General features: G+C 41.1%; 2 protein-coding genes, 6 non-coding genes and 2 pseudogenes across 19 annotated transcripts in view; 6 read left to right on the forward strand and 4 right to left on the reverse strand.

Moving 5' to 3' along the window:
- Window positions 1-10855: 10855 nt before the first annotated feature.
- LOC126014780 (small nucleolar RNA SNORA51) lies at window positions 10856-10981 on the reverse strand. The gene has a single exon (XR_007497776.1). It is a non-coding gene; the product is annotated as a small nucleolar RNA SNORA51 (small nucleolar RNA).
- Window positions 10982-28345: 17364 nt separating this feature from the next.
- On the forward strand, window positions 28346-28454 carry LOC126014552 (U6 spliceosomal RNA). Its single transcript, XR_007497591.1, has one exon. It is a non-coding gene; the product is annotated as a U6 spliceosomal RNA (small nuclear RNA).
- A 25350-nt stretch (window positions 28455-53804) lies between these two features.
- On the forward strand, window positions 53805-55464 carry LOC126014232 (60S acidic ribosomal protein P1-like; annotated as a pseudogene).
- A 411-nt stretch (window positions 55465-55875) lies between these two features.
- CUL2 (cullin 2) lies at window positions 55876-157027 on the reverse strand. Of its 2 annotated transcripts, XM_049776454.1 has the most exons (22): window positions 156849-157027; window positions 118589-118729; window positions 109190-109292; window positions 105678-105772; window positions 98783-98888; window positions 92718-92800; window positions 87657-87734; window positions 86252-86348; window positions 86049-86159; window positions 81954-82116; window positions 75921-76045; window positions 72269-72376; window positions 71319-71378; window positions 70194-70322; window positions 70004-70090; window positions 68894-69046; window positions 68368-68445; window positions 65032-65098; window positions 62982-63184; window positions 60208-60309; window positions 57230-57346; window positions 55876-56448 (listed from the first exon to the last, which is right to left on the reverse strand). In XM_049776454.1, the coding sequence occupies exons 2-22, from the start codon at window positions 118705-118707 to the stop codon at window positions 56317-56319; spliced, it is 2316 nt and encodes a 771-aa protein (XP_049632411.1). In that variant the 5' UTR covers window positions 118708-118729; window positions 156849-157027; the 3' UTR covers window positions 55876-56316. The 2 variants fall into 2 exon arrangements, with proteins under 2 accessions (XP_049632411.1, XP_049632412.1); XM_049776455.1 differs by lacking the exon at window positions 87657-87734.
- On the forward strand, window positions 76894-76984 carry LOC126014563 (uncharacterized; annotated as a pseudogene).
- Window positions 157028-169401: 12374 nt separating the features above from the next.
- On the forward strand, window positions 169402-169534 carry LOC126014777 (small nucleolar RNA SNORA51). The gene has a single exon (XR_007497773.1). It is a non-coding gene; the product is annotated as a small nucleolar RNA SNORA51 (small nucleolar RNA).
- A 9581-nt stretch (window positions 169535-179115) lies between these two features.
- Window positions 179116-179222, forward strand: LOC126015257 (U6 spliceosomal RNA). Its single transcript, XR_007498142.1, has one exon. It is a non-coding gene; the product is annotated as a U6 spliceosomal RNA (small nuclear RNA).
- Window positions 179223-204257: 25035 nt separating this feature from the next.
- Window positions 204258-204364, reverse strand: LOC126015057 (U6 spliceosomal RNA). Its single transcript, XR_007497960.1, has one exon. It is a non-coding gene; the product is annotated as a U6 spliceosomal RNA (small nuclear RNA).
- A 5626-nt stretch (window positions 204365-209990) lies between these two features.
- CREM (cAMP responsive element modulator) overlaps window positions 209991-288358 on the forward strand; it is a 94905-nt gene continuing 16537 nt past the window's right edge. For 2 of the 11 annotated variants that reach the window (XM_049776561.1, XM_049776562.1), the window contains exons 1-5: window positions 209992-210023; window positions 239950-240073; window positions 258201-258347; window positions 261355-261452; window positions 261979-262121. In XM_049776561.1, coding sequence (XP_049632518.1) covers window positions 239954-240073; window positions 258201-258347; window positions 261355-261452; window positions 261979-262121 — 508 coding nt within the window. In that variant the 5' untranslated portion in view covers window positions 209992-210023; window positions 239950-239953. Of the gene's footprint in view, window positions 210024-239949; window positions 240074-251101; window positions 251180-258200; window positions 258348-261354; window positions 261453-261978; window positions 262122-273868; window positions 274058-283486; window positions 283568-284170; window positions 284640-288358 lie in introns of those variants that run through there. The other 9 variants (XM_049776563.1, XM_049776564.1, XM_049776568.1 and 6 more) reach the window with 7 other exon arrangements.
- LOC126015072 (U6 spliceosomal RNA) lies at window positions 217894-218000 on the reverse strand. Its single transcript, XR_007497973.1, has one exon. It is a non-coding gene; the product is annotated as a U6 spliceosomal RNA (small nuclear RNA).

Below are 288358 nucleotides of genomic sequence, written 5' to 3' on the forward strand. Positions count from 1 at the left end.
TGGAAATATGAATGGCAAGAATCATCATACACACTTCCAGAACATGTGAGGATTAGAGAAGTCTCCAGAGAGTGCTGGGCTTCAAACACTGCAGACCACATGGAATAAAACGCCACTATTTTGAAAAAACCCTTGGATCTTACAGTTGAGATGAGAGAATTCAAGTAAAAATGCAAAATGGCAGAGCTTCATTGCCACTTACAAGCTTATGAGCAATATTTAAATATGATATTGGGAGGTGTGGAAGAAACTGTGACACAAAGAAATGTATAAGAAATGGAGAGATAGGGGCCAGGCGGTGGCGCTGGAGGTAAGGTGCCTGCCTTGCCTACGCTAGCCTAGGACGGACCGCGGTTCGATCCCCCGGCGTCCCATATGGTCCCCCAAGAAGCCAGGAGCAACTTCTGAGCGCATAGTCAGGAGTAACCCCTGAGCATCACACGGTGTGGCCCAAAAACAAACAAACAAAAAAAAAAAAAAAAAACAAAAAAAAAAGAAATGGAGAGATAGTACAGAGGTAAGGTGGTTGGCTTGCATCCCACTAACCTAGGTTTAATCTGGGCACCACATATGGTCCCAGTATTCAATCAGGGTTCTTCCTATGCACAGAGCTAGGAATAGCCCCTGAGCACTGCCAAAAGTAGTTCAAAATCTTTCCTCCCACACCTCAAAAGAGAAATAAATGAATAACCTCCGATAAAATCTACAAATCAACAAAATAAAATATTCTAATGTTTCTTTTTTTGGGGGGGGGCGTCACACCTGGTGGTGCTCAGGAGTTACTCCTGGCTCTGCACTCAGAAGTCACTCCTGGCAGGCTTGGGGGACCATATGGGATGCCAGGATTTGAACTAGGGTCCATCCTGTGTTGACCACGTGCAAGCAAATGCTTTACCACTATACTATCTCTCTGGCTCCCCCCTTAATGTTTATTTTTGTTGCAAAGACAGTCTTTTGATAATTGCTCCTCCACTGGAAGTAGACAAACAACAACAACAAAAAGTCATCCTGTATGGAACATAGGAGGCTGTAAAATTGTCTTTTTAAATGTAGAATATTTTAATAGAGAAACCTGTGAAAGTTTCGATATTAAATAATCAAAGAGGGGCAAGAGAGAAAGTTCAGCTTTCTAGCATTGCACATGGACGACTAGGGTTCATTTCCCAGCACATGTAAATGAGAAAAGAAATGAACAAGGATTTTCTATTTCTGAAATGAATTTTCTGATGACTCAAAAATGCTTATGTTAAATGGCATTTTAACTTTTCTCCAGTCTTCAATAAATGTAATCTCTAAAATAAGGAACCTTGCTCTAGTCTTGATATACTTCCATTGCTTTTACTTTTTTTTTTTTTGCTTTTACATTTTATAATTTTATTTAACTACTTTACTTAAAGAAGATATTACATAAGTGCTCAGAATACATTTGTTCCAAGACCAATCCCACCACTATTGTAAAATTCCCTTCACCACTGTCCTCAGATTTTCCCCAATTCTTAAGCCTACTTCCTTGACTGGTTTATAGGTAAGTGTTAATTAAATTATTTTAAGTACAGCAATAAATAAATTTGTGAAAATTAATGTATCTCACAATGAGGTCATTAAGATATTGTCAGAAGGTTTCCTAAGTGATTTGTCGCTAGTTGATTTTCTGTTATTTGTTTTGTTTCTGAACATTAGGTGGCTTTGAATCCATGTTGACATCTAAATTGGTGTGTTCCTACTAGGATGACAGTATTAAAAAATATTTCCAGTTCTCTGGCTGATATTGCATCTTTTCAGTGCTTTGGTTGCCAGTACATCCAGAAGTATGAGAAAGTGCAAAAAGGGTGCCTGTACCCACTCTAAAAATGTCCTGTGATGACTCCAGGATCTTTAATACAGAAGTATGATACCGGGGCCGGGAGAGATAGCACAGTGGCGTTTGCCTTGCAAGCAGCCGATCAGGACCAAAGGTGGTTGGTTCGAATCCCGGTGTCCCATATGGTCCCCCGTGCCTGCCAGGAGCTATTTCTGAGCAGACAGCCAGGAGTAACCCTGAGCATCGCCGGGTGTGGCCCAAAAACAAAAACAAAAACAAAAACAAAAAAAAAAAAAGAAGTATGATACCAACAACAGAGACTATGTGAGGAATGGAGGTGTATTGCCACTACAGACGATGACTCGAATTGGACAAACTAATTCGCCTGGAGCCTAGAGTCAGTCCTGTGCCAGGAAACTTCAGGGTTAGGGTCTCCTTGTATTTAGACCATAATTTGTCTTTCCATGTCCCTTATGTTTTGATGGGCCTATGCAAACAAATGCCACTTTAATACCATTTTTTATTATGTTCCCTTGACTCTAATTCTTAAGAAAAACAAGCCACTAAAACTTTTGAGGTTAACTTAAACTAGTTTGTATGTACATGGAACTAGAGAAATGTACTTTGCCCTCAATGTGTAAGGAGCTACATAAGTATAATGTCTTTAGATTATATTGTGTGCTGCTAAGAAATAGTATGTACTACAACTGGGGATTTGAGGGACAAGGAATTGTATTTTACATGGGTTCAGTTTTGTTTTTATTAATGCTCTTTGGCTGAAAGTTCAAGGCTGGGATATCGATGGGACTACCGAGAATTCTGTTTATGGGTGATTGGGCTTTCACTGTAACTTTACCCTGTCCTCTTCTTTACATCTTTGTTGTCATAATTAAAATAAAAAAAGAAATTAAAAAAAAATGTCCTGTGATATCAAACCAAATACAGATAGACATACCTCGAATTTTGGTTAGTTTGCTGTCTCTGCAGGTATCAGTTGCTAAATGGTGAAACTAGGCCATTGGCAAAAAATGGTTGTGGTTGTTGGAGGCAGTGGGCATGACTTCATCAGGGCAGACACTCAGTTCACTTTTCCCCAAAATTGTCATTTTCAGCTGTGTACCCCATGTACCCATATATACAAATACATCTCTTTTGAGAATAGAGTGGGTCTATGGAGCTAGCCAAATGTAGATGTGGTAAGTGCATTTGAGGGATGTAGTTTTAGCTCATATTATTTTTTGGCTCATATTAAACATTTTTTAATTCATTCTTTTTTTTTTTTTCTTTTGAGTCATCAAAAGTATCTCTGGAAATCCTTTTCTACTAAGGTAAGTTGAAAGTCCAGATATGTTGAAAGCCCTGGAGAAGTTGGCCCAGTGGGTAAGTCAACACCCACTACCACTATGGTATAGTCTGGTGTTCAGTTCATGTTTGGACTGTGCTGCCTCTGACTGCCCAGGGACATACTATGCCTCCTGCATCGACTTATCCTCCACTTCCCTTTGCCCTGCCACTTCAGGTGATAGCTTTTCTCTAATCCTCTCTCTCTCTCTCTCTCTCTCTCTCTCTCTCTCTCTCTCTCTCTCAAGCCAAGAGCCTTTTTGTGCCATCCCTTTCGTATGCTTGTTCTTAGATACAATGGAGCAAATACATTGACATATGTACGTGTGAGAGACAGAAAAAGAGAGAAAGAAAGTCACCTTTGATCTCTAGCAAAGCTTACTCCATTCTCCAATTAACAAACAAACAAAAAAAAAAACTAACCCAAATCCAGATGCTCATGTAAACCTTTCTTACATGATCTTATTAGCAATTCATCAAATTTGTACCTGGAGCTGGAATGATAGTATAGTACATAGGTCATGTGCCTTGTATGCAGCCCATCTAGATTCAATACCTGGCACTTCATGTGGTTCCCCAGGTACTGCCAAGAAGGATCCCTGAGTAAGAATATAAAATAATCCCTGAGCATTGTCCAGTGTGGCTCCCAAACAAATAATAAAACGTGTCTGACTTGATCAACAGGACTAGAGATTTCTAAGTGGAGACAGAAGATCAGCCAAGGATTACCAAGAATGACAAGAAAATCACTAACACTGGGAGAGGCAACAAGGCTTCTTGCCAATAAGTGACCCCTGGACTCCTAGCCCCAGAAATGTGAGATTCTGGCATTTTATATTCTACAATATAAACAGACATGAAGCATGTTAGTCATCGATGTCATCAACAGCAGGTATCTCTGCATGCCATGTTAGTGGCCACCAGAAGGTGTCCTGTTCACTTCACACCTCATTGAAAGGACTTATGGGACTGTGCCACAAAACAGCAAGAGTCATTTAGATGCCTCTCTGGTTTAACACTCACATGTAGGGCACATGGTTCTCTGGCAAAAAGAAATGACTGAAATATTCATTTGAATTCGGCTATCTCAGATATGGTCTCCCCCCCCCCTCACACACACAGGCCCATATTTTATTGAGGATTCACCTTTGAAACCAGAATAAACTGTAGAAAGTTCCCTCTATTACTGTCTGCCCCAAATACTCAAGCCCATGCAAAGTAGTGCTTGCGGCAATTCAGCACAGTTGCTCTTTATCCTGCCTCCAGCATTTGCTTGTCTCCCTATAACAAAGACCAAATGAAAGCAACTGAATTCATGAAAATAGGGTCTCTAGGCTGTGTCCCCCAAACTCGTCTCAGAGCTGCCTCTTCACACCAAGGCCTAGAGGACAGATCAGATTTGTCAGAGCCAGGGTCAAGAGTCTAGAGTAAGCACAGACTGGGCTGCCCAGATCTGGTTGAATTATTATGTAGATAAAATGCATCAAGGAAAAGAGACATGGGGCTAATGTAGTAGAGAGGAAGACAACCCAGAGACAGCATATGGGGTTTAATCAGGTCCCCAGAGTGACAGCTATTAGACTAGATATAGCCAGGAGGCAAGAGACCAGAGACTGTCCTGAGGGAGCAGGAGAGCAGAGACTACTGAATGTGAGAGCCAGGGAAGGCAAGGATTGATCCAGGAGGGATGTTGACCAACAAGTTCACTGGAGCTTAACCCCCCTCCCTTTATATTTTGCTTTTGTGGCCAGGGGTGGAGAGTCTGACAGAAATAGGGTGAAGAGTGAGATAAAATTGTCTCTTGTCCCATATGCAGAGTGAACGAAGATCCTTTGTATCCTCCACAGGTAGTTACAGAGATAACTGCATCTTAGATCAAGGACAACACAATGGGCATCCTTAAGCTAAAAAAAAAATATATATATATATATATTTTTTTTGGGTCACACCTGGCAGTGCTCAGGGGTTATTCCTGGCTCCAGGCTCAGAAATTGCTCCTGGCAGGCACAGGGGACCATATGGGGCGCCGGGATTCGAACCGATGACCTCCTGCATGAAAGGCAAATGCCTTACCTCCATGCTATCTCTCCGGCCCCTAAAATATATTTTTAATATATTTTTATTTAAGTAACATGATCATAGTTGGGTTATAGTCATAACCAGAACACCCCCCTTCACCAGTGTAACATTACCCCCTCCCCCCTTCCCATCCCCTGCCTGTATTCGAGACAGGCATTCTACTACAGTTATTTGTTTTTAAGTTCAGTTAGTTGTATTTTTTTTCCTTAAAGGATAAGAGTACCCTCTTCTATGCTTTCCTTTCTCCTGGTCACTCCTCCTCAACCTTTTCCCAGAACTGGCCTTCCAAAGGACATCTCCAGCGATGCCTTCACTGCCTTGGACCCACTGGCAGACAAAGAAGTCAAAGTGAAAGAAATGTTTAAGGACTTCCTATTGCAGCAACCACCTGTGGTGCCTGCCAGGAAGGGAGAGCAGTCTTCCTCTGGGACCTCAAGTGCCTTCTCAAGCTGTTTTAACAGCAAAGTTGGCATTCTCCAGGAGAATGCAGACCATGATGACTTTGATGCTAACCAACTGTTGAAAAAGATCAATGAAACACCAAAGCCATCTACCAGACAAGGTGTGCCTTCAGTTACTAAATCTGCTGACAATGCATTTGAGAACCCTTTCACTAAAGATTCATTCAATTCATCACAAGCCTCTATGGCTTCTTCTCAAGTTGCTTCTCCTGGTGTCTATAGGGATCCTTTTGGAAATCCTTTTGCCTAATTTCTGCACCTGGCATGCTGAGTCTCCAGAGAACACAAAGGTTGCCCTTCATAATCAAGGACAAAGATAATAGCCAGACGATCACTGACCTCTGTCCTTGTTCCAGTTTGACATATTATCTGCTGCCTTATTATTATTGTTTTTTGTTTTGTTTTGATTTTTTTCAGCCTCTTCCACTTGTATGATATATTTCTCTACTTAGAATAAAGTCAAACTGAACGTATGGCTTTAAATAAATTGAGAACTTGACCTCTCTTACAAAAATGTAAAATCTAATACTTCCCTGTTAGAACCCTGCCTATCTATGTGTTCCTAGAATTTAATTGAGTCCTCTGACAAATTCCCTATTTTTGGAAATAGGGTACCACAGCAGCTCAGATCAGACTATTTTGAATAAATTTTAAAGTCTTTACTGTTTAAAGTTGTCTGTTTTAGAACATAAAACCTCAAGATTGCAGTCAAACAAGGAACCTTATTAAGTTTTACTTCAGATGATCACTTACACACAATTTTTAAAGTAAAATTGAAGCAAGTCCAACTTTTTAGGCACGTTGGAACTAAGCATACCGACGATGCTTTTTTAAAGATCATTTTTCTCTCAAAGGCAAGAATTTTCCAAATTCTTGCTAGCTATTCAAATAGGCAAAAGCACTATTTGTCTCTCCACTCCTTTACTCTCCAGTCTCTTTTCAGTCAGTTTTACTCCCGGCTTCATATAACATTACCTCTCTTACATAAGCAGCAGATTTCTATGGAACAAAAGGATATGGAAGACAAATATTTAATGATTTTCTGCCTTCTTGGTAATTGCTAACCCAAGTAACTAGAATTATAAATGGGCACAACAACCTTTCTATCTTCAATGGAATAGGAGGCCATCTTCTTGAGCTAAAGTTCTAGAACAGCAATGAATATAGAAGAAAAACTAGATTCAACTTAGCAGTAAAGACTGTAATCTAAAGAGCAACACATCACACAGGTAAAAGTGATTGTGCCAAACATACAACGTGCTTATTTGGGGTCATGCTAGACCTTTCTCAAGTAATGAGAAAACTTTCTGGAAGCCACAATCTCATAGTAGGAAAGTAAATGGGGAAAATGTAATAATAATAAAGCATCTGAAGAGCAAATATTTGATGTTATAGAACCCAATGTCAGCAATATTTTTCACCTCATAGCTTTGAAAACTTTGCCAATTCATTTTTAGTTCTATTGCGAACACAGTTATGATGGTTTTGTTCTTGCCAAAATGAGTTTTGTTCTGTATTGTTTATGTTGAGTATTTTGTCTCTTGACCCCTAATGCTCAGGTTCTTGTCGGTGTTGATCCACCGCATGACAGTGTCACCTTTGGGTGGAAGAAGAGGAGAACTGCTCAGGATCTAACCAAGATGGGGGTCTCTAGACCTCTTTGATTAACCCTGAGTAGTCCATGCTAAAGTCCTGTAGTTTGTGTATAATGGTAATAACTGACCATGGATAGCATAATTTTCCATCTGGCTTCCTACTCAGTCATTATAAAAACAGACTTGAAATAGTATTTTATATGTCCAAATCCTAAATGTGTTAAACTCGATGCAATTATTTCTAGCTTGTTGAATTTTTGAAAGTAGATATAATTGTGAAAACAATGATCAGCCACACAACTGTTTTGTACATATTTCTTTCCTTGTGCACTTTTCTGTATTCAAATAAAGCTATAAATCTACTCATTTCAATAAAAAAAGAAGGATAAGAGTAAAAAAAATATAGTAAAGGTGTGGTAGTGACGATTGCCGTTGTTTGCACAGGTCCAGAAAAATGGGAAAATGGAAAAAAATTCTTGACCTGATTACAAAAAGGCCTTACCCCAGAAGTTTATTGGCATAAGACCGACTCTGGGGGCCGGGCGGTGGCGCTAGAGGTAAGGTGCCTGCCTTGCCTGCGCTAGCCTTGGATGGACCGCGGTTCGATCCCCCGGCTTCCCATATGGTCCCCCAAGCCAGGAGCGACTTCTGAGTGCATAGCCAGGAGTAACCCCTGAGCGTCACAGGGTGTGGCCCAAAAATCAAAAAAAAAAAAAAAGACTGACTCTGGGTTTCAGGCATACCAATCCATCCAACTCGAGTCATTCTCAAGGTCCCGCTGAAACTTTTTCACACTTTAGCTATTGTTGGTATCAGATACTTATATTTAAAGACTCTGGATTCTGTGCATTTCTTTCATGGATGTCAGGCTGATGAGGAGCATCCTCTAGTTTCAGCATATCATTAAATGCAGAGAGATCTGCCCTGCATGCAGACTGTTGCTGAGTCGTCTGGGTGTTGGGAGTACTCTTTGGAGTAAGTCAATGCCAAAGCAGTGGTAGGTCTTCCCTGGTAGAGGCTTGGATCCTGGTAATATTATAGACAATTGTGGTTGTTTCCATAGATGGTATCCATTGTTCAGGTGTGTGTGGGCAATGCCCTTCTTCTGAGGCCTGAGCCAAATCATTATGCCAATGTTCAGGGTAAAAGGCCTAATTACATTACCAAATATGTGTTCCCATCTCTATTAGATAAGAACTTGTTTGCATATGTATTATTTTACCATTTTAAGGTGCCTATGCAAAAGAGGAGCAATGCCACAAGATATTGTTGGTGCATTTGGGGGCCGATAAATAAAGTCCAACATTCCCCTTAACTTGGTTCAAACATGAAATCTATACAGAGATACTCTTCTACCAGTATTGCTTATAAAACTGATCTCAAAGGGGGGAAATCAAACAATTGAATAACAAATCCAGTGGGCAAAATTGTCACTATATGAGGATGTTCGAAAAGAGTTATAGATGTTAAGGGAATACATCTGAGATAATCAAAGGAGATACACGTGTCCCTTTTGTGTTTTAGAAATAGTCAAGAGGGAGGGGGGTATTTCCGAGACACCACTTTGGTCTGTGATTTGGACAAGCGAAGAGCACATGGAGTCATGTCCTCCCCTTGTTGCCTGCTGAAGCTTCCGACTCCCCAAGAGGCGTTTGCTTCCTAATTGCTGTAAGTTGAAAGTTCACCAGTCCCCTCCCAGCCCCTTGCAGGAGCAAGGAAGCCTGGGGTCTCTTTTAAATTGCACCTCACCGGAACCCACTTGCTGGGACCCTGAGCAGGTGTCCAGAAATAACCCTGGGGACAGGGAGGAAGGAGAGAGAAAGCTATGAGGGGCAGCCAAGGCTGCATCTTCACCTTATCTTGGCCAAAAAGACTACAGCATGAAACCTTGCCGTGACCGTTGCCTGCTGAAGCTTCAGACTCCATCCAAAAAATTACTGTGAAAAATATGTTATCCACCTTGGCCAAAACAAAAATCATTAGTACAGAAAAATGGTTAAATGTGGGGTAACAAGAGATGGGAGTGAGGGAGTAAAGGAATAAAACGAGCTCCTGGACGGCGTTCAGATAATGACAAGCAATGAAACACAATGATATCCATATATCTGTCATAATGTTCCATGCGTGTCTCCCAAGTATCACGTGGGATTTTTTTTTAATGGAAAAAGTGTTCGTTGTTGGTATATTATGCAGCTATAAGATGAAATCATGCAGTTGGCTGCAAGCTGGATAGAACTGGAAAGGGACATGATCAGTGAGTGCGTCATAGAGAAGGACAAACACCAGATGATCTCAGTCGTCTGTGAAATACAGAGAGACAAAACAGTTTCTGGGAGACAAGAAAGGAAGTGGACAGTATAAAACGATGAGATATTCTTGACCTTGGATTGCAAAACCAAGATTACTAAGGTGGGAGCAGGGAGGGGGTTGCAGGACAAGAAGTGACATGGGGACAGAGTAATAGTATCATGGGTAAGGCACTTGCTTTGCTCACAGCAGATCTGAATTTGATCCCTTGTGCACTTCTAGATGTGCCTCCTTCCATAAAATGAAGTGACATAAGGACAGTGGTGGAGGGTCTTGGCTACTTTAGTGGTGGTAAAAAAGAAATAAATTTATGATCAAAACCATAATTTTAGCACTATTGAAACAATCTTTCCTAAACTATAATGAAAGAATTTTTTTAATGAAAGAATTTTTTAAAATGAGGGCACACCCAGTGATGTACAGGGGTTACTTCTGGCAATGACCAGAGACCATATAGAATGTCAGTGTGCTAGCGATAGAACCCAGGTTGGCTGCATGCAAAGCAACTGCCTTATCTGCTGTACTATCACTCCAGTCCCAAGAATTAAATAATAATACTCAAAAATTAAAAGTGCCCAGTGTCGGGACTGGAGCAATAATACAGCAGGTAAGGCATTTGACCCAGTTTTGACCCAGGTTGACAGAGATTTGATCCTTGGCATCCCATATGATCCCACAAATCTGCCAAGAGTGATCACTATGCACAGAACCAAAATAAGTCCTGAATATTACCAAGTATGGCCCAAAAACCTAAAAAAAAAATATTTGAAAAGTAAAAGAAAGAAAGAAGAAAGAGAAAGAAAGAAAGGAAGGAAGGAAGGAAGGAAGGAAGGAAGGAAGGAAGGAAGGAAGGAAGGAAGGAAGGAAGGAAGGAAGGAAGGAAGAAAGAAAGAAAGAAAGAAAGAAAGAAAGAAAGAAAGAAAGAAAGAAAGAAAGAAAGAGAGAGAGAGAGAGAGAGAGAAGAAAGAAAGAAAGAAAGAAAGAAAGAAAGAAAGAAAGAAAGAAAGAAAGAAAGAAAGAAAGAAAGAAAGAAAGAAAGAAAGAAAGAAAGAAAGAAAGAAAGAAAGAAAGAGAGAAGGAGAGAAGGAGGGAAGGAGGGAGGGAGGGAGAAAGGAAGGAGGAAGGAAGGAAGGAAGGAAGGAAGGAAGGAAGGAAGGAAGGAAGGAGGGAAGGAGGGAAGGAAGGAAGGAAGGAAGGAAGGAAGGAAGGAAGGAAGGAAGGAAGGAAGGAAGGAAGGAAGGAAGGAAGATCATTGTCAATCTGGGATATTTTTTTGGCCCCCAATTCACAATATAGACCAGGCCTGGGTTGAAGTGTATATGGGGTGCATTTACTGTACCTCCTCTTTCTATACAGTTAGTGTAAAGAACACAGCCTGTGGTAAGAATTGGGAGGCCTTATCTTTTCTTTTCTTTTTTGACTTTTTTAATATAATATAATATAATAAATATAATATAATATAATATATATATAAAATCCTGAAATTTTAAATACCCTGGTTCCCCAAAGTTTTGATTGCAAAGTCAAGACTTTGTCCTGCGCCTCAAAGAAAGGGGCTCCTTCAGCATCTTACTCATTCACACATAAGAAAATAGACTCCACAGGGCTGCAGAGAAAAATAGGGATGTCTGCACAGGCAGAAACATGGTACCTTAAGCTCCTCTTCTTGCCTCAAAGCACTTTCAGGTTCTAGTATTGACAGCCCTTTTGAAGAGCAACCCTAACTGGCCCTTTCTCCCAAGATAAGTTTCTAGTAAATTGAAGGAGATCTTCCCACCTCTGATGATAACCACCAGAAGACACCATCTTGAAAGTCATTGGCAATGCCAGGAATGCGGTTTGGGATGAGCCCCAAAGCAGCTGTTCCCAGAACTATTATAAGGAAGTCATCGGGAAACAAAATTAATCTGCTACGGTTGAAAACTTGAGTGCTGACCCCAAATATTTCTAATGTGTGGAACCTGCTGGCAAGCAGAGATCCTGAAAAAACAAAAAGAGCTATTTGGCTGCTTTGAAATACTCAGATCCTCAAAGTGTGGCTTTCCTTCATTCTGTTTGCTGTGTGCCAAAGGGTCCAGAGCCAAGTGAGGCGCTTCCAGTGGGAGAGAGGCTGTCGGAGCCTGGATAGCTTTATTTGAAGTACAAGAAGGGTTCCCTTCCACAAGAAGGTAACACTAGGGCACTGTAAAGCCTCACTCTTCCCTGGTTGGCTGCCTCAGTTTTACTGTCATCACTCTCCTTCAGCTGAGAGGTTGGGACTGTTTGATCCTTGTACAGATGGTAAAGGGGGTTCGGCATCTAGCTGAATTAGAATCCAGATTTCAGGGTTGGAGAGATGGCACAGCAGGGAAGATGCTTGCCTTGTATATGGCTGGTCCAGGTTCATTCCCAGGCACCACATATGATCCTTGAAGCCCTGTCAGGAGTAAATCTAGAGCTAAGAGCCAGGCGTGGCCCCAAACATTAAGTTGCACTTTATTTCTATTTCATGTTATTTATTAGGTAATGAATTCACATGGTTCAAAATCCAAAACATGCTATGGACATGGGGAAAAGTTTGCCTCCCCAGAACCACACCTTCTAGCTAACACCCCTCCCTAGGCATTGTCTATTTCTTATGTCCTGCCAGAGATTTATCCATAGGTGACTTCTTGCCTTTTAGTGTTGTCTTTGGTTCACACTTAACAGTACTCAGGGACTACTTTGGACTCTGTGTTCAAGGGGTTCTCTCCTGGCCATGCTCAAGGGTTATATGGGATCAAAAATGAGCCTACAAAATGTTCGCTCAGCCCTTTGAGCTCTCTTTGGCTCTTTTCTTCTTTTCTTCAGTCAATTGATGATCTACTTTCACACTATTCTGCTAGTGTATCTAAAACCAATCTCTTCTTTTTATTTTGGTTTTTCAGCCATACCCAGTGACACTCAGGGATTACTCCTGGATATGCGCTCAGAAATCGCTCCTGGCTTAGAGGACCATATGGGACGCTGGGGGATAGAATCGCAGTTCATCCTAGGCTAGCACAAGCAAGGCAGATGCCTTACGGCCTACGCCACCACTCCAGCCCCAAAAACCAATCTCTTCTTGGAGACAGTCATAGAGTTAGTTTCTCCACTACAAGTAGAGTTGATGGAGCAAATTAAAGAAAAATGAAGAATCATCTCTTATCACACTCTCCGACAGCCTCCATGTTAGCTGTTTGATGACATCAGTTCTTCACAGTGCAGCAGCTGGTAACCTACTGTGTTCTCTCCCTGTGTTCTGGACCTCTTTGGACAGAAAGATAGGAAGAAAAGCAGAGAGAAGCAAACAATTTGTCCTGAGGGTGTGGGGGCTGAGTAGACCATAAGTTGGTCAGTCAGGAAAGGCAGTAGGGTTTGGAGATAGCTCTGTGGGGTACCTAAAAGGCCAATTTGGCCCTCTTAGGTCAGTAATGACCTCTGTGCCTGAGTTTAGTGCCCACTCTGCTGTCTGGGATCTGTTTTTGAGAGTGTGTGTGTGTGTGTGTGTGTGAGAGAGAGAGAGAGAGAGAGAGAGAGAGAGAGAGAGAGATAGAGAGAGAGAGAGAGAGAGAGAGAGAGAGAGAGAGAGACCCCAGCTTAACTCTGAGAGGTCAATACTAGAACAGGAAGCCACAAGTGGGAAGACTGCAGGTCAGAGGCTGCAAGTGGCTTCTGGTTCACTGCAACCCACCCAAATGTGTGTGTGGGTGAGGTAAAGGGGAGCAGTCCCTTCCCCTGAGAATGGGATCACAGAATTGGAGGTGGCATGACTCCAAAATAGAAAGGAACAGGAAGGAGTGTCATATGAAAGGAATTTGGGCCATATCCCAAGGGTCACATGAAGTGCTCAAAAGTCTCCAAATGGGAAATGAACTAATTGGATTTGCATTTTGACAAGATTCAAGTCTGTCCCGTTGGAGCGTGTGTGTGTGTGTGTGTGTGTGTGTGTGTGTGTGTGTGTGTATGTGTGTGTGTGTGTGTGTGTGTGTGTGTGGTATGTTAGGGATGGGATTCTGAAGACTGGAAATCTAGGCAATAAAAGAGGCAGCAGGAATAAAGAATAAAGGCTGTGGGGGGTCTAGAAATGAAGAGAAAAAGATGGACTCTAAGGAGGTGACATTTCTATGTTTGTCCACTGGCCTGCTGGGTGCAGACTTTCCAGTTTAGAAGAAAGTGTAACCATTTCCTAGAGCAGCTGTTCCATGATTCCACATACAGTTTAAAATCTTCAGGGACTGGAGAGATAGCATGGAGGTAAGGTGTTTGCCTTTCATGCAGAAGGATGGTGGTTCAAATTCCGGCATCCCATATGGTCCCCCCTGCCTGCCAGGGGCGATTTCTGAGCATAAAGCCAGGAGTAACCCCTGAACACTGCCGGATGTGACCCAAAAACCAAAACAAAAAAAAAAAATGTTCAGTAACTTCACAGCCTGGACTAGTCAGGCTCTAAAATGTTAAACAGTTAAACGGTTAATGTTAAACCAGTGAGGGTGTAGATACTTCTGTCATTGTTCATTTTATCTTAATTTTTTTTTTTACATTTTTTGGGGCTATACCCGGCGGTGCTCAGGGGTTACTCCTGATTATCTGCTCAGAAATAGCTCCTGGCAGGCACGGGGGACCATATGGGACACTGGGATTCGAACCAACCACCTTAGGTCCTGGATCGGCTGCTTGCAAGGCAAGCACTGCTGTGCTATCTCTCTGGCCCCTTATCTTAAATTTTAAGGAACATTTTTTTGGTTTTTTAAATTTTTTATTATGATACCATGATTTACCACATTGTTCATAATACAGTCGTTTCAGATATTCAAACATCAATCACACCATCAGTGTGACCTTGCTTTCACCAGTGTCCCCAATCTCCCATCCATCACCATGGCCTACCTTCTTGAAGGCACAAACAAATATAACTCATATTGTTTATTGCAAAGCAAATGAATTTATCAAAACTCAAACCAACAGGCCCGGAGAGATAGCACAGCGGCATTTGCCTTGCAAGCAGTCAATCCAGGACCAAAGGTGGTTGGTTTGAATCCCGGTGTCCCATATGGTCCCCCGTGCCTGCCAGGAGCTATTTCTTTTTTTTTTTTTTTTGGTTTTTGGGCCACACCCTGTGATGCTCAGGGGTTACTCCTGGCTATGCGCTCAGAAGTTGCTCCTGGCTTCTTAGGGGACCATATGGGACGCCGTGAGATCGAACCGCGGTCCGTCCTAGGCTAGCGCAGGTAAGGCAGGCACCTTACCTCCAGCGCCACCGCCCGGCCCCCCAGGAGCTATTTCTGAGTAGACAGCCAGGAGTAACCCCTGAGCACCGCCGGGTGTGGCCCAAAATCCAAAAAAAAAAAAAAAAAAAAAAAACCTCAAACCAACAAAGGTCAATTGAAATGATTGTCCTCTCTCTTCATAGTATTACTAAAGTCAGTTTCCTACTGCGCTATGATTAGTGTTAGTTGAGTCTTCTGTGTTACTGTTTGGGATCACTGAGGTTGGCTGATTTCTATAGAATTTTCCCTTCAGATGTCCTGTGATCCTACTGACCTGAAAGTACTCTTAGATACAGAGGTGTTGTGTGGCTACACAGTTCAGAAATTATAGATCTGAAACAGATGTTGTGGCTTGGAATGTTTATAAGGTTAAGTTGCAGAGCTGGACTATTTCTGTTGACTGATGTAAGGGGTGGTATTCAGCTGCTGTAGTTCCTGCTGAAAGGGAACCCCCCACTCCCCCCCACCCCCACCCCGTCCCCACCAACACCCTATCCCTTTCTGAGATGGCCACAGATGTATCAGCCGAGATCAAACTGCCTGGAAGTATTGGTGGCCATTATTTTCTTTTAAAGTTTGTGGTAGGCCATTTTTCTGCCAGAAAGTAAGGTAGATCATTGTGATTTTGATTTGGATTTTTCTAATTACTAATGTGGTTGAATGTCATTTCATGTTTATTGGCCATCTGGATTTCAAATTCAAGCCACTTTTTTTTTTCTTTTGGGCTATCAAGTCTTTTTCTTCTTTTTTGCTTTGCAGCATTCATTCAATATTCTAGACTGTCATGAATCCTTCATAGTCCGTGTCTCTCTCCTTATATTGTTAGTTCATGAACAGAATTCTTCATTTTATTGTAAGCAACTATAATTTTTTAAAAATTATGTTCAGGGGCCAGAGAGATAGCACAGCAGTAGGACGGTTGTCTTGCATGTAGCCTATCCAGGATGAATGGTGGTTCAAATCCTAGCATCCCATATGGTCCCCTGTGTCTGCCAGGAGTGATTTTTGAGTGCAGAGACAGGAGTAACCTCTTAGCGCTGCCAGAGTGTGACCCAAAAACAAACAAACAAAAATTATGTTAGAGGTAGAGTTAGTTTAGGGATTAAGATACTTGCTTTGCATATTGATTTAACCAATTTTCACTCTATAAGAAGATGACTTCCTCTTTACATGTCAAAAGATCCACCCACCTAGGCAGGAAGAGTTTCTAGATAGGTCCTTTGCCTTCATTCCCACAGCCCATGGACTGGTCTTAATTTCCCAATAAATATTGCAGTCTCTGCTGACCTCTCCCTCTTGCTCCGTGAGATGGAAAGGTCCCTGAATACACGAGTTCCACCCTCATCAGCAGGGTTTGGATCATTTCCTGTGGTGACCCCTACTCCAGATCTGTTCTCTGCAGGGTAGCAGTATGACATGTGGCCAATTCTGGTTCAATCCCCAGTATATGTGGTCTCCCCAGGACTGCCAAGGGTGATTTCTCAGTGCAGAGCCAGCAGAAAGATCTGAACACAGCCAGTAGAGGCCCCAAACAAATAATGAAAGTGTTAATGAGAAAGATATTTCCAAATTTATTTGATCTACCAAATCCTTTTCAGAAAAGCTAAAAATTAAAACCTAAGCCTGAGAGATAGTATAGTGATTGTTGATTCATGGTATCACATATTGTCCCCACCAGGAAGATCTCTTCGTGCAGGGATAGGAGTATACCCCAAAAATAAAATAAGAAAATATTCAGTCTCTCCCTGGAAATCTACAGGTAAACAAAGAGAGGGGCCAGAGTGATAGGACGCTTGCCTTGAACTAACCCAGGTTAGATCCCTGGCATCCCCCATGGTCCTCTGAGCACCACCAGGAGTGATCCTTGAGTACAGTGCCAGGAGTAAGCTCAGAGCACTGCCAGATGTGGCCCTAAAAACAAAAACTGAAAACATCCTCACTCCCCAATCGCATCTAAGGTTACTAGTGTCCCTATTTTGTTCCAGCACTGACTGCAGTATCCCCAATCTGAGAAGAAATAATTACCTCTTCTGATAGTCTGATATTTTTCAGTGACTTCATTTTTCCTAAATCTTCTCTTATGAGTCACTATATGAAATGAGAATTTCATTTTCAATTATCTTTTTCTCCCATGAGACTGAACCTCTGTTTCATTGCTGTTTTTTATTTTATTTTATTCATTCGATATTTTTATTACTTTATTTTTTTGGTAATTAACTCCTTTTTCTCTGCTTTTACTTCTTTATTTAATGTTTCATTCTATGATAGCATGCTCTTGATACAGTTCATTTTTTTAGGGGCAGGAGGGGGATTTGGAGGAGAGATTTGGAAGGGAGATTGGGGGAGATTCAGCAAGGAAGGAGCAGGAGGAGGGGAGATGGTGTAGAGAAGTTAAGATCACAGTTCATTAATTTTCTGCATAAAATTTTTTCTTTTGGTTTTTCTTTAGGCACTTGATAACACTATTCATGATGGAGTTTCAGGCATAGAATATTTCAACATTATACCTACCACTAGAGTGCCAGTGTCCCTCCCCTAAATTAGTCCCTGGGTCAGCTCCTATCACACCTCACCATCAAACTAGTCCTGACTAGCAAACTAGGCTGATTCTTAGGGGCTGTTATCAATGGGTCATTGGTTAATCACTAACTCTATTTTTTTACATTCTACAATGTAGCACAATGAGCAATCATCGTGACTCCCTCAGTGAAGTTATGGAGCCAGACCCTTTAAATTCACCCACATAGCAGAGGACATGATTTAATCTTTTCCCAAGAATTAAGTAGTATTCTGCTATGCATACAGATCAATTTCTTCATCTACTCTTCTATTCTTGGGCACTGGGGCTGTCTCCAAAACTTGTGAAGAGTGCTGTAGTAAACAAAGGAGTACAAGTACCTTTCCAAAATATTATTTTGGAGTTCTTATATAGAAGCCAAGAAGTGGAATTGCTGGAAGAGCTGGACAGACCCTTCCTCAAAGACAGAAATAGGTATATGAAAAGATGATCATTACTTATCATCAGGGAAGGGGCTGGGAAGGTGGCGCTAGAGGTAAGGTGTCTGCCTTGCAAGCGCTAGCGTAGGACGGACCGCAGTTCGATCCCCCGGCGTCCCATATGGCCCCCCCAAGCCAGGAGCGACTTCTGAGCGCATAGCCAGGAGTAACCCCTGAGCATCAAACGAGTGTGGCCCAAAAACCAAAAAAAAAAAAAAAAAAAACTTATCATCAGGGAAATGCAAATCAAAATGAAATTGTAATTTCACACTAAGAGCTTGCCACACATTAAAAATAATATAAACCACTAATTCTTGTGAGGATGTAGGAAAGAACTTTTTTTCACTTCTGGAAGGACTGTTGCCTCGTTCAGTGATAAACAATATAATATAAAGAATCGAGCTTCTAAAATATTAAAAATCGAGCTTTTGGGGCCGGAGAGATAGCATGGAGGTAAGGCATTTGCATGCAGAAGGTTAGTGGTTCAAATCCCGGCATCCCATATGGTCCCCCGAGCCTGCCAGGAGCGATTTCTGAGCATAGAGCCAGGAGTAACCCCTGAGCGCTGCTGGGTGTAACCCAAAAAAAAAAAAAAAATCGAGCTTCTATATGACCTAGCTATTTCAACTCTTAGCATAGATTTTTTTTTTATTTGTTAGATGAATTCTCATGATATTCACAGTGATTTTTGAAGCACTTTTTTTCTTATGGAATTTGCTTTTTTTTCCTACAAGATTCTGTCATCCTTGGGTTGAACATCATTTTAATCTTCACAAGTTCAGGTGTGGGAAGAGGAAGAGGGGCCCATCTTTGGAACTACCCTGAGTCCCTAAGAAAACACAAGAGTATGAAATTCCTTGCTATTCCCTCAATGTTTCAAGCTGAGAAAAATCTGAGAAGTTCTTTCTGCAGGAACTGAGCTAGAGAGTGGTTGAAAAAACCATTAGTTTGGGAGGGGATACTAAGCAGTACTCAGGGGATCCTGGGCTCCTCCAGTGTTTCTCAGACAACTGGGCCAGTGGTTCAGCATGGAACCTGAAAATGTAGTGCCAGGGATTATCTAGTTCACCATAGAGATGTTAAAGTCCTTGAAGGCTACACCCAGTAATACTGAATGGGGATCACACTAGGGTCACATGCAAGGCACCATAATCCAGACAACCTCTCTAGTTTCCCAGCGTGGGTCTTTGTAGTCTAAAGCTCTAATAGCTGCAAGTGTATGATTGGAAAATGGGGAAAAAAAGTTTCTTGTTTACTGTATTTATTGTGATTACTGGGGCTTTGATCTAGTCTTAAAACTTCAGGAGTCAGTCTCTCCTCTCTGAAGCAATCTCCCAGCCCCAGAGACGTATGTGTCCAGTGTCCAGGTCCTTCCTGTGCCTGAGTCACAAAGCAACCATTACTGCAACTCCCTTCTGCTTAAAGGAGATACAGCCAAGACCAACTCAAAGCCTTCAACCTCCATGCAGGAGGTAGAAGTTCTGTCTACAGCTCAGCTATCAGGCTCAGAGAGCTGAGTGGGTCTTAGTCGACCTTCAAAAGATGCGTGGATTGTGCCAGGACATGGGTCAGTGGTAGCAGGCTTGCTTTGCACGCTTAAGGTTCTGGGTTTGATTCCTGGCACTGGGTGAGGGAGGCTTAGATTGGTCAGAAGTCCTCCATCAGAAAAAGCACGAACATTCCAGAGGTGATAAGAGAGATTAAACTCAGGGCCTCACACATGGAAAGCAGATGCTTGGATCTACCAAGCTGGAACCCTGGCTTGACCTGGGATTTTTTTTTTTTCTATAGATATCTATTTCTGCATGATGTAGATATGACCTAGAATTTTCTTTTATTATTTTTTAAGGTGACTTTGATTTTTAAACATGCCTATTTCCCCCCTATTTCAGCAAGAGGATTGGGTTATCAGGTGGTTCCACTGAAAGCAAGATGTAGAAATGAAATCAACTTTTATTCTTGGCTGAAAACAAGCCTTTCTTCACTGGACCATCTACAGTTGAGTTCAGACTCTCAAGCTGCATTTCCTATTGGAGGCTGCCTTCCACTTTCCACAAGAGCCTGTGCAGACTGAGTTATCTGTGTTCCTCTCCTGAGTGTGATTTACTAAGAACAAGCACCTTTTCATATCTGTTCCCCACCCTTGACATCTGTCATGGGGATCCAAACTCAGAAGATATTCACTGCTGCATGAAGGAAGGGATGATTAGTAAAGGCTTGACTGTGATTTCTTCAGTTTCTGACATTTCCTCCCCAAAGTTGATATTATCTTTAGGAGCAAGAGTTCATTCTCTTCTTTCAGGGCAGACTCTTAAAGAAGACTTAGACACTTGCTCAGGCTTGCTCTCGACTTCTTTCTTTCTCTTTCCCATAGAACTAATCTCTGCTTCACTGAGAGCTTTTCTTTCCAGGTATTCATGTTGCAGCATGTCAAAAAGCAAATGATTAGACAGTCACTTGGTGTCAGAAAAAAGTCAGCCTGGGATCTCAAAGTAGATTTTTTAAAAACCCAATAGAGAAAATCAATTTGCTTTGACATGCAGTAATTTTGTTGAAAGTATTTTGATAAGGACACTATAATGTGTATTCATGTGTAATATGAGAGAGGGAGGGAGAGTGTGTACAATGATTTAAATAGTCAGTTTTTTAAATCAGAAACTTGCTCTGTAAAAGTGGCCAGTTAACATTCAGTCTAGGAGACATAGAAGAGTCAGCTACTAAAAGGTTTCACTGTAAATATAGCTTGATTGATAGGAGGAGCTTTCTGATAGAAAAATGAATGCTATACATAGATTTTCCCTTATAAAACTGTGGCGTACTGAGTGACACAATGGAGGATAAAAGTTGGCTCTTCCCCCACCAGGAAAATATTACATCCTGGTTGTTATGGGCAACTCTACCTATTCGAGGAATATGCCATATTAATTTATAAAGTCGTCCCTAGAGAAAAAGGCAGATTATGCCTTCACTTAGTTCATGAGAAAAAAAATAACTTTGACTTATAGTCCCCTGAGCCTGCCAGGAGTGATTCCTGAATGCCAGGAAGTAACCCTTGAGCACAACCAGCTGTGCCCCCCCCCAAAAAAAAACAAATGAAAGAAGACAGAGGCTACATCACCCTATCCAATCAGTGTGCCCCAACCAGCATTGATGAGAAAAAAAATCAGGTCTAGGGACAGAAATGGGGGGAAATAAAATGATAATATTTATATGGTTTTATTCAAAGAGAACAACAGCATTAACAAGTTAGTGTATATATGGTTCATATGGAGGGAAAAGGGAATCAGTGAGAGCAAGTGATAGATGGAAAGATTTACTATTTGGTTAGTATTTCATTTTGTCTTGTTTTGGGGCCACTTGTGTCAGGGCTTACTCTTTGGTCAGGGATCGATCACTCCTGGCAGACTTTGGGGGTTATGTGTCACGGCAGGGAACAAACAAGGGTCAGTCGCATGCAAAACAAGCACCTTGACCTATGTGCTCTCTCTCTGGCCTCTAGCAGATCTTTCTTAGTGATGGGATGACTCTAGGTCTTTGATGATAGGTGTGAAGAATCCTACACACATATAGGGATGCTAAGCTATACCCTGACATTCAATAATGTAAGTTAATGAGAAATCAATAAATGGGGGGTAAATAATTTGGAAAGACACATATTAGAATGTGAATGACCATTGTAATCTATTCACCTGCAACAACCAATCAGAATTATTTCATTTCTAAAAAAAGACATCATTTTATAAATGGCAAAGCTTAACAGACCAAGAAAGACATCTAATCAAAGATGTGTAACCCAGTAAATTAAAAACTGTGTAACTTTATGGAATAGCATTAAAGATGACTTGAATAAAAGAAAAAGATGGTATATATAGAGACAGGAAGGCTTAACTTGAAATAGTCAATATGTCAATATTGATATAATGAGCTATCAATTTAATGCAATTTCTACAAAATTGAACTATTGGGCAGAGCTTCAGGGACTGCGTTATAGAGTCCTGATGGTTTGGTGCTCAGGTCTAATGATAGGGCTGCTTGGGCCCAGCAGTGCCAGGGACCACCATGGCTATATCTGCTAGTGCTGTGGGGAGGCAGATGGGAGATGGAGGAGAAAAATTATGAGATTTTAGGAGTCAAACTCAAGGCATAATATATGCTAGGCATGCACTTTAGTCCCAGGTGAAAAAATGCACCCAGTACATTTTTGCATACTTTATGATGGATAACAAATATCTAAAGAAGAACAAACAACAAAGCATGTATGAAAAGAAGATGAAGAGACGTAGAAATATATGATCATTTGCCAAATTACTTAGCTTTTCTCTCTTGAGTCCCCAAATTAGGTCCTCTACCATATTATGCAATTTTTCCTTTCACCTGGAGTAAATAAGATTTCATTCTTCCCTACCTAGAGATAGTTGAAAATGGAACAGTGGTAGAGGGATTGGGTTCTCTGATAGTGGTAGTGAGCTAGCCTTACCAAGTATAAAACAGTAATATGGGAACTTGTGAAGCACGCTATCTCAATAAAAGTGGAAAACGGTTTCTACTGCTAGAATTTTTTTCTAAGATTAAAAACATATTTACTTAGTATATACAGATCTATAATAAAAATACATGGAACTGATGTAATGTTGTAATGCAATGATATTTCAATAAAAAAATTTTAGGAAAAAAAAAGAGCTGGGGATGTGACTCAGTAGCAAAAAAACATGCCTAGTATACATAGATCTGGATTAAACCCCAGTACTGCAAAATGCAAAACAGAAATTGTCTGAGACTGGCAGAAAGTAGGAATATGTGAGAGCTAAATGAATGGTGTTTTCCAGGATGAGACAGATCCGAAACAGGAAAGAACTTTAGTGGGAAAATCCAAATAAAGCCTGGGACTTAGGTAACACTAATGTAGCAATGTTTTAGTTTAATAACGCATGTAGTCATGGAAAATGGTATCAGGATAAAAGGAGGCTGGAAAGGGGCATACAGGAACTCTGTTCTCACTATCTTTGCAACTCTTTTGTAAATCAAAAATTATTCAAAAAATAAAATATTTTAAAAATAAAGACCCAAGGGGCTCCAATGGGCACAGTGGGTAAATGCTTTGCACACAGTAGACCTGGATTCTGTCCCCAACAACACATATGCTCTCCTGATAACCAGAGATACCAGGAGAAAACTGTGAGAAATGCCAGGTATGGTTCAAACACCAATTTGATAGCAGTAAGACCCAATAACTTTTCATAGCAAGATAGGAGAATTGGTAATGAATCTGGCTACACTAAAATGACGTATGTTTAAAAATAAAAAATACCTAAATTCACTGATTATTAACCACTAGCATATCATTAAAAACTAGATATCTAGGACTTCATTACAGTTAACATTAAACTTTCATATGTTTGAAATTTTCTTTTTCTGGAGGGGTCACACCCAGCAGCACTCAGGAGTTAGAGTCCTAGCTCTATGCTCAGAAATTGCTCCTGGCAGGCTCGGGGGACCATTTGGGATACTGGGATTAGAACCACCATCCTTCTGCATGCAAGGCAAACATCTCACCTCCATGCTATCTCTCCGGCTCCATATGTTTGAAATTTTGAACAGTAAAATAATAAAACAATTTTTGAGGACCAAAGTCTGGACCAATCTACATTCTTACCTACATTTTTCCTACATTCATGCCAGCGCTGGTTGTTCTTTTTTTTTTGTGATGTATGCCAGTTTCTGTGATGTGAGATGGTATTTTATTGTTGTTTTAATTTGCATCTCCCTGATGATTAGTGATGGGAAGCATTCTTTCATGTGCCTTTTGACCATCTGCATTTCTTCTCTGAGGAAATGTCTATTCATCTCTTCTTCCTATTTTTGAATGGGGTTAGATGTTTTTTTTCTTGTGCCCAGCAATACACTTCTAGGAATATACCCTAGGAGCCCAAAACCATAATGTAGAAAAGGTAACTGCACTTTTTTTTTTCTTTTTTTTTTTTTTTTTTTTTTTTTTGTGGTTTTTTGGATCACACCCGGCAGTGCTTCACGCTCAGAAATTGCTCCTGGCAGGCACCGGGGACCACATGGGACGCCGGGATTCGAACCGATGACCTCCTGCATGAAAGGCAAACGCCTTACCTCCATGCTATCTCTCCGGCCCCCTGTAACTGCACTTTTATGTTCATTGCAGCAGTATACACAATAGCCAGAAACTGGACACACCCAAGTGTCCGAGAACAGATTAGTGGGTGAAGAAAAAAATGGTACATCTACACATCTACAATGGAATCTACATCTACAGCTGTTGGAAAAAATAAAGTCATGAAATTTGTTTATATATGAATGGATATAGAGTGTATTACGCTGAGTGAAATGAGTCAAAGGGAGAGGGATAGACATAGGATGAACACATTATTTTATGGGAGATAGAAGATAGATAGATAGATAGATAGATAGATAGATAGATAGATAGATAGAGAGAGAGAGAGAGAGAGAGAGAGAGATAGATAGATAGATAGATAGATAGATAGATAGATAGATAGATAGATAGATAGATAGATAGATAGATAGATAGATAGAATAGGGCCAAAACAATAGCACAGTGGGTAGGGTGTTTACTCGCACATGGCTGACCCAGGTTATATCCCAGCATTGCATACGGTCCTCCTAGCACCTCGAGAAATGACTCCTAAGTGCAGAACCAGGAGTAACCACTGAGCACTGCCGGATGTGGCCCAACCCCCCCAAAGTATGTTATTAATATCCAGTAACAATGGACACCATTGGCTAGGAGGACCAGTCCTTGATAGGAAGCTTGCCGCAAATTGTGGGGGAGTGAAGTGAGAGCAAAGAAGGAACCACTATGATAGTTGTAACCACAGTGATAGTTGTAAATAATCAGGACAAGAATTGGGTGCTGAAAGGAGATAAAGTGATATGCATGATTCTCCTTCAGTAACAATATTGCAAGCCATAGTTCCTAAAAATAAAACAAAGAAAGAGAGAGAGAGAGACAGAGAGACAGACAGACAGACAGACAGACAGACAGACAGAGAAAGAAAACTGCTGCAAAGGCAGGCAAAGGAGAGGGTAGGGAAAGGTGGGAAGAAAAATGTTGACATTGATTGTGGGAAATGTGCACTGGAGAAGAGATGGGTGTTGCACATTGCATGACTGAAACTCAGCCGTAAACAACTCTGTACTTATGTATCTCATGGTGATTCAATTAAAGAATTTATTAATTTTTAGTTATTTGGGGGGGTGGTTTTTGGGTCACACCCGGCAGTACTCAAGGGTTACTCCTGACTATACACTCAGAAATCATTCCTGGCAGGTTTGGGGGACCATATGGGAATTGAACCACTGTCCCTCTGGATGCAAGGCAAATGCCCTACCTCCATGCTATCTCTCTGGCCCCTATTTCAGTATTTTATTGAAACCATTGTGAGTTACAAGTCCTTCAGAGTTGAGTTTTAGAAATACCATGAATCAGGGCCAATCCCTCCTCAATGGCCACCTCCCTCCTCCACTAATGTTCTCCAAGTGCATCCCATACCACTCTCATATACCACCCCCACTCCCTGGCATGCCAGTATAACAGGACCATTTTAAGTTTGTTAAAGTTTGGGTCTCTTGATTCCATTGTTGTTGCCGTTGGCTTCGATATTTAGTTCTGTTCTTTTTTTAACACTACCAATGCACCTGAGACTGCTTAGCCCTTAGGCCCCATTCTTTCATATTTGTGTTTCTTCTCTTCCACTCTGTTTCTTTAATTATCCTCACTATATTCTGGGGCTACGGGTAAAGAATTTATTTTTTAAAAATATAAAAAATCAAAATGTAAAACTATAAGGATAAAGAAACTCTAAAAAAATTGAAGAGGCAAACTATGGGCTCAAAAAAGGCATTTGTTGCACATCACTGACAATAGGTTAAGGATATAGCTCAGCAATAAAGTATTGGACTTGCATCTGTAAGGGTCTAGGTTCAATGCTTAGCACCAAAAAAATCACCAGCACATACACATAAATATATCCTAAAACTCAGTCAGAAAACACAACTTAGGTCAGAGACAGTGCAGTGGTAAGGCACACAGTTGACATAAACACCACATATGACCACCTGAGCATGGACAGGAGTGGGCCCTGAGCAGAAGCATGGGTAAACCCTGAGCACAGTTGGGTATCAGAAGGAAGAGAGAGATCAGTAGAATCTGGGCAAAGGGTAAAAAGGCATTTCAGGAGCAAGAAAATACACACAAGACCATTTTGGCCCAAGAATGAACTTAGGAAAACATTCTGACATCTTGAAGGGGAAGAGTTTCCTTCATAGAATAAAATTGGTTCCTTATTGCCCTTTTCTAGAACAGACCACTGAGTTAAAGTACACTTCCCAGTCATCTGGAAACAAACCAGTATATTCAGGGAGACTGGCAAGTAAATGTGGAACTGGCCCTGCCAGCAGGGACTGTTCCCAGTGACACTGACCTGTTAGCCAGGAGATGGGAAAGCCTAATTTTGTGCAGCAGCCAAGATGCTGCAGCCTGCAGGCTCCCTGACATTGGTCCACAGCCAGCCTGGTCAGCCTGGTCTGCAGCCAGCCTCAGCTTATTTGGAGTTTGTCTTTGCAAATTCAGAGCAGGCAGATTTCTTAACAAGAGATGACTCCAAAGATGACCAAGCTTTTGGCTGGATCCCCTTAGTTCACAACTGGGGCTCATGAGATCTCTTGGAACACATTTAAGCGAGATAATAGTCAACTGCTTGTTGAAAAACTACTCCAAGCCAGATTAATGATTTAAAGTTAAAGTCATACACACCAGCCATCCTCCAAGCCTATAGCCCACTTACCAGGAAGGTACCTGGCTGGATGATTCAAGATCACGTTTGGAGATCAACACAACTATAACCTAACACACCTGTGTCTTGTAATAGCTCCACTACCTGGGCTTCACCCTTGACTTTCTCTTTGTTTTCAAAACATAAATGATAGATAGGGTAGATAGTGCAAGGGCTAAGGAGTTTGCCTTGCCCAAAGCCAACCACAGTTCATTCCAGCACTATATATATGTATTTATATATATATATATATATATATATATATATATATATATATATATATATATATATATATATATATATATATATATATGGATCCCCCAGATCCCACCAGGAGTTATTCCTGAGCAAAGCTAGGAAGGAGCAAGCCTTGATCACTGCCAGGTGTGGTCCCCAAACAAAGACAGAGGCCCAATATCATTAAGACCCACATAAGTAAAAAGAAAAAAAAAAAAAAAAGACCCACATAAGTGGGTAAGGCACTTCCCTGCTTTGCACGCAGCTCACCTGGGTCAATCTGCTGAGCACTGCCCTGAGCACAGTTGGGTATAACAAAATATAAGTAACATTGTCTACATGAAGACAATAATTTAATTACTAATGTATGGAGAGGAATAGAAGAGGAAAGGGCAGGTAACAGATCCTTGTATTCATGGTCAAGTCGAGGGCTGAAATTCAGTAAGCACAAAAGAACCTGGAATGTGTTATTATCTCAGAAAGTCAGGAAGTCCTTCTTCCCATATGATAGGGTCATGTCAAAACAAACCAAACAAAATCAAAACACAGCCAATTTGGAGCTATTTATGCAGGCTAAAGGCTGGCATGGCTTATTGGAAAGTACCAGACATTTGACAGCCGAGGCTTATGATCTGGGTGGGAGATTTCATCACCTTCAGGCCCAAGTCTGTAGCTCACAGCCCAACAAGTTAAAACTATTCCTTGAAACTTCAGCTCATCAGCCTCTCTAAGAGCTGTACACATGTGGGCAACTCATCTTGCTTTCTTCTCTACCTAAAGGGAAGAGGTAGGGGAGTTGTCTTGGGACTCTTGGAGTCCTGAAAATTCAGATCATATTAAACATTCGTTTAAAGCAGTTTTACTCTTATTCAAAATAGACTGTATAAACTAGTCTCATATTACTGAATTTAGGACAACAGTCATAGAAATCAGGAAGATGCTTTTACTTAAATTCCAACATCTAATGGATCATAAGGCATTGGTGAAAAAAATTCTGGAGCAGATCAACACAGCAGAGATGTTACACATTAGGACAGAATCTTCTTTTTTGGGGAGGGGTCACACCCAGCAGCGCTCAGGGGTTACTCCTGGCTCTATGCTCAGAAATGGCTCCTGGCAGGCTCAGGGGACCATATGGGATGCCAGGATTCAAACCACCAACCTTCTGCATGTAAGGTAAATGTCTTACCTCCATGCTATCTCTCCAGCCCCAGGACAGAATCTTAAACTGCTATCTTATTTAGACTCTTTGGAGAAATGTCAGTTCAGTTATATTCTCTCTTTAGGACCATACCCTACACAAATTTTTGGCTCTGTGCTCAGAGATCACTTCTGGAGGTGATCAGGGATCAAACAGGGGTAAGCCATGTGCAAGGCAAGTGTCTTAACTTCTATACTATTTCTCTGACCCATCAACTCTTCTCATTTAAGAAAAATAATGGTGCTCACTTCGGCAGCACATTGACTAAAATTGGAATGATACAGAGATTAACATGGCCCCTGCTCAAGGACAACAAGGGTCACAAATTTGTGAAGCGTTCCATATTTAAAAAGAAAAAAGGGTGGGCCCGGAGAGATAGCACAGCGGCGTTTGCCTTGCAAGCAGCTGATCCAGGACCAAAGGTGGTTGGTTCAAATCCCGGTGTCCCATATGGTCCCCCGTGCCTGCCAGGAGCTATTTCTGAGCAGACAGCCAGGAGTAACCCCTGAGCACCGCCAGGTGTGGCCCAAAAACCAAAAAAAAAAGAAAGAAAAAGAAAAAGAAAAAGGGGCAGGAGCAGTGGCGCAGCGGTAGGGCGTTTGCCTTGCATGTGGCTGACCTAGGACAGACTGTGGTTTGATCCCCTGGTGTCCTATATGGTCCCCCAAGCCAGGAGCATTTCTGAGCACAGAGCCAGGAGTAACCCCTGATTGTCACTGGGTGTGCCCCCCCAAAAAAACAAAAAGAAAAAAGAAAAATATGTATGTTATTGAGTTATATGAGTAATTTATATGTCTTGAATATATAAATATATACCCTTTGTCAGATGTATGTTATGCTGAATATTTTCTCCCCTCCACAAAGGTGTTCTTTTAATTTAAGGCTTTTTTTGTTTTGTTTTGTTTTTGCAGTGCACAAATTTTAGTCTGATGTGGTCCTATTTGTTTATTTGCTGTTGTTTTCTTTTTCATTGGTATTAAGAAAGACACTTCTATAATAAATATCATGAAGTAGTTTATCTGTGTTTCCTTTTGTATATTTTACAGATTCTTGCCTAAGATTTTTAATCTATACTAACATCCAATTCATTGAGTTTTTATATTTTCTTGTGTTTTTTTCTAATTATTTTAAATACATTTCTAGCTCTTTTCATTATGACTCATAGTTTTCTGATATCTGGTTCTGATTTTGTTGTTTTGGCCACAGTACATAGGCATAACTTTTTTAGTATGAAGGCTGATCGGAGGTCACTCCCAGCAGTGCTCAGGGCACCATGCAGTGTCAAATACAAAGAATGCATGCACTCTAGCCCTTTGAACTGTCTCTGTCCTCTTACAGGTTTTGTTGTTGTTATTTGTTGATTGGTTTTGATTTTACGGCAACATGCCACAGTTCTTGGGGATTACGCCTTACTCTGTGATCAGAAATTACTCTTGATAAGCTAGGAGCACCATGTGAGATGCCAGGAATCGAACCTAGGTCAGCTGCATGCAAGGCAAATGCCCTCCCTGCTGTGCAATCGCTCTGACCCATGTCCGCTTAGTTTTTTGTTTTTTTTTTTTTTAATTTTTTTAATTTTTGGGTCACCGGTGATGCTCAGGGGTTGCTCCTGACTGTGCACTCAGAAATTGCTCCTGGCTTGGGGGACCATATGGGACGCTGGAGGATCAAACCACAGTCCATCCTAGGTTAGTGCCTGCAAGGCAGATGCCCTACAGCTTGCACCACTGCTCCAATCCAAGCATTTTGATACCTTACTTCAGCTGGTTCCCAGAAATTTGGATTTTCAGGCACAATTATAAATGGAATTTTTTTTACCTTCTCTCCTACACTATTATTTACAATTTCTTATTTTGCAAAAATACAATAGGTTTTTGTGTACTTATTTTTGTAGCCTTTCATTTAATGCTATTTATTATTTCTAAAGGTTTTTGGTCAAGTTTTTATGAATTTTTATATATAAAGTCAGATTATTTACAAATAACACACTTTATTTAATATTATAGTTCATGAATTTCAAAATTACTATATTTGTCAGAAATTGAGCTGAACTTTACACAAATGTAAAGAAACCATTTTCTATAGTTTTTTTAGAAACTTGTAGAATCTTGAATATGCATTTTATTTCTTAGTAGCCAATAAAAAGACATTGGTTTTAATAATATTTTTGGATCTGCATGCAAGGCAAACACCCTACTGTTGTACCACAGCTCCAGCCCGTTGTTATGACTTTTATTATAGTCACATAAGCTTCTTCTACCTCATTTTGTTAAGGTCTCTCAGCTCCCCTTTTCCTTTTACCATAAGTAGGTATTAAGTCATACAAAAATTTTTATCTTCAGCAATTTATATGATAATGATTCTTTTGGGATGGAGGGGTCACACCTGGCAGCCCTCAGGGGTTTTTCCTGGCTCCAGGCTCAGAAATCGCTCCTGGCAGGCTCGGGGAACCATATGGGATGCTGGGATTTGAACCACCATCTGTCCTGGGTGGGCTGCATGCAAGGCAAATGCCCTACTGCTGTGCTATCTCTCCAGCCCCAAGATTTTTTAATTGATTATGCAAATCAGAAAGAGAAAGACAAGGGGCCTGAAAATATAGCAGGTAAGGAACTTGCCTTGTATACTGCTGATCCAGGTTCAATCCCTGGTATCCCATATGGTCCCCTGAGCTCTACCAGTAGTGATTCCTGAGTGCAGAGCAAGAAATAACTCCTGGACATTTCCAGAGACAAAGGAGAGATATTAGAGATAATTTCTTTTTTTTTAAGAGATAATTTCACTTATGTGAGCAATATAAAGAAAATGAGCAAGTACATGAGACAAAAATTAAACTAGTGGATAAATACCACAAAATTGAGGCTATCAGTTAAGAAAATGGTAGAAGGATAGAAACAAAGTTTATATATATATATGTATATGTATATATATATGTATATGTATATGTATATTTGGTTTTTGAGTCACACCCAGCAGCACTCAGGGGTTAATCCTGGCTCTATGTTCAGAAATTGCTCCTGGCAGGCTCTGGGGACCATATGGGATACCTGGATTCGAACCACCATCCTTCTGTATGCAAGGCAAATGCCCTACCTCCATGCTAGCTCTCTGGCCCTGGACAGTTATATATATATATATATATATATATATATAATGTCAAAATTCTTTTAGGAAATAATTTAGGACTCCCAAACATGTCTTACATCCACAACCCCCACAGTAGACCTCTCCTGTAGTTGAACAAGCTACAGTTTTCAACAGGTAGGGGAAAATGCAGACCTGAACATATGAGCTTCTCAGTCAGAGAATGGACTTGCAGGCTTTGATGGGAAGGGTTTGGAGAAGGGTTTAAGGAGGCAGGACTTTCTTCTCCACTGGATACTGCCAAACAGCAAGGGAAAGTTATAATTAGGCATATTATTACATCTTATCTGTGGAGAGAAGCCTAAAAACATAATTGGCAAGAGAGCAACACTCCTATTAGCCAGAGAGGGTGGTGTCTGTTGTTGTGGCCTCAGCAATGGCTTAGGTTTAATCAGAGTTCAGAAATCCTTACAGATCAGTTGATCCTGCTTTAGCTATGATCTGGTACAGTCAGAGTTGCCTTGTATCCAGTTGGTGTTCTGTGAAATTATTAGAGTTCAACAAGAAAATGAGAGTGGGAGACCCCTGAGAGCCACAATGGTCATGGAGTCATAACTGCCTGTAAATCCCCTAGAGACATTCTCCTAAACTGGCATCTCTTCGTTAACAGAAATCTGGAAATACTGAGAAATGTTTCAGAATGAAATAGACCAAAGAGATATATTGTTGCATATATGGAATTTAACTCAGATAAGAAAAATATGAGGGCCCGGAGAGATAGCACAGTGGCGTTTGCCTTGCAAGCAGCCGATCCAGGACCAAAGGTGATTGGTTCGAATCCCGGTGTCCCACATGGTCCCCCGTGCCTGCCAGGAGCTATTTCTGAGCAGACAGCCAGGAGTAACCCCTGAGCACCGCCGGGTGTGACCCCAAAAAAAACAAAAAAAAAAAACAAAAAAAAACAAGAAAAATATGAAATTTAAATAGACTGTGTGTAGTTGAAGAAATGGTAGCATGGTAGCAGGGGTCCTCAAACTTTTTAAACAGGGGGTCAGTTCACTGTCCCTCAGACCATTGGAGGGTCTGACTATAGTAAAAGCAAAACTTATGAACGAATTCTTATGCACACTGCATATATCTTATTTTACAATGAAGAAACAAAACAGATACAAATACAATATGTGGCCCACGGGCCATAGTTTGAGGACCACTGGAAGCATGAAATCCCTCACTTCTAATTCCTGTTATAAATGAGGATATGCAGAATTTCAGGGCAAAAGGGCATAATGAGAATAAATGGATATGACTTGAGTAGGGTTTTACCTTAATCCCTGGCATCACTTTCTAAGACTGCAGCTACCCAATGGCAGTCTAAAAATATCACATGCAATAAGGCATTCTGAGACAAGTCATGTAATTTAATATATAATTAAATATTAGTATAGTGTTATAATTATTTTATAATTATTCGTTGGAATTACTACACCTAATTTAAACTTATATAATTAAATGTAATCTATATTAATATGAGGTAATTAAAAATGTGTTGGTGGGGCAAAAAGACAGTATAGCAGGGAGGGCATTTGCCTTGCACGTGACCAATGTAGGTGATACCCAGCATCTCAAATGGTACTTCAAGGTCCACCAAGTCTGAACTCTGACCATCCGTGAATATGGCTCAAAATCCAAAGAACAAAACTATAATCCACATGTGAGTGAAATAATCTAATATTGCCTTTCACTTTTTCCCACTCATTTTGTGCAGCACAAGCACAAATTCTATTTTGTCTGACTCTGATGAGGGTAAGTTCTTTATAAAACTTGCATACCTAGTGAGTTATATTCATTGGTTGTCTTTTTGAATTTGATTTTATATTTTTTAAATCAATAGACTGGCTATTTTAATATATATTAAAATATCTTATCACAGTTGGCTGATGATTTTTGAAGTTGATGACCTTTGGGGGTTTGATGATCTTTGAAGTTTTATGATGAAAATGTGAGTCCTTATATGATTCGTTACTTTTATGTTTGTCAGAAATTTCCACTAAAGGTTAATTAAGCCTATGTATAGTGGCTGAAGTAATAGTACAGCAGGTGGAATGCTTACTTGCCTTGCCAATAAGTCCTGAGCACCAAAAAACTGACTTGTCAGGGCCGGAGCGATAGTGCATCGGTAGGGTGTTTGCCTTGCATGCAGATGACCAGGACAAACCTTGGTTCGATCCTCATCGTCCCATATGGTCCCCCAAGCCAGATTTCTGAGCACATAGCCAGGTAATAAGTAATAAGTCCTGAGCGTCATCGGGTGTGCCCCACCCACCAAAAAAAACTAGGTTGTCTACATACAAGGACAAACTTGTATATAAACTTCTTTGTGCTATCTCTCCATCTCAATAATTCAACTTTATTGTTGTTATTGTTGTTTGGGCCACAACCTGGCTGTACTCAATGGTTATTCGTGGCTCTGCACTCAGGAATCTTATTTCTGGTGGGCTTGGGTGACCATATGAGAAGCTGGAGATAGAACTTGAATTGGCCACATGCAAAGCAAGCATCTTACCTGCTGTATTATTACTCCAGTCCAGATTTCAAATTTTTTTGTTTTGTTTTGGAGTTTTTTGTTTTGGGCCATGCTCAGTGGCATTCAGGGGTTACTCAAAGCTCTGCACTTAGAATTACTCCTGGTAGGCTAGGGGGACTATATGGAATTCTGGGGATCAAACTCAGGACAACTGTGTGCAAGGCAAATGCCTCATCAATTGTGCTATCGCTCTGGCTCAAGATTTCAACTTTTAAATGAGTGAATGTATTGTCTTGGTGGAAGAAAATAGTTCATTCTGTTTCCTTTCTGGTTTTTTTGTTTGTTTGTTTGTTTTTAGGCCATACACTGTGACACTCAGGGGTTACTCCTGGCTATGTGCTCAAAAATCACTCCTGGCTTGGGGAACCATATGGAACACTGGGGATAGAACCCAGGTCCATCCTGGGCAGCTGCATGCAAGGCAAACACCCTACCGCTGTGTTATCACTCTGGCCCCCTCCTTTCTGTTTTGCCAGGAATGATTCCTGAGCGCAGAGCCAGTAATAAGTCCTGAGCACTGCTCAGTAAATGAACTTTTAAGAACACTACCCTTTACCCTTCTAGTTCTCAGCCTGTAGGACAATTTTATTTCATTTCACTCATACCAGAATTATTTAATTAGATATCCTGAAAATTTTACTATTCATATATGAGGTTCTAACTTTCAGGCACCTTAACAACGTTGTCGATATTTCTATTTATCTGCAATTTTCTTTTCTTTTTTTTTTTTAACTGGGCACTGCTGCTTTATTATTTCTAAAATAAAAATTAAATGTAATAGGGGCCAGAGAGATAGCATGGAGGTAAGGCGTTTGCTTTTCATGCAGAAGGATGGTGGTTCGAATCCCGGCATCTCATATGGTCCCCCGTGCCTGCCAGGGGCGATTTCTGAGCATAGAGCCAAGAATAAACCCTGAGCGCTGTCGGGTGAGACCCAAAAACAAAACAAAACAAAAAAACAAAAATTAAATGTAATAATTGTTCTTTTCCTTTAGTCCTTTCCTTCCTACTCTCATAGAAATATTTTATTTACACATTTGACTGTAAACTGATAAATACAAAAATAACAAATTTTAATCATTGGGTGAATTTTCTTCTTTATAACTATGTAAAATTATAAAATAGAATAAAATTAAAGCAATTATCCAAACAATCAATGTCTCAAGTCTTGTTATCACTTTGTTGAGGGGAGAGCTTCTGGATGCAAATTGTCACTCAAAATATGTAGGTCTTTTTTGTTCTTTTTTTTTTTTAGTGTAAAAAAAATCTTTTTTTAATTAATATCTTTATTTAAACACATGATTGTTTAAAAACATGATTGTGGTTGGATTTTAAACATTTTCAACATTCTGCTTTTTTTTTTCTTTTGCTCTTCTGTTCTCTCTGACCTTAACCTTCTTCTGCTTCAGTTCACTTATTGAGACTTTATATGTACATGTCATGTTTTTGCAATGACTAGCACCTTTGTGCTATAATTATCTATTTTATTATTCATTATGCTTTGTTTGAGCAGTTAGTTAGGACAAGATCTAGTGAGAAGTGACCAGGAGAAACTATGATAAAATCCTGCAGAAACAATGAAGGTCCAGCAAGGGAATTCTAGGAATCCAGAGATAGAGACGGGAGTCCACACAGCACATTCTAACTTTCATTGGAAAGGGAGCTCCAGTCCAGTTAATACAACAGTGGAGAGACCAAGCTACAGCCTTCCTGATGGGGGGGGGTCAGATAGTTACTTACAAAGTATGGGTAAAGGACACGACAGCATAAAGCTGAGGTGTGACTATAACCTTACCACATCTGCTCACATGGGGAAGCAAGGTGACTTTACAAAATAAAGAGTTGCATGTTATAGCTCAGTCCAATGGACCTGGCCAGCAGAATTGGCCAGGTGGGTAGGAAGGACCAGAAGAGTAGGCTCCCACTATGAGTCCCAAGATAGACCAGAATCATGGAGTGACAGATGCAGAAGCATCAAGAAATGCCAAGTGGACCTAGGTAATGGAAGCAGAAAACAGAGCTGAGAATAAAGTCAGGAGTGCAGTCAACAAAACAAGGCCTTACTGCAGAGGCCATTCAACAAGATGGTGATGACTTAAATATCAAGAAACTCCATGCAGAAGCTAGCCTGTCAGCCTGATGGGCATGTGAGGGATAAAGCTTTCAATGTGAGAGAAAGGAGTTACTTCAGCTTTAAGGCTCAGACAGATGCCAGAGCATGAATCCAATGGGGGCTTGGAAGACCTAAGACCCAGAACTGGCCTCTCCAGATCTCAAGTTTTCCTTTTTCTTTAAAACAGTGTTTCAGAACATGGTCTCTTGTTATATCATACCCAGTGATGCTCTTCTGGCTCTGTGCTCAGGAATCACTCCTGATGGGCTCAATGGATCATCTGGGCTGCCAAGCATCAAACTCAGGTTGGCTGTGAACAAGGCAAGAGCCCTACATGCTATTATATCACTCTGGCCTCCAAAGATGCGTTTTTTTTTTTTTGTTTGTTTGTTTGTTTTTTGGATGTTGCTGGCATGTGCGCAAGCACACACACAAACACAAAACCTTTAAGCCAACATATCACTGGGTGATATTCATTTCTGACAGGTGACTTCCTCCTGTTGCTGTACCTCCAAGGATACACTGGGCTGAAGAAGCATCTACCTGCTTCTTAGGGTTCTGTTAAGGAAACTCTGGGTCTTCACTGTACAGTCCAGGTTTGGGAGCTGGACCCTGGTGTCTGGACCCTGGTGTCCTGGTGACAGCAACTGTTTATCCACACTAGTAGTGTTATCACTCTGTCTTGCTTCCTGAAGCTCTCCTGTTCCTCTATACATACAGGCATTTTACTAGAATATGATCATTGTTTCTGGAGAAAGATATGAGTGAAGAAAAACTCCTAGGTTTAAGGCCGGAGCAATAGTATAACGGGTACGGTGTTTGCCTTGCATGTGGCCAACCCAGATTCTATATCCAGCAACTCTTATAGTACCTCAAGCCTGCCAGGATTAATTCCTGAGTGCAGAGCGAGGAGTAACCTTTAAGCACTGTCATGTATTGTACAAAAACAAAATAAACAAAAGTTCCAATGCTTTTATCAAAGAAATCTGAAAGGAGGAGTTCCAATCAACAGAGATAGCAGGTTATAAGGAAAACATATCTAGGGGTGCTGAGGGAGGATTTTGGGTCTGTTTTGAAGGTATTAAGTTAGACGCCTCCATTAAACGCATGTAGAAAGACTGAACTAGTCATGAAATATATATCACTGAAATATGAAGAAAGGCCTGGATTGGATGCATTTCTTTGAATGTTGCTGGCATATGTGTGAGCACATACATGCAGACGCACACACATATACACACACAAGACCTTTAAGCCATTGCACTGGGTAATTACACATACACACATATAACCAAAGAACTGCTGTATATAAAAAAAATGTTAAAGTCTGAGGACTGAACTAAAAGACACATTGATATTAGAAGACTAGAAGAAAGAGAAAGCCCAGCAAAGAGTGAGCTTCCTTATTCCAGCAAACAGTTGACAAACATACCCAGAACCCACCATCAGCTCCACCAAGCATTTCACTCTGTGAGTTTCAGTGGAGTATGTGCTGCACTTTACATGCAGGCAGGAGGCTCCATGATTGTTATTGGCAGAGTTCTTCTGAGTAGCTTTTGCTGCAGACTTGATTTTGCTCCAAGTTTTCCTCATTTTGTCCTGGCTTTAGTGGGATTGGTGGTGCACATGGGCTGTGAGCTGTAGCAAAGGCTGAAGTAAAGACTGACCAGGGAGCAATGATGTTCTTATGCACACTGGATTGAATACAACATTAAAAAAAAAAAAAAAAAAAAGGCTTTTCCAAACAGGCTAACCTGCAGCTAGCAACTAGACTATATGTTCATGGATGCATTCATCATCTGGTAAATGGTAATTCCTTTGAAACCATTTCCTCTGTCTTTCTTCCGGGAAAGTCAGAAAAATCTTTAATCTTTACTTTTTTATTTTTTTTTTTTGGGGCCACACCCGACGGTACTCAGGGGTTACTCCTGGCTGTCTGCTCAGAAATAGCTCCTGGCAGGCACGGGGGACCATATGGGACACCGGGATTCGAACCAACCACCTTTGGTCCTGAATCGGCTGCTTACAAGGCAAATGCCGCTGTGCTATCTCTCGGGGCCCAAATCTTTACTTTTTTATAGTCAAGCACAAACTACTAATAAAATATTTTTCTTTATACACTTATGATTTTGAGCCAGGGAGTTAGGGCACTACCTTGCACACAACTGACCTGAGTTCAATCCCCATCCCATGTGATTCCCAAGCACTGCCAGGCATAATTCCTGCGTGCAGGACTAGAAGTAACCCCTAAGTATTGCTGGGTGTGGCCCCACAACAAAAACAAACAGAAAAAAGTTCTCCAAAGTTTTTTAAGTACACCGCTTTTAAAAACATCTACTGTGAACTGTATTCACTTTCTTGGACATCACAACCAAGTTTCATAAATTTAGTGGCTTAAAACCACAAAATCTTAGAGCACGATACAGTCAGGATGACTAAATACAGGAGAAATTATGCTCACTCTTGCCACAGACAAAACAAATCTACAACCAAATATTCATTGAAAACATAGAAGTCGGGGCCGGCGCAGTGGCACTAGAGGTAAGGTGTCTCGCTAGCCTAGGACGGACCGCGGTTTAATCCCCCAGCATCCCATATGGTCCCCCAAGCCAGGAGTGACTACTGAGTGCATAGCCAGGAGTAACCCCTAAGCGTCACTTGGTGTGGCCCAAAAACCAAAAAAGAAAACATAGAAGTAAACTGGGACAAAGAGAAACTCTATGATAAAAGATAAGGAGACATAGACGTGATCTTGTCAGGAAGCTACTACAACTGCAGAGCAGGAGGCTTAGGGGAAGAGGCCTTGAAGGTACAGAACTTTTCCCTGGGAAGCAAAAGGTGGGTGTGCTGGAAAACAGAAACCTTGAGGCCAAGAGGAAAATAAGCAGAGAAGAGCAAAGGCAAGAGTAGAAACTAAAAATCGGTGTAGCATATTGTGGGATTCAATACAACAGCGCCAGACCATAGTGATACCAGCCTGGCAGCACTGGTGTAAGCAAGACACTTCAGGGGTTACCTCTGGGGTGAAGTCACTGGCTCTGGCAACTGTGCTAATAATACCCTGATGGGATCCACTTTGGAACGCAACCTCTGTATTACTAGATGCTAAAGGCAAATCCCTGATAACTATTCCACCATCATGTGGGAAGTAGCAAGGTAAGAGTTTATTAATCAAAGTCTGTCTATCCCTAAGGAACAGGCAAGCCTGGCCTCTGCAAGCCTCCTCCTGCTTGCTAGCATGAATATCACACTCTATATTCAATAAACACCGCAACCCCTCCATACCCCAGAGCTCTCACAGCTAGTGTCTTAATAGTCACCTTCCAAACCCACCTACCCAACTTCCTGCCAGCTCCATGTGTACCATCACTGCCAGCACCAGCAGCCCAGTTGCCTTGGTGCACCTGCTCCATCCTATCTAGCTGAAGATTATACCTTCATTAATCCCATAGCCTATGTATGATGGTTCCACAAGCAACAATCCTCAGACAGCCTAACCATCCCAGCACACAGCCTGCAACATTCATGGCAGCCACATGCCAAAGCTGGGCCCATAGTACCACTAGCTGAGAACATGGTAGGTAGAGCAGGGCCAGTAGCACAGGCTTTGGGCCCTACCTGCAATGCGGCACTGACAAAGGTGGAGCCTGCAAAGGGAAAAATACCTTGAAAAACTAACTTGGGAGTCAGGCCAATTGGTGTTCCCAGACTCTAGGTGTTACTGCCTACATAACCTTAGTCATAGAATAGGTAGGAGAATTTCCTAAAATATAGAAACAGAGAATAAGGCAAATGGGGAAATAGAAGACTATGCTGCCCATATAATAGCAAGACAAAAAGATTAGGAATTGCTAACTGATTGGGAACCTGCCTGGCAGAGATGAGACAAAGAATTGCATCTCCAGGGGCTGGAGCCATAGCACAGCAGGTAGGGCATTTGCCTTGCACATGGCCAACCCAGGTTCAATCCCCAGTGTTCCTATATGGCCCCCTAGTCTGCCAGGAGCGATTTCTGAGTACAGACCCAAGAGTAACTCCTAAATGTTTCTGGGTATAGCCCCACCACACCATAACAAAACAAATAAACAAAAAGAATTCCATTCCCAGTAACACTTCACATTCCAACAATGAGTGCAGTGGCAATGAGGTTTGGAATCTCTGCAACAGCACAAAATGTGATTCGTAGGACACAGCAAGTGCATGTGAGCACCATGATGATAGCATTTGGCTGACAGGCAGCACCATGACCAAGGCCTCCTCCCCAAATTACTAAGACAGATGAACATAAAAATACTACATACCAGAATCTTTGGACTGAGACAAAAGCAATACCAAAAGGAAGCTTATACATACTTGTTACTTTTAGACCTGGACCAGGCAGGAGAGGTGGCAAAAGGCAGCAGGAGATGGGAGTTCGAGTTAAACAGTTTCTCCAGCAATCAGGCAGCAACCATTCAGCAGGAGGGCAGAGCCTCCTCCCTTTTCTCCCAGCACTTTAGCATAGGACTTTATATACCCCTAGGCCAAATGTTATCCAGTTGCAGTGACATCTTCACCCTTAAAGTAACAGTGCCCTCTTATGGCTGACCAGGGCATATATGAGTCTCTGTTTCCTTATAAATACTGATCTTAACCAAGAAAAGAGAGCAGTGGGCAAATTTTGGGCTCAAAAGTGCCACTTTGAACTGAGTTGAGTGTCCAGACAAGAGCATGGCTGCACATTTCTTCTAATCAAGAATCCCCACCACAACACATAAAAAACACCACCACACAACAAAGGTCACAATGGGAAAGCAATGTAGAACCCCACCACACTTAATAAATGAACATGGTATCCGCCTCCTATAGTCTCTCCTATAGTCTCTCTGATGAGGACTTTAGAGAGGAAATGTTGAGGATGTTCAAAGAACTCAAAGAAACCATGAAATAACTAATAAGACTCAAGAGATATGAGAGTACTAATTAAAAAACTTTAAATAGCAATAACAGAACTAAAAAACTTGGAAGGCATAATGAAAAACTCACTGGAAGGCCTCACCAGCAGAGTAACAGCCATACAAGGCATAATCAGTGAGATGGAAGATGAGCTGCATAACACCCCCATACAACAAAAGATGTTGGAAAAGAGCCTTAAAATAAATGAACAGAAGATGGGAAAAGATCCTCAAAATAAGTGAACAGATAACAAAAGACATTTGGGATAAATTAAACAGGAACAAAATAAAAATTACTGGGATCCAAGAGACCCAGGAAGAAAACACCTATGAAGAAATAGTCAAAGACATCTTGACGAGAAGTTTTCACAGTTGAAGAGTGTTTGCACCCATATTCTGGATGCCCAAAAAGGACCACCTTAAAGGACCCAAATAAAAGCACTCCCAAGGAACATGCTATTCACAATGATAAAAGCCAAAGAGATAGAATGCTGAAAGCATCATGATCAAAAAGGGGAATTTGATACAAAGAAGCCTCCTTAAGATTTACAACAGATTTATTACAAGCAACCCTTCAGACCCAAAGGTAGTGGTGAGATATAGTGAAAAAACTCATAAAAATGAACACTTCACCAAAAATATTTCACTGAGCTGACTTTCATTCAGAATTGAAGGATAAAAAAGCTTCACGGATAAACAGCAGTTCAGAAACTTTACAGACTCAAAACCAACCTTAAAAGAAGTATTGAAGGATCTACTTTAAAGCAAGACCAACCCTACAAATACACCCAACTTCTATAAAGAGATGGCACATAATACCATGACACTCATCTCTCTCAAAGTCAATAGATTAAATGAGCCAGTTAAGAGACACAGAGTGGCAAAATGAATCAGAAAATTGTGTTCAATTTTTTGCTGCCTACAAGAAACAGTTTTAAATAGAGTAAACATAGACACAAAGTCAAAGGTTGGAAGATAATCCTCCAAGCAAACAACTTCCTTAAAAAGGTGTGGGTGGCCATACAAATATCATCCAACAGAGACATCAGGATTTAAAAGGTTATGTGACAGAGGGTCATTTCTTAATAATCTAGAGATATGTACATCAGAAAGAAATTACTCTCCAAAACATATATGCACCCAATGAAGGGCCAGAAAAATACTTAAAACAACTGATAATAGACTTGAAGAAATACATCAATTGCAACTCAATAGTAGTGGGAGACTTCGATACCACTCTTCCACTTCTTGACAGATCAAGCAGGCTAAAACAAGGCTCAATAAGGATATACCGCTTTGAAGGAAGAAATAGAAAAGAGAGGCTTAATAGATACATATATAGGGCATTTCACCCCCCAAAAGTACACAATCTTCTCCAATGCACATGGGACATTCTCCAAAATGAACTACATGCTGGACTATAAAACATATTTCCATAAAATTAATATGATAGAAATTATATCTACTATCTTCTCATTTTATGATGCACTGAAAGCAGTAGTGAATTACAAACAGGATCAGAGAAATAACTTTAATGCATAGAAATTAAAAAACTCGCTCTGGAACATTCAGTGGATCAGAGAGGAAATCAAAGAGAAAATCAAAATATTCTAGAAATAAATGAAAATGAAGACATAAATTTTCAGAATTTCTGGGACACAGCAAAAGTGATACTAAGAGGAAAATTTATGGCATTACAAGCATTCATCAGGAAGGAAGAAAGAGCCTATATAGATACTTTAATGCAAAGCTTAAGAAATTGGAAAATGACCAATAAAATGAACAGAAAGCAAGTGGGAAGAAGAAAATAATAAAACTTAGAGCAGAAATTAATAAACTGAACACTCAAAGAACAATCCAAAAGATCAATGATAGCAAGAATTGGTTCTTTGAGGAAAAACAAAAAACAAAAAACTAGATTGATAAACCATTAGAAAGACACTCAAAGAAGCATAGAAACTTAAGAAACTAAATTAGAAATAAAAGGGGGATATTATAACAGATACCAGAGAAATTTAAAAAGTAATCAGAGATTATTTTGAGAATCTTTATACCACAAAACAAGTGAACTGAAAGACATAGGTAAATTCTTGAATTTCTTTTTTGTTTTTGTTTTTGTTTTTGGGCCACACCTGGCGGTGCTCAGGGGTTCCTCCTGGCTGTCTGCTCAGAAATAGCTCCTGGCAAGCACGGGGGACCATATGGGACACCGGGATTTGAACCAACCACCTTTGGTCCTGGATTGTCTGCTTGCAAGGCAAACACCGCTGTGCTATCTCTCCGGGCCCTTGAATTTCTATAATCTCCCAAGGTTGAGTTAATATGATCTGGGATACTTGGACAGACCTATTACTACTGAGGAAATTGAAATGGTCATCAAAATGCTTCCCCAAAACAAAAGCCCAGGCCTACATGCTTTCACTAGTGAATTCTTTCAAACCTTTTAAGAGGATCAACTACCAATCTTCCATTTCCTAGAAGAAACAAAATACTACCACTGTTTCTAGTTTCTATGAAGCTATCATCCCCCCCAATAGCAAAAACAGATACCACAAAGAGAGAGAGAAAGAGAGAGTGAGAGAGAAAGAGAGAGAGGGGGCCGGAGAGATAGCATAGAGGTAAGTCATTTGCCTTGCCATTTGGAAGGTCAGTGGTTCAAATCCTGGCATCCCATATAGTCCCCTGAGCCTGCCAGGAGCGATTTCTGAGCATAGAGCCAGGAGTAACCCCTGAGCACTGCCGGGTGTGACCCAAAAACCAAAAACCAAAAAAAGAAAAAAAAGAGAGAGAGAAAGAGAGGGAGAGTGAGAGGGATGGAAGAAAAGAGAGAGAGGGAGGGAGGAAGAGAGAGAACTTCAGGCCAATATCTTTGACGACACAGATGCAAAGATCCTTAACAAAATACCAGCAAATAAAATCCAAAAGCTCATCAAGAAGGCCACACACCATGACCAAGTAGGATTCATTCCAGAGATACATGGGATAGTTCCATAGATGCAAGTCAATCAATATAATATACCATATTCACAAAAGAAAATATAAAAGTCATATGATTAGAGCAATAGATGCAGATAAAACATTTGAGAAGATCCAGTACCCCTCATAATAAAAACTCTCAACAAGATGGGAATGGAAGGAACTTTCCTCAATATAGTCAAAGCCATTCACCACAAGTCCATGGCAAGCATTTTACTCAATGGGGAACAACTAAAAGCCTTTCCTCTAAGAGCTGGTATAAAACAAGAATGCTGTTTGTAATCACGGTATTTAAATAAAGATAAAAAAAATAAATAAAAATAAAAATAATTTGCCAATCAAAAAAAAAAAAAAACAAGAATGCCCACCTCTCACCATGTTTATTCAATCTAGTACTGGAAATACTTGCCATTGCAATTAGCTAAGAAAAAGGTATCAAGTATATCCAGATAGGAAAGGAAGAAGTCAAGCTCCCACAATTAACTAAAAGCCTTTCCTCTAAAATCTTGCATAAACAAGATTCGCCCCACCACCACCACATCTATTCAATCTTGTACTGAAAATACTTGCTATGATTAGCTAAGAAATCAAGAAATCCCAACGTTTGCAAATGATATGATACTATAGTTAGAGAATCCTAAAAATGCTACAAAAATTGCTACTATATTGTAAAGTGATAGGCTACAAAATTAATATGCAAAAGTCCATGGATTTTTAATATACACATAATGAAAGATAAGAGATTATCAGGGAATGCAAATCAAAACAACTATGAGGTACCATCTCATGCCACAGAGATTGGCACACATCATAATAAGAACAAGCAGTACTAGTAGGGATGTGGAGAGAAAGGAACTCTTATCCACTGATGGTGGAATGCCGTCTGGTCCAACCTTTATGGAAAGCGATATGGAGATTCCTCCCAAAAACTGGAAATTGAGCTCCCATATGACCCAGCTATACCACTCCTAGAGATATACCTTAGGAACACAAAAATACCAATAGTCAGACTCTAGAAACAACCAAAATGCCCTTCAACAGATGAATGGCTAAAGAAACTGTGGTATATATACACAATGGAATATTATGCAGCCATCAGGAGAGATGAAGTCATGAAATTTTCCTATATATGGATGGACATGAAATCTATTATGATGAGTAAAATAAGTCAGAGGGAGAGAGACAGACACAGAATAGTCTCACTCATCTATGGGTTTTAAGAAAAATAAGACATTTTTGCAATAATTCTCAGAGACAAAAAAAGATGAGGGCTGGAAGGTCCAGCTCACCACAAAGAATGGTGAGTACAGTTAGAGAAATAACTACATTGAGAACTATCATAACAATGTGAATGAAGGAAGGAAGTAGAAAGACTGTCTCAAATACAGGCGGGGATGGGGAGGAGGGAGATTTGGGACACTGGTGATGGGAAGGCTGCACTGGTGAAGGCAGGTGTTCTTTATTTGACTAAAACCCAACTACAATCATATTTGTAATCAATGTGTTTAAATAAAAGTATTTTTAAAAAAGGATATCCATGACATTTTTCAAAAAAAATAGATCAAACAATCTTGAAATTCATGTGAAATAATAAACATCAATGAGTAGCTTAAAACAATCCTAGGAAAAAGAAGATGGGAGGCATAAGTTTCTCAACTTCAAATTGTACTATAAAGCAGTAAGAGATCACCATGACAATGATAGTTGGAAATTTTCACTCTGGACAAGAATTGGGTGCTGAAAGGAGATAAATTGATTGGAATGATATCCCTCAGTAAGAATACTGCAAACCACAGTATCTAAAAAAAGGAAGAGAGAGAGAGAGAGAGAGAGAGAGAGAGAGAGAGAGAGAGAGAGAGAGAGAGAGAGAGAGAGAGAGAGAGAGAGGTCTGTTCCTTAAGCAGGTGGAAAACTGGGGACATTGGTGGCAGGAAATGTGTACTGGTAAAGGGATTTGTATATAGTTTGACTGAAATTCAACCATGAATAACTTTGTATCTCTGAAAAAAAAAACCAACTGTATTATGAACAAGTTTGTATCCATGTTGTTTAAATAAAATAATTTTAAAAGAAACAAGAAAAAAATCAAATAGATAAAAGAAATGTATTATCCTGAAATATATGAAAGATATATATGAAACATATAGAAGATAAATTTCTTGACACTAACCTTATTAGTCTTTGCAGACTAGTTTCCAACAGTAAGAACAAATACATATAAGCAAATAGCACACTACATAAACCTAAAAGTATTTCTTCATATTGAACACAAGCATTATAAACCACTAAATGAAAGAGACATTTAGGTCACCTATTAAACAATTAATTTGGATTAATATCCAAAATATTAAACACATACCACAACTAAAAAAATATCACACGGGCCCGAAGAGATAGCACAGCGGTGTTTGCCTTGCAAGCAGCCGATCCAGGACCAAAGGTAGTTGGTTCGAATCCCGGTGTCCCATATGGTCCCCCGTGCCTGCCAGGAGCTATTTCTGAGCAGACAGCCAGGAGTAACCCCTGAGCACTGCCGGGTGTGGCCCAAAAACAAACAAACAAACAAATATATATATATATATATATATATATATATATATATCATACAACACATTTTAAAAAATCAAGCATTTCACCAAAGACATACAAATAGTTAATGAACACATGAAACACTGTTCTATATGACTTGTCATTAGGGAACTAGAAATCCAAACCATAGAGGCTGGTGAGGTGGCGCCAGAGGAAAGGTGTCTGCCTTGCGAGTGCTGCCAAGGAAGGACCGCTGTTCGATCCCCTGGCGTCCCATATGGTCCCCCAAGCCAGGGGCAATTTCTGAGTGCTTAGCCAGGAGTAACCCCTGAGCATCAAACGGGTGTGGCCCCCCACCAAAAAAAAAAAAGTTAAAAAAAAAATCCAAACCACAGTGAAGTTATCTCCTAACGTTGTTTGGAATGGGGCCGGAGAGATAGAGCACAGTGGTAAGGCATTTGCCTTGCATGCGGACAACCCAGGACTGACCTGGATTCGATTCCTGGCAACCTATATGGTCCCCCGAGCCTGCCAGGAATGATTTCTGAATGCAGAGTCAGGAGCGGCTCCTGAGCACCACCAGGTGTGGCCCAAAAACCAAAAAAAACAAAAACAAAACAAACAAAAAAAAACATTGGTTAGAATAATCACTTTCTTTTCTTTCTTTTTTTTTTTTTTTGTTTGTTTTTTTGGGGGTTACACCTGGCAGTGCTCAGAGGTTACTCCTGGCTCTATGCTCAGAAATCACTCCTGGTAGGTTCGGGGGACCATATGGGATGCTGGGATTCGAACCATCGTCTTTCTGCATACAAAGCAAACACCCTACCTCCATGCTATCTCTCTGGTCCCTTGAATGATCATTTTGAAAAAGCTATACAGTGGGTGTAAAAGTAAAAAAAAAAAAAAAAATCAAAATTAAAGGCTATATAACAAATGTTGATGAGAATGTGAAGAAAAATAAGCCATGAGTGGGAAAGCAAACTAGTGTGGTCAATATAGAAGACTATGGGGGTGGGGGGGACAGGAGTCCTCAGGGGGAAAAAAAAACCTACAATCTGACTCAGTAATTCCTTCTCTGTGTAGCTAAAAAAAAAGAATACAGAAAACAAAGTCAAAGTTATCTTCAGCAGTTATTCACAATAGCCAAGAAAAGGAAACATATTAAGTGCCCAATAACAGATGATTAAAGATGTGGTGTTGTTTTCAAAATGGATTAAAACTTAGCCATAAATGAATTGCCTGTTTTGAATATAGATGATATCTGATTATACTATATAAGGAAAGCCCGATGGAGAAAGTTAAATACTCAAATGATTTCATTCACTGTGGTAAATAAACAAAAGAACAAACAAAAACTAATCTTTAGACATATGGTGTTACCAAAAAATAAGAAGAGTGTAAAAATAGAAGATGTGAATAATGGTTAGACAGACATCTGTTGGTGGGCATGATGTGATTTACAAAGCTATCAGTGAAAATAAGGCCGTAGAGATAGCATGGAGGTAAGGTTTGCCTTTCATGCAGGTCATTGGTTCGAATCCCGGCATTCCATATAGTCCCCCGAGCCTGCCAGGAGTGATTTCTGAGCATAGAGCCATGAGTAACCCCTGAGCGCTGCCAGGTGTGACCCAAAAACCAAAAAAAGAAAAGAAAAATACAGCTAACACTGTATATCTGAAACTTATATAAATAAACCAGTATTGGGGTTAGAGTGAAAGTTTAGTAAGTGGCTAAGGAGCTTGCTTGCCTTGTATGTGGCTAACCCAGGCCCAATACCTGTTCTTCCATGATTCTCTGAGCCTGCCAGGGGTAATCCGAGTGCAGAACCAGGAGTAATCCCTGAGCCTCCCCAGGTATGGCCCACCCCAAAAAAGACAGTATTACCTAAAAACTCGATGATAGAAAGCCAATATTACCTCATTTAAAATAAATAAGCATATTTTCTTGCAGTCCAAAACCAGCGACAATGCTCTTGAAAGGTTCTAGAAGATTCTTCCTTGTCTCTTTGCAGTTTCATGGCTCCTGGAGACTGTTCCTTATTTTGTTGCTGCTTCATTCCAAAACTCATCTGCAATCACATTCCAAGCTCTTTCTCCTCTCCTATACTTCACTTTTCTCATGAGACCATCAGCCATTTATTAAAGGCCCACCTTAATTTAATAGGTCCCAATACTACAATTTAACAATGCCTGCAAATAACTGTAGTATTAATTAAGTAATTTTTATTAATTAATTAAATTAATAAAATTAATAAAAGTTCTAGATTGCCACTACCCTGAACCCGCAGACCTGCTGGCTGGAAAATGATCCACAAGTAGTCAGTAGAAGTCAGGAGATATGAAATACCCCAGCCACCATGTGCATATCTTACATGGCTTCTAAATTAACCTTTTAAGCCCTGCATCTGATCCTGTCCCTGATCTCTCTCTCTGTGTTCCTTCCAGCTGAGGCTTCTCCTGCTGAATCGCTCCCTGAATCCCTTTACGCCCCTGAACCAACCCCTTTGTTACCTTCCATAGACCTCTCCCAGATGTGGGCTGGTCTGATCATCAGGTAAGATTAGCATTTAGCCTTGGAGTAGGGTAACAATGACATATTTCCAAATAAATTCATATTCATAGGTTCTGGATATATATATATATATATATATATATATATATATATGAGTTCTGAGGGGATGCTATTTAATTTAATGTACACAAAAGGAGAAAAATTAGCAATTAACAAGGAGAAAAATTACCAATAGGGTAACTGAATAAGGTTTTAGATCCGTCTCATGAAATAAACAACAGACACACTACAAAACAAATTTTAAAAAGTTAACAGTTGGAGCCCAGAATGATAATACAGTGGACATGGTGCTTGTCTTGTGTGTGACTATGGTTATCCCCCCACCCCAAATTAATTTTTTTTAAAGAGCAAATACTCCAGAGACCCAGAGAAATAGTACAAGGGTAAAGGCACTTGCCTTGCATGTACCTAACACCAGTTTGGTTTCTAGGCACCATGAGGCATGATTGCTAGGTACAGAATCAGGAGAAGCCCCTGAGCACTGCAGTATGTGTCCTGAAATGTGAAATCCTTTTCTCTACAAAAGCCAACACTTCAGGCAGATAAGAGCTAACCTTAGTCCATTTACCTATTCCCAAGTTCATATCACATTTTATTATCTTTGAGAAACCAGGACTCCAATACTGTGTTCCACTGCCACAAATGATTCATCACTTGCACCCATACTTGGCTTCGATGGATTAGGTGTTGCACTGGATGACCTAGCAAGGGGAAAAAAAATAGGTACCCATCGGCTTCTTCTTTTCTTTATTTCTGCATCCCAGAGAATTCTGGCTTGATAGCTCCTTCAGCTTGGTACTTTTCTTTGTGATTTATGGGCCAGTGAAGATGAAGGCCTTAGCCAGGATCAGGCAGAGGTCTTATTTCTAATATACCAAATGGCTGTAGGTCCATGTCTCTCATAAGAATCAACATTTTAAAATAATTTGGGGGTTTTATTTTTTTGTTTATGGGCCATACCCTTTCTTATTCAAACAGGTTGGTTTCCAAAATATTCCTCCCTTTGCTGTGAAAATGATATTACTAGTCTTGTGGGGGAAATGATGTATCACTGCTACAGTTCTTCCTCCAGGGCCATGCTGAACAAACAGTTGGCAAACACTTGAACATGCCAAATCACATGGCAGATTTACTTTTATCTTATTACCTTATTCTATAAATGTATCCTTAGTTCAAAGTAGGAGAGACTGAGAACACCCAAGTTCAGGAAGCATATCTTAAAATGTGTAAAAATGACAAAATGCGCTCATCTTTCCATTCTTGATTTTGATCTAAAATAGACATACTCATGTGACCAAACATTTGCTCTCCTTTCTTTAGGCACAATTCCCCTGAACATTGCTAATTCAAGGGCTAGAGCAAAATAAGTCTGCATAAATTTGAAGAAGTTTACAAACTTATTCAGCTCACTGCCCCCCTTTCAGAATTACTTAGCACCTAAAATTCTAGATTTAAGCAAATTAAGTCCCTAAATGTAACTAAGGCTACTTTATCCCCACCATTTTAGTGTCCCCAAGTGTATCGCCCTTTTGGGAAACACTAGATGACAGAAAAATGAGAAAGAAGCAAAAAAACCTCTACACTTTTTTTTTTTTTTTTTTTTTGTTTTTGGGTCACACCCGGCAGTGCTCAGGGGTTACTCCTGGCTGTCTGCTCAGAAATAGCTCCTGGCAGGCACGGGGGACCATATGGGACACCGGGATTCGAACCAACCACCTTTGGTCCTGGATTGCCTGCTTGCAAGGCAAACGCCTCTGTGCTATCTCTCCGGGCCCTCTAAACTGTTTCTAAGCTCAGCACTGAAGCAACTGTTTCAGACATGTATAAACCAATGACTGCTCCATTAGATTATTTCAAAAGCATATCAAATGCAGAGTCTAAAAAACCAAGCTCATGATTCCTTCTCCAATCTAATCCCTCTTCTGGGATTTCCCTAACAAATTGTGAACATCAAAACATTTAGGTGTCATCTCTACCTTAACCCTTTGCTCACCTACACAGTTCCAAGCCATTAAGTCATTTCTCATTACCTACTCCTCTGGAGACTGCTCTTCTACCCCATTGTATTTGCTCACCCTGTGCTGGCTTCTTTAGCCAATCTTAGTGGCTATCATCCGTTCTTCTAGAAACCAAAAAACCATTCTTCATACAAATGCAGGTTGCCCATTTTACACCAATTTGCAAAATATTATGAAATCATTTATAAACATGAAAACACAAATATATACATACAGCATGTAAAAATAAATAGCTATGTACTATTACTCAGTTAAAATTACCATCATCTTTTTTTCTTGCTTTTCATGAAAATGTGAACTCCCACTTTCAGGCCTTCCTGTTTTTAGGATTAAGCTGCTGCTTCTTGCCTCAAGATCTTTTTTGCTATTCCTGCTTAGAATATGCTTTCCCACCTTCATTTTCTGCCCTTCTAACTTCTTATATAACCCTCCTCAGTATAGTTCAAATGCACTTAGCACATTTGGAATGACATATTTAGGAAGAAATGTTACATGTCTAAAAGCTCCAGTTGAGTAGATCACATCCTTTATGCTTATCACTTCAGCAACTGGGCCCTGACACCAGTAAATGTCAGATGATAAAAAGAAAGGGGAATTGTCTGAGCTATAGAAGGACAGTTGAAGGAAAATAACCTCAACCTTCTACAGTATAGTCACTGCATATGAGATCATGTCTCCCTGAGACTCCTAACTTAAATGTCTAGAGCATGGGGTCTAGATAATTGCCTTAGATTTAAATATGACTCACATGCCAGTGTCTTTCCATATTAATTTCCACTTGTTACAGTGCCAAGAACTAGTAGATTAAAGGTTCACATCTTTACTCTTACTTTATATATGTCCTAAGAACCAAAATTTAATAGCTCAATAAATTACATACTTATTTCTCTATTGCTCTGAAACTTTTACCAGAAAACAGGCTGGAGGCTAACCTCAAACTTGCTTATTGTTAGCTGAAAACTCACGTTTACAGAGAGACTGTATCTAGGTCTACAGCTTTGGTGGGATTTAGATTCGGGTTCTGCAGGTTCAGGCAATGAATGACTCCTGGAAAACTTAATCTATGAAAGAAAGGAACATACTTAGTTAACAGGATTATTTGTAGAGTTGGCACAGTAAGTAGAAGCACCTTTCAGTCCACACTCAAAAGTTACAAATATTAACCAATTTTACTACACTGTAGTTAAGAAAGCCTATATGTTAAGTTATAAAGTAGGACAAAACTACATGTATCTATTCTTCTATCAAACATTTCTCTTATAAAATACTGAGAGGGAAACAACATAAAATTGTACCTATAACAGCCACTAATATGCATGGCTGCAAAGGGAAGCAACAGAGAGCTGACAACAGTTCATGCCTTCTCTGAGTGTTTTTCACATCACGGATTCCCTAAGATAAACCCCGGAAGACTCTGCTTTCTCTCCCATTTTTTTAAACTTTAGAGGATTCTCCAAATCTTGGTGTCTTCTGCATGCAAACCATGCACTTAGCCTGTTGAGCTATTGTCCCAGGCCCCTCTTCCAGCTCTATAAAATGCTAATTCTATCTGTCAGCATTAGACAGAATAGAAAACAGGACAGTCTAGTATAACAAACAGAAGAGCACAACAATACAATTGACTGGAATAATACATCAGGGCCTCAGTTTAGTAATATACTCTGATGTCATAAGGTTTTTCTGTCATAGTGATTTCAATTATCTGATTTAATATGATAAGGCTCCAACTTTCCCCATTTATTCTCTTCATAAGGTGAAGTAAAACTTATTCTAAACTTTGATTCTTCCTAGGATGACATGGTTGAATATTTCTGACCTCTTGTCCTCAACCTAAAGCATATTTTCTTCCAGGTATAATGGGAAAACGATGCAAAGAAAACTCACCAGTCACTTCATAGACCTTAGCACAAATATTTTGTCCATTTTTTTCCCCAATGTATTCTGACAATTAGATATCAGGATAAAACTTAATTTTAGTCATAAATATTTAAAAAATTAATAATTTGGAGAACTTGATCAAATTGTCAAAATAAACAGTGAATGTATAATGTTAGCTTACCAGTACTTACTCTCTAGGAAGAAAAATAAGAACATTATATAAGTCATAAGTTTGATAAAATTTCTTAAACACTCAAGCAACATAGGGTGAAAAAGTGTAACTGGGGCCAGAGAGATAGCATGGAGGTAGTGCATTTACCTTGTATAGAGAAGGAAGGAAGGTGGTTGGAATCCCGGCTTCCCATATGGTCCCCCGAGCCTGCCAGGAGCTATTTCTGAGCATAGAGCCAGGAGTAACCCCTGAGCACTGCAGGCTGTGACCCAAAAACCAAAAAAAAAAAGTGTAAGCCAATTTTGCTTGTACCTCAGTCTCATAATAGATAGATTTGGGAGTGGAGCGGTGGCACAGCGGTAGGGCATTTGCCTTCCACACAGCTGACCTAGGACTGACCACAGTTCGATACCCCAGCATCCCATATGGTCCCCAGAGCAAAGAGCGATTTCTGAGCTAATAGCCAGGAGTAACCCCTGAGCGTCACAAAGTGTGGCCCAAAAACTAAAAATCAAAAACCAAAAAAAAAAAAAAAGAAAAAGATAGTTTTACAATGACAAAAGAAATTTGAATATGGATTATATTTAGATTGTTTTTTAGTGAGTACAAGACTATGTGGTCGTGTTTTTGTTTTTTTCTAAAAGGGTCTGTCAAGAGATAACAAATTGAGTTTAAGTGAAATGTTTTGTATAGTACATGGTTAATCCATGTACTTGTGGGCCAGAGAGATCAAAAGGAAGTAAGGCTTTGCCTTGCTTACAGTTGACAAATCCCCAGCACCAAATATGGGCCCTTGAATACAGCCAAGAGTAACCCCTGAGTACCAAGCCAGGACTGCCCATGAACATTGCTGGGTATGTCCAAAATCCACTTACCACCCACACATTTGTGTTATGTGCATGCTATACATGTATAACAATAACATTATAAATATATTTATACTACTACTGTTAAACGACATAATAAGCAAAAAAAAGGAATTTCATGTTTCAGATGAGCGGCATCTGGTACAATGCACTACTCCGCGTTTTTTTTGTTTTGTTTTGTTTTGTTTTGTTTTGTTTTGTTGTTTTTGTTGTTTTTGGGCCACACCCGGCGGTGCTCAGGGGTTACTCCTGGCTGTCTGCTCAGAAATAGCTCCTGGCAGGCACGGGGGACCATATGGGACACCGGGATTCGAACCAACCACCTTTGGTCCTGGATCAGCTGCTTGCAAGGCAAACGCCACTGTGCTATCTCTCCGGGCCCACTACTCCGGTTTTTTAAAGAGGCTAAATGTAACTAAGCACATCTGCTACTTCTGAGTGAATCTTTGTTGGAATGTGAAAGGGGTATAAGGAAAGGAGAGTAATAGTATCATAAGATTTTCTACAATTCAAAGAAAAATAGAAGAGGCAATAACCCTGAGATACTATATTCTATTGGAATTATGTACTAAAGGCTAAGGATATGGCTCAACAGTAATATGTATGCTTTGTGGAGGAGATGTGGAACAAATACTGGGAAAAGGGGTGGAAGGAGGACAACCCTGGTGGTGGGAATGGCTCTGATTCATTGTCATTATGTACCTTAAAAATTACTGTGAAAGATTTGTCATTCACTTTGGTCACAATAAAAATTATTAAAGATAAAAAATATGTATGCTTTGCTTGCACAAATAAAACTGGGTTCAATTCCTACACTGAAAAAAAATGTGCAATGAAAACAGAAAACTACCTTTGAATGAAAGCTTTTCCTATTCCAGAAATGAAGGTATATTCTCATTCATTCTGTAGGGCAGCACATGGCCAAAATTGGATAGAATTTTTATATCCAATACACTCATATTAGTAGTGCTAATCCATAAAAATTCTTTATACTGGGGCCGGAGAGATAGCATAGTGGTGTTTGCCTTGCAAGCAGTCGACCCAGAACCTAAGGTGGTTGGTTCAAATCCCAGCGTCCCATATGGTCCCCCGTGCCTGCCAGGAGCTATTTCTGAGCAGATAGCCAGGAGTAGTCCCTGAGCAATGCTGGGTGTGACCCCCCCCAAAAATTCTTTATACTGCCCCTTTTCCACATCTGCTGCTAAGATGCTCGGTCCTTCCAAGGGAGCTAAGGCCATGTTGGGGTGAAGCTCACAGTTCATCCGGCGACTAGCACTGTGCCTGGCAGCGTCCTTTCAGCCCTCTCCCATGTCAGGGCCTCTGTCTCAGCGCTCATCCTGCACAACAATGAAGTGACCATCACGGAGGACAAAATCAATGCCCTGATCAAAGCAGCCAGTGTCAGCGTGGAGCCTTTCTGGCCCGGCTTGTTTGCCAAGGCCCTGGCCAATGTCAACATTGGGAGTCTGATCTGCAATGTGGGGGCTGGTGGACTGCCCCAGCAGCAGGTGCTGCCTCTGCAGGTGGCCCCAGACCTTCCACTGTAGCTGCACCAGCTGAGGAGAAGAAAGTGGAAGCAAAGAAGGAAGAATCTGAGGAATGATGATGATATGGGTTTTGGTCTTTTTGACTAAATTCAGTAAAAAGCTGAACTCTTAAAAAAATTCTATTTATACTAAATGTATTTTATGCATTCAATAGACTTTTTTCCATATTGAATTTAAATAGGAGTACAAGTGAATTAAACCATTCACAGAAAAATGCAGCCGTTGGGGCTGGAGCTGTGGCACAAGCTGTATGGCGTCTGCCTTATGCGCACTAGTCTAGATGGACCACAGTTCGATCCCCAGTGTCCTATATGGTCCCCAAGTCAGGAGAATTTCTGAGCGCATAGCCAGGAGTAACCCCTGAGCGTCACCGGGTGTGGCCCAAAAATCAAAAAAAAAAGAAGAAGAAAAGAAAAATGCAGCTGCAACAGCATTAACTGCTTTGACGACTTAAGAACGTTTATATATATTATTCTGTGTGATCATCCACATAAAAACGGCATTCTATATCTTTATTTTTTTATTTGACAAGCAGCAATATCATGTTTGTCATTTTAATGTAGATACAATTATTAGGTTATCTGTCATATTACAATATTTAAGATTTTTATGTCCTTTAAGATACATTAAAAAAAAAACACACATCAACTGCAAACGTGAGGGGGAGAAAAAGCATGGTACCCAACCAAATTTCCACATTTCAGCAATACTTCACTCATTCTTTTAATAAAGTTTTGAGAAATGTCATAATGACATGAGCTTGAAATATCTCTAGGCATTTTCTCTGACGCTCATGACGTGGCACTGGTGATGTTGTAAACAGCAGAAAAACAGGGACTGCAAAATGACCAAATTATGGAGGCGCAGGCCTGCTTTTCCCCACAGGAACACACCAAATGGCGATGGCAATGATCTTCTCGTACCAGACCGGAGGAGACATCATGCTACGTAACTGTATTCATCTGCTGACGCCTGGCTGCGTTCAATGTACTGTTTGTCTATCAGAACTTCAATACACTTCTTAATCATGCTGATACTAGGGTTGAACCGAGCTCTGGACTGGCTGATCACCTGTAAAGAGACACGTGGATGTCAGACCATGGCTAATTATTCAGCCATAAATTAATACCTCCAACCATTTGGCTCAGCAATAAAGAGACTCAAATGTATTGCAGTTTCTTAAAATAGACCACATTCACGTAGGAAAAAGTACTAAAATATAAAATTACATTGAATTGAATGAAACCATAGGGCAAAAATATATTAGGTCACTGTCTTGAAAAATATGAATATATTGGGGGGAGGGCACACTCAGCAGTGCTCAGGGGATACCCCTGGCTCTGAGCTCAGGGATCACTCCTGGGGGACCATATGGGATGCTGAGCTTGACTCCAGGTCAGCCTAACTAAGTGAATGCCCTTCTACCACCCTAGTTCCTGAAATTTTTACTAACTCAAGGGCTCACAGGGTAGAGGGAGCAACTTTATTATTGGCAAAACCAACAATAATTGTTTTGTTTTGTTTTGGGGCCACACCAATAAATGCTCAGGGGTTATTCCTAGCTACATGCCCAGAAATTGCTCCTGGCTTGGAGGACCATATGGGATACCGGGGGGTCGAACCAAGGTACATCCTAGGTAAGGCAAATGCCCTTCCACTGCACCACCATTCCGGCCCCAAATAATTAATTTTTATATAAAACAAGAAGCCTATTGATTTTATTATAAAATATTAGGGTGGATACAACAAAATTTAGTATTAACTGATAACAAAAGACATCAACATATTTTATATAAATTCCATACAAATTCTAGTTAACAGCCCCTACAAAAAAAGTTTTTGCTCACTTTACCTCTTGAATAAGGGCATTATGCCGAAGTACTTTTCGTGCTTTCATGATACGAACTATAGCAGCCTGGAGATACATTTTACGGTCCTCATCTACAGCACTTCTAGTTTGTTCCATTTCCTTTTTTTTTTTTAACCAAGGGTGAGGCAGAAACAGGAAAAAAGCAGTATTAAGCCATTAATCATACTCTGAATTGATTTTATCAACAGTTAAATAATTTATGATGAACAATGAACATTAAACTATGCAGTAATTATGTAGATCAAAGTTTTAAAAATTGTTTTCTTAATATTGGTGGTGGGAATGCCCCTGATTCAATGTCACTCCGTACCTAAAAAATTACTGTGAAAGACTTGTAATCTACTTTGGTCAAAATAAAAATTAAAAAGAAATAATAAAACTTTGTACTTCATGAAAGATCTTGAAACTCTATTACTAATGATAATGTACATACAATCATGTTTGTAATCACAGTGTTTAAATAAAGATATTATATTAAAAAATGATAATGTAAATCATAAAGTAAATCATCAAATAAAAATTGGAAACAAAGAGGAGACCTGTACATTAATACACTAAATTGTACTCAATTTACAAACAGGCAATACAACAGAATTTATATAGTTCTTTATAATTTCAAGAAAATACCTAATTTTATTCCTAATGAATAGAGGCGTATACCGTGATACTTTTAGATGCTTTAGCAATTGGCTTCAAAGGCAAACGTTGTAAAGGGTTCTATTTTGCTCAAGCAGAAAATCACGAAGGATGATTCAGAAAGGGTTTATTTCCAGGGAGCTTAAGGATGTAACAGTTGAAGCAAGGTAAAGAAGTCAACATACTTGTTAACTAGGTTATAAGGTAATTTGTTGTTCATCAATATCTATTAGATAATGCATATGGGTTTCACTTATATTTGAGTACAAAAATTATTTATGTCTGCTTTGCACGTAAGCATGAAAAATCATTAAAGCTTTTAGATACATTAAAAAATGTCAATGCTACATCAACAAGTATCTTTTATTAGCTTTCAGAGGGGAGGCAATCAAGATGTGATAAGAGGTTCCCTAGGAACAAAATAAGTCACCTTCTGAGTTAGTTCAAAGACTCAATAGCAGATGTTTACCACACAAATCTACCAAATTACAAATTGAGTTATCTCTCTTTTATTTTTGTGCATAACCAGTGTTGCTCACATGCTACATTCCGAGATCTTGCTCAGAGGTCACTTCTGGCAGAATTCAGGGAAGTCATAGATTAAACCCGGGGCCCTTGAATGCAGTGCACACTCTAGTTCTTTGAGCTATCTCTCTAGCCAGAATCAAGTGTTTTTTTCTTATTTGTTGTTTTTTTTTTTTTTTTTTTTGAGCCACTCCTGGCAAAACTCAGGGTCTACTCCCAGCTCCATGCTCCAGGGTTGATTGTTGGTGCTCAGGGGAATAGTCAATGCCAGGAATCAAGCCTGCGCCTTGGACATGCTACTGAGTTCTATCTCCAGTCCCCAACTCTTATGTAATGAAATCTTAGTAAGATGCCCAAGTGGTTTGTTTACCCATTAAAGTTTGAAAGGTGTTTTCAACCATTCTTTTATTTGGGGGGGCGGTATAGGGGGGGTCACACCCGGCAGCACTCAGGGGTTACTCCTGGCATGGGGCCAGAGAGATAGCATGGTTGCCTTGCATGTAGAAGGATGGTGGTTCAAATCCCGGCATCCCATATGGGTGGGCCAGGAGTAACCCCTGAGCACTGCTACGTGTGACCAAAAAAAAAAAAAAAAGATAAAGAAAAAATAAAGAAAGAGTTCCTGGCAAGCTCCGGGGACCATATGGGATGCCAGGATTCAAACCTTCTGCATGCAAGGAAAACGTCTTACCTCCATGCTATCTCTTCGGCCCATTCAACCATTCTTTAAAAAAAAAAATGTGGTAACACTTTTCCTTATCAGGAGCTGGAGCAACAGTACAATGGGTAGGGCATTTGCCTTGCACACAACAATCTGGGTTCCATCCCAAGCATCCCATATGATCCCCTAAGCACTCGAGTGATTCCTGGGTGCAGAATCAGGAGTAACCCCTAAATACCAATAGCTGTGGCCCAAAATTAAAAAAAGAAAAAAAAACATAAAGCAAGCAAAGATTTAAATATGGATAAACCACAACAGTGTTCCTTTAGATAATCTTTATACTATTTTTTAAAAGGCACTGTCAGAGGTGCCAGAGTACTACAAGAAAGTTGCATCCTGCAACCCTGGTTGGAATCTTTAGCACTATATATAAGCACTGCCACGGGTCACTGCGGAACACAGAAACAGGAACAGCTCTGAGCACTGCTGGGTTTGGCCTCAAAACCTAAATACATAAAAATAAATACTGTCAGAGGTCCTACGGTTAGTGAATACAAATAAAACTAGAAATAAAAAACAATTTTTAAAATTTTGTTTTGGTTTTTTTTAGGGGCCATACCCAGCTGTGCTCAGGGGTTACTCCTGGCTTTGTACTCAGAAATGGCTCCTGACTTGGGGGACCATATGGAATGCCAGAATTCGAACCCAGGTCCATCCTGGATTGGTGCATGCAAGGCAAATACCCTACAGCTGTGCTATCTCTCCATCCCTCAACTTATTAATTTTAAAAATCAGTGCACTTGCCTTGCACAGGAGCGACTTAAATTCAATCCCAGGTACCATATATAGTCCTCTGAGCCTGCCAGGAGTGATTCCTGAGAGCAGAAAAGTCAGGAGTAAATCCTGAGCACCATAGGGTATGGTCCAAAAACCAAGATAGAAAAATAATTACAAGATAGAAAATAATTACATTTTAAAAAATAATAAAAAGCACTTCCTGGGCCTGGAGCTCTGTAGCAAAGTATCTGAAGCTGCAAGTTCAATTCCTGGCTCCACAACAAAGGGGGCCTCTCCAGCAAAGGGTGAGATGCCCGGGTCATCTCAAAGGAAAAGAGAAAAATAAATAAAAGGTACTTACCTGTGGTGTGTCTTTTTGCATTGATGTAGTAATTTTGAATTTTGTTCTTTTACTGCTGAAGTTCATATTTAATGAAAATGATGATTCTGCATCGATGTCTTCCTATGAGAAGATAATCATTTGAATTCAGAAAGAATAAAACAGTAAATAAAATCTCCCACAATAACCATAAACTAAATGACCAAGCACATGATTAAACTCTCAAAAATCTTGAAACCATAAAAAAAATTTAACACAGTGGATAGGGGGTTTGCCTTGTATGCGCTGACCCAGGTTCGATCCCCAGAATCCCATATGGCCCACTGATCCTGCATGAGTATTTCTGAGTAAGGAGCGAGAAGCAACCCCGGAGGGCTGCCAGGTGTGACTTAAGGGGGAAAATACCCCGCCTTCTGTAAAGGAAGCAGAACAATAGTTCCCTGGGACTGAAGCAATTGCTAGCACAGCAGGTAGGGCGTTTGTCTTGCACACAGCCGACCTGACCTGCAGCCAACTGACTTGGGTTTGGGACCAACCTGGGTTCAATGCCCAGCATCCCATATGGTCCTGTGAACTTGCCAGCAGCAATTTCTGAGCACAGAGGCAAGAGTAACCTGAGAGCCACCGGGTGTGGCCCTAAACACCCCAAAAAGGAAATAAATAGTTTCTAATTTTATGATAGAATTTAATTAAGTGTCCCTTTAGAATAATTAAATACTATATACATTTTGTCCAATTTTAGAATCATCAAATATGTATTTTGAACTAGAGCACAAAACAAAGAAGTCTCTAGCCTATTGGCTTCAAAGAGAAATTTTACATGTTGATTTGGCGCAGAACAAAACCCCAAAATTTTCCATTCCATTTTGAAATTTTCAATACCAAGTTGTTTTTTATAATGCTGCAATAACCAAGCCCTAGTACTAGATAGCCTAAGGGGACTGGAACAATAGCATAGCTAGTATGGCATTTGCCTTGCACATGGCCAACCAGGGTTCAATATCCCCAGCATCCTAAATGGTCCCCCGAGCCTTCCAGAAATAATTTCTGAACGCAGTCAGGAGTAGCCCCTCAGCATGGCAGGGCCTAGCCCAAAAACCAGGGTAGGGAGGTGGGGGGGAGGGAATAGCCCATATGCCAGACATATAGTACTGTGATGAGGACACTTGCTTGCATGTAGCTGACCTGGATTCAATCCCCAGTACCTCCCTCATATGGTTCCCTCAGCATGCCAGGAGTGATCCCTAAAATCAGAGTCAGGAGAAAGCCCTGAACACTACCAGATGTGACAATAAATAAATAAATAAATAAATAAATAAATAAATAAATAAATAAATAAATAAATAAATAAATAGGAAAGGATGAAAGAGGAGGGAAAGAAGGGGAGAAGGGAAAAAAGAAAAAAGAAAAAGACAAAAAGAAAAGAAATAGTCTAACAAGCAAGCCAGAAGTCACTTCCAGTGGCACCAAGTATCCCTCCTCCTTAATGCTGGTATAATTCTTTTTTTTTTCTTTCTTTTTTGGTTTTTTGGGCCTCACCCTGTGCCACTCAGGGGTTACTCCTGGCTATGCGCTCAGAAGTTGCTCCTGGCTTCTTGGGGGACCATATGGGACACCGGGGGATCGAACCGTGGTCCGTACTAGGCTAGCGCAGGCAAGGCAGGCACCTTACCTCCAGCGCCACCGCCCGGCCCAATGCTGGTATAATTCTTACCAGAACCCCTGAATTCATGTTTTATTCACTCTGCCAGAAGTGGCCTTTTGTAAGTAAAATCTAATAAGCCAATTTTTAGAGTAATGGTTTTTATATTGGGTTACTCATATAATGGGATTTCTCCATTAGCATGATTCAAAAGTACATGGCTAAAAGATTCCTTCTTAATAATAATCTAAGAAATCCTGCAAAGGAATTTTAGGACTCATGAGTAAACTAAAATGTGCAAATAAACAGTCCAATTTTAAAAATACCTCTGGGCAGAAAAAAAATAAAATGCTTTAAAATATATAGTGTTTAAAGCATTTATTCAGGTTTATAACGAACGTCATCACTTAAAATTTAGTGTTTTCTTAAAATCCAAAAATAAAAAGACTAGTACTTTCTCATTTCTTATAATTATTCAATACTAAATTATAAAATTTTAGAAGTTTCAGCAAAATTAAATGATCAGAGAAATAAGTTATAAACTTTTAATCTAAATAAAGCATCATGGGCTAGAGCAAGAGTACAGAAGATAAGGTGTTTGCCTTACATGCAGCCAATCTCTCGCATCCATAAGCCCACCAGAAATGATCCCTGAGCATCGCCAAGAGAGGCCCCAAAACAACAACAAAAATGCAACATTAATCAGGTTTCTTGCTTATAAGCATAAGTTTTGACAGGCTTGCCCACATATGCTACGTATTTCTTTTTTCATATAGAATATATCGAAACTACAAAGTTGGTATAAGACTTTGAATAAAATAAGTATACATTTGGTTTGCACTTCTCATTCAAGACAATAATATATAGCATTCTTTAAGAGTCAAACTCACAGACACACTAAGTATGCAGTAATGTAATTGATTCAAGGGCTTTTCAATAAACAAAGAGCCTGGAACAATCATAGTCTAACTTTTTTAAAACTGCAAAAATCTTGTGAAAGGTTTTTGGGGAAAAAAAATTTGTTTTCGATGTGCTAGGGATTTGAGTTCAGAGCTTTACTCATGCAAGGCAAGTGCCCTACCACTGGACTAATTAAATGTCCCTGGTCCAATGATTTTAACTTTTATACTTACATTTCTTGAAATAACCATACCTTTTCTGAATCGTGGTTAATCATTTTCACATCAAGTAATGATTTGATCGTTTTTGTCAGTTCCTTTTCATTCATCTGAGTGCTGTCTTGAAGCTCTTTATAACTGACAGTTTCACTGTTGTTAAAGGCAAGGAGAACTGCCATTTGGTATGTTGTAACCATGGCTACATAAGGTTTGCCCAAATAATTCATTTTAACTTCACCTGCAATAAAAACAAAATTGTGACTTTGAAAGAACCATGTAAAGAAATATATTAAAAGCTTAAGAAATAATTGATTCAAAAAAAAAAAAGGAAAGACGTTTCAGATCTTTTACTCCTAAAACAATAAACCAAAAGAAGTAAGAAATATGAAGTGAAAGCCATTCTTGTTACAAATGTTATTGTTTTGTTTGAAGCTTGAGGAAAAATTTTAGTTGAGTATATAACATAAAAATCACAGTTGAGCTACCCTGACTTTACCAGCAGGTTCAAACAATGTCTTTAAATATTAATATGAAGGCTACAAGTTAAGCAGAGGAAAAAAACAATGGAAGGATTAGGAAGACAGAGAAAGACAGAGAATACCTGTTTGCTAATAGGCATCCCTCACACAATAGTATATCTACTGGCATCTCGTCTATCCTATAAAAGTTCGAGTCAAGTATACACAAAATGATTCTCTGCCCAGTATCTGGGGTCACAAATGGATTAAAAAAGGAACACTCTCAGACCTTTTCTCAGTCTAGCTAATAGAAAAAGAGAAAAATGCTCCAGACAAAACCATCCTGAGAGCTATTAAGATACAGTCCACAGGGGCCGGTGAGGTGGCACTAGAGGTAAGGTGTCTGTCTTGCAAGCACGAGCCAAAGAAGGACCGCAGTTCTATCCCCCGGTGTCCCATATGGTCCCCCCAAGCCAGGGGCAATTTCTGAGCGCTTAGCCAGGAGTAACCCCTGAGCATCAAATGGGTGTGGCCCAAAAAAACAAAAACAAAAAAAAAAAAGAAAAAAAAAAGATACAGCCCATATATACAGTTCTAAAGCATCTCTGGGAGAGAGGCCAGGGAAAATGTGCAACAAAGCATTACAAGGTGCCCTCTTAAGCCCGTGTTCTCCCTTCAACATGGATCTCGCTTGCTTATCTGTTTCTTTGCTTGCTTCAAGCTTGTATTCTCTCGGTTTTTTTTTTTTTTTTGGTTTTTGGGTCACACCTGGCAGTGCTCAGGGGTTATTCCTGGCTCCAGGCTCAGAAATTGCTCCTGGCAGGCACAGGGGACCATATGGGGCGCCGGGATTCGAACCGATGACCTCCTGCATGAAAGGCAAACGCCTTACCTCCATGCTATCTCTCCGGCCCTCTCTCGGTTTTTTAATGTTTTTATTTTACAACCTACAACTTAATCTAAGGGAAGGTTGACCTATCACATCACCGAACCGTAAGTTGAAATCAGAAGACAATACACCCTGAGATCTGTACAAAAACCAGGAGCGCTAACTACAGAAGACTGACTTTGACAACCATGACTGGGCAGAACTTATACTGGGACCAATAAGTAAAACCCTATCCTAGGCTTTATTTAGCCTAGGACTTGTACAAAAATCAAGTTCTCTAATTACAGAGGTCTGACTTTGACAATGGAGACTGAGCAGAACTTCCCTATTTGTTTTTGTTTTGGAGCTACAACCCAGCAGCGCTCAGGAGTTACTCCGGTTCTACACTTGAGGAAACCATATGGGATACTGAGGATCAAAGCCAGGTCAGTTGCGTGCATTATAAAATTCAGAAATTTTCTTAATAAGCATCAATAATATAAACAGCATAATTAGAAAACACTGCTAAAGATTGCTCCATTTGAATCTCATTGCTTTTAAAGTAACCAAAAAGGTAGAAAAAGATGAAAAATATTTTTAATAAATTATTTAAGCACCATTGTTACAAAATTGTTCATACTTGAGTTTCAGTCATAAAATATACACCACCCTTCTGAAAAATGTTAATATACAAGTCTCCTAAATTAATATGACCATTAGTAAATTTCATTAGACTAGATATAATGAAATGCACTTTACCTGTACAAAGATAATGTAACCAAGTAAGTTTCCTTCCACTAAAATGTTGACTGTAAAATAATTCAAACTGAAAATAAAGAAAAAAATTTAATTATTTTTAGCTACTGCCACACAATTTACTTGTTTTATTACACTAAAAAGAAAAGTAAATAAAAATTCCGAGGCCAAAGCAATAGTGAGTAGGGCACGAGACCAGCCCAGGTTCTATTCCCAGCACCATACAGTTCCCCAAGCCTACCGGGAGTGATCCCTGAGTACAGAGGCAGGCATAAACCCTGAGCACAGCCTGGTGTGACTCAAAATCAAAAATTAAAAAATCACCTAAATCCGGGCCCGGAGAGATAGCACAGCGGTGTTTGCTTTGCAAGCAGCTGATCCAGGACCAAAGGTGGTTGGTTCGAATCCCGGTGTCCCATATGGTCCCCCGTGCCTGCCAGGAGCTATTTCTGAGCAGACAGCCAGGAGTAACCCCTGAGCACCGCCAGGTGTGGCCCAAAAACCAAAAAAAAAAAAAAAAAAAAAAAAAAAAAATCACCTAAATCCAACAATAAAACAAAGCTTTAGATTTATTTTTGTGTCTTTATATTATGATGAAAAATTAAATAACATTAATATAATCTTGGAATAGTAAAATTTCCTTCCTTACCTTTATACTTTCAATATTTTTCCTTTTTTTTGTGAAGCAATATAGTTGTATTAAAAAATTTTTATTTAGATAAGTGTGAAGGAAGAGGCTTCTCCAGAGGGGAAAAATGCCAAAAGAAATGTAAATAAAAGCCATCAGCAGGCTTTTAAAACATTTGATCTTTAAGCCAACTGTGCCACTCCTTAAAACAAAAGTTTGCAGTTGCCAGCCAAGAGAATCAGTAAATTCTCTCTGAACTTTGCCTATCCTGGAGACTGAAATTTGAGCATTGTTTTCTCTCCAGAGATTCAGCTTTCTTCTCACTGACCAAACCCTCCATATGGCTGGCATCTAGAAAACTTAAGATTTTCTGCCTAGTTCTAATGAACACAAAGAAAAAGTCAAAATACACCATAAAAAGATCTCAGTATACCTTCAAAAAGATTAGATTATAGAATCTATAAATCGCATTAATAAAATAGGTCATCAAGAAAAAGAATCTGGCCAGAGTAATAGCACAGCGGTAGGGTGTATGCCTTGCACGCAGCAGACCTGGGACAAATTAGGGTTCGAGCCACAGCATCCCATATGGTCCCCCAAACTTGTCACCAATGATTTCTGAGCGCAAAGCCAGGAATAACCCCAGACCACTGTGGGGTGTGGCCCAAACAGAGAGGGGGGGGGGAAATCAGCTGCAAATCAAAATACTATCAATTCGGCCAATCTTAAAAGACAAGTTATAAAAAGGGGAGGGGCAGAGCGCTAGCACAGCAGTAAGGCATTTGCCTTGCATGCAGCCAACACAGGATGGATTCTGGTTCGAATCCCGGCATCCCATATGGTCCCCAGAGCCTGCCAGGAATGACTTCTGACTGCAGAGCCAGGAGTAGTAACTCCTGAGCACTACCAGGTGTGACCCAAAAACCAAAAACCAAAAAAAAGAGTTATAAAACCTTAATTGTAATTAAAGATATTTGCTATCAAAGTTCACTAGTAAGAAGTATATCTAGTTAAGCTAGATATACTAGATATATAGGCTCAAGGATTACACCTTCCAAACCATTTGAAATAGAATGAAGTAGAATTCAAAATGTCCTAAAGATTAAAATTTTGTTTTAATATTCAATGAGTTTATCTACTTAACAGTCAGCTATACTGGTGTACTTCAACAGATCTCACACATCTCATGATCAAGAGACTGCACCCCCAGTGCTTATAGTCCCTAAGTATTGATTGCCAAGGTATAGCCCAATACCAAAAACAAACAAAGCATATGTACTTATTCATGGGCCAGAGAAAGAGCTCAGTGACACCTCAGGGTGTCACTGATGGGAGGCCCAGGTTTGCTCCCTGGCACTTATTCTTTCTCCAAGCACCACCAAAAGTAATTCCCCCAGCACAGCTAGAAGAGGCCTATAAATACTGCTGAGTATGGTCCAAAAGCCAAAATAAAAACAACATACATACAAAACTTTATATTTCTTTAAAAAAAAAAAAACACCAAAACTATAGTTTAAACATAAGCTGTTCGTTGTTTGGGAAGGGGGTGGGGCTTGAGCACACCCACACCTAGTAGTGCTCAGGCTTAGTCCTTGTAAGCTCAGGGATCACTTCTGGTGGGGTTCAGGGACCAAGTGGGGTGACAAGTATCGAACCAAGTCAGATATGTGCAAAGCTCTCTGGCCTCTTGTATGTTTAAGGTAAAATTTTCATAGCATTAAAATACATATGTGTAAGATGTGTAAATTTTTTTTTTTATTTTTAGGCCACATCCGGCCATTCTCAGGGGTTATTCTTGGCTCTGAGCTCAGAAATCACCCATTGTGGGCTTGAGGACCAGATGGGATGCTGGAGAGCAAACCCAGGTCATCTCAGGTCAGCCAAGTGCAAAGCAAAAATGCCCTACCACTATACTATAGCTAAGGCTTCAAAATGTAAGTAATTTTTGATGAACAGCCACGTTTATGATTAAAACTAAAATAATCACTAAGGCAAGATAAATTAATTTACATAAAACTTATATACTATTAAGGAACAGATGAACATTCATTCCCATAAAATTGAAACCTGGGTAACAAGGGGGAAAAAAAGACAATGTCAAACTCCCTCTACTGGTAACTACTGAAAACCCAAATGGAGAGAGCAATATACTTGGAATCCTAATTCTATAGTCAGAAACCTGATTATTTGCAAATGACAAGTGCAACTAATGGCACCAAAACAAATGTGACCATTCCCCTCCACTCTGCAGCACAGCAGCGCAATAATAATAGTAAGAATGAATACTTACTAAAAATAAAATGCTTAATAAAAATGTAAATATTTTGGCTTGGTTTGGTTTGGGGGCCACATCTGGCAGTGTTCAGGGTTTACATCTGCCTCTATGCTAAGGGATCACTCCTGGTGGGCTTGAGGAATTATATGTGGTACCAGAAATCAAACCTGGGCCAGTCAATACAAGTCAGTGCCCTACCCATTGTACTATTTTTTCCAACCCCTCAGAACACATCTTTGACAAAGATCTATTTGACACCCTGACAGCAACTGTTTATCGTTGTCTTCAACAAGGCAAACTAACAACAATTTGTGAATTTTTTTTATATCTCACCAGCCTTTAAAATGTTGGAAAGACATTTAAAAAGATGTGATTATTTTAAATATCTTAATAATTAGGCAACTAATAACTAGATCTATATTTTCTACAAACATACCATCTGTACACTTTTTTCCAATTCCTGGGGAATTGCAAATGTTGATGAAGGTGCTTGGGTAAGAGGCCATGCACCAGCCTAAAAGGGAAAAAGAAAATGAAAAAGTTAAGAAAATGTCTAACTTGAAGATAGGGGTTGTGTGTGTGTGTGTGTTATATGGTGTGTGTGTGTATATACACAATAATTTAAGCAACTAAAACACTTGTTTTTGTGTGTTCAACTTTTTTTAAAAATCCATCATGGTTTATTTCATTCAAAACCCAAATAACACTTAACTTTAGAAGTTATCCTCATTTACTAATTGAAAGAAATTTAAGTAGGTATCAAATTGGGGTTGGGGGAGTTTGGGTCACACCTGGTGATGTACAGGGGTCACTTTTGGCTCAGTGCTCAGAAAAAGCTCTTGGCAGGTTCTGGGAACCATATGGGTCCATCCATCCGCATGCAAGTAGGTATCATTTTATAAAATTATTTCAGAGTATGTGAAAGGAGTAGTGATTGCCCATAAGAAAAGTACTTCTCATACCTGTAAAACATATATCTGAAAACTAATTCCCAAATCTATTACTGTGTCTTGATTTTTGATAAAATTGTTGAACTTATTGTTGAGATCAGCACTGACACTCATATCTGTATACATTCGATGTAACTTGCTGGTAAATTCATAACCACAGGCTTGCTGTAAAGAGTTTAATATAAAACAATTTAAAAAGAAAAACAATAAATTATCAATTAATAAGAACATGTTGCCACTAACTTTATAGGAAAAACTCATGCTTATAAATTGTATACTTACACCTAAGCTCTGACTTATTCATAAACCAAAGTAGCTAAACTTTTCAAATACTTTGTTTCAAATTTAGATGACTTATTAAAATTTTATTAATTAAGACCAATTTTCCTTTAGCGCAAAAGCCTTTCAATAAGTTACATTACTGAAAACTTTATTATCTTTATCTGGTAAGATTTACAAAATAAATCTTGAAATAAAACTGGAAATATCTGACCCAAGAGAATTTTAAAAGAAGGTGGAAAGGCATATTTCTTAATTTTGTCTACAGTAAATAGATTTACTATGAAATTACTCAAAACCCTATCGTTCTCAAGTTAGAAATGTGGGTCTCTAATTTGGGTATGTACAAATAGATCAACAACACTTCTAAAAGATAAGAGATTTTCTTTTGGTATTTTAAAAAGAAACCAAACACTATAACTAGCTCTATAAAAAAAAAAAAAAGACCAGATATTGAATGAATTAGGCTAATATTATATCAGCCACAACTTATCTCATAAGTATGTAAGGAAAAATGATGTAACATGAATGAATCATATACTCTATACTAAAAATGCACATAAAGAATATCAAAGAATATTCTTTTATGAGTTATGGAATTTTTTGCAAAGTTAATATTGCTTATCTTGTGGGTGATTCTATTTCAATTTTATCACTCTAATACTATATAATGTATATATATTTTCATACTGTATATAATACACTATGAAAATACTATTAAACTTTTAACCAATACTTTATCTAAGAATTATTTCCAACTACTTCATATAATACGGCAATCAACAGTTTTATTTGCTAACAGAATGATTTCTAGGACATTATGAGATTAAAGACTTAAATTACCTTTAATTTATTGATCATTGCTTCTTCAGAATCCATAGACATAGATAACCCATGAATTAAGCGTTTTGCCAACATTCTTGCGTAGAACTGTATTAAAAATATTTTTAAAGTTTACTCCCTTTCCAATGATTTTAAGGGAAAAAAATTACAAAGTGAGTACAACACAATTTTTTTTTCCTTCATGACTCACCTTCTGAAAAACATCCTTATCGTCGATATATTTAAACACAGTAATGAAGCTCGTGAGTTTATCTTCGACTTCATTCTCCGTCATACCTTTTGCTGATTTCTTTAGTAAGTTGTCACAGTATTTAGCAAGCTCAAATAGAAACCAATAGTAAATCTTATGAAAAAGGTCATTCTGTATATATCCATGCCTCAGAGAGGCAAAGTGATGACAATACAAAGTTAGATCATCCTGAAGTATGTATGTTTGGGACTTTTGCCTTTTTTTTTTTCTTCAGAGCTGGGGATCAAAATGAGGATTTTATACAGGCAAGACAAGTATGATGTGCCACTTAGACCTGTGGCTCATAAAGATTCAGTTTTAAAATTATAATCACTCACAAAATAACTTAAAATACAAGTTATGGAGCCAGACAGGTCATTTGAAGGCTGGAGCATATGCATTGCAGAGGCCCAAAACTGATTCCAACACAAAAGGTTTCCCAAACAACACCAGTAGGGACCCAGGAACATCAGCCAGGAGTCGTTCCTGAGCCCACTGGGTGAAGACCTAAATATTTATCTAATTTATATCAAATGGTAACTTCAATTCTTTGTTTTTAAAATTAAACAAGTACTTTAAAATTTTTTACAGCCCGAAAGAAAAATTTTGTTAAAAGATTAACACAAATTTCTCATCACTTTTCCAATGAAATGACATCAGTAGGAAAAGTAATGTAAATCATTTCAATGAGAAAATACTTGAAACCCAAAAGTTTGTGAAACATAATTTTCTCCTTTGGTTATTTCCTTTTTATCTAAGTTTTGTTTCTCTTTAGGGACTATTATCAGTGGTGCTTGGGGGCAACTCTGGGTTCTGTGTTTGATGGGGGGATAAGAAAGAGAAGTGTTGCTGGGGCTGGAATCTGGGCATCTGCAATGCAAACCATGTGCACAGCAGGCTGAGAATCTTTCCAGGCTAGTGTTGCTTACTTCTCAAGAAACTTAAAGAGCACACAGTTAGTGCGTTCCTTAAATGACAACATATGAAAGTCATTTTTGAAGCTGAATAATTTAATCAATTTTTCTGGAAAAAGCTACACAAAAGGAAATGAAATAATGTTTTCATAAAATTAAACATATAACTTACCAATTCAGGTGCTTTGCAAATAGACTTGGGTTCTCTGTAATTTACAACTGATGTAAGAGCCTAAAGACAAAACAGGCCAGTAATCAGCCACCAGTAACAGGGTAAAAATACAGCAAGCTCAATATACAATATAATCTGCAGGTCAAAATATGCTACCTACAGACAATGCATGGCACTGTACTTTGTTAATGTAGTAAATGCCCCCAATTTCCACTGAAAGAAAATCCAAATAATGATAAAATAAGACTATATTTCCTTAATCTTAGGACAGCAATGAAAGCAAATTTCTTTTAGAATCTTTTTTTTTTTTTTTTAACAAACTAAAAGGAATAAGGGGGAAAAATAAATGAATAAGGGAACCTGGAACATCTGCAGGAGAAGGTTGTGCAGCAGTAGTACAGCAGTAGTAGCACCCTAGTAGCAGCCGAAGGTACAACTGTGGGAGGGGGGGTTGTTTGCTTGAAGAAGGTAGATTTCTACCAAGATGCTGAGATGGGGAGGGGAGTGGATGGGCTCGGAGTAGCCATGTGGAATACTGGGGATCAAAGCTGGATCCGCTACATACAAGGCAAGCACTCTACCTGCTGAACTACAGCACTGACTATATTCCCCCTGAAAAGTGGGCAGAGACCAAATAAAACCAGGACCTTTGCTTTACAATATGTCAACATTCCAGTTTGTAAGGTATATTTATTCTTCTTTCGTGGACAATAGTTTTGTCCAAGAAGTAATAGTACTCTCGAATATCACTATCATTCATGAATTTTTCAGAAAATATTAATTTATTAACTAGTCTAACAATTTCCTTTACATAGCATGTTTATGGGGAATTCAACACCCATAGAACTCAAACATTCAATTTAACTCTTTGGTTAATCATATTGAGTCTTAATTCCCGAAAATGACTAAAGAATGATTACTAAATATATTAGACATGCATTAAAAGTTACCTTATCTAACGCACTCATAAAATGCTGATCACCGTTCAAAACAGTGTTGATAAGTTGAACAAATTTACCATGGACTTCCAAAACTGATTCCACAAATAGTGTTGGCATCTATGAATACAAATACAAAGTATAAAACTATATTTTAAGAAGTTCAAAGGTAAAATTAGGCATACTAATAATTTTTAAATTAAAAGTAAATAATTGAAATTCAAAGTAATTTCCTCCACAAGCTAATTCAACCTGTGCATTCATGCGCGCGTGCACGCACACACACACACACACACCCCACTACACTCTTAACAATCCAAAATTTTGCTTTTGAAATTATTAACACCAAGAACACTGGATACACTGCTGGCATACATGTGGGGGAGAAAGAAAAATCTCACTACTGGTGGGAATGCCATCTAGTCCAGCCTTTCTGGAAAACAATATGGTTATTCCTTAAAAAACTGGAAATTGGGGCCGGAGAGATAGCCTGGAGAAAAGGCATTTGCCTTTCATGCAGAAGGACGGTGGTTCGAATCCCAGCATCCCATATGGTCCCCTGTGCCTGCCAGGGGCAATTTCTGAGCGTGGCGCCAAGAGTAACCCCTAAGCGCTATAGGTGTGACCCCCCAAAAAAAAACCAAAAAACTGGAAATTGAGCACCCATAATATCCAGCAGTACTAGTAGGGATATATCCTAGGAACACAAAAACATAATACAATAATGCCATCTGCACTCCTATTTCATAGCAGTGCTATTTATAATAGCCAAGATCTGGAAACAAATTAGGTACCTGACAACAAATGAGTGGCTAAAGAAATTGTGGTACATCTACAAAATGGAATATTACATAGCTGTTAGAAAAAAAAAATGAAGTCACGAGAGGCTGGAGAGATAGCATGGAGATAAGGCATTTGCCTTGCATGCAGAAGGACAGTGGTTCAAATCCTGGCATCCCATATGGTCCCCTGGACCTGCCAGGATCGATTTCTGAGCATAGAGCCAGAAGTAACCCCTGAGCACTGCTGGCGTGACCCAAAAACAAAAATAAATAAATAAATAAATGAAAATAAAAACCAATCTATGGGGCCCTAGAGATACCATGGAGGTAGGGCAGGGGTCTCAAACTTGTGGCCCGCGGCCATTTGTGGCCCTCCATACAACATTTTGTGGCCCGCAGCCAGCCTTCAAATATCGCAGTATTCGTGATTATTCGCTTACCAAATAATCACAATAAAAATCGCATTAGTAAGAAAAAAATCTCATTAAACATTCGCACACCCCGAGCAGTTCCGTTCAGGGTATGCAAATGTTTAATGCGATTTTTTTTCTTACTAATGTGATTTTTATTGCGAATATTCAGTAAGCGAAATCCCTTATGCAGCCCTGCCTCACCCCAACTTTGCCTCCTGTGGCCCCCAGGTAAATTGAGTTTGAGACCCCTGAGGTAGGGAATTTGCCTTGCATGCAGAAGGAAGGTGGTTTGAATCCCAGCATCCTATATGGTCCCCCATGCCTCCAGGGGCAATTTCTGAGCATAGAGCCAGGAGTAACCCCTGAGCTCTGCTGGGTGTGACCCAAAAACCCAAAAACAAAAACAAAACAAAAAAAAAACCCAATCTATGGGGCCTGAAAGATAGCACAGTGGTAGGGCGTTTGCCTTGCACGCAGGCTGACCAGGATGGAAGATGGTTTGAATCCCAGAATCTCATAAGGTCCCTGAGCCTGCCAGGAACTAGGAGTAACCCCTGAGCACCACCTGGTATGACCCAAAAACAAAAACAAAATTTTTAAATAAAAATAAAAACCAATCTATGAACATAGGAGCTAGGCACTACAACTCCCCACATTTCAAAGGGAAAAAAAAATACCTAATACAGCAAATTGAATTTTCACTCATAAAAAAGATGATGGATACATCTTAGTTTCTACAACTAAGTCAATTAAAATTATTTATGTCTACTACAAATGCACTCTTGTATTTCCATCTACCTATGCCTTAATAATATCTCTGTCCGATGCTACTCAAAATCCTGAATTAAATTAATAATAATAATACTGACCATAATCCTAAGTAATAAATTCTCCAAAATTGAAAAGTTTATAAACAATTGTAGCATAACATAAAATCTAAGGCCTCACTGTCTCACAAGCCTACAGTTAAGTGTTCAGCATCTGTTCTGGGCAAGAACAGATATACAGAGAGTGTTGCATTATAAATGAGGAGCAAAATATCTCAGCTTTGAACAGTGATCTTACTTATGGCCTTAAGTATTATTAATAAGGAAAATGATTCAATGAAGTGTGATGACAGAAATATACTTTGGGGGCCAGAGAGAGCAGCTGTAGGGCATTTGCCTTGAACGAGGCAGACCCAAGACAGACCTGGGTTTGATTCCCAGCATCCCATAAGGTCTCCTGCGCCAGAAGCAATTTCTGAGCGCAGAGCTGGGAGTAATCCCTGAGTGTCGCAGGGTGTGGTCCAAAAACAAACAAACAAAAATACTTTGGATAGGAAAACACTTTATAGCAAGTAGTCATTTGATTGGCAGGAAAAATGGGTATTACAGAAATGGGACCACTACTCCTTGCTTCTGAATAAAAGGCAGATCTGAGAAAGCTTGTTTCAATCCATATTTGCTTTCTGGTAAGCTGTAGAGATTGCTTAACAGGCTAAAACACATTTTTCACATGTAGGAGGCCCAGATTCAATCACTGGCACTACCACATCATTTGAGCATCTCCAGAAGACCTCTGAGCATTACAGAATATTGCACTTGTTTATTTTTCTAATTAAAAAAATAATTTGGGGCTAGAGTGAGCAACAGATAAAGTGTTTATTTTCAGGTGGCTAGCCTGGGTTCAACCCCTGGCATCACATATGGTTCCCTGCATACTGCCAGAGGTAATACCTGAGCATTGAGCTGGGAAAAACCTGAGCACCTGTAAGCATACCCGACCCCAACCCAATTTTTATTTGCTTCCTTTTTTTTTTTGTGAGATGATTAGCAATTGCTAATTGTGAACACATCAGTGTGGTTAAGAACCCACAGGTCAGGAGAGTTCAGGGTTTAAGGCACATGTCTTGCATGCAGCCAACACTGTGTTCGATCCCTAGAACCACAAGATCCCAAGCATCACTAAGGGTGGCCGAGGCAATCTTTGAACCCTCCTGGCTGGCCAAGAATCATCAGGTAGTGTCAAAAGTCTCCTGAGCACAGCTCAGGAAAAACAGATTAAATTAAAAAATAAAGTCAAGGGCCAGAGCAACAGCATAGCGGTAGGGTGTTTGCCTTGCACATGATCAACCCAGGGTGGGCCCGGGTTTAATTCTTGGCATCCCATATGGTCCCCCGAGCCTGCCAGGAGCGATTTCTGAGCGCAGAGCTAGGAATAAGTCCTGAACACTGCCAAGTGTGACTCAAAATAATAATAAATTAAAAAAAATAAAAGTCCAAGAAGCCAGTCTTTAATTCTTTGATTTTTGTAGTAAGTTGTGATTCCAAAATGAGCTGAACAAACTCCAGGTTTGAAATACTGTAATAAAGATGTTTCATTTGTTGGCACCATAAAATTTTTCTCTCATCTCTTAATGCAGTGAAGTCAAAATTCAAAGATTATTATATTCAGAAGAAAAAATTTTCAGTTCCTTATCCAACTTACATTTTCCTGAGTAAGATTACTGGTTGCTCTAAGGCCCTCATCATGGATATGATTTTGCAACTCCTGAATCATATGAGGTAAACCAGTGGACACAGCACGAAGTAAGACATACATATTTGCCATGTCTGAGAAAAAAAATAGAAATTTGGTTATTAAATTTCCAAACAGCTTTAAAATATTTTAATACATCATGTTTAAAATGCAGCATTATATGAATATACAGAGAAAAATCATCCACTCCTCTCCCATAACCACCTACTCCTCACTTCTACCTGGAAACCATTAGTTGCTTATTATCTTTTCAAAGATGTTTCATGCACGTTTAAACAATCCAAATATTCTTCCTACTGTCCGTTTCATACAAAATATACTACATTTTATATAGCATATGCAACTAAACAGATTTTAACTTAAAGATCTTGATATCAATATAGTCTACTCATTTTACAGCTACATGATTCTCTATTACTGACTCTACTATGTACAATAACTTAACACATAAAAATCTGCCTGTCTGGGACCAGTGAGGTAGTGCTAGAGGTAAGGTGTCTGTCTGCCTTGCAAGCGCTAGCCAAGGAAGGACCGCGGTTCAATCCCCAGGCGTCCCATATGCCCCCCCCCCCAAGCCAGGGGCGATTTCTGAGTGCTTAGCCAGGAGTAACCCCTGAGCATCAAATGGGTGTGGCCCCCCAAAAAAAAACTATTTCTAAGTCTGATACTAGTTTTATAATTAGTAATCATATAAGCAAGACTACCTGTAATGTAAAAATGGGATTACTATGTCAAAGCTTAATTTTGCAAAGTCCCTCTTGAATAGCAGGGAACTCACTTGTCAATTATAGCAATAATTTGATCTTTGTCACACAGGAGTGAAAAGGATGTTTCAGTGTATTATTTTATTTTAAAACTTTCATACTAACGCATAATATATATATAAAAGAATATATATATAAAAGAATATATATATATAAAAGCAGCACATATAATAAAATTAGAACTATATAGAAAAGATAAGCATGGCCACTGTGTAAGGATGACAAATTCATGAACTTCCATATTTTTATGTTCTGCTATCCCCGCATGCCTCACTGTGTGCAAGATCTGTAGTAGGGGGTTGTCCTTCCCTTATTTTCCATGAGTGTTGAATTTGAAAGACTTTGTGAGACTCCTGAGTCTTTGCAGCAGATTATTACAGAATTAGGTCACTTTTTTCCCCAGTAAAATAAATGGTTTTTCAACTTAAAAAAAAAAAAAAAAAAGTACCCAAACCAAAAGTGCAGATCTCAATGAATATCTCAGTAAGAACACTGAAGACATACACACAGCCATGTAAACACCACCTGAGTGAGAAACAGATATTACCTACACACAGAAGAGTCCTTCACACTTCTTCTAAAACTTCTCGTTCTAAACCAGAGATCTTCAACCTTTTATATCTGGGAACCAGCACCTGTCCTGCATATCAGTCCATAGACCAGCAGTTGTAACCAAGGCAAGTAAACCAGTTGTTTTCAACCTTTTTACACCTGTAGGCCCATCACTGGATTGTGGATCAATATATTAGGTTTGAAATTCGTTTTTCTGTCCTTTTTTTTTTTTTTTTTAAACCTTTGGAACCACATCAGTCAGTGCTCAGTATCTACTTCAGGCTGTGCTTGGGGACTGGTCCCAGTAAGGCTAAGGATCAAATCCTAGACTCCCAGATGCAGAATATGCACTGAGTCTGTTGATCTAGCTTTCAACCCATGTTTAAATTTTTGTTTTTGTTGTTGCTGTTACTGTTGTTATTCAACCTATAGTTGATCTATATTGTTGTATGTAACTTTAAAAAAAAACAAACTAAGATTTCGCTGATGAATCAACTTTATAATCTACTAACTGGATGTTCGCTTTGTGCTCAGTTTGGGGTTATTACAATGATACTAGAACACTTCTGTACATGTGTCTCTCTATATAAGCACTCATTTGAAGCATGTGTTACATATCTGGGAGAGGAATGGTCAGACCGTAAGACCTGCATGAATTTGGCTTTAGCCAAATATAGTTTTCCAAATGGCCATCTCAATTTAGCATCAGCTACCAGTTACCACTACTTCACAGGCTTCCTACCACTGATAGCTTTAAGTCTTTTAATTTAATACAAAACAAACACAAAATATAAATCAATATAACAACACAACAAAATTGTTGTTGTTACAGTACTGAGAGGCAGAAGTAAGAGGCATGGAATACTTCTGATTGAACTCGGGGCTTCATACATGCAAGCAATGTGCTCTACTGCTTATACCAGGTCCCTCATTACCAAGATTCATTTCTTAAGTTATAGATTTATGTTTTATGGTGTTGAAGGCATGCAACATCTAAGCCTTTGATGTATGGTTTTTATTTGCATCACCCTATTTTCATGAAACCAAGAGTCTTTTTTGTATACTGGTTATTTGTATATCCTCTATTTTGTAATAGAGGATGTTCACATTTTTTTGAAACAATTTATAAACTTTTGTAGTCATTATAAACATCTTTTGATATGCATTTGACAATCCAATAGTCATAGAAGTCACTGAATCATCCAAAGTTTAAAATTCTGTCTACTTAATCTTTCCTTTGTAGATAGTGCTTTGTCTTAAATATCTTCTCAATTTAAAGTTCTAAAATTATCCTTCTATATTATCTTCTTGAAGTGTTCAAGCTTTAAATGTAGATCAAAAGTCAAAACTGAACTATTGCCTTTGATATAGGAGATAAAGACTAAATTTCATTCTTTTCCTAACAGCTATCCAACACAGCTATTCAATAACAACACAATATATTTTAAGACCATTTTACTCACTACTCTTCAATGCTACCTTGATCTTAATTCAATTATCAACATATGCTTGAGTTATTTCTCAGCTCCCCACCATTGGTCTACCTGTCTATTCCCAGATTTTGCCTGTTGTCTTCCTTACCAGGGTTTGATGCTATATTATACCTGCCAAAGTCTTTCTTCTCTTACTGTTCACTACTGTGCTAGTGTTTTTAATCTAAATTTATAGAATTTCAAAACTATCAAGCATTTTGCAAAAGGGGGGAGAAGGGTGTCAAAATAAATCTAATCACTCTTGACTATAAACCAATATGACTTTCAAAAACAATTTGTTTCTCATACATATTATTCTCTACTACTTTTAAACTTTTAAAACTATTTCTTTTTTTTTTTTTTTTTTCATTTTTGATGTTCAAACTGGGTCAGCTCTATAGACTCACTCGAATGAGATATAAACCAAGCCATAAAAAAAATCATGGGTACAAAAACCAAAAAAAAAAAATAAAAATAAAAAAAAAATAAAAACGGGGCCTGGAAGGTGGCGCTAGAGGTAAGGTGTCTGCCTTGAAAGTGCTAGCGTAGGACGGACCACGGTGTCCCATATGGTTCCCCCAAGCCAGGGCAATTTCTGAGCACATAGCCAGGAGTAACCCCTGAGCATCAAACGGGTGTGGCCCAAAAACCAAAATAAATAAATAAATAAATAAATAAATAAATAAATAAATAAATAAATAAATCATGGGTACACCAGCCCACATAGCAGAAAGATAGCCATCTGGGGGAAGAGAGAATGACCAAGCCCCTAGCCTGCTGAAGCCAAGCAGCTGCACCCATCACCCACAATCACCATTTTCTCAATGGCTCTGCCTCATCACCCACTATGATTCCCTTTGGGGACAGTGATCAGACCAAGCTTCAGGTACACAAGTATTTGGGCTATTATCACCATGGCTTTTAGAAGACAGTGCAGGCACCTATATTCATTGTAGCACTATTTACAATAGCCAGACTCTGGAAACAACGAAGATGTCCTTCAACAGATGAATGGCTAAAGAAACTGTGGTACATATCCACAATGGAATATTATGCAGCCGTGAGGAGAGATGAAGTCATGAAAATTTTTATATGTGGATACACATGGAATTCATTATGCTGAGTTATATATATAAGTCAGAGGGAAAGAGATAGACACAGAATAGTTTGACTCATCTATGGGTTTTAAGAAAAAATAAAGACATTATTGTAATAATGCCCAGAGACAATAGAGATGAGGGCTGGAAGGACCAACTCACTATATGAAGCTCACAAAAAAAAAAAAGAGTGCTGAGTGCAGTTAGGGAAATAATTACACTAACAACTAGCATGACAATCTTAATGAGTGAAAGAAGTAGAATGACAGACTCAAATATGGGCAGGGGGCGGAGGAGGAGGTAGAGTGGGGGCATTAATGGTGGACTGTTGCACTGGTGAAGGGGGTATTCTATTTATGACTGAAACCCATCTACAATCTGCTTGTAACCATGGTACTTAAATAAAGATTTTGTGTGTGTGTGTGTGTGTGTGTGTGTGTGTGTGTGTGTGTGTGTGTGTGTGTGTGTGTGTGTGTGTGTGTGTGTGTGTGGTTTTTGGGTCCACCCGGCAGTGCTCAGGGGTTTTTCCTGGCTCAGAAATTGCTCCTGGCAGGCACGGGGGACCATATGGGACACCGGGATTCGAACTGATGACCTTCTGCATGAAAGGTAAACGCCTTACCTCCATGCTATCTCTCCAGCCCCCCCCCCATTTTTTTGTGAAAGATTTTATATTTAAAAAAAAAAAGAAGACAGTGCAGGCACCTTCCACCCCCAAACCCACCCCATCTTCCTTCATCCAGGAAGCCTGGAAGCTGAGAACATGCCCATGAAAGCCACAGTATCAGTAACAATGTTTTGAATTTCTGAAAATTTTCATTTGTTTGATGCTGTCATCCCTACAGGAAAACACCAATTTAACAGAATGGAAAATTAACCAGAAGAGCTTACTAAACCTTCTGTTTTTCTATTAATGACTTCATAGGAGATAAAATGTTGTATAAATGTGCTTGATACATTTTTCTTTTTCCTTTACTTTTTTTCCTTTATTTTTTTCTTTCTTTTATTAAAACTTTCTTTTCTTTTTTCTTTTTATTCTCTTTTTAAATAACTTTGCTCTTACTTCTATGGAAACAAATGTATGATGGCCAACGATATGATACATTTTCTTTTTTGTTTGTTTTTGTTTTTGTTTTTGTGTCACACAGGCAGTGCTCAGGGGTTACTCCTGGCTCTATGCTCAGAAATCACTCCTGGCAGACTCGGGGAACCATATAGGATGCCGGGATTCGAACCACCGACCTTCTGCACGCAAGGCAAATGCCTTACCTCCATGCTATCTCTCCAGCCCCATGATACATTTTCTTTAAATAAAATTTTAAAATTCATTTTCACTGCTTGAGCATTTATATAATTTTGTTTTGTTTTATTTTGGTTTGGTTTGGTTTGGTTTGGTTTTCGGGCCACACCCGGCGGTGCTCAGGGGTTACTCCTGGTTATCTGCTCAGAAATAGCTCCTGGCAGGCATGGGGGACCATATGGGACACCGGGATTCGAACCAACCACTTTGATCCTGGATCAGCTGCTTGCAAGGCAAATGCCGCTGTGCTAGCTCTCCGGGCCCCACACTTATATAATTTTAAAGTTGAGTTAGATTTAAGTATCTTCATCTATTTATATTCCTTTTTCATGTTTTGTTTTTCTTTTTTAGAAACTACTTGTTGCACTGGTGATGGGTGGTGTTCTTTACATGACTGAAACCCAAACACAATTATGTATGTAATCAAGGTGTTTAAATAAAATATATATATAAAAAAAAAGAAATTTAGGATTTATGGGGCCGGCACAGTGGCGCTAGAGGTAGGGTGTCTGCCTTGGGAAAAAAAAAAAAGAAACTACTTAGATATTAAAGAAATTAGCCACTATGACATACAAAAATGTGAACACATTTCACCAGTTTTTCTTTCAACTGCAGAATATATTTGGAAAATATATTTAACCAATACAGTCTAAAAATATATTATCAATCATTTAAAAATATACTGAATATTTTTAGAATCTATTACTAAATATACTTGTAATCTGAAGAAGCTGAAAGATAATGTCAAAAGCTGATTTATATCATTTCTACTCACGTTTATGTTTAGAATGACTTACCATTTTTTTTCTCTTGTCGAATGATATTGTGACATTCTGCATGTAAGAACTGTAAGTGATCTGCTACCATTCGTTGTTGACATTCATGACTAACTTTAGTATATGAACTGGGATTTAAATATTTTCGACATCGAATATCTTCATCTTTTATTCTACCTAGAACCTTTGGAAATATATTATTACAGTCAAAAACTAATATGTGGAAAATACTATAATATCAGTTAGCAATTCAGACTAATTTTAATGTATTAACCATGACCAGACAGTGACCAGAAAGCAAATATTTAATAAATAATCATTTTAACCCACCTTCCATAATTCATGTTAATTTTTTTGGTGGGGGGGGGGGGCACACCTGGCAGTGCTCAAGGGTTACTCCTGGCTATCTGCTCAGAAATCGCTCCTGGCAAGCACGAGGGACCATATGAGATGCCGGGATTTGAACCACCTTTGGTCCTGGCAAACGCCCTACCGCTGTGCATTCTCTCTGGTCCCTCATGTTATTTGAGCTAAATTCAAGACCTTTCGGAAGGGCCAGAGCAATAGTACAGTGCGTAAGGCACTTGCCATGCATGTGGCCTACCTGAATTCAATCTCCTGCACTCTATATGGTCCCCCACCTAGGATCCACTAGACTGTACAGAACCAAGAGTAAGCCCTTAGCATGTTGAGTGTGGCCCAAAACCAAAAACAAGAGCACTAGGTAAACTTATCCTACAAAAATGCACTGAGCTAAAATTCCCTTATTAACAGTAATATAAACCAGCTACCAGAGAAATTGGTTAGTTTCTACCTCAAATAAAACAGCTAACCATGGCATATAAATGTTCACATCTGGGAAAAACTCTGTAATATGCTTCTAAGGTTTGCTAATCTCAAAGAATTACATAAAGCTACCCTACACCCCTTTTATAGAGGAATCATCCCACTAATGCTCACTTGGGCAACATTGTGTTCAGACTCACTCCAGTTATCAAAGATTCATTCTGCCCACCTGACTATTCCTAGTCCAGGGAACTATGCACCTTCAAGTCTTTGAGGAGTGCTAACAGTAGGCCATAAATGTCTACATTAAATTAAGTGTTCACTCTTTTTTTTTTTTTTCAGGCCACACTCGTTTGATGCTCAGGGGTTACTCCTGGCTAAGGGCTCAGAAATTGTCCCTGGCTTGGGGGAACCATATGGGATGCCAGGGGATTGAACCGTGGTGCTTCCTTGCCTAGCGCGCTTGCAAGGCAGACACCTTACCTCTAGAGCCACCTCACCGGCCCCTGAGTGTTCACTCTTATTCTTTCATAAAACATGATTTTGTTGTTTTAAAAAAATACTAAACAGGTGCTATCATTTAATTTAATTACAATTATTTTGGCAAACATGTTTTTCTACTAATACAAAATAGTTCTTTTTTTTTTTTTTTTTTTTTTTTTTGGTTTTTGGGCCACACTCGTCAGTGCTCAGGGGTTACTCCTGGCTGTTTGCTCAAAAATAGCTCCTGGCAGGCACGGGGGACCATATGGGATATCGGGATTAGAACCAACCACCTTAGGTCCTGGATCGGCTGCTTGCAAGGCAAATGCCACTGTACTACCTCTCTGGGCCCCCAAAATAGTTCTTAAAGGAATTATGCCTGTTAATAATTTCTAGCACAATATTTAAGTGGTTTTAATGTGCTTATGGATTAACTCAAAGAAACAGAAATTAAGAGTGATGGTCCAGGGGCTGGAGAGACAGCACAGCAGTAGGGCGTTTTCCTTGCATGTGGCTGACCCCGGAGGGACCCAGTTCAATTCCTGGCATCCCATATATGCTCCAACCCTGCTAGGAGTTAATTCTGAGTTCAGCTCCAGGAGTAACCCTTGAGCACCATCCAGTGTGGCCCAAAAACCAATCAATCAATCAATAAAGTTTAAAAAAAAAAGTGATGGTCTGGGGTAGTAGGAAGAACAGAGGAAAATTACAATAATGAAAGAAGACTAAGGACAGAAGTAGATAAGGGTGGAGTGCCTCTGCCAGGCTTCAAACAATTGTGAAAACTACTTGCAGCTGGACCAAAACTAGAGAGAAACTACAGAGAGGAAAGTAAGAAAGCTACATTCACCAGCTTGAGTAAATTACCTACTCTTATAAACATGACTTTCTAATGGCCATCTGTCTAATAGCATGAAATATAATTTACCTTATACAATTCAGCCACATGAGAGTCCTATTTCTTAAATGGCAACAAAATATAAATTATATAAAATTTGCCATTTCAGCTCTTTAAAAGTTTAATGTGGTGACATTAATTATAGTCACAATGTTGTGCAAGTATCCATTTGCAAGACATTTTCTTCAAACTATACAGATTTCTGTGGACATTAATTACTAACTCCACTTTCCCTCTAAATAATATTCTAATCTTTGAATGACTTTGATAATACTCATTCTAGGAATTTCATAACTGAAACTATACAGTACTTGTCTTTTTTTTTAGTACTTATCTTTTGAAATTTGGTCCAAATTTTAACTTTTCAAGGTTCATGTATGCTATAAAAAGTATCAGAATTATTTTTCCTTTAAAAAAAAAGCTGAGTATTATTCCACTGGATGTTCTGCTTATTCAACTACTGACAGATGCTTGGCTCTCATTTTTGTTTTGTTTCTGATTTTTGGGCCACACTTACCAGTGCTGAGAGTTTACTCCTGGCTCTGTACTCAGAGAAAACTCCTGCTGAGATTCTATGAACCATATGCAGTAGAGGAGATAAAACCTAAATGTACTATCACTCCGGCCTCACTGATTTTTTACTTAAGAGACAGATATAAAGACTGTGTAACAGATACCTTGTGCACTTTTCAGAACTGAATTTAGAACTTTAAGAGTCGCATGCAAAACTACAGAAAACCACATGAGAACTACAGATTTAGCTTAACCTTTATTTACCAAATGCAGGAGAAAGGACTTGAAGACTCAAGATCTCAAAGTTAGTGACAAGAAGGAAATGAAGCAAGCCAGTCTTCAATACATGACTTCATGGAAAATAAGATTTTATTTTATGTATGGAAGCCTTATTACAGTTATTCCACTTAGAATAATCTCCCTTAGCTAAACAAGGTTCTTGAAGTACAACTATGCCAATGAATAATTCTGGTTAAAACTTCTAATATCGGAGCGGGAGAGATAGCATGGAGGTAAGGCATTTGCCTTGCATGCAGAAGGAGAGTAGTTCGAATCCCAGCATCCCATATGGTCCCCTGAGCCTGCCAGGGGCGATTTCTGAGCACAGAGCCAAGAGTAACCCCTGAGCACAGCTGGGTGTGACCCATAAACCAAAACAAAAAAAACAAAAAACAAAAACAAAATAAACCTTCTAAATCTTGTATGATGACAAATTTACAATGACATCTTATTGGGAAAATATATACTAAATTTCAAACATGACAATTACTACATACTCTTTTAATAATTAAATACATTATGGATCTTTTATTCAGTCTTCCAAAATTTCAATAGACCAAGAGTGACCAATCCAAGTTCTAGACTAGAAGTATAATATTTGTGCTTTTTCCTTTGATATAAAAGGAAGTATAAAAATAAATAAATTAAAGTCCTAGCTTCTGCATTTATCCTATTCTTCAAACAAACCTACCAAGCACAAAATACTTTATTACTTTCGTTTGTTTGTTTTGTTTTGGGGTCACACCCAGCGGCACTCAGGGTTACTCCTGGCTCTGCACTCAGAAATCGCACCTGGCAGGCACGAGGGACAATATGGGATACCAGTATTCGAATCACATCTGTCTTGGATCGGCTGCTTGCAAGGCAAAAGCCCTACCGCTGTGCTATCTCTCCAGCCCCAATACTTTATTACTTTTGAGGTATGTGAATATAAGTTAATTTTAAAGACAATCAACTCAAGCTCGGCTAAGTGTGGCCACACCTCCAAACCAAAATGGTGTTTAGCAAAAACATGATTCATCAAACAGTGTACAATTACAGTACTCAAAGTAAAGAACAAAGAACTTTTTCCAGTAAAATATAGTAACTAAGAAAATTAAATATTAAAAAGCATGTCTGATATGTAAAGTACACATTTAACATATTTCCTTTCTTACCTTTTCCATATACTGTGAGCAGTTTGATTCTTGTAATAAATTTGAAGCTTCTTGTTTGTAATACTCTCCTGTTTCAATCAGAAAGGGAGACTCGAAGATTTCTTGATAAAACTAAATTGATGAAAGTCACAGTTTTAAAAACTAGAACAAGTAAGTGAAGAACTTAAAAAATATAATTACATTTTCAAAAGAGAGTTTCTTACCTTTAAGGGAAATTTTTTCTTATACTGTTCAACATGAACAAAGGAGTTAATAACCCCGTGGATTACTTTCTGGTTTGGGTCTTCACCACCACGATCACTAAAACAAGGCATAATCACAAAATATTTTTGAGGATACAGAGTTCTAAGGAATTTGTCAAGTAAGGTAAAATACAACTAATTATTCTAGTATACTTGTATTTAGATTGAATTAGAGCTTCTTTTCCTTTTCTTTTCTTTTCCTTTTATTTTGCTTTTTGGGTCACATCTGGTGACAATGATACTCAGGGGTTACTCCTGGCTATGTGCTCAGAAATTGCTCCTGGCTTGGGGGACCATATAGGATGCTGGGGACTGAACTGTGGTCCGTCCTAGGTTAGCTGCGTGCAAAGCAAACACCCTACCTACTGTGTCACTGCTCCAGCCCCATGAATTAGAGCATTTATTTTATCTTATGTTAGGCCTCCCAAGTAGTGCTCAGTTGATCCACTCCCAGCAATGCTTAGCTGACCACAGACCTGTGATTCAACATATGATATGATGCTCCTCTAGTTCTGTGGAGTCAAGAATTACCCATGCCAATCTAGTGGTGCTTATGGGACCTTCACAGATGAAGCTGAGGGCACTCAGGGCACCATGTCATGTGGCAGACCAAAACAAGGTCACTGCATGCAACACATGGACCTTAGCCCCTGAACAGCTTCTCCAGCTCCATGAGAACATTTCAATGAAGATGTAAACATGATTCTTCTTAAAAACATTTCTTTATAACAGATCTAAAGTATTTTGTTTGTTTGGGAGCATACCCAGCAGTGCTCAGGGCTTACTCCTGGCTCTGTGCTCAGGGGGCCATGTTGCATGGAGAATCAAACCCGGGTCAGCAGTGTAAGGAAAGCACCCATCAGCCCCTTGAAGAAATATTTGATAGTTATTAAACACACTAAGTGCTCTTTCAATACATAAAAGCTTTTGATTATAAAACTGAAGATACTATGGTGATATTATGATATGTTTTTAGCATTCTATAAAATCCTATGAATTCAAAACTCATGGTTAATAATATTTAATACTGGGGCCGGAGCAGTGGCACAGCTGTAGAACGTTTGTCTTGCGCGAGCTGACCTAGGACGGAATGAGGTTCAATCATCCAGCGTCCCATATGGTTCCCCCAAGCCAGGAGTGATTTCTGAGCTCATAGCCAGGAATAACCCCTGAACGTGTGTGGCCCCCCCCCAAAAAATAATAATATTTAATACTCAACCATGAATAATCTTGTAACCATGGTGCTTAAAGAAATCATAAATAATAATATTTAATAAAGCCAATTAATGTAGATTAAGAATATTTAAATTTCACTGCCCATAACTATTAGAAACCATGGTCAGAGAATTATGGTCTGTAGCCATACCTGGAGTCACCAGAGTTTAATGATTCCATGTTCTCTGTAATTTGATGGTCTACATTTCTCATCGGTACACGTTCTAGCCTAGAATGTATTATTCAAGGAAATTACTAATGACTGCTGTTCTCTAAGAAATGCTCTAGCAGTGCTTTCATTTTAAGCAAAAATTTAGTATTTCTTGGTAGAAATTGTTACATGTTTCAGCATTTCAACATTTATATGACTCTAAGTGTATTTTTTCATACAAATTTTAGCAATGTATCTTCTTATTTAAAACACGACCTTTATGGATATTCCTCAAAAAACTAGAAATTGAGCTTCCATATTATCCAGCAATGCCACTCCTAGGAATATACCAAGGACCCAAAAAAAAACACCTGACAGAAAAGCCCTCTACAAATATTCCTATGTTTATAGCAAGGCTATTAACAATAGCCAGAATCTGGAAACAACCCAAGTGCCCAAGAACAAATAAATGACTAAAGAAATTGTGGTACATCTACATAATACTACACAGCTATTAGGAAAAATTAAATCATGAAACTTGATTACATATGATGAATATGTACAGTATTATGCTGAGTGAAATGAGCCAGAAGGAAAGGAATAAACATAGAATGATCTCACACAAAAATAGGATAGTAAGATAATATATCCAGAGACAATACAGATGAGGACCAGGAGGACCAGTCCATAGTAGGAAGTTTGCCACAAACAGCGATGAGTGCAGTTAGGGCAGAGAAGGGTCCACTGTGACAATGATAGTTGGAACTGATAACTCTGGACAAGAACTGGGTGCTAGAAGGGGATAAAGAGGCATGCGTGGTTACCCCTTCATTAAAAATAGAGCAAATCAGTGTCAAAAAGGGAGAGAGGAGAGAGAGAGAGAGAGAGAGAGAGAGAGAGAGAGAGAGAGAGAGAGAGAGAGAAAGAGAGAAGTAAAATACCTGCTCCAGGGACAGGTGGGGTGAGGAAGAAGGAGAGGAAAACTGGGGACTTGGGTGGCTGGAAATGTACACTGATGAAGGATGTTGTACATTGCATGACTGAAATTCAGTCATGTACAACTTTGCAACCATGGTGCTTAAATAAAGTAACTATATTTAGAAACTATACAACACAGCCTTTTCTTTGCTGCTTTGGAGTCATACTTGTCAACGCTCAGGTGCAAATTCCAAGTCTGTGCATGGAGAACTACACAATAACAGGGATCACGCCCTGGCCTCATACATGCAAAGCCCATGCCCAGCCCCCCTGAACTAGCTTTCTATATAATTCAAAGAAATCTAAGTTCACCTTTTTTTAAGTGAAGCAAGATACTTCTTATTGACTGAAACTTGCTTAGAAAGATATGAGAGATGGGAAAGAGGGGAAGCATGTTTCAGAGACAACACAGGCTCTGCCAGAGCAGAGATAAGTAAGCAAAGAAATAGAGACAAACAACTGAGATACATGTTCAAGGGAGAACACAGGCTTGAAGAGCACATCCCTAAACACATCAAGGCCAGAGAAACAGCACAGGATGTTAGGTGCTTGTCATAAATGCAGCCACTGCCTATCCTTTCAAAACACAACACTATATATAGTCCCCTGAGAATCTCCAGGGGTCACTCTTGGGCAGAGAACCAGGAGCAATCACTGAGCACCACCAAGTGTGGCACACCAAACAAAAATACATAATAAATAAGTAGAACCAATCCAAGTCCATAGGTGACACTTGGCAAATTCGTATAGTGTCAAATCCACTACTGTCAAAGCAAATCTTAATCTCGATAAGAAATGTGGGTAGCTACAGGCATTTATTACTGTATCGTATTTCTTTTTTAAAACGTTGGTTATTTTTTATTTTGGGTCACAACTGGTAATGCTCAGGGGTTACTCGAAACCAAGGTCCGCAGGGGGTTGGCAGAACGCAAGGCAAATACCCTACCGCTGGGCTATCGCTTGGGCCCATATATTATTTTTAAATATAGGGAGATGACTAGAAAAGTTTGAAACAAAACACAATTTGGCCCTAAACTGGAAGCTTGTCGCTCCAATAACGGTGTTTAGCAAAACCAAACATTAGGCAAAGGTTTGCTCTTTTGGGGGGTTTGGGCTCTGCTCTCAGAAATCACTCCCAACAGGCTCAGGGGATCATATGGGATGCCAGGGATCTACCGGGTCGACCTCATGCAAGGCAAATGCCTCAACCTGCTGTGCGATTGCTCTGGCTCAAGTTGCTTTTCTAATGAAAATATTTCACTTTATTTTAAAACAATTATTTTTTTTATAAAAAGTTAAAAAAATACACCACCATTATTCCCCAATAAGTTTATTATTACTTAATCTGGGATAAAGATTTTCTAATATTTAAGAAAAGCAGGGCTGGGCCCAGAGAGGGAGGTCGACACTGGTGGTGGGATTGGCCCTGATACATTGTTTGTCTGACACCCAACTATGAAGGACTTTGTAAATCACAATGGTTTCAATAAAATAAAATTAAGTTAGATATGGGCCCGGAGAGATAGCACAGTGGTGTTTGCCTTGCAAGCAGCCGATCCAGGACCTAAGGTGGTTGGTTCGAATCCTGGTGTCCCATATGGTCCCCCGTGCCTGCCAGGAGCTATTTCTGAGCAGACAGCCAGGAGTAACCCCTGACCCCCGCTGGGTGTGGCCCAAAAACAAAAAACAAAAAAAAAAAAGAAAAGAAAAGAAAAGCAGGGGCCAGAGAGATAGCACAGCAGTAGGGAGTTTGCCTTGCAAGTGACTGACCCAGGACCAAGGGTGGTTCAAATCCTAGCAACCCAAAAGTCCCCCACGCCCCCATGCCTGCCAGGAGCAATTTCTGAGATAAGAGCCAGGAGTAATCCCTGAGCGCTGCAGGGTGTGGCCCAAAAACCTAAAAAAAAAAAAAAAAAAAAAAAAAGAAGAAGAAAGAACAAGCACTTGCAGCAATTACCTTCAAAATTTAGCCTGCCTCTCAACACTCCTCTAATCATCTTTCATTCTCCTTCTAGTCATGTGGATATTCTGTGACAATTTTTAAATACAGAAATTAATACAACTGTAGTAACTGCCAGTCATGTAGACTTTGAACACAAAGTCTACAAAACTAATAAGATCAGTGAGTTCATGTAAGATTCTACATGAGGAAAGTATTTCTCCCTCAGCAACTTTCCTTCTTAGCTCAAACTAAATCTGGTTAAATCATGATCTAAATCCCTCATTTTTTTTAAACTTAAACTTAAAGTTTTTTTAAACTTAATGTCACATAATTGAATGGGGAGGGAAATAACAAATAAAATCTTATAGGGCCCAGGTGGACCAGTCCATGGCAGGGAAACTTGCAATGAAGAGTTTTGGATTATAGCTAGGGTAGAGATGGGTCCACTAATAAACAATGATAATTGAAAATGATCACTCTGGACAAATAAAGGGTGCTGAATGGGGATAAAATAATATACATGGTACCCTTTCAGTAACAATAGTGCAACCACAGTGTCAAAAAAAGGAAAAAAAGGAAAGACAGAGATAGAGAGAAGGAAAATGTCTGTCCATAGGGAAAACATGCACTGGTGAAGGGAGGTGTTCATTGTTTGACTGAAACTCAACCATGAACAATTTTGTAACCATGGTGCTTAAATAAATTTCAAAAATACAAAAATTTAGGGGGGTTTTGAGGGACTTTATTAGAGGTATATCCAGCAATGATCAGGGATTATTCCTGTTTCTGAACTTGGAGACTGTTTGCTGGTGATGCTTGAAAGACCATGAGGTATTGAGGAAGAAACCTGAGCTTCCTACAAGCAAAGCATATGCAGCCCTTTTCCTTAAAAAGTTTAAAATAAAGTGTAAAATAATGTACTAAAAGTAAATATTTTATTATTTGCACACCTATTTTATACATCTGTATAACTGGGGCTACAAAATTTTCTTGAGTAAAAATAGAGCAAGTTACCCTTAGGTACCCCCATTTCATCTACTTGGAACACAGTGATAGTGTTTCTTTTTTTTTTTTCTTTTTTTTTTTTTTTTGGTTTTTGGGCCACACCCAGCGGTGCTCAGGGGTTACTCCTGGTGTCTGCTCAGAAATAGCTCCTGGCAGGCACGGGGGACCATATGGGACACCGGGATTTGAACCAACCACCTTTGGTCCTGGATCGGCTGCTTGCAGGGCAAATGCTGCTGTGCTATCTCTCCGGACCCAGTGATAGTGTTTCAAACAAAATTAAAATTAATCAAGAATGACAAATATCTAAGTACTTAGAACATCCATTCTCATGACCAATCCTACCGTCCTTGCGCAGTGTTGGGAATATGTCTACTTCCGCTAGTCTCAGCACTGTTGCCAATGGCTTCTGATCACATAGCCTGGAAGTGGTAAGGTACTGGCAAGAAAATACAGTGATTTTTCTAGTGCCTAATAACTAAGCTGTTCTCCCTACCAGAATACTAGAAACTCACATTCTTGTATTGAGTTTCTACATTATCACATTATCTTATATATACAATCAATATAAGTATAATGACTTTCTTCTATTTTACTGTGTGAATTGATGCTGTTAATAATACAGACTAAATTTGATAATCCACTTATTAAATCACAAAATTTAATAATACACTTGACTAAAATTTGGTCAAGTGAACAAATGCCCATTTAAGAACAATGGCGCTATGAGCTAAATCTTGAGAAAGCACTGTGAATAATTTTCATTTGTGGTTCTGTTTTTTTGCCTCAGGATTTACTCCTCACTCTGTACTCAGGGATTCCTCCTGGTGGAGTTTCAGGGACCATATGGGGTATCAGGGAGTGAACCCAATAGCGTCAGAGCACTGCCAGGTATAATCCCTGACAGCCTCCATCACCATAACCACTGAGGAAGTACAAACTAATGAAAAGAAATAAGCAGTCTGCTGGAATAAAATGAGGCCTAGGTTCAGTTAACAATCATGAAACTGGAAATCTATGTTAAGCCATCTCAAACAGAATTGAAAGAAAGAGCCAGAATTCCAGCGGCGCAATTGGTTAGTGAGGAATACTTAGATAGCAGTGCAGGCAGAATTGAGAGAACGGTCAGTACTTACTTCTTTATTTCTCGGAGCAGCATTCGAATAAGAATATTCTGAAGTGGCTCAACCATCAATTTCCTCCACATATCCAATGCTAGCTGCCAGGGAAAAAAATAATCATCAAGATTGAATTAAGGGGCTGGAGAGAAGGCATGGAGGTAGGGCATTTGCCGTGTAATGCAAAAGAATGGTGGTTCGAATTCCGGCATCCCATACAGTCTCCTGAGCCTGCCAGGATTTCTGAGCGTAGATCCAGGAGTAACTCCTGAGTGCTGCCGGATGTGACCCAAAAACCAAAAACCAAAAAAAAAAAAAAAAAAAAAAAAAAAAAAATTTGAAGGCACATATGGAATATAAATTTCCCTTTTTTTTTTTTTTTTTTTTTTTTGGTTTTTGGTTTTTGGGCCACACCCGGTGGTGCTCAGGGGTTACTTCTGACTGTCTGTTCAGAAATAGCTCCTGGCAGGCACGGGGAACCATATGGGACACTGGGATTCGAACCAACCACCTTTGGTCCTGGATCGGCTGCTTGCAAGGCAAACGCAACTGTGCTATCTCTCCAGGCCCAAATTTCCCTTTTGAAATGATAAAGACTGTTATTTTAGACTTTTACAAACCAAAGAACTAATGTTTTGGGGGGTTTGGGGGGCGCCACACCCGGCATTGCTCAGGGGTTAATCCTGGCTGTCTGCTCAGAAATAGCTCCTGGCAGGCACGGGGGACCATATGGGACACTGGGATTCGAACCAACCACCTTTGGTCCTGGATCGGCTGCTTGCAAGGCAAACACCGCTGTGCTATCTCTCCGGGTCCAAGAACTAATGTTTTACCCTAAATTAAAAACCTTAGATATGAACCGGAGAAATAGCATAGCAGTAGGGCATTTGCCTTGCAACTTGGCCAACCCATGACAGGCCTGGGTTCAATCCTTGGCATCCCAAATGATCCCCTGAGCCTGCCAGGAGTGATTTCTCAGCACAAAGCCAGGAGTAACCCCTGAGCACCACCAGGTGTAGCCCTGCCCCAGTTTTTTTTATTTTATATTTACATTTTGATGAAAATTACATAAAAATTTTTATGAAAAAAATTTTATGATAAATTACATTTTTATGAAACCTTACTTTATTGTTAAATATCCTATATTAGGAAAGGGCAATAGTCACCCAAAAGTATTAATACATATTAGTAATTTGACTACTGGCTACTTTCTTGAGTTAGAACCCTTCATCCTATCAATATAAAAGCTAGATAACTTAAAAGAGTAATAAAACAACTCTACATTCACCACAGCCCAAGAAATAATTTTACCATCACCAGTGTCCCAGATGACCAGTTCAATCCCCTTTGAATTATTGCTCTGCTTAATTTTATGTCAAATCACTCCCTGTATTGGGGCTGAAGTAATGATAGTTCAGCAGGTAGTGTTTGCCATGCACGTGACTGATGTGGATTTGATCCCTGTCATCCCATGTGGTCCCCACAGCACCATCCAGAGTGATGCATGAGTGCAAAGCCAGAAGTAACCCCTGAGCATCTTTTATGTATCTTTATGTAACTTCCCATTCCCCTCCCCCCAAAAGAATACCCAACCATTCCCTGGCTTATTACTCTACCAACTAAGTATCCCCAGGGAGTGATTTACTAAATAAAGTCAAGGAGTTTTCAGATTTATGCTGACACAGCAATCATTAATCATTAATCATTGGATGAGTTATTACTAGCAACATCTTAGAAAGCAACTGACCTTCCCAGACTCTGCTCATATTTTGTTCATTTATTGAATGCAAAACGGGATCTCCTAACAGTTTTAACTGGCATTTTCATAAAACCATGATGAGGTTATGCAGCCTTTTTCATATTTGTTTTGTATCCCGTTTCATACTCTCAGTAATGTCCATTTGTCTTGTTCATATTGTAAGCTGTATATATAGTTCTATATATAAAACTGGTGATCATAGATGCTATAGTTAGTCGTCCTTTACAACTTGGTAAGTTTCTCTGGTGTTTCTATAAAAACCAGATTTTGTACTCAAATTTACCAATCTTTTGTCTTTTTTGTTTTGTCCTTATTTGGGGGGGTGGGGGTGACAAACTCAGAAGTGCTCTGGGGCCCATGCAAGGGCAGGGTTTGTCTACTGCTCTTTCTCCAGCCCCTGACCTTTAAGCTTCTAAAAGCTTACCAATTTGAGGTATGTATTTTTATGCCTTCCAAAATTTTCAATGTTCTGTCTTTCACATTAGCTTTAAATTCTAATACATTTTTCCTACAGAGTAAAGATTATTTTAATCGCAAAATTGATTGCTCCTGTTTCCAAAGTACCACAGTTATACAGGTATAAATCTCTATAAATGAAAAGGCTTTACTCTGCTGTTTCCCTGGAACAACTTATTTATGTATCGGTAATTCCACTTCACCTTTTTTTTTTCTTTTTGGGTTTTTGGGCTACAACCTGTGGCACTCAGGAGTTACTTCCGGCTCTGTACTCAGAAATCACTGCTGGAAGTCTCAAGGGACTATGGAATGCCAGGAATCGAACCCGGATCAGTCCCAGGTCAGCCGTGTGTAAGGCAAACGTCCTACCACTATGCTGTCACTCTGGCCAGTAATTCCTTTTCACACAGATAAAAGAATCTATCCCACCACAAGGAACATCCTTAAGTTTTACCCTTTTTTCTTTCTCTTTTTAAAGAGCACTGATGGGGATCTGGGGAGTGGGTAATGAGTAAGAAAACAAGATCTTAATAGCTACCTCTGAGAGCAAACTGAGAGTCTTCTAAAAGGAAAAATGTGTGGTTATCAAAATTCAGAATGTACTAAGACCCAGAAATCCACTTCCTTCTATCCATGTCTGAAATTTTCTGTTGAAGTACAAATATAAACACACAAAAATAACTCCATGAATACAAGACTTTTGTCTACTTTGTTTACAACTGTATCCCAGAATAGCAGAATAGTGTCTAGAAAATTAAAGACACACAACACTCACTCACTCTTCATTGCAGTGTGTCTGTAGCACAAAAACTGAAAACTAAGAAAAAAAATTTTATATGAAATTTTAAAAATCCTTAGTATGCAATTTTATGTGCTTGCAAAAAAAAGATAAATAAAAAGTTTCTACACAACCATTTCTATTATATGTATATATCCATGGAGTTTCATAATAGGTGCCTGTTTTGCAAACTGGAGACATGCAGTTGGTTTCCAGCCCCTCTGGGACATAAGTGGGAAAAAACAACATGAAAAAGAATCCTATTAAACACACACACACACACACACACACACACACACACACACACACACACACACACCACACAAAGTAATTTTACATACCACTGTCACCTTCATAACATTTTTGAAGGTGTGTGTGTGGCTGGGCAGGGGATGGTTTTGAGTAACATCCAGTGATGCTCAGGGCTTACTACTGGCACTGTATTGAGGGATCACACCTCATAGTGTTCAAGGGACCATCTGGGATGCCATGGGGATCAAACCTAGGTGGAATGCAAGAAAACCAAGTCCGCTACCCATTGTACTTTTGCTCAAGCCACTTGTTAGAGTTTGTTTTTGTTTTTTGGGGTTTTTTTTGGTTTTTGGGCCACACCCGGCGGTGCTCAGGGGTTACTCCTGGCTGTCTGCTCAGAAATAGCTCCTGGCAGGCAAGGGGACCATATGGGACACCGAGATTCGAACCAACCACCTTTGGTCCTGGATCGGCTGCTTGCAAGGCAAATGCCGCTGTGCTATCTCTTCGGGCCCACTTGTTAGAGTTTTTATGCACTGATTTCTACTGTTTACCTTTATTTTAAAAAACTATTCTACGGGGCCGGCGAGGTGGCACTAGAGGAAAGGTGTCTGCCTTGCAAACGCTAGCCAAGGAAGGACCACGGTTCGATCCCCTGGCGTCCCATATGGTCCCCGCAAGCCAGAGGCAATTTCTGAGCCCTTAGCCAGGAGTAACCCCTGAGCATCAAACGGATGTGGCCCGAAAAACCAAAAAAAAAAAAAAACTATTCTTCTATGCTTGTTAAATTTTAATTAACTTCCCCTAGTCACCCTTATTTCAAGGTCAAGAAAGTTTTTAGGGGCCAGAGAGATAGCATGGAGGTAAGGCATTTGCCTTGCATATAAAAGGATGGGGTTCGAATCCCAGCATCCCATATGGTCCCCGGAGCCTGCCAGGAGCAATTTCTGCACATAGAGCGAGGAGTAGCCCTTGAGCACTGCCCTGTGTGAGCCAAAAACCAAAAAAAAAAAAAAAAAAAAAAAAGAAAGAAAGAAAGAAAGAAAAGAAAAAGAAAGCTTTTAAACATTTAAACCTTTTGTTGCCATGTTTATTATTAATTTACTTATCTATTTTATTACTAACATTAGTCATTTATTAATATTTAACTCATGTTACTTGTTGATTTTATATTATTTTCACAGTAAACTGAACAACATACTTTTAAAACTTTTTTAGGTCTACTGGAAGTGTCTTTTCTAAAAGGACTTTTCAATTACATTTCTACTAATGTTTAACTTTAATGTTTAAAAGCTATTAATCTTAGCAGTTTATTTCTTTTCTTTTTTTTTTTTTTTTAGTTTTTGGGTCATACCCAGCGGTGCTCAGGGGTTACTCCTGACTGTCTGCTCAGAAATAGCTCCTGGCAGGCACGGGGGACCATATGGGACACCGGGATTCGAACCAACCACCTTTGGTCCTGGATCGGCTGCTTGCAAGGCAAACGCTGCTGTGCCATCTCTCCGGGCCCTTATTTCTTTCTTTAACACCATTTAGAATTTAACATTTTTCCCTTTCAGCATTTTTGTTTTGTTTTTGTTTTTTTTTTGTTTTGCTTTGTTTTTTGGCCAAACCCGACGTTGCTCAGGCTAGCTCGGCTGCTAGCAAGGCAAACACCACTGTGCTATCTCTCCGGCCCCATCCTTTCAGCATTTTTAACCCTATGAGCACAGGGTGCTTCTGCCAGTTCGCCACTGTACCCTAACGTCTCACTTCTCAAACTATGGGCTGCAACTTCTGTGTAGCTGAATGAGGAGATCTGGGAACATTTATTACTTATTTCAGTAAATATTTTATTTCTTTTTTGTTTCTCCTGGAGATGAGGGGGAGTTTACACCCAACAATACTCAGGGGCTCTGAGCTCTGTGGCTGAAAGGATCGTACCGGGTACTGGGAATTGAGGCTGAATTGGACACATGCAAGACAAATATACATTACCAGCTCTACTATCGCTCCAGTCCCTAAATGTCTGATTTTTACACCTATTTTATATATGCAAAACTACACAGGTACTGTGGCACTGGAAAGTACCAACGAAGCTCAAATAGTGCTCAGGAGCTACAAAGCTCACACCCAGTGATGCTCAGAAAGCTGAGAGGAGCCAGGATGCTGGGGCTGTCTGTACCCTACTTCCCTGTACAATTTTCTATACTCACACATCGACCCCTTTTGTACTGTTTCACTACATGAAACATCACCAGTGAGCTTTATCACAGGGCAGTTATTATCATTCTTCTATCATAACTTATTAAAATGAAACTCATCACATCTTTTCAGTTCTCATCGAGTCTTGAGAATCATTATAGCATTTTTTTTTACTTTTTTTGTGATGTGTTTGTTTGTTTGGGGGTTACCCGAACCAAAGTTCCAGGCTTACTCCTAATTCTGCATGCAGGGATAACTCCTGGCTCAAGGGACCATAGGAGATGTCAGAGATGGCAACAAGGTTGGTAGTGTACAAAGAAAGTGTCTTTCCTGGTGTGCTAATGTTCCAGATCCATATTTGGGGTGTTCTAATGCTTAACAATTTTTTTTTTTTTTTTTTGGTTTTTGGGCCACACCCGGCGATGCTCAGGAGTTACTCCTGGCGGTCTGCTCAGAAATAGCTCCTGGCAGGCACGGGGGACCATATGGGACACCGGGATTCGAACCAACCACCTTTGGTCCTGGATGAGCTGCTTGCAAGGCAAACGCCGCTGTGCTATCTCTCCAGGCCCTGCTTAACAATTTTTTAAAAGTGAATCAAATAATCTCAATGTACAGTCTTACGCCCATCAGTTGTTTTTAAAGCATTCCTACCTCTCCTATTTCCATGAGTGGTTCATTCATATCTACACCACCATAGCCATATTGAAGGTCAGCTTCTGTCAATTTATTCTTCTTAATAAACTGGGTATTGAGGTACCTGAAAAACAAATGCATTGTTGAACAATATATCAAAATAAAATTTAAAAATTATGTAGAAATTAGACATATGATTTTTTTAAGAGTTAATTACCAGCTCAACTCTCTCTTCAAGGCTACTTGAAACAAAAAACAAGACCTCTAGAGTACCACAAGACACCCCAAGTCTCAAGCTGGGGCCAGAGCAAGAGCATAGCAGGTAAGGCATTTGTCTTGCATGCATGGTCAACTCGGCATTCCATATGGTCCCCTGATCCTGCCTGGAGGGATTTCTGAGTGTAGAGTCAGGAATAACCTGAGAGCTGATAGGTATGGCCCAAAAAACAATAGAGACAAAACAAACAAAAAAGACACTCAAGTTTGGGCCAGAGAGACAGTGTGGTAGATAAATAGTTTGCCTTGCATGTAGTGGGCCTCAATTCAATCCCTAGCCTTTCAGAGTGCCCTAAACACAAATCCAGTAGTGATCTCTGAATATAGTCAGGTGTATCTCAAAAACAACAACAATAACAACCACAAAAAAAAAAAAAAAAAAAACCTCAAGCTTAATGTAGGAGAGTCATTATACCAGATAAGGTACCTGTTGTCCACATGCAGCCTACATTCAATCCCAGCAGCACATATAATCCCCTGAGCACTGCCAGGCAGGAGCCTTGAGCTCAGCCAAGAGTGTGCCCTGCACAAAAGCCAGCAGTGTCTCTACCCCACAAACCAAATAAAAATATCTTAAGCCCACGAACCAAAATGCTGAACTGAGAATAAGTTTACTTTGTAAAGAATTACACAAAAAATGATGAAAGCATTCGTTAAAATCTTCCAATTACATGTTATCAGGAAAATAAGTAACTATTTTAAACACAGATAAGATCACAACTCTGGAAAAAAAAACAAGAGTAGTTTATAAAGACAAAAAAAGGTGTGTGTGCTATGTATGCCAAAGAAAACTACTTTATTAAAAAAAATTAGGGTTAGAAGAGATAGCTCAGGGGCCGGGCGGTGGCGCTAAAGGTAAGGTGCCTGCCTTGCCTGCGCTAGCCTTGGACGGACTTCGGTTCGATCCCCCGGTGTCCCATATGGTCCCCCAAGCCAGGAGCAACTTCTGAGCACATAGCCAGGAGTAACCCCTGAGCATTACCGGGTGTGGCCCAAAAACCAAAAAAAAAAAAAAAAAAAAGAAGAAGAGATAGCTCAAAGGGCTGGAGTGCATGTTTAAGATATATAAGGTCAAGAGTTCTGGGGCCGGCGAGGTGGCGCTAGAGGTAAGGTGTCTGCCTTGCAAGCGCTAGCCAAGGATCAGGACCGTGGTTCGATCCCCCGGCGTCCCATATGGTCCCTCCAAGCCAGGGGCAATTTCTGAGCCTTAGCCAGGAGTAACCCCTGAGCATTAAATGTGTGCGGCCCGAAAAACCAAAAAAAAAAAAAAAAAAAAAAGGTCAAGAGTTCTATATCCAATAGAGCACTGTCCCATTGACACCACAAGGAAGGTAACCCCTCCAAAATAAATAAGAAAAGTGTTTCAACATAACCTGTCACAAGTGCTTTTTTGTGTGTAACAAGAATAGTTAAAATACAGTATAAAATTTTTATAAACATAGGGGTATCTCTAATGTTCAAATATCTATTTTTCACCATTCCAGATTTTACTACAATGAATTAATATTCACCAAATAAAGCTAGCTGAAAGTTTCTAACAATTGTACATAGCTATTGATAATTCAAGTGTTTAGGTAACATCCACAAATATCTATGTTAAAGTACATGGCTTCAAAATGCTTTTCACTGCATCATCAAAATCGAAAGCAAAGTCAATAAAAATTAAACTACAATCACAGGAAACAATGAAAAATGCCATTTCTAGAACTAACTCAAGATGGCAGTATATCCATAAATATTTACTAACAAATTCTACTTGCCCTTTCACTAACTTCAAGTCTCTAGACTCCAAGGTTTACAAACTTGGTGCTCCATCAGACATTTTTAATCTACTCTGTCATTCATTACAAAGTTCCTATTAAAAAGTCTTTAATCTTACCTTCCATGATCAGTCTAACCCTCGTTAGTTCATACTGAGTTTCCAAACATGACATCCAGCTAAGGTAAAAGAAACACAATCTATCTGTGATTTTTCTAATACTTTCTATTAAGTGAAACATTCCTTTATTTGCTTCTCTTATATATCTCTTGAATATAAGGCCTACTGAAAAAGTAAAGACCTTTGGGGCCAGAGAGACAGTACAGTAGGTAGGGTGTCTGCCTTGAATATAGCTGAGCCAAGTTCAAAGCCAGCTTCCCATATGGACCCCCACACATTGCCAGAAGTAATTATTGAGTGCAGAGCCAGGAGCAACTCCTGAGCACCACCAGGTGTGGGGCCCTCTCCCCCAAAAAAATAAGGAACATTTTTTTAGTAGATGGTATTTAAAAACAATAGCAGGCTAACAAAAAAAATCTTCGAAAATATGTCTTCTGTGAATTGTTAACCCTTACGTAATTTATATCTGACAGAACGGGTCACTATTCTGTTTCTCTAAAATTTAAACTTATTAGCTGCATTCAATTTTAGATTTCTATGCCCAGTATACACTTATTTTTAACTTAAAATGTAAAATTTTAAGGATACCTTTCTTAATTTCTAAGTCACTGAAATACTTTGCAATCAACGTGGCAACTATACATTGGTTTTTAAATAAGAAGTAGTTTGCTCACTGGGTCACTCTGGTTGTACTCATTTAACCATATACAGTGCTGGGATCAAACCAAGGTCAGCTGCATGTGAGTAAGCACCTTAACACATGGACTATCTCTCCATCCACCCCAAATAATTTGTTAAAAATACTTTATACTATTGGACCAGAGTGATCATATAAGAGGAACCTGGTCCATTTAATTCCTGAGCATTGCAATCCCTGAGTCACTCTTGGGCATAGAGTCAGGAATAGTGCTTAGGGCTCTAAGCACTGGCTAGTGCTGGCCCAAAACCCCTCCCAAAATAAACAAATAATAAATAAAACTTTATACTCTACCACACAGACAATACTTGATTGTTCTGCTCAAATATAATGCAGTAGTGCCTCTTCTTATCATTCTTTCTGTTTAAAAAGCAGTTAATAAGTATCCTCTTCTTTTCTGGAATTTCTATACATAACAGTATAGAAGAGTGTACAAGAAATAGCTTGAGTTAACTTTGAGCTGCTGAAGAAATCAGACATTGCACTCTTACAAAAATTCCATTAAAAGAATTGTTTTGTTAACTGTAGTGCATTTCAAGAGATGTTTGCTCATGAACTAAAACTTTAATTAATTCATTTCATGAACAAATAAGAGCACTGAGAAGGTGAAACAAGGGTGATATTACTTTACTTTAAAATCAGAAGCCCAGAGCACATGTGGTGAGTGGGTCCATGGTGCCACACCACATGTGGCAGCATCTCCCCTCTGGAGATGTGCAACTCCCTACGTTCATACTGGGTTGTGTACCAGGGCTCTCTCTGCCTTTAGAGAAACCTGCACTCTCTCTTGGGCATGTTATTCACACTCTCTTTCTTATCCTCTCTGTTCCCTTCCTCAATACCTCCAAATAAAGTCTGAATCCCAAAGCCAATGACAGTAGAGCAGGTAGTGCCTTGCACTCAGCTAACCACAAAACCCAAGCATGCCAGGTGTGATCACTAAGTACAGGATCAGGAGTAATCCCGGAGCAATGCTATTGTGTAGCCCCCACCCCACATCAAATAAAAAATAAAACAAAAATCCCTAAGTCGTCTATGCCAATGCAAAATCAACCATCTTATAAATTAGAGTATTTAATTTCCCAAGGGTGATATTTTAAAATAACATTGAAGTGGTGAGGGACATGACCTCACCCTCTATTAGGGCTCTAAGCACTGGTTAATGTGTTAATGTGTGAACCCTAAAAACACTGTGCCAGAAATAGCCCTGAGTATCATCAGACATGGCCTAAATCAATCAATCAATATACATCTTTACATTTCATGACACCAACTTCATTATAGGCTCTCACTTAAAATGAGAACTAGCATTCTGATTATCCTAATTATAAGGCAATAATGGCTAATCCAACAGATTTCTTTTAAATTACCATCAACTATATCCTCTATGAAAAGGATCAACCTCCTATTCTTCCAAATGATTAAATAATAATCAGCTGAGACAACAATAGGAGAGTAGTAGAGCATCAGCCTTGCAATAGCAACTGGAGTTCAATGCCTGGCATCCCAAAAGGTCCCCCAAGTACCATCAAGAGTGATCCCTGGGCCCGGAGAGATAGCACAGCGGCGTTTGCCTTGCAAGCAGCCGATCCAGGACCAAAGGTGGTTGGTTCGAACCCCGGTGTCCCATATGGTCCCCATGCCTGTCAGGAGCTATTTCTGAGCAGAGAGCCAGGAATAACCCCTGAGCACCACCGGGTGTGGCCCAAAAACCAAAAAAAAAAGTGATCCCTGAGCAGAGAGACAGAAGTAAGCCCTAAGCACTGCTGAGTATGGCCCCAAAATAAAGCAAACAAATAAATGAATAATGGCCAACAACATGAAGTCAAAGAAAATCCTCATTTTAGAGAATCCCATGAGCCATTAGTTCTAAGTCTGATAGCAATAGTGGAAAGTTACTGAAGGAGGTTGGATAGTGACCAAATTTGCTTTTTATACAATCTAAGTACTTTACTACATAAAAAATGAAAAGATTACAAATTGAAAGTTAGCAGGGATTTTATCATTATCAGTTCAGGAGAGAAACAATAAGACTCAACTATAATAGTGCAAAGATGAATAATTTAGAGGAATTTGAACAAAGGCCAGATAGAGATGAGAACCTTAGAAGAATAATTGAAACAGCTATAAATCTGGGTGTGTAGCACTACATCACTAAAATATTGAGGACAATGTAAAAAATAAATTCAGTTCTGACCATCTACAGTAGTGAAATGGATTCATAGAACATCCTGAAGATACCGATAGGTATGTAAAAATAATTTAAATCTCAGAATCTGAGTGATAGTACAGCGGTGGGGTGTTTGCCTTGCATGTGTTGGCCACATGGGTTCAACTTCAGGCATCCCATGTGGTCCCCCAAGCCTGCCAGGAGCAAATTCAGAGCAAAGAGATAGGAGTGACCCCTGAACGCCTCTGGGTGTGGCCCCAGAACCTGAAATAAATAGGAAAAAATATACTCTCAAATCTAAAGCCACATTACTTTGACAGCTAGAACTAAGATGACCCAGAAAGAATATATAATATTAAAAAAAGGGGGATAGGAATACAGTCCATCAAGTGATGAAGTTAAATAGGCTTATTGAGATTGATCTGGGTTTAAATTCTGCCCTTTGAATTGCTTAGCTGAGCACTCTGGAACAATGTCCTTTAACCTCTCTGAGCAGTAGTTCCAAAACTACACATGTCAGCACAATTGTTAATCTATGAGAGTGATTTCAACCTTGTGCTTACCAATAAATGTAATTTTCCTGATTTTAATATAAGTGTATTCTTCTGAAAAGCAGTATGATACTAACCATTTAGAAGTAAACTGTAGTTTCTTTTCTTTTTAAATTTTTGGACAATAACCTGTGATCTGAGGGGTTACTCCTGGCTTTGGTCTCAAGAATCACTCCTAGCAGTGCTCAGGGGACCATATGGGATGCTAAGGATATAACCGAGTCACCTGCAGCTAAGGCAAGTGCCTTACCTGCTAGACTATTTCTCTGACCCCATGCTCTAGTTTCTTTTTTTTTTTTTTTTTTTTGGTTTTTGGGCCACACCTGGCGGTGCTCAGGGGTTATTCCTGGCTGTCTGCTCAGAAATAGCTCCTGGCAGGCACGGGGACCATATGGGACACCGGGATTCGAACCAACCACCTTTGGTCCTGGATCGGCTACTTGCAAGGTAAACGCCGCTGTGCTATCTCTCCGGGCCCCCATGCTCCAGTTTCTAATGTAGGCAACTTATAGCTAATAATCCCTAGGATTGTTATAAAACCATTAAGTGAACCAGAAGCAGGATAACAAAAGAGAACAAACATGGCAAGAAAAAGAATCAAAGGCCTGGTTCCAATGTGGTCCTCTGACGATGCTCAATGTAACCTAGATCCACTTCTTAGTGTCTGCCCAAGGAGGACATAAGCTGGGTCATCACATGGTCCAACTCACAACAAACTCAACAAAATTATCATTTTTAGTCCTTCACAAGTCCCTCAAAAAAAGACATACCTCAAGGATGAAAGGCCAAGAATTAAGAGACCTAAGAAAGAGCTTGATAAATGGGGGTGGAGGAGGGAGGGGAATGTGGAAGACTGATGAGAGAGAGTGATGTGGAAGTGGGAAATATATCACAGTCATTCAGAGAAAGAAATAAGAGCAATTCAGAGAAAATAGCAGTAAGACATGAGAGGCCACGAGGCTAATGACAGGGGAGGAGAACTTCAAGAGGAAAGCTGTCAAGTGCTTTCATAAAACATAAAATAAGAAACCCAAGACTCACTCCATAAGAGTCACTTACAGAGGGACATGGACTTACTCTGCTAAAACTTCATCCAAACTGAAAGTTCATGTTGGATCTCTGCAGAATTATTGCATGTCATATACTCCCAGACAATCTAAACAATTTTCCACACACCATCTGGCTGACAAGTTCCCACTATGCCTAGAGAAAGAGCCATCTAGCTAGAAATTCTTTAGTTCTGTGCATTTAAATGGGTAAGAGATAATTTTAGGGGGCAATGTCAGTAACACACACAGGCAATACTGTTTACATTTTCAAGAGTTTGAAACCATGCTTACCTATACAAGCAGTCCATGTAGTCTGCACCCTTGCTATATTCTTCCCAATACCTATGATACAGAACAAGTACTTGCTCTTCAGACTCCAGAACTCTCTACACAAAAAAGAAAAATAATTTTACTTAAGTAGCTCTAATCATTTTCCACTGTAAGCCATACAATCTATATCATAATGTCATACTCTAAAATAGTTAATGTAACTTCTAAATCATATTCTAACTAGTTTAAGAATAATGAAAATGTGCTGGGAATTTAGTTTCAAATAAGAAAGTGAAGTATCTGTACTAGCCAGTACAACTAGAATGAAGAAATAGAATGAGATGGTTTGATATTACCTCTTACATAAGAATATTAGAATCAGTTAAAAGAAAATAAATCTATTGCTGTAGGTCCATGTTTCTTTACATCACTGGCAAACAAATTAAAAATACCAGTTGTCACTATTAATAACAGGCAAAGCAAGACACCCTGAAAAAATGCTAGTTAAACCCAACTGTTGGTTGCATAGTATATCCATGTAGAGAGCAATTAACTGTGCCAAAATCAGTAAAATACATACCTGGGCATAGGCCCATGCCTAGGAAATCTACGCTATTAAAAAAAATGATAACTTAAAATAATTTAGCTACAAGGATGTTCAGAGTTGTATTTATGGAAACATCAGAATTTAAAATAGTAAATGCCAGACAGTAAGAATATTTAAACACATTACTGTATTTGCCTAATAAAAATTTTACAATCATTGCCAAAATCACAAATCTACCCAGTGACTGACATTTTAAAAACAAAATCCAGATTACTAAGTATATAAATTTCATAAACACTTCCAATTCTAATAAAAATTAAGTCTCAAAAATATGTGAAGACATATATCAAATTACATTTATATAAACCAAAGCTGATATTAAGGAAAAGATATATTAAAATATTATGTCATTAACTCCAGAATTATTTTATAGCTGATAACTTATGTTTATCTTATGTTTATCTTATGTTCTAATTTATTTAATGGTGATATAACACTTTAGTAGTTTACAAAAATTCCTCCCACAATCAGGTTTTTTGTTTTTGCTTTTTTTTTTTACAAATCACCCCTGGCAGGCTCAGGGGACCATATGAGATACCAGGATTCGAACCAATGTCCATCCTCTGTTGACCGCATGAAAGGCAAATGCCCTGCCACTGTGGCCCCAATTGTAACAATTTTTTTTCTACACATTAGTCAACTTATATTTTTTAACTGTAATTAAAGAACATAGAATATGCTCATGTAAATATTCAAAGTTTCATAAAAGAACTTCACAATTTCTGTATGTTTATTGTTACTGTTCTTGTTGTTTTGTTTTGGCGCCACTCCCAGCTGTGCCCAGGGCTTACTTCCTGGCTTGGATCTCATGCATATCTCCTGGTGTTTAGAGATGGACCATATAGGAGGCTTAGAATTTAGCCTGGGTTAGTTGCAGTGCAAGATAAGAGCCCTAATCGCTGTACTATTATCATTCCAAACCCAAGAATATCATTTCTAAATCATATAATTATACCAATGTTAATTTCATAGTCTTAATTATTGTATTACCAATATACACGAAGTTAACATTAAGAAGCAGAGTAAAATGCTCAATAACAGATTCGATATAGAAATTGTGGTATGTATACACAATGAAATACTACTCAGCTAAGGGCCCGGAGAGATAGCATGGAGGCAGGGTGTTTGCCTTGCATGCAGAAGGACAGTGGATCGATTCCCAGCATCCCAGATGGTCCCCCGAGCCTGCCAGGAGCGATTTCTGAGCATAGAGCCAAGCGTAACCCCTGTCAGGTGTGACCCAAAAACCAAAAAAAAAAAAAAAAAAATCAAGAAAATACTGCTCAGCTATAAGAAAAGAGATGATCATTCAGCTTGCCACTATGTAGATAGAATCTAAAGGGTATCAGGCTGAGTGAAATTAGTCAGAGAGGGGCAAATACAGAATAAACATCTCTGGTTCTGATGTGGCTATCCTATAAATGGCATAATAGGAGCTAGAGCAATTGTACAGTGGATAAGACGCTTGCCTTGTTAGCATCCAACCCAGATTAGATCCCCCAGAACTCTATATGGTACCCTGAGACCATCTGGTGTGAATCCTGAGTGCAGAGCCAGGAGTAAGTCCTAAGCACCACAGGCTTGACTCAAAAATCAAAAACAAACAAAAAAATATCAAAATCAAAAAAATTGGGGCCAGAGAGATAACATGCAGGTAAGGCATTTGCTTTTCATGCAGAAGGTCATCGGTTCAAATCCCGGCATCCCATATGGTCCTCCGTGCCTGCCAGGAGCAATTTCTGAGCATGGAGCCAGAAGTAAACCCTGAGTACTGCCGGGTGTGACCCCCCCCAAAAAAAATAAAAAATAACTGACCAGAGTTTCTATCAGGTTTTATAATTTATCATTTTCCTTGTTAGGTATGATTTAAAAATTATATCCCCTGGGCCCGGAGAGATAGCAGAGCAGCGTTTGCCTTGCAAGCAGCCGATCCAGGACCGAAGGTGGTTGGTTCGAATCCCGGTGTCCCATATGGTCCCCCCGTGCCTGCCAGGAGCTATTTCTGAGCAGACAGCCAGGAGTAACTCCTGAGCAATGCCAGGTGTGGCTCAAAAACAAACAAAAAAAAATTATATCCCACCCACATGTCATAAAGATTTAATACATTTTCTTAAAAGTATTATTTGGAGGCAAGAGAGAACAGTCCTGCAGATAGGGCATTTGCCTTGTATTTGGCCAACCCAGGTTTCAGTCCCAGCATCCCATATGGTCCCATAAGCCAGCCAGGAGTAATTCCCAAATATAGTCAGGAGTGACACTTGAGCAAACTGGGTGTAGCCCAAAAACAAACAAACAAAAATGTATCTAGTATATAATCCTAATGATTTAACTTATTTCCATAATTTTAAGTCCTTATATAGCATATGAAGAAGCTAAAAGTAGAAAAACAATAGATATTTGCAAAAATGTGAGGGCAGGGCCGGGAAGGTGGCGCTAGAGATAAGGTGTCTGCCTTGTAAGCGCTACCAAGGAACGGACCGCGGTTCGATTCCCCGGCGTCCCATATGGTCCCCCCAAGCCAGGGGCGATTTCTGAGCACATAGCCAGGAGTAACCCCTGAGCGTCAAACGGGTGTGGCCCAAAAACCAAAAAAAAAAAAAAAAAAAAAAAAAATGTGAGGGCAACAGTGAAAGAAAATTTATTTCTATAAACACCACCAGATGACATAGCATTCATTATTTTAAGGTAAAAAAATCTGATTAAAATCTGGCTCTTTCACCTACTTATATACAATATCTTGAGCAATCTAAATTGACTTTCATTGGAGAACCTAAAAACATAGCACTTGACTTACAGATCTTAAATAAATATTATTTTAAAGTATTATTTAGGAAAGAAAATAACCTTAAACTGTCCAGTTCTAAATTGAAAAAGTGAACTAGTCAAATAATTACGCAGTTTTATGCATACCTATATCAATCCTTACCTTATGCAAATGCCGTACGTGATTTTCCAAAAAAATCTTCGTTTCTGTATAAAGTCTTTCTCCCAGGGGTTCAGGGTAGGCCACACATAAAGCATAGATATCTCTAGTTAAATTGTTAAGGTTTTCATAGTCACTGGAAAGATCACTCTAAAAATATCAGATTTAACTTGACTAACATATAAAAATTGAATTCTCAGGATTTAGGTTTACGTTTAGAGAATAAAATGTAAAGAATATAGACATTATTCCTATATAGAAAGTGCTATATGAGAACTACTTGGTAATTATGAGATAACTATAAGAATTGTTAAATAGTACTATAAGGAAAATAGTTTGTCCTCTCAAGTTAAAATTCAGAGAAGTTTTGAAAATCCAAGCTCCAGAAGACTACAAACTATAATTTATGACAGAATGGACATAAACATCTTATTAACAACGGGATAGGGGCTACAGTGATAGTACAGCAGGCAGGGCATTTGCCTTGCATGAGACCAACCCAAGTTGGCCAATCCTCCCCAGCAGGAGGGATTACTGAGTACCATCAGATGTGTTAAGAAACAAAAGCAACAAAAAAATTACCAACTAATTCCTCACAGTATTTCTTCGCTCAGGGGTTCCTCCTGGCTCTACACTCAGAAATCGCTCCTGGCAGGCTCAGGAATCCATATGGGATGCCGGGATTCGAACCACTGTCCTTCTGCATGTGAGGCAAACGCCTTACCTCCATGCTGTCTCTCCGGCCCCTTCCTCACAGTATTTCTCGGACTATTCTACAACCTATAACTTTCAGACTCACTTTATTTGGTAAAGTATATTCTCTTCAGAAATTCAATTATATACCTAAACACCTGAATACTTTGCTAATTATCACAGGTGCTAAGTACGTATGTGCATGCAAACAAAACAAGCTAGAAGAATTCCCACCACAGGGCTCCAACTTCTTTTCTGTATGGGAGAAAGACTCATGCAAAGGTACACATAGGCGTTGCCGTCGAGTTCCATGCACAGGACTGGGGCACTGATTTAACTCTTCCTCTGTGAGATCATTTTAACTAAACAACCATGGTTTGATGTCTCAGTTAAGCCCTCTATAATTTAACCCAACTGTTTGATAAATATTACATAATGTTACTTTTCTGTTAAGAACAAATTTCATCAGAATTGTCCTTTTAGGCTACTCATGAAACATGGAAAATTAAATGGCTAAGGGACTGACACAAAATGAAAGAATTGTCTAGCCAAAGAGGTGTGAAAATTAGCAGAGGTGACTTCAAGTCAAATCACCAACAAAAAGAGGAGGAGGTCAGTTTTGATCATGCAGATTTGGTCACTAGATCAGGAAACCACAGATTAATTCTTCAAGTTTACACTTTTAGCAGAGTTTGAAAGTCCAATTAAGTAGGGCCGAAGAGATAGCATGGAGGTAAAGTGTTTGCCTTACATGCAGAAGGACAGTGGTTCGAATCCCAGCATTCCATATGGTTCCCTTAGCCTGCCAGGAGTGATTTCTGAGTGAAGAGCCAGGAGGAACCCCTGAGCGCTGCCCGGTGTAACCCAAACTCCCCCCCCACCCAAAAAAAAAAGAATTAAAAAATGGTTGATTTGGGGCTGAAGAGGTGGCGCTAGAGGTAAGGTGTCTGCCTTGGGGGCCAGGAAGATGGCGCTAGAGGTAAGGTGTCTGCCTTGCAAGCGCTAGACGGACTGGTTCAATCCCCCGGCATCCCATATGGTACCTCCAAGCCAGGGGCGATTTCTGAGCGCATAGCCAGGAGTAACCCCTGAGCGTAAATGGGTGTGGCCCAAAAACAAACAAACAAAAAAAAGGTGTCTGCCTTGCAAGCGAAGGTGTAGGACAGATCCCCCATGTCCCATATGGTCCCCTCAAGCCAGGAGCGATTTCTGAGCATCAAACAAGTGTGCCCCCCCAAAAAATGCTGATTCAACAGAAACTTGAATAAATCTTTTAAGGATATAGCTAAAAAATTAGCACCAACATCTATTGCTCTGATTAAATTGAAATAAAGAAAAACTTTGCTGATGATCAATTAAGAAATGACTATAGAAATGGTGGCAGGAAAGTTGTACTGGTGAAGGGGTGTGTGCTGAACCCCAATTATGAAAATGTTTGTAACCTTGGTGCTTATATAAAGCAAGTATTATGAAAAATATCTATATATTTCCACCCTGCACAATCTAGAATACTTGACAGGTTCTAACACTAGTAAAGATTGTCAAGAGTAGAAATTACCTATGTTAATATCCTTCAATATATTGGAAACTGGTTGTTTCAAAGATGCTTGACACAATATACTAGAAATGTAGACAGCAGTAAGAATGGTTTGAATATTCGCCCTATCTAAGTAAATAGATTCAAGGACAGCAATCTTCAATCTTTCATCCCTAAATCCTTTAGTTTTATAAAAGCCTTTTACAATCTAAATAGTCCTAAAGTAAGAGACTTTCTATGTTGTACTGCTGAGATTTGGGAATTGTTCTAACAGCTACTAAAAGGCATAATAGCTATCAACAAAGAGTAAATTAAAGCAACAAAAAAAAAACAACAAAAAAAATTCAGCCCAAAGAAAAAGTAAATGCATACCTATCTAAACTCTTACATCTCATCATAGAAAAATCTTTATGAAACATGATTAAGATGGGGCTGGAGAGAAAGCATAGAGGTAAGGCATTTGCCTTGCACACAGAAGGACGGTGGTTCGAATCCCATATGGTCCCCTGAGCCTGCCAGGAGCAATTTCTGAGCGTAACCCCTGAGCGCTGCTGGGTGTGAACAAAAAAAAAAAAAAAAAAAAAAAAGAAAAAGAAAAGAAAAGATATGCTGTCAGTAAAATTAAGATTACTAATAAAAAAATTATTATTAATCAGTTGACTCTGAAGTACAGATGTCTTGCTCCATGAATCGCCTGAGCATTACCTAAGTGATTAAGCTCTCCCAAACACATCTCAACACTGCCCCCTCCCACCCCTGCCTGCCCCAGCTGCCTACAAAAGGAAAATAAGAGTCAAAACAAAGCAATATTTGACATGTCTTTACTAGCTTTCAAGGTAAACCAAGTCAGGGTAGAAGAAATAGTGCAGCAGTTAGGGCATTTGCCTGGCACACTGCTAACTCTGATTTGATACCAGGCATTAGGTTCCCCATGCCCCACTAGGAGTGATCCCTGAGCACAGAGGCCCGAAAGATAAACAGATACAGCGAATCACACATAAACTGGAGTAACTTCTAGCAAACTCAACAGGGAAACAGAACTTAGAACTGAGCCGAATTCTGCCATTTAAAGAATAAGCTTGGAAGGAGATCTGAGATGAGATTTTGACCAGTTTAACTCCTTGATCTCACCCTGATGAGAGGGGGAGCAGAGAATCCAGTCATACCATGCATAGCAGAATCATCAGAATTCCAAGATAATAAAGGTAATCTGATATGAAACAGAAGAAAACATCAGTGCCAGAAGAGATAATACAAACTTTAAGGTGCTTGTCTAGCATGTAGCTATGGCCTGATTCAAATCCTAGCACTGCCGGGTTTGACCCTGAGCACAGAGTCAGACACAGCTCCAACAGCAAGAAACAGGGCTAAAGAGTTTGCTCAATGAACAAGAGAACCTGCTTTGCATGCAGCAAGTTCTGGTTCAATCACTAGCAGCGCTAAAAGAGCACTGCAAGGCACAATCTGCCCCCTGAGCACTGGGTTGGGTGTGGTTCCTGAGCACTGTGTGTACAGCCAATTACCAAATAAAAGGCAAAATGAAAACCAAACAAAGCGAAAAGATCACAGCATCACATTTTTAGGCAGCGATTATGACTCAGTGGTAGGAGTACCTGCCTTGCATAAATGAGGCCTCGAGTTCCAATTTCCTAGCATCTCCAAAAAAAAAAAAAGAAATATGAACTATGACCCTGTTTAGAAGTGGAGAGACAGCTCCAAGGGCTGAACACCAAGGTTTTTTATTCCACTATTCTACCCTACAATAACAGCCTTAAATTTAACCTTCTTGGGTCTCACTTGTAAAATGGGACTACTTATAAAATTATAAGGTCGTTTGGAAAACTTAACTTTGCATAGTATCTGTAAAAAGAAAAAAAAATACTGACAAAGAAACACATTGTATGTTTCTGTTTATAGAGAGTTCAAAGCACATAAGCAAACTTACAGGTGGTGCATATAATTACACTACTGGATTGTTTACATTGTTTTACAAGGAAAAAAACCGTAAGACAAATAATAGCAGAAAAATTGCAGATAATCCCTCTAAGGAAAGGAGCAAGGAACAAGTTTGTGAATTGTGAACAGATGGGGAGGGTAGGAGAAATGCACTTATGGTAGTTTTTATGCTTAACTTTTGGGGTCACACCTGGCTGTGTTCAAGGAATCGGGTAAGTGGCTTGAGGACTAAACCTAGGTCTCCTGCATGAAAAGCATGTGCTCAGCCAGATAAGCAATCATTTTGGCCCAGGGTTCTATTTCTTAACTTGAGTGGTAATTTATGTTTATTTTAGAATTGTTTGTTCTCTGCCAGAGTAAAGCAACTGTGTACAGTGGTTTGCCCTGCACACTGTCAACCCAGGTTAAATTCCCCATACCACATATGGGCCTCCAAGCCCAGTCAAGAAGGATCCCAGAACACTGCCAAGAATAATTCAGAAACCACAGATGAGTTCCATTAATTATTTGTTAAACTTTTTTTTTTTTTGGATTTTTGGGGTCACACCCAGCAGCGCTCAGAGGTTACTCCTGGCTCTGCACTCGGAAGTCACTCCTGGCAGGCTTGGGGAACCATATGGGATGCTGGGATTTGAACCAGGCTCCATCCAGTATTGGCCGCGTGCAAAGCAAATGCCTTACCACTGTGCTATTGCTCCAGGCCCCTATTGGTTCAACATTTTGTGTATAAATGCACACACATGCAAAATTACAAGCTTTTCCAGATATGTGTTCTATTTTACAAATAGCATAAATTTTAAAAATAAAATGTTTGGGACCAAAGATGCAGTTCAGTGAGACCACATGTATCAAATGTCTGAGGTTGTGTTTGACCCATAGTACCTAAAAATATAGAATATTAAAAATAATGTACTTGAGGGCCCGGAGAGATAGCTCAGCGGCGTTTGCCTTGCAAGCAGCTGATCCAGGACCTAAGGTGGTTGGTTCGAATCCTGGTGTCCCATATGGTCCCCCATGCCTGCCAGGAGCTATTTCTGAGCAGACAGCCAGGAGTAACCCCTGAGCATCGCTGGGTGTGGCCCAAAAACCAAAAAAAAAAAATAAATTAAATAAAAAAATAATGTACTTGAGCAATAGGACACCAGGTGAGAACTTGCCTTGCCTTGAACACAGCATAATCTAGGTTTGACCCTTGGAACAGCATAAATTACCCAAGCCTGGCCAGAAGTGACCTCTGAATGTAGAGCCAGAAATAAACCCTAAGGGCTTCCAGACATAGCCCCATAATCACAAACAAATAAAACTGTTTGTTCAACATTTTGTGTATACTGTATAAACACACACATACATAATTATAAACTTTTCCAGATATGTATTATTTTTCATAAACAGAATAAATTTGGTTAAAAATAAAGTGTTCAGAGGTGGAACAGTGACGCAAGTGGTAGTGCATTTGTTTGCCTTGTCTGTGCTAACCTAGGACAAACCACAGTGTGATCCCCTGGCATCCCATATGGTCCCCTCCAAGCCAGGAGTAATTTTGCTGAGCATCACTGGATGTGCCCCCCTGCCAAAAAAAAGTGTTCAAGGCAGCAGAGTGATAGTATAGTGGGTAGGGTGTTTGCTTTGCAAGTAATTTCTGAGTGCAGAGCCTGGAGTGACCCCTAAGTACCACCAGGAGTGGCCTCAAAACCAAAAAACTTAAAAAAATAAAAATAAATGCAGCAAGGGCCAAAGAGACAGCACAGCAGTAGGACTTTTTGCCTTGCATGCAGCTGAGCTAGGAGAGTTCCAGTTTGATTCCTGATATCTTATATGGTCTCCCAGCCTGCCAGGGGTAATTTCTGAGTGCTGAGCCAGGAGTAACCCCTGAGCATCACCGGGTGTGGCCCAGAAACCAATCAATTAATTAATCAATAAATAAAATAAAGTTTAAGAAAAAATAAAAGAAGCACAATTGGAAGTGGCCCCAAACCAAAAACACAAACAAACAAAAAGAATAAGCTTTTTCAATGTCAGAACAACCTACCTAAAATGTAAAATAAATTAAGAGGTTACAAACACTAAATTCAAGTCTCTGTTCCAGGGGCCAGAGCAAATGCACAGCAGGTAGGATGCTGGCCCTACAAGCAGTTGACCTAGGTTCAATACCCAGAACCATATATAGTCCCCAGAGCCCTTGAAGTGATCCCTGAGTTCGGAGATAGAGTAAGAGCACTGCCAGGTGTAGCCCCCAAAACCAAACAAACAAAACAACAAAACCAAGTCTATTCCATATTCTGCATATGATACTGGGCAAATTCCTGTATTGCAATTTGTCTCTTCCAAAGGCTGAATTTTCCAACCAATCAATCTGGACCTTCCTAAAGAGATTATCTACAGAAAATGCTGTTGTTCCCTAAGAGAGGTGGTTAGCATGAAACTATCTTTTCTTTTGCTAGCTCTCTGTTCCAACCACTCTTTGAGGGTAGAAACTTGCATTCCTACAACCGAGAGCTCCTTGCTACTGGACAAGTGAGATCATCAACAGTTTGACAAAATTCATCAGATATCTTTAAATTTATTGATACTATCTTTGAATGTTACAAAGTCTTCCCAAAATATCATTTTATGTATCCTTAGTGAAAATGTTGAAAACCGGGGCCGGGCGGTGGCGCTCGAGGTAAGGTGCCTGCCTTACCTGCGCTAGCCTAGGAGACGGACCGCGGTTCGATCCCCCGGCGTCCCATATGGTCCCCCAAGCCAGGAGCGACTTCTGAGCGCATAGCCAGGAGTAACCCCTGAGCGTCACCGGGTGTGGCCCAAAAAAACCAAAAAAAAAAAAAAAAAAAAGAAAATGTTGAAAACCTACTACTGTTTGTTTAGTTTGGGCCACAACCAGCAGCGCTCAGAAATAATTCCTGGCAGGCTCTGGGGAGCATATGGGATGCTGACGATTGAGCCCAGGTAGGCCAACGTGCAAGGCAAATGCCCTACCCGCTGTGCTATCACTCCGGCCCCACCTACTACCTTTTCATACCTTGAGACCAGTAGCTGAAAATCACACACGCCCCCCCCCCCCAGGAGAGAAGCTACAAGAAGACTCTGAAGGTCATCAAGATGAAAGGCTTGGGGCTCAGCCATAGTACAATAAGGTTAGGTGCTTGTCTTGTGCCCAGTGGACCCGGGCTCTATCCCTGGCATCCTATATAGTCCCTGGAGCCTCTCCAGGAGTAATTCCTCAGAACAGAGACACGTGTAACCTCTGAGTAATGCTGTGTGTGACCCAAAAACAGAAAAAGTATTTTAATTTTAAAAATTAAAATATAATAATATGAAAGGGCTATCAAGAATGCACAAGGCCCTGACTAATTCATATGTGCAAAGAACTCCATGTCAACAAAATTTGAAAAATTGTCTATAACCTTCCCCTAAATGCCATCTGAGGCATTTTCCCCTCTGAAGAAGCCCAGGTTCTCTCTTAAACATGTATCCCTGGGGCCCGGAGAGATAGCACAGCAGCGTTTGCCTTGCAAGCAGCCTATCTAGGACCAACGGTGGTTGCTTCGAATCCCGGTGTCCCATATGGTTCCCCCATGCCTGCCAGGAGCTATTTCTGAGCAGACAGCCAGGAGTAACCCCTGAGCACCGCCGGGTGTGGCCCAAAAACCAAAAAGAAAAAAAAAAAAAAAAAAAAAACCATGTATCCCTACCTTTCTTGTCTCTTACATTTCTAGATTTCTTTCTTTTTTTTTTTTTTTGGTTTTTGGGCCACACCCTGTGACGCTCAGGGGTTACTCCTGGCTATGCGCTCAGAAGTTGCTCCTGGCTTGGGGGACCATATGGGACGCCGGGGGATCGAACTGTGGTCCATCCAAGGCTAGCGCAGGCAAGGCAGGCACCTTACCTCTAGCGCCACCGCCCGGCCCCTCATTTCTAGATTTCTTTCAATAAATTTATTTTCCTTCATAAGAAACAAAGCAAAAAATCCACTTATCAAATAATCTAAAGCAGGAAATTTCAGTGGACTGGCTATGAACTGGTAGTTGGAACTCACTGGCCTAGAACACATGTTCTAGTATCCCCCCAAGGGGCACTGGATGATCCAGGGAGTGTAATAACCTCAGGTACAATTGTGGGTGCTTTCTGTTTTTAGATAAAGTAGATTTCTGGGGACACTGTTGAGTAGCTTGTTGTTATTGCTGGTGAGTTATATTTTCCTCAAATACAAGTATTTTCAAATATCTTAAATAAATAAGTTATTTGAAACTTATGTTTGAAAACTTATGGTCTGAAAGTTACTGGTTTTTTAATTTTTATTTAAACACCATGACTACAAAGTTGTTCATAATACAGTTATTTTTTTCCCAAAGATAAAGTTGTTCGTGATTGAGTTTCAGTCATACAACATACAACCTTCACCAGTTTGCATTTCCCACCACCAAGTTATTGGGGTATTTTTGTTTGTTTTTGTTTTAAGACCATACCTGGCAAGAGATTACTCCTGGCTTTGCACTCAAGGATCAATCCTGGTAGTGCTCAAAAAGATGCCACAGGAGATGCCAAAGATGGAACCCAGGTCAGATGCATGCAAGGCAAGCAACTTACCCACTATACTTTCTCTTCAGTCCCTGAAACTCAGTTTCAGTAGCAACATTTAGCTTAATAATAACAATTTGAACAAACAATACCTTAGAAAATCCAAGCTTTCCTAAAGAATATAAGTGCCACATAATGATGGCAGGCAGGCAAACTCTAGCTCACTCCATCCAACTGATATTTGGCACTGGTGAGCAAACTGCTGGTGACATAAAAAATGCAAGACACTATCTACCCCTAGTATCCCATATGATCCCCTAGTGATTCCTCAGTGCAGAGCCTGGAGTTAGCCCTGAGCACTGCCAGCTGTGGCCAAAAACAAAAATAAGCAAACAAAATGGAAGCCACCATGAAGCCAGAAAAATACTAGTAGGTAGTATAAGACAAGTTTCTACCTATATACTCTTATACTCTGACCAAGATATGGTCCACATTTGGTCCCACGGGCTTTCTAGGAATGAGTCCTAAGCACAGAGCCAAGAGTAAAGTCCTGAGCACTACAGGTTGTGCTCCAGATAGAAAACACAAAAGGCTCCCATATTTTGCAAGACTTGCCTCCTCTCTTTGATTTCAATGTTCATTAATACATCCATCCGTACCAATACAAGAATACTTATCAGTGACACTAAAAAGGATACGAGAAGCGATCATTCCATGTTGCTCTTTCGACGTATTCCAACATGACAACAGCTTTGATTGTCGTTAAAAGTTTGTTCCATGTTTCATCAAAATCTACAACTCTTGGTTTCAAAGACATTGTGCAAGTTTAGTGTTGAAATCTGTTAATGAAAAACAATAACAATGTTAACCCAAATTCTACAAGATAGGTTCTTTCAAAGTACTTCAAAATTAAACAGCATTGACAGGAAAAAAGGATCAAAGCGGGACCGGTGAGGTGGCGCTAGCGGTAAGGTCTGCCTTGCAAGCACTAGCCAAGAAACAGACCTCGGTTCGATCCCCCGGCATCCCATATGGTCCCCCCAAGCCAGGGGCGATTTCTTTTTTTTTTTTTTTTTTTTTCAGGGGCGATTTCTAACTGCATAGCCAGGAGTAGCCCCTGAGCATCAAACGGGTGTGGCCCAAAAAAAACAAAAACAAAGAAAAAAAGGGTCAAAGCCTAGTATATAGTAAAAACACAATAAACACTTGCTACTATCTTTTCATGACTACGAAGACAAAAAATTTCGTTAAGTATTCACATTCATTAGGGCCGGGCGGTGGCGCTGGAGGTAAGGTGCCTGCCTTGCCTGCGCTAGCCTAGGACGGACCGTGGTTCGATCCCCCGGCGTCCCATATGGTCCCCCAAGAAGCCAGGAGCAACTTCTGAGCGCATAGCCAGGAGTAACCCCTAAGCGTCACAGGGTGTGGCCCAAAAACCAAAAAAAAAAAAAAAAAAAAGTATTCACATTCATTACAAATTCTAGGACATGGAAAGTTGAATTGCGAATTAATTATAATCAAGGCCATTGTCCCAAAGATCTCATTTAACATACTGAGTGAAAGAAGCTGGAATTGAACTGGTCTAAGTGTTAGAGAAAGATGCACAAAAACAAGCAATTAAAATCATTGGCCCCAACACCTAACGGTGAGATGAAACCAGAAGACACTCCATGACACCCTGACTTCGACATAGGATCTGTGCAAAATCCAGGATCTCTAATTACAGAAACCTGACTGCAACAACTGTGATTGAGAAGAACTTTTACTAGGACCACAAAGAAAGACTGGGGTTAGACAATTTAGTATGCCGGGAGCTTGTAGTTGGTCTTATGGCAGGATGCATCATGGGTAAGGTCTCCCTGTGTTTAGGCCAAAGGTTTTTCCTTTCTATTTTCCCCAACTTTTGCTGTGCCTATGCAAAAACAAACAAACAAACAAAAAACCTGACACACATGCCCCTTTATTTTATTTTATTTTCTCTTTTTGTTGTTCTTTTTTTAATCTTTCAAATGGGGACTTCCACCTTTTTCACAGAACCTTGGGACAGGGATTACTTTGTTTTACCACATATTTCTGCGTTTTTCTATAAAACTAATTAGAAAGAAAAAAAAAAAAAAGGCTGAAGGCCAGGGGTCAAGTGGTCTCCAATGCATTGGTGGAGAAAAAATAAAGACAGAACCAAATACCCAAGCCAAAGTCAACGACAATAGAATTAAAAAAAAAAAAAAAACACTAAACTTTAACAATCTACACTGAAATAGGCCTGTTAAACTGGCAGGCCAGGGACAAAGGGTGGTGGTATAGGATACACTCTGGGACCACTGGTAGAAAGAGGTCAACACTCAGGGTGGGAATGGCCTTGATTCACTGTATATCTGAAATTCAACTATGAAGGACTTTGTAGATCACAGTGGTTTCAAAATAGGAGAGACAGTGCAGGAGACAAGGCACTTGCTTCGAATGGCTAGTGATTGCATCACTGGTTTGCATCCCAATTACCACAAATGATGTCCTTAAGTGACAACCACACTGAGGGTCAACTCAGTGGTGACCTCACCTCAGAGCACAGAGCCAAGACTATCTCCAGAGTAAGAATATTACCCCAAAACTCAAAAAGAAAAAAAAAAGTTAGTCTGGTGGCCTGGGACTTGGTTCATTCAGAGATGGAACATAAGATTTGCATGACAGCACACAGGTTTGGTCGCTGGCACCACATCACTCCCCAAGCATTACACCTCCCCTACTGACACTGAGTAGGCCGAAACCCACCACTTAAGACCAAAAAAAAAAAAAAAGAAGGCTTTAACCACAACCTTATGATTTTGTACTCCCTCAATGAAGAAATGAGACAGCATGTAGAGAAATGAGAAGGCATAAGACCATGAAAAGGTTTATCATTCTAGATACATCAATTTAAGTAACAGTTTAGAAAGAAGATTTACATTTATAACTAAAACAGATGAACTATACACTAGAATGTAAAACTCATGAAAACTTATATTAAATATATCAAAGACTTCAATAAATGTCAGAGATGCAGCCACGCTTAGAGGTCTTAGATTTCCAAAGAGCCCTTCTTGCTCCTCCACTGAAAAGCATGAAGCTAGCCTGGACACCCAGCTCACTGAGCACTGAATCAAGATTCCTTCCTCCCAGCAAACCCAGCTATGTTCTATATGTTAGCTGCTTTCCCAGACAAGAATCTCAATATTACAGAAAAGTGATTCAAACTAGATTCCAGACTTCCCAACACCATTTAAGACAGAATGAAAAGAATAGAGTGATGGGGCTGGAGAGATAGCACAGCAGTAGGGTGTTTGCCTTGCAAGCAGCCAATCCAGAACCTAAGGTGGTTGGTTCGAATCCCGGTGTCCCATATGGTCCCCTGTGCCTGCCAGGAGCAATTTCTTTTTTTTTTTTTTTTTTTTTTTTTTTTTTGGTTTTTGGTTTTTGGGCCACACCCTGTGACGCTCAGGGGTTACTCCTGGCTATGCGCTCAGAAGTTGCTCCTGGCTTCTTGGGGGACCATATGGGACGCCGGGGGATCGAACCGTGGTCTGTCCTAGGCTAGCGCAGGCAAGGCAGGCACCTTACCTCCAGCGCCACCGCCCGGCCCTCCAGGAGCAATTTCTGAGCAGATAACCAGGAGTAACCCCTGAGCGCCGCCGGGTTTGACCCCAAAAACCAAAAAAAAAAAAAAAAAAAAGAATAGAGTGATAATATAGCAGATAGGGCATTTGCCCTGCATGTGGCTGACCCGTGTTCGACCCTACCACCCCATTATGGTCCTGAGCCTGCCAAGAGTGACTCCTGAGTGTAGAGCTAGGAGCAAGCCCTAAGCAGCCCCATATGTGGCAGCCCAAAACAAAAAGAAATTAAAAAGAACAGAATGAAGAGAATGCATTTACAGTTCAATTAAAGTTAACAGGAGAGTCCAAGGGAATGCTCTAGCATGTTGTAGTAATCAACCTCATGTCTTCCCTTATTCCTGGGTGAGTGAAGTAACAATCAACTGTGTAACCCAGGAGGAAACATCCTTTCTCTGGTCTCCCTGATGCCCCCATTCCCATGGGCAGTGGGAAAGAGAAGGTGGTAGGGATACACTGGGGAGAAAGGTGAGATGCCAACAGAAGCAAACAGGAAATCTGGGAGAAGAGCAGCTCATACTCCCAGTCCACAACTCCCAGCCCACAAAGCAGCCAAAACCATCCTTACCTTTCAGCCCAGCAAAGAAAGAACTCAAGAAGCATCCCAGAACAGACTTCAATGGAGACAAAGGAAAGAAAAGGAATCAGAAAAGCCCAACAGAAATCCACTGAGTGCAAAGTGTACTGGAAGCGTCACATCCCAGGACTTACATTCCTGTACAAACTAGAAATAAATAGCAGTGATTTCACTTCTGAATAAGTACCAGAGGAGGAGGAGAAGTAACTAGCTAAAAAACTCAAGCCAAAGTATTTTGGTTTTTTGGGGGGGATTCATCTGGTTTTGTTGAGGGTTTACTCTTGGTGAAATCAGGGATCATTCCTGACAGGTTCAGGGAACCATATGGAGAGCCAGGGATCAAACCTGGACTCAAGTGCCCTACCCACTCTGTTATCTCTCTGGCCCTACGTTCAAGCTTTTAAATCAGGTAATTTGGTTCCACCCTTATTCACTAAATCACCCTTTCCTATGCAAACACTACAAATAACTTGGTTCCACCCTTATTCACTAAATCACCCTTTTCTATGCAAACACTACAAATATTCTAGAGGTCCTTAGCAACTCTGGTTTATAAGTTTTCTTTTTTGTTTGTTTTGTTTTGTTTTTGTTTTTTGGGCCACACCCGGTGACGCTCAGTGGTTACACCTGGCTGTGTGCTCAGAAATCACTCCTGGCTTGGGAGACCATATGGGACACCAGGAATCGAACCGATGTCCTTCCTGGGCAGCCACATGCAAGGCCCTACCACTGAGCTATTGCTCCGGCCCCAAGGTTTATAAGTTTCACTCTGGTAATGATATATCTTGCTTATTGTGAGTCAAGTACTATTCCAAGTGTTGGACATTAACTGATTAATCCGCTCAATAATCCAATTACCGAGGTCCCACTATTCTCAGTTTAGATCAGGGAGCAATAACATTAAAAGAAGGTCATCTCGGAAAATTCATATCCAGAAAACAACTGTGTAAAACTTCAGAAAGTGAAGAGTAACAACACTCATGTTAAATAAAAATAAAATGGAATTGACAATTAAAAAAAAAAAAGATCAGGGAGCCATTCAGGGAGGTTTCAGTCAGAATGAAATCTGTGCTGTGGGTCCCTGTATTTGCAATTCCACTGCCCTAACTATGGTAACATTTTTAGAAAACACACGTAATGAACACCAAACACCTCTATAAATTCAGAGGATGCACTTGTCAAAAACAAAATTCATGACCTTTAAGACTGAACTCTTAGATCTGACACCTAAAAAAACAGACGTCGGGGCTGGAGAGATAGCATGGAGGTAAGGCGTTTGCCTTTCATGCAGAAGGTCAGTGGTTCGAATCCCGGTATCCTATATGGTCCCCCGAACCTGCCAGGAGCGATTTCTGAGCATAGAGTCAGGAGTAACCCCTGAGCACTGCTGGATGTGACCCCAAAAAAAAAAAAAAAAAAAAAAAAAAACAGACATCCCATGATGAGCAACTCTCTCTACCTCTCTAGCTCTCGGACTCATTAAAAGACGAATGAGGGACCAGAGCGATAGCTCAGCAGTGGGGCATTTGCCTTGCACATGGCCTACCCAGGTCATACCCAGGTATCCCATATGGTCTTCTGAATCTGCCAGGAGTGACTTTTGAGTGACCACTCAGCACCACTGGGGGTGGCCCAAATACAAAACAAAACAAACAAAGACATGAGATGTAGCCTTCATTTCAGTGCCTTCTTAGGGCCATACCGTGGTCCTAATACCAGGGCATCTTCTACCACCATTGAGTGTCCGCAAAGTTCAACTCAATTTCCACAATCTCTCTTCTGAATTCCACCACAATTTTAGGGTACATAGAATAACAGCCAAGGTCAAAGGTGCTAAGGCCCTAAAACCAAATCATACCCAAACCTAAATACTAAAAAAACTTGAGAAATAAATTTTAAAGTCAACATATATAATGACAATACTGTTAACATATAAACCATGTTTCATCATTCTACATACCATGACTAAAACAATTAAATTATAAAAGTTAAATTATATAGTTACCCTGTGACCCAGTAACTTCAAACCTAAGCATACATCCAGGGGAAAAAATACCCATAGAAATGCTTGTTCAGGGCCCGGAGAGATAGCACAGCGGTGTTTGATTTGCAAGCAGCCGATCCAGGACCAAAGGTGTTTGGTTCAAATCCCGGTGTCCCATATGGTCCCCCGTGCCTGCCAGGAGCTATTTCTGAGCAGATAGCCAGGAGTAACCCCTGAGCATCGCCGGGTGTGGCCCAAAAACCAAAAAAAAAAAAAAAAAAAAAAAAAAGAAATGCTTGTTCAGATGAAGTTGGAGCAATAATTTAGGGGCAAGTCATTTACCTTGCATGCAGCTGACCTGACTTGGATATCTCCAGCACCATATATATTCCCCTGAATCCCACCAGGAGTTATTTCTTTTTTTTTTTTTTTTTTTTTTTTTTGGTTTTTGGGCCACACCCTGTGACGCTCAGGGGTTACTCCTGGCTTTTGCGCTCAGAAGTTGCTCCTGGCTTCTTGGGGGACCATATGGGACGCCGGGGGATCGAACCGCGGTCCGTCCTAGGCTAGCGCAGGCAAGGCAGGCACCTTACCTCCAGCGCCACCGCCCGGCCCCACCAGGAGTTATTTCTATTTTTTTTTTAAATTTTTTTTTATCTTTATTTAAACACCGTGATTACAAACATTCTATTTTTTTTTGTTTTTTTTTTGGGGGGGTCACACCGGCAACGCTCAGGGGTTACTTCTGGCTCTATGCTCAGAAATCGCCCCTGGCAGGCACGGGGGACCATATGGGATGCCGGGATTCGAACCACTGACCTTCTGCATGCAAGGCAAACGCCTTACCGCTGTGCTATCTCTCTGGCCCCAGGAGTGATTTCTTAAGCTCTGTCAGGTGTGCCCCCACCCAAAAAAAAGAAATATCCAAATACAAATGGTTACAAAAGTGCTCATCACTCATAAAATCCACAATGTGTAGTTAACTCAAATGTTTATCAAGGAGTAAACAGATTTTAAAATGGTAGTGCAGTGAATTATCATTCTGTAAGTGAATAGATTACTGATGGATGCTACAGTCTGTTTCCATTTCGCTCTAACACTATTTTGCCAAGTGACACAGATGACTTCTGAAAAATGAGGAGCTAGAAAGAAGGTAGCCTGGAGAGAAGAGAGCTAGCACTTTCCTGTTTGACCCACTTAGTCTCTGAAGAAATGCCTAGAAGGGCGAAGACTGGTCAGGTATGCCTCAAGCACCTATATGGCTGGACTCTAGCATTGCACCAGTTTAATTGGACAGCTGATAGGATGCAGTTGAAGTCCACCTGAGCTACCTAGCATTCATATTCACGTGAAATCAGTACAATCCTGTAACTATTCTAAAATTCACTAAACTATATAAATCAGATGGGCACACATAATGAATGGCAAGGGAAATACATCAAATAAAACATATGGGCTGGGCCGGAGAGATAGCATGGAGGTAGTCATCAGTTCGAATCCCGGCGTCCCATATGGTCCCCTGTGCCTGCCAGGAGCAATTTCTGAGCGTGAAGCCAGGAATAACCCCTGAGCACTGCCGGGTGTGACCCAAAAACCAAAAAAAAAAAAAAAAAACATATGGGCTGAAGTGATAGTATGGCACAATAGTCCTCAAACTTTTTAAACAGCGGCCTTTTGGCCTGGCCTAGGGTGGGGGGCCCGGACCTGGGTCACCCGAACCCCCTCTTCCCCTTTCCTCCGGATCTCCAGGTGGGTTTCTGGGAGGAGCTCATGGGGCACCCTGGGTTTTCCCCACCCCCAGGCCGGGTCTGGGGACCGGCCTAGGTTGGGCTTAAATCCCTGTCCTTCGGGCTTGGGAGGGTCTCTCTCCCTTCCTGGAGCTGGATTTTTAGCAGCACGGGCGGGCAGCTGGCAGACCTCCGTATGTGCCAGCGGCCTTTTGGCCTGGCCTAGGGTGGGGGGCCCGGACCTGGGTCACCCGAACCCCCTCTCCCCCTTTCCTCCGGATCTCCAGGTGGGTTTCTGGGAGGAGCTCATGGGGCACCCTGGGTTTTCCCCACTCCCAGGCGGGCTCTAGAGGGTGGATCAGGGGGTGTAGTTTGATCTGGGGGGAGGCAAATAATTTCTCAGCTATACTCAGGCTGTCACTGGCAATTTCATACCAGTCTACATTTTGAAACCGCGCGGGGCTAGCGCCCCCGCGCGAACATATGCTCCTCCCAACCATCAGTACCCCAGATTTACCCTTCTTAACTTCAGTAACACACAGCTTCAATCTCTGACCAAAGACATACAGTAGATCTTACAAATCCCAGAACTATTTAGAAAGACACAAATCGAACACATATTGAACACATATATTTTTTGAATATTTTATGGTTATTTTCTTTAACTGCTGTAACTCTCTATATATTCTTCTACCATGATGTTTCTATCCACTTTTCATCTTGTCTTTTCTTTGTAAGCTGTTCAGTAAGGATTGTGGTGGAACTATCCCTCAGTTTGATGCCTATGATTGAACTATGTCATGGAAATTGCTGGTCTTGTTCCTATTGCCTCCAGATGCACCAATAACGCTTCGTGGCATTGATCCTTGTTTGCATAGACACATTAAAATGGGAAAACACTATACATACAGATTAGTTATTATCTAATAAATCTCATTACAATGTACCTTACACCCTGAATATTGATATAATGACCTGGCATAGGCCTCAGTTGAATGGGCATTCTCCATTCACGCTGGAACCAGGCAAGCTATCTACGAAACATCCAAGGTCTTTTATAGCAACAGTTGGAAGCAGTCCTCTACCAGGAAAGACACTACCAAGGGTGTGACATCGACCTCCTAATAAGACACTTCCGTTTACACTGAGAAGACGTGACAACAACAATGACCTGCGAGAAGACATGACAACAACGATGACCTGCTCTACAGGACATGGTTCTCTCTATTGCCCCTTAAGTGTGAGGTGAAACGAGAGGATGCTCTGCACCATCCTGACTGCAATATGGGATATGCAGACTCCAGGATCTTTAATACAGAAGAATGATACCAACAACAGAGACTATGTGAGGAATGGAGGTGTATTGCCACTACAGACTATGACTTGAATTGGACAAACTAGTTTGCCTGGAGCCTAGAGTCAGTCCTGTGCCAGGAAACTTCAGGGGTAGGGTCTCCATGTATTTAGACCATAATTTGTCTTTCCATGTCCCTTATGTTTTGGTGGGCCTATGCAAACAAATGCCACTTTAATATCGTTTTTTACTATGTTCTCTTGACTCCAATCCTTAAGAAAAACAACCCATTAAAACTTTTGAGGTTAACTTAAACTAGTAAGCATGTGCATGGAACTAGATAAATGTACTTTGCCCTCAATGTTTAAAGAGTTACATAAGTCTAATATCTTTAGATTATATGGTGTGCTGCTAAGAAACAATATGTACTACAACTGGAGATTTGAGGGACAAAGTAATTGTATTGTACATGGGTTCAGTTTTGTTTTTCTTAATGTTCTTTGGCTGAAAGTTCAAGGCTGGGATATCATCGATGGAACTACTGAGAATCCTGTTTATGGGTGATTGGGCTTCCACTGTAACTTTACCCTGTCCTCTTTCTTTGCATCTTTGTTGTCATAATTAAAATAATAAAAAAAATAAAAAAAAAATAAAAAAAAAACTTTTTAAACAGAGGCCAGTTCACTGTCCCTCAGATCGTTGGAAGGCCAGACTATAGTAAAAACAAAACCTATGAACAAATTCCTATGCACACTGCATTTTTGTTTTGTTTTGTTTTGTTTGGGGGTCACACCCAGCAATGCTCAGGAGTTACTCATGGCTCAGCACTCAGAAATCACTCCTGGCAGGCTCAGGAGACCATATGGGATGCCGGCATTCAAACCACCTTCCGTCCTGTATTGGCTGCATGCAAGGCAAATGGCCTACCACTGTGCTATCTCTCCAGGCCCCTAAAAGTTTTCTTCTAAAGGTTTAAATAATATACATGAAGTTAAAATTGCTATGCTTATTAATAAATGAAAAAAAACTGCAGTATTATCTTTAGTTACCACTTACTAAATACCATTTTAGGGTTTTCTAAAATTCACCCAGCAAATTCCCAATTATAGGAAATTTCTGGATAACCAGATCTTTATAGTAATAAATTATAAACAAATGACAAAAACACAGCAGCTTATGAGAGGAAGAGAAGTGGAAGTGAAATTGTACTAAAATACACTAAAATGGCAAATTTATCTACCAGTTTGAACTTACTTGGATCTAGATTTTTGTGTATGTGTGTGTATGTGTGTGTGTGTGTGTGTGTGTGTGTGTGTGTGTTTGTACCTGTATATGTACTATAAGGGATTAAATTCCAATAAATGCACAGCATGTATTCTCCACTGAGCTACATACTGGCCAGGATGTTGGGGGAGGGGGGTGCCACCAGACAGTGCTGGTGAAAGCCATGCAAGTGCAGAGAAACAAACCCAGGGCCTTGCACATGCAATGGTCATAAGTGTTCTATCTTAGTGCTGAGCTACAAAAAGTCCCAACAAAGGCATTTTTAAAAATATTTATGGTAGGGCCAGAGTGGTGACACATGCGGTAAGGCATATGCCTTGCCCGCAAAGGCCTAGACAGACCGTGGTTAGAACCCCCAGCCTCCCATATGATCCCCCAAGTCAGGAGCAATTTCTGAGCGCATAACCAGGAGTAATCCCTGAGCGTCACCGAGTGTGGCCCAAAAGAACAAAAAAATTTTTAAAAATATTTATGGTACCCCTGGAAATTTGACTGTGAGGGGACAATTTAGTAATGTTATTTTATCAGCTTTATAATGAATGTAAAGAAAGATTTAAAATTGTTTTTCTTAATTTAAAATAAAGATTTTTCTTTGTTAGAGACATACATTCTAAAACATTTTTGAATATAGTGTATCAATGTCTGAAATGTGCTTTAAAATTAAGTAATTTTCAACGAATTGTTTAGGAATTGATCATTCTGACACTGGCTGCATGGAAAAAAAAAGGTTTTACTATACTAGTCTTTCTTTTGTGTACAATTGCAACTTTTCTTTTGTTTTTGTTTTTGGGTCACTACTGGCAGTGCTCAGGGGTTACTCCTGGCTCTGTGCTCAGAAATTGTGCCTGGCAGGCAAAGAAGTCTATATGGGATGCCGGCATTCGAACCACCTTCCGTCCTGTATTGATCGCATGCAAGGCAAACACCTTACCACTGTGCTATCACTCCACCTCCAATCTGCCTCCAAATGCAACTTTTCAAAAAGTTTTAAAAATCATCAACATTAATATTTTCATAAAGGGGAAGCATTTAAAAGAAATTAGGAAACAAAAAAAAAATCTAAATGAAGCAGAAGCTATCACCTTGAAGACTAGACAGAAGAACACATTCTACTGGAAAAGGAATGGAAAACATAATGAAAAGAAGTGAAGAGAGCATAAAGAACTAATGATACAACATCAAATGAACTTACATTCATGATGAAGAAATCCCAAAGGAAAAGAGACAAAGGGGCATAAATCACTGAAGAAATAATGTCTGATAACTTCCCTAACCTGGGGAAGGAAACAGATATCCAGATTGAGTACGCAATGAGAGCTCACATTTAAGAGAAACCCAGAGATCCATACCAAGAAATCTTTTTTTTGTTTGTTTGTTTGTTTGTTTTTGGGCCACACCCGGTAACGCTCAGGGGTTACTCCTGGCTATGTGCTCAGAAGTTGCTCCTGGCTTGGGGGACCATATGGGACACCGGGGGATCGAACCGCGGTCCGTCCAAGGCTCGAACCGCGGTCCGTCCAAGGCTAGCGCAGGCAAGGCAGGCACCTTACCTTTAGCGCCACTGCCCGGCCCCTAATTTTATTTTTTATTTTTTGTTTTTTGGGCCACACCTGGTGCTGTGCTCAGGGGTTACTCCTGGCTGTCTGCTCAGAAATAGCTCCTGGCAGGCACGGGGGACCATATGGGACACCGGGATTCGAACCAACCACCTTTGGTCCTGGATCGGCTGCTTGCAAGGCAAACGCCGCTGTGCTATATCTCCGGGCCCTCATACCAAGAAATTTTAATTAAAATGCTCTCCTTGGGCTGAAGAGACAGTACAAAGGTTGAAGCACTTGTTTACATGCAGCTAACCCCAATTCAACTTAAACCGCAGTAGCAGCACGAGCGGATCTGCAGGCACAGAGCCAGGAGTATCCCCAGAGCACTGCCAGGTATAGCCCCAAAACAAAAAGTAAATAGTATTAAAATGTCCAAAAAACAAAAACAAAAAAAAAACAGACTGGAGATAGAATTTAGAAATAGAGCAAACCATTTGCCTTAATGATGTATGAGACCAAGGACTCAATCCCCAGAAACACATTAAACATGCGATACAATGAACCTAATGAAACTACTCAGCACAACTCTAGTTGTTGTTATTGTTGTTGTTCTGGAGCCAGATCTGGCTGTGTTCAGGGCTTCATCCTGGCTTTGCTCAGGATCACTCCTCGCAGTGCTCAGGAAACTATACAACTAGTATCCATATTTGGTGCCAGGGACCAAATTAAACAAATGCAAGCTAAGTGCCATACCCACTGTACGATCTCTCGGGTCTACTTGTTATTGTTAAGAGTCACTTAGGGACAGAAAAGAGTTCAACAGAGAAGAGGGTTTGCCTGGCACTGGGCTATGGCTGCCATGAACTGGGTTTACATCTCTAGCAGTGTGTATATATATTTCTTTGAGAACTATCGGGGCTCCTGAGCAGAGCCAGGAATAACATCCTTATACTATTGAATGTGGCCCAACCCCCTTCCTCCCAAAAGCAAGGACACATAAAAGCATAACAGAAAAACAACCTGTTACTAAGCAAATTCAGAAATTTAGGTCAGAAATAAATGGCATAATATTTTCAAATTTCTGTTAAAAAAAGAAAAATCCAACAAAAAGTACTCTATCTGGTTGTTCTCACTCAGTTATTGGAGGGTTGGTTTTTCTAGACAAGAAAAATCTAATGAGTTCATTTCTACTTAGTTGGTCTTACAAGAAATGCTAAAAAGGCAATTTTGTGTTAAAAAATAAAAGGGTGCTATTAATTGTAAAAAAAAATTACTAAATTTTCATTGAAAGATACATAGTAAAAGTAATGGGCTAATCAATTATGAAACTAGTGAGATAATTAAAAATAATGAAAATGGGGCCAAAGAGAGCATGGAGGTAAGGCGTTTGCCTTGCATGCAGAAGGTTGGTGGTTCAAATCCCGGCATCCCACATGGTCCCCTGAGCCTGCCAGGAGCGATTTCTGAGCATAGAGCCAGGAGTAACCTCTGAGTGCTGGGTATGACCCAAAACCAAATATATATATAGTGAAAATGATTTATAATTTTTTTCTTTTTCCTTTTGTTTTGTTTTGATTTGGGGCCATACCCAGGGTATATGATCAGAAGTTACTCCTGGCTCTGCACTCAGAAATCGCTCCTGACAGGATCAGGGGACCTTATGGAATGCCAGGAATCGATCCTGGGTCCATCTTGGGTCATCTGCGTTCAAGGCAAAAACTCTACCACTGTGCTATCACTCTGGCCCCTATAATTTCTTAATTTTGTATCGAAATAATATTGGCTTTGTAAAATAAATTTGAAGAGTTCCCTTCTCTCCTATGTTTTGGAAAAATTTGAAAAGGATAAGAAACTAAATTTCCTTTGAATGTTTGGTAGAGTTAATTAAGAAAGCCATCTGGTTTTAAATTTTGTTGTGAAGTTTTTGATTACTGTTTCCTTCTTCTTACCTGCAATCAGTCTGTTCAGCTTTTTATTTCATTATTGTTTCATTACTATTCACTTTTGGAAGACTGTGTATATCTAGGGTTGGAGTGACCAGTTCTTATTTTATTCAGGGTAATTCTTTGCATGTGCTTGTCCAGTCTGGGTGGGAAGTACCTCTGGATTGGCCCCCTACCCATACCTGTTCTCCACCCATGGGGGTGGTCCTACTCTTTCTAATAAAGACCTTGGCTCAGAGACACTTCTTCCTGTTTAGATCTCACAGCTAGCCTGTCTGCCTGCTTGCAGATAGCTTGTGATGGAAGTCCTTGAGCCTATGTGGATTATTTCCTGTGTCAGCATTGCTTCCAGACCCACATTCCACAATCCCCCTGGGAATGGGATATAAGGCTTCCACTACAATCTAGGAACTTATTATTCTGACTTTCCAAGTTTTAAAATGTTTTGTTTCGGGGCGGGTGAGATAGCATGGAGGCAGGGCGCTTGCCTTGCATGCAGAAGGACAGCGGTTTGAATCCCATCTGGTCCCCTGAGCCTGCCAGGAGCAATTTCTGAGTGTAAAGCCTGGGGTAACCCCTGAGCTCTGCCAGGTGTGACCCAAAAACAAAACAAAACAAAAGAAAAAATAATGTTTTGTTTCATTTCCTGGTCTGTTTCAGTTACTTTTGCCACATATGGCAGTGCTCAGGGGGTCTTTCTAAGTGGTAACTGAAGTATCATGCGGTTACAGGGATCGAACCCAGGCTTCTTCATGAGAACTAGTCCTCAGTAGGAGGCTTGCCATAGGACAGAGGGAATAGGTCCGGGAAGGGAACACTACAACAAAGGTGCAGTGAAAATGATCACTTTGGAAGAAAACAGGGTGCTGAAAGGAGGTAAAATGATATGCATGATACCCTATCTGCAACAGTACTGTAAACCACACAGTGTTTAAAAGGAAAGAAAATGACAAATGACGGAAAAAGTGCCTGCCATAGGCAGGCTGGTGGAGTGGGGGGGGGGGTGGGAGGGAGAGAAATTGGGGCATTGGTGGAAGGCAACATTGTATGACTGGAACATTGTATGACTGGAACCCAATCATGAATGACTCTGTAATTTTGTAATGCACAGCCATTCAATTAAAAAATAATAATAAAGATCTCCTGCATGCAGAGCATGCACTCAGTCCATTAAGCAATCTCTCCAGGCCATCCTTTCTTTTTTTTTGGGGGGGGGGGGAGAAGGGCCACACCTGACAGCGCTTAGGAGTACCTGGCTCTGCACTCAAAAGTCGATCCTGTCCAAGCCTCTACCAGGGAAGACCTCCCACTGCTCTGGCACTGACTTACTCCAAAGAGTGCTCCCAACACCCAGACGGCTCAGCAACAGTCTGCATGCAGGGCAGATCGCTCCGCATTGCATAGTATGCTGAAACTAAAGGATGCTCCACATCAGCCTGACATCGCTAAAAGAAATGCACAGAATCCAGTCTTTAAATATAAGAATCTGATACCAACAATAGCTAAAGTGTGAAAAAGTTTCACCAGGACCTTGAGAATGACTCGAGTTGGACGGACTGGTATGCCTGGAACCCAGAGTTGGTCTCATGCCAAGAAACTGTGGGGAGAGGCCTTTTTGTAATCAGGTCAAGGATTTTTTTCCGTTTTCCCATTTTTCTGGACCTATGCAAACAACGGCGATTGCCACTATCACACCCTTACTGTATTTTTTTACTCTTATCCTTTAAGGAAAAAAAAATACAACTTACTGAACTTAAAAACAAATAACTGTAGTAGAATGCCTGTCTCGAATACAGGCAGGTGATGGGAAGAGGGGAGGGGGTAATGTTACACTGGTGAAGGGGGGTGTTCTGGTTATGACTGTAACCTAACTATGATCATGTTACTTAAATAAAAAATATACCCCATAAACAGACACTTTGAAAAAGAAGAAAGGCAAATGGCCAAAAGGTACATGAAAAGATGCTCAACATCACTAATCGTCAGGGAGATGCAAATCAAAACTACTATGAGGTACCACCTCACGCCACTGAGATTGACACACATCACGAAACAGGAAAACAAGCAATGCTGGCCGGGATGTGGAGAGAAAGGAACTCTTTTTCACTGCTGGTGGGAATGCCGTCTAGTACAACCTTTATGGAAAGCGATATGGAGATTCCTTCACAAACTGGAAATTGAACTTCCATACGATTCAGCTATACCACTCCTAGGAATATACCCGAGGAACACAAAAATACAGTAACAAAATCCTTTCCTGGGGCCGGGCGGTGGCGCTGGAGGTAAGGTGCCTGCCTTGCCTGCGCTAGCCTAGGACGGACCGCGGTTCGATCCCCCGGTGTCCCATATGGTCCCCCAAGAAGCCAGGAGCAACTTCTGAGGGCATAGCCAGGAGTAACCCCTGAGCGTCACAGGGTGTGGCCCAAAAACCAAAAAAAAAAAAAAAATCCTTTCCTTACACCTATATTCATTGCAGCGCTATTTACAATAGCCAGACTCTGGAAACAACCAAGGTGTCCTTCAACAGATGAGTGGCTAAAGAAACTGTGGTACATATACACAATGGAATACTATGCAGCTGTCAGGAGAGATGAAGTCATGAAATTTTCCTATACATGGATGTACACGGAATCTATTATGCTGAGTGAAGTAAGTCAGAGGGAGAGAGAAAGATGCAGAATGGTTTCACTCATCTATGGGTTTTAAGAAAAATGAAAGACATTTTTAACAGTATCTCAGAGACAAGAGAGATGAGGGCTGGTAGGTGCAGCTCATGACATGAAGCTCATCACATAGAGTGATGAGTGCAGTTGGAGAGATGACTACACTAAAAACTATCATAACAATGTGAATGAATGAGGGAAGTAGAAAGCCTGTCTCGAGTACAGGTGTGGGGGGGGGTGGGTGGGGAGGAGAGAGATCTGGGAAATTGGTGGTGGGAATGTTTCACTGGTGAAGGGGGGTGTTCTTTACATGACTGTAATCATACAACTATAATCATATTTGTAATCACTGTGTTTAAATAAAGATAATTATTAAAAAAATAAATAAAAAATATATTTTAAATAAAAGTCAATCCTGGCAGGCTCTGGGACCATATAGGATGCCGGGAATCAAATAGGGTTGATCGAGTGTAAGGCAAACATCCTCCCACTGTGCTACTCCTCCAGCCCTTCTCCAGGCCATCTTTTAAATGTTCATAAGAGTCAACAGTAAAACAATTATCGGGGCCGGGCGGTGGCGCTAGATGTAAGGTGCCTGCCTTACCTACGCTGGCCTAGGACGGACCGCGGTTCGATCCCCCGGTGTCCCATATGGTCCCCCAAGCCAGGAGCGACTTCTGAGCGCATAGCCAGAAGTAACCCCTGAGCGTCACCGGGTGTGGCCCAAAAACCAAAAAAAAAAAAAAAAAAAAGGGCCCGGGGAGATAGCACAGGCGTTTGCCTTGCAAGCAGCCGATCCAGGACCAAAGGTGGTTAGTTCGAATCCCGGTGTCCCATATGGTCCCCCGTGCCTGCCAGGAGCTATTTCTGAGCAGACAGCAGGAGTAACCCCTGAGCAATGCTGGGTGTGGCCCCAAAACAAAAACAAACAAACAAACAAAAAAAACAATTATAACATTTCTTTTATTTCTGAATTACTGTATTAAGCTCTTCGGTCAGGGTTTTTTATTTTATTTTATTCTGGGGGGGTCATATCTCATGGTGTTGAATCCAGTCCCAGTGATATTTAGGGAATCATGTAGTGTTAGGGATAGAAACTGGGTCGCCTACAATCAAAATAACACACAATGGGCCGGAGAGATAGCATGGAGGTAGGGCGTTTGCCTTGCATGCAGAAGGACGGTGGTTCAAATCCCGGCATCCTATATGGTCCCCTGAGACTGCCAGGGACGATTTCTTAGTATAGAGCCAGGAGTAACCCCTGAGCACTGCCGGGTGTGACCCAAAAACCAAAAAAGGAAAAAAAAAAAATAACACACAAATGCTATCAGTTGCTCCAGCCCCTCGTTTAGCATTCTAAACACCAATGAAATCTTCCGGCTTCATTGGTCTTTTCTATTCCTTGTCTTCATTTCATTTACTTTTGCTCTAATCATTGCTATTTTTTCCTAATTTTGGCCTTTTGTTGTCTTTTCCTTGTTCCTTAATGTATATAACTTTAGTTTTTTTGTTTTGGTTTTTGGACACCCAATGATAGGGATTATTCCTGGCACAGCGCTCAGGAATCACTCCTGGCAGTGCCTTGGAAACATCAGGGATTCCAAAAATCAAACATGGTTTGGCTACAAAGGAAAACAGAAAGGGCTCTTGTCTTGCACATGCCAACGTTCAATTCCCAGGACCCAATATGATTCAAATCTGCCAGGAATGATCCCTCAGCATAGAGACAGGAGTGATCCCAGAGCAGACTCAGGAATAAGCCCTGGAAGATCAGGTATAGTCCAAAAACAAACAAATCAACCAAAGAAACATTTTTGTGTGTGTGTGTGTGTGTGATTTCAAATGTAATTTCAATTTCTAAAAGATGCATCTGTGGTCTAACACATATTATCTATTCTGTTATAAGTTTTTCTTTTTCTTTTTTTCCCCCTTTGTTTTGGTGCCACACCCAGAAATCTTCAGAGGTTATTCAGAAATCACTTCTGATGGTGCTTGGGGGACCATATGGGATGCCGGGTTGGCCCCATGCAAGGCAAATACTTTATCCACTATACTATCATTCTGACCTGATCCTGCATATTTCTATGTACACTTCCAGAAGACTGTTCTTTTGTCTTTGAATTAAATGGTTTATTTGTATCTACTAAATCCACTTGGTCAAATGGTTTATTCTGGCACATATTCAACCACTAGTTTCCTAATTTAGTTCACTCACAGTTAAAGTGAGGGCTTAGGTACAAATTTACTGCCACTGTATTAGCTGTTGTCATGCCTTTTGGAGTTCCTCTTGTTGTCTTCTCTTGCTCTCATACTTTCAAATTTGATGAATTTTTTGTGGGATCTCTCTCTCCTTCTCTCCCTTCCTCCTTCCCTCCCTCCCTCCCTCCTCTTTCATTATACAAACCACCTCCATTGGTGCACAGGGAATATGACTCATGTCCTGGGAATAGCTTACCCTGCTAGCGTAGTTTTCACTTTCGCTTTTATTACTATGGGGAGGGGTATCACACACACTCCATGATGCTCAGGGATTATTCCTGACTCTGACCTCTGGGATCACTCCTGGCAAAGCTTGAGGAACCATATGGGATGTTGGGTATCAAACACAGATTGGCTGTATGAGGCAACGGCCCAACCTGCAGTACCAGGTTTGTTATCATTGGTTGTCTGTGTGTCTGTGTGTGTTGTTATCTTGAGTTTTACATTCAACAGCTTAGATATATAAGTGCACACATGGTCCACCTGCTCCTTGAGCACTTCCAGAAACAACCCCTGAGAAACATGCCAGAAAATCCCTGAGCATCACTAGGTGTAATACACCAAAACAAATCCAACATTTAAAGAATCAAACTGGAAGCCAAGAAAGTGGCTCAGAAACAGAGCACTTGTATTTTGTATGCATGAGCTTGGGTTCAATTCCAAGCACTACTAAAAAAAAAAAAAAAAAAAGACAAGGGTCATACTCTATGATCAGCTAAGACCAGAGATGTCAGAATCAATGTGAAACTCTTCTTTAATAAGATGAAGAATAAGAAAAAAAAATTTTTTTCACAATCATTACAACAGACCCTAAGTAACTAAAAAAAATTAACTGGGAGAAAACATTCAATGAAATTGTACAACCACCATTACCAAAAAAAAAAACAAAAAACTAATAAAATGAGTAAAGGTAATGCATACTGACATATAAGGACCACATATAGCAAGTCCAATGTTAGCATTTTATTCCATAGTGAAACACTAAAAGCACTTCCAATAGGGGCCAGAGAAATAGTACAGCAGGTAATTTGCCCTGCACATTAACCCAGGTTCAATCCCTGGCATCTCATATGGTCCCCCAAGAACCACCAGGAGTGATCCCTGAGGACAGAGGCAGGAAAAGCCCTGTGCACTGTGAGGTGGTCCAAAAGCAAAAACAACAGAAAGCACTTCTTTTTTTTTTTTTTTTTTTGGTTTTTGGGCCACATTCAGCAGTGCTCAGGGGTTACTCCTGGCTGTCTGCTCAGAAATAGCTCCTGGCAGGCAAGGGGGACCATATGGGACACCGGGATTCGAACCAACCACCTTAGGTCCTGGATCGGCTGCTTGCAAGGCAAACACCGCTGTGCTATCTCTCCGGGCCCAGAAAGCACTTCTGATAAGATCAGAAACAGAATGCTCTCTTCTTGACATCTTCATTCCACATAATATTGAAAGTTCTAGAGACAGAACAATTAGGCAATAAAGGTATCCAAATTGGAAAAGATATAAAAGTATCACTGTGCGCAGCTGGCATATATCTAGAAATCCTTAAACTCTCCTTCAAATACTGTCTTAGTAAAAGAATTTATAAAATCTTCCTAGAAGAAAAACAGCCTGGTTCTTCTACCACAGCCAAAAAATTAAATAATAATAACAGCTGCCAATACTTCCCAGGCAATCTAGTCCAAGCTGATGATACCTCTGAGCATTCTTAGAAAGGGAGGAAGGAAGAGGGGCAGATTCCCCTTTCTACAGATTCCCCTTATAACAGCTGAGTCCACCCCTTACACCCTATAAGAGAAACAGCCCATCTCCATGACTTAAGCTTATCAAACTTCCAAGCCACCAACTTCGCTTCAGATCTTTAATTCCTGGAAGGCGCAGCAGCCTGTCGCCATAATACACCTCAAAATCTTATAGTAGTGTCAGCCCAGTAGGAACGCAGGATCTCTGATGGAAAGTGACAGTAACCTGCCCAAGTTCAGTGAGTCTAAACAGTAACAGAAGTCTCCAACAGCATCACAGACAATGACTTTAGTAACAGAGTGACATCAGACTCATTTCAAATGACCTGTATTGATTTATGTTTTGATAATTCCACTTGCCTTTGTGTTGTAACAAACAATATGAAGTAAATTTCTGCCTACATGGAAGTAGGCAATGGTGATGGAGGGAAATTGGGGACACTGGGAAAGGGAAGGTCATACTAGTGGTGAGACTGCTGTTTGACTAATGCCTGAAACAATGAAATTATGAACAACTTGGTAAATCACAGTGATATAATAAAATTTTAAAGAATTTATAAAACGTAGAATATAAACTCTTATCCCAAAAAACTGCTTCTATGAATTAACTTGAGAAAGAGAAATCAACCCTATTTGAGAAATTCTATTTGCAACTCCATATGAGAAAAAAAAAACACTATTTGTAACTGTATCCCCCAAAAATAAACCCTTTAAGTAAACTTAACAGGGCCAGAGAGATAGCATGGAGGTAGGGCATTTGCCTTGCATGCAGAAGGACAGTGTTTCAAATCTCGGTATCCCATATGGTCACCCATGTCTGCCAGGGGCGATTGCCGAATGCAGAGCCAGGAATAACCCCTGAGCACTGGTGGGTGTGACCCAAAAAAATAAAAGTAAATTTAACTAGGAAGATTTAAAAAAACTATATTACAAGCTACAATAAGTTAACATGAAACAAAACAGAAACAGAAGTAGAAAGATATTTCATGCTCAGTGTACAATATTGCTGAAATATTCTTATCAGCCACAGTACCCAACAATTCAATGTAAGCCAGATGAAAATTTCAATAACATATTTCACATATTGACTATCCAACATAGATTAAATAAGACTAAAATTTATCTGGAAACACAAAGACCCCAAATAGTCAAAGCAGTCATGAGAAAGGAGAATAAAGCAGAAGGTGTCATCATGCTGATTTCAGACTGTATTTCAAAAGTCACAATAATTCCCAAAGATTATGATACTGGTGTAAAAAGGAAACGTAGCTTACTAGAACTGAACCCAGGAAAAAATTCACATATATACTTTCAATAAATTTAAGATAAAATAGGGGCCGGGCGGTGGCACTAAAGGTAAGGTGCCTGCCTTGCCTGCGCTAGCCTTGGATGGGACTGCGGTTCGATCCCCCAGTGTCCCATATGGTCCCCCAAGCCAGAAGCAACTTCTGAGCACATAGCCAGGAGTAACCCCTGAGCGTTACCGGGTGTGGCCCAAAAACCAAACACCAAAAAAAAAAAAAATTTTAAGATAAAATAGAATTAAAATAGCCAAAACACGAGGCTGGAGCAATAGCACCATGGTAGGGCATTTGCTTTGCACGAGGCTGATCCAAGACAGACCTCTGTTTGATCCCCGGCATCCCATATGGTCCCCAAGCCAGGAGCGATTTCTGAGTGCATAGCCATGAGTAACCCCTGAGCGTCACTGGGCATGCCCCCCCAAAACATAAGTAAATAAATAAATTAATTAAATAGTCAAAACTCCTAAAAGAAAAAAAGACAGTGGGGGTTCAGAGTTATGGTACAGAAAGAAGGGTGTTTGCCTTGCACATGGCAGAACTAGGTTTGATCCCTGGCATCCTGTATGGTTGCCCAAACCCACCAGGAGTAAACCCTGAGCTCAGAGCCAAAAGTAACTAACCTCTGAACATTGCAAGTTGTGATCCAAAAGAAATAAACAATAAACTAAAATAGATCTTGGTGATAGTTTTTTAAATTCTGACTCAAAAGTAAGAAGAGCTGCATTCAAAAAGGTATTGTAATGGTGGAGCTCATGTCTGGCATGTACAATGTGCAGCCAGATTACCCTCAAGCACTAAACCATCAGGCCTGCATTATCAGAAGTGGCCCTAAGCCCCTCGGCATTGTTAGGTATGGCCCTAAGAAAGAAAACAGCAGGAATAGAGTTATGCAAAAAACGTGTCTGCGAAGCAAAGGACACCATCCGCAGAATGAAAGGGCAACAAAATGGAAATACATTTGTCAAGCCTCATATTAAGGAGGGGCTAATAAGGAAGGAAGGAAGGAAGGAAGGAAGGAAGGAAGGAAGGAAGGAAGGAGGGAGGGAAGGAGGGAGGGAGGGAGGGAAGAAGGGGAGGGAAGGAGAGGAGGGAAGGAGAGAGGGATGGAGGGAGGGAGGGAGGGAAGGAGAGAGGGATGGAGGGATGGAGGGAAGGAGGGAAGGGAAGGAGGGAAGGAAGGAGGAAGGGAGGGAAGGGAAGGAGGGAAGGAAGGAGGAAGGGAGGGAAGGGAAGAAGGGAAGGAAGGAGGGAAGGAAGGAAGGAAGGAAGGAAGGAAGGAAGGAAGGAAGGAAGGAAGGAAGGAAGGAAGGAAGGAAGGAAGGAAGGAAGGAAGGAAGGAAAGAGGGAGGGAGGGAGGGAGGGAGGGAGGGAAGGAAGGGAGGAGGGAGGGAAGGAGGGAAGGGAAGGAAGGAAGGAGGGAGGGAGGGAAGGAGGGAAGGGAGGAGGGAGGGAGGGAAGGGAGGAGGGAGGGAAGGAAGGAAGGAAAGAGGGAGGGAGGAAAGGAGGGAAGGAAGGAAGGAGGGAGGGAAGGAGGGAGGGAGGGAGGGAAGAAGGGGAGGGAAGGAGAGGAGGGGAGGGAAGGAGAGGAGGGGAGGGGGAGAGAGGGAGAGACCAGAGCGATAGCACAGCAGTAAGGCCTTTGCACACCGCTGACCCAGGAAAGACAGTGGTTCGATCCCCCGGTGTCCCATGTGGTCCCCCAAGCCAGGAGTGACATCAGAGCATCACTGAGTAAACAGAAAGAAAATAAAAACACATAACCGGGCCGGGCGGTGGCGCTAAAGGTAAGGTGCCTGCCTTGCCTGCGCTAGCCTTGGACCGCGGTTCGATCCCCCGGTGTCCCATATGGTCCCCCAAGCCAGGAGCAACTTCTGAGCACATAGCCAGGAGTAACCCCTGAGCGTTACCGGGTGTGGCCCAAAAACCAAAAAAAAAAAAAAAAAAAAAAACCACATAACCATAAATTACCATTTGTTATAACTCGGATAAAATCGGAGAACATTATGCTAATTGCAGAAAGTCAAATACAGATAAACACAGATAAATACAATTATATTTACATCCAGAATGCAAAATTATAAACAAAACACCAAGCTTGTGGATTCAGAGAATAGATAGGTACTGGCCAGAAGTATGGGCTAGAGGCATAAGAAAAGTCTGAAAATGTTCAAAAGGTACAAAATTCCAGTTATAAAATAAACTCTAGAGATGAAATATGTATACTTGGGTGAATATCTAAAGTTAATAAAACTCTACATTGAGTTTATTATTTTAATAATATTTTAGTATATCTGAAAGTTGCAGTCATCATCAGAAAAAGCTATCATCAGAAAAATAAATTGTAGGAGATGGAGAGTATTATCTTAACACATGGCTAAGATACTTGCTGTGCATATGGCTAACACCAGTTTAATCCCTTGCACGGCATACTGTCCTCCAAGTACTGCCACAACTAACACCTAAGCACTGCCAGATATAAAAGCACTCATACTAAGTAAATTTCTTCCAATAAAAACTATTGCAGGGGCCAGAGCATTAATACAGCAGGTAGGGGATTTGTCTCGCATAAAGCCAAACTAAATTCAATCCCTGCCATCCCATGTGATCCCGGAGCCCACAAAAAGTGATTTCTGAGTGTAGAACCAGGAGTAAGCCTTGAAAATCATCAGGTAGGCCCAAAAACAACCAAAACAAACAACTGTTTCTCTATCTGCACAACATTACAAAAATGTGAAAGGGACAAAACATATACATATATTTCAAGTCCTCTGGACAACAAGATGATTTAGTATTATCTTCTCTAACTTTACCGTCCATGTTGCAATCTATTACCAACCAAATATGTAATATAACTAGAATCTCTACGTCTTCATGTCTTTCACATACTTTATTTCCATTTTTCCTATTTAAAAGGCTTTCTTGGGAGCAAAAGCGGTAGTGCAAGTGGTAGGGTGCTTGCCTTGCACGTGATAACCTAGGAAGGACCGCAATTCAATCCCCTGACCTCCCATATGGACCCCCAAATCAGGAGCAATTTCTGGGCACATAACCAGGAATGGTCCCTGAGTGTCACTGAATGTGGCCCAAAAACCAAATAAATAAATAAATAAATAAATAAATAAATAAATAAATAAATAAATAAATAAAAGGCTTTCTTGGATGGGAATGTAACTCAGCAGTACATCACTTGTCTTGCATCTGTTAGGCCCCATGTTTAATCCTTAGTACTGCAAAAAACAAACAAGTCCATAAAACATAAAAACTGGGGCTGGCAAGGTGACGCTAGAGGTAAGGTGTCTGCCTTGGCGTCCCATATGATCCCCCCAAGCCAGGGGCAATTTCTGAGCACTTAGCCAGAAGTAACCCCTGAGCATTAAACAGGTGTGGCCAAAAATCCAAACCAAAAAAAAAACTGGCTTCCTTTCATTCAGTCTTTCTCATAAAAAATTTCATTTTGGCCAGGCGTGGGGGGGGGGGGTGACAAAAAAAAAAGAAATTCATCTAATGCTTATTTTTCAGGCAGGAAAAAATGCCATCCCATTGTCATAATGCCACATAATTTCCTATTCAATTATGTTAAATAACTTTTTGTACTCTAAAAATACATTTCTGTTTCATTCTCCAATGTAGAACCATTAACTGATAATCCATGTACATATTCATAACTTAGATAAACATTAACTCAAAATGGAGCTAAAACTATAAAGTTTAAAAAAACAAAAACCGGGGCTGGCGAGGTGGCGCTAGAGGTAAGGTGTCTGCCTTGTAAGCGCTAGCCAAGGAAGGAACACTATGGCGTCCCATATGGTCCCCCCAAGCCAGGGGCAATTTCTGAGCACTTAACCAGGAGTAATCCCTGAGCATCAAGCATCAAAAACGGGTGTGGCCCGAAAAACCAAAAAAAAAAAAAAAAAAAAAACCATGGTAAGGGTAAAAAGCTCTATGCCACTGGACTTATTAACAATGATTTCTTGGATATGATGCTAAGAGCACAGACAACAGAGAAAACAAATAGGTCTTGCAAAAAAATTTAAACTTTTATTCATCAAAGTTGACTTTCTGAGGAGGTGGATAGTGGGGCCTCTTCCAGCAGTGCTCAGAGGTTACTCTTGACTCTGCTTTGGGGTCATTTTGTGCTCAGGAACCAAGTGCATTATCAGGGATTGAAATACGTTTGGCCGCAGGGAAAGCAAGGGCCTTGAGGCCAAAGTGTTACTACAGTGGCTAGGTCTTGCACATGCCAATCCAGGTTCCATCCCCAGGAGCAAACCCTGAGTACAGAACCAAAATAAGTCCTAAATATGACCAGGTGAGGCCAAAAAACAAGACAAAAAAGGCAAGAATCTTACCTCTTGTATTATCTCTCCGGCCCTCAAAGTTCACTATTTAAAAAATGAAGATAACTGGGGCCGGAGAGATAGCATGGAAGCAAGGCATTTGCCTTGCATACAGAAGGATGGCGGTTCGAATCCCGAGATCCCATATGGTCCCCAGAGCCTTCCAGGAGCGTAGAGCCAGGAGTAACCCCTGAGCGCTGCTGGGTGTGATCCAAAGCCCCAAACAAACAAACAAAAAAAATGAAGAGAACTTAAAGAATTATATTTAAAATAAAAAGCTTTTACCTTTCAAGAGACATATATATGAACCACATATATAATAAACATAAATATAATAGGAAAAGCACATACCCTAACTGAGTTTTCATTCAATCCTCAGCTATCCCTCCTAAAAGGCAAAAGCCATGGAACTAGAGCGATTGCAAGTAGGGCATTTGCCTTGCTCATGGCCAACCTGAGTTCATCCATATGGTTCCCCAAGCCCACTTGGAGTGATTCCCGAGTGTAGAGCCAAGAGTAATCCCTGAGCACTGCCAGGTTTGGTCCAAAAAAAAAAAGCAAACAAACAAAATTAAGGTCAAAAGTCTCATAAACATAGTATACAAAGAACTATATACTTCACCAACAAAATTCAATTTCAAAATAGCAAAAGACCTGCACAGTTTTTTCAGGGGCTGGAGCAAAAATTACAGCAGGTAGGGTGCTGCTACCTACCCAAGCACCACCAAGACTGCGTCCTGAATGCAGAGCCAGGAGTATATCCTGGATACCACTGGGTACAATAACCTCCCCCCCCCCAAAATAGTTTTTTCAAAGTCATACAAATAGCCATACAAAGTTTTACAATACACAAATAAAAATATGCTCAATATGGGCCAGAGCGATAGCACAGCGGTAAGGCGCTTGCTTTTGCACGAGGTCAACACAAGACAGCCCCAGTTCAAATCCTGGCATCCCATATGGTCCCTTGAGTCTGCCAAAAGTGACTTCTGAGTGCCAAGGAGTAAGTAATTCCTGAGCGCTTCTGGGTGTGATCCAAAAATCAAAAAAAAAAGCTCAATATCACAGGCCTTTAGGGAAATATGAACCCAACTCAAAATAACACAACATTTTACATCCCATAAACTGGATATCATACAAACAAAACAGAAAATGAATTTTGGCACAGATGTGAAGAAACATGCAATGCTGAGAACAGAAGATGGTGCACTCATGATGGAAAAGTTTAGCAAATACTCAAAAGGGCAAAAAGACAGCCCAAGCAGCTGTCCTGGTTCAATCCCCGGCACCCTAGAAGGTTCCCTGAGCACTGCCAGGAGTGATTCCTGAACACAGAGCCAGAAGTAACTCCTAAGCATCACCAGGTGTGGTGCCCCCCCCCAAAAAAAAATGGGGGTAGCTCAACAAGTCATGTGCATTGTGTACGCATAAGAAAGGATTTGATCCTGGCCACCACATGGTCTACCCGCACTGCAAAGTGTGGGAAGAAGGAAGGTGGAGGAGGCAGAGGAGGAGGAGGAGGAGGAGATGGGAGGAGGGGGAGGAGGAGGAAGAGATGGGAGGAGGAAGAGGAGGAGGAGGAGGAAGGAGAAGAAAGAGGAAAAGGAGGAGGAGGAGGGAAACATGGCATTAGCACATATAAATGAAAGGAGAAACTGAGGGGCCAGTGAGATAGCATGGAGGCATTTGCCTTTCATGCAGAAGGTCATTGATTCAAATCCCAGCATCCCATATGGTCGCCCGAGCCTGCCAGGAGCGATTTCTGAACGTGGAGCCAGGAGTAACTCCTGAGCGCTGCCAGGTGTGACCCAAAAACCAAAAAAAAAAGGAGAAACTGAAAAGCAAACCTGTCACTATTCTCACCGCAGCATTATCAACTGGTAGACAGGACTCAATGGCCACAAACAAAATAGATCAGCCATGAGAAGACCATGACTGTGCCAGGCTTTCCTGTGACAATGCCAAAATTAACTCATATATTCAAAAGAACAGAAAAACCCACGTGGAAGGAAGAACGATATAATATCTCTTACCAAAAAGCCTTTCTTTTTTTTTTTTATTTTTTTATTTTTGGGCCACACCCAGTAATGCTCAGGGGTTACTCCTGGCTATGTGCTCAGAAGTTGCTCCTGGCTTGGGGGACCATATGGGACACCAGGGGATAGAACCGAGGTCCGTCCAAGGCTAGTGCAGGCAAGGCAGGCACCTTACCTTTAGCGCCACCACCCGGCCCCAACCAAAAAGCCTTTCTTGCTATTCAAAACTACGTTCTTCCTTGAACACATTTCACTTGCTTGTGAAAAACCTGTGTTCTCTTGAACAAGTACTTCTCCCTCTTTCTCCCATCACAACTCTGTAAATGTTTCAATAAAAACCGTTCTTGCTTAAAAAAAAAAAAAAAAAAAAACCGTTCTTGCTTCACCATTTTGCCTCCTCCTGAAATTCTTTTCTGTGAGAAAGGCAACAGACCAGCAATGCCTGTGCTGAGGTTTGCATCTAGGCCAGGCATGTCCCCGAGCACCAGTGGCCTGGGTGAGTCAGTAGAAAGGAGCAAACACTCGTCATGGGTCTACCTCCCACACTTCCCTACATTACTGACCCACTGGCAACAGATTCGAACCATGGTCCAAGAGGATGCAGTCACAGGCTGCATCACAGGCAAAGTAAGAGCTACCTTCCAGTGCTATCTCCCTGGTTTTCTCTAATCCTTCCTGCAGGGGTCTCAAACTCAATTTACCTAGGGGCTGCAGGAGGCAAAGTCGGGATGATCCTTGAGTGCAAAATCAGTAGTAAGCCTTGAACATTGGGGGGGAGGGGGGGTGTGACCCAAACAACTAAAACAAAACAAAAAAGATTCCTCTAGGGCAGGGCCACAAAATGTTGTACGGAGGGCCGCAAATGGCCCGAGGGCCGCAAGTTTGAGACCCCTGCAGTATAGGTGGTACTGAGAAAAGGTTCATAAAAGCATAAAATAGATAAGTTAGCAGGAATTGGCAGGAGGAGGGATGCAAACTTATTATTTAATAATCACAGTTTTTCAGGGCTGGAGAGATGTAACGCATTTTTGCCTTGCATGCCGAAGGATGGTGGTTTGAATCCAAGCACCCCATATGATCCTCCAAGCCTGCCAGGAGTGTAGAGCCAGGAGTAACCCCTGTGTGCTGCCAGGAGTGACCCAAAAAACAAAAATAATCTGTTTCCTATTTAAAAATAAAGGAAAAATAACATAAATAGTGATGCAAGTTGGAAATAACACTTGAGTGTAATTCCTATTAGGGAACTGTCCATGAGTAATGGTAAATGTGAAGCCTGAAGGCCCAGTGCACACAGGAGGCCCAGAGTGAATTCCTGGTCCCAGGCACCATGAGGATGCTGGAACATGGCAGGAGCACCACGCCATGATAACTCCTGAGCACCTTTTGGTAAAGTCCAAAGAAAAGCAACAGCAAACTATGACCAAATGGTATATCACCAGCCTTTGGGAATTAGGATGAGCATTTAATGTCCACCAGTCCAAGTGCCTGGGGGTAAGGCTGGAAGCCTCCCCTTTGGACTACCTGGTGACCCAATAAAGTGATTGACTACAAACCATATAATCAAATATAAGAGCACCACAATAAAAGTGTGTGTGAATCCCAGTCAGCACCATGACCAAGTCTGCAACCCCACACTCAGAACTTCAAAGTAATGGGATAGGGAAATAAAAATAAGAATTTTTTTTTGGGGGGGGGGGTTGGGTCATACGAGCTATGTTACACCTGGCTCTGTGCTCCGAAGTTGCTCCTGGCAGGCTCAGGGAACCATATGGGATGCCAGGATTAGAACCATGGTCCGTCTTGTGTTGGTCTCTTACCATTGTGCTATCACTCCGGCAAATAAGAATATTCTAAATTAATACACACACAAGAATATTCTAAATTCACACACACACACACACACACACACACACACACACACACACACACACCCTGGGCCCCACTCCATGGAGGTTTAAATGATAACATTTTTTGATGTGTATATGCCACAATAATGGAAGCATACAGATATACATAATAAGACTATGCTTATTCTCCGATGCTTAACTATCTAAATTTCAATCCAAAGAACCTCTTAAATTTATTTATATTTACTGATGGAAATAAAAACAAAACCTCATTTTTTTTTTTTTGATCCAGACAGATTTTTAAAGAGATGATTAGAGAGAGCTAAAAATTTTTTTTCTTCTTTTTTGAAAGGTTGAGAAACAGTCTTTATCTAGGGTGGAGTGAGGAAGCTGGACCACACCTGGCAAAGCTCAGGACTCACTCCTGGTGCTGTGCTTGGGGATCACTCCTGGTGGAGCGCTGAGGACCATAGAGGATGCAGAGTATTGAAACCAGGTGGGTCATGTGCAGGGCAAACACCTACCTGCTGTACTGTCTCTCTGGCCACTCCTTATCTCTATTTCCTGAATAAACTTGTTTCAAAAAATAAGAGGTTAACACAAATTCTCCAGTAACCATATACACAGAAATCTTGGTATCTAACTACACTCTCCAATAAAAAGAGCCAGAGATCTTTGAACAAGTAACTCATTCTAGAACTGTAGCATTGCAAATGCAAAATGAACATGAAACATTTTAGGGTGTCAAAAACAACAGGAAGTGCTTGCCTAGAGAAAAGAAGATGGAGACACGCTGAAAAGACAGAACCAACTAAAAAAAAAATCATAGATAAAACAAACTGAGCAAAAAGAAAAATTTGAGCAACAAAATACATGTAAAAACAGAACAAAATTAAAAAAAAAAACAGAACAAAATAGATACAAAACAAAATGACTCAATACCAGTAAGAAAAATTACCTGATAGAAACATAACCATTCTTCCTTATACAACTATTCAAGAAAATTGGAGCCGGAGAGGTGGCGCTAGAGGTAAGGTGTCTGCCTTGCAAGCACTAGCCAAGGAAGGACCACGGTTCGATCCCCCGGCGTCCCCCCAGGCCAGGGGCTACTTCTGAGTGCTTAGCCAGGAGTAACCCCTGAGGATCAAACAGGTGTGGGCCAAAAAAAAACAAAAAAGAAAATTACTGAAGAACAAAATAAACAAATGGGGACAAAGAGTGTACAGAAGTTAAGGTGAATCACCTAGCATGCAGCAATAGGCATTACCCTGGTTCTAATCCCTGCACTGCATAAGGTCCAGGAATGGCCCCTGAGCACTGCTAAGTTGCCCTCCAACCACACAAAAATTATACTTTTCATATATAAATACATATATGGAAACACGGAAATCAGCATCAACTGAGGATGGGAGTTATCTCTGAATGGGCTGGAGTGCTGTTTTGCATATAGAAGTCCCAGGTTCAAGCCCTGGCACCTCATGGTCTTCTGAGCACCACTGGAATTATTCTCTCTCATACCCCTCTTCCACCTACCCACCCTCAGCATCCTAGTGCTACAGGGTGTGACCCCGAAACAAAACACAAAATGTAATCATTAAGCAAGCATCGCAATAGTAATTGTTGGCAGGCAAAAAAAAAAAAAAAAAAAAAAAAAAAACTACCAGAGAATGCAGCAAAGAGAAAGTTTTAGAATCAACTGCAGTTTGAAGAATGTCTCCAAGAAATCTAGTCGCTTCAAAGAGAAAAATACTAATGTAACAAATAGAAAACTCTAACAGGACTTTAATCAAGTGTAAGTCACTAGCTTTTCTTATCAGATATAATTATATCCTTTACCCTGTGACACGAGACACGAACTAGAACTTGGCATCACTTCTACTGTATTTGTGCCAAAAATGCAAATCAAATCTAACTAAACCTAATGGTGAGAAAATATCACGGGAGAGCTGGGGAGATAGTTCAAAAGCTGAAAGGAACAGGAGTAGCCCTGCACACTGCCCAGGGTGGTCCAAAAGAGTTACCAAAATAAAAAAACAGGGGCCGGAGAGATAGCACAGTGGTAAGGCGTTTGCCTTGCATGCAGGACATAGGTTTGAATCCCGACATCCCATATGGTCCCCGAGCCTGCTGGGGAATTTCCTGAGTGTGAAGCCAGGAGTAACCCAAGGCTGCCAGGTGTGACCCAACAACAAACAAAAACAAAAAACAAACAAACAAAAACAGCTGACAATCCAAATTGAGTCAATCTACCAAACAAAATAAAAACAAAGCCTAGAGGTTTGAAAGATAGTACAGAGGGCACACAGTCAATGAATTCAATCCCAGACACCCTCTATGGTCCCCTGAGACCTATCAGGAATGATCCCTCCGTGCTTACTCAGGAGTGGCCAAACCAAAATACTTGATCCTACTCATCACAATCACAAATATGAAGAATTTATATAAAAGACTTGCAAAAAAAAAAGTTTAAAAAAAAGAAAAAAAGGGGCCCGGAGAGCTAGCGCAGCAGCGTTTGCCTTGCAAGCAGCTGATCCAGGCCCAAAGGTGGTTGGTTCGAATCCCGGTGTCCCATATGGTCCCCCGTGCCTGCCAGGAGCTATTTCTGAGTAGACAGTCAGGAGTAACCCCTGAGCATCGCTGGGTGTGGCCCAAAAACCAAAAGAAAAGGAAAAAAAAGACTTGCAGGGAGCAGAGATAGCATGGAGGTAGGGCATTTGCCTTGCATACAGAAGAACCATGGTTCAAATCCCAACATCCCATATGCCTGCCAGGAGTGATTTCTGAGCATAGAGCCAGGAGGAACCCCTGAGCACTGCCGGGTGTGACCAAAAAAAAAAAAAAAAAGACTTGCAGAACCAAAAGAGATTAGGGGACACAACTAAAATCAATGTCTGATTTGGATGGACATCTAAATCAGAGTAAGGACAAAGGTGTGAAAACTGGTAAGAGTCAAAGGTTCCACAGTTTTGCTAAATGTACTGAACCAAATGCTAATTTTCTGGTCTAAGCATCATGCTCTGGTTGCCTTTAAAATAAATGAAAGCTATATGGTATTTCTGAGTCCACCCTTTCACAACTTCACTGTGAGTTTAAAATTGTTCCCCAAAAACAAAAGGGAGGCAGAGAGATAGCATGGAGGTAAGGCATTTGCCTTGCATGCAGGACGGTGGTTCGAATCCCGGCATCCCATATGGTCCCCCAAGCTTGCCAGGAGCAATTTCTGAGCATAGAGCCAGGAGTAACCCCTGAAAGTTGCCAGGTGTGACCCCCCCAAAAAATTGTTCCCAAATAAAAAAATATCCTGTACTTCCCTTCAACTCAATTAAAGCAAAGTTGAGAACATCAAGAACTAGACTGGAATCATATTACAGGGACTGAAGTATTTGCCTTGAATGCAGCCAATTGGGATAGATCCTGGCACAGGATATAGTCTCCTGGAGCCTGAGTGAGTAATCCCTAAGAACCATAAAACAAAAAAACAAACAGGAAGTATTTACACAAAACAAATCCAATATTCTTTTTGTTTTTGGGCCACACCCAGTGATGCTCAAGAGTTACTCCTGGCTATGCTCTCAGAAATCGCTCCTGGTTTGGGGGACCATATGGAAAGCCATGGGATCGAACCACGGTCCAGTCCGTCCTAGGCTAGTGCATGCAAGGCAGATGCCCTACCGCTTGCACCACCGCTCCAGTCCCTCTATTATTTTTAAAGTGGCCTTCATTGAGTAGGGCATTTGCCTTGTATGCAGCCCACCTGAGATGGACCCAGGTTTGTCACCAACATCCTTTGTATGGTCCCCCCCAGCCTGCCAGGAGCAACTTCTGAAAGCAGAGCCAGGAGTAAACCCTGAGCATGCCAAGTGTGACCCAAAAACCAAAAACAAACAAATAAATAAATAAATAAAAATAAAGTAGCTACATTAAATAAGACTTCAGCCAGTGAGTTAAAAGATACATATTAGGGCCGGGAAGGTGGCGCTAGAGGTAAGGTGTCTGCCTTACAAGCGCTAGCCAAGGAACGGACCGCGGTTCGATCCCCCGGCGTCCCATATGGTCCCCCCAAGCCAGGGGCGATTTCTGAGCACATAGCCAGGAGTAACCCCTGAGCATCAAACGGGTGTGGCCCAAAAACCAAAAAAAAAAAAAAAAAAAAGATACATATTAAGTGTTTACTATATTTCAAATTCCTACCAAAGTCCAGGTGTTGGCTTCAAAAAGCATATTGCTAAAATGTTCCTCTGCTGGTTAAAACATCTGACACATACACACAATCAGGTAACAATACTTCCTTAAATAAGGTAAATAGTGGCATGTATAATATTAAAGTGTAACTCCCTTGGTTAGCTAAATCCTTCAAATAGAACATTAACAAGTGCACATTTACAGACTACCGCACTACACTGAATTAAAGTGGTGTGTTGTCTTTCAGTTTTGTAAGTTACAATGTAACTGACATGTTAGTTTCCATCCTATCATTTAATTATTTGTAGTCTTATGTTTGTTTGTGTGGTGTCTGTGTATTTGGAGTTCCATTCCTGGTGGTGCTCCAGAAACTCAATGTGATGCCATGGATCAAACCTGCACCTCCTGCCTCAGAAGCCTGTATTCAGCCCTTCGAGCTGGCTTCCTGCTTCCCATTCATGCTTTGGAGTCTTCTATGCAATAATTAGTACCCAAGGCTTAAGGAAACATTATTAAATATTTGCTATCAAAGATGTTACCCAGCCGAAAAACTGGCTACTTCTTTTAATCTCAGGAGAAAAGAGTAAGAGAGAAGTATTAACAAAACCACAAATATCAAACTGAAGTAAACAGTCCTTGGGGGGTGGAAAAAAATCTCAAGGGGAAAAAAATACAGTAGAGGGTCAGAGAAAATACAGATGTCAAGGCTTTGCATGCAGCTGACCTCAGTTCAATCACTGGCACTGTCTCCAGAAAAGAAATATTCCATCACTTTTGCAAAGTGGGAGAAGGCTCTATGGCATGTTTACTTACATCTGCACAAAATGCATCTTTTTGAAAGGGTGGGAACTCTCGAACATTGTTAGGCTCCTTTCAAAACTGGGTGATGGTGGGTAAGAAATAGGAGCACTTTTAATCCTCTAATATACCACACACTTAAAACTTAGAACTGGGGCCAGTAGGCGTTTGCCTTGCCATGAGGCTGACCCAGGACGAACCTGGCTTGGATCCCCGGCATCCCATATGGTCTCCCAAGCCAGGAGCAATTTCTGAGCGCATAGCCAGGAGTAACCATGAGTGTCACCGGGTGTTGCCCCAAAACCAAAATAAGTAAATATATAAATAAAACTTTGAACTATCTGAGTTTTTATTTAGAACAAAAATATAATAAACCAACTTATAAATGTTGATGGTTTCCCATCCCTGTGACTGTCTAGAATTTACCTTTAAGACAGCAATTTTTGAAGGCCAGAATGATAGCACAGCTGGTATGGCATTTACCTTGCATGGGGTCGACCAAGGTTTGATCCCCAACATCCCATATGGTTTCTGAGCCTGTCAGGAGTGATTTCTGAGCGCAGAGCCAGAAGAAACTCTTGAGGGCCACCGGGTGTGACCCAGAAACAAACAAATAAAAAAAGACCACAATTTTTACCACTACAATTCCTATTTTCTCATCTACAGCTGACACTGGAAAACTATTTGCTGACTGATTCCATAACTTCGCCACAAATTCCAGAGCTGCCATCCAAGTACCCATCACACATTTCATCAATCCTACTTAACAAGTCCAGTTCAACCCATTTCCCGTAGAACAACATGTACCCTTTATCTTTTTCCACCTCAAGACCCATAAGGCATCCTTCATGTCCTCCAGCTCAACTTGTGTGCAGCCCATGGCCTGGCCCAACCCAACAACATGCCTGGGACTAGAATCATCATATAGCAGTTAAGGCACTTGCCTAGCATGTAGCAGACAAGGGTACAATCCCCACTACCCCACACTGTACCCCAAGCACTGCCAGGAGTAACTCCTGAGGACAGACCAAAGAGTAACCCCTGAGCATCACCAGGTGTGGCCCAGAAACAACAAAAGCAAGCCAACCCAACTGCACTCACAGCTCAACATGTCAAGATCAGTAATATTCTTCACTTCAAAATAGTTCATCATGGAACCGGAGTGGTGCCGCAAGTGATAGGGCATTTGACTTGCATGTGCTAACCTAGAACAGATGGCGGTTTGACAACCACCCCCTACCCCCGTGTCCCATATGGTCCCCCAAACTAGGAACGATTTCTGAGCGCATAGCCAGGAGTAAACCCTGAGTATCACAGGTGTGGCCCAAAAAGAAAAAAAAAAGGTTAATCATTATCTCTCACTCTGTAGTCACTATTCCACTTAAATACATCTCAGTGCTTTCAGGGTTTCCCTTCTGCTTTTCTCCTCTTATGAAATCTTCTCCACAAGCAGATAAAAAATCAGGCCCTATCCGATGCATTTAAAAAACTACCAACACTTTCCTTCCAGTATTATGTCTCAAGCTCAGGCAAACTCAGCAACACTGGTACTCCTTGATGCAGTCACATGGCAGCCCTTCCTACAATACCCAGAGCCGTAGAACAGCGGATAAGGCGCTTGCCTTCCATCCAGCTGACCTGGATTCAATCCCTAGCATCCTAGATGGTCCCTCAAGCACCATCAGGAGTGATCTCTCGGGCACAGAACCAGGAGGAATCCCTGAGCATTGTTGGGTGTGGCTCAAAAACTAAAATAAAATAAATTTAAAAGCCAAATTCTTTGGGGCTATATAATATATAACATCACCAGCTCTGGCCTCCTAACCTTAATCTCTTCATTGACTCCATCTTCACTAAATTACTTCCAGTTCTAAACCCACATCATTCCCCATTGGCTCTTCCTTCTTCAGACACTCTTCCCTCAAACTTCCAAAGGCTAATGTCCTCTTGCCCTTCAGTTCAAAGGCCACCTCAGCACAGAGTTATTCCTGATCACAGCCATCTGAAGTGATGTACCAGTCGCACCCACAACTTCAAAGTCTATTTTCCTTCTTGGCATTATCACTTTGACTCTTTCCTTTATTGTGTCTCTTCCTTCCTCACCAGGGCAGAAATGTCATTTGTCTGGTTCACTCCCAAACCCTGGGATGATTGGCATGAGAACCAGGAGCTTAATAAAGACTTCACTTTAGGATCATGCGAAACTTAAACAAAGTCCACAACATTTAACAGGTCACTAATGTATGACAGGGTGGTGAAGATAAAAGACATGGATGAACTAGCTTCAGCTTATCACCCACAAGAGAGGCAAAGACCAAGCAAGGGTACATCCAATGCTTGGGAACATTCAAATACACAGAAAAAGCATTTTCTTTTCTTTTTTTTGGGGGGGGGAGGGGCCCACACCCGGTGAAGCTATGTGGCTATGCACTCAGAAATCAGTCCTGGTTTGGGAGATCATATGGGATGCCGGGGAATCAAATCGCGGCCTGTCCTGGGTTAGCGCGTGCAAGGCAAACGCCCTACTGCATTTGCCATCGCTCAGGCCCTAGAAAAGCATTTTCTACATTCAGTATTATGGGTATACACTTTCCCTAACTTGCAAATAGCATGGGGGTCGCAAGAAGTAACTCTCAATACTGGACAAGTTATTTCATCTGTGTCTCTTTTGAAAAGGTCTTCCAAAAGCAAAAGCAGCAAAATGCCAGTTTGTTCCTTTGTCTTAGAAAAGAATGCAAAATTCCATAAGAGTAGACCCTCTATATACTAGGGGTCAGCAGCAATCAGAACAAAAATGATTATTACCTGTTTCTACTACAAATATTAGGTTTGGAACACGTCTAGTTCAAAGATTTCCATGTGGAGAAGTCAGAGTCGTACCAAGAACATTACCAGTTTATATATTCTCATTCTTCCTATTTTAACCAACCTCTCAGGCTTCTACCATACGACTGGGTGTTAGTCAACCACAGGATAGGAAGACAAGACTTAACAAGAATCAGAGACTGCAATTCATTGATGTTTTATTTACATGCACCTATTGATGAGACGCCCTCATGTGTAAGCCAACGCTCTAATGAATCTGGAGATCAGGATGCAAGAGCCCCTAAACGTCCAGAGAGGGTCGAGCATGCATGCATGCATGCATACACACACACACACACGCATACACACACACCCCTACACACACACGCATACACACACACCCCTACTCCTCACACACACGCATACACACACCCCTACACACACGCATACACACACACCCCTACACACACACACACACACACACACACACACACACACACACCTACTCCTCTTTAAAAGCTACCAATCAACCTTAGGCAGTGGGCAGAAACAAAAGTGAAAATATTTGCGACCAGGATGCAAAAGAGAAGAATCCCCTCCATGAAAGAGACAAGACAGAGAGTTGTGGATCCGGATGCGTCCCTAAATCAGCTGAAGAGTAAATCCTTAGCACGCTCACCTTCCCCACTTTTTAGAGGAAAAAAAAAATGAGCCCAAAGGAGGGGCGCCAAGGCCTGGCTGGGGAGGGAGGCCCAGGATCCAGCCCAGCCCAGCCCAAACCCAGCCTCAAGGGGGTGGCAGGGTGCTCAGGGGGTCACCAGCCTCCACCAGTCTCCGGGTCACATCGAGGGGCACCCCCAACTTGGGCCGATCTTGCCACCCCACCCTTGGGCCCCCAACTCCCTTCCGCCGCCCCCCATCAGCGGGAAGGAAAAGGAAGGGAAGGGAAGGGAAGTTTCCCAGCGCCTGCAGCCCCGGCTCCCCGACCCCGCGGCGGGGTTACCTGCGGCAGGAGCGGGCCGAGGGGCTGGGACCCAGGGAAGGGGAGACAGCCCGAAGGAGTGAAGGACGGAGCCCCCCGGCGCGGCGAGGAAGGTGGGCGGCGGCGGCGGCGGCGGCTGTCAGCTCGCGTTCCCCCGCTCACAGCGCTGCCATTACTGTGCGCCCAGGCCGCCTCCCCGGCCGGCCGCCGCCACCCGGCCCGGCACTGGGGGGGGACGCGCACCGAGCCCGGGAAAGCCCGCGCGCCCGAAGCTCACCTGCCGCGGCGTGGAGGTGCAAGCACAGCTCCGCCAGGCTCCCGGGCCCCGGAACGGTGGAAAGTGGATAGGGAAAAAATCCGGGGACGCAGTCAGCCCCGACTCACACACACCCACGGCACCCCGGTTTCCACCGCTGCCCGGGCCTCCTTTCCCCCACCCCTACCCCCAAGGCCGCGATGGTACAGTCCGCCGTACGGCAAGCGCAGGGAGACAATCTTCGCGCGTTCGCGAAAGGCCACCAAATCAATTTCTCATCAATTTCACCCCCTTCCCTCCCAGGGACTCCAAAGCTCCGGGCCAGAGGCGCCTGCCTGCCTGCCTGCCCAACGCGCTCAACTCCGGAGTGAATGAAACCGCTGCTGGAGGGACACGTCAGAATAATGTGCACACAGGCATTTTCTGCAAAGAGGCTTTTTTTTTTTTAAACGACACCCCCCCTGGAGTTGTTTTGGACAGGGATGCCCAGCCCTAGACACCGCGATCTCCTCCTTCCTGGCCGCATGGCTCACTCGCTCACTCGCTCACTCACTCACTCACTCACTCACGGGCTATTTCAGGGAAAAACTCCTTAACCCTCTTGCTTTATTTACTCCCCGAATCCCTTACCTGCAGGTTGGTTGTTTTTCGACTAAACTAAAGACACAGTCTGAGATAGTAATGCATATTCAAGAAAGGAACTTTGTTCCCACTCCCCCACCCTGATCGGTGTAAAAACCCTTTCTAGGATTTTAAAGGATGATACTGACCGAAACAGATGAATCAGTTCGTCGCCTCTTCATAAACACGAGACTACAATGGAACAAAAGCCTGTGACATCCACGAGCTCTCAGGGGTCACTCTTGTTCTTCACCGGAGCGTTTTGTGCAAGCCATTTCCTTCCTTTCGATCTCCTTCAACAAACTGTACCCATCCTTCAAGATTGATTTAAAATCCTGTCTTCTGGCCTGATAATCCCCCCCGCCCCCCAGTCTATCCCCTCCTCTAATTTGAAGCTAATAATAACGCGTGCTTCAGTTTGGGCCTTCCATTAGTGCCACCCACCTGTCACCATGTGCTTTGTTTGATATTTATACTAAATCCTCCAAAACTTGTAAATGCAACATACCCACTAGGATGCAAAAAAAAAAACCTCTTAAGGATGAGTACATTTTTGTTTGTTTGGTTGGTTGGTTTGGTTTGGGGCCACACCCAGTGATGCTCAGGGTTTACTCCTGGCTATGCTCTCAGAAATCCCTCCTGGCTTGGAGGATCATATGGGTCGCCGGGGGATCCAACCAAAGTCGGTCCTAGGTTAGCACGTAGCAAAGCAAAGGCCCTACCGCTAGCAACACCGTTCTGACCCGAAGACTAGATTTTGATATTCTGTTTTTGTGAAAGGGGCCCCAAATGATACCTGGAGGCCAAACTGTGCTAGTTTACCCAGGTTGATGGTTCAGTGCAAGGATCTGAGGATAGAACACTATTGCATTCAGGGATCCTCAAATCTTCCCAGATGTGCTGGGGGTTCTCCAGGGATACACCAGACTATGCTGGGGCCTCCAGGGCTGCACCTAGAGATGCTCTGGGGACTTTGTAGACCCAGGAATAGAACTTCAACTGGGTGTATGCTAGGCATGTGCACTGAATTATCTCCCAGTTAGTATTCCTTACTTAATAAAAGTATTAGGGGCTTGATTTAGCTGTATTTCCATTATGTGACCTTTTTTTCACATGTCTTCCCTCTTCTAGATCTTTGGTTTTTGTTGTTTTGTTTTGTTTTATTTTGTTTTTTGGGTCACACCGGCGGAGCTCAGGGGTTACTCCTGGCTCTATGCTCAGAAGTCGCTGATCGACTGCGTGCAAGGCAAACAGTCCTAGCGCTGTACTATCTCTGAGGCCCCTCTTCTAGATCTTTTTTCTTTAATGATTTCTTATTAATATTTTCTTTTCTTGGGGGAGGAGGGTTATGAGCCACACCTGGTGATGCTGGTGCTCATAAATTATTCCTGGCTCTGTGCTCAGAAATTGGCCCTGGCAGACTCGGGGGGCCATATGGGATGGTGGGGATCGAACCCAGGTCCATCCTGGGTCCACAGCATGCAAGGCAAATGCCCTATCGCTGTGCTATTGCACCAACCCCATATTGAGAACATATTCAAGGGACTAGAGATAAAGTATGGCAGGTAGGGCACGGCCATGCATACGGTCAATCCAGGTTTGATCCCTAACATCTACTATGGTATTTAGCCCATCAAAAGTAATCCCTGCAGGCAGAGCCAGGAGTAAGGAAGCCCTAAGCACCACTTGGTGTGACCCAGGGCCTAAAAAATTAGTAAATACTATTAAAAATTTTTTTTCAAGACTAGAGAGAAAATATAGATGTTAAGGCACTTGCCTTACATGTGTGTAACCCTCAGTTCAAATCCTTGACACCACATATGTGCCACCTGAGCACAAAGCTAGGAATTACCTCCTGAGCACTGCCAGATGTAACACACACACACACACACACACACACACACACACACACACACACACACAACAATTTTTACTACATTACAAAATGCTATTTGGAACAAATTAGGTAGGAAGGACACTTTCTACTTTGCTCCAGCAGTTTTTATGGGTCACTGCCACACTGCCAGCAATAAGGTGATGCCAATCCTGACAGTTCAGAGATCAGTGCTCAGAGGGCGTGGTGATACTAGAGGTAAGGTGTCTGACTTGCCAGCGCTAGCCTAGGACTGACCACAGTTCGATCCCCGCCCCCCACCCCCCCCCCCCCGGTGTCCCATATGATCCCCCAAGCCAGGAGTAACCCCTGAGCATTACCGGGTGTGGCCAAAAAAAAAAAAAAAAAAAAAAAAAACAGAGATCAGTGCTCAAGGACCCAGATACTCTTAGGCTCAGCGCTGATTTTGGTTACCAGGATCACGCAGCAGGGTGGGAATTGTGCAGTGCTTGTAGAATCTAACTCCTTCCCAATCCTTCTGCTTTGTTGATTGGATTCTTATTGGCACAGATGATGCAAAGCAAGAGTAAAACTGTTGACATGTCTTCATCAGAATCCAGTATGATATAACACTCCTGGGGGGACCAGCTCACAGTACTTCTCCACACTTGAGTTGTTTGTTTACTTACTTAGGACCATCTCTGATGAAGCAGAACAAGCATAAATTTGAGGTTTTCTCTCTGGTAGTCTGTCTGAAGAATTCAGAGATCCTCTGTACTAATGTGACATTACAAAGTCGAATGGCTGTCTTAAAGATCTGAGTTCCAAGCTGATCTAGCTACTCCCCCACTCCCCCCAAAACATTATCTTTTCTTGAAAGATCAACTGACAGATAAACTAAGGTTGCTTTTATTTGAGAATTGATAAATATTTCTTCAAAATGAATGAAGAGAGCCTAACCCTTCAAGCAAAATTAATAAATAAAACTAACAGTTTTATTCTTTTTTCTCTCTCTTTCCATTTCCTAAATTAAACTATTTTCTTCACTTTTCTTTTTCATTTGTTTTAGCAATGCTCAGGCCATGCTCCTGGCTCTCTGCTAAGGGATCACTACAGGTGGTGTTTGGGGAATGATTCATAGTACAGGGACCAAACTCAACTCAGCTACATGCAAGACAATTGCCTCACCTTCTATACTATCTTTCTGGTCCCATTACTTTGTTAAAAAAAATAAAATAAAATAAAATAAAATAAAGGGGCCAGAGGGATAGCATGGAGATAGGGCATTTGCTTTGCATGCAGAAGGATTATGGTTCAAATCCCAGCATTTCATATGGTCTCCCGAGCCTGCCAGGAGCAATTTCTGAGCATAGAGCCAGGTGTAACCCCTGAGCGCTGCTGGGTGTGACCCAAATACAAAATAAATAAATAAATAAATAAAGGAATCAATAGCACATCAGGTAGGGTGTTTTTGCCTTGAATGCAGCTGACTTGGGTTGAACCCTAACATTTCATATGGTCCCTTGAGCCTGCGAGGAGTGATTTCTTTTCCTTTTTTCACATTTTTTATCTTTATTTAAACACCGTGTTACAAATATGATTGTAGTTGTATGATTACAGTCATATAAAGGACACCCCCCCTTCACCAGTGCAAGATTCCCACCACCAATTTCCCAGATATCCCTCCTCCCCACCCCATCCACACCTGTACTCGAGACAGGCTTTCTATTTCCCTCATTCATTCACATTGTTATGATAATTTTCAGTGTAGTTGTTGCTCTATCTGCACTCATCACTCTGAGTGGTGAGCTTCATGTCATGAGCTGCCCTTACATGGGTAAATGGAGGAAAATAATGGTTGGGACTGAGGCAGTAAGTGATTAGAAATGAGCTTTGTAGGGCAGTATCAAGGTCACAATACAAGATGGATATTATACATATATAAACTATATGCATATAATAATATCAATATATATTGTACGCATAGGGGCACTAGCCCCCGCATGGTTTTGGAAATGGAGACCAAGGAAAAAAATTTCCAGTGACTGTCCCAACATAAACCAGTGCTGCAACAGCCAGCCCTCCTCCCAAAGCGCATTCCCATTTGTGTACGAAGAGGTATTAAGAAAGCCTGATGACCCCTATAGAGTCCACCTGGACCGGCGCCCAGGGAAGGCATGGAATCCAGGAGAGAAAGAGGGGGACAGCTGGAAGCCTGCCAAGTCTCCCAGCACTCCCCAGGCTAGGGAGAAGGGCTCCGGCATGGAACTTCCCCAAAACCCCATACCTGTAAAGAGCTGGCCTCCAGAATCAAAGTGAAAACCGGAAGCCAGATATCTGCCCGCCCTCCTCCCCAAGCACCTCCTCCCTGGAGTACGGAGGGAGGGGGGAAGCCTGAGGACCGCTGAGTCCACCTGAACCCACTTCTGGCCATCTGGGCAGGCACCCAGGGAGGGCTTGGAGTCCAGGGGAGAAAGAGGAGGACGGCTGGGGCCTGCCAAGCCTCCCATTACTCCCCAGGCTAGGGAGAAGGCCTCTGGTATGGGGCTGAGGAGTGATTTCTAAGCGCAGAGCCAGGAGTAACCCAAGTGCCACAGGCTGTGTCCAAAAATTAAAAAAAAATGAAACCTATCAATTGCTATTACACCCCCTCTATTTCTAAATTCCAGAGAACTCACATCCTCTTATAAGCTTTTAAATCTATATAGTATGAAAATTTTATTTCTTAAAATATCATAGTACCCCCCAAAAAATTGTAGTACCCTAAAAAATATTGTAGTACCCAATGCATTGCTATGAAATTGAGATATCTTCTCTAGAAAAACAAAAGATACCCTTCAGCATCAAAACTAGGCCTCAAGTCAAATTTATTTATAAATCCTTGCCTTGTCTTACATTTTAGCAATAACTACATTATTGCTTTTAAGAATATGTTTTGTGAGCCAGAAATATAGCATGGAGGTAGGGCATTTGTCTTGCATGCAGAAGGACGGTGGTTCAAATTTCCGTGTCCCATATGGTCCCCCAAGCCTGCCAGGAGCGATTTCTGAGTGTAGAACCAGGAGTAACCCCTGAGTGCTGCCGGTATGACCCCCCCAAAAAATTTATATATATATATATATATATATATATATATATATATATATTTTGCTTTTTTTTGGTTTGGGTTTTCTTGTCAATTCAAAAGTAATCATTACAGGTTTGTACCTAAAAATATTCAATGTTACAGAAATAAAGAACCATGTTTATAATATAAGTATACTTAATGATTTTTCCTATAATGTAATTAATATTTTTTATTTATTTTTTTTTTTTAGTTTTTGGGCCACACCTGGCAGCGCTCAGGGGTTACTCCTGGCTGTCTGCTCAGAAATAGCTCCTGGCAGGCACGGGGGACCATATGGGACGCCGGGATTTGAACCAACCACCTTAGGTTCTGGATCGGTTGCTTGCAAGGCAAACGCCGCTGTGCTATCTCTCTGGCCCCATAATGTAATTAATTTAAAAGTTTCTGGTAATGTTCCTGATAATGCTCAAGACATACTTCTGGCTCTGTGCTCAAGGAACATTCCTGGTAGAGATTGGGAAGCCATAGGGGCACTGGCAAGTGCCTTACCTGCTATACTATCTCTCCAATTCCTTTTTAAATATTTTTTCTTATTAAATATTTTACACAAAACAGATCCTTTCTATATTTGCTCTTTTGTATTACCCATACTTACTTCAGAATCAAATTTTGGTCTTTTCTGTTTGTTTGTTTGTTTGTTTGTTTGTTTTGGTGTCTCACCTAGTGGTACTTGAGGATTATTCCTAGTTCTGTGCTCAGGAATCACTACTGGCAGGCTGTGGTGGTGGTGTGTGTGTGTGTGTGTGTGTGCGCACATGCATGTGCGTGTGCGTGTCTGTGTGTGTGTCTGTGAAATATATGGGATGCCAAGAATCAAACCTGGGCCAGCCACATGCAAAGCAAACACTCAACTTGCTGTGCTATGATTCCAACCCAGAATCATCTTTCCTTAAATCATAAATAGGAATTTGAATTTTTATTATCATTTATCAAATATGCTCCCTCTTTTAATTCCCAGTAAACAAGAACTTTATTGGAGAATGATCTTCAAATGGGAGCCAATTTAAAAAAACGTCTTTGGGGCCGGGCGGTGGCGCTGGAGGTAAGGTGCCTGCCTTACCTGCGCTAGCCTAGGAGACGGACCGCGGTTCGATCCCCCGGCGTCCCATATGGTCCCCCAAGCCAGGAGCGACTTCTGAGCGCATAGCCAGGAGTAACCCCTGAGCGTTACCGGGTATGGCCCAAAAACCAAAAAAAAACAAAAAACAAAAACAAAAAAAACGTCTTTATGCTTACAAAAATTCTAGGCTCCTGGGCTGCCAGAGAAATAATACAGCCCCTTTCTTTCCTGTGTAAGGCTCTGGGTATAATCCAGCAGGGAGAAAGAGGGGTGAAAGGAAATAAGAGAGAGGGGGTTGGAGGGGGAGAGAGAGAGGGAGAGAGAGAGAGAGAGAGAGAGAGAGAGAGAGAGAGAGAGAGAGAGACTTTAGAATCCTCTTTAGATTTTAATTTTTTAAATATTTTCGATTGATTTTGCCTAACTTCATCAGAAAAATCACTATCTATGGCCATGATAGAATTACAAAGAGTATTTTGTTAGTAATAAGACTAGAAACTTACAATTACTCCTTGAGTGATAGTATAGTGAGTAGGGTACTTGTCTGGCACATAATGAACTCAGATTAAATTCCTGGCATATTATTCCTGGCATATCACTCCCCAGGAGTGATCCGTGGGGATCCTCAACGTCAGGATTAAGACCTGAGCACTACTGGGTGTGAATCCCTCCTCTACCTTAAACATTACTCCTTGATTTATGCACTACAGAATGGCTGTTATTTTTAGTACATAAAAACAGCATTGGTCTCCTTATACAGCTTCATCAGTGGCCAGATACAATGTCAATAGGCAACAATATTTTGAAAGGAATATTTCCTTCTGAGTCATTAGTCTCAAGGTGGGTTTAAAATATTCACTATCCTATATTATAAACACACCTCTCATCCAGGCATTATTCTATTTATATAAAGCATAAATACATTCTATTTAGCATGACTCTTAAGAGCCCTAGGGTTTTCAGTATGACAAATGCACACTGGCTTCCATTTAAAGTTAATAGCAGCATTAGCCCCTAAGAGAACTAGCTTGTGCTAGGAAGTTTTAAAACCAGGCACTGGCTTCTTGCTCTCTATGAAAGTCCAAATGGAATCTACTTTATAATATCTACTTTATTTGGTCTACATTAAAAACCTGCAGCTTAGGGTAATCACTGGCTACAATTTCTGAATAATATGATATAGTTCTTTTCTAGTTTTGTTTTTATTTATTTGATTTTGGTGGGCCACATTTGGCGATGCTCAGGGTTTACTCCCGGCTCCACACTCAGGGAATACTCCTGATAAACATATGGTACCAGGGTTCAAACCCAATCTACCGCATACAAGGGAAGCTCTGCCCACTGTATTATCTCTCCAGCCACCACAAGCTTCACTTTCTTGCCCTCCTGAGTCTCTACAGCTGGCTTTTCCCCCTAAACTTTATGATCCAACTTCTGCTAGCTTCAACGGTTCCTTCTGCATCTTCCTTACTCTCTCAGCCGTGGGAATTGAACATAGTTGTGGGGCCGTCCCTGTATTTAGAGTTATGGCTATTCCAGTCTTCTTTCCAGACTATTAAAGCTTTCTCTAAGGGACCTAGTGGAGAGCCCTATGTCTAAGCAAGTCGAGCACACTGCTATTGTGACCCTCAGCACCACCGGCGATTTCCAGACACACCACAGTCAGGTGAGCACTGCACCTAAAGGATCTGACCCTCCAGCAAGCACCAAAGCCAAATACATTCTCCCACCACAACCAGCAAACATGAGAACATGTGCCAGCATCACAGCTAAGGAGGGTGCCCCCAGAGAGCACTATAGTGGATGCACAACAGACAGAATGTGCAAATTCTGCACACAGCCGAGAGCGCAGTCCTTCATCACAGCATCTGTATCAATATCAGCAGCAGAGAAAAGGGCTGGGAGAAACGGTGTTAGGGCTTTGAGGTAATTTCAGTTTCTTAGAATCTTGTGTGCCCAGGCTACCACTTTCATTTCCTTCAAGAAGTTTCCTTTGTATCTGATGTCACTGTTCAGGAAGAAAGACTTAGCTTTCAGTTCTTAGCTTTGGTCATGCCTTCCATCCTAAGCTTACTATCTCCTAACTTTTGATTTAAAGTACAAGATGAATAATATCTTCTTTTCATTCAAACACTTAGAAGCCACCATTGGGTTACTAATTTGACTGATTTCTTCATTTTGTTGGATCCCAAGGGCTAAGGAAGCCCATGAAGTGGGGGAGAGATGAGAGTGGCCAGTTGGCTAAAGTCAGATTTCATTTCAGTGGCCAATTCAGTATCCTGTCTTATGTGGCCACAGTTCCATGTGACCAGAGCAATTTCAACAAAAATATTAAGAAGCAGGGGCCTTGGCCAGAGAGATAGCACAGCAGTAAGACGTTTGTTTGCTTTGCACACAGCCAACTCAGGATGGATGGTGGTTCAACTCCCGGCATCCCATATGGTCCCACGAGACTGTCAGGGGTGATTTCTGAGCACAGAGTCAGAAGTAACCCCTGAGTGCCACTGGGTGGGTGTGACCCAAAAACAAACAAACAAACAAACTTGATGGCTGGAAAAATAATACAGGGAATAAGGTGGTAAAGCTCCTCCCTTAAAGCTTCCCACATGGTTTGATCGCAGGCACCACAGATGATCCCAGGAGCCTCACCAAGAGTAATTCCTGAGTGCAAAGTTTGGAATGGACCTGATTTTTATTGAAGCAGAAGCCTCATGTCACGATCTTTAGGGATTGGGGAGACGGGGGTCTGGAAGAAACACAGGCACAGTAAATAAATGTAAAGATAGAACAAGTTCAGGAAAACTTCCACCAGCAGGTAGATATATTAGCTGCTTCTCTCTGAGAACTGAAGCCTTTATTGGGAAGAGAAAGACCACCTCTTTGGGTATAGAATGTGTAGGGGTAAGGGACCAATCCAGAGGTATTTCAGTCCATGAGTGACAAGTACAAATGAAGAAGAATTATCCTGAAAAGAATGGAGTCCGGTTACTCCAACACTTTACCACAAGCAGCACCCCCTCAACCAACAATCACAACAAAATACAAAAATAGTAATTTGAGGCCCAAGAGATAGTATATATAGCAGGTAAGACGCTTGCCTTTTATGCAGCTGATACTGAATCTATTCTATCACCAAAGATGAGTCCCCTGAGCACTATCAAGAGTGATCCCTGAATACGGAGCCAGGAATAAGCCCTGAGCACTAGTGAATGAGGCCCTAAGTTAAAATTAAACAAAAATAGGGGCCGGGCGGTGGCGCTAAAGGTAAGGTGCCTGACTTGCCTGCACTAGCCTTGGATGGACCGAGGTTCGATCCCCCGGTGTCCCATATGGTCCCCCAAGCCAGGAGCAACTTCTGAGCACATAGCCAGGAGTAACCCCTGAGCGTTACTGGGTGTGGCCCAAAAACCAAAAAAATAAAAAAATAAAAAAATTAAATTAAATTAAATTAAACAAAAATAATAATAACTAGAGCAGAGAAACCTGGCAGGTGTCAACTTAGCTGGGAGATTAAAGTCTATACAATGACAACTGGTTGGTAATATGTTCAAACCCAGAATTCTAATCTATTCCTGATAGAGTGTCAAAATGAATTCCTTAATGATAACCAATAAACCTTACTAGGTAAGATACTAATAATAGGTATATGGAAACACTATTATCTGTTCAATTTCTACATAAATTTCAAAGTATTCTGCAGTATAAAGTCATTAACTTTTTTCCCCAAAGTCATCCAACTGCACTTAAAAAAGAAAAGGATATGATCTCTAATCCAAAAATATAATGCCAGTTAGATTTTTCTATATGGGAAAGTAGAATCAAATGAGCAGGTTATAGCTTTGCCCCTGCTGGACAGATCTGGCTGACAGTTATTTAAATAGGAAAGAAAGTATTCTGCTTTAAATTGGAAAAGATTACCCCCTGAATCCTTTATATTTCTTTGCACTCAGACATGTAATTTAACAAGATCAAAGCTGCATGGAAAGAGACTTTATTTTAAAGAAAGACACATAGCTTTCATTATTTCAGATAGATCATGCATTTAGAAGATGATTTCTTAGAACTGGGACTAGAGAGAAAAACTGAGTAATGGATTGTAATAAATAATATGTAATATATAAAAGAAATGACATTTTCTCAACCACTATAGTAAAATATATATTCACCACTAAGAGTAAACCATGCATCTTGATCCACACAAGTGAGTGTGATGATGGAAGAGATGGGAAAACTTATAATTTAATAAAAAAAAAAATAAGCACAGTAGACCATCCCAGTCAAGGATAAAAGGAGACAAAGAAAGCAGGGTAAATCAAATATGGCAAATCCAGAAGGAAACTAAGAAAAAAGATAAATGGACTGAAAAGGTTTCTTTTTTTTTTTTTTTTTTTTTTTTTTGGTTTTTTGGGCCACACCCGGCGTTGCTCTGGGGTTACTCCTGGCTGTCTGCTCAGAAATAGCTCCTGGCAGGCACAGGGGACCATATGGGACACCGGGATTCGAACCAACCACCTTTGGTCCTGGATCGGCTGCTTGCAAGGCAAACACCGCTGTGCTATCTCTCCGGGCCCTGAAAAGGTTTCTGGTTAAAAAAAAAAAGTATTAATCAAAAAAAATGTGTTAATCAATATGTTTACTTGTGCCTGGCTAAGTAAGTATGTTCAATAGAAAATTGGGAAATAGGGGCCGGAAAGATAGCATGGAGGTAGGGCATTTGCCTTGCATACAGATGGATGATGGCTTAAATCCTGACATCCCATATGATCCCCAGAGCCTGCCAGGAACGAATTCTGAGCATAGAGCCAGGAGTAACCCCTGAGCACTGCTGGTTGTGACCCAAAAACCAAAAAAAAAAAAAAAAAAAAGAAAAGAAAATTGGGAAATAAATGGGTCAAGAGGAGAGCTCAAAGGACTGGCGAGCATGCCTTGCCTATGCAGTCCCCAAATTCAAACCCTGACACCACTAATCCTAGTGCCACACATCAGCAAGTGTGACTATAGTGGTTTCCAGATATACCTGACTGAAAAGCATCACATTGGCAGTCCCAATCATTAAACCATCTGGCCTAATTCATCAAACTTCACCTAAAGTGACCTCCATGCCTGTTCAGCTTTGACTGAGAGCCTCACCCCAAAAAATTAGAAATAGGAATTATACAAGATCAGGCAAACTGATAGCATGCTTTGATATGTCGAGGTTAAGAGCCTTAGATCAGTATGAAAGCCTAATAGAAAAATAGAATTTGTGATGCCAGAGAGATAGTACAGGTGGATAAGGCACTTGCCTATATAAAGCCAACCTGGATTCAATCCCTGGCACTATATATGGTCCCTTGAGCCCCACCTAAAGTAATTCTTGAGCACTGAATCAGGAGTAAATACTGAGCACCACCAGGTGGGTGTTGTTCAAAACAATAATAATAATTTTACCAGTGCAACATTTCCATGACCAATATCCAAGTGTCCTTCCTCCCCACCCCACACCAGCCTATACTTTAGACAGGCTTTCTACTTCCCTCATTCAGTCACATTTTGTTATGATAGTTCTCAGTGTAATTATTTCTGTGACTGCACTAAATGATTCCTGTGGTGAGCTTGCACTGGTGAAGGGATTATATATATATATATATATAAAATATATATAAATATATATTAAAAAGAAAAAGAAAGAAAAGAAAAGTCCTCCCAATTCTTACCACAGGCTGTGATCTTTACACTGAGTGTATAGAAAGAGGAGGGACAGTAAATGCACCCCATATACACCTTAACACAGGCCCTTTGCCTGGTCTGTATTGTAAATTGGGGGACAAAAAATAAAAAAGGAATTTGTGGCAGCAAGGTGGTGCTAGAGGTAAGGTGTCTGCCTTGCAAGTGCTAGCCAAGAAGGACCGCGGTTTGATCCCCCTGAGTCCCATATGGTCCCCCCAAGCCAGGGGCAATTTCTGAGCACTTAGCCAGGAGTAACCCCTGAACATCAAATGGGTGTGGCCTGAAAAAACAACAAAAAAAATTTATGAATTAAATTTACCCTTATATAGTTTACATGCCAAGATCCCCATGTAGAAACAGTATACAGTTTTATACTAGAATTATATAACTTAATATTGAAAAAATCCCATAACTCAAACTGTTTATGCATCAACCCAAGATAAAAAAAAATTTTCTGCTAAGAAAGAAAAAGTTAAAAACTAAGGGGAAGATTTAGCATACCTGAATCTTTTATATTTGAAAAACTGGTATACATGTAAATGAGGTGAAACATTAACCAATATCATCTATAACAAGTCACTCTCAGTAAACTGGATCCTTGCAGTAAGCTGGATCCTTGTCACCATTCTCTTATGACTGTCTAGTAAGAGAGGAATGAAAGGGGCCTGGAGAGATAGCACAGTGGTGTTTGCCTTGCAAGCAGCCGATCCAGGACCAAAGGTGGTTGGTTCAAATCCCGGTGTCCCATATGGTCCCCCGTGCCTACCAGGAGCTATTTCTGAGCAGACAGCCAGGAGTATCCCCTGAGCACCGCCGGGTGTGGCCCAAAAACCAAAAGAGAGAGAGAGAGAGAGAGAGAGAGAGAGAGAGAGAGAGAGAGAGAGAGAGAGAGAGAGAGAGAGAGAGAGAGAGAGAGAGAGGAATGAAAGAGATGTGAACTCTGCACTGTTTTATATTTGCTTTGTTTTACTAATCATACAATTCATTGAACGCAAGAGAAAGTATAGAGTTCTAACAGTTTGGTTCCTATTTTGTTTTGGAGGGCCACATTGTGGGCTACTCAGGGACTATGCTCAGCTCAGGGCTCCAGGAGGTACTTGGCCAACCATAAAGTGCTGGAGATTGGACCTAAGCTGTCCACATTAAGCATGTGCTCAGTCTTTCAGCTGTTGCTCAGGCCCTTAAGTTATAATTGTTATAAGACAAGTATAAGTTTACATAACCACCACCTCAACATGAATTGATCCAACAAACTTTATCTTTTTTATTTTTTTTTTTGTTTTATTTTTGTTTTGGGATCACACCCATTGGCACTCAGGGGTTACTCCTGGATCTGCACTCAGAAATCACTCCTGGCAGGCTCAGGGATCATGTGGGATGCTAGGATTCAAACTACCTTCCATCCTGGATAGGCTAACACCTACCACTGTGCTATCTCTCTGGTCCATCTTTTTTTTTTAATCTAGATTGATTGATTGTTTTTGGGTCACACCCAGGGGCGCTCAGGGGTTACTCCTGGTTCTGCACTCATAAATCTCCCCTGGCAGGCTGGAGGACCATATGGGATGTCAGGAATTGAATTAGGTCCTTCCTGGATCAGCCATATGCAAGGCAAATGCTCTCTCTACTGCTGTATTATTTCTCTGGCCCCACCAACAAGCTTTTTTATCTGTTCTTTTATGTCACCTTGTTTTTCTTCATCATCACAGATTACAATTCCTCCTCCATCTCTTTCTCCTCCTCCTCCATTTTCTCTTCCTCCTCCTTCTCCTATCTCTTCATCTCCTCCTCCTCCATTCTTTCCATCTCCTCCTCTTCTTCCATTTCCTCTATCTCTTCCTCTTCTTCTTCCTCCTCTATCTCCTCCTCCTTCTCCTACACCTCTTCTCCATCTCCCCCTCCATCTCCTCCTCTTTTTCTTCCTCCTCCTGATCTTTCTTCCTCTTTTTCTTCTTCTGGTGGATGGGGCAACCATATGGTTTGCCAAGAATCAAAACTGGGTCAGCTGCATGCAAGATAAGTGCCTTATTTATTGTACTGCTTACTGACCCCATTCGTATTATTTCTTGGTGTTTTTTGGGGGGAGGGTAAGCACACCCATTGATTGTCTGTTATTTATTATATAAACATTTCTTCTTACTTCCGAACCTTAAGGAGGAAAATAGTGGAAAGAATAATATATGTTGAAGGGGAGAAGAAATATAAGGAAAAGAGTCTGGGTTGTAGAAAAGACACTATACAGAACACAGGATCCCCAATGATTTATTTGGACAGTATTAAACTCTTCAAGAGAAGGTCAGGAGATAGTACAAAGGTCAAGATTCTTGCATTGTATGTGACCAAGATTGTGGGATACAGACTATAATCCTCAAACATCCCTAGGAGTGACTCCTGAGCACAAAGCCGAGATTTTTCCTGAATATTGCTATGTGTAGCCACAAACAAAAAAGAATAAGTAAAAGTAAATAAATAAATAAAACCTCCCATGGAATTTCAGGTAAGGGGTTAGTTTAGTATACAGTACATGAAATGCAATCCCGGAATTCCTCAAGGAATACCATTTACTTATTAGTTTTACCTTTTTTTTTTTGGTTTTTGGTTTTTGGGTCACACCTGGCAGCTCTCTGGCTCTATGCTCAGAAATCGCTCCTGGCAGGCTCAGGAGACCATATGGGATGCCAGGATTTGAACCACCATCCTTCTGCGTGCAAGGCAAACGCCTTACCTCCGTGATATCTTTCCGGCCCCTAGTTTTACCATTTTGTTTTAATTTATAATTTGGGTGATTACATCTGGTTGTGCTCAGGGACTGTTCCTTACCCTGTGTATATCAGAGGGATTAATTACTCCTGGTGATTATTTGGGTACCATTGAATACTGGGTTTGAACCTGACCTCTTGTTTGCACGCCATTCCTTTGAATTAATTCCCAAGCCCTTAGTTTACAGTCTTAGCAACTAACATTTAACTCTGTTCTAAAAGATGCTATTATATATACAGCTGTTGTATCATATAAATTCTATTTTTAGTAATGTAAAGCAGAAAATATGTAAAAAGTTGGAGGAAGAAAGAATTGACTTATGTCTACTAGTCTTATATTTTATTATACAATTATTTGCTACACTTACTGGTAGAACACTGAAGTACAACTCACAGAAGAACTCTTAGAAGAATCTAAAGTTGACTTTCATATCCCACATTTTATAATTCTGTAAATAGATGCTACCAATCTGTACTGGGGGGAAATACAGTATTGATAATTGCTATTTGAAGTGAAAAAAAAAAACACAAACTAGAAGCACTTCATCTTAGAATGTATATATATACATATATATATTTATTTTTTTTTTTATTTTTTGGTTTTTGGGCCACACCCGGCGGTGCTCAGGGGTTACTCCTGGCTGTCTGCTCAGAAATAGCTCCTGGCAGGCACAGGGGACCATATGGGACAACAGGATTCGAACCAACCACCTTTGGTCCTTGATCGGCTGCTTGCAAGTCAAACGCCACTGTTCTATCTCTCCGGGCCCTAGAATGTATATTTTTATATATTTATGTTTTGTTTGGTTTGGTGATCCCATACTTGGTGGTGCTCAGGGTTTATGTCTGGCTCTATGCTCAACAAACACTCTTGGTGGGCTTTGAGGGCCATATCAGATACCAGGAACAGAACCTCGACAGCCATGTGTAAAGCAAGTACCCTACCCTCTATATTATCTCTCCAGCTCCAATTTTTAAGTAATTTGAAGTATATATACATTATGAGCAATCAATTTTCTGCTAAAAGACCACAAACAAAACTTTAATTTGTGATTCCCCATTCATTACTATGTATTTATTTTATCTTACCATGCTGTTTTAAAAGTAAATATTTTGGGGCCGGAAAGATAGCATAGAGGTAGGGTGTTTGCCTTGCATGCAGAAGGACAGTAGTTCGAATCCCGGCATCCCATACGTCCCCCGTGCCTGCCAGGAGCGATTTCTGAGCGTAGAACCAGAAGTAACCCCTGGGCGCTGCTGGGTGTGACCCCCCAAAAAAAACAAAAATAAAAAAAGTAAATATATTTATGTAATTACTGTTGTGTTTTTTTTGTTTTGTTTCTTTGTTGTACTGTTTTGGGAACACATCAGACCTTACTCCTGGCAGTAATGGGGTGGGGGAACTCATTGAGGTGCTCTGGGAAACATATAAGGTGCCCTGGATCATACCTGGGCAAAGTATATGCAAGGCATGTCCCTTCCCTCTCCTCTGTCTCTCCAACCTCACAGGCCCTCATTTAATGGGCTAATACTTTCAGATATTTTATTCTTCACCTCATTCCTTAATAAACCCTTGCCTTTAAGAACATTTGTCCTTCCATCAGGACTTTTTTTGCTCTCCTGTGTGATTCAAGTCCTACACATCTTGCAAGACTTGATTCTCCCAAGCTAAGCTAGTTGTGATTGGTATTTATGCCTCTTTATATAAACCCCTTTCCTTTCATACTGCAACTTTTCAGTATTGAGCTCCCTCTGTAGATGGGTCTGAGATTTTATAATATTTCTAGACAAACAATGCCACAGTTTTGTGGATGCTGGCAGAACCACGGAACCTCTGTCTGGGTCAGCAACTTAGAACCTGCATTTCCTACACAGCAGAAAGTGTGAAGTTCCTGTTGACCCTGGCTGCCTTTGTCACCAGTGGCAGGACGCCAGGTGATTGTTGAGCACGCAAAACCTCAAACAGGATTCTCAACTCCTTAATCAGCTGCCTCTTAATGGGGTTGTTTGCTACAAAAATCTTTGAAGAACATCCAGATTAGATGTGGCCCGCACCTCTGTCAGAAGATATGCAATAAATTTCAGAGATCCGCAGGGTTTGCCACGATAGACTGAAACATTATTGAGCAATTGCTGTGAAAAACTAGGGAGAAAAAAATAGTGTGTGTGTGTGTGTGTGTGTGTGTGTGTGTGTGTGTGTGTGTGTGTGTGTGTAAAGACTAAGTATGTATTTAATTGAACAATTTTTCAATTTTTTTTATTATTTACTGGTTTGGGGGCCACACCAGTTCTATGCACAGTCAAGACAACTGACTCTGCTCAGGACAATATGGGATGTCTGGGTCAACTGCAAGCAAGGCAAACACCCTACCCTCTGTGTTAGCACTTCAGCCACCCTGGATTCTTTCTCTTTCCCCTGAGTTTTAGGAGGTCTACTCCTGTCTCTGTGTTCATGTATAACTCCTGAAAGACTTGAGGGACTATATATTTCCCTGGGTGGTCACTTAAAAGATAAGCACCTTAACCACTGCAATATCAAACCAGTCTTCAATTGATCTTTTTTTGTGAGGGAGGGGAACACACCTAGCAATGCTTAGGGGTTATTCCTGGCTTTACATTCAGGAACTACTCCTGGCAGTACTCAGAAATACATGGAATGAAATGGAACTTATTCTATCTACGGATAGAACTTGTCTGTACAAGAACTTATCTGTAACCTACCAACTGTACTATCACTTCCTTCCACCCACCATGTGTTTTTTTTCCCCATTGGAACAAAATTATGTGAGTCTGATTGTATGCAGTAGTTCTCCCTGAATACCTGGTGATCCTTAGATAAGTTTCTTGTTTTGTTTTGTTTTGGACCACACCCGTTGATGCTCAGGGTCAACCTGGTTATGCGCTCAGAAATTGCTTCTGGCTTGGGGGGACCATAGGGACTCCTGGGAATGGAACCTCGGTCTGTCCTAACCTAGGCTAGCGCTTGCAAGGCAGACACCCATGCCCTCCGGCCCTGATCCTTAGATAAGTTCTGAGACCTATACTCTGTGCTCTGCCCAAGTTTTTCAGCCTGAACCTCACTTATCACCTTGAAAGTTTTTTGTGTTTTGAAGAAGGCTCAACTATCAGCTCCTTAGGGCCGGAGAGATAGCATGGAGGTAAGGTGTTTGCCTTGCATGAAGGTCATTGGTTTGAATCCCAGCATCCCATATGGTACCCTGACCCTGCCAGGAGCGATTTCTGAGCGTGGAGCCAGGAATAACACCTGAGCGCTACCGGTTGTGACCCAAAAACAACCAAACAAACAAAAGTATCAGCTCCTTAAAGTTATCCTTTGCTCGGGACAATTTTAGACTCTCAATTCCCAGTTAACTCCTACCAATCCTTCAAGATGGAGTTTAAGGGGGCTGGAGAGATAGCATGGAGGTAAGGCGTTTGCCTTGCATGCAGAAGGTCGGTGGTTCAAATCCTGGCATCCGATATGGTCCCCTGAGCCTGCTAGGAGCAATTTTTGAGCACAGAGCCAGGAGTAACCCCTGAGCGCTGCCGGGTATAACCCAAAAAACAAAAAACAAAAAAACAAACAAACAAACGGAAGGAGTTTAAGAGGCTGCAGAGATAGCTCAATGGACGCAAATGCATATTATACATGCTTCTCAACTGTGGGCTTTTTTCTCTTTATTTTTTTGTTTTGGTTTTTGGGTCACACCCATAAGCACTCAGGGACTACTCCTGGCTCTATGCTCAGAAATTGCTCCTGGCAGGCTTGGGAGGGGGAAACCATATGGGATGCCGAGATTCGAACCACAGTCCTTCTGCATGCAATGCAATGCCCTATCTCCATGCTATCTCTCTGGCCCAGCCATGTTTGATCCCTAACACAACATAGTTCTGCAAGCACTGAGCTAGGAGTATATCTTGAAAACTGCAAGGTGTGGCCTCAAACAAACAAACAAAAAAATCAAACAAGGGCCAGAGCGATAGCACAGTGAGTGGTAGGGCATTTGACTTGCACACGGCTCACCTGGGAAGTACCAGGGTTCGACCTCCAGCATCCCATATGGTCCCCCAGCCTGCCAGGGGCAATTTCTGAGTGCAGAGCCAGGAGTAACCCCTGAGCGCAACCACCAGATGTGGCCTAAAAATAAACAAACAAAAAACAACAACAACAACAAAAACGAAATCGCTCCTGACAGGCGATATGGGTGACCATATGGAATGCCGAGATTCGAACCAGCGTCCTTCAACATGCAAGGCAAATGCCCTATCTCCATTTTATCTCTCCGGCCCGAATTTAAGATTTTTTTGTGGGGCTGGAGAGATAGCATGCAGGTAGGGTGTTTGCCTTGCAAGCAGAAGGACGGTGGTTCGAATCCCAGCATCCCATATGGTCCCCCGAGCCTGCCAGGAGCGATTTCTGAGCATGGAGCCAGGAGTAACCCTTGAGTGCTGCCAGGTGTAACCCAAAAACAAAACAAACAAACAAAAAAGATGTTTTGTTTGAGGAAGACAAAATTGATTGGGTTCCTGTTTTATGTCTCAGAAACATTTTGTATTTTTTTCTTTATAAGCCAGGGATAACCAAGCAGTTATTTGTGTGGCATGTTTATTTATTTATTTATTTAGGTGGCACACCCAATGGTAAACTCTGGGGCTATTCCTAGATCTGTTCTCAGGAGTGAGGTGTGACCCCAGGGGTTTTGGCAGAGTCATGTGATGCTGGAGATTCAAATGAGGTTGGGGCAGGATGCTTGGCAAGCTCCTTAATCTTTGTACTATCTCTCCAGACCCTGTTTTGTTTTGTTTTGGTTTGGTCCTGGGTTTTGGGTCACACCTGGCAACCCTCAGGGGTTACTCCTGGCTTTTCATTCAGAAGAAGCCTGCTCCTGGCAGGCTCAGGGGACCATATGGGATGCCAGAATTTGAACTATGGTCGGTGCTGGGTTGGCTGCTTGCAAGGCAAACACCCTACCAATGTGCTATCTCTCCAGCCCGTTTTGTTTTATTTTAATTTTAATGTTTGTCTCTTCCACTTGATAGAAGATTCTGACTGGACAGGGACTGTGTTTATCTTATTTACTTTACTAGTGTAAGTATAAAATCTTTGCACTTGGTATAATAGCATTGTCCTATAAAAACCCTAATAAATAATAGTTGATTCAATGAATTCAAGGACAATGTTGAGACAGACTTGGTCACCACCATGTGCCCTAACTATACTACCATTGAAACAAGAAAGTGCATCATTGTCACCCACATAGTCTCTATTTATGGCTAGTAGGCCCCCCCTGATTACTTATTTTGTTGAGATCCTATAGTGCTGTCAATAGGAGGGACTAGGGGAGTCACTGAAAGCCACTTAGCCAGTTTCAGAGATCAAAGATGCTAGCTTGACTTGGCAGCCATTCAAGCATCTCCTCTGTAGAGGACAAATATGTATTTGCAGCTAAAGAGGACCAGGTGATATATTTTTAGTCAATTCAAAAGAAGGCAAAAGTCACAGAGGAAAATGACCTTTCCAGATTCAAAAAGACAATCTCATGAGAAGATTATTTTTTGTCTTTTGTCTTCTTTGTTTTTTCTTCCTGCCTGAATTTGGTCACAATGCTAGTGACCTTAAGTACAAAAGCCACTCTTAGAGATGGTAGAGCAGAGAGTACGGAAAAAAACAAGTCCTTGTGAAGATCTTTGAGCCACTATGCCACCCCTAATTTTGTTGTTTTGCCAGATAAATAAACCAATTACATGTTTAAATCATTACTGATGTTATCACATTCCAAGCCAAATGCATGCCTTAGAGATACAGAAACTTTCCCCAAAGGAAAGTAATGTAACTTGACACTCAAGAAAGGAACTAGACCTGGGGCTGGAGAGATAGCATGGAGATAAGGCGTTTGCCTTGCATGCAGAAGAACGGTGGTTTGAATCCTGGCATCCTATGTGGTCCCCTGAGCCTGCCAGGAGCGATTTCTGAGCACAGAGCCAGGAGTAACCCCTGAGTGCTGCCAGATGTGACCACAGAAACAAGAAAGGAAGGAAGGAAGGAAGGAAGGAAGGAAGGAAGGAAGGAAGGAAGGAAGGAAGGAAGGAAGGAAGGAAGGAAGGAAGGAAGGAAGGAAGGAAGGAAAGAAAGAAACTAGACAATAATCAGCAAAGGAAAATAGGATTTTATTTTTGTTTAAAATTGAATTCAGGTCCAGAGCAATAGTACACCAGTATGGCATTTGCCTTGCACGCAGCCAACCCAGGACAGATATAGGTTCCATCCCTGGCATCCTATATGGTCCCACGAGCCTAAAAGAGTGATTTCTGAGTGCAGAGCCAGGAGAAACCCCTAAGCACCTCCGAGTGTGCCCTCCCCCCAAAAAAAGCCTAAATAAATATATTCAAAGGCTGGAGCACAAGGGTCGGAGCAGTGGCGCAAGCGGTAGGGTATCTGCACTTGCTAACCTAGGACGCATCGCTGTTCGATCCTTTGGTGTTCCAATGGTCCCCCAAGCCAGTAGCGATTTCTGAGCACATAGCCAGGAGTGACCCCTGAGTTCACAGGGTATGGCCCAAAAAACAAAAAATATAAAACAAAGGCTGAGCACAGTGGGTAGGGTGCTTGCCTTGCACACGGCTGACCCAGGTTCAATCTTCAGCATCCAATCTAGTCCCCCTGAGCACTACCAGTAGTAATTTCTGAGTGTAGAGCCAGGTGTTACCTCAGAGCATCACTGGGTGTGGTTAAAAAAATTGAATTCAGGGACCAAAAGATGGTACAGTGGGAAAACTGTTTGATTTATATGTGGCTGACCTAGGTTCAATCCTCAGCACCTCAGAGTCCCTTGATCCCTGAGCATGAATCCAGGAATAAGACTTGCACATTGCTAGGTTTAGCCCAAAACAAAAATATTGAATTCGGGGTCTAAGAAATAGTACAGTGCTCGCTTTGGCAGCACATATACTAAAATATGAACGATACAGAGAAGATTAGAATGGCCCCTGTGCTAGGATGACACACAAATTCATGAAGCGTTCCATAATTAAAAAATAAAAGAAATAGTACAGTAGGATAGGCATTTGCCTAGCATGCAGCCAACCCAGGTTGAATTCCCAGCAATTTGTATCCTTCCCCAGCTTTGCCAGAACTAATCCCTGAGCATAGAACACCACCGGGTTTGGATCAAACCCAAAACGAAGTTAATGAACAGGCCCGGAGAGATAGCATGGAGGTAGGGCGTTTGCCTTGCATGCAGGAGGAGGGTGGTTCGAATCCTAGTATCCCATATGGTCCCCCGAGCCTGCCAGGAGCGATTTCTGAGTTTAGAGCCAGGAGTAACCCCCAAAATACAAAAACAAAAACAAAAAATACTCTTCTGGCTATTGTGAATAGTGCTGCAATGAACATAGAAGTGCAAATGCTTTTTCTGCGTTGTGTTTTTGGGTTCCTAGGGTATATTCCTAGGATATGTGTGTGTGTGTGTGTGTGTGTGTGTGAATAAATATATACATATATACACATATATATTGCTGTCATATGGGAGTTCACTTTTAAAGTTATTTATTTATTTATTTATTTATTTATTTTTGTTTTTTGGGGCCACACCCGGTAACGCTCAGGGGTTACTCCTGGCTATGCGCTGAGAAGTTGCTCCTGGCTTGGGGGACCATATGGGTCACTCGGGAATCGAACCGCTGTCCGTCCAAGGCTAGCGCAGGCAAGGCAGACACCTTACCTCTAGCACCACCACCCGGCCCCTTAAAGTTTTTTTTAAGAATGTCCATGTTGTTTTCTAAAAAGGCTAGACCAGTCAAAATTCCCACCAGCAGTGAGAGTCCCTTTTAGCCATCTGTATTCTTTCTTTTTTTTTTGGTTTTTGGTTTTTGGGTCGCACCCGACAGTGCTCAGGGGTTACTTCTGGCTCTATGCTCCTGCTCCTGGCAGGCTCAAGGGGCCATATGTGATCTGGGATTCGAACCATCGACCTTCTGCATGACAGGCAAACGCCTTACCTCCATGCTATCTCTCCACCCCCAACCATCTGTATTCTTTAAGGAAGTTTCTGTTTATCTCTTCTCCCATTTTTGTGGGATTCTTTTTCCTTGTTAAATTCTACCACTGCCTTATATATCCTAGATATTAACCACTTATCAGATGGGTATTGGGTGGATAGTTTCTCCCATTCCATGGGTAGTCTTTGTATCTTGGTAACTATTTCCTTTGAAGTGCAGAAGCTTCTTAGTTTAATGTAGTCCCATTTGCTTATTTTTTTGTTTCCACTTCTTGGTCAGTTGTGTTTCATCCTTGAAGACATCTTTAGCTTCAATATCATGAAGAGTTCTGCCTATGTTTTTCTCTATGTACCTCATGTTTTCAGGTGTAATAGCAAAGTCTTAAATTCATTTAAAAGCCTTTGATTTGACTTTTGGGCACAGCATTATAAAGAAGTCTACCTCATCTGACATTTTCAACCAAAAAAAAGTTGGGGGGGGGTCACAACCCCGGCGACACTCAGGGCTTACTCCTGGCTCTGTTCTCAGAAATTGCTCTTAGCTGGCTCCGGAGGGATGCCAGGATTGAATTACCGTCCATCCTGAATTGGTTGTGTGCAAGGCAAACTCCTTACTGCTATGCTATCTCTCCTGGCACCCTATATGGTCCCCTGACCCTGCCAGGAGAGATTTTTTTTAAAAGATTATTTATTTATTGGTTTTAGAGCCACACCCAGGAGTAATTTCTTTAAATTCTTTTTCCTTTTTTTTTTTTTTTATATTTTGGGACCACACCAGGCAGTGCTCAGGGATAAATCCTGGCTCTGAGCTCATAAATTGCTCCTGGCAGGCTTGGTTGACCATATGGGATGCTAGGGATCAAACCAGGTCTATTGCATGTAAGGCAAATGCCCTACTGCTGTGCTATTGCTCCAGACCAGGAGTCCAAGTTCTTTTGGGGTCATGTTTATCATCACTTATCCCAACACCATTTTAAGAGGCTTTCCTTGATCCACTTCATATTTTTTGCTCTTTTATCAAAGACTAATTGATTGTATACTCGAGGATTTTTCTCCGGATATTTAAGTCTATTTCATTGGAGCGTTTGTCTTTATTCCAGTACTATGCTGTTTTTTTTTTTTATTGCTTTCTTAGTACAGTTTGGAGTTGGAAAAAATGATGCCTTCCTTCTTCCCAAGAATCACTTTAGCTATTCGTGGAGGTAGCAGCAAATTTCATGTTAAGATGTAATTCTGAAAGAAAAAAAAAAGTTGTAATTCTGGGGCCAGAGAGACAGCAAGTGGTTGGACGTTTGCCTTGCACAGGGCCAACCCATGAAGGATGGTGGTTTGATTTCGGAGTCTCCGATGGTCCTCCCATCCTGCCAGGAACGATTTCTGAGCGCAGAATCAGGAGTAATCCTTGAGCATCACTGGGTGTGACCCAAAAAACAACAACAACATCAACAACAACAAAAGACATAATTCTACTGAGCCAGAGTTATGGTACAGTCGTGAGTGCTTTGCCTTGCACACAGCTGAACAAGTTCTATCCCTGGCACTCCATATGGTCCCCCGAGCACCACCGGGTGTGATTCCTGAGTGCAGAGCTAGGAATAACCCCCTGAACGTTATTGAGTGTGGTCCAATTCACCCAACACATGAACTCCATTATAAACAAAGTCAGAGACTTTTAAAAAATATTTTCAATATTGCTAATAGTAATATACTATTAGCAGTATATCTGTATACTGTAGTATCTGCAGTACTCAAGCATTATTTCAGACTCTGCTTATGAATGACCCTTGAAGAGAGTGAGAAACTATATGTAGTGCTGGGGAGCTTGTGTTAATTTTTGCTCCCAAAGATACTCTAGGTCTCGGGGCCGGAGAGATAGCATGGAGGGAAGGCATTTGCCTTTCATGCAGGAGGTCATCAGTTCGAATCCCGGCGCCCCATATGGTCCCCTTGTGCCTGCCAGGAGCAATTTCTGAGCCTGGAGCCAGTAATGACCCCTGAGCACTGCCGGATGTGACCCAAAAACCACAAAAAAAAAAAAAAAAAAAGATACTCTAGGTCTTATTTTCAGGGGATGTCTTAATTTATTTCCTCCCTCCCTCCCTCCCTTCCTCCCTCCCTCCCTCCCTCCCTCCCTTCCTTCCTTCCTTCCCTCGCTCCCTTCCTTCCCTCGCTCCCTTCCTTCCTTCCTTCCTTCCTTCCTTCCTTCCTTCCTTCCTTCCTTCCTTCCATCCTTCCTTCCTTCCTTCCTTCCTTCCTTCCTTCCTTCCTTCCTTCCTTCCTTCCTTCCTTCCTTCCTTCCTTCCTTCCTTCCTTCCTACCTTCCTGTTTTTGGGTCACACCTGACAGCGCTCAGGGGTTACTCCCAGCTCTGTGCTCAGAAATCGCTCCTGGCAGGCACAGGGGACCTATATGGGATGCCGGGACCCGAACCACCGTCCTTCTGCATATAAGGCAAACACCCTTCCTCCATGCTATTTCTCCAGCCCAGGGGATGTCTGATTTTTCATGAAGAAAAATACGGTACACATTTATTGCTAAATTAAAATAAGGGAAACTTATTACCTGTATACGGTAGGGCATCAGGACTCCACGTAAGGTTACTGGTTGCTAGACACCCCCCGGGACGGGCCTAGCAACCAGTTTACAGTAAATTAATTTTCAATCTGAGAAAGCCTAGAGGGGCCTTATTTTTAGGGAGGTGCTTTATATTTCACTCAGAAGGAAATGTATGTATGTATGTCTCTCAGTATGTAGGTCTCATTTTTTGGGAGGATGTTTTATTTTCGGGAAAACACAGTAGTATAGTGCCTTGCACATGGCTGACCTGGGTTCAATCTGTGACATCCCAAATAGTCCCCTGGTCTAAAAGAGTATGTGAAAGTGAACTTTACCCAGTGGTGCTCAGGGATTACTCCTAGGGTTGCTTGGGATGAAACCTGGTTTGGCTGTAGATAGGTAAGCACTCAGCCTACTGAGCTATTTCTTTGGTCTCAAAGATGTTGTGCTTTGTTGAACAAATGTCAGATGTCTTTATGGCATCATTGTCATCAGATCTATGATTCCTTAATAAATTTATATCAAATAGCTTAAATTTTGTTTCCAATCATGGAATCTTCTATATTTGCCTATAAATCTTTCACTTGGATTAAATAGAAATTGAACAATTATTTATCATTTATATATTATCATTTTCAATGAAAGATTGTCAAAAATCTTTTTGTTTTTAAGCCTTACCTGGCGGTGCTTAAGGAATATTCTTCTTTTTTTTTTTTTTTTTTGTTTTTGGGTCACAGCCAGCAGCGCTCAAGGGTTACTCCTGGCTCCACTCTCAGAAATCGCCCCAGGCAGGCTCAGGGGACCATATGGGATGCCGGGATTTGAACCACCGTCCTTCTGCACCTAAGGCTGTACTATCTCTCAGGCCCCATCTTAAGGAATATTCTTGGCAGTACTCAAGGGACTGTTTTCTGCCAGATATTGAAATACTCAAGATTCCAGCATGCAAAGCACATTTACCCACTTATTGTTTTTAAGGTAGTTTTTGTGTTATTTTGTTTTGTTGTTTCGGGGAGTCACACCTGGTAGTGTTCAGAGATTACTCCTGACTGCATTCCAAAATTACTACTGGTAGGGCCAGAGGGATAGCATGGAGTTAAGGTGTTTGCCTTGCATACAGAAGAACTGTGGTTCGAATCCTGGCATCCCATATGGTCCCCTAAGCTTTCCAGGATCGATTCCTGAGCATAGAGCCAGGAGTAACCCCTGAGAACTGCTGGGTGTGATCCAAAAGCCAAAAAACAAACAAACAAACAAAAAAACCATAAATGTTAATATTGTAACTATATTACAAACAACAAAAAAACTTACTACTGGTAGTGCTTAGGGGACCATATGTGGTACCAGGGATGAAGCCCAGGTAGGCTGCGTGCAAGGCAAATATCCTACCTGGTGTTTTGTAGCTTTGACTTTTCAGCCCTAGAGATTTCTTTTAAATTTATTTTTGTCCTATTTAGTTTATTTCTTCGTTATCTCTACAGGTTTAACGTAGTAAAACAAAATTCTTTCTTTACCTAGCTTATTCGACTAAGTATACTTTCCACACTTACGTTGCTGAAAATCACAGGATTTCATCTTTTCTTCAAGGCAAGTAATATTTCATTGTATAAATATACCACATCTTTTTGGTTTTGTTTTGGATCTACACCTGGCAGTGTTCGTGGATTACTCCTGGCTCTAGGCTCAGCAGTCACTCCTGATAGAGCTCTGAAAACTATATATGGTACCAGGGGTTGAACCTAAGTCAGCTGCATGCAAGGGAAGCACTTTACCAACTATATATCCATTTTTCCCATTCCATCTTTTGTACCCACTCCTGTAAATAGTCACATTGGTTGTTTCTAATTGTAAATAATTGGCCATTGTAAACAACACTTAGTAAATAAGGAAATACAAGGTAATTGGCGAAATAGAAGAACAGAAGCTCACAAGCAAAGTTACCCACTAAAGCAGATCTAGAAATCAGTTATATCAATGGTAGTCTGGTGTGCCTGAAATATAGGCATCCAAATATTTGAAAGTGTGTAATTGCTGCATGGAAAGGAACTGGGGGAGTAGGAGTAACAAGGTGAAGAGAGCTCATCTGGAAGAGGGAGATCCCAAACTAGAAACAATAGTTCACCTTTCTTAGAGAGAGGGGAAAGCCTGAACTGCAGGTAGAAGCTGAGCTCTAGGACAAAAGGAAAACACTGAGAGGAGTTGAAAAAAAGAGGAAAATGGGAAGCTGAGAGAACAGAACTAATCTAGTCAATTGATGATTTGTCAAGATCAGCACAAAACAAATCTAGACAAAATTTGATACAATTCCCATGGAATCACACAAAAAATATCTGTGACATAGATATTTGGGGGAGGGAATAAAGAAATAGAATCAGCATGAACACTACTCACACAAAATAGACAAAAGGGAAGAAAACCCAACAATTATAAAATCACCAGAAAAGATAGAATGGCAGTAAGTTAACTCCATATATCAATAATTACCCAAAATGTAAATGCTCTGAATTCATTAAACTAAAAATAAAGAACAACTAAATGGATTAAAAAGTAAGAATGAGGGGCCGGAGAGATAGCATGGAGGTAAGGCGTTTGCCTTTCATGCAGGAGGTCATCGGTTCAAATCCCGGTGCCCCATGTGGTCCCCCGTGCCTGCCAGGAGCAATTTCTGAGTCTGGAGCCAGGAATAACCCCTGAGCACTGCCGGGTGTGACCCACAAAAAAAAAAAGTAAGAATGCAGGGGCCGGAGAGATAGCATGGAGGTAAGGCGTTTGCCTTTCATGCAGAAGGACGGTGGTTCTAATTCCGGCATCCCATATGGTCCCCTGTGCCTCCCAGGGAAAATTTCTGAGCATGGAGCCAGGAGTAACCCCTGAGCGCTGCTGGGTGTGACCCAAAACAAAACAAAACAAAACAAGTAAAAATGCAGGGGCCAGAAAGACAATATGGCATGCAGGTACTTGCCTAGCACATGGCCGACACAGGTTTGATTCCTAATACCCCATGTAGTCCCCTGAGCAGCACCAGAAGTGATCCCTGAGCTCAGAACCAGGAGTAAGCCCCAAGCATTCATTGGGTATGACCCAAAACCATCTGAGGGGAAAATAAAAGGGATAATTTCAACACTAAAGTCATAGCACCCTCTGCAGGAAAATGACAGAGCTAACCTAGATGAATACACAGAAAACTTGGGCTAGATGGAGAGTAGGGGGAAGGATGGGGGGGGGGGGTGTGGAACAAAGAGTTGGGTTGGGAGGGTACAAGTCCTCCAAAACAAATCTCCAAGGGGTCAATTCAAGTACAAAAAAATGGAAGAGAAGTGGTAACAGATGAAGAATGGAGTAGAGATATCATAGCAAAGCTTAACTAACTTAGAGAAGTACAGCTAAACACAGAAAAGTAAGTTCAAGATAACAAAAAAATAGAACTATACAAGCATACATAGATTAAAGATATTTTTCAAAATTTCACTCACTGATTACATGATAAAAATATGATATTTTGGGGCCGGGCGGTGGCGCTGGAGCTAAGGTGCCTGCCTTGCCTGCGCACGGACCGCGGTTCGATCCCCCGGCGTCCCATATGGTCCCCCAAGAAGCCAGGAGCAACTTCTGAGCGCATAGCCAGGAGTAACCCCTGAGCGTCACAGGGTGTGGCCCAAAAACCAAAAAAAAAAAAAAAAAAAAATATGATATTTTGTGTACTAAAAAAATTCCACACAAAGATGTTGGGTATTCACAAAATATGTGAAATTAAGCATGGGAAGCAAAAGAAATAGACTCAATGTCACAAATGAAAGAATATCAGGTATTAAAGATTTAAACACACACACACACACACACACACACACACACACACACAAAATTGGGGCCAGAGCGATAGCACAGCAGTAAGGCATTTGCCAACACAGGACAGACCCAATTCGAATCCCGGAATCTCATATGGTCCTCCAAGCCTGCCAGAAGTGACTTCTGAGTGCAAAGCCAGGAGTAACACCTGAGTACCACCAGGTGTGACCCAAAAACAATTTTAAGAAAACACCACAATTATGACTCAAATGTAAGAGGAGAAATATTGAAAATATTACGGGCCCGAAGAGATAGCACAGCAGCGTTTGCCTTGCAAGCAGCCGATCCAGGACCTAAGGTGGTTGGTTCCAATCCCGGTGTCCCATATGGTCCCCGGTGCCTGCCAGGAGCTACTTCTGAGCAGACAGCCAGGAGTAACCCCTGAGCACCGCTGGGTGTGGCCCCAAAACAAAACAAACAAACAAAAAAAATTAGGCTCTGCGAGAAGGGTAAATAACAGGGGACCAGAGAGTTAGTACATGGGCACGTAAGGCTTTGCATACAGTAGACCTGGGTTCAGTTCCTATATTCCATACTTCCCCCCAAGCCCTCCAGGAATGATCCCTGAGGTGTAGAGGCAAGGGTAAGCCTTGAACACCACCAGGTGTGGTCCCAAAACAAACAAAAAGGTAAAAAACAAAACAAAAAAACAAACAAAAAACCAAAAAAAAACCCATAGTCATGGGAGTGCCTGAAGGTAAAGAGAGAGAAGGTTGCAGACCTTATTCAAAGAAATAATAGTTGAGAACATCCTGACCTAGGGAAAGAACTAATTATAGATGTTTTGTATGCTGAGAGCAACTGCAGTTTTTAATTCAAAACAACCTACAATACATATTATTGTTAACTTGTCAAAGGTCAATGATAAATAAAAATTTTTGAAGGCTTCTAAGAGGTATATCTATCAGACTTTCCTCAAACTTCCTAGAAGAAATAAGAATTAGAAGACAGTGAAATAATGTAGTCCTTCATGCTACTGAAAGACAAAATATGCCAGCCAAGATGATTTTACCCTGCAAAACTGATGGGAAAATATAGTGAAGAAATAAAGGATTTTTCAGACCAAAAAAAAAAAAAAAAACACTAAAATATCTTACCAAGTTGGCTCAATAAGAAATTCAGAAATTTTAGGGCCCGGAGAGATAGCACAGCGGGCGTTTGCCTTGCAAGCAGCTGATCCAGGACCAAAGGTGGTTGGTTCGAATCCCGGTGCCCCATATGGTCCCCCGTGCCTGCCAGGAGCTATTTCTGAGCAGACAGCCAGGAGTGACCCCTGAGCACCGCTGGGTGTGACCCAAAAACTAAAAAAAAAAAAAAAAAAAGATATTCAGAAATTTTACTTTATTTGATTAGAAGAAGCAAAAAATTAAAAATCCATGAGCAAAGGTTAAATGATCTGCAAAAACAAATGCCATGATCCTGTCTGTATGATCTCCACCTTGTATTTGTTGTTTGTGTTAGAGACAAACCCAACATGTTCAAGACTTGTTCCTGGTTCTGAGTTTAGAGATCACTTCAGGTGGAACTTTAGAAACCATGAGGTGAATGCTTTGGAAACTCAGATTTGTTCTCTCTCCTTTTAAAAGATTATTATTACACTAATTAGTCTATTTGGTATGTTAACTTATTTGGGGAACTACACCAAGAAATAATGCTAATAGGGCTGGAACAATAGAACTTTGAGTAGGGTATTTGCATACAGCTGACCCAGGTTAGATCCCCAGCATCCTATGGTTTCCTGTGTACTGCCAGGAGTGAATCCTGAATGTAAAACCAGAAATAACCTTGAGCACTATAGGTTGTGGCTCAAAAAAAAGAAAAAAAAAAAAGTTATACTGGGACCGGAGAGATAGCATAGCAGTAAGGCATTTGCCTTGCATGCAGAAGGATGGTGGTTGAAATCCCGGCATCCCATATGGTCCACCGAGCTTGCCAGGAGCGATTTCTGAGCATAGAGCCAGAAGTAGCCTCTGAGCACTGCTGGGTGTGACCTAAAAACCAAAAAATAAAAAATAAAAAAATAAAAAAAGTTATACTGTTTTCTTTACATTGTACACTATAGGTACTAAGTATAAGGTACTAAGCATCCTAATCTAAATTATATGGTTTGTTTATTTGTGATTCTTTTTTTGGGTTTGGGTTTTTTTTATGTTTTTTTTTTTTTTGTTTTTGGGTCACACCCAGCAGTGCTCAGGGGTTACTCCTGGCTGCTCAGAAATCCAGAAATCACTCCTGGCAGGCTCTGGGGACCATATGGGATGCCATGATCGAACTACCGTCCTTCTGCATGCAAGGCAAATGCCTTACCACCATGCTGTCTCTCCGGCTCCTATTTGTGATTCTAATTATCTTGATATATTATATGTCACAGGAATAGACACATTCCCTTTTCAAATGTATTATAATTTACTCTCATAAAAAAGGATATCAAGGGGCCAGAGCAGTGGTGCAAGAGGTAGGTGCCTGCTTTGCATGCACTAATCTAGGATGGACTGTGGTTCTCCCCCCATCCCATAAGGTCCCCCAAGCCAGGAGCGATTTCTGAGCACATAGCAGGAGAAACCCTTGAGCGTCACTGGGTGTGGCCCAATACCCTTACCCGGCAAAATATCAAAATTTTCTAACCATTTAGGAAAAAATTTAAATAAAGATATCTGCCAAAACTAAACTTTTTGAGTACCAGTGCCAGCACAATAGTAAAAAGGTAGGTAGGATGCTTGTCTTGCACATGGCTGACCCAGATTCTACCCTTGGCATCCCATATGGTCCTCCAAGCACTGCCAGGAGTGATTACTGAATATTGGAGCCAGGAATAACCCCTGAGCATCACTCAAGTGCCCAAAAACAAGAACTACATTTTTTTTTTAAAGTACCATTAAATAGGGGCTGGAGAGATAGCATGGAGGTAGGGCATTTGTCTTGCATTCAGAAAGATGTTGGTTCGAATCCCGGCATCCCATATGGTCCCCCGAGCCTGCCAGGAGCAATTTCTGAGCATAGAGCAAGGAGTAACCCCTGAGCGCTGCCAGGTGTGACCCCCCCCAAAAAAAAAGTACTATTAAATAGGTATTAAACCCAGTTGAGAAGTTCTCTCTGAAGTGTTAAAATATAAGGATTTACATGGGGATAATGATTATAAGAAGACCCAAGATAGGGATCTTTTAGAGTGTTCATCTAGTGCTTCAAAGTGTCTATTTCTTGTTACCATTCAAAATCAATTGGTGAATAACTGTTTCAACTGCAAGCAGAGCATTTTGGGGTTACAAATTAAAAATGCAACTCTAGTCTTTTTTTCTTTTTTATAAAGATGAGTGGTGTTGTTTTGTTGTTGTTTATTTTTATGTGTGTGTGTTTTTTGTTTGTTTATTTTTTGGATCACACCTGGTGATACGCAAGGATTTTTCCTGGCTCTGCATTCGGGGATTACTCCTGTCAGAGTTTGAGAGACCATATGGGATTCTGGGGATTGAATCTAGGTCAGCTGCATGCAGGAAAGCACCCTACCTGCTGTACTATTTCTCCAACCTCATAAAGATAAGTGATTTTTTTGTTTTGTTTTGTTTTTGGGTCACACCCGGCAGCGCTCAGGAGTTACTCCTGGCTCTATGCTCAGAAATCACTCCTGGCAGGCGCAGGGGACCATATGGAATGCCGGGATTCGAACCACCAACCTTCTGCATGCAAGACAAAAATGCCTTACCTTCATGCTATTTCTCCAGCCCTAAGATAAGTGCTTTTTTTTTTTTTTTTTTTTTTTTTTGTGGTTTTTGGGTCACACCCGGCAGTGCTCAGGGTTTTTTCCTGGCTCCGTGCTCAGAAACTGCTCCTGGCAGGCACGGGGGACCATATGGGACGCCGGGATTCGAACTGATGACCTTCTGCATGACAGGTAAACGCCTTACCTCCATGCCATCTCTCCGGCCCCCAATTTTTTTTTTTTTTTTTTTTTTGGTTTTTGGGCCACACCTGTTTGACGCTCAGGGGTTACTCCTGGCTATGCGCTCAGAAATCGCCCCTGGCCTGGGGGGACCATATGGGACACCGGGGGATCGAACCGAGGTCCGTCCTATGCTAGCGCTTGCAAGGCAGACACCTTACCTCTAGCGCCACCTTCCCGGCCCCAATTTTTTTTTTATTTTTTTATTTATGTTTTTTTGTGTGTGGTTTTTGGGTCACACCCGGCAGTGCTCAGGGATTATTCCTGGCTCCAGGCTCAGAAATTGTTCCTGGCAGGCACGGGGGACCATATGGGACGCCGGGATTCGAACCGATGACCTCCTGCATGAAAGGCAAACGCCTTACCTCCATGCTATCTCTCCGGCCCCTAGATAAGTGGTTTTAAGTCTCATTTATTTACCTGTTCTCCTTGCAATAATAACTTATAATGGTGAGACTAAGCACAGCAATAGAACCAGTGTTTTCAGCATGAAGTTGGCTAATAGAAATGGAGACCAAATTAGAAAAGAAACTCAGTGCTGATGTCTTGTCATACAATACATTGATTTCATCAGATTGACTTCATCACAGCCTCTGAATTTTAGGGTCTATACTTAGCCTTTTTTTTAATGGAAAATTAAAGTGAAGATTTTTTTTTTTTTTTTTTTTTTTGGTTTTTGGGCCACACCCTGTGACGCTCAGGGGTTACTCCTGGCTATGCGCTCAGAAGTCGCTCCTGGCTTCTTGGGGGACCATATGGGACGCCGGGGGATCGAACCGCGGTCCGTCCTAGGCTAGCGCAGGCAAGGCAGGCACCTTACCTCCAGCGCCACCGCCCGGCCCTAAAGTGAAGATTTAAGTGATTGTCAACATTACAAATTTCCCTTGTAGAGCTGTAATCAAGATTTTAGCTCACAAGAAAAGGCATACTAGAGTCTCTTATAGCTAGTAGAGGAAACCATAAACAGTCTCGTTTTCTCAGAATCAACTGATATTACTCCTATGATAACTTCAAGACAATCTTTTGATTTTAAATAATTTAATTCTACTCTGGAGACAAAGCAGAACTGGAATTGGTGTTTATCCCTGTACCACAGCAGCTGCTCCTGACATGGGTAGTAACATATTTTCTGCTCAGCTATTGCTCTAATTCTAGCACACAGAAGGGAATGGTTTCTAATAATAGGAAGTAGAATAACAGAGCACAAGAAACTGGAAGTCTATGATGTAACTGGAGTAAGATCACACAAGTCATTTAAATGTCTGTACCTTAGGGATAAGAAACTTGGACTATGTGAACTTTAGTGTTGTTCTGGTCCACATTGTTCAAATTCTATAACCTAAATAATGTCGTCTATTGGGCGGGGAAGGAAATATACTAGTTGTAAAATCAGTAGGAAAAACCCTGTAATACAGATTTTTTTCATTCAGGTCTAATCTGCTCAATCTTTGCAGTTTATCTAAACTAGAAACCAAGGAGTCTTTTTTTGTGTGTGTGGGGGGTACAGTGGCAGTGCTCAGGGGTTACTTCTGGCTCTGTACTCAGGATTCATTTCTGGCAGTGCTCAAGGGAACCATATGAGATGTCAGGGATTGAACCCAGATAAGTCAGTCACATGTGAGTGCCCTCCTATAGCTCTGATCCTCAAAACAAGGAGGGTTTTTTTTTTTTTTTTCTCTTTTTGGTTTTTGGACCACATCCGGTGACGCTCAGGAGTGACACCTGGCTATATGCTCAGAAATCGCTCCTGGCTTGGGGTACATATGGGATGCCAGGGGATCGAACTGCAGTCTGTCCTAGGCTAGCGTGGGCAAGGCAGATAGATGCCTTACCCCTTGTGCCACCACTCCGGCCCCTCAAAGCCAAGAAGTTTTTCATGCTGCTCTGCCCAATTTTCTCTAGCTACAAATATTTTCATCAATCTGCTTTTCATCAAAAGATGATTTGTTTTAACTAATATTGAGTTAATTTAATTTGCTTTAGTATTCTGCTCTCCTTGTCCCCATGCCCTCACATTCAATTCTATGCCCTATGTTATATATTTCATCTATAGCTACACCATGAAATGTGAATTTACTAAATCCGAGATTTGAGAGGTCCTTTCTAAGAAAAAGAATACAAGTTTGCAAATTGAGGTTAAGCCTCCACGATGGGTCTAACTTTATCTTTCTCATTTCTTCTTTTTTTTTTGTTTTTTGTTTGTTTGTTTGTTTTTTGGGCCACACCCGGTGACTCTCAGGGGTTACTCCTGGCTATGTGGCTCAGAAATTGCTCCTGGCTTTGGGGACCATATGGGACACTGAGAGATCAAATCTCGGTCTGGCCTAGGCTAGCGTGGGCAAGGCAGACGTCTTACCACTTGCACCACTGCTCCAGCCCCTGTTTTCAACAACTGAGAGAGTTTAAATACAGCTTGTTAGGGTAACAAAATAGAATTATTATGAGACAAATGTATACCTGTACAATGAAACATTCAAAAGTCCTCCAATACAAAGACCAGAGGACAGTACAAATATACTCTTCAGGGTGGAGTGCAAGCTAGTACAGCAGTACTAGTACTTGTCTTGATTACGTCCCACTGGGATATGAACCCCTTGAACCCTCTCTGGTACCCCCACGCTCCACAAGGAGTGATTCCTGAGCTCAGAGCCAGGAAAAAGTACTGAGCAGCGCTGGAGTTGGACTTCAAACAAAACAAACATGGTGTGTGTATGTGTGTGTGTGTGTGTGTGTGTGTGTGTGTGTGTGTGTGTGTGTGTGTGTGTGTGATTTTAGACTATTATGTTCTGGGTTTTATCTTTTTGTTTTGTCAGTGACGCTCAGAGGATAATACTGACTATGACTCAGAAATTGCTACTGGTTTGGGGAGCCATATGGGATGCTGGGGATTGAACCCGGGTCTGTCCTGGATCAGCCACATGCAAGGCAAATGCCCTACCACTGTGCTATTGCTCTGACCCCTGGGTTTTATATTTAAATAAATACTTTCAAACTCTCTATGAAACGCAGATTCAGAAGTTGATCTCCTAAAAGTCTTAGAAGACTACACCAATTGTGATGCCTCAGTGGAAGGGGTCTTGGTTTCCCAATTATTCTTCAAGTTTTTACAATAAAAAGTTTGTCTTTTTTGTTTGTGTGTTTGTTTTTGTTTTGGGGTCACACCAGGCTGTGCTCAGGAGTTACTCCTGGTTCTGCTCTCAGAAGTCCCTCTTGGCATGCTCTGGGGACAATATGGGTCTGTCTCAGGTCTGCCGCATGCAAGGAAAATGCCTCATTGCTGTGCTATCACTCCAGCCCCAAAAGGTTAAGTCTTATTTTAGGTGAACAATATCCACATGATGGCACTATAACCTACAGAATATGGGGTTGCCAGTTTATGAACACCAAGATTTAGGTACATTCTGAATTCTAAATTTTAGAATCCTTATTGATGATACAAGCTTATAAAGCATGATTTAAAAATAATTTAATCATGTGTAAATATTATCATGTACAAGGGAAGTTGGGTGTTATTTTCTTGATGTTTTGAAGAGACTGACTAATCTTTTAGGTACATTTTTCACATGACTCATTTAAGTAGCATCATTTTAGTAGCATCTTCCTTCTCATCATATTAGAAAACAGGTATTAGGGACTGGAGTGGTGGCACAGGTGGTAGGGTATTTGCCTTGCACATGCTAACCTAGGACAGACTGCAGTTCGATCTCCCGGCATCCCATATGATCCCCCAAGTCAGTAGCAATTTCTGAGCACATAGCCAGGAGTAACCCTGAGTGTCACTGATCATGGCCCAAAAACAAAACAAAACAAAACAAAAAATGGAGAACAGTTATTAAGCATTTTCTGCACAAGGTACTGAACTAGTTGTACCAAATGAGATCAATCAGGTATTTAAGAGCCTAATATGAACTTCAACTATGTTGTGAGCTACTTATTTCTTTCTTCATAATATCTTATCTTTCTATATGTGGTTCTGAGATATCATTCAGGAGCTATTTGAGAAACAATAGAATAAGACATATAGCATCACAGAGTACATCTGGCAGTGGAGTTGTATTTAGATATATTCACTTAATTATAATTATTCTAAGTGCTATGAAAAGCCTGCATGAAAATCTATCAATGGTCAAACAAGTTTCTCTCACTTTGCCAAATAAAGAAAAACATTATTAAAGAAGAAATAAGATCCAAGTTCTAAAGAATGACAAGAATTAAATAGGCAAAAGAGAAAAAACATTACATTTAGAAGGAACACTGTGGCCTACACTAGCATTTTTCAGAAACTGAGGGCATGAAAATCCCATTCCTATGATTCTGTTCTTTTGAGGGCAGGGCACACGCAAAGTGCTCATAACTTACTACTGACTCTGGAGCTCAGGGATGACTTCTGGTGGACTCAGGGGAGTTATATGGGGTTCTAAGAAATTGAACCCCACTTAACTGCAATGCAAGGCAAATGTTCTATCTGCTGTATTATCACTCTGGCCCCAAGAGATGTAAGTTTAGGGGCCTAATGAGGGTAGTTGAGCATGTTTTGCATTCAGTAGGCCTAGGTCTGAGCCTAGACATCTGCAAAATCCTCTAGACACTGCTAGGACAGGACACTTAAAATGTGCTGGGTGTGACCCACAGACAAACAAGAAACAGAAAAAATGGACCAGTAAGATAGTACAGGTGTAAGGCGATGGATGGCCTTGCATGTGGTTGACCCCAGTAACATCTTAGCTAGGAATAAATACTATCAAGGGGTGTGACCCAACCCCACCCTTTCCCAAATATTTTTTCTTTTCTTTTCTTTATATATATTTTAAATTTAAAACACAATGGTTACAGGGGCCGGAAAGATAGCACAGCCGTGTTTGCCTTGCAAGCAGCCGATCCAGGACCTAAGGTGGTTGGTTCGAATCCTGGTGTCCCATATGGTCCCCTGTGCCTGCCAAGGGCGATTTCTGAGCATAGAGCCAGGAGTAACCCCCTGAGCGCTGCCAGGTGTGACTCAAAAATAAAAAAAAAAAAAAAAAAAAAAAAAAAAAAAAGAAAGAAGTTTTTTTTTTTTTAATTTTTTTAATTTTTTTAAAATTTTTTAATTATGAGAACAAAGATGCAAAGAAAAAGACAGGGTAAGTTACAGTGGAAGGACAATTACCCATAACATAATTCTCAGAAGAAGTTCCTTTGTTGATATCTTAACTTTGAACTTTCAGCCAAAGAACATTAAGATAAATAAAACAGAATCCATGTACAATTACTTTGTCCCTCAAGTCCCCAGGTTGTAACACATTATATTATTTCTTAACAGCACACAAGGCAATCTAAAGCCATAAAACTTACATAACTCCTTAAACATTAGAGGCATAGTATTTTTTACATTTCCATGTACATGCATATTAGCTTTAGTTAACCTCAAATTTTTTTTTCTTTTTTTTTTTTTTTTTTTTTTTTTTGGTCTTTGGGCCACACCCTGTGATGCTCAGGGGTTACTCCTGGCTATGCGCTCAGAAGTTGCTCCTGGCTTCTTGGGGGACCATATGGGGACGCCGGGGGATCGAACCGCGGTCCGTCCTAGGCTAGCGCAGGCAAGGCAGGCACCTTACCTCCAGTGCCACCGCCCGGCCCCTAGTTAACCTCAAATTTTAAGTGCTTTTTTTTTTTTTTTTTTTTAAGGATTAGAGTCAAAGGAGCACAGTAAAAACGGTGTTAGAGTGGCAATTGTTGTTTGCATAAGCCCACCAAAATAGGACAAGGAGAGATAAATAGATGTGTGTGGGTGAGACTGGGGGTATGGGAGCAGGTGTGGAGAGGAAGAGGAAACGACAGCATCTTGACAAGTGCGCATGAACAGCTTGGAAAGTATACATTCAAAAAGCAAAAGGACAAGGTGGCCAGCAAAAAAAGGGGGGGCGGAGAGATAGCATGGAGGTAAGGCATTTGCCTTGCATGCAGAAGGACGGTGGTTCGAATCCCAGTGTCCCTTGGCCGAGCCTGCCATGAGCTATATCTGAGCCAGCCAGGAGTAACCCCTGAGAGCCGCGGAGTGTGACCCAAAAACCAAAATCCCCCATCCCATCCCCACAATGAAGAAAGCAGTGAAAGAAAAATGGAAGTAGATAAGGGCGTGTTCTTCAAGCTCACATTCTCCCTAAAACACAGATTTCCTTGTTTGTGTCTTTGCTTACCTATTTCAACTCTGAAAAGCCTCTGTTTTTCTCTCAACACATACTTTCTTTTTCTCTTCCTTCACATTACTTTAAAGAAGTTTTTGTTTGGAGGCCATACTCAGTGGTGCTCAGGCTTCTGCATTCAGGGATCTGTGTTGAAGGGTCATTCCGGGTAGGTTAGAGCACCGTATGCCAGCAATCAAACAAATACCTTACCCATGTGCCTGTACACATCTTGGACCAGGATTTGAGCTTACCATTGAGTCATGTACCTGGGTATTTAGTACATTTGGCTTTGTTTTTTGTTTTGGGGATGCATCTGGCATTGCTCAGGGGTTACTTCTGGTTCCTGTGCTTCAGGAATCATTCCTGGTGAGCTGCAGGAAAGCTATATGGGATGCTGAGGATTTAACAAAGTGCAAGACAAGCACTTGCCTGCTATACTATCTCTTTGTCCCCTCCGTGGATATTCTAAAGAAAGAACCAGAGATCAGGAGGGGAAGAATGGGACCTCATAGTCAGGGACGTAAAAAAAGTTTCTAAAGCAGGGTTTTTGTTAAGGGTTTAATCAAATTGGTTTCTATCCTCCTATGGGAGATAGGGCTATACTTTTAGGTTTCAGCTAGAACAAGCTATATAAATACTTTAAAATTTTTTCATTAAAGGGGTTGGAGCAATACTATATAGCCTTGCATGTGGCTGACCTGGGCTCAATCCCTGGCATCCCACATGGGTCCCCTGAGCACTACCAGTTGTGATTCCTCACCACAGAACTAAGTAATGGTAACCCCAAACAGCTATGACCCAAAAAGACAAACAACTTTTTTAATTAAAATTAACTAAAAAATTTTTTTTTGGTATTTTGGTTCACAATCAATGATACTCTGTGGTTCCTCTAGCCTCTGTGCTTGGGGGACCATGAAATGCAAGGATGAACCCAGGCTTCTTGCATGCCATGCATGTGTTCAACTCATTGAACTCTCTTCCTGGCCATGCAGGGCACACTTAAGCTCAAGATGGTGAATTCTGCCAGAGCTTGGGGTCCATTTGTAAGCACCAGTATCAAACCAAGTTTGGCCTTGTGGCTAAAGATGACCACCTCAATTCCCTGTACTATTTCTTTGCCCCCTCCCCCCAAACTATAAATTCTAGTTTTGAAATTGTTTTCAGTCAGATATTTTAAGGAGAATAGGGCCATTTTGGAGCAGGCTGGGGAGGGCTGGTCACGAGCTATTAAAAGCTACCCTGTTTCTTTTTGCTAGCATCCTGACTTAGGATTCCAGGATTCAAGTTTGGCTCTGCCACCACCTTGCATAGAAGTAGCCTAGTCCTTGGATTCCTCTTTGTGCTGGTCAGTGGGCCTATCCCCACTGAGTCAATCTCGCTGATGTGTCTGTTACCTAACACTGAGATTTCTCTTTGTTCATCATGATATATAGTCACTACTGAGTACACATATATTGTACACTACTGAGTACAAAGGGCTTGATAGCTTTCCCTATCCATGTAAGGAATCTAGTCTTCTGAACATAGTCCCCCATCAAACAAGTTGTTGGAATAAGCCCTCTTTGTCATAAAAAATGTTGTTTGGGGCCTGGAGAGATAGCACAGCGGCATTTGCCTTGCAAGCAGCCGATCCAGGACCAAAGGTGGTTGGTTCGAATCCCGGTGTCCCATATGGTCCCCCGTGCCTGCCAGGAGCTATTTCTGAGCAGACAGCCAGAGTAACCCCTTGAGCAATGCCGGGTGTGACCCAAAAACCAAAAAAAAAAAAAATGTTGTTTGATTTTAACCTAATATTCTTCTTCTCCTGTTGTAGAATGAGCCCAAATCTTTTTTTGGTTTTTATTTTTTGGGCCACACCCGTTTGATGCTCAGGGTTTACTCCTGGCTAAGCGCTCAGAATTTGCCCCTGGCTTGGGGGGACCATATGGGATGCCGGGGGATGGAACCGTGGTCCTTCCTTGGCTAGTGCTTGCAAGGCAGACACCTTACCTCTAGCGCCACCTCACCAGCCCCGAGCCCAAATCTTTTAAGGGGTTTATGTTATAATTAAGCTTTGAGATTAGTTTCACTTTTTTTTTAATTAAAAGATTATCAAGTACTGATGATGATGATGATGATGATGATGATGATGATGATGAAGATGATGTTTGGGGGCCATAACCTAGTGGTACTCAGGGTTTACTTTTGCTTTGTACTCAGGGATTACACCCAGCAGAACCTGGAGAAATGTGTGTATGTGTGTGTTGCATTATGCATGTGTGTATTTTGAGCCTGATCTAGTTGGTGCTCAGGACTTACTCCTTTCTCTTGGGTCACTCTTGTGATGGATGGGAAACCATATGCGCGGTAACCAGTGATCATACTGGGGTTGACTACGTTGACTTCCATCAATTTGGAATTCTTATAAAAAGCAAATTTGAAGTCCCTTCCTTTGGGAAGCAACTCACAGTGGGCCAAGCCCAGGTATGTCTTTTCAACAAACTTTTCAGAGTACTGCAATAAGGTATAGAAATCAACATGTAGAAGACAAAAAGTCTAAGAATGGAACTATTAAGTATAAATCCATGATCATGAAGGCCTTTTGACTAATAAGATCTGAAGTAAATTCCCTGCTGTCTTAATTAAACTTTTATGCTTTAAAAATATGTAGCATGGGGGCCGGAGAGATAGCATGGAGGTAAGGCGTTTGCAGAAAGTCATTGGTTCAAATCCCGGCATCCCATATGGTCCCCCGAGCCTGCCAGGAGCGATATTTGAGCGTGGAGTCAGAAGTAACCCCTGAGTGCTGCCGGGTGTGACCCAATAACCAAAAAAAAAAAAAAAATGTATCATGGGCGGGGGGCGGAGCGGTGGCACAAGTGGTAGGGCATTTGCCTTTCATGCACTAGCCTAGGACAGACCTCGGTTCAATCCCCCAGAGTCCCATATGGTCCCCCAAGCCAAGAGCAATTTCTAAGCACACAGCCAAAAGTAATCCCTGAGTATCACCAGGTGTGGCCTAAAAAAGAAAAAAAAATGTAGCATGGGGCCAGAGAGATAGTACAGTGGTAGGGCGGTTCCTTGCACATAGTCATCCAGTTCAGATGGTGGTTCGAATCCTGGCATCCCATATGGTCCCCTGTGCCTGCCAGGAGCAATTTCTGAGCACAGAGCTAGAAGTAACCCTGAACTCCACCAGGTGTGACCCAAAAACCAAAACTAAAATAAAATAAAACAAAATAAAAATATGCAGCACATATAGTAGAAGTTTCAAGGGTCTACCAAAAAGAAACATGTCGCCTTTCTATCTCAGTTCCTTTAATTTCTGGTCTTAGTCAGTGTAAAATTTTAAGAAATGATATCACTGGAGCCATGACTGGGGAAAAATGAATCAAGCAGAAATACTTAGAAGAAACTATGCTCGAGAAAAAGATGGCCTCAATTATACTGGCATAAATGAGAACAAGGAGGAAATGATGAATGCAAATACCCACAGGTAAAAGCAATAACAACTTGTCATTTTCTGAGGGACTAGACTAAGGCAAGCACTTCAAATTATTTGTTAAATGGAACTTGAATGATATAAAGAAAAGAATAACTGAAATGACTTCAGGGTTTAGAGGCAGGATGAGTGGAAGCTGAAAAACTGCCATTAACATTGCTGAAACAAAAATTCAAGGTTTGAGTATAGAGAGGGAAGATGATATATGTCATTTGGAATTTAATGGATCAGAAAGGATAAGCAAGGTCATGCAAGTGGAAAATTCTTTGGTATAGTCTAGACTTTACTAAAAGAAAATTAAGATGACAAAGGAAGACAATATATGAGTGGTCTAAGGGCATATGGTTTAGAATTCTTGTATTAGGGGAGCAAAGAAAATGAAGGACTTCATGAGAATCAAGTGTCAGAGAATTTCATGCAAGAAACAAGATGTAGGAATAATTGGTAGTGTCAGAAAAGAAAACGGAGTCAAAGAGAATGAAGAGGGGGAAAAACAACCAGCTTTGTAATCAGAAAGGGAAGGCAAAAATCAGCCATAACCTAAGAAGTGAGTAGGTAATGAAGAAATGAATACAGCAATGCTTTCTATTCTTTTTTTGTTTTGTTTTGGGTCCATATCTGGTGATGCTCAGGGGTTACTCCTGGCTATGCACTCAGAAATTGCTCCTGGCTTGGGGAACCATATGGGACGCTGGGGTCCATCCTAGGCTAGCTCACACAAGGCAGATAGATGCCTTGCGGCCTGTGCCACCACTCCAGCAATGATTTCAATTCTTTTTTTTTTTTTTTAGTATATATCTTTATTTAAACACCTTGATTACAAATATGATTGTAGTTGGGTTATCTAGAAAGGCTTTCCACTTCCTTCCCTGAGCAGCGTTGGTGGTATAGTGGTGAGCATAGCTGCTTTCCACTTCCTTCCCTCATTCTTTCACATTGTTATGATAGTAGTCAGTGTAGTTATTTCTCTAACTGCAATCACCACTCTTTATGGTGAGCTTCATGTCGTGATCTGGACCTTCCAGCCCTCCTCTGTCTCTGAGGATTATTGCAAGAACGTCTTCTATTTTTCTTAAAACCCATAGAAGAGACTATTCTGTGTCTATCTCTCTCCTTCTGACTTATTTCACTCAGCATAATAGATTCCATGTCCATCCATGTATAGGAAAATTTCATGACTTCATCTCTCCTGACAGCTGCATAATATTCCATTGTGTATATGTACCACAGTTTCTTTAGCCATTCATCTGTTGAAGGGCATCTTGGTTATTTCCAAAGTCTGGCTATTGTAAATAGCACAGCAATGAGTATAGGTGTGAGGAAGGGATTTTTGTATTATATATTTTTTTTTTTTTTTTGGTTTTTGGGCCACACCCATTTGACGCTCAGGGGTTACTCCTGGCTATGCGCTCAGAAATCGCCCCTGGCTTGGGGGGGGACCATATGGGACGCCGGGGGATCGAACTGCGGTCCTTCCTTGGCTAGCGCTTGCAAGGCAGACACCTTACCTCCAGCGCCACCTACCCGGCCCCTGTATTATATTTTTGTGTTCCTAGGGTATATCCCTAGCAGTGGTATAGCTGGATTATATGGGAGCACAATTTGCAGGTTTTGGAGGAATCTCTATATCGCTTTCCATAAAGGTTGGACTAGATGGCATTCCCACCAGCAGTGAAAAAGAGTTCCTTTCTCTCCACATCCCTGTCAGCACTGCTTGTTCTCATTCTTTGTGATGTGCGCCAATCTCTGTGGCATGAGATGGTACCTCAGAGTTGTTTTGATTTGCATCTCATTGATGATTAGTGATGTGGAGCATTTTTCATGTGCCTTTTGGACAATTGTATTTCTTTTTTGACAAAGTGTCTGTTCATTTCTTCTCCCCATTTTTTTTTTTTTTTTTGGTTTTTGGGCCACACCCTGTGACACTCAGGGGTTACTCCTGGCTATGCGCTCAGAAATTGCTCCTGGCTTCTTGGGGGACCATATGGGGCACCGGGGGATCGAACCGCAGTCCGTCCTAGGCTAGCGCAGGCAAGGCAGGCACCTTACCTCCAGCGCCACCGCCCGGCCCCCTTCTTCTCCCCATTTTTGATGGATTAGATTTTTTTTCTTGTAAAGTTCTGTCTGTGCCTTGTATATTTTGGATATTAGCCCCTTATCTGATGGGTATTGGGTGAATAGTTTCTGCCACTCAGTGGTTGACTCTTGTATCCTGGGCACTATTTCCTTTGAGGTGCAGAAGCTTCTCAGCTCAATATATTCCCATCTGTTTATCTCTGCTTCCACTCATTTGGAGAGTGCTGTAGGAGTGTTTTATCTATGTGTTGTTCTATATACCTTATGGTTTCAGGTCCGATATCAAGGTCTTTATCCATTTGGATTTTACCTTCATACAAGGTGTTAGCTGGGGGTGCTTTCAATTCTTAAGAAAGCTGACAGGGGCCGGAGAGATAGCATGGAGGTAAGGCGTTTGCTTCACATGCAGAAGGTCAGTGGTTTGAATCCCGGCATCCCATATGGTCCCCCGAGCCTGCCAGGGGTGATTTCTGAGTGTAGAGCCAGAAGTAACCACTGAGCGCTGCTGGGTGTGACCCAAAAAACAAACAAAAAAAAAGAAAGAAAGAAAGAAAGAAAAGAAAAAGAAAAGAAAGCTGACAGGGGCTGGATCGATAGCAGCAGTAAAGTGTTAGCCTTACACACAGCCAACCTGGGACTGATCTGAGTTTGATACTCAGCATCCCATATAGTCCCCCAAGCCTGCCAGGAGTGATTTCAGAGTATAGAGCCAGGAGTGAACCCTGAGCGCCACCGAGTGAGGCCCAGAAAACAAATAAAAAGAGCTGATAGAGGATAGCAAGAGATGGAAGGCTAAATATGGGCAAAGAAAAAGGGAAGTGGGCATGCACACCTTTAGAGTGGTTGGCAATTTTGTGGTCTTGAGGAGAGGTAGCATCAAAAAAATTCAAGAAAAAAGTTTCAAGGAGAAACTAGAAATACTTTTTTTTTTTTTTTTTTTTGGTTTTTTGGGCCACACCCGGTGACGCTCAGGGGTTACTCCTGGCTATGCACTCAGAAGTCACTCCTGGCTTGGGGGACCATATGGGACACCGGGGATCGAACCACGGTCCATCCTAGGCTAGCGCAGGCAAGGCAGGCACCTTACCTCTAGCGCCACCGCCCGGCCCCTAATATATATTTTTTGTGGTTTTTGGGTCACACCCGGCAGTGCTCAGGGGTTACTTCTGGCTCCATGCTCAGAAATTGCTCCTGGCAGGCATGGGGGACCATATGGGACGCCGGGATTCGAACCAATGGCCTTCTACATGAAAGGCAAATGCTTTACCTCCATGCTATCTCTCCAGCCCCTAGAAATACTTTTGCCTTTGCAAGGGGAGGACTCAAGAGGAAGAAAGAAATTCAACATGATAGTTGATCATTACTATAGGACTTTTGTTGGAAAGAAATGATCTATGGTATCTCATAATTGAATTTATAATAGAAAAAATACCCTTTTCCTGATTAAGAGAGGAAGGAATTGTTAGAGATAGATTATATTTTCATGCCAGGGATAGAATCCATGTTCTCACAAGACAAGCAAGTGCAAGACATGCGAGACATGCCTCACAAGACATGCAAGACAAGCAAGTGCTCTACTACTGAGCTATGTCCCTGACCTGGGACATAAAGATTCATTTTTACAGGGTAAGGGTATTCCCAAGCAATTCACATGGCGTCACTTCCTGCTCTGCTATACGTGGTCAATTGAGTGGACAAATGAATGCATGAATCCAGCAACTCAATGTATATAATTCTATTGCCTGCAAATAGTTTGACTTCATCTTTTCCTATTTGGATTCCTTTGATTCCCTTCTCTTGTCTGATTGCTATTGATAAGACTTCTAAAACTATGTTGAATACGAAGAGTGGAGACAGTGGACAGCCTTGCCTGGTTCCTGACTTTAGTGAAATGCTTTCAGTTTTTCGCCATTAATGATAATGTTGGCTGTGGGCTTCTTATAGATAGCTGAGAACCTTCCTGAGGAAGGTTCCTTCCATTCTTATTTTGCTGAGTGTTTTATTTTTTTTTTAAATATGGAATGCTTCACGAATTTGCATGTCATCCTTGCGCAGGGGCCATGCTAATCTTCTCTGTATCGTTCCAATTTTAGTATATGTGCTGCCGAAGCAAGCACTGAGTGTTTTCATCATGAAGGGGTGTTGGATTTTGTAAAACGCCTTACCTCCATGCTATCTCTCTGGCCCTTATCTATCTATCTATCTATCTATCTATCTATCTATCTATCTATCTATCTATCTATCTATCTATCTATCTATCTATCTATCTATCTATCTATCTATCTATCTATATTTGGTCACACCCGGCAGTGCTCAGGGTTTACTCCTGGCTCCATGCTCAGAAATCGCTCCTGGCAGGCTTGGGGGACCATATGGGACGCTGGGATTCAAACTGATGACCTTCTGCATGAAAGGCCTTACCTCCATGCTATCTCTCTGGCCCCTATTTATTTACTTATTTATTGGGATGCTGGGATTCGAACCACCGTTCTTCTGCATGCAAGGCAAACACCCTACCTCCATGCCATCTCTCCGACCCCGAGCTATTTTTTAATTTTTGGAGAGGGGTCACACCTGGCAGCACTCAGGGGTGACTCCTGGCTCTATGCTCAGAAATCGCTCCTGGCAGGCTCAGGGGACCATATGGGATGCCGGGATTCAAACCACTGTCCTTCTGCATGCAAGGCAAATGCCCTACCTCCATATTATCTCTCTGGCCCTACAATGAATTTTTTTTTTTTTGGTTTTTGGGTTACACCTGGCAGTACTCAGGGATTACTCCTGGCTCTATGCTCAGAAATTACCCCTGGCAGGCACAGGGGACCATATGGGATGCCGAGATTCGAACCACCGTCCTTCTGCATGAAAGTCAAGCGCCTTACCTCCATGCTATCTCTCCGGCCACTACAATGAATTATTATACTAAATTTCAGACTATTCTATAACCATGCTGTTCTTCTATACCCCTGATATCTCATTTAAAACGGTTATTACCTCAGGTCATAGTATAGAGAATAGGGCACTTGCTTTGAACAAAGCCAACCTGGGTTTGATATCCAGCATACTATATTGTTCTCTGAGCACTGCCAGGAATAATTCCTGAGTGCAAAGCCAGGAATAACTCCTGAGCATTACAGGGAGTGCCCCCTCCCCAAAAGTTAATACCTAATTTATTTTTTTGGGGGGGTGGTATGGGGATTAAATCCAGGTCTTCTCCATATAAAGCAATTTACAGTCCCATTCCTGTTCCTTATAAGTGTACTATAATTGGTCTTTATCATAAGTAAAAATATGACAAAGTAAAAAAAGAAGTTACAGGCAAAAAGTTATTGGTTTGCAAATAATGACCAAGAGACAGGAAGTTATTTGTCTCAGCAACTCATTCCTTTTGAAATTCTTCACCATGTGAAGGCAGAATGATGACTGCCCAAAGGTGCTAAATCTTTTTTTGGGGGGGGGGCACACCCAGCAGTGCTCAGGGGTCACTCCTGGCTGTCTGCTCAGAAATAGCTCCTGGCAGGCACAGGGGACCATATGGGGCCCCAGGATTCGAACCAACCACCCTTGGTCCTGGATCAGCTGCTTGCAAGGCAAATGCTGCTGTGCTCTCTCTCCAGGCCCCAAAGGTGCTAAATCTTAATAGCTCAAGTTTAGGTTAGGTGACATGGCAAAGGGACAGTAATACTGTAGGTAGAAATGATTGCTAATTGACTCTGAGTTGGGTACTCATCTTGAAATGTCTGGGTAGGCCCAATGTAATGAGGACTCTTTAAAATAATTACAGCTAATGTGTTTACAATGACTGTTATGGTTTTGGGGTAATTACCTCACCATGACAGTGGCGAAAAACCAGCCCCCCTTAATCTCCCCAATCTTGCTCTCAGTTTGTAGTTCAGTATCAAAAGTTTTTTTTTTTTTTTTGGTTTTTGGGCCACACCCTGTGACGCTCAGGGGTTACTCCTGGCTATGCGCTCAGAAGTTGCTCCTGGCTTCTTGGGGGACCATATGGGACGCCGGGGGATCGAACCGCGGTCCGTCCTAGGCTAGCGCAGGCAAGGCAGGCACCTTACCTCCAGCGCCACCGCCCGGCCCCAGTATCAAAAGTTTAAGAATTGATTTGGAGGGCCCGGAGAGATAGCACAGCGGCGTTTGCCTTGCAAGCAGCCGATCCAGAACCAAAGGTAGTTGGTTCGAATCCCGGTGTCCCATATGGTCCCCCGTGCCTGCCAGGAGCTATTTCTGAGCAGACAGCCAGGAGTAACTCCTGAGCACTGGCGGGTGTGGCCCAAAAACCAAAAAAAGAATTGATTTGGAGGTATTGGACAGCCTGGAGTTGCTCAGAAGAGTGTATCATATATAGTGGTGATTTGAAACCAGGGTCAGTGGCTTGCAAGTAAGGGCCTTACCTTTAATACTGTCTCTACATCCATTGATATACTGTCAAAAGGTCTTAAAGATCTAAAAGGCAGGACAGTGAAGCAGATGTTACTATTGCTTGCTTTGGAGATGGAGAAGTGCCATTAGCTGTGGAATATGGGTGGCCTCTAAAAGCTAGAAAAGGCAATGCAATTCGTGTTTACTGGAGCCAACACTATGATTTTAACAGTGAGCTGCATGTGGACTTTTGATCTATGCAACCGTAAATAAAAATGTTGTTCTAGGATGACAATTTGTTCTAATAGCAATAGAAAGTGATATACATTTCCTGCTAATTCCTGACTTTTCCCTTCCTACTCCATGTAATGGATCTTATGTTCTTAAGATCAGGTTACTCTTCCCAGTTCTCAAAACAGAATTTACCAGGGCCAGAGGGATAGCCTGGAGGTAAAGTGTTTGCCTTGCATTCAGAAGGCCAGTGGTTCGAATCCTGGTATCCCATATGGTCCGTCCCCCCCCCCCCCGCCAGCCTGCCAGGAGTGATTTCTGAGCAGAGTCAGGAGTAACCCCTGAGTGCTTCCTGGTGTGACACCCCCCAAAAAAGAACATTTATATCTTTTTTTTAATTACTTTATCACTCATATTTCATCTGGAGGTCTTCGCCTAAGATTCACAGAAAACATACTAAAAAAATGTCAGAATAAACAAGATGAATATTAGGGGCTGAATTAAATGACAATCTCCTATATGTCAACTTGCAGATAAAAATCCATTGATTCAGTAGCCAACCTTGACCATGACTGGCATGATTTATTCAGGGTTTAGTAATCCAGACTTTCGTCGTCATTTTTCTTCTCCTCCTTTTTCCTTCTAATGCTAAAATGAACTGTTATTTATAAGGAAATATTTTGTTTTCTAGTTGCCCCCATCCCACTAACACATTTTGTTTGTCTTTTGGGTCACACATGGAGGTGCTCAGGGCCTAATCCTGTTTTTGTGCACAGGGATCACTCTTGGCAGGGGTGGGGGAGGACTATATGGAGTACTGGGGACCCAACCCAGGTGGATCAAGTGCAAGGTAAGTGCCCTATTTGCTGTACTACCATTCTGGTCTCTAAAACTTAAACTTTTTTTTCTTTTTTTTTTTTACCATTTAATTAAATCTTACCACTATTCTTTAAGGGACAGAGATAGGTAGGGTACAGTAAAGAAAACTGTTTCTGAGTGAAGCTAAGATACTTCCAGGTACAATCTTCAGTGGTAAGTCTTATCTATGAGACTCCAAGATATATCCAACCCCTCCAGCTACCACAGATGCAGCAAATGGTTTAATACTTCTAATATAACACCCAAGTAGGAAACGCTGTGGGCAAAACCACCCACATATCCCCAAGCTTCATTGAGTACCCAGGGATCCTTTAATCCTCGCATAAAGAGCTTCTCCTGGACAATCTCTAACGGTATATCTTCCATCATCAACTGTTTATAATCTGAAGTTTTATTTTCCTCTGTCCATGCCCATGTGCCATTTCTCAGCAATCTGACCTTCAGAGCACTCAAATTCCTAAAACTTAACTTTCAAAGTGGCTAATATTCATAAGTAAATAAGAGGTGACAGAGCTACAGTACATTATTGGGAAGTTCTGAACTCTGCCTATATAGTTTAATCCTCTGCTAGGATGCAGTTCATAAAGCTTAATATTAATAGCTCACTCTGGCCGTATGTAGCTTAAATCAGGTCAGGAATTTTTCCCACTCAGCCAGGTTTCTAATATTCTATCCAGCTTCCCTTTTCCATTTGCATCACGCTGCAATGTTTTGAATCTTTCTCTTCAATGTATCCTTGACAGAGGTTTCCAGAAGAACACTTCCCCGAGGACCTTTGGGTTGGGTTTCAGATCACTGGAAGCTGCTTTTCCAGAATAAAAGAAGCGATTCTCAGGCTAACAGCCCATCTTGCTGTGGGTCTCTCTCCGATTTAATCTGGAGGGTGCACAAATAAGATTCTTTGCAGGGACCAGAGAGATAGCATGGAGGTAAGGCGTTTGCCTTTCATGCAGAAGGTCATCAGTTCGAATCCAGCTTCCAATATGGTCCCCCGTGCCTGCCAGGAGTGATTTCTGAGCATGGAGCAAGGAGTTTCCCCTAAGCACTGCCGGGTGTGGCCCAAAAACCACACACACACAGACACACACAGACACACACACACACAGACACACACACACACACACACACACACACACACACACACACAGCAAAACAAATAAGATTCCTTGCTGACAGTAAATGACGTTCCTCTTCCTGGGAAACCCAGTGTCTAGTTGAATTCATGAAATAAAATGAGATGAAAACTCCTCCCTGGGCTCAGGAGTTGGTTTCTGCCTTCTTCATCACAAGTACCGATGTTTCGTGGCAACACTACGCACAGACAAGGTCACTGTGGGTGACAGGGGTTGCAAGTTAGGGTTCAAGAATAGGGCTTGGGGAACCAGTCGGGGCTCGAGGACGTTTGTGTGTTTTTATTTGGGGGCCACACCCGTTGACGCTGAGGGCTTCCTCCTGGCTCTGCGCTCCGAAATCGCTCCTGGCTTGAGGGATGCTATGGGCCGCCTTGGGGAATCGAACCGCGGTCTGTCCTAGTTTAGCCCGTGCAAGGCAAACGCCCTATCGCTTGCGCCACCGCTCCGTTCCTCTCCAGCAGGTTCTGAACCAGAGGAGGAGGAAGCCCGAGGCCCCGTGAAGACGTGCGCCACAGGAAGCAACGGCCGATGTAAGGCAGCCAAAGAGAAAAGAAAAGTCCACCATAGACCACCTCAAGTTAGCAACCGGTGGGGCTACCTCAGGCGCATGCGCACGCGAAGCCACAACCGCTTCCGGCTTCCCCGAAGGCCCCGCCCCCGGGCTCCGTCTTCCCGCTTCCCTCCACGTAGCCCCGCCCCTCGTTCCCCTTTTGCGGGCGAAGCCCCGCCCTCTTCCCCACCAACCTCCCCGCCCCCGCCCCGTAGCCACGCCTCCCGTTCCATTTAATTGTTGGGATTGTCCGCGCCGCACTCCCGCGGGCGGCCGGCAGGGGGCGGAGTTCGAGCTTGGAGCGTTTCCCCGCGCCGGGCGGGCGTCCCTCGGAGGAGGAGGAGGAGGAGGCGGAGGCGGCGGCGAGGGGGAGGGGAGGGCGGGGCGCGCGGACGAGAAGGCGGCGGCGGGCCGAGCGAGGCGCGACTGCGAGCGAGCGAGCGAGGGCCGGCGGGGCCAGCGCAGCTGACGTGGGGCACGACGTGAGAGGCGCCCGCGCCCGGCGGCTGGCTGGCTGGCTGGGCGGGCGGCTTGGAGGCCGCCGGCGTCTCCTCCCTCCGCGCGCCCGTAAGCAGTGACGAGGCCGCTACGTCAATCCCGAAGCGGCGGGTAAGTGGCGGCGCGCCGAGCCAGGGAGCCCACAGGCGGAGGAGCCGGCGAGGCGAGGCGAGGCGACGCGAGGCGACGTGAGGCGACGCGGCGCGACGTCGCGGCGTCTGCGCCCTGGAGGCGGGGCCGAGCGCGGTCCGGTTGGGACCGGCCGGGACCGGCGCGTCGGCGCGGCTTCGCGGGGGAGGCGCTTGCGTTGCCCACCGCAGCGCCGCGGTCCGCCAAACCGGATCCCGCCGCCCCGAGCTGGCCGTCCCCGGCTGCTGCCGACGCGGCCCTTCGCCGCGGGCTCAGTTGGGCCCGACGCTGCCCGAGCGCCCCGACGGCTCCCGTGCGCTCTCCTGGGGAAAGCGTGGGTTCGCCTTGCGCGCAACCCACACCATTGGCGACGGCGCTTCGGATCCCGCCATCCCCTACGGTCCCCCTGAGCTGAGCGCCGCCGGCTGGGACCCCAAAACCAACAAGAAAAAGAAACTGAGGGCCCGGAGAGAGAGCACAGCGGCGTTTGCCTTGCAAGCAGCCGATCCAGGACCCAAGGTGGTTGGTTCGAATCCCGGTGTCCCATAGGGTCCCTGTGCCTGCCAGGAGCTATTTCTGAGCGGATAGCCAGGAGGAACCCCTGAGCTCCGCCGGGTGTCCCCCCCCCCTCAAAAAAAAAAGAAACTGAAAGGAGGGGGGACTCCGTGCTCCAAGGATCTAGATTTTTTTTTCTTTTTTGGTTTTTGGTTTTGGGGTCCCACCAGCAGCGCTCAGCCCAGGGGATTCCGATCCTGGCTCGAAGCTCCGAAATCGCTCCTGGCAGGCTCCAAAGGGGGTCCCTATGGGATGGATGCCGGGATTCGAACCGCCGTCCTTCTGCATGCAAGGCAATCGCCTTGCCTCCATGCTCTCTCTCTCTCCGGCTTCAGGATCTGGCTTTTGGTTTCCCCGAGCACCTTTGCCCCAGTTTTGTTTTGTTTTGTTTTCTTTGCGCCCTCGGTGCAGACGGGGACTCACTAAATGTTTTCAGCCGCCCCAATCCGAAATCGCGAGTGCGGTGGACGTTCGCTGTTGTAGAGTCCTCTCGGTCCCCAGCCGGGACTTGACAGCGCCAAGACGTTTCTTATAAAGGCTGCGAAGAAGGAAGAGTTCCCCGGCTGCTCCTTGAGATTCCTTTATGCTTTTTTTTGGGGTGGGGGCGGGGGGTCTTAAAAATCTTGAGGCCGGAGCGGTGGCGCAGAGCGGTAGGGCATTTGCCTTGCCCGCGCTAGTCTAAGGATGGACCACGGTTCGATCCCATATGGTCCCCCAAGCCAGGAGAGATTTCTGAGCGCTTAGCCGGGAGTAATGTCACCTGGTGTGGCCCAAAAGTTAAAAACCAAAAATAAAGGGGGGTCGGGGATGAACCTTGCAAGGATCTCAGGACCTAGGAGGCACGATTAGACTTAGTACTTGAACCAGCTGTCTCTGTTCCAGGTAGACTGGGAAACTTTGTCTCAAATCACACATTTCCTGCACCGTGTTGGGTCAAGCAGCTGTTAGTTTGCATTAGATTTTCAGAACTACTGACTTTCAACGTCCATCCGAAGGGCACCCTAAACCTGAAAGAGCCCTTTTCCGACCTACGTGGCTTTAAGCAAACTTCCTTTTGGGGAAGGGGGGGCACCTTTATTTGCCCCCAGTCTCGTGGGATTGCGACCATCTCCCCTTGAGATGGATATATCATTTAGGTGGAGTGATGGAGGTTCAGTGTGAAAATTGTATTAGATATCATTAACGAGCCAGTCAATTCCCTCTGCCCTACCCCACATTCGCTTTTTCTCAGTAGTTTTTGAATAACAAACTTGAATAAGTACTAGAAGTCTTAAATCCTTTAAAGTTTTTTTTTTTTTTTTTAAGAAAGCAGTTATAGGAGCTGGAGCGATGGCCCAGCGGTCGGGCATTTGCCTTGCACCCGGCTGACCCAGGACAGATCGCAGTTCTGTCCCCCAGCGTCCCATGTGGTCCCCACAAGCCAGGAGCCATTTCTGAGCACATAGCCAGAGGAGTGTCACCGGGTGTGGCCCAAAAATCCAAAAAATGATTGCAATTTATAATGTTTTGACTAATCCATGCCCCTTGTTAAAAATTGATGTCTAAGGAACTACTAATCCAAACACAACTTTAAAAAGACAGTAACAGGTTTTGCTCCTAAGTCAGTAAACACTAAAATATTGTTATAATAAGTTGATCATTCCAGAGACATTTTGGTGTATCTGTAAATCTATCAATGTCCGTAGATGCCTTCCATGACTCAAGGTGATCCTTTGGATGAGAGTGAAATGACAATGACACTGATGTTTTGTGTGCTTATTTTTTAAGTGTATGAATAAATTTTTATTGAACGTATAAACACTGTGGAGCTCTTTAGTCTTTTTGTTTTTGCATTGCCCCCACAGGTTTATGACATTTGCTTTTACTGAGGATTTTATAGACTCCAGACTCCATTAACTAATGTCCTGTCAACGAGGGCCTTTTCATGATAGAAAAAAAATGAAATCTTGTTTAGGATGAAGACCAGGTCATGAAAAGTAGGGAGGTATTGCTAATTATTAACGTGTATAAGGATCATGACTGAACCTTTGCCAGTATAAATATGAATTTCCAATCTTGTTTTCCCCAACTTAATAATAGTCTTAGTAAAGTGTTGGGCCAGAAGGTTGAGCCAGATATATTGTTGCAATGGACAGTCTACTGGAAAACTCACAAATGCCCTGTTCTAGTTACTTTTTTTTTTTTTTTTTTTTTGCGCGGGGGTGGGGGTTTGGGCCACACCTGACAGCGCTCAGTGCTTACTCCTGGATCTTTGCTTCTGACATGCTGGGGATCAAACCAGGCTTGGTCCCAGGTCAGCTGTGTGCAAGGCAAACTTTCTACACCTGTGCTAGCGCTCTTATTCCTCCAGACTTTTAAAATACTTTTAAAAAAGGGGCCGGAGAGATAGCATGGAGGTAAGGCGTTTGCCTTTCATGCAGAAGGTCATCAGTTCGAATCCCGGCGTCCCATATGGTCCCCCGTGCCTGCCAGGAGCAATTTCTGAGCATAGAGCCAGGAGTAACCCCTGAGCACTGCCGGGTGTGACCCAAAAACCACAAAAAAAAAAAAAATACTTTTAAAAGACAAAGGGCCGGCGAGGTGGCGCTAGAGGTAAGGTGTCTGCCTTGCAAGCGCTAGCCAAGGAAGGACCGCGGTTCGATCCCCCAGCGTCCCATATGGTCCCCCCAAGCCAGGGGCAATTCCTGAGCGCTTAGCCAGGAGTAACCCCTGAGCATCAAACGGGTGTGGCCCGAAAAACCAAAAAAAAAAAAAAAAAGAAATATATTTTGGGCCCGGAGAGGTAGCACAGCGTCATTTGCCTTGCAAGCAGCCGATCCAGGACCTAAGGTGGTTGGTTCGAATCCCGGTGTCCCATATGGTCCCCCGTGCCTGCCAGGAGCTATTTCTGAGCAGACAGCCAGGAGTAACCCCTGAGCACCACCGGGTGTGGCCCAAAAACCAAAAAAAAAGGGGCCGGGCGGTGGCGCTAGAAGTAAGGTGCCTGCCTTGCCTGTGCTAGCCTCAGACGGACCTCGGTTCGATCCCCCGGCGTCCCATATGGTCCCCCAAGCCAGGAGCGACTTCTGAGCGCATAGCCAGGAGTAACCCCTGAGTGTCACCGGGTGTGGCCCAAAAACCAAAAAAAAAAAAAAAAAAAAGGACAAAACAATACGAATAGCTAACAACCGAATCATTAAAGATGTGTAATAGGCATTAGTTATTAAGCCTGAAGTGTCTTTGAAATTATTTTTTTCTTATTGAATGGATGGATTCTAAATATAAATATCAACTTTGAAAAGTTATTGCTTACTGAAGGTGAGCACACAGTGATTATGGGGCCGGGTAGGTGGCGCTGGAGGTAAGGTGTCTGCCTTGCAAGCGCTAGCCAAGGAAGGACCGCGGTTCGATCCCCCGGCGTCCCATATGGTCCCCCCAAGCCAGGGGCGATTTCTGAGCACATAGCCAGGAGTAACCCCTGAGCGTCAAACGGGTGTGGCCCAAAAACCAAAAAAAAAAAAAAAAAAAATGGGATTTCATGGAAAGTTTCTCCATTTCACATGGGCAGAAGTGATTTTTTTTGTTTGTTTTTGTTTTTGTTTTGGGTCACACCTGGCAGTGCTCAGGGGTTACTCCTGGCTCCACGCTCAGAAATCTATCCTGGCAGGCACCGGGGACCATATGAGACACCGGGATTCGAACCAATGACCTTCTGCATGAAAGGCAACACCTTACCTCCATGCTATCTCTCCGACCCCAGAAGTGATTTTTTTTGTTTTTGTTTTTTTTTGTTTTTGTTTTTTGGGCCACACCCTGTGACGCTCAGGGGTTACTCCTGGCTATGCGCTCAGAAGTTGCTCCTGGCTTCTTGGGGGACCATATGGGACGCCGGGGGATCGAACCGCGGTCCATCCTAGGCTAGCGCAGGCAAGGCAGGCACCTTACCTCCAGTGCCACCGCCCGGCCCCAGAAGTGATTTTTTTTAAGTGGAGCTCATGGTCTAGGAGGAAATATCTTAAATCATTTTTGCTAATTGCTAAATGAATACGGTTATGTTTTACCATGACAGTAGCACAATAGGGTGCTATTCATTTTTATTTTTATGTTTTGAGTTTTTGGGCCACGACTAGTGGTGCTCAGGGCTTCCTCCTGGTTCTACTCTAAGATCAGGCTGGGGAGACTTTATGTGATGCTGGGGATCAAACCTGGGTTGGCCACATGCAAGGCAAGTCCCTCACATGCTGTTCTATCTCTCTCTGGTTCTAAATGTACTGTTCTTAAAAGTATATGATTTCACATGGAATTTTCTTTTTTTTTAATAAGTAGAATATTCACTCGACTGAGAATGAGGGAAAAGGAAGAGATTGGTTGGTGGGACTTACCTTCATATTATTCATGAACACATCTTTTTTTGGGGGGGGGCACACCGGCGTTGCTCAGGGGTTACTCCTGGCCGTCTGCTCAGAAATAGCTCCTGGCAGGCACGGGGGACCATATGGGACACCGGGATTCGAACCAACCACCTTTGGTCCTGGATCGGCTGCTTGCAAGGCAAACGCTGCTGTGCTATCTCTCCGGGCCCTCATGAACACATCTTAAGTCTTACGGGTATAAACCTTGATAGCTATGTTAAACGCAACCAGTATTTTGTATATATTCTGACTGACTTGAGTGCAAGACAAAATTACTGTCTATGTGAATGTGAAACAACTTGGAGAAAAAGCACCAGCTAGGAAGTGACTTGGAGTTTTGGTTAAAGACTTTAAAAACTATTAAGTGAGGATTGTTGCCCTCCAAGTAAACATTTACTAGCAACTTTGTTTTTGTTTTCGAGTCACACCTGACAGTGCTCAGGGCTTACCCTTGGCTCTCTTCTCAGGGATCACTCCTGGCAAGCTCTGGGTTCCTATTTGGTGCCAAGTTTTGAACTTGGGTTGGCTGCATGCAAGGCCAACTGCTATATTATTACTCTTGTGTAAGGCTCAAGTTTCACAGTTCTCTCCATACACAGGAATACAAACAAACCAATCGGCAAAATATAACCTTGTGAAATTTTAACCGTAAAGGATTTATGTAATTTGAATATAGTACTTTGAGAAAATTTATAAAACAAGCTCTTGTTTCCTCAGTTACCTTAGTGAAGTTTTTTCTCCTTAAACACAGCCAACTTAAAATGAGGACTTTTCTTACCATTTTAATGCTCATAATCTCTAGCAGCCTGAGTTGGATCATAGATAGCACACAGATGCTTTTTTTGGTGGAGCTGTTTTTTTTAAACTGGGATTTATATTCTAGCACTGATAATGATGAAAGTGCCCTCCTCTCGAATTGGGCAAGTCTATCACATATAGAGAAGTTTGCCACTGTAAATGGGCAGTGAGAATGAATAGGATGTTTTTTTTCTTAAAGGGGGCGAGAGAGAGAGGGGGGGGGAGAAAGAGAGAGAGAAGAAGTGAGGGGAGAGAGAGAGAAAGGGAGAGAGAAGGAGAGAGGGAGAGGAGAGAGAGAGAGAGAGAGAGAGAGAGAGAGCGAGGGAGAGAGGGAGAGAGGGAGAGAGGGAGAGAGGAGAGAGAGAGCCCTTAAAGTATTTGCTTTGCATGTTTCCAGGTCTTCCTTAACCCTGAAGTCTTCTAGAAATACCTCAGCTCAAAGCCAGGAATAAGCCCTGGAACCTCCAACTGTGGCCCCAGCATCTTGGGGAAGGGTGCTTGTTTTGCACATGGCTGACCCAGGTTGGAGTGATCCCCGGATCCCATATGGTCCCCCTTTAACCCCCTACATACTATATGGACCCCATGCACTGCCATGAGTAATTTCTGAGTGCTGAGTATCCCCAAGCATTGCTGGGTATAACCCCTCCCCCCAAGATATCAGTTTTGTTTCAAAACTTGTACGAAAAATAGGATCAATCCTGGATCAATCCAGGTAAGTGTGTAGTTGTTGAAATTTCTCTTAATTTTAATTCCAAATGTCTTATCTACTCTTCCTAGGTTTACTAATTTGTAATCAGTGGAGTTACATTTAATGATATTCAAAAGGCAGTAATTATGTTACTGAGAAAAGAACATTTTCCCCTTCCCAACCCCTCCACCCCCCACCACCCCTGGCAGTGACTACTTAAACAAATACCGTATTTATTCGAGTATAACGCACACCCATGTATGACGCGCACCCCTAATATTCGATTAAAAATCAGTATAAAATTTTGTTTCACACTAAGCATTGTAATTGACAAAAACACGTTGTTGAACACGTGCAGCCATGATACATTTATTGACAACATAAACTGGTGTAAACACAATACCGAAATAAAATGACTGGTAACTATTAATTTAAAATGCTTCAAAGTCAGATTCATCATCAGATACACTGAAGAGTTGTTCCCATTCTTCTCGAGTTAATTTTTCATCAGTGGCCTAGTTCGCAGGAACATCTGTTTCTCCAGTTTCTTCTCTTTCTTCTGAGTCTGAATTCCACAGCAGGTCGTCTTCTGTGCCATCCATTTGATTGCTGATGCCTGTCTTCCAAAAACTCTTGATGATCATTTCTTTTGGTATGTCTTCCCATGATGTTTTTTTTGTTTTTGTTTTTTTTGTTTTTGGGTCTCATCCGGCAGTGCTCAGGGGTTACTCCTGGCTCCATGCTCAGAAGTCGCTCCTCGCAAGCACGGGGGACCATATGGGACGCCGGGATTCGAACCAATGACCTTCTGCATGAAAGGTAAATGCCTTACCTCCATGCTATCTCTCAGGCCCCTTCCCATGATGTTTTAACCCAGGATGTCAGATAGGCCAGGTTTCTTAAGGTTTTTTTTTTTTTCTTCGCCCACGCGTACAGTGGCGGCTGCAACCTGGAAAAACCGCATTGCGAACTCACAGTTTGCCTGTGCCCTCATTGGACTGGCCGTCACTGTCACCCCACCCCAGCCCTCGTTTATAATGCGCATCCAAACTTTGATTTCTTTTGGTAGAAAAATTTGTGCACGTTATACTCGAATAAATACGGTAGCTTTCCCAAAGATGTTAAATGGCTAGGGTGGAGAATGGGCTTCATTTCTTCCTAATCTCTTTTAGAATAGAATTTAAGAATACTTCTTACCTGGTTGTAAAAAGTAGGCACCAGGTAGAGAGTGAATTAAAAAAGGAAAAGCTGTTTTAATAGTCATTTGGCAATCTTGGTTAAGAATTAAGATTTCTTGGCCAGAAAGAAAGTACAACTGGTAAAGCGTTTGTCTTGCAAGCCTCTGACCCAATGCTGGTTCAATCCCAGCATTGTTTATGGTTCCTTGAGCCAAGTATGATTCTTTTTTTTTTTTTTTTTAAATATGGAACGCTTCACGAATTTGCGTGTCATCCTTGCGCAAGGGCCATGCTAATCTTCTCTGTATCGTTCCAATTTTAGTATATGTGCTGCCGAAGCGAGCACCAAGTATGATTCTTGAGCTCAGAGCCAGGAATAAGCCCCAAGTACCATTTGGCCCCCAAATAAACTAGATTTTTCTCCACCTTTTTTGTTTGTTTGTTTTGAGGCCACTATCAAAGGTGTCAGGCTTATTCCTGGCTCTGATCACTCCTGACGCTGCTCTGGGAATCATGGGATGCTGGGGAGAGGACCTGTGTTTGTATGCAAGACAAGTGCCCTACCCACTACTATCCGCTCCCCCCTAGATTTTTTTTCTCAAAAAGATTTCTTAAAGCAGGTATCTGAAGCAGATTTTATGGAGTGGAATCTGTGTTGGAGAACTCAATTTGGGGGCTGGAGAAACAGCACAGCAGTAGGGCATTTGCCTATCATGCTGCTGACCCAGGACAGACCCGGGTTTGATTCCCAGCATCCCATATGGTTCCCCCAGCCTGCCAGGAGTGATTACTGAGCACAGAGCCTGGAGTAACCCCTGAGCACAGCTGGGTGTGGCCCCAAAACAAAACAAAAAAAGAAACTCAATTTTGTGTAGTATAGTTCATATTCAGAATACCAAACATGTTATTTACAAGTGTTTCAAAAACTATTTACAAAAACTGCTCCTGGTAACTTTTTTTAAAAAAAAATACAGAAATGTATATTGTTATTTGGAAGTTCTAATTTCACAGTGATTACAAAACTAGAAACGTGGTGTAATTTCCTGTTAGGCAACCCTCTCACTTTTTGTTTCCTGTAGTTGTCTCCTCAATGCCCAGAGCTCACAGGTACATCCATGGCGGCTTCGGGTGTGTATGGCTCTTTGGAATGATTTCTCTAGCCAGAAAAAGCTTCTCGAAGTTTTTTCATCCAGGCGGTTGAGCACAGCAACCTTATTGACTATGTGCTTCAAACTTCTTTATCTTTTAAATCTTTTGCTAGTTTTTTACCCTGTGGTTGAACAGTCCCAACTTTTTATACTATGAGCTTTAAACTTTCCTTATCTTTCATATCTTGTTGTTGCCACCTAATTTATGTAACTTATGACTATCCCCCACTCTCCTAAAGCAATAAAACCTTGTTTCATCCCTTATGTTATAAGATGAACTCGGGGCGGAGAGATAACATAAAGGTAGTGCGTTGCCTTGCATGCAGAAGGAGGTGGTTCGAATCCCAGCATCTCATGGTCCCCTGAGCCTGCCGGGAGCAATTTCTGAGCATAGAGCCAGGAGTAATCCCTGAGCGCTGCCGAGTGTGACCAAAAGGCAAAAAAAAAAAAAAAAAAAAAAAAAAAGATGAACTCTGTTTCAGAATCAAAGGACTATATTCTGGGACCAAAGAGATAGTACAGTGATATAGGCATTTGCCTTGTACTCAGTCAACCTGGTTTTTTCCCCCAGGTACCCAGGTGATTCCTGAGCACAGAGCCAGGAGTAAGACCTGAACACAGCAGGGCTTGCACCACTACCAAAATAAAAATCTATATATTTAATCAATTCCATTTTAAGCATCTTAGAAAACTTGTATTATGACTCTTTCTGATGTTCAGGTACAGGATGCTAGAGTCACCCATATCCAGCTATTAAGAATTATCTAGGAAATAAAAGATTTGAGGTGAGGTCAGTCTTATTAAAAGCACATTGGATGGGCTAGAGGTGCCTGAGTACAGTGTGTAGGGTGTTTGCCTTGCACATAGCTGACCCAGGTTTGAGTCCCAGTATCCCATATGGTTCTCTGAGCCTAACAGAAGTAACTTTCTTTTTTTTTTTTTTTTTTTTTTTTTTTTGGTTTTTGGGTCACACCCGGCAGTGCTCAGGGGTTATTCCTGGCTCCAGGCTCAGAAATTGCTCCTGGCAGGCACGGGGGACCATATGGGACGCCGGGATTCGAACCGATGACCTCCTGCATGATAGGCAAACGCTTTACCTCCATGCTATCTCTCCGGCCCCTACAGAAGTAATTTTCGAGTGCAGAGCCAGGAGTGACTCCTGAGCACCACTGTATGTAGTCCAAAAACAAAAAGGAATAAAGCGCTTGGAGTTTTGGACTGAGGTATGCATAGTAAAGTGAGACCTATTTTGTGAATCCTCACAGGATAATATTGAGACAGGGAAATTAATGGAATGGAAAGGAACTGGGATATATTAAGGTTGAAATAATTTAATTAAAAATTTTATTAAGCTTTTGCCAGGCATCTTAAATTGTAATGCTCAGAAATTTATTTTTATTTATTTATTTTATGGAGTGTGAAGAGCACTCCAAGTAGAGCCATCTTTGGCAATTCTCACCCTACTGTGCAGCCTGACAGTTCAGTGTTTGGGCCACGCCAGGCTTCGAACCACTGTCCTTCTGCATGCAAGGCAAATGCCCCATCACTGTGCTATCTCTTTGGCCCCATATACCAATCTTTTGATCTATCTCGTTTGCCCTATTTATTCATAAGATATAGGGAATTCATTGAATGAGGAAATAGCATCTTTGAATTTGCATTTTGGGTAGTGATTTAATAATGGTGATGTGGATTAAAAGAAATTAAGATGATGTTGGAGTAAGCTAATATAATTATAGGGAGCATTTTTGTTGGTTTCTGGGCCATGCTCAGCTGTACTCAGTAATCACTTATGGTGGGCTCAGGGAATCATAGATTCTGTGGATCAAATTCAGGTCAGTGTGTGCAAAGCAAGAGTTCTCCCCACTGTACTCTCTCCAGCCCCATAGGTAGACTCAATTACTTCAAACATTACAAGAAATGGTCAATTTGAGAACTAATACAGTTGCCCATAGGATATAGATTTGGAGCAAAGTCAAAAGATATGTAGGAAAAAAAATTGAGGCTAAATTAGTGAATGATCCTTGACTACAATTCCAATAACGGTTTAGACTTTGCACATTATTATTTCTTCACAAGATTGGTGCTTTGCATTTGACAGGAAAGAATGCCTGTAGTTTTTAGTTCGTGACTAGGGATGTTCAGGGCTTACTCCTGGCTCTGCATTCAGGAATTACTCCTGGTGATGTTTAGGGGACCATATGGGATCTTGAACTTGGGTCAGTCCCATTACCTTATCCACTGTACTATCTCTTAAGACACACTGTACTGTCTCTTAAGCCACAAAAGAATGCCTAAGGAAATGAAATAGTTTCCTGTTATTACAACTAATCATAGAACTCAAGTGAAAAGAGGCTAGAGAGATAGTACAATAAAGCTTTTGCCTTGCACATAGCCCACTCATGTTTCATCCTGAGCTGGGAATGGCCTGCAAACAAACAAAACCTTGTCAGCCTCGTCACTAAAGCTTATATACCACACCACTGACATCCTACTGGCAGCTGACCTCTCAGGAAGTGGACACTAAAGGAAGTGGTGCTGGAGCTGGAGGACTTGAAGCCAGTGGCTGAGTCATGGTATTAATAGTCACTAAGATATGAGCACATTGGAGGAGGTGTGCAGACTAAGGGAATTGAGATGAGTTTTGAATATGTGGGGCTGGAGGAGATAAAAGTTAAACCATTGAGAAATAGCTAACAGGGTCTGGGAGGCCACTCAAAGGACTGGACTGCATGCTTTTTTTTTAAAATTATCTTTATTTAAACACCATGATTGCAAATATGATTGTAGTTATATGATTACAGTCATGTAAAGAACACCCTCCTTCACCAGTGCAAGATTCCCACCACCAATTTCCCAGATCTCCCTCCTCCCCACCCCACCCACACCTGTACTCAAGACAGGCTTTCTATTTCCCTCATTCATTCACATTGTTATGATAGTTTTCAGTGTAGTTATTTCTCTAACTGCACTCATCACTCTATGTATTGAGCTTCATGTCATGAGCCGCACCTACATGGGATGGGGCGAAATAAGGGTTGGGACTGAGACAGTAAATGATTAGAAATGAACTTTGTAGGGCAGTATCAAGGTCACAATACAAGATGGATATTATGCATATATAAACTATATGCATACAATACTATCAATAGGAGACCAAGGAGAAAAAATTTCCAGTGACTGTCCCAACATAAACCAGTGTCCCATTCCTTTAGTGTAGGGAGAGGTAGGGGGAAAGCCTGATGACTCCTATAGAGCCCACCTGGACCGGCGCCCAGGGAAGACCTGGAGTCCAGGGGAGAAAGAGGGGGGTGGCTGGGGGCCTGCCAAGCCTCCCAGCACTCCCCAGGCTAGGGAGAAGGCCTCCGGCATGGGGACTCCCCAAACCCCATACCTGGCAAGAGCTGGCCTCCAGAACCAAAGAGGAAACTGGAAGCCAGATATCTGCCCGCCCTCTTCCCCATGCACCTCCCCCCTGGAGTACGGAGGGAGGGGGGAAGCCTGAGGACCCCTAAAAGTCCACATGAACCCACTTCTAGCCATCTGAGCTAGAAGGCCTGGTGGACTGCATGCTTTGTCCTACATGGTCCCCTGAACACAGTCAGATGTGCTTTCAACCATAACCCTACCCCACCCCTCAAAAGCGGAAAATAAAATGTAAATAATGGCCATAACTTCAGCAGAGAGGCCATGGCTAGAGATAAGATATGAGATGTATAAATAGAGAATGTGTGGGGAGTTTGTTACTGGAGGACTAGGAATACTGATCTCGAAGGGAGGGTAGTCTAAAAGACTGATAACACAGAACTGGATAATCCAGAAGGAAAACATGAAAGCAGTAAGCAGTATCTTCAAGAATTTAAAGATGGGCCCAGAGAGATAGCACAGCGGTAAGGCTTTGTCTTGTACACGGCCAATCCTGGAAGGACTCTGGTTCGATTCCCAGCCCAGCATCCCATATATGTCCCCCAAGCCTGCCAGGAGCGATTTCTGAACACAAAGCCAGGAGTAACCTCTGAGCGCTGCTGAATTTAAAGGTGATTAACACTGGACCTAGGAAATGCTGCTGGGATGTTAAGTTAGAAAACTAAAAGACATCCTGGTAAATCTGAATCAGGATCAGGTTGATCTACTGGTCATTATTTTGGTGTGAGATTTGTTGTTTTCCCTTTTGACATCTTGTAGCTATGTGGCAGGAAGCTGATAGTTTCTTCACTGCTGTTGGTTGTCCTTGGGAAGAGGAAATGGTAGTCTGTTCCAGAACTTCACTCAACACCCTTTTCTTATTGAAAATTTTGAACTGTAACTTATTCTCGATTAAACTAAAGAAAATACATCAGCAGTTTCTTCCCTCCTTTGGATTATTCTCAGCATTCAAATAAAATTATTATTTTTTTGGTTAAACAGTTGATAACATGAGTAGGCTATGTGTACTGGAGAACAGGGACAACTTATTATTTTTTGGTCCAATTTCTAGCTGATAGCCTGTCATTATCATGGGTGCCCACCACTGTTCAATGAATACATGGAACCTGCCCTCTTGGTTGAACAGTTTTTCGGGAAGATAACATTTTCCTATGGAAACTGCCAGCGTGAGCAACATAGAGTAAGACTTAATTTGAATGAAAGACTCCATCCTTGCATTTTGGGTCTCAGATAGCTGGTTCATATGGATGGAATATAGGAGGGGAATGTTAGTAGCAGTAATCAATGCCTTAGCATCTTTAGTGAGATGCAAGACTTTGAGACTTGGGTTTTAGAGGAGACCACTTAGGAAAGAAAGTTGAAAGCACTATAGTAGTGTCTCAGTATCATTATTGTTAGCAGACATGCTTAGAAACTTTTTTGGGATGCTTTCGAACACTCAATTCAGGTTCCTAAGATTACCTTTTGTCTTTTTCTTTGCCAGTTTCACTTCATTCAGCATGTTCAATGTACACTAATTTGCATGCAGCAGTCTTAGGTTTGACCCCCAGCATCTCAGTACCCTGAGTACTGTTGGGAACAAGCCCTAAGCCTTGTTGATCACAGGAATAAATAAGTAACAACAAAATCTGACAAATTTATTGTATAAAATTTTAAGAAAACGGCAATTCAATTTATGCAATGATTGTTATTTTCAAATGAAGCTAGTACCTATGTTGTAGTGTCTCTTAAAAAACTTTTCAATAACGAATGGCTAAAGAAACTATGGTACATATACACAATGGAATATTATGCAGCTGTCAGGAGAGATGAAGTCATGAAATTTTCCTATACATGGATGTACACGGAATCTATTATGCTGAGTGAAATAAGTCAGAGAGAGAGAAAAACGCAGAATTGTCTCACTCATCTATGGGTTTTAAGAAAAATGAAAGACACCCGGCATTGCTCAGGGGTTACTCCTGGCTGTCTGCTCAGAAATAGCTCCTGGCAGGCACGGGGGACCATATGGGACACCGGGATTCGAACCAACCACCTTTGGTCCTGGATCGGCTGCTTGCAAGGCAAACACCGCTGTGCTATCTCTCCGGGCCCCATAAAATGAAAGACATTCTTGCAATAATAATTTTCAGACACAAAAGAGAAAAGAGCTGGAAGTTCCAGCTCACCTCAGGAAGCTCACCACAAAGAGTGATGAGTTTAGTTAGAGAAATAACTACATTTTGAACTGTCCTAATAATGAGAATGTATGAGGGAAATGGAAAGCCTGTCTAGAGTACAGGCGGGGGTCGGGTGGGAAGGAGGGAGATTTGGGACATTGGTGATGGGAGGTGGTATTCTTTACATGACTGAAACCCAAACACAATCATGTATGTAATCAAGGTGTTTAAATAAAATATATATAAAAAAAACTTTCCAATAGGAAGTAATCTAAGAAAAAAACCATGAATTTAAGGTTTCTTTTTAAATTTTTCTATACATAGGAGTAGAATGCTATAATCTTCCAATTCAATCTTGTAATTTTACTGCAGGATTCATAAAGAAGAAAACAGGAAAGGAGCAGAGTGTTAATTACAAATGTCTTAATAATGAGCAAATGTGACAGGAAAAAATATATTAAGACAAATATAAGGTAGGTGATATATTTATATTTTTGAAAGTTCTACTTGAAAGTGATAGATATATCACTAGGTGATGGATAAATTAGTGTTGTATGTATAATTATAGTAATGAAATGTACTATGTATTGTGTACACAGTTTTCAGCCATTCAATTATGGAGCTTATCTTCTGTGTATTGTGCTTGGCAGTGTATGGAGTGGTTTGTAGATAATCAAATTTAGCCTTTTCACTGTGAATACTTTTAAGCTGTTAGCTTTTTCATATAGAAAATAGACTATTTATGGGCCACAGTAATAATAGAGTGGGTAAGGCATTTGTCTTGCATGCAGCCGACCTAGGTTCGATCCCTGGCATGCTTATATGGTCTCCTTATCACTGCCAGGAGTGACTCCTGAGCACAGAGGTATAAGTAAACCCTGAACACTGCCAAGTTTGGTCCACAGCCCCCTCCCTACGAAGAAATAGGAGTATGTAAGGAGGTGAACAGTTATCTTTCTTCTCCTTGTGAGTTATACTTTGTAAACTAGGCAGTATATGTTTTACAGAAAACCAAGTAGAATTTTTCAGATTTTCTTTTAATTACTGTTAGACATCTGTGGTTCATCAGTTATGTTTAAGTGAATAAATTTTTTATTTTTTTGTTTTTTTGGGCCACACCTGGTGGCGCTCAGGGGTTACTCCTGGCTATCGCTCAGAAGTCGTTCCTAGCTTGGGGGTCCATATGGGACGCCGGGGGATCTAACTGCGGTCTGTCCTAGGCTAGCACAGGCAAAACAGGCACCTTACCTCTAGCGCCACCGTGCCGGCCCCTAACTGAATAAATTTTTGAGAGAGTTTTTTGTAAAATGATTTTAAGATAGAGAATGTAGACCATTTAAAATTTTCTTATGTAGTTAGTTAATAAAGATAAAAATATCATTAATGGAGTTGCTCTGGTCATAATTTATCTTTACATATTGACTAAGGTTGGAGTTTATTAGTTGCACATTTTTTGTGAGGAAACTGCCTTAGATTTCTTATTTTTTCTTTTAGTGCCACACCCGGTGATGCTCAGGGGTTACTCCTGGCTATGCGCTAAGAATCGCTCCTAGCTTGGGAGACCATAGGGGCACCGGGGGATCGAACCGTAGTTCGTTCTAGGTTAGCATGTGCAAGGCAAACACCCTACTGCTTGCACCACCACTCCGGCCCTATTTTTCATTTAGATATTTTGGACTTATGTTTCTTTGTCCCTTCTTGTTCCTTTCTAATCATTTAAGAATACTTCCCTTGGTATATTCTTAAATTCTTTTTTTTTTTTTTTTTTTTTTTTTTTTTTGGTTTTTGGGCCACACCCGTTTGACGCTCAGGGGTTACTCCTGGCTATGTGCTCAGAAATCGCCCCTGGCTTGGGGGGACCATATGGGACGCCGGGGGATCGAACCGCAGTCCGTTCCTTGGTAGCGCTTACAAGGCAGACACCTTATCTCCAGCGCCACCTTCCCGGCCCATATTCTTAAATTCTTAAATTATTTTTGGTACATTCTTTTTTATTTTTTTATTTTTATTTATTTATTTATTTTTTTTGGGGTCACACCTGGCAGCACTCAGGGTCCACTCCTGGCTCCGCGCTCAGAAATCACTCCTGGCAGGCTCGGGGGACCTTATGGGATGCCGGGATTCGAACCACCAACCTTCTGCATGCAAGGCAAATGCCTTACCTCCATGCTATTTCTCTGCCAGCCCCTTGGTACATTCTTTTTTTTTTTTTTTTTTTTTTTTTTTGGTTTTTTTTTTTTTTTTTGGTTTTTGGGCCACACCCGGTAACGCTCAGGGGTTACTCCTGGCTATGTGCTCAGAAGTTGCTCCTGGCTTGGGGGACCATATGGAACACCGGGGGATCGAACCACGGTCCGTCCAAGGCTAGCGCAGGCAAGGCAGGCACCTTACCTTTAGCGCCACCGCCCGGCCCCCCCTTGGTACATTCTTAAATTATTTTTCTCATCGTCTTTCCTACATACCTTTGTGTTCTTTTTCTTTTTCTTTTTTTTTTTTTTTTTTTTTTTTTTTTGGTTTTTGGGTCACACCTGGCAGCACTCAGGGGTTACATCTGGCTCTATGCTCAGAAAACGCTCCTGGCAGGCTCAGGGGACCATATGGGATGCCGGGATTCGAACCACCATCCTTCTGCATGAAAGACAAACACCTTACCACCATGCTATTTCTTCAGCCCCCACTTTTGTGTTCTTAATATGCCTGGATAACTTTGATTATTTCTGTAATTTTGTAGTATTTCTATAATTTCTCAGTATAGTATTTCTATAGTTGTAAAATATACTTTTTGTTGTTGTTGTGTTGGGGCCATTTTTAACAGTGCTCAGAGGTTACTCCTGGCTCTGCTCAGAAATTGCTACTGGTAGGCTAGGGGATTATATGGGATGCTAGGGATTGAGCCCGAGTTGGTATTGGGCTGGCCATGTGCAAGGCAAATGCCCTACCTGCTGTGCTATTGCTCTGGCCCATAAAATAAAATTTTTATGAATATATTCCTTTGCACTTATTTCTTGAATATTATGTTATTGTCTACCTTCTATTTGTATTGTATTTATTTTTGTGGTTTATTATTTTAAGGATTAATTACATTCTGATATTGATGTTCAGTTAAAGTCTTAGAATAACAGGGGTCAGAGTGATAGTACTGGGATAATACTGAAGCAATAGTAGCAGGTCAGTTTTTGCCTTCTATGTGGCTGACCCAGGTTCTATCTCTGGAATCCCCTAAGTCCTTTGAGGAGTGATCCCTGAGCTCAGAGCCAGGATTAAGCAGAATATTACAATTTATTTCATCAGTTATTTATTAATTTAAGTAGGCCTGGATGTTACTGAATTTTATCTGGCCTGTAATATTTGGGGAGTGACTGCAGAAGGAAGCCACTTTCAGTCACCTGCTACTGTGCCATTTAGTATATACCCTATAGAGGCTGCTTGTACTCTGAGCCTATTCTCTTTTTAGTAACGTCTGACAAGGGTATAGTTCCCTGGAACAGTTGATTCAATTGGCTTACTTACACTTGTAGTCTAATTCTTGTTAGGTGATAGAATTAAACTCTTAAGTATAACCCCTATCTAGGCATTGCTCATGACAGCCACCAGTGCTATACTGAAGGCATTGCATATATAGCATTGGGGATTCAGGACAGAGTGACCAGTTCTGCACATTGTTATTAGAAGAGGCTTCTGAAAAATGGTGTCCTCAAGTTAAGCCTAGAAAAATGAATTTGGCTATTGGACAAAGAATGGGGAAAGGGTATTTCAGAAAAAGGGAAAAGATTAGAATTCATGAGAATAAGGTACGTAGTTGGGAGTGGTGGGGAGGGCTTATAACGAGGTTAGATTGAAGAGTGGGAGGGTATGGAGACTGACCTTAAAAGGCAGACAGAGTCATATTGTGAAAGATTTAGTTGGTAGTTGGGTTTAATAATTGAGAATATGGACTTTGGGAAAAGTCCTTAGTCCAAAACTTCATTGTGCCCTGTAATATGTTTGTGGTGAGATCAGCTTCTGAGATTTGTTTTGTTTTGTTTGTTTGTTTTTGGGTCACACCCGGCAGCGCTCAGGGGTTACTCCTGGCTTTATGCTCAGAAATTGCCCTGGCAGGCATAGGGGACCATATGGGATGCCAGGATTCAAACCACCGTCCTTCTGCATGAAAGGCCACACCTTACCTCCATGCTATCTCTCCGGCCCCAAAAATAAATTTCTTATATCCTCTTTCTCTTTTTTTTTTTTGTGTGTGTGGGTGACCATATGAGATGCCGGGGATCAAACCATCCTAGATCAGTCGAGTGCAAGGCAAACACCCTACTGCTGTGCTGCCGCTCTGGCTAGTCCTTTCCTTTATCTCAAAGAGACTATTGATTATAAAAATTGTTAAGGAATAAAACTGGTCAGAATTTGCTACATGATAAGCACTGAACAAATGGTAATTGTAATTAGTATTGTTTTTTTTGGGGGAGGGGCACACCCGTTTGATGCTCAGGGGTTACTCCTGGCTAAGCGCTCAGAAATTGCCCCTGGCTTGGGGGGACCATATGGGATGCCGGGGGATCAAACTGCGGTCTTTCCTTGGCTAGCGCTTGCAAGGCAGACACCTTACCTCTAGCGCCACCTCGCTGGCCCCATAATTAGTATTGTTATCAGAAGTTTGGATTTTATTCTGAAGTCAATAGAGAACAGCTGTAGCAGTTTAAACAGAGAAAGGTTTAAACTAAAGAGAAAAATAACCATTGGCATGGACTGGACTAAAGTAGAATAAAAGGAAAGATGATATTGAAGATGTAAAGAGACTAATTTGTACTTTTTTCTTGCAGTGTTAGGTAGGCCTGACAGCGTTGTCTTTAGGCCAGCACTATAGTGATGCCAAGGACCATCGGGTTCACCAATACTGTGCTTGTGTTGAGGCTTTGGTGCTGCGAATCGAACTTAAGGCCTTACCCCCACATCAGGCATGGGCTCCACCCATCTGAGCCTAAAATTATTTGGCCTAATATATTCTTTAGAAGCATCTTATTGGGTGATGTTATGTTGAAAAAGAAAGGCAGCTACAGGAGTGATGCCCAGGTTACTATCTTGAAAAATTTGGTGAAAAATGGGACCCTAATTTTCTGGGATGTGATACTCTTTAAAGAGATGTTGTGGGGGGCCAGAGTGGTAGTACAGTAGTAGGGCATTTGTCTTGCATGTGGCTGACCTAGGATAGATGTGGGTTCGATTTCTGGCATCCTATATTGTTCCCTGAGCCAAGAGCAATTTCTGAGCCACAGGGACAGGAATATCCCTTGAGCACCACAAGGTGTGGCCCAAAAAACTAAAAAGAAAAAAATAGATGTTGTGGAAGAAGAGTTTAGTTCTGGACCCACTGATTTTGAGGTACTGCAAGATATCTGGAGATATTAAATAGACATTTGGACTTATGCTATTGGAATTTAAGGGAAATCTATAAACTAGAGATTGAGAGTCAGAAATTGGCAGTGCATAGAAATCTAGGTGATAGTACACGGGGAAATTTGAGGGTAAGGTGAGAAGGTGTAAACAGAGCTCAGAAGACATGTACTCTTTGAGATTAATATTGGGTAAGAGAAGAATTTATGGGACTGGAGCAATAGTACAGCGGTAGGGCATTTGCTTTTCATGCGGCCAACCCCGGACAGACTTTGATTTGATTCCTGGCATCCCATTTGGTCCCCTGAGCCTTCCAGGAGTGACTTCTGAGTGCAGAGCCAGGAGTAACCTCTGAGCGCTGCTGGGTGTGACCTCCCCCCCCCCAATAAAAAGGAACTTGTGGAGGAACTGTAAGAGGATTAATTGGTAGTTGAAAATGCAATATGACAACAAGATAGAGTTCAAGAAAGAGGGTCTAGAGCAGGGGTCTGAAACTCTAGGCCTGCGGGGCGTTTGCGGCCCTCCATACAACATTTTGTGGCCCTGCCCTAGAGAATCTTTTTTTTTGTTTTGTTTTGTTTTGTTTTAGTTGTTTGGGTCACAACCCCAAAATGTTCAAGGCTTACTACTGACTTTGCACTCAAGGATCACCCCGACTTTGCCTCCTGCGGCCCCCAGGTAAATTGAGTTTGAGACCCCTGGTCTAGAGCAATACTATGACTGGTGCTTGCCTTGCTTGTGGCTGATGTGGATTCAATCCCTTGCACACTAGATGATTCCCTCAAGCCCTATTAGGAGTGATCCCTAAGTGCAGAGAGCCAGGAGTAAGCCCTGAGCACCACTGGGTATGTCCCCTCCCCCAAATAAAGTTAACAGTTTTAAATAGTGTATAAAGATCAAACATGAATCTTGATTTATTGATAGGGATTAGATCAACTGTTTATAAGTCTTGGTGCAGGATTAGATGGTTCAGAATTGACTTTTATTTGAGATTTTAATTTTGTAAAGCAGATGCTAAAAATAAGGGATAAGAGACTTTTGGGGAAACAGTAATTAAAAAGAAACACCCATAATTTATTTTTCTTTTTGGGCTACATCTGGCAATGCCCAGGAGTTACTTTTGGGTCTGTGCTCACAGTTCTGTAGGCAGCTGTAGGGAATGCTAGGGATTGAATCCAGGTTGGCTGGGTGCATCCCACTGTATTTACCTGTTATACATGCCTTGCCCACTGTACTATCTCTCTGGCCCCAGAAACTTATGAATTTTAAGCTGAATTTGATAGGTTGTGAAAAAAGAGGATAGGCTACATATACATATGTATATATAACTATGTATATAATTTAGTGGGCTGAGTGTGTGCTTTGCGTGCAGGGGACCTGGGTTTTACGTCCAGCACTGCATAGTCTCCCAGGTACTATCAGGAGCAACACGCAAGCACAGAGCCCGGAATAACCCCTTATACCACAGGGTACTAAAGAAAAAGAAAAAATATGAAAAAAAAAAGAGAGATGATGGAAGAGAGACAATGGTCTAGATACTCAGTGTTTATATGAAATAAAAGGTGTGAGGTGAGTAGATACTAGATGACTGGTGTGAGCTGGAAGTATCAGATATTGTATTAAGAGTGGAAGGTCAGATTATTTCTGAATTGGAGCAACTTGGGTCACAGATAAGGCTCAGTGTAAGGCAAACTATTTCTGAATTGGAGCAACTTGGGTCACAGATAAGGCTCAGTGTAAGGCAAACTATGTGAGTAGATGTTTAATGAGAATTAGAGAGAGTACTGACAATTTAGGAAGTAAAGGCTTGGTCTAGAGCCATAGTGAGTAGGGTGTTTGCCTTGTATGTGGCCTACCCAGGTTTGATCCCCAGCGTCCCATATGGTCCTTTATGTCTGTCAGGAATAACCCCAGAGTGATGCTGGGTATGTCTCCCCCCACCAAAAAAAAAGTGATATAGAGGCATCAGGGTGAGTGATGAGTTCCCCTGGGAAGATGAATATAAAACAGAATGGTGGGCAGGTGCCATTTAAGTCAGGGGCACCAAAACCTTCAGTTTATGTCTTAAATGTAAGCAGAAGGTCTTGTGAACAGCAAGGAGATGCATACAGGATGCTATTGACTTGACAGTCAATCTCTAGTTAATTTTACAAAAGAATCAAAGAAAACAGCTAGAAAATAGTAGGAAGAGATCAGTGAAGATGCAACATCAGGATCTTGATCTTGATTAGGTAGGAAAGGAAACTGTTTCCTATTTAGTACAATCTAGGACAAGGGTCTGAAATTCGCAGCATGCGGGCCATTTGCGGCCCTCCGTACAACATTTTGTGGCCCGCGACTGGCTTTCAAATATCACAGTATTCACGATTATTCGCTTATTGAATAATCACAATAAAAATCGCATTAGTAATAAAAAATTGCATTAAACATTTGCATACCCCGAGCAATTCTATTCGGGGTATGCAAATGTTTAATGAGATGTTTTGCGATTTTTTTTCTTATTAATGCGATTTTTTATTGTAAATATTCGGTAAGTGAATAATTGCGAATACTTTGCACCTAGCACAGATGTCATTTCCACTGCTCCTGCCCGCTGTCCCTTGCATTATCAGAGGCCTAAGGGAGAGAAGGGAGAGAAGTTTATTACAGAATTAGATTTTGTCATACCTTCATTATGACTTCATCAAAGCCTGCAGTGAAGAGAAAGATTGATGACGAGCACAGACAATTTCAGGAAAAGTGGGAGACGCAGTATTTCTTTGTTGAGCATAAGGCATCCCCACATGTCTTATTTGCTCAAGGAAAGTTGCAGTGCACAAGGAATACAACTTGAAACGCCATTATTCAACTACACATGCTGAGGAATGTGCAAAATATCAAGGAAATGAGAGAGCCAGGCGGGTTGCCAGTCTTAAAGCATGTCTAATGAGGCAACAAAATTTCTTCAAGAAAGCAACCAAAGAGAATGTTGCATCAGTCGAAGCTAGTTACATGGTTAGTGAGGTGATTGCTAAGGCAGGGAAACCATTCACAGAAGGAGAGTTTGTTGAAAAATGCATGTTACAGGCTGCAAGTATTATCTGTCCAGAAAAGAAAGGTCAGTTTAGCAAAATCAGCCTTTCTGCCAACACTATGACAGCGCATTTCTGACATGTCAAGTGACATTTATCATCAACTGTGTGAGAAAGCCAAATGTTTTGATGCATACTCAGTTGCTCTTGACAAGGGCACAGATATAACAGACACTGTGCAGCTCACAATTTATGTCCGTGGTGTTGATTGCAATTTTGAATTGACAGAAGAGCTGCTCACAATAATTCCAATGCATGGCCAGACCACCGCTAATGACATATTTCGTCATCTGTGTGATGCCATTGAGAATGCAGGTTTGCCATGGAAGAGGTTTGTTGGAATAATAACTGATGGAGCGCCATTGATGACAGGGAGGAAAAATGGACTGGTGGCACTTGTTCAAAAAAAACCTTGAGGGCCCGGAGAGATAGCACAGCAGCGTTTGCCTTGCAAGCAGCCGATCCAGGACCAAAGGTCATTGGTTCGAATTCCGGTGTCCCATATGGTCCCCCGTGCCTGCCAAGAGCTATTTCTGAGCAGACAGCCAGGAGTAACCCCTGAGCACCGCCGGGTGTGGCCCAAAAACCAAAAAAAAAAAAAAAAAAAACTTGAAGAGGAGGGTGTAGAGAAGGTCATTGCTCTTCACTGCATTATCCATCAGCAGGCCCTTTGCAGTAAATACTTACCGTGTGACAATGTGATGTCTGTTGTTGTGAAATGCATCAACCAAATCAGATCCCGGGGCTTAAAGCACAGAAGGTTCCGTGCTTTTTTAGAGGAAATGGAGTTAGAATATGGAGATGTGCTCTATTTCACCGATGTATGTTGGCTCAGCAGGGGAAATGTCCTGAAAAGATTTTTTGAGTTGAAAGAAGAAGTGAAAGCCTTCATGGAGAAGGATGGGAATGCTGTTTCTGAGTTGAGTGATCACAAATGGCTCAGGACTTAGCTTTTCTTGTTGATATCACACATAAGCTGAATGTACTAAACAAGATGTTACAAGGTCCAGGGCAGCTTATCAGTCAACGTGAGAGCATTCTCCACAAAACTTGTGTTATGGAAATCCCAGCTCTCTCAGACAAACCTTTGCCATTTTCCAGCATGCAAGGAACTTGTGGATGCAGGCATACCATTCAGTGGTGAGAAATATGTTGATGCTATTTTTTTTGTGTGTGTGTGTGTGTGGTTTTTTTTTGAGTCACACCCGGCAGTGCTCAGGGGCTATTCCTGACTCCAGGCTCAGAAATTGTTCATGGCAGGCACAGGGACCATATGGGACGTCGGGATTCGAACCGATGACCTCCTGCATGAAAGGCAAACGCCTTACCTCCATGCTATCTCTCCGGCCCCTGTTGATGCTATTTTTAAGCTAGAGAAGGAATTTTATCACAGATTTGCAGACTTCAAAAAGCACAGAGCCACTTTCCAAATTTTTGTGGACCCCTTTTCCTTTGATGTGCAAGATGCCCCTCCTGTGCTTCAAATGGAGCTCATTGACCTGCAATGCAACTCTGATCTCAAAGCCAAGTTCAGGGAGATTAGTGGAAAAGCAGATATGCATGGGCAGTTTTTGAGAGAATTGCCCCCCCAGCTTCCCTGAGCTTTCCCGAATGTTCAAGCGCACCATGTGCCTTTTTGGGAGCACATATTTGTGTGAAAAGTTATTCTCCACATTGAACTTCAATAAGTCAAAGTACAGGTCTAGACTTAATGATGATCATCTTCAAGCCATACTGAGGGTCTCAACTGCTTCCTCTCTAAAGCCAAACGTGGTTCAGATTTGTGAGAAGCACTGTCAAGTCTCCGGCAGCAAGGAATAGGCAAAAGATGTCATGTTCAGAAGAACTGCTCATGATCTTCACTCAATGTTCTATTCATGTTCAGAAGAAATAATTAAAACTGTTAATAATAAAAAACTAAAAATAAAAAAAACTATTAATAATGACGTTTGAGGACTTTTTTTTTTGTGAAATCCCTTATGCGGCCCTGCCTCACCCCGACTTTGCCTCCTGCGGCCTCAGGTAAATTGAGTTTGAGACCCCTGCTCTAGGGGGAGCTAGGAGTTCCAGGAAGCACGTTGCAAACATTTGGAATGAGAATAGAGAGGAACAGTTGAATTATGGTGGGACAGAAAACACACGCCAGGAGAGGGAAGATGAAATGTGGACAAGCCTTTCATCTTTTATCTTAGTCAGTGCCTAAGAAAATAAGGAAGTGAAGTATTTTTAAAGAATGCAATTCTTGCCTGGATGAGAGGGCACTACGGTCAAGTTATGACCTAGGGGAGTCCCACTGTCTGTGATGTTTAGTCTTCAAAGTGGAGTGTGATGAGAGAAATGGTGAGAAATAGCAACTCAGCTGCATGGTCTACTGTTGAGGAAGTGGTTCCAGTGGATGATGCCAAGTATGGCAAGGAGGATGATTGGTGACCTTTTCATTTCTGCCTTTCTTCCCCTAGAAGGCTCAGGGTTTCATGGCATCCTGAATTGGCTATATTTAGCATGGCGGGTTTTTTTCCCCTGTAGCTGATCTGGTACTGACTCATAGACATATGATTCTAACTTTGGAGCGTAAATGGATAGTGATGTTCCTGCCTGAAATAAGGAATATAAGTAAAGGGGCAGGTGTCTGTAAAAACCCCAGATTGCAATGTGATCAGTAGGAGGCAAATGTGCACAAATATAGATTTGGGACTCATCTGCAAGTAGAATTGAAGAAGCCATAGAAGGAAAATTGAAAAAGGGGGAAAGGAATGAATTCTAGGAAATATTCAGAAGGACAAAAAGGAAAAGTTACAGTATTTGCATGGTATAATGACTATAAAAAACGTTTTCATATCCAAATATTTTTTAAATGTTCAAAAACCTATTAAAGTCTTTTATATCTCACAAAAATGAATTCTAAGGGGCTGGAGAGCTGGTGTAGCAGGCAAGGCACTTGCCTTGCACTCAGCTGATTAGATTTTATCCCTGGCATCCTGAGCTCTACCAGGAGTGACTCTTGTCCACAGAGACAGGAGTGACCCAGTGCTGCAGGGTGTGTCCCGAAAACAAAACAAAACAAAAGACTAATGGGTTTAAAGTATGTATTAGGGGACTGGAGTGATAGCATAGCAGCAAGGCATTGCCTTGCACGCAGCTGACCTGGGATGGACCCTCATTCAATTCCTGGTATCCCATATGGTCCCCAAGCCTTCCAGGAGCGATTTCTGAGCTCAGAGCCAGGAGTAACCCCTTAGTGCCACCGGGTGTGGCCCCAAAACAAAAAAGAAGTATATATCAGAAAAGTTACCTTTTCTTTTGGTTTTTGGGCCACACCCGGTGGTGCTCAGGCGTTACTCCTAGCTGTCTGCTCAGAAATAGCTCCTGGAAGGCACGGGGGACCATATGGGACACTGGGATTCGAACTAACCACCTTTGGTCCTGGATCGACTGCTTGCAAGGCAAACGTTGCTGTGTTATCTCTCCACGCCCAGAAAAGTTACTTTTTAATTTAAGAGTTAGTTATACATATTTGGAGTTTGGGTCTGGGTCACATTCTGCAGTGCTCTGGGATTACTCCTGGCTCTGCCCTCAGAGATTGCTCCAGGCAGGCACAGAGGACTTTATGGGATGCTGGAAATCTAACCAGGGTCAGTCTGGGTTTGGACGCATGCAAGTCAAATGCCCTACTGCTGTACTATCACTCTGGCCCCTAGTTTTAGTATGTTGATTTTGGGGATTTCTTTTGTCTATTAATAGGTAAATTATGTTTATTACCTGGATCTTGACTGAATTATTATTTTTTTGGTTTTTGGGTCACACCTGGCAGCGCTCAGGGGTACTCTTGGCTCTATGCTCAGAAATTGCTCCTTGCAGGCTCAGGGAACCATATGGAACGCCGGGATTCAAACCACCGTCCTCTGCATGCAAGGCAAATGCCCTACCCCCATGTTATCTCTCCAGCCCCTGACTGAATTCTTTACAAAACTATCAAAGGCTGAAATTTTCAGTATAGGTTGATGCTGAAAAGACCCATAGGAGGGGCTGGAGAGATAGCATGGAGGTAAGGCGTTTGCCTTTCATGCAGGAAGTCATTGATTCGAATCCCAGCATCCCATATGGTCCCCCGTGCCTGCCAGGAGCAATTTCTGAGCATGGAGCCAGGAGTAACCCCTGAGCACTGCCGGGTGTGACCCAAAAACCACACACACACACACACACACACACACACACACACACACACACACACACACACACACACACACACACACACACACACACACACACACACAAAGACCCAGAGGAAGCATCTGAATGAGACAGAGTATTAAATTATTCCTAATGGAATTCTGTCCAACCTAGCAATGTTTCTACTAGTCTTGCTATGCTTCTGCAATAAATCTGAAGGCTGCTTTGTTCTTCACCCAGATTCATTTTTATGATCTGCTGTTGTTTTCAAACACCCTCTGTGCTTACCTTTCTCTCATAGTCTGCTTCCCTCCACTGTACAACTCATATTACCACATCATTCCATACTGTTTCCCAAAGCACTTCCTGTATATAATATCCTTCATAAAAATTTAAGAGTTTACTGAATTAGGAACCAGAGCTATAATACAGTGGGCAGGACACTTGTCTTGCATGTGGCCAGCCTGGATTCTAACCCCAGAACCACAATCCAAGCCCTGGCCAGGTTGGTCCCTGAGCCAGGAGTAAGCACTGAGCACAGCTGGGTGTGACTCAAAAAACAAACAGACAAAAAGAATTAGATTTTTTTTTAATTCCCACTACCAGTTTTTTACTTGGATTTTTTACTGTCCATCCAGTAAAATGTAGCAGTGGATTATATGCAATAAAAGTTCATATAATATAATATAAATATATATAAACTTTTATGTATCAGAATTATTTGAATATAAAAATATTGGTTAGTAGATTTGATTAATTTTTTTTAATTTAAATGTTTTAAAGAGGGGCTGGAGCAGTGACGCAAGAGCAGTAGGGTGTTTGCCTTGCACATGCTGACCTAGGATGGACTGCAGTTCGATCCCCAGCATCCCATATGGTCCCCTAAACCAGGAGGGATTTCTGAGTGCATAGCCAGGAGTAATCCCTGAGCATCTCCAGGTGTGGCCCCCCCAAAAAACAAAATAAAATAAATTTAAAAAAATAAATGTTTTAAAAATACTTTAACTAGATCCAAGGTGATAACTCGGAAGGACTGGAGCACTGCTTTCTTTGCATGAGATACCAGATTCCATCCTTAGTATTACATGGTTCATGAGAATTGCCAGATACAACCAAAAAAAAAATTAAAATACAGCCCAACCCCCAAACAAAGTACTTGAACTAATTCTGATATAGGTTACCAAGGACCATCTGTTCAGAAATCAAAGATTACTTAGCTGACTATCAGTTTGCTATCACCTATTTATGCCTAGAATGTAGATGGTTCCATATGCATATTTATAGAAAGAAGTGTTTACTAGTGAAGGCCTCTCCGCCATAAAACATTTGAGATGAGACTAATATTCTTTGTAGAACCCTTAAGAGAGCTTTTAGTACTGGTATAAGAGATCACATAAGACATTTCTCCAGTTATCCCTTAAATACTGCTGCTGGGATATGCTTGGTGGAAAGGTGTTGGTTTTGTGGTTACATACTTTTGGATGTGTTCCACGCTTCCCAAGGTTTTTAGCATATTCAAACTAATGAGAATTTCTGCAGTAAAGAAACCCTTTTAGCTGAATCTTTACATCTTTTTCCCTAAATGGACTCTCTTCTTTTCCTAGATAATACTTTTTACCAGCAGAAATAGTACTCGAAGTGATTTGTAAACTCCTAAAAAAAGATTTGGGGACTACTCCCATCAAACAAAATTGGAACAGTTGGAATTTGCAATTTATACATGGTGATGATCCACACATAGCTTGAAATTGAAGAAAATAATTAGAACAAAGAGAGATAGAGAAAGAGAAAGAGAGAGAGAAACTGGGGGTAGAGAAATAAGCTTTTACATAGTAACTTCAGGTTTTAATTTTCTTTATTTGCTCTAAATTTTCATGATCACTTTAAGTATTAAAATCACTTTGAATAATGGAAAGTAATTATAGGCTTATTAGATAGTCAATAACTGGCAAGTTTGAGCATGGTAGGCTTGGATTTAAGTAATGTAATATCTGAATTGCAAAAGAAGATACTAACTGAAAGACAGTGAAGGATCTATAGAATCTGGCAACTAATTAAAAATTTAAAATAGATGTGGACATTTAAACTCAAAGTTCTAGGTGACTTGCATGCTCTTTAGCTCTCTGTTTATATCACTAAAGTTCCAAAAAAAATTCTTGGGGTCAGCCTTGTATGGTCAGCAATTGCAACCTTGGTTTGAATACTCAGCAACAGTTAGCTCCTCTAACACTGCCAGAAGTCACTCTTGAACAGAGAGCCAGGAATAGCTCCTGAGCACCTAGGGCTATGGTCCAGAAACAAAACAGACAAAAAGTCTTGACAGAATGCACAACAGCCAGGAGTAATTCCTATAAGTAAAAGAAATTTTGATTCTATTGAATTTATTTTGTGTTCAAAGTTACTCTCTCCTTTCCTCCCTCTTCCTGCCCTTTCCCACCACTTCTCTGTTTGTAGTTTGATTTTTTTTTTTTTTCGTTTGTTTGTTTTTGGGTTACACCTGGCAGTGCTCAGGGGTTACTCCTGGCTGGCTCTATGCTCAGAAATCGCTTGTGGCAGGCTCGGGAGGGGGGGGGGGGGGCAAATGGGATGCTGGGACTAGAACCACTGTTCTTCTACATGCAAGGCAAACCACCTTACCTCCATGCTATCTCTCCTGCTCTCTAGTTTTGTTTTTGCTTGGTTTTGGCCATACCTATTATTGCTTAGGGATAAATCCTAGTTTTCATAGAACAATATATGGTTCTGAGGATTGAATCTGGGTTAGCTACAATGTAAGGAAAGGGTCTTACCCATTATGTATTTCTTTGGGCCCTGAGTCTGTTTGAAAAATAAATGAAGATAACAGATTGGGTAACAGAAATTAAAATCAGAAATGTGGATAGAAACAAATATTTCAGATAGGGCTTTAATGCTTTTTTCCTTTCTTACTGTCTTTTCAGACAAATGACCATGGAAACAATTGAATCTCGGCAGGATGGAAGTATAACAGATACCGTGGCAGAGAGTGAATCTGCTCATGTGCAGACGCAGACTGGTCAAAATTCAATCCCTACTTTAGCTCAGGTAAATCTAGTAGACAGGAATTATGAAAGTTAAAATCTATAGAAATGGGTACTATGTGCAGTTTGTTTTCTTGCAATCAATCCTGTTTTTCCTGTTATCTGATTATCATCTCTTCTTACTGAATTTATTTCAAAAAGAACATAATCAAGTTACTTTTTATTGCTTTTTTTTTCCTTTTTTCTTTCTCTCTTCTTTTTTTTCCTCAGCCACACCCGGTGATGCTCAGGAGTTACTCCTGGCTATGCGCTCAGAAATTGCCCCGGCTTAGGAAACAATATGGGACACGGGGGCGGGGTGGATCGAACTGTGGTCTGTCCTAGGCTAGCATGCGCAAGGCCGATGCCTTACGGCTTGTGCCACCGCTTTGGCCCCTGTTTTTGCCTTTTTGATGGTTTTGGCACCCTAACCAGTTATGATCTAGGAATTATTCCTGACTCTGCACCAGTAATCATTCCAGGTAGTGCTCAGGATACACTGGGAATTGAACCTGGGTCATCTACGTGTAAGGCAAACATCCTACTCTGCTGTATTATCACTCTGCCTCTAGTCAAGTTTTTCTTCAAAACAGACACTGTATCTTCCCTCCATCTTCATCACTACAAAGGGAAAACAAAAACTTCATTTTAATAATAGTAATTTTAATAGTAATTCCTAGAATTACTATTTGACAAGCTTGGTAAATTGTAAATTGGTAAATAAATTACAAATTCATGCCATTTTATTTATCTCCTATAGTGTAGCAGAAATATTAAAATTTGCTAATATAGAGATACCAATTTACATACATTGATATCATTATATATTGATTTTATTTTTTAGTTAGGTCTTAAACTTTGGATTGGCTTATTTATTTCTTTTTGGTTTTTGGGTCATACCTGGCAGAGCTCAGGGGTTACTCCTGGCTTTACACTCAGAAATTGCTCCTGGCAGGCTTGGGAGACCATATAGGATGCTAGGATTCGAACTGTCCTTCTGCATGCAAGGCAAATGACCTACCTCCATGCTCTCTCTCCGGCCCCTGGATTGGCTTTATTTAGAGGCAGCAATACAAGTTGGACTTAATTTTAGCTTTTAAAATTTATTTCTTGACACCTATTAAAATGTAAGAAGTACATTTACTGTTTATTAATTCACCAAATATTTATTGAGTAACAATTGTATTTAGGCACTGAGTACAAAATTGTAAAACCTTTTGAGGAGGGATCAACTTAATATATTAAGAGAAACTTTCCAAAGCAATTTTTCCCTCTGAGTTAGAAATGGTGAGGAGGGGGCCGGAGAGATAGCATGGAGGTAAAGCGTTTGCCTTTCATGCAGGAGGTCATCGGTTCGAATCCCGGCGTCCCATATGGTCCCCCGTGCCTGCCAGGAGCAATTTCTGAGCCTGGAGCCAGGAATAACCCCTGAGCACTGCCTGGTGTGACCCAAAAACCAAAAAAAAAAAAAAAAAAAAAAAGAAATGGTGAGGAGTTTGCTGGGATGAAGAAGACAGGGCAGCATATTCTAGGTCAGGGAAGAGTATGTGCAGAAGCACGAAGAAGGAATATGGGGTGTGTAGGGAACTCCTGGTGTCAAGTCTAACTGGAGCCTCATGTCTGGGTGGAAAGTAAGCGGAGGGTTGTATATAGTTGAGAGCTTAGAGTGTCCTATATTCCTAATGTAATTGAAATATTTTCTCTGTTTACTGTGTCTAGAACACTAGTCACTGTTCAGAGCTGTGCTTGGAAGTCAGTGATTTGATAGTAGAGGCCCCATTTGGTTGAAGTCATGATACGATAGGGTAAGGGCTGTAGTGCTGTAGTGAGTTTTGTGGCCTTGAAGGGAGGAGAATGAAAAGGGAATCTATGCCTCCAGGCCTTTCTTGGTTGTTTAGAATGATTCCTGTGAGATCCTTGTTTCCTAAGACTGGGCCCCTGATCAGATTTACTTTCCTCTGTATGCTCCAAACACCCCTGGAGCTTTTTCTCCTCACTAGTAGTATTCAGCTGAGCTACATTTCCTTGGCAACATCTTCCTTTGTTGCTCTAGAAGACAGGCATTTTAGTCTTTTGCTATTAAACAACACCTCTCCCTAGGTCTTTTTTTTTTTTTTTAAGCAATCAATCCTATTATATTCCTGTAGAGTATTAGTAAGAATTATTATTTATTTTGTTTGATTTGGAGGGGGGGGCTGCATCTAGTGGTGTTCAGAGCTCTGGGATTCCTCCTGGTGAGGATAAAGAGACTATGGGATGCTGGAGATCGAACCAGGTTGATAACGTGCAAGACAAGCACTATACCTGCCGTACTATCACTCCATCCCCTACAAAATATATTTTGCTATGAAGAAGAAAATAAACACTTCCTATGATTTTTTTAAGGGGTGGGGTCTGTGAGACTATAACAGAATGCACATAGAATTTTCTTCTCCAGTAAATTTGGGGTCTTCTGGATCCATTATAACTATGGTTCCTATAATTTTGACCTTTGCTGAGGTTGGTGTTGAGAGCAAATCCTCACTCTGCTTCTACTTTCCTCCCACAAGTGCTTCCCCTTCCTCTGGTTTTCTGGAACTGCACAGTTAAAACTAATAGGTCTCAAAAAAAAACAAAAAAAAAACAACAACTAATAGGTCTCTACTGTCAAAAGGGTTTGCAAAAAGAAATAAAAACAATGAAAGGGGCCATGGGGTGGTGGAAAGGGCTGGAGTCTATGCTTTCATTCAGGTGTGCTAGATTTGAGCCCTGGTTTCTCATGGACCCCTCTGACCCAAAATAGAGAATTAGCACATTTGAGGATCCTTAGACTAGGTGATCCACAGGCTATTTCTCCAGCTCCCCCATCTTCATAATTTTAAATAAGATAGGGAAGGCTGTGGGTAGCTATCAAAAATAAAACCTGAGCAACACTTAATATTGATAGTGTGTTTTCAGCATTGGAGTTGTATGTTGTGGGTTGAGCTGATATATTATTTACTTTTAAGCAAAGTAGATTTAGTTTAAGAACATTATTTACCAAATGTGAAGAGAAGGAGGTTTAAGCCACATTTATTGGTGTTCAAGGCCTCATCTTTTTTTTTCATTGTAAGAATTTATTCAAGAGACAAAATTGATTAACATATTGAGGTAAACTGACATAATATAGTAACATAACATATGATTAATATAATAATACATGTAAGTCATATAATAATACATGTAAACTGACATAATATAGTAACATAATATAACATAACATATGATTAATATAATAATACATGTTAAGTCATATAATACATGTAAGTGGGGAAAATAAACAATCTAACTTAAGACAGTGGACACAATTGTCACCGTTTAAGAAAATAAAACACAATTTTTTTAATCATAATGACTTACATATCTTTTACAGTAGTATTTTAGGTACATATTAACATTGAATCAGGGGAATATCCATCACCCCCAGTGTTGTCCTCCCTTCATCCCTGTTCCCAAGCATATATCCCTTTCTTCCTCCTTTATCCCCCAGAATGCTAGTTTAATTAAAAGCATATATGTTAATACTAATGTAAACCATTTTTTTTTTGCAGTTCCAGATGTTTTTACTAGTGGTTTCTTAAAGGTTTAGAGTCAAAGGAACACTGTATAAACAATGTTAGAGTGGCAATTATTGTTTGCATGGGCCCACCAAAGTATGGGGGTCATGGAAAGGAAAAACTTTTGGCCTAAGTACAAGGAGACCTTACCCCTGAAGTTTCTTGACATAAGACAATTTCTTTTTTTTTTTTTTTTTTGACATAAGACCATTTCTAGGCTCCAGGCAAACTAGTTTGTCCAATCCTGGTCATTGTCTGTAGTGCCCATACAGTTATATTTTTCACAGTCTCTGTTGTTGGTATCCTGTTTCTGCATTGAAGGTCCTGGAATCTGTATATCCTATATTGAAGTAAGGATGGTGCGGAGCGGCATCTAATTTCTACTCAGAATTAAAGGGCAATGCAGAAAGCCCTGTCCAGTACGCAGGTCGTTGTTGTTGTTTAAATCTTCTCAGTGTTAAGGGAAGACTCTTTTGAGTAAATCGATGTCAGAGCAGCAGTAGGGTCTTCCCTAGTAGAGGATTGCTTCCAGGTGATGACATAGACAACTTTGGATGTTTCGTAGATGGCTTCCCTGGTTCAGGGGTGACTGGAAAATGCCCAAACCTCTGAGGCCTGTGCCAGGTCATCATGTCAATGTTCAGGGTGTAAGGTTCCATTGCACCACTAGATTTGTGTGTTCCTATCTCTATTAGATAAGAACTTATTTGTATGTATAGTATTTTCCATTTTAATGTGCCCATGCAAACAAAGAATAATGCCATCTGGCGTTATCAGCGCATAAGGGGGCCGCAGGAACAAGTCCAACAATCCCCGTGACCTGGTTCAAACATAAGCATTAAACTGAGGGATTCTTTCACCAACATTCCTTATTGATCAGTTTGCAAAGAGAAAAAAAGATAAAAAGTGGGGAAAATAAACAATCTAACTTAAGACAGTGGACACAATTGTCACCGTTTAAGAAAATTTGTGTGTTCCCATCTCTATAAGAAAGTGTATATATAATTTCCCATTTTAATGTGCCTATGCAAAGGAAGAACAGTATCACATGGCAAGATTGGTGCCTATGGGGATGCTAGAACAAGTCCAACAATCCAATTGACTTGGTTCTTATATAAACCTTAAATGGAGGGACACTTCTACAAACTTCCTTATTTAACAAATAACAAAGGGAAGGAAAGATGGAGAGGGACTCTTTCACCAAATACCGTATTGAACAGTTCACAAAGAGGAGAAAAGATAAAGAGTGGGGAAAATAAACAATCTAGCTTAAGACAGTGGACTCAATTGTCACCGTTTATAGGAACTAATCAGAAACCTAGTATGGTAGCAACCACAGTTACACAATAAAAGAAGGAAGAGGCCAAGAGGCTGTTGAGAGTAAACAAGTAGATAAAGAGTACTGTCCTCTTCCCAGCCTGAGAGTCCATCCTCTCATTTTTATTTTGAAAATATATGGTACCCCCACCCGAAATGGTCTCTTCCCAAACTAAAAGTCCATCCTCCCATGTTATTTTAAATATATATGGTACAGCGCCCCCGCACAGTTTTTGAAATGGAGAACAATGAGAAAAAAAATACCAGTGAATGTCTCGACATAATGTCCCGACATACACTAGTGCTGTATCGGCCCGCCATCCACCCCATGTATCCCCCACTTAGTGTCAGGAGAGAAAGGGGGAAAGCCTGAGGACCACGATAGAGTCAACCTGGGCCGGCAACCAGGGAAGACCTGAAGTAGGGAAGGAAATAGGGGAACAGCTGGAGGCCTGCCAAGCCTTCCAGCACCCCCCCCAAGCTAGGGAAAACGCCTGCAGTCTGGGGTATCCCCAAACCCCATACCTGGGAAGAGCCGGCCTCCAGGCTCAAAGCACCGGAAGCCAGCTATCTGCCCGGCCCCTCCCTCTGCTCCTCCTTCATAGGGGGGGGGGAGCCTGGAGACCCCTAATAGAGTCCACTTGGAACCCACAACAGGCCACCCGAGGTGGCATTCAGGCTGGGCTTAGAGTCCAGGGGGAAATAGGGGAATGGCTGGAGGCCTGCTAAGCCTCCCAGCACCCCACAAACTAGGGAAAATGCCTCCAGTCTGGGGTGTCCCCTAACCCCATACCTCGGAAGAGCTGGCCTCCAGGCTCAAAGCACTGGAAGCCAGCTATCTGCCCGGCCCCTCCCTCTGTTCCTCCTCCCTAGAGTAGGGAGGGGGGAAGCCTGGAGACCCCTAATAGAGTCCACCTGGAACCCACAACAGGCTACCTGAGGTGGCACTCAGGCCGAAGGCCTCATCTTTGAATTAAAAAAATAAAACAAAACACAACTTTGGGACCTGAGATGTAGCACAGTGGTAGGGCGTTTGCCTTGCACATGGCCAACCCAGGACTGATGGTGGTTCGATTCCTGGCATCCCATAGGGAATTTCTCAGCACAAAACCAGGAGTAATCGCTGAGCGTCGCCGGTTGTGACCTAGAAAGACCCCCCCAAAAAAAAACAAAAACAGAACTTTGTTTTTATTTGCATCTCCCTGATGATTAATGATACAGAGCATTATTTTCCATGTGTCTTTGTTTTATTTCATGTGCTATCTGTATTTCTTTGAGGAAGTTTCTGCTCATCTCTTCTCCCAATTTTTTGATGAGGTTATATGTTTTCTGGTTTAGTTCTACTAGTGCCATATATATATATATATATATATATATATATATATATATATATATTTGATATTAATCCCTTTTCAGATAGGTATTTGGTGCATGAATAATTGTTCCCAATCCACAGCTAATCTTTGTATCCTGGTCACTATTTTCCGAGAGGTACAAAAGCTTCTTATTTTAATGTAGTCTCCATTTGTTTATTTGTACTTGCACTTGCTTGGTCAGTGGCATTTCATCTTTAAAGATGCCTTTAGTTTCACTGACATGGAGAGTTCTGCCTATGTTTTCTTCTATGTTCCTAATGGTTTCAGGTCTTACATCAAGTTCTTTAATCCATTTTGATTTGACTTAATGCACAGTATTAAAAAGATATGAAGTGATTTTGTGTGTGTGTGTGTGTGTGTGTGTGGTGTATAGCTGACCAGTTTTTCCCCCACACAACTTGTTGAAGAGGCTTTCCTTGCTCTACTTCATAGTTTTTGCTCCTTTACTACAAGATTAATTGATCATATACCTGAAGGTTTGGCTCGGGATATTGAAGTCTTTTCCATTAATCTTTGGGTATGTTTTTGTTCTAGTATCATGCTGTTGTAATTACTACCACTTTATAGTACTGTTTGAAGTTGGAGAAAGTGATGCCTCCCATCTACTTTTTCCCAAGTATTGCTTTACCTAATGGAGGTTTATTATTCCATATAAATTTCAGGAGCATCTTTATACGATTGCATTAAATCTCTACAGTGTTTGGGGAATATTGCCATTTTAATGTTAATTCTCCCAATCCATGCGCAGAGGATATATTTCCATTTCCTGCATCTTCTTTTATTTCTTTTGTTTTGTTTTTTAGGGCCATACCCATTTGATGCTCAAGGGTTACTCCTGGCTATGTTCTCAGAAATTGCCCCTGACCTGAGGGGACCATATGGGACACTGGGGGATTGAACCACAGTCTGTCCTAGGCTAGTGTTTGCAAGGCAGATGCCTTACCTCTAGCGCCACCTTTCCGACCCCTTTTATTTCTTGAAGTAACGTTTTGTAGTTTTCTTTGTATATGTCTTTCAACCCTAGTTAATTTGATTCTGTAGTACTTGATTTTCTGAGATGCAATTGTAAATGGCATATTTTTAAATATCTTTCATTATTTGTGCATAGACATGCCATGGATTTTCATGTATTAATTTTATTTATTTATTTCTTTATTCATTAATTTTGGTTTTGGGCCACACCGGTGATGCTTAGAGGTTACTTTTGGCTATGTGCTCAGAAATAGCTCCTGGCTTGGGGGACCATATGGGATGCCGGGGGATCAGACCACTGTCCATCCTAGGCCAGCCACATGCAAGGCAAATGCCCTACCACTGTGCTTTTGCTCTGGCTTGTTATGTATTAATTTTATAGCCTGCCACTTTACTGCACAAATCTGTCTTTCTAGATGCTTTTATGTAGTCTTTAGGATTTTTTAAATATAGTATGTCATCTGCAAATAGTGAGGGTTTGACTTCTTTCCTAGCTGGATGCTCTTGTTAACTTTTTCTTATCTAATTGCTATGACAAGTTCACCTAGTGCTGTATTGGATAGAAGTGGCAAGAGTGGGCAATCTTATTTTGTGCCAAATCTTAGAGGAAAGGCTTTTAATTTTTCCCCATTGAATATAATGTTTGCTGTGAACTTGTGGTAAATACTTTGACTATATTGAGGTTAGTTCCTTCAGTTCAAAACAACAATGAGGGCCGGGATGGTGGCGCTAGAAGTAAGGTGTCTGCCTTGCAGGCGCTAGCATAGGATGGACCGCGGTTCGATCCCCCGGCATCCCATATGGTCCCCCCAAGCCAGGGGCAATTTCTGAGCGCTTAGCCAGGAGCAACCCCTGAGCGTCAAATGGGTGTGGCCCAAAAACAAACAAACGAAACAAAAAAAAAACAATGAAATATCATCTCACGGGGCCGGAGAGATAGCATGGAGGTAAGGTGTTTGCCTTTCATGCAGAAGGTCCGTGGTTCAAATCCCGGCGTCCCATATGGTCCCCCGTGCCTGCCAGGAGCGATTTCTGAGCATAGAGCCAGGAGTAACCCCTGAGCACTGCCGGGTGTGACCCAAAAACCAAAAAAAAAAAAAGAAATATCATCTCACACCACAGAGACTGGCTTACATCAAAAAGAACAAAAATAGTTCTGCCAGAGGGAGAAAGGTCCCTTATGACCCAGTATACTACTCCTGGGAATATACCCCAGGTGCCCAAAAACAATGCAGAAAGCTGTCTGCACTCCTATATTGATAGCAGTACTATTCCCAATAGCCAGAATCTGGAAACAACCCAAGTGTCCAAGAACAAATGACTGGATAAAGAAGCGATGATACATATCATAATGGAATACTATGCAGATATTAATAAAAATGAAATCCTGGAATTTGCATATATTTGGATGGATATGGATAGTATTATGTTGAGTGAAATGATTCAGAGGGAAAGGTATAGACATAGAATTATTACATTCATTTTTGGGAACATAAAAAATCGATAGTATGGTAATAATAATCAAAGATAATAGAAATGAAGGCCAGGAGTACTGGTCCATGGTAAGAAAGCAGGGAAGTGAAGTTAGGGCAGAGAAGAGAGTACCATGACAATGATAGTTGGAATTGATCATTTTGGATAAGAACTTGGTGCTTAGAAGCAACTATGTGCTGTGGTCATGGTGGTTGTTCTTATTTGTTTTGGTCTTGGGGCTACACCTAGCAGCACTCGGGTTATTCTGGACTCTGCGCTCAAAAATCACTTCTGGCAGGTTTGGGAAACCATATGGCATGCCGAAATCGAACCAAGGTCTGTCCTGGTCAGCTACATGAAAGGCAAATGCCCTACCATTATGCTATCACTCTGACCCCATTTTTTTGGATTTTTCTTAAAAATAATATTTTTATTTCAGCACCGTGTTTACAAACATATTCATAGTTGGGGCGCAGTCATAAAGTGTACATATTCTTTTTTATAATACTTTAAAATATATGAATGATAAACTTCTCTTTAATTAGAATTAACCATAAATATAAGACTCATGATATTATAAGGAATAGCAAAGTTAAAAATTAAGGTTAGCTAGAGTATTTTTTGCAGTTATTATTTAGACACCATGATTTAAATGGTATTGATTATAACAATTTGGGACATATGATACTCCAGTACCCCATACTAGAGTATCAGTGTCCCTCTGTGGATATCTTGGAGTCCCCTAGAATACTGTTTTATCAACAAATAAATAGCTATTATGCCACTGTGCTGTCTCTCCGGCCCCCCTAAGAGATAATTTTTAAAAAAGAGATCTAATCATATTACAGTCATATTAAAACATAAAAAACAATGAGATCATTTCCCTCACTCAATATGCAGATTATGGCTCATAGTATTTGCTTATGCTCACTCTGCACACACAGGATTTTAGGCCACAATACCTTCCATGTGCTTTCTCTTCAGAATTATGATAACAGATAAAATGTAGTAATTTAGATGGCTTCCTATTATTATCTCCAGCTGATATTCTCAAAGTAAGCTAAATTTTCACTGATTCTGCAGTTATTTAACCACACCATTTTTTAAAAAATGACACTCAGGACACTAAGAAGCTGGAGAAATGTTACAAAAGATTTGATGCTTGCCTTGTATTTGAATGACCAGGTTCATTTATAGCATCATCTGTGGTCTCCCCAAAACTGCTAGTAGTGATTCCTGAGCATATAACCAGGTGTGGTCCAAAAAACAAAGGCACTAAATTAGACTCTACATTTCATGTGTCTTTATTAGCATAATTATGTATGACTTTAAAAAATAAAATGAACTAGTAGCTGAAGCAGTGGCTCAGCGGTAGGGCATTTGACTTGCATGCAGCTGACCTAGGATGGACCATGGTTCAATCCTGAGGCATCTCAGATGGTCCCCTGAGCCAGGAGCGATTTCAGAGCACAAAGCCAGAAATAACCCCTGAGTGTCACAGGGTGTGGCCCAAAAACAAACAAAAAAAATAAAGTGAACTAAATATTTTGCATCTATATTCAAAATATTCAAAAATATTTATTATTTTCTAGTTTTCAGACTGAAAAATTTGGAATATTCGTAGCTTTTTTTTTTTTTTTTTTTTTTTTTTTTTTTTTTTTTTGCTTTTTGGGTCACACCTGGCAGTGCTCAGGGGTTCCTCCTGGCTCCATGCTTAGAAATTGCTCCTGGCAGGCTCTGGGGACCATATGGGATGCTGGGATTCAAACAACCATCCTTCTGCATACAACGCAAACACTCTGCCTCCATGCTATCTCTCCGGCCCCACATTTTTTTCTTGTAGAAAAAAATAATACCAGAGAATTTTAATGTGCAGAAATCAAAATTATTTTCTAGCTTTTTTGCTTAGATTGTTAGATTTTCATTGTTGTCCCTGAAACTAAACTATGGTTTAGTTAATAAACTAGGTTATATGTAAATATTTTGTCCGGCAGATATATAAACTAGGTAATATGTAGACATGTTGATTGCAAAATCTGTAGTGTGAATTTATTTTTTCTTTTTCTTTATTAACTGTCTTGAATGTAGGCCCAGTAACTCTATGGCATCGGCAGCTAAACTGTGACATCATAAACCCTATGGGAAGGGAACCTAAGCTACAGATTGGGGCTAGTCTGCTAGGTGCTAATCAAATGCTGTTACAACATTGTGAGGTTTTCCCAGTTCTAAGTGGCATTACTAGGATTGTTTTTTTCACTTGCCAAGTCAAGAAACTGTCAGTTGCATCACCATAACTTATTTCATTATATTAACTACTTTCCAGAGTGGGTTTTTTGGTGGATGTGGTGGCACCAGCATAATCTATGTTTCAGGGCCCCTATAGAAGAGGATTATTCTTCAGGGTACCTGGAAAAAAAGGTAAATTATGTCTGCTTTGAGTTCATTCTACACAATTTAGAACTTTATAAATGGACAAAAATCATGGATGTTAAGTACAATTTATGTTTTTTAATTTTTTCTTTTGTTTTGGTTTTTGGGCCACACCTGTTTGACGCTCAGGGGTTACTCCTGGCTTTACGCTCAGAAATTGCTCCTGGCAGGCTCGCTTCTGGCTTAGGGGAACCATATGGGACGCAGGGGGTGGTGGGGGATCGAACCGCCTATAGGTCCGTCCTATGCTAGTGCTTGCAAGGCAGACACCTTACCTCTGGCGCCCCTGTTTTTAATTCTTTCACTATCTGTTACCTGTGACTAATATTCAAGATGGCTTTCTTTTTTTTTTTTTTGGTTTTTGGGCCACACCCAGCGGTGCTCAGGAGTTACTCCTGGCTGTCTGCTCAGAAATAGCTCCTGGCAGGCACAGGGGACCATATGGGACACCGGGATTTGAACCAACCACCTTTGGTCCTGGATCGGCTGCTTGCAAGGCAAACACCATTATGCTATCTCTCCGGGCCCTCAAGATGGCTTTCTTTCTTTCTTTCCTTCCTTCCTTCTTTTTTTTTTTTTTTTTTGGTTTTTGGGTCCCACCCAGCAGCATTCAGTGTTTACTACTGGCTCTATGCTCAAAAGTTGCTCCTGGCAGGCCACGGGGACCATATGGGATGCCGGGATTCGAACCACCGACCTTCTGCATGCAAAGCAAATGCTTTACCTCCATGCTATCTCTCCGGCCCCTCAAGATGGCTTTCTTAATCTGGTTTGGGCCATTACAACTTACAAAAATTCTCTCCTCTGAGGAGCTTTCCCCCACATTAGTATATCTTAAATAGCCTCTTTCCATACTCCTCCAAACTTCTCACTCTGATTCCTTACCGCACGTTGTCTTTTAAGAAATTAGTCTTTTTCTTCATTTTTTTCCCCCTCTGCTTTAGGAGAGCAGAAACTTTTATTCGATGCCCATAATCTCAATTTATGCGTTAATATACCTGGAAGTCTCCCCATAAGTACTGAATAAATGAAAGAGTGAGTTAAATCATAACTAGGATTTTTCTGTGATAATTTTGCTTATTAAAAAACTTAGGAATATTTGATGTTCATAAGAAAGAATTCTCTGTTTATATCTGTAGTATGCATGTTTTGTTTCAAGGGAAGTAAAGCTTATCTGGCAATTTTTTTCTTTTAGGAAAGTTTATTTTTGTTTTTGGGTCGATTTTAGGAGAGGATATTTTGGTCTATACCTGGTGATGCTCAAGGATTACTCCTGGCTTTTTGCTCAGTGTCATTCCTGATGGGGGTAGGGGTCTATATGGGGTTCCGGGAATCAAACCTAGGTTGGCTGCATGTAAGGCAAGTCCCCTATCCACTGTACAGTTAATCTGGTCCCAGGAAGCTCTTAATTCTCTTCTCTTTCTAGAACTTCTTTAGAATTCTATTTGCTCAGTATGAAAACTCTTACTATAATATTCTTTATAGATTCTTTGTCATTGTCTCTAATGTATTTAATTCCTGAATTCTAACTCATATACACCCAACCCATATTTTTACTACTTATTAAGTGAAACATCTCCACATACTTTCCTCCTGTCTCCCTATCATGGCTTTCAATGTAGCCCACCTAAAACTAAGCTGCCTCACATTAAGCTAAAAGATGATTTTTTATTATTTATGTGATTTGGCTCTGGAAATGCCACGCATGTTCTTGAATCACTGTCTTGGTTCCTTCATATGGGCTATGGGAACCAAATCATACTTCAAAGGTGCTTATATTCAGTTGTTGACAAGGCAGGGAGGGCTTGTTATTATCATGTAGGATTTTTGCTGTTGTTTTGGGGGCATGCTTAGAGGTTCTCGGGGCCTATTCCTATTCTACGTTCAAATTATTCCTGGCTTTGTTTGGGGTGTCTTTATGTGGTGCCAGGGATTGAACAAACGTCAGCCACAGACCAGTCAAGCACCTTATCACTAGAACTCTTTGCCCTTTCTGATCAGTTATTTTATTCTTTTTTTTTTTTTTTTCATCACACCCAGCAGCGCTCAGGGGTTACTCCTGGCTCTATGCTCAGAAGTCGATCGTTGGCAGGCTCCGGGGACCATATGAGATGCTGGGATTCAAACCTTCTGCATGTGAGGCAAATGCCTTACCTCCATGCTATCTCTCCGGCCCCAGTTATTTTATTCTTTACTACTATTTCCTTGCAGTTTAAAATAAAGTTTTTGCACTTAAAATCTTTCAACTTTAAATATCACTAATTGGTTTTTGATTTTGGGCCACATATAGCAGTGCTCAGGCCTTACTTATGGCTCTGTGCTTAGGGATTACTTCTGGCAGGCTTGGGGACCATGTGGAGTACTGGGGATTGAGCCTGGGTTGGCTGTATGCAAGGCAAATGCCTTTTCCACTATTATTCTAGCTCTTGTTTTAAATTTCGATATGTGAAGGTATGTTATTTTAGTAGCACATTTTACAAAATTGGGGCTTCCATGGAAAATTTATTGCTACAGGTTATTGATTTGGGGGGGTTGGGTCACACCTGGCAGTGCTTAGGGCAGGGGTCTCAAACTTGCTGCCCGTGGGCCGCAAATGGCCCTCCATACAACATTTTGTGGCCCTGCCCTGGAGGAATCTTTTTGTTTTGTTTTGTTTTAATTGTTTGGGTCACACCCCCCAATGTTCAAGGCTTACTACTGACTTTGCACTCAAGGATCACCCCAACTTTGCCTCCTGTGGGCCCCAGGTAAATTGAATTTGAGACCCCTGGCTTAGGGGTTTCTCCTGGCTCTGTGCTCAGAAATCGCTCCTGGCAGTCTCAGGGGACCATATGGAACGCGGGGGATAGAACCCAGGTTCATCCCAGGTTGGACATGTGCAAGGCAAATGCCCTACCGGTGTACTATCGTGCAGGCCCCTATAGATTGTATTTTTAAAAAAGCATTTGAATAGCATGAGGAACTACTTGGATTTATTTTACTGTCAAGAACAACTCTTGATGGTGTTCAGGGGACCATATGGGATGCTAGGGATTGAACCTAAGTTGGCCACATTCATGGCAAGCATCCTACTCTCTGTGCTATTGCTCCAGCCCCTAATTTCATTCTTCTAGAAATTTTGCCTAAGTGAGTGACTGATAATCAAATGATGGCTACTTAAACTTCAATGAGTATTTAGAAGACATTTTCTCAAAGCATATGAAACTTATTTCTAGGAAAATTATTTGTAGTTTATTGCTGACAAATTTAAAGCCTTTATGGAGAAAGTATAAATACTAAAAACCTGCATTTGCCTTCTGAGCTTTATAGTTTCCCAATCTTTATAGTTCTTTAATGCTAATTTTAATTAATGTGATTTTTCTCATAGTGTATTATGAAATGTGTCAACATTTCTGAGACCTACTTAACCCATTAAAGTATTGTTTCCAAATAACTACATTTTATGATGTAGTTATACAGGGATAAAGAGCAAAAGGGTAGTTTATACAGGGGTAAAAATCATGCAGGAATTGGGGCCAGAGCGTTGGCGCAAGTGGTAGGAGCACTAAGTGCAAGGAGTGATTTCTGAGCGTAGAGCCAGAGTGCCGCTTGGTGTGACCCAAAAACATAACAAAACAAAAGTAAAAATGTTCACATTCTTGGTAAATTACTATTAATGTAATGTTACTTATACATGTGATGACTTTTATTTATTTATTTTTTAAAGAAATGATTAAGCTCCCATTAAAAGTGTTTAGTTTTGGGGCTGGAGAGAGCACAGTGGTAAGGCGTTTGCCTTAAGACGGTGGTTCAAATCTCCGCATCCCATGTGGTCCCCTGAAGCCTGCCAGGAGCAATTTCTGAGTATAGAGCCAGGAGTAACCCCTGAGCACTGCCAGGTGTGACCCCAAAACAACAACAAAAACAACAACAAAATGTTTAGTTTGGGGCCGGAGCTATAGCTTAGCAGTAGGGCATTTGCCTTTCATGTGGCTGCCCAGGACGGACCTGGGTTCAATCCGTGGTGTCCCATATGGTCCCCCAAGCCAGGAGCTAACTCTTAGCTGATAGCCAGAAGTATCACTGGATGTGCCCTCCCAAAACAACAATAACAAAAAACAAACAAAAAAAGTATGCAGTTTGGATTTCCATTCTGGTAGCTACCCATATATATAATGTGTCCTGCTGGCTCTAGTTTACGATTGCTAGCTGTGCATTCAGTATGAACCTGAATATATTGCTGGTAACCTGAAATCTGTCACAGCACAAATATTTATGTTTACATCATAGGAATTAGAAAAACTTACAAATTAAATGTCTACTTTCCTAAGAGCTGCTTATTAAATGTTTACCATATTCTACTGGAAATAAATCATATCAGCAAAAGCTCTGATGTTACCCAACATTATTTTTAGAGTATAAAAATACCCTAAAATACTCAGGTCTCCTGAGGCTAAACTGTTTGAGAAATAGTTATATGGTGAAAGGCATATCTTTTGATAATCAGTTTATACAGAGATGCATGTCTTTTTTGGGGGGAGTTGGGCCATACTCAGTAATGTTCAGGGATTACTCCTGGCTATGTGCTCAGAAATCACTCTTGGCTTGGGAGACCATATGGAATGCCGTGGGGGGAGGATCGAATCGTGGTCCATCCTATATCAGCCGCGTGCAAGGCAAATGCCATACCGCTGTGCCACCACTCTGGCCCCGGATTTTTTTTTTTTAAACTGACTTCATTGTTGTTTTCTTGGGCCACACCTGGTGACTCTGCTCAGGAGTTACTCCTTGCAGGCTAGGAGGACTATATGGGGTGCCTGGGACTGAATCTAGGTCAGCTGCATGCAAGGCAGAAGCCCTATCCACTGTATTATTGTTCAAGCCCTGGTACATGTCTATTAATAATTCTTTTTTTTTTTTTTTTTTTTTGGTTTTTGGGCCACACCCTGTGACGCTCAGGGGTTACTCCTGGCTATGCGCTCAGAAGTTGCTCCTGGCTTCTTGGGGGACCATATGGGACGCCGGGGGATCGAACCGCGGTCCGTCCTAGGCTAGCGCAGGCAAGGCAGGCACCTTACCTCCAGCGCCACCGCCCGGCCCCTATTAATAATTCTTAAAGGATTGCCTTTTGTGCTGGAAACATTTGTAGAACAAATCTCCTGATGTGTTATTGGTTATTTTGTTTTTTTTTTATTGTTGTAAACTTTTATTGTTAGTCTACTAGTTCCATTATGGGCTAACCTTGTTCTTACCCTTGGCATATAACGTAGACCATATTATTTTAAGACAGGTATGTTGAATTTGCCTAGAACTGCATATTAGGCTGCCCTCATTTCTCACTTTGTTATCAAACTATTATTCAGACTCATTAAATAATGCCTTACTTATGGTATGTCTTGTATACACACCTTCAATAATTGTTCAGGCCCATACCTATCTTTTTGTTTTGAACTTCTCTGGCTTTATGGCATATGCAACGGAACAATTAATTTGACACTATTTGGTATGCTATTATTTTATAGGGGTTTGATTAATCCTACTTTCTGTCCTAGAGCCTCTCCCCTTGAACAGGGTTCAACTTTAAGTTCTCTTGAATAGACAAAAAACACTTCACTTTTGAAGTGGCAAAGACGTTTTCCTTGCTAGAGAATAGTGTGATAAAATTAATTTTATAGTTACTTGTCAGAAGGCTAGATTTATAAATTCTTAGAAATAGTGATCTTTGTTTACAGTGATACATCCCACAGAGGCTCTCTTCAAAACTTGTTTTAGACATATGGTCCCCCTAGCCTCTCAGGAATGACTTCTGCATTCAGAGCCAGGAGTAACTCCTGAGCGACGCTGCCGGGTGTGACACCCCCCCCCCCAAAAAAAAAAAAACTTATTTTAGAGGGGCTGGAGTTGTAGGAAAGTGAATAGGTGGGCCATCCTACCTGACACCATATGTGGTCACCCAAGGAGCGGTCATACTTCCAGGAGTGATCCATGAGTGCAGAGAGCCAGAGAAAGTCCTGAGCACCTCCAGGTGTGGCTCAAGATAGCTTCCCTCCATACATACACACAATACAAAACCCAAAACTTGTTTTACATGCTATAATTCTACCAATTGTAATAAAAACTGGCAGCAGATTTCGTTTTCAAAATGACTGTTTTGTGTAAATCATAATGGGTAATGAAACAGTAAAATGAGGCAGAGTTTCTAGATTACACAGGCCAAGTACAAGTGAGAGGTTACTAGTTAGAAAACCTGGCAGATTTCATTGCAAGAGGAGTAAATAATACTGTACTTTGCTGGTATGAAGGAGTCTCACTTGAACACTTTGAAGGACTCTGGGAGCTGTTGTTTCTCCATAAAAATTAAATAATTCTTCTTGTCTTTCTCTTTGAATCCCAGGGGAAAGTTAAGTGTAATAGGACCAAACTAACTCCAAAGCATGAACAATTTTCTGGGTCAGTACTGTTTCTGTGTTAGAGAGGGCCTGGAATTATTTTTGGTTTTCTGCCTTTTTGTGTGATTATGGTGGGAGAGACAAAAATAATGTGATTTTCATCTGTTTTAGAGAATGGGCATTAGCTTGCACCTGGAGTCATAATTGAAATATCATATGCCAAACATTTCACTTATTAAAAATATTCACCACATTTCAGTTCTATCTCCCATTTCATTGACATTAAAGAGGATAACTTCTGGCCTAAATGAGACTTCACTGTTAGTAGTTATGAGGTCGCAGTGAGGTAGTTTAACTGCTTTAGAACTTTGTGCTTGGAATATTCTTAGCCACCGAAGCATGGGAACGGAAAGTGAGGAGCATGGGTTCTTTAATATCTATCACATCAGAGAATGACTGTTCCAGGACTGTAACTACCTCCTAATGGTAAGTGTCCCAGCGTGTCATTTCTTAGAAGCAGGAAACAAAGAAACAATGGGCTAAGTTATAGTAGGGAATGGTATTTCTTTATAAATAAATAAATAAACCTAAGTGAACTGGAAAGACTCAGCCTAATTCCTCAACGATGATCATTTTTGCAGGTTTCTGTAGCTGGATCAGGCACCGGAAGAGGCTCCCCAGCTGTAACTCTAGTACAGCTACCTTCAGGCCAAACTGTTCATGTCCAGGGAGTAATTCAGACCCCGCAGTCTTCAGTTATTCAGTCACCACAAATACAAACTGTTCAGGTCAGCTCATTCTGGATCAATTGTCTTTGACTTTTTTTTTTTTTTACTAATTTATTTATTGTCTTTTTTCTTTGTATTTTGTTATCAAATCCTTTTATTAGACATTTGGAAGAATTTCCTTCTTTGTGTGAAGTGTATTTTTGCCTTGTTAGATCTAACTTAAGAGATGCAGTTTTTGGGCCAGAGTGATAGCACAGCAGGGAAGGTGCTTGCCTTGCATGCCAATGACATAGCTTTGATCCCCAGCATCCTATATGGTCCCCCAGGAGTCTGCCAGGAATGATTCCTAAACCAGGAGTAATCTCTAATCATCGCCAGTTATAGACCAACAACAACAAAAAGAATGTCAGTTTTGTTGTGAGATACCCAGTTCTTCTTCAAGCTATTTAGCTCTGTTAAAACTCAAGATTTATGTAGCAGAGTTCTCCAAGGCTGCTTAAAAAATTTTGAAGAGGGCCCGGAGAGATTGCACAGTGGTAATTGCCTTGCAAGCAGACCGATCCAGGACCTAAGGTGGTTGGTTCGAATCCTGTGTCCCATATGGTCTCTCGTGGCTGCCAAGGAGCTATTTCTGAGCAGACAGCAGGAGTAACCCCTGAGCACCGCCGGGTGTGACCCAAAAACCAAAAAAAAAAAATTTTTTTTGAAGAATCTTAGATATCTGATGATGTAATCTTAAGCAATATATATATTACTAGCACTAATGCTATTTTTATGAATATTCATATTAGTGGGTAGGTAGCAAACTATTTTAAATTTAATATGTATAATCCATAGTCATTAAGATCTTGTTACTTACTTCGTTATATACCTTGTTATACATCAAATGCCACTTTTAGACTCAACCTTGGTTCCTTTTGTGTAATTATGATGATGACTATGATCAAGATAGATCTTTCATTACTTATTATTGAAGTTGATTATGAATCATTAATATTTTTGACACTAAGACATTTTTATCTGTAGTCATAATTTTTAGCATGCTCTCATCCCACTCCCCAAATCCAGAAAAGAACTATTTAAGAAAAGGAAAAGGAAGATAAAAAAAGGTAGAGAAGCTCCTGGCTTATGGGAAGGCTGTAAAGGATGCCTTTGCATACTTTTCTTTACTAAGCTTAGTTCCATCCCTTTTTTAAGGTTTATTTGTTATTCTTTAAATGTTGAAGTTATTTGAGCTGAATTGTCAAAAATGTCTGAGGAAAAATGTAGACCGTGATACCATTCTTTCATATTTGCACACGGTGTATTGCAGAATGAGGACAAAGTTGCACCACAGTATCTGAGAGAAACCCACTTGCATCAAAGGTATTGGAATATGCAGCATGGATATCTCTCCCTGGATTGCTCCAAAGTATAGGTGTCTTCCTCCTCATTATCCTTTTTCCTTGATTCCAAGAGTTTCTCATTCTCTGACTCTCTTGGCTCTCCTTTGTGTAATAGGACTTTTGTTGGTATGTGGATAGTTTTACTTCATTTTAAGCTGCTTGGTCTTGGAAGGGTGTCTTATATTCAGTACACTTTGAATTTATTAATCAGTTGATTTAATTTAGGAAGAAGTGCTGGAGGATTTTTTTTGTTTCATTTTGCTGAATGAGTCCAAGCTGTAGCCAGTGTATTCTTCTCTTCGGTACCTCCTTATGGAGTAGTCTGCCAGCCACTTAATCCTGATTGAATTTCAGTTCTCATCTCACTAGGATGAGTGAAACAGTAGCCTCCTTCACATGACCAATATTTAGCAATGATATGTGATTGATTATCTCATAAAGTACATTGTTTTTCCTAATAGGTTCTAGATATTAATGAAAGTGCTTGTGTGTGGAATGTCCATGTCCAGAAATGGCATGGTCATTTGTTGGGATGAACATATTATGTGCCTAGAAAATATATATTCCTGCTTGCATTGTTGACATTTAAAAAGGTTTAATTTTGGGGCAGGTAAGATACTTGCCTCACACACAGCCTATCGGGATTCAATCCCCAAGACTCCATCTATATAGTCCCTTTGCTCACTGCCAGGAGCTCCTTCAGGAGCCCTCACTATTAAGTCCCAATATTTTAAAATATAAATCTCAAATTGAACAGGCTTTTTGCTTTAATATTTTTCCCTTTTGACCTCTGTAACATCTAATTTGAAGACCCAGCTTCAGTCCATTCTGGTATTGTGAATAGGACAGTGATATGTAGGTGGGGTTTTTGTACCTTTGCCACTCCTGGTTGGATTTTTCACAGTACTTTCAGGGTTTGGTCTCTTTTGTTTTGTTTTGTTTTATTTTGTCTTTGGACCACACCCGGTAATGCTCAGGGGTTATTCCTGGCTCTGCACTCAGAAATTGCTCCTGGCTGGGGGACCATATGGGATGGTGGAGGATGGAACTGCAGTCTGTCCTAGGTTAGTGCATGCAAGACAAACACCCTACCGCTAGTGCCACTGCTCTGGCCCCCATCAGGGTAGAGTTTTAGGTCTTCAGCATCTTATATTTATTTAATCCTTTCCTGAATTGCCACTCCTGATATTCCAACTCTGTTTGCTTTGCACTTATTTGTTTGTTTGTTTTGGTTTGGTTTTTTGCCTCTCCTGGTGGCACTTAGGGATAACTCCTGGCTATGTGCCCAGAAATCGCTCCTGGCTTAGGGGACCATATGGAACGCCAAGGATCGAACTCAGGTTCGTCCTGGGTCAGCCATGTGTAAAGCAAATGTCCTACCGCTGTGCTATCGCTTCGCCCTGCACTTAATTATTTAAATAAATACTAAATTTGCTATTTATTTGAATACATACATACTTTTTCTGAATTATTTTTTTCACACACATTCTTCTACTTCTTAAATGCTTGTGCCTGCATTTTCTTTCTTAAACCAAGTTGTGTGCTCCATTAGTATGGGTGCAGCGTTGAATGCTGGGCACTCAACCTTGCACCTGGCTTAGTACAACAACTTGGCTGCTTTTTTTGTAAAATGAAGCAGATCGTTTATATTGTGATACATTTCAGAAATTCTTGTGTTATAGGTAGCAACAATTGCAGAGACAGATGAGTCTGCAGAATCAGAAGGTATAATTGATTCTCATAAACGTAGAGAAATCCTATCACGAAGACCCTCATATAGGTAAGTTGATTAAGTTTCCAAATGTAATGATACTTTCCTTAAAGATGAACTAGAGAGATAGTACATACAGCAAATAGGGTGCTTGTCTGGCTGATTTTGTGCCCCTCTCATCCAAAAAACAAACCCTTAAAAAGAATGGGAATATTGCACTGGTGGCGGGGGGGGGGGTTCTTTTTGACTGAAATTCAACTACAAACATGTTTGTAATCATGGTGCTTAAATAAAGATATTAATTTAGAAAGAAAAAAGGAGAAATGGATATACATCAATTGATTCTTATTTAGCTTTTGTTTAAAAACCCATTAGTACAGTGGGTAAGACAATTACTTTGCATGCATCTGGTCTAAGTTCAAATCTCCAGCATCCCATGTGAGCCCCCTCAGGAGTAATTACAAGTACAGAACTAGGAATAAGTCATGAGCACGTCCAGGGCACTTCCTGAGCACACCCCCCCCCAAAAAAAACAACAACAAGCTAACAACAACAAAAATAACTAATAAGTTATTTATGATAAATTATATTTTAGAAAAATATTGAATGAGCTTTCCTCTGATGTGCCTGGTGTTCCCAAGATTGAAGAAGAAAAATCAGAGGAAGAAGGAACACCACCTAACATTGCTACCATGGCAGTACCGACTAGCATTTATCAGACTAGCACGGGGCAATACAGTATGTATGCTGCAATTTGATATGGTACAGTGCTAGCTTTAAGTCTTCTCTAATCACACTGAAGCAACCCAGGCTTTGGCATTAATTATTCTGTGTTTTTTTTAAATGCATCTTAATAATCCAACCTGATCTGTATCTGATAATGAAAATCTGTATAATGAAAAGTAAAACAAAACAAAAAAACCTTTTCTGACTTTAGAAGAAAACTTGGGGGTGGAAACAAAGGGAATGTTTCTTTTCTATTTATATGTTTATATTTCTGTCTAGTAAAAGTTTAAAATTCATGTTTTCTGTTGTCTTTATGATGCATGCAAACATAAGATATGTATGTATTTTATTCTTGTTAGCCTTTTGTCATTAGCAACTTATTTATATTGACTAAAAGAGGTACATGTTTTTTAAATTATGTTTTACTTTTGATTGTTTTCACTGTTTTCTATTGTGTTAATTTGTGCCACCGTTTTTCCTAGAAGAGAATGGAAAGTAGCTTATTTTTTTAAGCTATAGCAATTGAACAGATCATTTTTACTTGAAATCTTAAGCTCTAAAAGCTTTAAATAAACAGATAACGTTCATACTTAGTCTTGTGCATTTTAATGAGCTATTCTGTGCTTTTCCCCCTCCAATTAAAGCACTAACCCTTTCTACAAAAATAAGGAACATTTGTTCCATAAAAGTACTTTAGCAAAAATTAAAATAAGGAAAGAAAGGCAACAAAAAGATTTTGAAACAAAAGATGCTCCTTAGATTCTGGAAAATGAATGACAGTAATCAATGTGTTGATCAAAATACAGTATTAGGGCTTTAGATATATTTTTCTATTTTCCTTTAAAAGTAGTAATATTTAGGACAAGTCTTGAGACTTAAAATCCGATTTTTACAGGAAGGTTGTAATCTTTTTTTTTTTTTTTTTTTTTTTTGGTTTTTGGGCCACACCTGGCATTGCTCAGGGGTTACTCCTGGCTGTCTGATCAGAAATAGCTCCTGGCAGGCACGGGGGACCATATGGGACACTGGGATTCAAACCAACCATCTTTGGTCCTGGATCGGCTGCTTGCAAGGCAAACACCACTGTGCTATCTCTCCGGGCCCAAGGTTGTAATCTTAACATGGAAACATCATGAGAATCATCGCTTATTTTGTTTTCTGATAGCTATGGTGGATTTGCAGTAGTAAGTCAAGTCTCCTCCGGTAATTTTAGTGCTTTGAGTCCCTCCTACTATAATAAACTGACAAAACTGGGCTATAGTTTGTCTATAGCCTCTATAGGACACTGATGGCTGTAACCAAAGTCTGCATTAGAGAAAGAAAACTATTTTCACTGCCCCCCAAAATTGACCTCAACATTTTTACTGTCAATTTTACTTTTTAATCACTTCTCTGATTTTGATTTTTTTTGTCAGGTCCACTGGAACTCTCACCAAGCTTGTGGGTGTGGGTGTGTGAGCTCCTGCTCTCTAACAGAGAGAGGTCAGTGTGTGGACATGCAAGAGCACATCGGGGGCAGCTTGTACATTTTCTAGTTGTCAGACCCCTGAAGGTTGAAAAGGCTGCTGAAGTAATGCTAAGATTTCCAAAAACGAGGGTGATGATCTGGAGGCTTTAATTTTCAAACTTTCTATGATTGACTGTAATGCTACTTAGGAATAGAAGAGATAGAAAAGGAGACTGTCTGTTATTTGTCTAGGTGCTTACTACAAATTTTGAAATAGTGGAACCAGTTTTAAGAGAATGTGGACACTAGAGATGATATGAGGAAGAATGTCCTGTCAGTTACTAGCTGATCAGAGCAGACTGCTTTATTTCTGCATTCAAAGTTTGTCAGTCTCTGAAGTTGGGAATAAAACAAAATGACTGAATCTTGGTGTCACTGTGAGGACAAAGAAAAGATAAGAGGGGCCTGTGAGATAGCACAGCAGTGGCGTTTGCCTTGCAAGCAGCCGACCCAGAACCTTAGGTTGTTGGTTCAAATCCCGGCGTCCCATATAGTCACCTGTGCCTGCCAGGAGCTATTTCAGAGCATATAGCTAGGAGTAACCCCTGAGCACAGCCGGATGTGACCCAAAAACGAAAAACCCCCCAAAATAAATAAATAAATAAATAAATAAATAAATAAATAAATAAATAAATAAAATATAAGTAAAAAGTGGAGGGAAGACCTGTGCTATTTGGAAGGAAACAGAAATGCAACTCATTGTGCAATCAATGTCTCACAGACAGATATTGCATTTTCCCTTTAAACCAATGCCCCAAACCTTTACTTCTTGGGTTTCAATGAGGGCTTGCTGCAGGGGCTCTACATTAATGTCTGTGTCAGTATGGCTGAAGCGGGAGTGGAGTCAGTATTCTAAATGAGGTCTAGAAATTTGTGTGCCTAGAAGTTAACCATTTATCTGTTGGTCACCAATGCAGTCATGGTATATCTCTTACGTATCTTAATTTGGACCCATACAAGGATCTTGCACTTACTTCAATTGAGGTTGTTTGTTGTAGGCTGTCCCCTGGTAAAAATTCCCATGTATTGCTTCACAAAAAGGCTGTATTATCTTTAAGATGAGTTTCTTGAACATTTAGTGGCATTGGATCATGGTTGTTGCTCTTTTGTTTTGTTTTGTTTTGTTTTTGGGTCACACCGGCAGCACTCAAGGGTTACTCCTGACTCTACTCTCAGAAATCACCCCTGGCAGGCTCGGGGGACCACATGGGATGCCGGGATTCGAACCACTGTCCTTTTGCATGCAAGGCAAATGCCCTACCTCCATGCTATCTCTCTGGCCCCCATGGTTATTCTTTTTAAATTTTTTGGACCACACCTAGTGGCACTCGGGTTACTCCTGATTTTGTGCTCAGAAATTACTACTGGCAGGCTTGAAGGACAATATGGGATGCTAAGGCTTGAGCCTGGGTTAGCCATGTGCAAGGTAAAACATATTTCTTGCTGGGAATAATTGTGAACAAAAATGTTAGTGATTTGGTATTCCTGTATATCTGGAAATAGTAAAAGTTACTGGTATGTTTTTTGTTTTGTTTTGTTTTTGGGTCACACCGGCAGCACTCTGGAGTTACTCCTGACTCTATGCTCAGAAATAGCTCCTGGCAGGCTCGGGGGACCATATAGGATGCCAGGATTCGAACCACTGTCCTTCTGCATGCAAGGCAAATGCTTTACCTCCATGCTATATCTCCAGCCCCTAGTGTCCTTTTTTAACTAGAGTGTCAAAAGGTTTTTTTTTCTTTAAAGTAGAAAGTTTTTCAGTGTCAGTGTCTGAACCAGGTCTCATTTATGCAAAGCCCAAGTTTTATGGCTGAGTCACAGTTGCAGCCCCAAGAGATTGTTCCATGCATATGTGTGTACAAATTGTTGAGGCGTTCATAATCTTTTCTTGAAAAATGTTTGGGGAGGATTTAATGAATTCTTCAACTTTTATCTATAATAACTTTCTTCAAAATTCCATTTTGTTTCCTTTTCTTCTTTCTTGTTTGAAGTTATTTTTAATTTGATAGAATGAATTGGAGTCAAGAATAAAAAGAATTACAGGATTTTGTTTTAAGATTGAAATGAAATTATAAGTATAATCAGATTTTCTTATGTACAGACATTTACTTTTTTGTTGTTTGTGTTTGTTTATTTTTGTTTTTGGGTCACACCTAGCAGCGCTCAGGGATTCCTCCTGGCTCTATGCTCAGAAATCGCTCTTGGCAGGCTCGGGACCATGTAGGATGCCGGGATTTGAACCACCGACCTTCTGCATGAAAGGCAAAAGCCTTACCTCCATGCCATCTCTCCGGCCCCCAGACATTTACTTTTAATAGTTGAACATTAGCCCTCTCAGGGCCAGAGTAATAATACAGCAGGTAGAATATTTTCCTTGCATGCTGTCAACCAACTTTGATTTCTGACATCCAATATGGTCTCCTAAGCATTGCTGGGTGAGGCTCAAAACAACAACAGACAAACAACAAAAAAAGAAAGCCATCTGTTAGAAGTTAGCTTTATTATTTTGATTTGCTGTGGTTCTTAGTTGTGGGCACCTCCCCCAGGCGCTCGTGAGGGACTTGTGTTATTAGGACTTGAACCCAGATTGTTTCACATTTGCAAAGCACATCTCAGGCCCTCAACTTTTATTATTATCATTACTATTACAAAAAGTAAGAAGTTGTCTTAGAATTGTCTCTGGGGGAGAGGCCGGAGCAGTGGCACAAGGGGTAAGGCGTTTGCCTTGCCTGCACTAGCCTAGGACCGACCACGGTTCGATCCCCTGTGTCCCATATGGCCCCCCAAGCCACAGGAGTGATTTCTGAGTGCATAATCAGGAATAAACCCTGAGTGTCACTGGGTGTGGCCAAAAAACAAACAACAAACAAACAAAAAAAGAATAGAATTGTCTCTGGGGGCTAGAACAATATGGTTGTCTCCCCTAACCCTACAGGAATTGTCACAGATCCCAGAACCAGGAGTAAGTCCTAAGCACCATCAGGTATGGTCCAAAACCAACCAAACAAACCCCAAACCAAACCAAAAAATAATTGCCTTAGTAGGAATAGGAAAAATAATTTGAAACACACACATATTTTTTGTTGTAACACTAAGAATGTAAACTACATTTGAAAAATCTTTACTGGACACACAGATCTTGATGAAAGGTTTGTTGTAAGTCAGTTAACATTCATTCCAATTGAAGAAAACGTATTCTGTCTCAGGAGAATATTTCTGAATGATGTGGAGTTCACATACTTTTAGAATTAGCTAAAAATGTCAGTGCATTTAAGATTACAATGAAAGGGAGTGAATTCATAAGTGCAAGTGGAAGCAACTGCAGAAATTTAAATATTTGAAATGTTTAATTCTTTAAAGACAGCATTTTGTCTTGTGTATTCCTGGTTCTAATCCCTTGCCAATTGAGGACCAACACCCATGTCTTCCAAGTCTTGCTTTTTTTTTTTCTCAATGTCTCCTGTCTCTTTGCTCACCTTTTTCTGGATTCTTAGACACCCAAGGTAAGTGGATCAATCCAAAATTCACTGTGATAAAATATGTGAACTTGGTGAACCTCCTTAAAAGAGTACAGAATTCTCAGGAGATTCGTGAAGAAATGACTGTTCAATTCTTCATAAAAGGAGATGGCACATGGTATACTCATGCATTTTAAAGTAAATGCTGCTGTGTTTTAATCTTCAGAGTTACGTTGCTTGCATTCTTCCATGGTAACTTTCAGGCACCACAGAAGGTGCCTACTTAGTGTACGTCTGGCTTTTAACCTTGGTGTTGCTATTTTTGTTACAGCGTGAGAATGAGACTTATTTTAATCTCTCTTCTGCTCTATGCATCTTGACCTTTAAGGCACAGGTACTCAAAGTTCTCTTTTGTGCTCATAAAGAATCACATGGAATTGGGTCTGCTGTTCTGACTTAATGCAATAAAATTTTGTTTATTAACCTTTTTGTTACTATTTAAAATGAAGAAGTTTTAAAATTGTAAAGATATTTACACAACTGTGTATTTTAATTAGTTCTTATATATATAGGTTTAGGACTTAAAAGGAGAAAATAAATCAGATGAAAGCTTAATTTAAATAAATTCTACTTCCTTTGTTCATGAATCTATTTTAAGTGTACCACACTAATCATTCTTCATTCTCTTCTTTTTTTATTATATAAGATTTTAAAATCTTATCTTTATGTTATTGGCAAGATAGTAGGTAAAGCTCTTGCCTTGCATGTGCCTGACCCACATTTGATCCTTGGCATCCCATATGGTCCCTGGAGCCTGCCAGGAGTGATTCATGAGTGAAGGAAGAGCCAGGAATAACCATTCAGCATTTTTGGATGTGACTCAAAAACAAAACAAAATCTTACCTGAAATTAAAATTTCTATTCAAAAGTTACTTTTTACTCCTTAATTAATGTGTCTCTTTTTGGAGTTAGAGGGATCATATACCTGTAGGGCATTTGCCTTGCATGCAGCGACCCAGGATGGACCCAGGTTTGATTCCTGGCATCCCATATGGTCTCCCAAGCCTACCAAGAGTGATTTCTGAGCACAGAGCCAGGAATAAATTCTGAGTACTAGCTGTGGCCCAAAAAACCAACCAATCAATCAATAAATAAATTGCTTAATGTGTCTCTTACTGACTTTGAGAATAATTACTTAATGTCAGTATGAGTATATAGTAGAAATAGCAGAAATTTAAACGTTTTGCATGCTAGGATTTTTTTTTTTACGATTTATTTATTTTTATTTATTTAATTTTTTTGGGTTTTTGGGCCACACCCTGCGATGCTCAGGGGTTACTCCTGGCTGTCTGCTCAGAAATAGCTCCTGGCAGGCACGGGGGACCATATGGGACACCGGGATTTGAACCAACCACCTTTGGTCCTGGATTGGCTGCTTGCAAGGCAAACGCCGCTGTGCGTTTGTGTGTCTCCGGGCCCTTTTTTACGATTTATTGCTTGGACTAGTTAATGTTTTTTATTATCCTGGATACATGATAGATGGTTGTTAGTAAAGTGGAAAGCCATACTTGAGCTAAGACTGATTTGAAACTTAATAAAAAACTATAACTACATAAAGATATAGATTAAACACTTATATAGCCACTAACACTAATTTAGCAGAAAAATACTCAGTAAATTAATAAATTAAATTTAGACAAACTACATATTAATTTAAGGTCAGTGTATCCATCATTCATCTTTATTATGAGGTACAGCTAAATTGAGACTCTTTATTTTTGATATTTTGGTTTTGGGGCTACACCCGGCTTGTGCTCAGGGGTTGCTCCTGGCTCTGTGCTCAGAAATTGCTCCTGGCAGGCTCGTGGGACCAAGCTGGGTCTGTCCCAGCTCTGCTGTGTGCAAAGCAAATGCCCTACCCCTGTGCTATCACTTCGGCCCCTAAAATGAGACTTTTGGAGGAATATATTAGGGTACCTCTGAGTAATTAGGACAACAGTTGAATCTTTACCTAGTGCCAGTACTTGCTAGCAGGCTTGACTCAACTCATGATGGACATTCAGATAGCATTTAATATAGATTATATTATCTAGTTGTACATTAAATTCAATTTGGACTACTTAATGTAACTAATGTTATTAAGAAGTAGTTAGAGGAAACTCAGTATTGTATCTAAAATAATAAAACACTCTTACTCCCTGCTTTGAGTATTACGTAAATGAACACTCAGACAAGTGTGAACTCTTCATATTGTTTTTGTTAATAGTAAAACTGGCCATAAGAAGAGCTTTTATGCCCCATTTACATTTTTCAGTCTAAGAAAGCATTAATCAAGCTTAGACCTTGAAAGTAAAACTAATAGGGGCCAGAAAAATATGACAGCAAGCAGGGTATTTGGCCAATGACTTGGATTAGACCCAGCACCTCATATGATCATCGAGCCCCATCAGGAGTTATCCCTGAGTGAAGCTCCAAGCATAACTGGATGTAGCCCCAATGCACCCCATCCCAATTTTTAAATTTTTCATTGATTACTAACAGGCCTAGTATGGGTCAATAATTTTATTTTACAATGATTAACCTAAGGGTGGGAGAGAGCTCAACAGGCTGAGTGTGTGCTTTGTATGAGGGAAGTCTAGATTCAGTCCGGCTCTACATGGTCTCCTGTTCACTGCCAGGAGCTACCCCCAGTATTGTTCGGTGAGACTCACCCTGTACTGTTCCCCAAATAAATCAGCCTGAAGCATTTGCCTGTCCCTTCCCCCCAGACTGGGTGTCGCCATGATGTCTGCTGACCACCACTCAGAAGGCCCTGGTGACCTTAGCTGCTGGGGTCCAACTATATCACACACAGTGCTCTGAGCACTGGTTGGGAGCCTTCAACATAAATAACTGTATTAAAGTTTTTATTTTTTCATTTTATTTTGTTTTGGTTTTTGGGTCACACCTGGCTGTGCTCAGGGGTTACTCCTGGCTTTGAGTTCAGAAATCCCTCCTGGCAGGCTCGGGAAACCATATGGGATGCTGGGATTCAAACCACCTTTTGTCCTGGATCGGCTGCGTGCAAGGCAAACACCCTACTGCTGTACTGTCTCTCTGGCCCCATATTAAAGTTTTTAAAGTTAATATGATTAGCCAGACTTGATGCCTAGGATTTATTTTAAAATACCCCTGCCCCCCAAAATGGTTTGGGAAAGAGTAGGCAGGAAAGTACCAATTTATTTTTATTTCTATATTTGTTAGATGATTTTAATGTTTTAAAAAAAAACTAAAAAATGTGAAAAGGTGTTTTCATAATTTATCTTCTTTTTTCCTGTAGTTGTAACCTGTCTTGATATATATTTAAGAAAACATTCATTATTCTTGAACGCTTGTTTTTGAATCTAAAGTTTCTTCCTGAAATCTTTGGAATATATACATATATGCACAATATACAAAATCTATTTTCATTATCCTGAAACATTGGAAAAATTTGTTCATTGTCAAGTGAGATGGAGCATTTTGATTAAGAAGGTCCTCTGTCATTTGATAATGCCAAAAAGCAAGGGCACCTTTGTTAAAAGATAAAAGTAGGCTAACATTCTTACCAGTAAGAATGTTTCCCCCGAGAGCCAGCCTGGGCATGTGTATGAGGGTGTGTGAGAGAGAATGTGTGTTTGTGTAGTTTAGGTTTTCCACATCCAATTATGTAACAATTGATCAGCTAATAACATGAGAGGAACAAATATTTTATATCTGCTTATCATGGTGTAAAAGCAAAGATTTGATTGGCCAGAAAACACTATAGGAGAAATGCCATGGAGGAGAATGGTAAAAAGTCAGAAAGAAAATATGAAACGATTGAAAAAGGAACTTCTTATCTGTCTCTTTCTAGATTTCTTTCCTTGGGAGAAGCTAAGACTTTTTTTTTTACTTATTCAAACTTATGATATTTATTGGCATTGAAATTTAAATTCTGTAACTAGAATTTGACACCATACTTTATGTAACTCATCTACATTCACATGTGGCTTAGTCTAATAGACATTATTGCAATTGGCTATATGCTGGGTTTTGTGCTTACACATTGCAGTAGTAATTACCAGGTCTGTTCTCTTTAAAATGCTATTTCTATAATAGTAAGCTAACTACCATTTTCAAATGTGCATTTGGATTTATTATAATGTAAAATGTATTCATGCTCAGCCATGAAGCAAGAAGAAAATATTTCTTTTTGATGTTTTTTTGGGCCACATCTAGTGATGCTCAGGGATTACTCCTGGTGCTACACTTAGAGATCCCTCTTCCTCCTCGTGGGCTTGGGCATCCTATGAGGTACCAGGTATTAAGCTGGATTGGCCATGTACAAGGCAAGCATCCTCCTCACCTTCCTGAGTGAAAGGAATATTTCTCTTGTTATACTTTTGGTTTTTTTTTTTTTTTTTGTGATTTTTGGGTCACACCCGGCAGTGCTCAGGGGTTATTTCTGGCTCCAGGCTCAGAAATTGCTCCTGGCAGGCACAGGGGACCATATGGGGCGCTGGGATTCGAACTGATGACCTCCTGCATGAAAGGCAAACGCCTTACCTCCATGCTATCTCTCCGGCCCCTCTTGTTATACTTTTGAAAGGATTAACAGATCTCTCCTTAACTCTTTCTCTGTTCAGGACAAATCCTGACCCCCTTGAAGCCTTCAAAGAGTCATAGTGAAATCTTGTTTTTAAACTGTGCAGGGAGTAGAATGCTCTAGATGAGCCAGATAAATAACATGATGTCACATCAGGGTTTCTCAACTTCAATGCTATGACATTCTGTAACTGAATTTCTGTTTGTCAATCTAATAGTAGCCTATTAATGAGCCAAAACACAGATTGTGTCTATGTGGAAAAATTTTTTTAAATGTTAACTCTGTTTTCTATGCTAAACACTATAGTGGGTTAGGTCAAAGATTTATTGTCGTCGTCATTGTTGTTATTTCTCACAACTTTATATAATAAAATCATCACATAGAGGCGATGCTTTGCTTAGATTTACTTAAAAATATTTGGAAATGACTTAGAACCACTGAGAGTATACTTTAGATACAACTATATGTTTCCTCAAAGACATTTACTTTTATTTGTAGATGTTGTGTTATTCTTGTAAAGGTATTTTTTATCTTCATTGTAAGTTTTATTGTATAGTAATTTTTAAAACACCAGTGATTTCATTGGTGTGTTTAAAATTATTTAAATGCATTTAACACCTAACATTTAAAAGATAACAGTTGTGATCTTTATGTTAAATAAAGGATAAATTCCTCAGATATGTTTGAACAATATTCGTCTATTAGGGTGAAAATTTAAGACAAAACATTGGATCAGTTATTCTTTTGAAACTCATGGTTAATGTGTTAACTTTTAGACATGACTGACAAGTCTCAGTATTTAGTAACATATCCTATGTGTTACTACTAGCTGCAGTTATTAAACACATAGGAGAGGGATAACTACAGTTGCATACATTCTCTAGTTTGGGGGCAATACCCAGCTGTGCTCAGGGGTTACTCCTGGCTCTATCCTCAGGCATCACTCATTGCAGCCTTGGGGGACCATATTGGATGCCAGGGATAGAACCTTGCCTGCTGTCCTCTCTCTCTAACCCCAGCATACCTTCTCCAGATACAGGTACCTTTTATGGTTCATTCCAGACTTTGGGTCAGTTATCCACACTTTAGGAGTCTCCTGACATAGAATGGAAAAAGATGGGGGTGGGAAGAAAAAAATGGAAAAGATGACAGTTTTATACGCTTGAATTTAACCAAAATAGGAGATATTAGCTGATACTGATATTCATTGTAATTGCAATGCTTGGTAGTTTCTTTAATTTGGGTTGAAGTCTCCTCAGCAGTGCTCAGTGAACCTGAGGGCCCTTTCCCTGTGACATTTACCTTTTGACTGAAGATTCAGTACTTTGTGTGATAGAGCAGTTGGGCACTACTGGGCTGTGTGTGTGTGTGTGTGTGTGTGTGTGTGTGTGTGTGTGTGTGTGTGTGTGTGTGTGTGAAGAATGGGGGAAAAGTGGTGCTCGGTGAACCTGGGACCCCTTCCCCTGTGACATTTACCTCTTGGCACTGCTGGGCCAAGAGAGTCTGTTGTCATAGCCATACCGAGAGAGGGAGGGAGGGAGGCATGGAGGGAAGGAGGGAAGGAGGGAGAGAGGGAGAGAGGGGAGGGTGGAGAGAGAGGGAAAGAGAAAAGGGGAGCGAGAGAGGGAGAGAGAGGAGAGAGAGAGAGAGAGAGAGAGAGAGGAGAGAGAAGAGAGAGAGAGAGAAGAGAGAGAGAGAGAGGAGAGAGATGGGGAAAAGTCAAGAAGCTGGACCTTTCCATCTGCATATATGTTTACTCTGAAATAAATTTGTGGAATGTATGCCGTGAAGGAGAGAGGGAGGGAGAGAAAGAGAGAGAGAGAGAGAGAGAGAGGAGAGAGAGGAGAGAGAGAGGGGAGAGAGAGAGAGAGAAGAAAAGAATGGGGGAAAAGTCAAGAATCTGGACCTTTCCACCTGCATATATGTTTACTCTGAAATAAATAAATTTGTGGGATGTATGCCGTGAAGGGAAAATATTCTCAGGTTCAGTTCCCCGCCCCCCCCCCCCCCAGTTTCCAGACTGTGCCTCTTGAAGGCAGATCTGATGCTCCTTTTCAGTTCAGCCTAGAGAAATGAGGGTAACTTGAGCATTGGTATTAATAGGGAGGTCCAGATAGCATCTTCCAATAGGGGAAACATAAATGTGAATCTTAAAATGCTCTAATATTTCTTTTCTTTTTCTGTTAAGTTGCTATAGCCCAAGGTGGAACAATCCAGATTTCTAACCCAGGATCTGATGGTGTTCAGGGACTACAGGCTTTAACAATGACAAATTCAGGAGCTCCTCCACCAGGTGCTACAATTGTACAGTACGCAGCACAGTCAGCTGATGGCTCACAGCAGTTCTTTGTCCCAGGCAGCCAGGTTGTTGTTCAAGGTATAGTTTATTAATCCTAATACATTTAGAATACCTGTGGATTACTACATGTACCACTTAGTGGTGATTTTTTAGGTTTTTTTTTTTTAAATAAATAGGAGGTACAACATTTTCATTGTGTATTTGGGGAAAGGGTATATATGGCATTTTTAGTAGAAGGAATAATTAAATCACATAACTTAAAAATGTTTAAGCAAACTTTATCAACTCCTTATTTTTAGAATAGCATTATTGAAAAGAGTTGGAAAGAAGAATAAATATTTAAGTAAAGAGCTTTCATTTGGGGATTTTTGATCTTGTACCTAAAATATTTCTGTAATCTAAGATTTAAGTGTCTAGTCTATTAAGCATTAAATTTGGGTTTTCCCCAGCTTCAAGTCTGATTTCTAGATATTTCATTTCAAAAACTTCTTGCTTTTGTTTTCCCTTTAGACCATTCTTATTATATTTGAATTCAGAGGTGCTGACATAGTGAAATAAAATTCTTTGAGATATAACTCTAGACTTTGGGTAACCTAAGATTTTGATAACTTTGTGTTAGATTAATTTTAGTGAACTATAATAGACGTGTTGAATATTATTTTCTAAAATTCTGATTTTTAAATTAGTTCTATTCATAGTGTGTGGTACAGTACTAATTTTAAATAAAGTATTATCTATTCTTTCAGTTATAAAGTTGCAAGTATGGAAAAATAAAAGCAAGTTGTGTAATTCATGGTTCTCATAATAGCTGGATTTACTCTTAAGGGTTAGGGACCTAATGTGGATCATGCAAGTCTTCTGAATAACTAAAATGGTGGCATTGATGGAGTAAAAATAATTTATGGTCCTCATGTAATAGTGCAATGTCTAAAAAGGTAAAAATAAAGCCACCCATTATATTTTCCCATACTCAAACCCTATATGTCTAAGTAATCTAAAATAGTGATTTCTTTGACTATTATTATTATTCTTTAATTTGAGAAATGTATGCTTTTCAGAACAAGGAGATTTCTAAAATTTTATTATATTTTTCATATGTATGTATATATACTTAAATTGTATGCTTTGATGCTTTACTTATTTTATTTAAGAACTTTTTTCCTTGGCCAGAGAGATAATATAGTGATTTGGGTGCTTACCTTGCTTATGACTACTTGGGTTTGATCCCCAGCATTCCATGTGGTCCTCTGAGCATTGCCAGTAGTGGTTCCTGAGTAACCCTTGAGGTGTTGCCCCAAAACAAAAACAAAAGAATTTTTTCTATATGTAATGAATATATTTTCTGGGATACAGAGTACAGTGGACAAAGATGCTTGTCTTGCACAGAGCCCACCCTGGCACTGCATGTAGTTCTACAAACACTGCTAGGAGTGGTTCCTGAGCCAGGAGTAAGTACAGAGCACAGCTGGGTGTGAGCCACAAACAAACAAATATTTCTTGTCTTGGTCTTTTACCTATCCAATCTAGTCCTTGGAGGTTCACTTCTGTTGATTGTATAGGATGAGAATTCATTTCCTTTCTAATTGGGAAACTAGTTTTCCTCTCCTAGATTTTCCTTTCCCTCTTAATTGATGGGAGAAATATTACTTATACAGTAGGTTCTTATGCATACTTGGGTTTGTCTCAGAACTCTGTTGTGGATTGCTGCTCTCTTTTCTTAGATACCAGTATAGTTCTGCCTTGTTATTTTACAGAACAAGTACCCATCTTCATTACGTTTTCCTCCTTGGGCCACTCCCAGTAGTGCTCAGAGGTTACTCCTGACTGTGCAGGATTTACTCCTTGCAGGCTCAGAGACCTATATCAGATGCTGGGTGTCAAACCCGGGTCTACTTCATGCAAGGCAAGTGACCTACTGGCTGTAATATCTGCCTCTGTCACTTTTTAAGTGTTACTTCATTATTATTTCTCATGAACTTGTAGAATAATTTTAACAAAAAAATATTACTGACATCATATTATAAATTAGAGCAAACTGAACTCTCTACAATAGTCAGTTTTCTTAACTTGAGTGCAAAGAATGTCTCATTTATACTGATGGTACTTTAAATGCCAGTTTTAACAGTTTAAGATTATCTCCATGAAAGTCCTTCATATTCTTTATTTCCTAAATGCTTCTATGTTTGGCTTCTATGTTATATTTGTTGATAAGTTTTGGGGATGGTTTTTTTTGTTTGGTTTGGTTTGGTTTTTTGGGTCACACCCAGCAACATTCAGGGGTTACTCCTGGCTCTATGCTCAGAAATCTCTCCTGTCAGGCTCAGTGGACCATATGGGATGCCGGGATTCGAACCACCGTTGTTCTGTATGCAAGGCAAACGCCCTACCTCCATGCTATCTCCCCGGCCTCTGTTCGTTGATATAATGAACAGGATCTTTCTGTTATATTTTCAAGTTATTACTGGTATAGATAAGTATCACTGATTTTACTTTAAAAGCTGACTTTTCATCATTTTCATTTTCTTTTTTGTTTTTGTTTTTGGGCCACATCCGGTGATGCTCAGGGGTTACTCCTGGCTGTTTGCTCAGAAATAGCTCCTGGCAGGCATGGGGGACCATATGGGACACCGGGATTCGAACCAACCACCTTTGGTCCTGGATCGGCTGCTTGCAAGGCAAACGCCACTGTGCTCTCTCTTCGGGCCCCATTTTCATTTTCTTAACTCTTGGTAACATACTGAACCTTTGAGAATCTCAGTGTGATTGCTTATATTTAATACAAGTGGATGTTGTGTTTGGTCCCTTCTATTCTTTACTTCTTGTTTTCTTTTCATCCCTTCCCTTTATATCTGCTCTCCCTCACTCTCTTCCCAACACATTTTTTTCTTTTACTTTTAAAATCACTGATTTCCAGGAATCTCAACTCCTTGCATATGTTGACATAATAGGGGTTCAGGGCATATTTTTGTTTTTTTTTTCCTCCTAATTTTTATTATAACACCATGATTTACCAAGTTCATAATATAATCATTCAGGCATTAAATGTTCAAACACCAATCCCACCACTAGTGTAGACCTTTTTTTTTTTCATCAGTGTCCCCAATCCCCCACCCACCAGCATAGCCTGTCTCCTTGAAGGCACAACAAATTTACTTCATATTGGTTTGTTAATACAAAGGCAAATGGAATTATCAACACTTAGATCAACACAGGTCAGTTTGAAATGCTTGTTCTGTCTCTCTATGATGTTATTAAAGTTAGAGTCTATGGGTTTACTTGATTGTGGTTGATGCTAGTTAAACCTTCTGTGTTGCTGTGTAGGCTCACTGAGGTTGATATATTACTATGGAACTTCTCTGGTAAAATTTCACATAATACTGTGAGTTGACACTACTATATGATATTGAATATTGCATGATTCTGTGATCCAGGATTAATAGATCTAAAATAAATGTGGCTTGAGAGTTTGATAAATGGAGCTATGCTGTTTCTTTGGGAGGGTGGCATTCAGCTGCCGAGTTCCTACAGACAGGAGAATGTGCCCCTCTGTGAGTGCAGGTCAAATTCTTCATTCTTGTCTTGTTTTCTACCTACCCTCTTTCCTCACATCCTATTGAAAGGTCACCTCAGTGTACTTCTCAATCCTTATGCTGTTTGAATCCTAAACTGGTTCCAATGTCAATGAGCAATTCTTCATCCAATTCAGATGGGAGTGGGAGGGATGTAGCAGGAAGAGGAGTCTTGTTTTTATATTTATTTATTTATTTATTTGGCTTTTGGGTCACACCTGGCAGTGCTCAGGGGTTACTCCTGGCTCAGAAATTGCTCTTGGCAGACCTGGGGATCATATGGGATGCCAGGATTTGAACCACCGACCTTCTGCATGCAAATGCCTTACCTCTGTGCTCTCTCTCCGGCCCCAGGAGTCTTGTCTTTATTTACCACATTTCCCCAGCAATTCTGGGTCAGCTGCTTGACTTTTTTTTTTTTTTTGAGAGAGTGCTCTGTTGCTTTTTTATTATTTTGATTTGGGGCCACACCCAGTGGCACTCAGAGCTTACTCCTAGCTCTGCACTCAGAAATCACTCTTGGCAGGCTCAAGAGACCATATAGGATGCCACAGATTGAACCGGGTCATCTTCGTGCAAGGCAAATGCCCTACCACTGTGCTATCACTCTGGTCCCTGGTGTTCCACAATTCAAGTTCTCACATTCTTACAACAAAATGGTGAATAGAATTATCAAAAAACTAATTCAGTTGAAAAAAATAGTTCAGTTAGAGAAAACTTATGAAGATTATTATATTTCATAATACTCTTACTATAGTCACTGAGGATTTACTGAACTGTTGACTGCTAGCTGGCTTTCTATTACTGCTTTCTCTCATTGAACTTAATGGCCTTCTCTGCAACTTTCCCATCTGATTTGCTGTGCCACTACTGGGCTCAGTACTAACACTCCTTACTGCAAAACATCTCCCAGTACCAAGAGTTGAAAACTCCACAAGATTTTCCTATTCTCATGCCTGTGTTTCTGAATGACTGACTGGCTTATAAGTAAGTCAGAAAGTTCCACAACTTCTCTCCAAGACCTCCTTGGGTTTGATTTGCTAGAGTGGCTCGTGGAATTCAGAGGAAATTAAAACTTACTGTATTTTCAATTTATTATATAGAATATAACTTGGAACCATGTAGGTAAAAGAGATGCAAGGGAAAAGGCAAAGAGCTTTCATGGCCTTGCCAAGATGCCACTGTCCCAGCATTTCCATGTGTGAGAACTGAGACACTCTCAGCCCTTCCCTTTTGGGTTTATGTGGCAGTTTAGTTCCATGGGCCTGATTAGTTAAACCATTAACCATTAGTGATTGGTTCATCCTTTTGCCCCTCTCTACTTCCTGGAGGCCTACTGGTAGGACTGAGAATATTATTCTTCCAGTTCAGCTTGGTTCCCCGACAAACCAGTTTGTCTTTACATGCTATCCAGATATTACCTCATCCATGTTCACCCATTCTGGTTGAAAGGGGCTAATTAGGGGCTGGAGCGATAGCACCGCGGTCAGCACAGGACGGACCCTGGTTCAATTCCCGGTATCCCATATGTTTGTTCCCCTGAGCCTGCCAGGTGTGATCTTTGAGTGCAGAGCCAGGAGTAACCCTGAGCTGCTGGGTGTGACCAAGAAAGGAAAGAAAGGAAAGGAAAGGGGAAGGGGAAGGGAGGGGAAGGGGGAAGGAAAGGAAAGGAAAGGAAAAGGAAAGGAAAAAGGAAAGGAAAGGAAAGAGAAGAGGAGAGGGGAGGGGAGAAGAGAAGAGAAGAAAGAAGAAGGAAGGAAGGGGAAAGAGAAAGGAAGGAAGGAAGGAAGGAAGGAAGGAAGGAAGGAAGGAGAAAGAGAAAGGAAGAAAGGAGAGACAGAAAAAAGAAAAGAAAGGAAGGGAAAGAAAGAAGGAAATAAGGAAGGAAAAGGAACAAAGAAAGAAGGAAGAAAGAAAGAAAGAAGAAAGAGAAAGAAAAAAAAAGAAAGAAAGAAGAAAGAAAGAAAGGAAGGAAGAAAGAAAGAAAGAAAGAAAGAAAGAAAGAAAGAAGAGAAAGGAGAAAGAAAGCAAAAAAGTAAAAAGACTAAGAATGCATAGGTATCTGGGGGCTGGAGAGATGGCACAGCAGTAGGGCATTTGCCTTGAACACAGCTGATTCAATGGTGGTTCGAATCTCGGCATCCCATATGGTTCCCCGTGCTTGCCAGGAACGATTTCTGAGCATAGAGCCAGGAGTAACCCCTGAGCGCCACTGGGTGTGACCCAGAAACCCAAATTAAAAAAAAAAAAAAAAGCATAGGTATCCATTTCTCCTTTGCAACTCTGAAGCAAATTCAAATTATAAAACAAAACAAAACCAGTTTCATTGTTATTGCGGCTCAGACAATGACTTTACAAGCTGTGAGCAAGGAACAAAGATAATGTTTATTTCTTACCAAAGCATCCCAGCCCCTTACTGACTTCTGTTTCTTTTCTTCCTGAAATATGTTTCTTACCATTGTTTTTTTCCCTCAGTATTCTTCTTTGGTCTGCTCTCCCTATGGTCCAGTCCTAAGCATTTAAATATTCGCGTGTTCCTTAGGCCTGTGGTGACCTCCTCCTCTTCTGGTCTGACATGAGTGGAAAACAGAATTTCCATGCCTACCCAAAATTTCAGTGCACTGTCAGTAGGTTCTGACCTCAGCCAGCTGCTTAGATATCCCACACATATCTCTGGTTCCTAACATCCTGTTGCTTCAAGCTAGAAACCAGGGTGTCATCTGTACTTGTCTGACCCTCTGTCCACCCTTCCTTTCTTCTGACTAAAGCACACACATCTTTACGCCTCCCTCAGCATTGGTTAGAATCCTATGTCTCCCACCCCTGGATAAGGCTGTGTTCTCTGCCAGATGCTTTCTGGACAGCTGCTACGGCACAACCTAACACCTTCTCACCCTCTGTTTTCAGCCCTCTTTAGTGCGGGGGGGGGGGGGAGGGGGAGGGGCGGGGGGAGGAGGATAGTTTCTCTTTAGAAGATATTTATGAGGGGGTTGGGGGAAAAAAGAAAGTATTTATGAAAGATCTTTGTCTTTTTGGGCCACTCCTGGAGACACTCGGTGGTTACTACTGGCTCTATGCTCAGTAATTGCTCCTAACAGGCTCAGGGGGGACCATATGGCATGCTGGAAATCGAACCCAGGTTCGTCCTGAGTTGTCCACGTGCGAGGCAAATGCCCTACCACTGTGCTGTCATTCCGGCCCCAACTTTTAACGTTTTTTTGTTTTGTTTTGTTTTGTTTGTTTTTGCACCACACCTAGCGGTGCTCAGGGGTTACTCTTGGCTCTGTGCTTAGAAATCGATATTCGTAGACTTGGGGGACCACATGGAATGCCAGGAATCAAACCCTGGGTCCATCCTGGGTCCATCCCAGGTCAGCAGTATGCAAGGCAAACACCCTGCTACTGTGTCAGTGGTAGTCCGGCTATCAGTCCTGCTCCAGATCTTTCTTTTAAGCCTCACAATGATTCTGGGAACTAGAACTAGATCCCTGAAACAATGTTCCTTTCTTCCTCATTACCTCTCTCCCTTTCCTTCCCCATTACTCTGTTTTATAGTTCAGTGTAGTTATTTCTAAAATTCCTGTCCAGCCATGTCAGCTTCCTGTTCCAAAGCTATCAGTGAGTGGTGCTTGTTAGAGTCCAGAACCCTAACTTAGCCAAGTCTGTTTAATAGGACTGACTCCCTTTAACCCTAGCAGTCTTGCTTACAATGTCTTTCTCTCTTTTGAAATGAGGCTCCATGCTGGATTTTTTTCTTCCTGTGTTGTGCCCTGCCCTCTCCCCTCTGAAGGGCCTCAAGCAGAGACATTTGCTCCAACCCAAGCACTTTCCTTCATCACATTTGTTCAGCTTTGATCTTCCTCCAGGAAACCTTAGGGACCCTCCCAGCCAGGCTTCACCCATGCCTCTTTTAAGTTTCTGTGACTTTTAAAGATATATTTTACATGTATTGTAAACTCTTTGTGCCCAGCATGGCCCCTGACATATGCTAAATGCCCAATTAGCATTTGTGGGGTAAAGTGAAATACTCCTTTCTTCTAAAAATGTGCTGATTTACTGAATTTATTTGACCTAGGGAATATATATATATATATATATATATATATATATATTAAATCTTTACTAATAACAGTCAGCCAAGCAGCCAACCTTTCTCCTTCCTGTCTTTCCTTGATCCTTTTTACATGAATATGTGTCGAGTACCTTAGTGCTAACAAAATTTTGAAATAAAAATGACTGAACTTTCAGAAATTGGAAATAAAATTAACTTCGAGTAGTACTCTGAACCCCAAACCCTTAGATGTGACTGGGATGAAACAGCACTTCACGGAGCCTAGGACTGGGGCCAGTAGCTAAGTTGATCCCCAGGCTATTACTCTCTTAGCCAGTATATCTTCAGTTCTTGAGAACTACTAGAAACATGGATACTGCCAGCTATTTCTGGTCCTCAGAATCCACGTATAAGTTCCCTGCCTTTAGCAGAAGGCAGAAATGTGGGATGTTGTGTTGCTGAAATAAGATCAGGTTGAATTCTCATCATGCAAAAGGAACAAGCTTTGTTCAACCTAATGTAAAAGAGAAAAGGACTAACTGAGATGTCGCTTTGTGCAGGAGAGGTAATAAGTTTTTACGGTTGGCAGAGACATTGTGGGACATGTACCACTTGTATTTGGTAGCATCTGGCAGATTTGGTAGAATATTTATATTTGGTAACCATCAGTTTCCTATCACAGCCTACATATTTTCCAATTTATGAATAGTAGTTATGGTTTATTTGTGATTTTTATTTATTTATGTTTGGGTTTGGGGCCATACTTGGTGGTGCTCAGGGGTTACTCTTAGCTCTTTACTCAGAAATTGCTCCTGACAGGCTCTGCGGACCATATGGGATGCTGGGGATCGAACCCAGGTCCATTCTGAGTTAGCTACATACAAGGCAAATGCCCTGTTGTGCTATCATTCTGGCCCCTTATGATAATTTTAAAATCTCATTTCTTTCCAAGGATTTTCAATATGGTAAAAGTTCATTTGAATCATGTGAAATTGCTTGTTTTTATGTCAGTAAGTTAAATATCAGCAGATCCTTGATATACTTGAAAATCCTATGATTCAGCCTAATATTTTATGGATAAATGCTCTGTAATATTCACTGCATTTGGCACGAGGTTTTTTTGTTTTTATTTTTTTTTTGTTTTGTTTTGTTTTTGTTTTTGGGCCACACCTGGCGGTGCTCAGGGGTTACTCCTGTCTGTCTGCTCAGAAATAGCTCCTGGCAGGCAAGGGGGACCATATGGGACACCAGGATTCGAACCAACTACCTTTGGTCCTGGATCCGCTGCTTCCAAGGCAAATGCGGCTGTGCTGTCTCTCCGGGCCCACAAGGTACTTTTTTAAATTTCAGTATTTACTTCCTTAAAAACGGCTGAATTTTATGGTTATGTAGCAAATGACTCAACAAATAAAAACATATTGAGTAAACAGGTGGTTGAGTATTTCTTAGTGAATTTAGAAGTATCTCTGAAACAACTAGTGCCTTTCTGGGCTGTTGGTCAATTGTTTTGTTTTTAATCTGCAAACTTTGTTTTCTTCTTAGGTGCTCTTAAACATACCTAAGGTTTATAGAGCCCCCTTTGTCTGCCTAGAAAACTTGGACACAGTCATAAACAATTCCATAAGAAATACCATGTAACCTTTTCGTGCAGTTGCCCTCCCACCTTTTTTTGCTTGTTTTTGCCAACCTCAGTTCAACAGATTTTTATGTAAAAAATGGGGAAGCAAAGCATTAAGATCATTTCTTATGAGAGGCCTTTTAAAAATAGGGCTTTGCTTTCAGTGAGCCTAGCTATGACAAAGCAAATTGATGGCACTGATAGGCTAGTGATGTCATTATGATGTCAGTACTCCTACTAACCCTGCTCTTGCTTGCTAGTTTGGAACAGTTTACATTGCCCTCTGATAGGGGAAACAGGACAGTTCTGTATGCAGAAGCTCATCATGGCTGTAACAGGAGACGAAACAGGTAAGAATTTTAAGCAGGGTAGTAGACTAATTCTGCAAAAGACTCTTTGAAGTTTAGGCAGATGATTTAGGGCCACTTGTGTATTTAAAGTATATGTATTCACTTTTCCAGTAGCTGAGGAATAAGTTTCTTTTAGTTTCTCGTTCTGTCTTTCTGGCGTTTTTTTGTGGAGGTGTGCTAATGTTTTTGTTTCTTTGCTCAGTGATTATATTTGCTTACTGGATCAAGGCATAATCTGTCACCCCCTCTTACCCTCTACCCCCCCCCTTCTGCTCTACTAAAATAAAGTGGTACTTCATCTGCGACCTGTTAAAACTTAAGGCGGCTGCAAGCCAAAATACAATTTGTTCCAGTTGGTTTAAGAAAAGGAAAAGAAGAAGAAAAAGACAAAAAGGGGCAGAAAGAGCTTCCGATCTCATTGCCAGGCACAAATGTAGCGCCAGAGCAGACTAGGAAGAGCCAGTTAGTTCGGGATGTTTGTGTTTCTTTCCTCCTTCATTTCAAATGGTCTGTTCCTCCGCTACCCGAGTTCAAAGGGCTGACGTCATTGCATTTCCTGGAATCAGGTTTCGGCAGGGAAGTGGAAAAGTTAAACTCCAAGCGAGCTGCACATTGACGTCAGCCCCGAGTCATGCTGCGATTTAGTCAGTTCCTTTCTGCTTTGTCAAGCGCTGCTGACAGATTTAGAGTCTTTAACTAGCTCACCACTGCCTCTTTTATCTCCAAGATCTCTTAGGCTCTGTAGCTTTTCTTGTAAGCTTGCGTTGCCCTTTCTCGGTGGTAAGTATCTGCTTGACCGCTGGGGAACGCCGGAGGAAGCCCGTCCCGCGCGCCGCAGCCAGCACAAGTCCGGTCCAGAGCTGCTGCCAAGCCGCGTAGGGTGCGGTGAGCACAGCGGAGCCTCTGCACGCGCCGGGCTGGAGGGGGGCCCCACCGGGTCTTTATCTGCCCTGGGCTCGCAGTCGGGAAGCCGCGATTCCAGGCGCACCCTAGCGTGCAGGCAGGGAAGTGCTTGGCCGAAGATGGTGCCTGCAGCCACTGCTTCAACGTGGCTTGGTGCTCTTGGTTACAGGTAGTGATTTGGGCTTGGTCGCTAATGCCTCTCAGTGTTTGCAACGTTGTGTAGGCCGTGGCATCTTATTTCCAAACCCCTAGTCCACTGCTAAGTTTACAGTGGGATTCATGAAGAGTGATTTTAAGCAGCTTCACCATAAGTTAGTCTACAGTTAGTCAAGTCTCAGCCCACTAACTTTATTTTAATCTGGGTCTCTCAGTCCCAGATAAAAATTATTCAGGTTTAGGGTTTTGCTCTTTCTTATTTATTTATTTATTTTGCCACACATCTTCAGTGCTCAGGGGTTATTACTACTGACAGTGCTCAGGGGACCGTATGGGATGCTAGACATCTAATCCTGGTTGACCACTAGCAACGCAAATGCCCTATTCACTGTACTATCACCATGACCCAAACATGCTGTTATTTTGAGCCAAGAAAAAAGGTGTATTGTTTATAAGTTTTACCTCAAAGAGATGTTGTTGTTCTTAGAAAAGTTTTAGGGGTGTTATTACAGATTGTAGAAACTCTAAAAGATACACAGATGGCTTACAATAATGTTAAGTACTACAACTTTTTTTTAGAACTAAAGGCATTTTATGTATATATGCATTTTTACCAGTTATTAGTTTATATCTTTTGTAAGTACATCTGCAATTCCAGTTCAACTTTGACTTGTCTAAGGATGAGATCATAAATAATAAAAAAGTTTATTTGAAAATATATGGAATATATTTAATGGTGAGGTGAAAGTTTAAGGCATAGACTGAATAAAATTTTAAAATATTTATTGTTTATAAGTGAATATTGTCATAACTTTTTATAGAAAAATTATGTATCATCCTTGAAGATATTTAATTTTTTCAAACTAATGCTGACACGTGATTTAGATTTAACCCTTTCCAATTTAGAATGTTCAGAAATGCTGAAATTTGAAATGTTAAACTTTCTCATAAAATCCTTGTCCTTTTATAAATGATTATCTCGGAAATCTGTCAATTCCTTTTGAAAATGAGACAAAATGGTTTGGTTGTTTTTTTGTTTTTTTTTTTTAAATATTTTTCTTTTAGGAGTTTAGGGAACACAGGCACTGAGGGGCTCTCCCCAGATCATTCTTCCTCCACTGTTATTTAGTTGTGATGTCAGGGGATTGCACTCTGGCCGAGGTGTCTGAGGATGGTCAGTGATTCGGGCAGTGCCGGGACTAGAACCTGAGGCCTTATGGGTGTGCATAGAACTCTCAACTACTGAGACACATCCCAGACCCTCAGAGCCTTTTGAAGGTATCAGAGAGCAGCTTAGAATCCAGGCCTTTGATTCTGCCTTCTGGGCTAATGGTAGGTATTGGGAAACAATAGATTTATTTACATCATTGCAAACTTTCTCACCCTGACCAACATTTTCCTTCTTGGTACAGGTGTGTGTGTATGTCTGTGTGTGTGTGTCTGTCTGTCTGTCTCTGCGGTCTGTATGTTAAAGTTATATAAAGCATGTCAAAAATCATGGTTATTACTTTTATTTTTATGTACTGTAAATAATGTACTCCTACCTTTCTATTTCTTTATATTATTTTTTTTATTTGTTTGGGGGCCATATTAACTATGTGTGCTTTCTCAGAGCTTATTCCTGGCAGTGCTTGGGACCATATGGGATGTTAGGGATCAAACCCAGGTCTGTCTTGTGCAAGGCAAATGCCCTATCCACTGTACTATTGTTCCAGCCCCTTATGTTCTCTTCCCCTTCTTTCTATTGGTGATATTGTGATGATGATGGGTGTGTGTGTCCCAATATGTTTGTGGTACCAGCATGTTTAGTGTGGGACGCTTGACCTTCATTTTTCTTCCTTCTCTGTAGGACTTGCACATGCTGTGCCCAGGGGGACTGTGCTCTTTTGGTCCTTGGTCCTGTGCTCATTCTTTGGTTTTGATGTTTCCATGCCTGCCAGGGGCTTTGCACTCCTGGCTGTTCGTTTTTATCAGCTGTGGTGCTTGCCAGAGGTCTTGCCCTTGAGCTGCAGTGCTTACACAACACCTGAGCATGGTGCGATCAGAAATCACTTGTGGACTCTGGGGTCACAGAATGCAAAGCTACAGGTACAAAACAGAGCTGGGTCTGGGTCCATGTGGTGTCACCATATCAGGCACTGAACTCAGCCTTGCCATTCAGCCATCTTCTGGCTCCAGCTTTGACCCTCCTATTTCTTTTCTGAATGCCACTCTGAACCCTGGCTTTATGACTCATTCCACAAGTTTGAAAAGTCTATTTAGTCTAGAACCAAACTCCTAACAATAATGACTGGCCTGCCTAGATAAGGTTTTAGGGAAAATTACTAGTAGGATCATCTAATCAAAAGAAAAATTATCTATAGTTCTTTGAATCATTGTGTCAATTATAGTTTTAACTTTTATTGGAAATATTTTTGGCTTTATTCATAGGTAATTAGGAGTAGAATACATTCATTATTTATTTATTTATTTTGGTTTTTGGGTCACACCCGGCAGCTCTCAGGGGCCACTCCTGACTCTACACTCAGAAATCGCTCCCGGCAGGCTCGGGGGACCATATGGGATGCCGGGATTCGAATCACCATTTTTTCTGCATGCAAGGCAAACACCCTACCTCCATGCTATCTCTCTGACCCCTAATACATTCTTTTAAACAGAATCTAAAAATACTTTTGTAGGAGTCTGAATCTCTAACTTGCTGATAATAAATACTCTAACATTGGCATTTGGAAAACAGTATCAGAGTTAATATTTTATCTGTGAGAACAAGGATGTATTTCACCTTTGTGGAAAAATCATTACTGGAAATTACTCTTTTAGGAATTTTTACGTGAAAGAGTGATTTATATCAGGTTATACCAGCCTCTTGGTAGAAAAACAAGTTACAGTCATGGAAACAAGTTACCTCTCTTGTGTTTCACTAAAATTCCAAATCTGAGAGCTGGAAGAGAGTACAGTGGGTAGGGCACGTGTATGCAGTCAATCTGGGTTCAATTCCCAGAAACCTGTATGGTCCCTTGAGTCCTACCAGTCATGATTACTAAATGCAGAGCCCAGGAGTAACTTCTGAGCCTTGCCAGGTGGGGTCTGAAAACCAAAATAAATTAATTAAACTCTAAATCTTTAAGGAAGGTTGACTGAAATTGCTGTTAGACTTGTTTTTTTACTATTGCTGAAAAGACATGAATGAAATTTAACTTGGTATAATTGTCTTACTTTATCCTATGTTACATGCTTATATGAATATATTGCCTAATAAAGTAATTACAACAATACTTTGCACTTTAGTTAACTTTAAAGTCAAAATAATTTAAGGTTCCAAATGTGGTAAATACAGTCAAGGAAACCATTGAGGAGGACCCTTGGATCAGGTTTCATCCTAGAAACCAGTGCTGGATGCTCAGGAAGAGCCACCCTTTGCCTACATTCTCTCTGAGAAACTTCTGGCCCACCTACCCTTCATGTTCCATTCAACAAAAACATGGAAAGAAGATTATTGGCTCTTCCAACCGCACAAAATTAGCAAGTGGTACTCTAGGGCCAGAGAGATAGTACAAGGATTAAGTCACGTGGCTTTACATGTATGTGTATAATCCTAGTTTGGTCACTGGCCTGCATATGGTCCCCCAGACATCATCAGGAGTGACCTCTAAGCACAAAGCTAAAAGCCCTGGGTACTACAGGTACTAATTTGGATGTGGTCCAAATTAAAAAAAAAAAGTTCACATATAC

The sequence above is a fragment of the Suncus etruscus genome, chromosome 7 (genome assembly GCF_024139225.1).
Source record: "Suncus etruscus isolate mSunEtr1 chromosome 7, mSunEtr1.pri.cur, whole genome shotgun sequence".
NCBI lineage: Eukaryota > Metazoa > Chordata > Mammalia > Eulipotyphla > Soricidae > Suncus > Suncus etruscus.

Bases quoted from the DNA above. Each gene is read 5' to 3' on its own strand.
- CUL2 (XM_049776454.1), bottom strand. From the start codon at position 118,707: ATGTCTTTGAAACCAAGAGTTGTAGATTTTGATGAAACATGGAACAAA. The intron at 98,889-105,677 runs GTAAGCATGGTT...TTTGTTTTTCAG, and splicing joins TACATGGACTGCTTGTATAG to GTACCTCAATACCCAGTTTA. The intron at 71,379-72,268 runs GTAACTTTTAAT...TTTTGTCTTTAG, and splicing joins TTATGAGTGCGTTAGATAAG to GCTCTTACATCAGTTGTAAA.